This window comes from Phocoena phocoena, chromosome 2 (assembly GCF_963924675.1).
Source record: "Phocoena phocoena chromosome 2, mPhoPho1.1, whole genome shotgun sequence".
Taxonomy (NCBI): domain Eukaryota; kingdom Metazoa; phylum Chordata; class Mammalia; order Artiodactyla; family Phocoenidae; genus Phocoena; species Phocoena phocoena.
In genome coordinates this window covers 10,900,876-11,186,940 of record NC_089220.1, presented here as the reverse complement: position 1 = coordinate 11,186,940, position 286,065 = coordinate 10,900,876, and the positions used below count along the sequence as shown (strand labels likewise).

Here is a 286,065-nt window from a genome sequence, read left to right as displayed (position 1 = left end):
AACAACCCCAGTGTCTCGAAATGGAAGCGTAGTTAAAGAACTATGGCATCCCCAGTCATAGAAAAATACTGAAGACATTTAAAAACTGCACAAGAAAAAATGCTTACAGAGAATTTATGAACACGGAGAAAGCAAAGTTATAATTAATGAGAAAAGGGGAATCAAAATGGTATGTACCGGGCTTCCCTGGTGGCGCAGTGGTTGAGAGTCCGCCTGCCGATGCAGGGGATGCTGGTTTGTGCCCCGGTCCGGGAAGATCCCACATGCTGCAGAGCGGCTGGGCCCGTGAGCCATGGCCACTGAGCCTGCACGTCCGGAGCCTGTGCTCCGCAACGGGAGAGGCCACGGCATTGAGAGGCCCGTGTACCGCAAAAAAAAAAAAAAAAAAAAAAATGTATGTACCATGCTACATCAAACCAAAAAAGATCTTCGTGTACACACACACACACACACACACACACACACACACACATACATGAAGGAAATGACAGCAAAGTGCTCACAGCATAATCTTCAGGCATAAGATTACAGGGGATTGTTTTTCTTCCTTTCTTCTTGGTTTCTCTCAGTTTCCAAAAGTTAGCATACAATTTTTTATCATGAAAAACCCCCCACTTGTGGATAAACAAACTATGGTGCCTCCAGACAGTGGAATATTATTCAGCTCTACCCGTTATGCCTTCAAATGACAGGGAGGATTCTGAAAGGTGTATGCTGAGTGAAAGAACCCAGACTGAAAAGGTCACACTTTTTTAGTTGTATGATTCCAACTACAGGACATTCTGGAAAAGGCAAAAAAATGATGGAGACAGTAAAACGATGAGCAGTTGCCAGAGGTTAGGAGGGAAGGGGAGAATGAATAGGTGGGATGTTTAGGGCAGTGAAACTACTCTGTATGACCCTGTGATGGAGGCTACACGTCAATGCGTTTGTCCAAACCCACAGAATGTGCAGCTCCTGTGAGCTCTGTGGGGAGTCGCTGTTTAACGGGTACCGAGTTTCTGTCTGAGACGGCTAGTGGAGATGGTTGCAGAAGAGCGCGAAAGCACTTTATGTCACTGAGCTGTACACTTGAAAATGGTTAGAACGGTAAATTCTGTGTTATGTGTATTTTACTACAACTAAAAAAAAATCGTGAACCCTGTAAACTCTGGACTTTAGGAATAATAATTCACTGATTGTGACAAACGTGCCACACGAATGCAAGGGGTTTGTAGGGGAAACTGAGGGGTGGGGAGGCAGAGGCTCTACGGGAACTCTGCACTTCCTGCTAAATTTTTCTGTAAACTTAAAATTGTTCTAAAAAAAATAAAGTCTATTCATTAAAAAAAAAATCCTCACTTTGCTTTTCATTAAAACCACAGCCTGGATTTTGTCAACAACTATCTTGCAGGCTGTATGTCTTCCCGGTGGATCTGGACGGGCTCTTGTGCCTGGAGAGAAGGGTCAGCTATGAATCACTCCTTGGATTGGAGAGGTGACCAGTCTCAGCCTGGCCTTGAGAGCAGCCATTTGTCATCCTGGTGGGACACTGCTCTCTCCAGGGACGCTCATGGCACGGGGGACACTTGTGAGTGTCGCCTCTCCTGGGGAGGTTAGTTCTCAGGCAGTGTCAGAGCGAGGGAGGGTGAGGGTGAGGGGACGTGCCTGGCCATCAGGTACAGGGGTGGAGGGACAGAGACCATGAAGCCACCCTTCCCCCTGCACTGGGGTTCCAATTCCAGCCTCCAGACCTCAGTCACCTCGTCTGCAAATGGGACAATAACCTTCCTTTGCTCCCCACTCCTGCCAAATCTCCTGGATCTCTGGGGCACCTAGAGGGGTTACAGCCCTGTGCTGGATGCTACATACATCCTTGCCCCAATCCACAGGGGAGAAGGCAGAGCCCATGGAGAGGGCCAGTGACCTGCTGCAGGGCACAGCCTCCATCCGCTTTGGTGGGACTGAGCTTTGGGCATACTGACGTACTCTGACAATTGCCTGGAGTGATTCCTGGGGGCTTAAGGTAACCTTGAACTTTTTTCCAGAAGGATCCTGTACCCAAGGGCCCTGAGGTAAAGGCTGGTCTTTCCCTGCTTTGTATTGATTGTTTTTAAATAATTTACCATTGTTTTTAAGTAATTGCATTTGTTGTAAATAATTTACCAGATAAACGAATCAATGTTCTGTGTGGAACATTTAGACCATACAGATAGAAAGAAGAAAATTAAGATTACCTCTAGTCACACCACCCAGAAATACGGCTCTGGACATCATGAAGGACACCCTTTTGGTCCCTTTTCCTAGGGCTCTTTACTCATTCATTATACAAACTCTTATTACCACTTCCTGGTTGTCAGGCACTGTCCTAGGCCCTGGGAACACAGTATGGCAAATAAGATTTGGTCTCTGACCTCAAGGAGATTTAAATGGAGACACACACACGCACACGCCCACTCTCTCTCTCTCTCTCTCTCTCTCTCTCTCTCTCTCTCTCGCTCTCTCGCTCTCTCGCTCTCTCAGTGGGTTTGGCTTCGGTACTCAGAATAATGATCACCAGGAAGAGGACGTCTTGGGACCATTTTCCCCACTTAATGTATTAGGAACACTCTCCCAAGGGATTAAATATGGCTTCACAGAATCACCTAAATGGCTACATAGTGTTCCATTCTGTGGACGTGCCATCCTTTATTTAACCAGTCTATTGTTGAACATTTAATGCTTCAGTGAAAAGCTTTTATAGCTGCATCTTTGTGCACAGCAATGGTTCTTTCTTTAGGCTAACTACCTAGAAGAGGAATTGCTGGGTCAAGTCATGTTGCTATTTATTGCCTACCTCTCCTCCAGAACACGGAACTGGCTTTCTCTCCCTTTGGCAGGACAAGAGTTCTCATGTCCTCCTGCCAGCACTGAGCATTGTCAAGCGTTCTAAGCTTTTGTTTTTCACTTTTTGATATAATTTCAGATTTTCAGACAGATTGTAAGAATAGTGCAAAGAACTTCCTCCTGACCAAGATTTACCAAGTGCTAACATTTCCCCCATTTGCTCGTCTTCTCCCTTTTTTCTGAACAATTTGAGACTACGTTGCAGGTATCATGACTCTTTACCCCAAGTATTTCACTGTGTTTCCTAACAACCTCTTATGTAACCACTGGACAATGATAAAAATAATCAGTAATTTAGCCTTGATACAATACTACTATTTTCTAATCCATAGTCCATATTCAAAATTTACCAATTATTCTAATAATGTCCCTCCTGTCCAGGATCCAAATGCAGGATTGATTATACACTGGGTTTAGCTGTCACTTCTCTACGGTCACCTATAACCTGGAGCATTATACATTTTTAATACCTTGGCCAACATGACAGGTCCAAAGAGTATCCTGTTGTAATGTTCATGTCCTTGATTTCTGGTGAATTGTTCATTTGTCTATCTCCTTTTAGGCACTGCCTACTGGTGTCTCTGTGTACCCCCGGAGAGGGAGATGTCCTCTTTCTCTCATGTATTTATACCAGTACGTTAGGAATCAGACGTGGTTCCTGGAAAAAGGGCTGACCAGTCATCGCCCCCCCGCCCCGCCCCGGATCCTCCCGGTGTCCTGTCTCCAGATCGGCCTTTGGCCAGGGTTTTGAAAGAGCGCAGTTGTCTGATCGGAGCAGGGACACCCCATCCTTCCTTCTAAACTCTGGGGAGGATGAATGTGATTCCTGTTGGGTTTGACATTTCCTGTGGGATCTGACCCTCTGCCAAGCTGGGCTCTGTTTCCGAGAGGCCACCTGCTGAGTGTCAGCGGCCCCCAAGGTTGCTACTGATCAATGGTTCCTGGCAACCAAGGCCGGTCTGTGTCCTGGGAGGAGGGACTGTGCGCAATGGAAAGCCCCCCAGGGTGCACCACAGGACTGCACCTGGGCCAGCACGGGCCTGCACCTGCCTAAGATGGACAAACGCTTAACCCATCTGAGCCCTTTCATCTTCCAGGAAGACGGAAAATGCCAAGGTTCACAGACTCTGAGACACCAGCCAGGATACAACTGTCAATGCCGGCACCACTCCAAATTATCTTATCACTTAAGTGTTATTTTGTATATAGATTTTATTAAATCAGTTGTCACTCTTTTTGTGCAGTCATAAAAAGCAAGCTATAAAAAAAAGCAACGTCAGTAGTCACAATCTGACTGTCCTGAATCACATATTTTTCCTTCTCTCATGTCTTAATTTTTTTCTAATAAGGGAAAATTTAAATACACAAAAGTTAGTAGAAATAGGGTAATGAATTCCCAGGTAATTGTCATCATCATCTCTGGTCTCATCCACACACCCCCTCCTGGATCAGTATACAGTAGACTTCAAGACATCATATAATTTCCCCTGTGAACAGTTCAGGTTTTGTTTGCAAAATATAAGGTCCTTTTGTTTTCAACATCATCCTAATATCACATCACACCTAAAAAATAACATGGGCTTCCCTGGTGGCGCAGTGGTTAAGAATCCGCCTGCCAATGCAGGGAACATGGGTTCGAGCCCTGATCTGGGAAGATCCCACATGCTGTGGAGCAACTAAGCCCGTGTGCCACAACTACTGAGCCCATGTGCCACAACTACTGAGCCTGTGCTCTACAGCCCGTGCTCCGTAACAAGAGAAGCCACCACAATGAGACGGCCGCACACTACAACCAAGAGTTGCCCCTGCTGGCCACAACTAGAGAAAGCCCGCGTGCGGCAACGAAGCCCCAACGCAGAAAGAGAGAGAGAAAGGGAGAAAAAAAGAAAGAAAGGAAGAAAGAGAGAAAAAGGTAGATGTTTAAAAAAAGAAATCACGTTATTATTATTTTTTTATTTATGTTATTTATTTATTCTTGGCTGTGTTGGGTCTCTGTTGCTGTGCGTGGGCTTTTTCTCTAGTTGCGGCGAGCAGGGGCTACTCCTCGTTACGGTGCGCGGCCTTCTCTTTGCTGTGGCTTCTCTTGTTGCAGAGCATGGGATCTAGGCACACAGGCTTCAGTAGCTGTAGCATACGGGCTCAGTAGTTGTGGCTCACGGGCTCTAAAGCACAGACTCAGTAATTGTGGCGCACAGGCTTAGTTGCTCCGTGGCTTGTGGGATCTTCCCGGACCAGGGCTCGAACCTATGTTCCCTGCATTGGAAGGCAGATTCTTAACCACTGCGCCACCAGGGAAGTCCCTATAATGTAATTTCTTAATACCATGAAAATATCAAGTCCATGTTAAATGTTCTTATTTTTCTATAGTTGGTTTGTAATGGCCTTCGTGTCTCTATTTTGTTGATACAACTCTTAAGTCTCTCTGTTATCCCTCCCTCATTTTTCTCCCCTTACAATCTGTGGAAGAAACCGGGTCATTTGTTCTGCAGAGGTTTTCCATTTTGGCTTTTTCTGATTGCATTTTACAGCGTCATTTAGCATTCCTCTGTCCCCTGTATTTCCTGCTAACTGGCAGTTAGAGGGTTTTTTAGACAACCAAGAGGAGAAAGTATCCCAGGTGCCTCTCTTGGTCAATGTGAATTTCCCTTAAAAGGGGTTTGGAAAAGCGTTAGAAATGACTGAAGATATTGGGACGGTGGGATTGGGACCCGCTGGGTAAGCAGTTTGGGGTGGGACACGTCCCCCTCTGTGTCTCATCTCAGCCGAAGAGCTGAGCGTTGCCTCACTGCACCTCCCTGGTGCTGAATTTCTGGAATCATTTGGGTAAGAAGGCCTCCGGGGTGCATCACTGATTGGCAATAATGAACTTGGCCCCGGCTTCTCCAGCCTGAGAACTGAAGGCAGCTGATTCACCTGGTACCAGGCGACCTCAGCTTCCTGTGCAGACACCGTCAGACCCTTGAACGTGGTGCCCAGGAGTGGGGGCTGGGAAGCCGGCCTGTTTGCAGACGTCCCAGTGGTGTCTTGAGACACGTTCCTCCTGGTCACATTTACTGGAACATTTATTTCCAAGGACCCCTGAGTGCTGCGCCTTCCTTAAATAACCCGGAGAGGGCACCAGTGGGTCTCCTCGCGCACAAGTCACAGTTCCTAGAAACAGTTCCAAAGGTTTCTTCCCTTCCGTTTTCTTTTCTTTTTTTTTTTCCTTTTCTTCCTTCCTTCTCTCCCCCTACCTCCTTCCTACTCTCTCTTGTTTTTTCCCTCCTCTTTTTTTTTTTAAATGAATTGTTATTGGACTATAGTTGATTTACAATGTGTTAGTTTCTGCTGTACAGCAAAGTGAATCAGTTATACACGTATACACATTCTTTTTTAGATTCTATTCCCATATAAGCCATTACAGAGTATTGAGTAGAGTTCCCTGTGCTATACAGTAGGTTCTTATTAGTTATCTATTTTATATAGAGCAGTGTGTACATGTCAATCCCAACCTCCCCGCCTTTCCCCCTCTTTAATGACCAACTCAGTCATTTTTCAGTGCACTAAGGGGAGCTGCTATTCAACAAAACCTGCAGCAGGTGGGGGATTGCGTGAAGCTGCGTTGCATGAAGCAGGGCCAGCCCCGTGGAATTGGCCTTAGTACCCACACAACACAGATGAGGGGTCGGGAGGTCCGGGTTCAAGTCCTGCTTCTGCCGTCAGCTGTGGAAGACCTCCCTTCCCTCCTCCTCCAGTGGTCCTACATCCTGACCCTGCCACTTAGCCGCTGTGTGAACTTGGGCAAGTTGCCTGACCTCTCTGAGCTTTCCTCACAAGTAATATAAGGCAGGTAGTGGACCCCTACATCACGGGATTAAATAAGGTGACGGTCTGAACACAGAGCCTGGTGCACAGTCAGCGCTCCATAGCATTATTACTTAGAAAGACAAGGTTGGGCTCAGGAACTGCTTTCCCTCTCGGGTCTGAGAAATGCTAGTCTATTAATGATTACAACCTGTGAGCCTACATGGTGGGGGGATGTCTTTTCATTGTGGGTTGAAGCTTTACTTTCCCCCATAAAGTGGCCTCCTCCCCCCCAGGTGATGCAGACCCAACTGGCCCCTGCGAGGTGGCTCTGATCTTCTGCTGGGGCGGGATTATCCCCTCCGTGGGCCACACTGGGTCCCTGGCTGGTCCTTTCAGCAGTGGAGGGAGGCAGTGAGCAGACTAAGTGATGGTCTCTAAGTCGAGGCCCGACCCCGAGTGTCTGATGGAAAGAGGGTCTGGTTTCCAGGCAGGCTCGGAGCGCCTAGATGTAGGGGTCCCTGTGGGCTCCCGTGGGTGAGGCCCTAGGCCACGAGTTTGGGGGAACAGCAGTGACAGCAAACAGGCCTGAGTGCCCAGCCCTAACTTGAGTAAACTAAGAGGAACCGGTCTGTGTGGCAGGGCCTGTGCTTCCCTCGGCATCACGCCAGTGGGTTCTGATGTTTCCATCAGTGTAGGAAGAATGGGGCTCAGGTGGCCTTTGCCACACCTCCAGAGGAACATTTTGCCTCAGTCTCCCTTGAGGCTGGGACCTTCTGAGTCCACCCCATAGGCCAGGTTTGAGGCAGCTTGGAAGAAAAGTTCTCATCTCCTGCTTCTGGAGTCTTCCCTTGAACCCAGAGCAGGATCCGGGCTTCTCAGGAGCTGCTGGCGTATCAGGGCTGGGCTTGGAGACCTCACCCTGCCTGAGGGGAGTGACTGGGGAAGGCAGTTGGTGGGCAGGGAGGTTGCTCATCTTCATACAATGAGAATATCTTCTCCATCAGGAAAAGACGATGATGGGGGAGAGGTAATAGTGGAAGAAATAACAGGCTGAGAATTTTCCATCATAGATGAAAGCTATAAATCCTTAAGTTGAAGAAGCACAAGGAGTCTTGAGCAGGGTTAAGATAAATGACTCCACAAATGGACACACTGCAGATAAACTTCAGGACCCTAAAGTAGAAGAAAAGATCTTGGAAGCTCAGCAAGAAAAGACAAACTGCTTACAAAGGAACAACAGACTGTTAACCACAGCAATGGAATCTAGAAGATAACGACGCGCTTTTTAAATTTTTTTTGGTATGCGGGCCTCTCACTGTTGTGGCCCCTCCCGTTGCGGAGCACAGGCTCTGGACGTGCAGGCTCAGCGGCCATGGCTCACGGGCCAGCCGCTCCGCGGCATGTGGGATCTTCCCGGACCGGGGAACGAACCCGTGTCCCCTGCATCGGCAGGCGGACTCTCAACCACTGCGCCACCAGGGAAGCCCCTTGACGTGCTATTTTAATAATAGTTTGAAGTGCTGGGGGAAATATAAGCATCAATTTAAGAATGAGGGAGATACAGAGACTGAGAGAGTTATCACTACCATGAGTTGAAGGCTCCTAAAGAAAGAATAAAACCCAGTCCCAGAGGAAGAATGCATTATAAGAAGGAAACTTGATCAAATCAGTTCGGAAACACGGGTACATTTAAACAAATATTCACTGTAGGAAACAACAATCATAAAAATGACTAATTTGAGGAAGCTAAAAATAGAAACACTGATCAATAAAGACATGCAAGACAACATGTAGGGCAGAATTGGAGAAAAATACTTGAAGTTTTTTTATTATTTGGGATAAAAGAGAGGTCCTGGCAAACCTTAGACTTTATTATATCAAGTGGGTTAAAAATTTAAGAGTAACCTCTAAAGGAAGGAAAATAGAATGTATGACTTCATACCAGTAGAAGAGCAAAGGGACTAAAGAAAATTTCAACAATCCAATGAAAGACAACAAAGAAGGAAAAAAGATGAAATAGACAGGTAAATAGAAAACTGGAAATAAAGGGTTATATATAAGTCTAAACCCATCACTATTTGCAATAAATGTAAATGAACTAAATTGCCATTTAAAAGGTAAGGATTTTCAGACTGTGTTTCAGAAAAATCCACTGCCTGCTGGTAATAAGAACTCAGACTCTTCTTAATTTCACAGACTCAGACCCCAACTCCAAGATATTTGTCATTTGTTATGAGCACTTCTTTCTTTTCCAACATTTAAAATGCTTTTGTCATCTTCCAACAATCAGATATGATTATACCATTTATACAGATGAGGAAATCAAGGTTGTGATAAATTTCATAACATCCCTGTTTCCTCAGCTAGTATGTTGTAGGATTTCAACCCAGGTCAAGAGGACTCCAAGTTTAATGCCCTTTAAAGCCCTAAATCTGCACTTCCTTATTCTTCACCTGTTCAAGTGTCTCCCTTGGCTCCCTTATAGCTACAGATCATCCATTACAGTCACTTGATCTGTTTGATTGATCTGTTTACTCCCATGCACTGGTACAACATTGTCTTAATTCTTGTCTTTTTATATTTTCATACTAGGTAAGGTTCATTTCTCTTTCAACTTTTTTAAAATGTGTTTTTACATTCATTTTCCTATGTTAACTTTAAAATAATTATGCCAAAATTTAAAGACACAGAACTTTACTGGTATTTCATTCAATTTGTTCAATATTCACATTTTCTTATATTTCCCTCATTCATCAATCTTAAATGACACTTACTCTCCAGAGGTTCTGTAATAATTTTCTAAGGAGGTCCTACCCTCACAGATATTCACAGAACTTGGGTTTTCTAAGTAATTAAATTATACCTTCTTCAGATAATGTTACTGTGTTTATTCCTTTCTGGGAGTTATAACTCTTATTCCTGTTTTCTGTCTTTTTGCATTGGTAGAACCTCCAAAGCACTATCAAATAATAATGGTGACTGTGGCAGACCTTGTGAATTGTCTACCCCAACCTCCATTCTCTCTTTCCTATTTAATTACAGAATCCTGATTTTTAGCTGGGTACATTGCTACTCAGCATTCTTTGCAGCTACATGGGGCTACGTGTCTAAATTCTGATCAATGAGATGTAAGTGTTAGTGTTATGTGGGACTTCTTCAAAGTCCCTGTCCCCTGCTCCCTTCTACCTCCTACTGGCTGGAAAAGTTGATATGATGGCTGGGACTTTAGCTGCCATCTTGGATCACTTGTTAGACAGAATATAGACCCTCAAAGATGTCCACGTCCTAATCCTTAGGACTTGTGAATTTGTTAGTTACTTGGCAAAAAGAACTTTTGCTTGTGTGATTAATTTAAAGATCTTGAAATGGGACGATTATCCTGGTTTAACAAGATGGACTCAATCGTAATCACCAGGGTGCTTATAAAGAAAAGAGGAAGGGTACTTCCCTGGCGGTCCAGTGGTTAAGACTCCACACTTCCACTGCAGGGGGCTCCAGTTCGATCACCGGTCAGGGAACTAAGATCCCACATGCTGCGTGGCGTGGCCAAAAAATTAAAAAAAGAAAAAGAAAAGAGGAAGGCAGGAGAGTCAGATGAGAGAAAGCAATGTGAAAAAGGCAAGTTGGAATGAAGCAGCCACAGTCCAAATGCCTCTAGAAGCTGGAAAAGGCAAGGAAATGGATTCTCCCCTAAAGCCTCCAGAGGGAACACAGCTCTGCCGACACATCGATTTGTGCCCAGTGAGACTCTTTAGGACTTCTGACCTCCAGAACCACAAGATCATAAATTTGTGTTGATTTAAGCCTCTGAGTTTGTGGCAATTTGTTAAAGCAGCACTAAGAGACTCATACAGACCTAAGGGTGGAAGGCAAGCACTAGGATGGTGGGAAAATATAGCAGAAATTTTGTTCCACAATGACAAGGGAGTTGCCCTGGATTTCCTACCTCCAGATTTCTTTTGCCTGACAGAAATTTTTTTCTTGTATAAGGCAATATTTTTTCAGGTCTTAATTCATAAGATTAATATTTGATACAGGGATAGAGGCCACCTCATTTTAATCTTGATTTTAATGAGAATTAGTCTAGTCTTCCATCATAACATGTGATACAAATACATAAGTTGAGATACTTATTCTTTATTGTGTTGGCAATCTCCTTATACTTTTAATTTTTAGTTTCTAAAATAAAGATGAATTTTTACTGAATGCTTTTGGAGAACCTACTGAGATAATTGTATGTTTTTTCTTGTACGAATTTAATACTTATACACTTTATTTGTAGCTTTCCGTTCTTGAAATAAATCCTACTTGGTTATGTCATAGTATTCTTTTAATATATAATTGAATCCAAACTATTGAGAAATGTAAACATTTATTCCAGACATCAATGTGATCAACTAGAAATCTGTTATTAAGAGGGGAGGAAAGGGGCTCCCCTGGTGGCGCAGTGGTTGAGAGTCCGCCTGCCCATGCAGGGGACAGGGGTTCGTGCCCCGGTCTGGGAGGATCCCATGTGCCGCGGAGCGGCTGGGCCGGTGGGCCATGGCCTCTGAGCCTGCACGTCCAGAGCCTGTGCTCCGCAACGGGAGAGGCCACAAACGGGAGAGGCCACAAACGGGAGAGGCCACAAACGGGAGAGGCCACAGCAGTGAGAGGCCCGCATACCACACAAAAAAAAAAGAGGGGAGGAAAACTGAATATAGTTTTCTCTGTATTCATGACCAGTCTATAGGGTTTGCTCTGTCTACTTCAGATATCATCTAGGGTTATGTTAGCTTTGTAAAATAAATTGGGTAGCTCTCTCTATTTTTCTATGTCTCCAACAAGTGTAAATATTCCTTGGGATTATTTGTTCCTTGAAAGTTTGAAAGAATTCATCCATAAAAACATCTGAGTTGAAAGCATTTTTTAAAAATAATAACTTGGCCAGTTTCTTTCCTGGCCATTACTCCACTCAAATTTTCTATTTCTTGAGTGAAAAGTGTTGGGCTTGGAGTCCTGAATTTGGGTACGGGCTTTCCCACTTACTGGCTGTCTCTGTTCATTCATTCATTCCATTACTGCCTTTTAACACTAATGCCAAGAGCTGTGCTGAGCACTGGAGATAACAGTGGTAGACAAAATAGTTGAGTCTCTGCCCTCAAGGCCCTCAAGGTCTTCAGGGGGAGACAGACCACAAATAGGCAAAGAAAAAAGAAAAGAAAATGCAAGTGCTTATAAGAAAGAAAGAAGAAAGAAAGAAAGGAAGAAAGAAAGAAAGAAAAAAGAAAGAAAGAAAGAAAGAAGAAAGAAAGGAAGAAAAGGAAGGAAGGAAGGAAGGAAGAAAAAGAAAGAAAGAAAGAAAGAAGGAGAGAGAGAGGGAGGGAGGGAGGGAGGGAGGGAGGAAGGTAGGAAAAAAAGGGGCTGAGACTATGAATAAGGGGAAAGCCTCTGAGTGGATGGGTGGTTGAAGATGACCTCTTGGGCAGACACTGTGCCCAGATGCCCTCAGATCCTATCAGCTTGTTCTGTGGCCCATCCCCCTGCATCAGCTCTGCTTCTCAGGGCTCACACCTGCTTCCTTTAGGGAACTGCTCTTGGGTTATTGGAGTGGGAAGTGCCTGAGGTTTAGGTTCCTCCCCCCAGGGACCAGTAGCCACAACTGACCGATACAGGAGTACAAAGCCCAGGCAGTCCCCTTGTCTGGAGTCAAGGAAAACTCCAAGCAGTAATTTACTCTCCAGGGCTCCCCGTGGGGTCAGGCCTGAGATCACACACTTGCTCAGTGTCTCCCCTTTGCCTGTCCTGCATCCCAGCTCCCTTCAGTCTCCCTTCCCCACTCCAGCATTGCTTAATTAATCACTCACTCACGCCTCCCCATCTCAGGGTTTGCTTTATGTGAACCTGACCTATGACAGCCTCTGTGAGGAGATGATCCTAAAGTTGAGACGTGAAGTGTGAGAAGTAGCCAGTTAGGGGAAGAGCCAGCGAGGGTCAGGGCGAGAGAGGCTGGATTTGCTGGAAAAGAGAATAACGTGCAAAGGCCCTGAGGTAGGAAGAGGCTTGCTGAATTTGAGGCTTGAAAGTGAGCGTTTTGTTCGGGAAATGGTGAGTAGGTGGGAGGGAAGACAGGGCAGCATCCCGCACCAACATCCTTAGATTTTATCCTGTAGATAGTGGGCCAAGGAAAAATTCTGAGCCAGGGAGAGGCAGGATGAGGGCTATGTGCTACGCTGTGAACCTGGGAGCTGAGTAACGCCGCAGAAACGTAGAGGACATCAAGACTGGGGACAGAGAGATCGTAGGGGCGGGTGGGGGGTGGCAGTGATTTTGGCACAAAGTTATGTGGGCCTGAACTTGGTGGCTGGGGGCGGGGGGAGGGGAGCAAACTGTGGAGAGAGATTAGGAGATAAAATGAAGAAACTCAGTAGGCTGGGTAGCATAATGGAAAAAATTTCAATTACAAAAGTAATACATGAAGATATAGTTATTAAGAAATGATTTCCATAAATAGGAAGCAAAGGCTTGGGAATAAAGCGTTCCTGGATTTGAACTCAAGTGAGGAAGTTCACCTCTCTGGGAGGCAGTTTCAGCATCTGGGAGATGAAGGTGTGCCTAGGCCCCAAGGATTGTTGGGAGGAATAGATGAGAAACATAGAATTCATCACATTCCCCCTCTCTCATCCCTTCAAAACAAAAGGGCTGAACCAGAAAGACATTCCCAGAGCTGCCTTTCAGCTCTGACATTCTGTAGTTTTTAACATCCTACAAACCAGGAGCTGAGAGCACAAAAGCCCTGTGTTTGAAGAAGTGTGCTTTCCAAGTAAGCAGAGCACGGCTGCAGTCAAAGGCGGTTTCTGAACGGCTTCAGTGTGATTAAATTCACCACTTAACCAAATTGCTTTCTATTGCCTTGCTGGATGCAGTTGCAAGGAGGTGAAGGGGCTTAATGTGCAAAGCTCGGCTTGCCTGCCTAATTAATGAATTAACTGTTCCCTCCGCCTGCAGCCTCCTGCCTGCTGGCACCCAGCTTGCTCGCCTACCCCTAGCCGTTCCCCTGGGCAGAGGTCTCTGGTGTCACAGATCACCACGAGGATGGCCAGCATGGTGTCCTCATTGCGTGAAGTCCTGGCCCTGGCACTCCTCCCCCATTAGCATTTTCTCCCCAGAGCTGACAATGTTCACAGTAGTCTTTCAGAAAAGAGACAGCATGGTAGGGTAAGAAGACTACTTACTCAAAGTTAGGCTCTGGGACCAGCTCCCCCACTTACTAGTGTGGGACCTCCGGCAAGTTACCTAATCGTAGAGAAAGCTCCAGGTCCTAAGCACTTACATGCAACAAGAGCCTTGCTGGGTGCTTTCCCACACTATCCCTTTACACTTCCCCTTCCTCAAGGCTATCAGCAGCTCCAAGGGTGGATGTTCTGTTGATCTCTGCATCCCCAGCTCCAAGTCCAGGGTCTGGTGTACAGAAGAGTCTCAGGAAATGATCTGTGTAAAGTGATGAATATAAGAAAGAATGAATAATTGGGGAAATGATTGGATGAATGAAGGGATGGAGGATAAATGAGTGGAAAGATGGATGGATTGACAGATGGAAAGAAGAAAGGATAAATGGATAGAGAATGAAAAGATACATGGATAACGGATAGAAGGATGAATGATGGTTGGTTGGAAGGATAGATGGATGGAAGGAAGAATAAAAGAATGGTTGCATGGATGGTTGGATGGGTGGATGAAAGGATGGATGGGTGGATGGATAGAAGGATGCATGATGGTTGGTTGGAAGGATGGATGGATGGAAGGAAGAATGAAAGGACGGATGAATGGATGGAAGAATTAAAGGGTGGGTGGAAGGATGACAGGATTGAAAGATGGACGGGTGCCTGCAGACTGTTCCTCAGAGGGAGGTACCAATCTGAGAGGTCAGCCTCCAATTTTTTTGTCCAAAGCCATTCAACATGTGCCTAGAAGTGACCAGGAGTCTTGAACTTAAGTATCTCTCATCCCCACCTATAAAATAATGGGTTAGACTAGATGATCTCTAAGGTCTTCATTTTAGTTCCTGCCCTTGGGAACTTAATTCTTAAGAGAAGAGGGAAAATGATAATATTCAACATTGACAGTTTGAAAGAACATTCACTCACAAACGTCATTTCGTGATAATGCCTCAAACAACCTGTGAGAACAGCAGGGCGGCTATATTATGAGATTATCTTCCCCATTTGACAGACGGAGACACTGAGGTTCAGAATAGTAGCACCTGGTATTTAGAACACATGCTCTGGAGGCAGACAGCCTAGATTCAAATCTAGGACCAGAGTGACCAGGGATGACTTAATTAACCTCTCTGTGCTTCTGCTTCCTCATCCAAAACATAATGGGGAGGGCATGGCAAGGATTAACAAAATCATTCATTCATTTATACACACTTATAAGGACACACGTGCTGTGTCCTGTTCTAGGCGCTGAAGACGCAGCAGGGAACAAAAGTTCCCAACCTCTACGCTTATGGAGCTAATATGCTAACGGAGGGAGAAAACAACAAATAAACGTGAGTAAGTTATAAAGTGAGGCAGCTGTAGTAGGTGATGTGGAGAACAGTGGCACAGGGAAGGGGGAGCGAGTGTTGTCAGTGGGGCCGGGGCTGCAGTTTCAAATTGGGTGACCAGGGAAGGCCTCACTAAGAAGGTGACATTTGGGTGCAGACATAAGGAGGTGAAGGAATGAGCCAGGTGGTACCTGGGAGCCCTGCATTCCAGGCAGAAGGAGCCATACACGCAAATCCTGTGATAGGAGCGGACCTGGCATGTTTGAGGAGTAGCATGGAGGAAACAAGAGAGGACTAGTTGGGATGAGGTCAGAGAAGTCAGCGGGGAAGGTGCACAGATCCCACAGGGCCTTGAGGCCATTGTGGAGACCTCAACCCTCAGAAGCCCCTGGGATTTTCTGCACAGAGAATTGACATGATCTGAATTAAGTTTTCAACGGGTCGCTCTGGCTGCTGGGTCAAGAGTAGACAGAAGGGGATTAAGGGCGATGGTGGGAGGAATTGTTAGAGGGCAAGGGCTGGGAGGGGGGACTTGAGTCAGAGGGGAAGCTGTGGAGGAGGTGAGAAGTGGCTGGATGCTGAACACGTGTTGAAGGCAGAGCCAGTAGGGTACTGACAAGCTGGGTGTGGGTGAAAAAGGAGGCACGGGGATGGACCTAGAGAAGATTCTGCTTAGTGAAATAAGTCAGAGAGACAAATGCTGTATGACATCACATATGTGGAATCTAAAAAATAATACAAATGAGTGTATATGCAAAACAGAAACAGACTCACAGATACTGTGGTTACCAAAGGGGAGGGGGACAAATTAGGGGTATGGGATTAAGAGATACAAACTACTATGTATAAAATAGATAAGCAACAAGGAAATACATATAGCGGAGAGAATTATGGCCATTATCTTGTAATAACGCATAATGGAGTATAATCTGCAAAAACACTGAAACGTTGCTGTTTCAGCGTTATAACTGTACAGCTGAAATTAACACAATATTGAAAATCAGCTGTACTTCAAGTAAAAAAAAAGATCTTTGGCCTGAGCACCTGGAAGGAGGTCATTGCCGTTTCTTCAGATGGGGAGGTTGCAAAAGGATCGCATGTGGTCAGGGAATTTGCCACGAAAATAATGAGATCATCAAGGGAGTTATACTAGATGGAGGGAGTCCAAGGCCTAAGGCTGGGGGGATAGAGGAGCCAGCAGTGGAGACTGGGAAGGAGAAATCAGTGGAGTAAGAGGAAAACCAGGAGAGTAAGGTCCCTGGAAGCCAAGAGAAGCACGTGTTTAAAAGAAAGAAGGGGTGTCGAACGTTGTGAAAGGTGAATAGCTGATGACTGAGAACCGACCGCTAGAGTTAGCAACGTGGAGGTCATCGGCAACTGTGTCCAACAATAGAGCAGTGAAAGCCTGCTTGAGTCGGTGCATGAGAGCATGAGAGGTGAAGAAACGGAGGATGGTGTGGTGGACAAGTCTAAAGGAACTTTGATGTAAAAGGAAGGAGGGGTGTGGGATTGAGGGAGCTTTTTGTTCTGTTCTTAAGAGGGAGAAATTACATGTTCATATATTGAAAGGAACAATCCTTCATCCATCATCCACCCCCCCATACATCCATCCACCCACTCATCCATCCATCCATCCATCCATCCAGCTTCCACCCACCCATCCATCCCACCAGCACTTCCTGAGTGCCTCCATGTGCTGGCCCTGAGCTGGGAGCTGAGATACATAAGCCATCTGCCCTTAAGAGCTCACAAGCTGAGAACTGGGGACACAGTCAAAATTGGTAACTGTGGAGTGCAACAAATGCTGTGATCGGGAATACAAAAAAGATTATGGGAGCAAAAAATTATGGAATGCCTGGAGTATTTAGAAGGCTTCACAGTGGAGATTGATCTTTGGGCTGGATCTTAAAGGAAACATAGGAGTTTGTCATGTAGACAAAGGAAGGGTAGCTTTGTAGACACACACAGAGAGAGGAACCCCGTGCAAAGAAGTGGGGAGGGCTTGGGTTGGAGCCAGGATTGAAGGGCTTTGCATGTTCTTTGCAGACACAAGGGAGGCTATGAAAAATCTCGGGCGAGGGACTGACATGTTGAAGCATAGCTTTTAGAAAGCGGGGGCAGCCTGGAGGGTGGGCTTGGGTGTGGAGAGGACGGCAAGGTCCGTGTCCAGGAGGGGGTCGAAGGCACGGGTGTGAATGAGACCACCAAGAAGGGCGTAGAGTGCACAGCTAGGAGGGCCCCGAGGCGATGCCAACCTGGAGAGAGGATGAGGGAGAGGAGTGGTTAAAGGAGGCTGGACCCTCTCCTGCCCTCGACCCTGGTCCAGCTGGGCTCAGTTTGATGTCCACACCCTGCCTGTCCCTCCCTCTCAGTGAATTGCTTCTATCTCCCCACTTCCTGGAACCCAGGAAGTATCTGGCTTACCCTCCATCACTGCAGGGACACCCCTGCCCCCAGCATCCAGCTTCAGCCTGGACCATCTCCCCCCACCCCCAAACCCCACCGGGAGACCAGAAAGGGGCCTGCGAAGGTCTCACTGCCCTGCGGGGAGTGTCGGTCTCCTTTCCCCTCCTGCTTTCCTGCTCCTCCCCAGCCTCACCCTTGCTGACCAAAGACTCTCTACCCCCTTGGGCCTTCGAGGGCCCCTGGGCCCCAGAGTCGGAATTCTCCATTTGCAAAAAGAAATGACATTCATCATTTTTGTTTTTCAGATTAAAAAAGGAACAAATGCTTGTTTTATTTTTTAAATCAGATAATCCAGAAAGATAGAAAGGAAATTTAAATTATTTACAATCCTATTTCCCAGAGAAAATCACTGTTACCATTTTGCTGTGTATCCTACCAGAATGTTTTCTTTGCTAGGCCCAAGTGGGCGTCCACACACACCTCTTTGTGAAACAATAACAGCTGAGAACTGTACACTGTTCTATGACCTGCTTGTTATTTTTCACTTACATGGTGAGACCAGTCGGCACACCTACATCTCCAACATTGTTTTTTCTTAGCTGAAGAATATTCTGTGGTGAGAAAGGGCCTTGATTGAATCCCATCCCTCTGCATTTAGAGTCACCTCCTCCAAAACACGTTTCCGGTATAAACAGTCCGCTGTGTACATCTTTGTCCGTAAAGCTTTGAGCAAGAAAACAGGGCTGTTCAAACTTGGGGGTTAATATGGCCCCTCCTACTCACATCATGGAGGAAATTGATTTTTATTTTCAAAGTCTGTGGCGATTAAATGAACAATGGTTGCCAGGCAACCCGTGAGTGGGGCCTCAGAGTGGAGGCCAGAGCAAACAGCAGCCTCCACCCGCCCTGGGACTCAGAGCATCTCAGGCTCGCTTCTAGGTAATAAGCCCCCTCCCACCCTGTCCGGAGCCCCCAGCCCCAGCCATGGTCCCCATCCCATCCTCTCCCCTCCCAAACCGACTGCAGTGGGTCACCAAACGTTTGCTGAAAACAACCCACGTGCGGTGCGGTGTTGGGTGAGGCTGCTGGGATGCACGTAATACCCCATGTCCTGGTCAGAGGTAAACCTCACGCACTCTTGAGAGGCTTAGGAATTTCGGGGTGTCATCCTACAGAGCCTACAGTGTACACCAGCCATTTTCAAGGTATTTCTTTTTTCTCGTTCTGCCTCGGGTTACCCGGTGGGTAGGACCCACTCCCATCAGTAATGAGGTATCCAAAGGGCAGGGGTGGGGTGGGAATATCCGTCTCTCAGGAACCAAGTGGAGTCTGAAAAAGGCCCCTCCGCCACGCCCACAGCTGGGGGATCTGGGGTAGCTTCTCAGGGCAGGGGGCACGCCTTTGACCAGGAGGAGCCATTGAAGGATTCTGCGCCGGGTGGCGGGGGGGAATCAGAAAAAAATCAATAATGCTGTACTTCTCCCTCCATGAAGCAGGATTGTTGGTGGGTCTGGAGGCCCAGCCTCCATCACGAAGAGGGCCCGCAGGGCCCGCCTGGGCTCTGAGGGTGGCGTGGAAAAGAGCAGAGACAGCCAGGAGGCCACAGGATCGGCACCCAGGGAAGGGGGTGGGGTGCCGAGGGAGGAGGGAAGGACCCCCCCCCCTGCAGCCCCAGGGGACAGTGTGGGAGAGGGAAGGAAGCGAGTCAGCAGAAGCGAGTTCCAGCCCTGTCCCTCTTACTGCATCACTCCCTGCTGTGTAGGAATCCCTGCCCTTCCTCACCCAGACAGAAGCTTAACGCCGTAGGTGCAAGGAAGGCACCTTCAGTGTCAGTGTGTGCTGGGACTTTACCCACGGTTTCTTCTTCAGCACTAGCGTTGGGCACTCTGATTTCCTCCATTTCACAGATGCAGAAATTGAGCATCAGAACATTTGGTCGTCTTGGCCGAGGGAAAAGAGCCAGTATCAGAACCTGTCTGGTCCACAGCTCCCTCCTACACTACTTTCTTTAAATACGCTTTTTTAAAAACAGCTCCTGGGCCTGCACATTTGCTGTTAGAAGTCGCTTTGTGCTAGAAAGAGTAGCTTTGGCCCGTGTCCCATCACAGGTGACTCCAACCCTGCCCCTCTGGTCTAACACCTGTCATGGCTCATGACACCCATGACGGAGAAGAAAACCAAAGAATCCACCCCAGTTATCATCATACCCCCAAGTGGGCCATCACTGTGCCTTCTAAGCTCAAGGGGAAGGGAGGAGCAGATAAGCCCACCACCGTGGTGTTACCTTAGGCCTGAGGCTGTTCTCAGGGTCCTCCTGGCCATGGTTCTGGGGCGGGGGGTGGGGGGAGCCACCTACGGGGGTGAGAGAGATGGTGCTACTTTCCTTCTGGATGTCATTCACTCACACAGGGCTTCTCTCCAGAATGGCAGGGGTGCTTAGGAAGGTGCCCTAGTCGCAGCCACTAGGTGGCGCAGTTCTGCACCCCACCGCAAAGTGGCCCCCAATAATCCCCGCCTGCATGTGCAGACCTCCCTACACTGACTAGGGCTGACCTACGTGAACCACAGGACATTGCAGAAGGGACAGTGAATGGCTTCTGAGGCCAGGTCTTGATGGGAAGCCAGCTGTGTGTCATGAGCACACTCAAGCAGCCCTATGAGAAGCCCACGGAGTGAGGAACTGAGGCCTCCTACCAACAGCCAACACCAATTTTCCATTCGTGTGAAGGAGCCACCTTGGAAGCAGATCCTTCAACTCCCGTTAAGCCTTCAGATAAGACGGCTGCCCTGGTCGCCATCTTGTCTGCGACCTCACGAGACCCTGAGCCAGAACCATTCTGGGATTCCTAACCCTCAGACACTGTGGGACAATAAATGTTTATTGTTGTTTTAAGCCAGCTACATGTTGAGGTAATTAGTTACACAGTAATAGATGACTAACACTAACAGAATACCTTAGGGAAACTGGTGAAGCCTGAGGACTGTGTCTGGGGGATTCTGAAAAAATCTTTATTTATTTATTAAAGATTATTTATTTGTTTTTAATTTTTTGGCCGTGCCAGGCAGAATGTGGGATCCTAGTTCCCTGACCGGGAATCGTACCTGCACCCGTTGCACTGGAAGCGTGGAGTCTCAACCACTGGACCACCAGGGAAGTTCCTGGAAAAATCTTTGAAACAAAGTTTTCACAGCAGGATTCAAGAATGGCACCCAAGAGACATTAGCCATGGTAGATGTATTAGTGAGAATTCTTTCTGTTACAAAAGACAGAAACTTAACTCATGAACTTAAGCAAATAAAAATGTAAGGGAGGACTCATCCTATCATTAGACTGTGTAACTTGGAAGGATGGGGTGGAGTTAGCTGTAGGCATGATGGGATTTGGGTTTACAGAATTCCAGGGTCCCAAAAGTGCAAGGGCCTGAGTTGGGAGTGGACTAAGGAGAGGGCTGAGGGTCAGCAGGATTGGACTCTCCAGCATCCTCTGGGCTCTGAATAGGATGGAACGCTGATGTCAGAGGCTCATCTCCAAGGTCAGGAGAGCAGAGGGTCCCAACATACCTGTGGGCTGTTCCCCACCTGTTCCTTATATCTCAGTGTCCTCAAGCTTCTGCTCTCCACCCTCCCAGGCCTCACTCCACCCCTCCTCCTTCAGCATCAATACCTCCTGGGTCCAGTACCTCTGGACATTGCCACCTGGCCCATGGCCACTGGCCCTTACCCTCGCCACGGCCAACACTGCCCTCAGTTACCCCAGCCTTCTGGATTGCAGGAACAGGCTGCACCATCCACCTGACCACCTGAGTCTGAATCTTCACTTCATCCCCACTCCTCCCTCTCCCCCCATCCCCACCCCCACTGCCCTCTAACAAGCCCCCAGATCCGTCCACAACTGTCTGTCCCACCACCTCCATCCTGCTCCAAGCCATCACCACTTCTCCCCCGGATTACAGTAACCATCTCCCAACTGGTATCCCTGCTGCCTGTCTTACGTCCCTGCCTCTGTCCTCTCCCTGCCACCCGCCACTCTGCCGCCTCTTACTTCTACCTCGGCATGACTTGGCCAAGGCTGTGCACTCCACCTGAAGTTTAATTTCCCACTCTCATCTGCCAACTGAACTCCCCTTTATCCTTTAGATCTCTGCTCTGGTGTCCCCTCCTCCAAGAAGTCCTCCTGGATGCCTCAATGCTCATCATTCCCTCCTCGGTGATGTTGTTGAACCTGCCACACTCTGGTTTGTAGAGTGGTTATAAATATGGTGTCCTGAGTCAGAAATGGGATGTTAGCGTTGCCACTCACCAGCTGTAGGACAGCCTGGGCAGGGACAGCGTGGGACCAGCAGCCAGGGAAAGTTCTGGCAATAGGAAAAAGAAGGCGTTCCCCACTTTAGGCAACAGAGAGGGAGAGAAGTGCAGGCAGGGTGTGGGTGCAGAGTGAGGCTGGCCCGGAGTGGGGGGCTGGGGCAGGGCTCGGGCACTCGTGAGGCACCCTGCCTGTGCCCCCCCGCATCACCTCGCTTCACCTTTGTAACGAGAGGTGAGTATTATCGTGCAGTTTTGCACATTTAGAAAGTGAGACTCGGGGAGCTTGGGACTCGCTCAGTGTCACGTAGCTATGAAGAACAGAGACAGAATCCGAACTCCAGGTCTGTCGGACTCCAAAGCCTTTCAGCTCTGACACAGAGTCTGTGTAGACCCGGTTGGAGAGTCCTGGGCTTCTCAAGAGGGGAGCAAAATGAGAGCTTAGTCAGCCTGGCCCGTGGTGGAATATCCCCTCCATTATGTTGGGTGATAGACTTCTAGTAATACGCTCCAAGGTGGCCCTGGCTTTGAGGTTTCCTCTTCTCATTTGTTGAATCAGTACAACCCTGCTTACCTCTAGGTCAAAACAGGACACCTTCCCTCATCCAGAGCCTACTCTCCATATCATACCTTGAAATCATCTTGTAATTGCAACGTAAGTCCCAGTTTATCCCGCCCGCCCCTCCACTTCTGCTGGTGCAACATGAGGATGGCCATGGCCAACAGCTCACAGCTCCTGGTGTTGGGTGAAGGGTGTGAAAGGGGATGGGGGTACTCTTCCCTTTCTGGGGATAATTTTGTTTCTCTACTCAGCTCATCTCAGCAGCCAGCCACCTTCAGCATCCCCAGCTAATGAATCCTTCACTTTCCATCAGCTCTGATTAGATTTTTCTGAGCCTCCAGTCTGAGCAACAGGAAGTCTAGCTTGGACTCCACCTAGGAGGGGAAGTGGCCGACTCAAGGAGGTGGAGGAGGTGCAGAGCTATTGTCAGTGGGACAGGCAGAGAGAAATCAATGGACTCCCTGGAACTTTCATCCCTTGGAAGACACACAGGACAAGTTTAATCACTCAATAAATATTTAGTGAGCACCTACCGTGTACCACCTCTGTTCTCAACATGGCAGTCAACAAGACAGATGAGGTTCCCACCTGTCCTCATGGAGCTGATGTTCTAGATAAACAAATAGAAAACATTGTTTGCTGTGATAAGTGCAATGATGGAAAATAATGTCTGATCCATCTCTTTGTTAGAGTCTCACGGAGTTTTGAAGCCAGCTCTCATCCCCACTCTGAATTTCTCCTGCAGGCAAAAGCCCCCACCCTTCCCTCTTCCACTCCTCACGTGGCACATTTTTTATTATGGCCTGTCACCTGCTCAGCACAAGGCTGGCCTGGCTCTCAACTGTTTGCTATTATTCTTTTACAGAAAAGGAAGCTGAACCACATAGTGAGAGAGCGATGGAGCTGAGATTAGAGACCATGTTCTTCACCCTGCCTGTGGAGAGGGCATGAAACTGACAGCTAAAGGGGAGGCTCTGTGTTTCACTGACCCATCAGGAGCCACGTGGGGATCTGGTGGCTCACACACCCTGGACACACGGGCCATGTCCACAGAAAGTGTCCTCTTTGTACCGTTCTCACTGGAGATCTGAGGATGGCTGGGAGTCAGGAATGTGGGCCCTGGAATTTTACATTTGGACAGAGTTGGGTGGGGATAGATTAATTAAGGCACCTGCAGGTAAAATGCCCTCATCCTGAAGTCACAGATCACCCAGGCTGCATTTATCAAACTGCTATCAGTGGATCCTCTCTAATGTGAAAACCTCCAAAAGCAAAACAGACACCAGAGGAGCTGTTTTGTTTGAAGCAGGAAGACAGAGCATGGCCAGTGTCCACCAGCCCCAACCCATGACACGTCTGTGCAGCCAGGGCCTCTGCAGAGTACAGTTTCAGAACCACTGAGCTCGTCCAACCTCTTCTTTGGAGAAATGGGTGACCCGAGGCCAGATGGTGGATTAGGGACAGAACCTTTAAGGAGCTCACTTGAGATTGGCCAAGTGGAATGTAATGGAAATGGCCACCGTTTTGGCCACACTGCCCTGCTTTCAAACATAGGGAGGTGAGTAGAGGCCTCTATCAGGGACAAGAGTTACCTGGACTGAGAAGAAATGCCTGGATTCCAGGCTTCCAGCCCAGTTCTGGGCTTGGTTTGTGTATCAGTCAGGATGACTGAAGGTTATGCTGCAGTAACAAGCATCCCCCCAAATCTCTGCTTGAAACAACAAAAGTTTCTCTCTCTCTCTCTCTCTTTCTCTCTCTCTCTCATACACACACACACACACAAGTTCACTGCCAGTCTGGGCACCTCCAGGGTCACCGTCCCCTGTGAGCTGACCCAGCAACCAAGCTAACCAAACCACTTTAACCTTCTGGCACTTACTTCTCAACACTCAGCTTCAGGGTTGGCCAGGGCAGGGAAGGGGACAGGGAGTATCTGGCCCATACTTCTTTCATCCAGAAGTAAAACACATCACTTCTGCTCACATTTCTCTGGCCAAAGAAAGTCACATGGTCACACAATTTAAGAAGGGGGGCTGTGATCATTGGAAGATGACAGTGCATGTCCAGAAATGGTTGGCAAGCCCTAAACCTGCCAACTACTGTTTCCAAATCAGCAAAATAAGCAAAGTAATATCTATCATCATGCCTTCACTTATTCATACATTTACGTATTCAACACACTAATTTTTACTGGGGAAGGAGCTGGCGAAACAGTGATGTAGTGTTGGAACTCGGGTCTCCTGGTCTCTAAGCCAGGGCTTCACCCTCCTCTCCTACTCACGCTCTTTGCCAGCCTGGCTCACATTTTGGTCTTAGATTGGTTTCTCCCTAAGACAGAGCCTGAGACAAGGATTTGGGGGCAGGGAGTTTACTTGGGAGGTGAGCCTGGGAGGCTACAGTGAGGGAGCGAGAAAGAGAGAGACAGGGCAGGAGGGATGCCAACCGCATGTGCATGAATGAGCTGGTCACTGACATGGGCAACCGGGGCTCCATCCCACCAGGGATCCTCTGAGGAACTGTGTAAAACACACCTCAGAACCGTCCTGAGTGAGGGGAGGCTTGGGCTTGGAGACCCACTGACCACCACTGCCCCGCTGACAGAGGGAGGGCTGTTCCTGCGGAAGTGAATCCCCCAGTTCACTGGGGACAGTGCTGCTGTTGAGGTCCAATGGGGGCTCTGGGATGAGGTGCAGGGCACCAATAGCATCCACTATAGATGCTGACGGAAAAGCCATGTCCGTCACGAAGCCATATGGAAACCCAACACAAACAGCCCTGCATTGGCCAAACAATGTGGGCGAGCATGTCTCATGGGCCAGCTGCTGAGATATTTTATTCTAACCTCCTTTCCCAATTTGGAAGGAGGTAACTCCTCCACATGACAACAACGAGGGGAAACAGCAGCACCGTGGTGCCAACTGACTCGGGTGCAGGGACAGGATGGCGGGCAGCCACAGGTGCCCCAGGGAAAGGTTTCATGCTGGGCTGGACACAGCCTGTCCAGAGGTCAGAAAAATGTGAATGGGACACAACAAGGACACACAAACAGGTCTATCAGGGCACCTCCCGCGGTCAGCATGTCCGGGAGTCGGAAGACACCACCCCTGTGTTTGGAGCCTCCAGCCTCTTCGAGAACCTTCCATGGTAAGAGGCAGCACGGTGCAGATGGAAGAGTTCCAGCCTCAGAAGCAGATGCTCTGGGTTCAAGTCTTGACACCGCCACTAACTGCACACCCACCAAGGCTGATAGATCAGAAGATTGTGTGTGAAGCCCACAGTTGAGAGCAAGTGGGAGCGGTCACTGATCCTCACGGCCAGAGCAAGGCTCGGTCCCCACTGTACAGAGGAGGCAACTGAAATCAGAAAGCCTCAGATCTTGTCCTTCAGAGCATCAGAGCAGGGCCCCCCTGAGTCCCTGTGAATCCAAAGCTCCTCCAATCCCACGTTTCTGGAACGAACCCAAAACCAGCTCTCCAGGTGGGGACACCACAGGAAGACCTCTGCACGGGTGATGTGACCCCAGGACGAGGTGAGGCAGGAGGGATGACCACATGACTAGGCCATGTTCCTGGAAAAGTGCAGGAGACTCGTAGGGTCTCAGAAGGAGCCAGGGAGTGATTTGGGGCCACAAAGGGCACGAGGAATCTTGTTCTTGGGCTGGTCTTGATTTTTCCATCAAGGTGGGCTTTAGGGTCCTTTTGGAGTCAATGATCTTATTGTCAACAAGTTCTGACAGGTCAGTGAGGGCGGGAGAGTCAGGGGAGGTTCCAAGGGGAGCTGACCTGTGGGGTTGGACGGATCAGGGGGAGGGAAGGCATCCTTGTCCCCTGGGCTCTCACGAAACTAGAACAAGTGAATAGAGTCCAGGCTTATTTCAGCAGCGAGGACCCACCGGCTCCTTCTCTCACTTCCACCACATCTGGATGAGAAGTAGCGTTTCCTGGCACCCCATCCTGCTCACATCCCGTGACCAACTCAGCATCTACCTTCCATACGATGTGTAGGAGGGAAGGGGTGTGGTGGGTGATGGGACGAGGTTGGAGGGGAAAGGAGTCGCATGTCCACACTGAATGTTTCTCAGAGACCTCCTCCCGTCCTGGGGCTGCTGGGCGGTCCCACAGTCCCATGTACCTCGATCCTGAATGTTTAGTCCAGCTAGGCCTGTGCCTTGGAGCCAACCTGTGAGCCCTGGGACAAGGGGCCCATGCTTGTTCTCATGGAACCTAATATAAAGCACACAAGGATGTGAACGATTGATGCCGGAGCCAGGGACCAGGGAGAGCAAGAGGTGACCTGCCCTGGGGGAGGGTCTTACCTCTCAGATCAGGTCATATTTGGATCACCCAGAGATCCAGTGACGACTGATAGCTGTCCAATACCATCTGTAGTGCACAAAATCCTCATCCTTCCTCTGTCTCCGTTTCCTCATCTTATACAGGGAACAATGACAGTACCTTCCTCACAAGGCTGTTGTGGGGTGAATGAATGAATAATGGGACGTGCTTAGAACAGGGCCTAGCACATAATAAATCCTCAGTGAATGTCAGCCGTGTTTTGGTGGTGGTTGTTATGGTGATGATTATTTATACATTCATTCAAGCCCAGAGCCTTATAAGTAAGGGTTTGTGTTGGATGAATGGTTGAAATAAATGCAAGTGGATAAAATATTGGCAGCAAATGACATCAAAGATTGAAATAGGGCTTCCCTGGTGGCGCAGTGGTTGAGAGTCCGCCTGCCGATGCAGGGGACACGGGTTCGTGCCCGGGTCCGGGAAGATGCCGCGGAGCGGCTGGGCCCGTGAGCCACGGCCGCTGAGCCTGTGCGTCCAGAGCCTGTGCTCCGCAACGGGAGAGGCCACAACAGTGAGAGGCCCGCGTACCGCAAAAAAAAAAAAAAAAAAAATTGAAATAGACACTTGATTTGCACTTGATTTGGTCTGATTAGTTATCATGATCTGGTATCCTGGGAAACTGCTGAATAGGGAGGCTCAGAATAGACAGTTTTCCTCTGTACTGAGTACGCCAAGGTACACATGGGGCTTCTGCACTTTGCAACCCACAAAGTGGGCAGGTTCCCTACCCATTTTGCTCATCTCTCTCCTTACCAGACAGTAAACTCTTCCAAGGCAAGGACCATGACTTACGGGCGCTCCGAAACCAAGTGTCACCATGGCTGCGGGGACAGAGCATGTGCTTACAAATTTGTATTGAATGAATGAATGAATGAATGTTGTCTGATTGACTCAGAAAATGACAGGACTAAACCTTCGATAAAGGACCTCAGAGCCTCAGCCTGTGAGGGACTGGGGAATCAGGGGTTAATTATTACCCCTTGAATTGGATTAGATTAGATGTTCACCATTCACTGAAATCGGATTCGGCTGTGTCCAGTTCCAAAGTGGTGAAGAGGTTGGACTTTGGGGTCCACCAAATCTGGGAGGAAATGTCTCAGGCACGCCCCAGCTTTGTAAACATAGTCAAGTTATTTAATTTCTCTGGGCCTCAGTTTCAGCATCTATAAACTATACTTGATGATATTTGCTTCTCAGGGACGCTGTGCAAACAAAATTGTCCAAGGTGTGTAAAGCCATTTGCCCCCCGGGGAGGGAGCCATATCTTTTTTTTCCCTTTAAAATTGTTTTATTCAATACAAATTATGTCAGTAGTGTAAACTGTTAAAAGAAAGAAGTTTTGAGTGAATGGGCCAATTTGCCAAATTGGTTATTTGGCAAAATGATTCTTAGCAAGTTGATTTTTGGCAAAGTAGACCTAGTGTTCTCTTACCCCCATCACCATCTCTGCCAGGGGTGGAGGCAATGAAACTTCACTATAGATTCTATGAAGTGGGGATGACGGCAGCCCTCTCCTCTCTCAAGGGATTTGGAACCACTTATGGTGGTGTAAGTGATGGAAGAGTTCTTGGTAAACTGTAGAGTGAGGTGTACATGTGAGGATCACGAACACGGCCGGAGTAGCAGAGAGAACTTGAACCTGGAGCCCAGCTGGAGTAAACCTCTCAGCCGGAGGGATAGGACTCAGAAAACACTCAGAAACCCAGTGGCGAGCTTCATCCACAAGGCCCTGGACTCAGGAGTCAGACTGCCTGGGTTCAAGGCCTGCCTCTGCCTCTCTCTACTGTCTGCGACCCTGGGCAGTGACTTAATTTCACAAGGCCTGAATGCCCTTGCTGGTGAGGTAGCGTTACAGTAAGTACTTTGTGGCGCTGGGGGTTGGGACGAGCCTGTGAAGTGCTCAGTCCAGCTCCTGGGACACAGTGCTGCCTGTTCTCCGCAACCTCACTCTCCCACCCACTCTCCAGGGGCAGCAAGACCTCCTGCCTCAGCTGGTCCAGTCTTGGGTTTGCATAGTATGAGGAGAAAATAAACCAGAAGGACAGCAAGGGAAGGGGAAGCAGGGTGACCCATCTTACAGGGGAGGTCATTATCGTAGGAGGCAGGGACCATCGTAACCCCCATTTCACAAGGGGGGTCACTGAGGCGCTGCTGGCACCAGGCTTCACATCCAGGCCTGTTCGTGCTCAAGGCTGGTGCTCATTCAGCTCAGCCAGGATCCCTCTGTGGCGCTGACTCCAGACACCGTGTGGGTGCCCGGGGCTGGAGGAGAACACACGGACAGAAACCAAGTGGGTGCTTGGCCCAGCCCAGCACCCCATCCCCACCCCAACTCCTACTCCTTCCCCATTCCTTCCACCCCCTAACTATGACCTCGTGCCCTGGGGTGCTCTCCTGGGCTGGTGTCCCTGTCAGCCTCTCCAGGATGCTGGGACAGGGACGGGAATCACCAGCTTGGCCTGTGTCCTTCTCTGCCACAGATAACAGGTAATTGCTTTTGTCCCTTATCTCACTCTCACTCTTTATTACTTCCCTGGGGAGATGCTATAACCACGGCCTCCTCCGCAAATTAGGTCAGTCTCCTGGCTGCAAGCAGGAACCGAGGGGCCACTGTCAGGGAGGAGTGAGTTGTGGAGGGGAGATTATATCTTCGGGTGGCAGGGACACACTGTCCCTTGGCTCAGGACATGCCGACAGGCCACGGATGACTCCTGGGGGTATAGCCAGTGCCCTGCCGAAGAAGTGCTGGATCCAGAGGTAGAAGTGTGAATCTTGTCGTGGGCTCTGCCCTAGGTTTGCTGTATGACCTCAGGCCCAGCACTTAACCTCTCTGGGTTCTAGGTTTTTCTTGGGTCAGATGGGGACAGTAACTCTTTCCCCCATGATAATCAAGCCAGCTTGGAACCGGGAGACATCGATTCCATGTATTCTCAGTGTGTTCTAGATTCTTGTGGCAGCTTCTTTCTTTAAAATAGCTTTATTGACATACATTTGCACATATTTTAAATGTACAATTTGGTAAGTTTCGACATATGTGTACCCCTGGGATGCCATCACCACAATCAAGATAGTGAACACGGGGCTTCGCTGGTGGCGCAGTGCTTAAGAATCCGCCTGCCAATGCAGGGGACACGGGTACGAGCCCTGGTCCGGGAAGATCCCACATGCCGCAGAGCAACTGAGCCCGTGAGCCACAACTACTGAGCCTGCGCTCTAGAGCCCGTGCCCTACAACAAGAGAAGCCACTGCAATGAGAAGCCCGTGCACCGCAATGAAGAGTAGCCCCCTCTCTCCACAACTAGAGAAAGCCCGCATGCAGCAACAAAGACCCAATGCAGCCAAAAATAAATAAATAAAATTAATTAATTAAAAAAAAAAAAGATAGTGAACACATCCATTCCCTCCCCACATTTCCTCTTGGCCTTTTGTGATCCCTCCTTCCCCTCCCCACGTCCACACTCCAGGCAACCCACCGGCTCATCTGCCTCCTTTCACTATAGATTCATTTGCACGTCCTAGAATTTTATACAAACGGAATTATACGCTACGTATTTTTTTTTGTCTGGCTTCTATTTTGAGATTCCTCCATATTGTGTGTTGCAACATTTTTATTCATTTATCTGTTGATAGATACCTGAGGTGTTTCCAGTTTGGGGTGATTACAAATAAAGCTGCTATGAATATTCATTTACAAGTATTGAATGCTTTCATTTCTCTTGGGTAAATACCTAGGAGTGGAATGGCTAGTCGTATGGTATAGGTGTTTGTTTAATTTTTCAAGAAAGGAAAAATTGTTTTCCAAAATAGTTGTACCATTTTACGTTCCCACCAACAGTATATGAGTTCAAGTTCCTCCACATCTTCACAAACACTTGACACAATCAGCCTTTTTAATTTTAGATGTTCCAATAGGCGTGTGGTGGCATCTCATTGCAGTGCTTCTTCCAGAGAAGCACGTCGGTGTCCATGCCCCCTGCCCAAGTCCAGGTTGTCTTTCTTAATTAGGAGTTGGGGCAGAGCGTGGGGACCCCTGGAGTTCTCTGTGTGCATCTTTCATTCTTCCCTTCTGCTACTGGAGAGGCCGTTGGGGACACACAGTGACCTCCCAAGTACCTTTCCTGCCTTGGAATTCTGGGACAAACGTACCTGAGACCAAGCTCTCACCTTTGGTAAAAATTCTCTGGCCTCTCAATATCATTGTCCTATGTCCACTTGGGCGTTTAATATTTATTGGCATTCAATGCCTTGGGAATAAGATCTCTCTCCCATGGAGATCCTGGGATCCCAGGATGAGGTGGTGGTGGGGTAGCCTGAACCACCTGGCCTGGAGCTGGGAGCTGAGAGGACTGGGTCTGGGGTGGGACCCATGGCTTCTTCAGAGCACCATCGTCAATGGTATGACAGCAGCTGAAGGGCTCAGAGGCCCTCCACGCTGGGAGGCTCCCTGGTTCTGAGGCCAAGTCAGAGGGCTCTTGCCCCCCAAACTTTCTGTCCAGGCACAGATCTTCTCTGGAAGAGCTGGCACGCACGGAACAAAATTCGTTGTTTACATTTAGGACCAAATGCTTCTCACCATGTGTCTTCCATCAGAGAAAGCTGAGATATGGTTAAAGTCACCTGGAAGTAAGAATGGGTGTTTCAAATGTCTTTCTAAGATGCAGTGGGTATCACAGGCTGAGCCCTCCCATTATTCTTAGCGATCGGAAGCGAGGCCACCCACAAAAAACTGTCTTGCGTTTCATGTGGGAAATGTCCTAGATTTTTTTGTTTATCTTAAAGAGCTTGGGAGGAAGGATTCATGGAGATGTGGGAGACATGGCCAGTGACTCAGGAGGCATGATTTCAGCAAAGAAAGGGACCGCTCAGAAAATCAAGTCCAAAGCCCTCCCTCCATCATTTCAACCATTTCTAAAGGAAAAAATTGAGGTCCAGAAAGGTGAACAGACCTGCCCCATGCCATCCAGTCATTATGAGGTAGAGCTGGGACAATGCCTCTAAAATGAGGCAAGACATGGGGCTGCACTAGTTCCCATGAAGTAAGGAGGGTCCTTAACCACAAAAATAACATCGTGAGGGACTTGATGGAGGAGGCACGCGACTCCCCTACCACCCAACTTCTCAGAGGTGGAAAATGTCTAACGCTTCGGGAATAAGATGCCATGAAATAAAACAACTACATCAACTGAGAAACAAAACCACAATTCTAATTATTCTATAATTATCTAAAAATTTCAAAAGCTTGAACAAGCTTGGGGGGAAAAAAACGATCTTAAAAACTATGGCCCCTGGGACCTGTCAGACAAAAATCATTAACCAGTGTCCTGGGTTCCCTGGAGGGAGGTGATGGTTCAGAAGCATAGACAGCGGCCCACGAAGCCACCCTTAATCTTGTTTCATCTGTGCCTCTAAGAGAGCACTGCCTTCCCCTACAGCCACAGAGTAAATCAGAGAGTTTGTGGAGCATCATTTGAACTCAACTGCCTCTACCTGAAGAGCCAGGGCGAGTATGTTCACAGGGTGAAATGACATCTTTAGGGTTCTGAAAGCACCCAGGTCCCCCAGACGTCTCCCCGACCAGTATCCCACCTTGTGAGAAATTCCACCATCGTTCTTGTATTTGGGTTAAGCTATTTTCATCTCCGTGACAAAACACAGGTCATGTTCCTATGATTGTAGGGTTGAGGATGATTTGAAGCAATGTCCTTCTCCTCCAAAGGCTTGAAATCTAGTTGAGCAGATAGAATATTTACATGAGGTTAATGCCCAGCCTAATACGGTAGCTGATGATGGTCAAATAGTAAGGGCTAAAAGATCTCTGAGGATAGTGAGATCTGAGTGGTTTGGGCTGGTCAGAAACCCTTTCCGGAGTGGAAGGTGTCGAGAGGAGTTGATCTGAGCCTTGAAGTTTGAGGAAAAGAAGCAATAGCAGAAGGCGTTCTTGGCAGGGGAACGCATGAAAAAGGTATGGGGGCAGGAGTGTGTGTGACAGTACGTATGACACGGGGGGGGAGGGGTGAGAACAGTAATTAGTATGGTATGGCTGATGGGGGAGGGGAGTGGAATAATAAGAGAGGAGGCCAAAGAAATATGAGGGGGCCATTCTGAGGGGGCGAAGGAAGGTGAACCTGTGGCACACCCTCACACTCTAGTTCCTCTTGCCCCTGAGTAATACTTCCTCACCTCCCTGTGCTTGGTGCCCCATCACCCCACTTCCGTGGGTCCCCCACACCGCAGAGTAAACGCCTGACAGAGCCGAGACTGTGGCACCTCTGCTTGGGGGTGCAGGTGGGAGAAGAGAGCTTTGACCTCAGCAAAGAAGCACGGAAGCAGAGTCCAGTCTGAGAAGGAAGAGGGGTATCGGGGGCAGGTGGACAAAGCTGAGGACTCCAGGGTGGCACCTGGACTTAGGTCTCGGTAGGAGGGAAGGTCCATGATTAAACCCCACCCAGTCCAGGACTTTCTGCCGGCTCCTGCAGGGCGGGGACACAGGGGGAGAAGGTTAGCCCACATTGCTCGTGGTCTCTGAGCCCGGGGGCTGGGGGAGAAGGGGAGAGAACAGCCTGTTCTTCGGGGAAGAAGGCTGCCCAGCTAACTGGCTCTGAAAGCATTTGGCAGGAGAGAAGATGCTCGAGTGGCCTGCAGGCCCCAGCCGGCTAGGAGCTCCCCGTGCATCCATCCAGGCCGGTGCTCCCCAGCTGGGCTGCCTGCGGAGGGGCAGGGCCTGACACCGGAGAAATTGCTCACCACCTGCCCATCTGTGGAGAGCAGAATCAGCACCACTCGGGGCACCAGCACCCCACCCCTAACACCCCTTTTCCGGGCCCCCACTTTGCAGGGCACTAGATGCAGCTGTGAGGAGCTTGAACATCAGAGATACTCAGTCACCTGAAGGATAACCACATCCTAAAGCTACTACAATGACAGGTGCAGTGACGTGGCACTCACTGTGGGCAGGCCGTGTGTCAAAGCACCCAACTGTACAGCAACTCCTTTCTTTTTAAAATTAATTAATTAATTTTGGGGACTGTGTTGTGTCTTCGTTGCTGTGCGCGGGCTTTCTCTAGTTGTGGCGAGCGGGGACTACTCTTCGTTGCGATGCGCGGGCTTCTCCTTGCGGTGGCTTATCTTGCTGCAGAGTGCGGGCTCTAGGGGCACGGGCTCAGTAGTTGTGGCTCACAGGCTCAGTAGTTGTGGCTCACAGGCTCTAGAGTGCAGGCTCAGTAGCTGTGGCACACGGGCTTAGTTGCTCCACGGCCTGTGGGATCTTCCTGGATCAGGGCTCGAACCCGTGTCCCCTGCATTGGCAGGCAGATTCTTAACCACTGTGCCAACAGGGAAGTAGCCCCAGGAGGTAAGTAGTATCATCAACACCCCCCATTTTACAGATGAGAAAACGGAGGCACTCCCAGACATTGAGCTGCCCAGCCCTGCCGATGCTGAAGAGTGAAGGACGTGGCTCGTTAGTCAGTCCAATACAAAATGGACCACGCGAACCAAGTGCTCCCCCAGGGGACAGAGCCTGAGGGAGAGAGGACAGGGAGAGAGCTACGACAGCCACCTGGGACACCCAGGAACTGTGCTGGAGCTTTCCCTCCTGTTATCAGCTCCCGAGACGCCCCAGACATAGTTGGCACTGACAGATGTTGGTGACTGAATTCTCTCGGTTCAATTCATAGAAATCATGCAAAAAATTATTTTGGCCATTTTGTAGAATAGGAACAGAGGCTCAGGAAGGTTCAGTGACTTTTGCAAGGTGACACAGTAGTACCAGGAAGAGCCAGGATTCAAACCCAGACCAGACTCTAAAGTGCAGCCCTTTTCACCATCCTAAGTGGCTTCCTCCAGCTGGTCAGGGGCTCTAGGGACCAGGATCGCCCTGAAATCACCTGAAGACTCTTCCCTGGGAGGCTCTGGAGGCCAGCCTTTTGGGGGCCTGTAGAACTGAGAGGTTGGGGTCTGGGGTCCCGTCTCCCTCGGAGTCCTGGCCGCGGGGCCCCATCCCAGAAGCCCTCTGCGTTGCTTTGACCCTGTTGGGAGGGCAGGGCTGCCTCCCGCCTCTCTCCCTACCACAGTGCCTCGGCCAAACAGACCAGCTGCTCTCCTCTCCTCTGCCCTGAGCCTGCCTCTCAGCCATCCTCTCTCCCCCAGACTCCTGGTTTCCTGCGTCTGGTCTCCTCGGCGTGACTTTGGGTTTGCACGCCACAAAGCAGTTCTTCCACAGCATTGTCTCTATGGAGCCTCTGCAGATCCACCTCCCAGGTGATCTCCCCCTTGGATCCAGAAGTTTCTGGCCCAGAGGTGTCTCCCTAGAAAAGACATCCCGCTTGGGAGTGAAGTGCCACTGTGGCCCCCTGTGGGAATCTGGGTGCAGGAAGGAGGAGGAGAGGTGGGTTAGGGGAAGACCTCTCGTGTCGCAGTTTGGCCCAGGCCGGGTCCTTCTTTCCAGTCTGCTGTGCCTCGAGCCCCCGTGAGCTCGCCTCTGCGTCCAGGGCTTGGCACCCATGGCAACCTCCCCCTACCTCTCCCACCACCCTCCTGGGCTGGGGCCCACTGAAGCCTGTAAACTGCTTTATTAGATTAAAGCGAACATCTGCGAAAGAAGAAAAGCAAAACCTTAATTGGAGGCCCCTGGGGATGTTTGCAGAGACAGATGGTAGAGGATCTAATGAAATCACCTCATACAACCTCTGTGCAGAACTCGCAGATAAAACACCATTGCCCAGCAACAGAGCTTTGCTACCTGGAGGCCCGATAAGGGGCTTAGAGGAGCTGTGTGTTTGGAAAATGTGATTTTGCAGGCAGGGCCAAGGGTATGTTGACTCTGCCCAATGCCCTGGGCTCCCCCATCACATGAGCAGCTGCCACTTTCTCTGGCGTACAGGCAGAAAGCTGCTCTGAAGGACCCCCCTGGCAGGGACTCCTCACGTGGAGGTGTCCTGAGCCCCACAGCCAGAGGAGCAGCGGTTCACTCCCTGGGATCTGGTGCTCCCCAAAGGGGACATTTCAGGGCACCTGGGGCAGTGGTGGCAACGGCTTCCTCTTCTCTCCCTGACTCCTGGTTCAGAAGCATCTCTGCAGGCCCTCTCGAATGAAGTGGGGTGTCTGGGCTGCTGGGAGCTAGCTAGGCCTGATGGGCACATCTACACAACACCTTGGGGCCTCTGGGTTCCTCCCACCTTCTGCTGTCCGTCTTCTCCCAGTGATTCCTGTTTTCTTCAAAGTAAAAGCCAAAGTCCTCACCAAGGCCCACGAGGCCCTACCTGATCTGGCCCAATATTGTCTTATCCCCGACTGATCTCTGCCTCACTCACTCTCTTCCAGCCACCTTGGCCTTTTTAATCTGCCTCAAATCTGCCAGGTGTAGTCCTGTCCCACGGCCTTTGCACTGACTGTTCATTCTGCCTGGAATGTTCTCCCAGATGTCCACGTGGCTCTCTCCCTTGACCCTTCTCAATGGGGCCCTACCCTGACCACCTGTTTGATGAGGCCACAACTTCCCACCCAGCTATTCTCAGGCCCCTTACTCTGTTCTGCTCCTTCTTTTTTCCCAACATCACCACCTTCTGACCTAATAAAAACCTATTTATTAGGTTTTATTGGGTTTTTAACCATTTTTTAAATTGAAGTATCGTTAGTTTACAGTGTGTTAGTCTCAGGTGTACAGCAAAGTGATTCAGTGATCTATCTACCTATCTATCTATCATCTATTTTTCTTTTCCATTATAGGTTATTACATTATAGGTGTTACATTATAACCATTATAGGTTATAATTTCCATTATAGGTTATTACAAGATATTGAATAGAGCTCCCTGTGCTGTCCAGTAGGGCCTTGTTGTTTATCTATTTTATACATAGTAGTGTGTATAATTTATCTCTCTCCCTGCCCTCACTACCTGCTCTGGTAACCATAAATTTGTTTCCTATGTCTGTGAGTCTATTTCTGTTTTGTAAATAAGTTCATTTGTATCATTTTCTTAGATTCCACATATAAGTGATACCATATAATATTTGTCTTTCTCTGTCTTATGTTTTATTGTTTATTGCCTGTCTCCTCAGCCTCCAAGAAGTTAGGGGTCTTTCTTCTTTTCTTCACCAGCATACTCCAAGCCTTGAGAACAAAGCCTGGAACACAATAGGTGCTCAATAAATGTTTGTTGAATGAAGGTCTCCCCTTCCCTGTCCCCTGACAGCTTTGGTAGAACTGGGGAGAAAGAGGCTGGGTCCAGGGAGGCCAGAGTGCACCTCCCGAGGTAACTGTGCACCCCTGGGGAAGGCCTGGGGCAGCACTCCCTGCATAGCCCCACCACTAGCAACCCTGGGGGGAGGGGAAGGCGATCTTGTCCAGGAAGGAAAACCCAAGGCCCGGCACCAGGAGCACTTGGCTCCCATTACAGCCCTGTGTGACTTGGGACAAGGCACTGCCCATCTCTGAGTCTCAATTTACTGTCAGATCATATTAACATTTACCTTCTTTATCTAAAAGCAGTAAACGTCCACATTCCGGCTTTCCACACGACAGCCTGAGGTCGACTCCTGCCTCTGCCGCTCACCAGGCTGTGTGGTATTAGGCAGGTTTGGGACCCCTCTGAACCTCCACCTCCTGATATTAATGATAGGGTTTCATCACAGGTGTGTGAAGCAGTTACTGTGTGCTAAGGGGTCAGGTGCTGCGGTTCAGATCTCATTTACACTCAGCACAATTGTGTGCCCTGCGTCTTCACAGCTATGTTTCAGGAGGGGACACTGAGGCAGAGAGTAGGAAACGAACCAGGGTCACCTGGAGACTCGCTGGTAGCTCCTGGGTAGGCTCTGCACCTGGCTCCAGGGCTCTCTCCACCCCCTCATCCCAGCGCTGTAGCTTGCCTGATGCAACGTCCGCTCCCCAACCCAGAGGATTCTGGCCTTGGCCCTTCCTCACCGTCGGGACCACACCTTGGTCAGAGGCATGGAAGTGGTCTAGAGCTGACAAGATACTTCCTGGGTAGGACAGGAGTCTAGTGAGCGAGCCTCCAAATTAATGCGAAGAACAATCGAGCTCCAGAGCCAGGGATGGAGGGAAATCTATCAGGGGACAGAAGGGCTGGAGTCTTAGAGGCACTGAGCTCCATGTGGCTCAGGATGGAGGCCCATCAAGAGATCGAGGGATAGACGCTGTCAGACCACCCACACCCCAGACAGACCACGGGGGAGTGGGGGAAGGGGCAGTCAGCATCTTGGCGTGGGTTCTGCAAGTCGAGGGTCAAGGATTCGAGGACTCGTGGTGGAGGGGTGGGAAGGAACCGGGGGTGGAGGGTAGGGGGCGAGGAGAGGAAAGGAAATCAATAAAGAGTGTGCTAGTAATAGTGTGTGCAGGCAAGCCCGACCCCAGGGTGAGGAACCAGCTGAATTCCTCAGGGAGCCGATGAGAAGCTGTACCAAAAACCCCTCCTTGGAATAGCGCCCAGGGGTGAGGAAGGTGGGGTGCTTCTAAATGAACCTCTGACACTTGTCTTCCATTGGCTTCCCCCCAAATATTACCTTCCCATATTTTGACACCCCTGGAAGCCTAAAATCCTTTTCCTTTCTCTAGTCACTTCTCTACAAATTTATTTGTTAAGATGCTATATAAGCCCAAGTTCTAACCATCCCTTTGAGTTACTCATCACCTAGATTTCTCCTGTGTGAGGTGCACCACATGCATTAATAAACTGTTTTTTTGTTGAAAAAATAAATAAATGAACATCTGAGGGCAAGTCCCTGAGCTTTCAGCTTCCGGTGAATGCGAGCAGAGCAGACTTCTGGGTTTCTGTGAAAACCCTTTGGGCACCAAGGGGTAGATCCTGGCAGTGGGTGGTGGCCCAGGGCCCTGAGAGGCCCAAGAGACATGGGCAGGGCTTGGACTGCGTCTGCTAGAGTTAAGCTCACTGGCTTGAGGGGAGCAACTGGGGCTGCAGCCAGCCCCGAGCCTGCCGCTCCCCATGGGCACAGAGAGGCTGCCTCTGGGGTCTCCCTTGGTGGTGTATTCTGGGGGAAAGCACTTCTGTGAGAAGCACCTCCGAAGTCCTGGGAGACCAGCTCTGGTGGGGGCTCTGGTGCCCCTCCCCAGTGGGCGCCCCCAGCAGGACTCCCACTCCCCCAGCTTAAAGCCTGGAGCACTCCCAGGGATGCTAGCTGGGGGGCAGCTTTTGCCCCACAGAGAGACTAGGATGCTGATTCTGTCGCCCTGCTCTCACTCCTCAGACTAGAAGGCAGCCACCTTCATGCAGCCAATATTCAAAGACAGCAGTGGCCATAGAGAGTGCTTTCAAATTTTTTATCGTGGTAAAATACACAGAACATAAAACTTACCATTTTAGCCACTTTTAGGTTTACAGCTCAGTGGCATTAAGTACCTTCACATTGTTGCACAACCATCACCATCTATCCCCCTAATTTTTTATCTTCTCCAACAGAAATGCTGTTCCCATAAGGCAAACCCCCCATCCCCCCATCCCCAGCCCTGCTCCTGGCAACCTCCATTCTATTTTCTGTCTCTGAATTTGACTAAAGAGTGAGTCCTTAAAAAGCATTTCAGTGTCGTTCTCACTGCCCAAATCTGCCTTCTGTTCTCTCGTCCTCCCCACCAACCCCAGGTTGGCCCTTGGACTCTGGAGTTAGGGGGTAGCATTTTGGCTGCCAGTCCCATACCTCTTTCATCCATTTCTTCACTCTTTTCATTCACTGAAGCAATGGAACAATTGAGGGCCAGGAGAACCAGTTCTGGCTCTTACAACTTGCTGTGTGATCTTAGGTAAGTGCCTTTCCATCTCTGAACCTCAGGAATGGGACTAGAATCTTGGCAATACCAGTGTCACTCACTGAGTTTCTTACAGACCTGGAAACTGATCGTTTTAAGGCATTAATTCAGACAACTGCCCATTAACCAGGAGACTTCTATGCCCATGATCAAACCCTGAAGTGTTGACATCCTTTATAAAGCCTGCATGGTTTGAATGAATTTGAATGGTGTTGTCTGTGATACGGAAATAAATAGTGCTTGGCATTGAGTAGTCCTTTTCCTTTGACATAGTGACAAGGGGTCTATAAACACTCCCACCATCAGCACCTATTCACCTGGACACCCTCCACCCCAGTGTTGCTGTTTGTTGTCAGAACTGTTCACTGTCCTTATTGGCTATTTCCTTGTTTCAGTTGGGGTTCAGGTGCAGAAAGCAGGATATTAAACGACTTACAGAATCACTGGGAGGACTGAAGAAGTTGACTATAGTGTGTTTCCAGAAACAGCTCACAAAGCCACACCCCAGAACTGAGCTGCCACGGGAGCTGCCCATGCCAGGATCAGGAAACTTCTTGCCAAGTCAGAACGCTACCACAGCCACTGACTCGAGAGCCACCCACCTCTGCCATGTCCACAGGAGCAACATATTGGCTCTGCACCCTGTCTCTCTCCACACAGTTCCTGAGCAAATACCTCTGATTGGTGGAACCTAAATCACATCCAAGTCTTCAGCTGCAGGGGATTCTGGGAAATGTAGTTTTTAGTTTTCCTACTTCTGCCCACCTGGAGAGGGTTGGAACGGAGGTTGAACAATCTAATCCACAGTGTCCTCCATATACCCAAAAGGTAAAGAACTCCTGACTTTGCTTTGCCCCCTGCCTCCTGCTCTCGGTGAGCTATGCTATAGCTCCCACCACCTACTCAGCTCAATGCTTCATCTAACATACAAAACCAAGGCAGTATATATACTTAGCTATAATCATAACACATTCTGTGCGTGGGTCAAAATTTGGCAGTAGATCTGGGAAACTGTCAGGGGGAGCCAGGAGCAGTGGGTAGACTGAGAAATACTGGTTCCCTAGTACTCTAACATGATCCTAAGATGGGCTGCTAAGCCCACCTTCAGAGTAGACCGTCCTTCTCTCTGATTCCTCTTACTGCATAATTGATGGAGAGTTAACCACATCTTGGCCCTAGGTTTTTGCATTTCAGCAGGAGTGATTCACAGAAAGAACATTTGTCTGGGGTGGGCGGGGGGAACAAACAAACAAACAAAAAAAACAAGGACCTGACCATGGGCACCAGATGAGAGGTATTTGCTTTAAGCAGAAGCGGCTCCAGAATGTCAAGACAAGAGGAGCTCAGGGGCAGCGACCTGATTAGAAATGGGGGCTAGAGAACTTGTTCAAAACTTTATATAAAGCCAGGACATGGTTTTGTATGGAGATTGCCTGTACAGACTTGGAGCAATAAATAGAGTCTTTCACCATGTTTCATCCACCTAAAGCTGGAAAAACATCAATTGTCTTTCTCAGAGATGAGAAACCTTAGAAAGCCTGAAGGCAGTAGTTTTGGATGGGCGTTGATGATGAAGATCAGTTAAACATAAGGCTGGTAGAGGGCATAAGGCATGGGAAATAGAGGGAGGTGACACAGACAGACAACTGGTCCCCACACTCCACCGTTTCCTAGCTGTGTGACCTTGGAAGAGCTCCTCCATCTCTCTGAGCTTTGGCTTCTGCATGTGAGAAACAGAGATGTTGATATCTTAGGCACAGGTTTATTGTAAAGATGAAATAAAATAACATGTATAAAGCCCTGTAGCAGATGTCAGTGTTCCACCTATGTCCCCTTGCACCACCTCAGAGGTTACCTGTAGACAGTTCCCATACATGCCAACAGCTTCCAGTGTTTCTCTGTCTGAGGGTATTCTCTGGCAGTGGGAGTTTGCTTGGCCCTTTCACAGAGCAGATAGGAAGTGCGGGGAAATCAATGTCTTCAGGTGAGACCCTCAATGAGGGAAAGGAGTCGACAGGTAAGTATCCCAGCGTCCTCACCCCAGTGGAAAAATCCCGAGGTGTGTCCTACACAGTTTCTCAGTCAGTCCCAGCTAGACTGAGTCTCCACTGCCCTGAGTGGTAACTTGCTCATCAATACACATTTCACTGGTTCTTTTCCTTGTCTCACTTTCCTACTCCCTTGCTCATGGAATAACTTCCAAATGAAGCACTCCCAAATCCTCGCTTAGGGTCTGCTTTTAGGGAAACCCAATCAAAGACAGGCATCTGGGGCTTCCCTGGTGGTGCAGTGGTTAAGAATCCGCCTGCCAATCCAGGGGACACGGGTTCGAGCCCTGGTCCAGGAAGATCCCACATGCCGCGGAGCAACTAAGCCCGTGCGCCACAACTACTGAGCCTGCGCTCTAGAGCCCGCGAGACACAACTACTGAAGTCCGCGCGCCTAGAACCCATGGTCTACAAGGGAAGCCACCGCAATGAGAAGCCCGTGCACCGCAACAAAGAGTAGCCCCTGCTCGCTGCAACTAGAGAAAGCCTGCGCACAGCAACGAAGACCCAACGCAGCTAAAAATAAATAAATAAATAAAATAAATTTATTAAAAACAAAGACAAGCATCTAACCCAATGCCTGGCTCCTTAAAAGGGACCCATCAACAGCACCATACAGGGTTCCTCATCAAAACCATAACACAGAAATTATTTGAGTGGCTATTTTTTCAGTTCTCCCAAGAATGGTGCATAATTCGTACCATTCTAGATGCATGCAAGAGACACTAATTCATGATGAATGCCTTAGGGTGTTGGGCTTCATTCTCTTGTAAAACTGCATCCGTAAACAAGTATAATAATTGTGTCTACCTCATAGGACTGTATTGTAACTCTTAGAACAGTGCCGGGTTTTTAGCAAGTTTTCCACAAGGGTTAGTTGTTGGCATCACCCCCATGGGTTGTGTGGTACAGAATGTACATCGTCCTCCAGTATCCCGTCTTCCTTTAGTAATCAGAACCTCCCCGTGGCTGCCCAGTCTCCCTTACAACTAGGTGTGTCCAGTGCCTAAGTCCTAGCCAGTGGGCTGGGAGAAGTGTTGCAGGCAAGGTCTGCATCAGAACTTTACAGAGAAGCTGCTTGGTCTCCATCTACCGTTTGCCCCCTTTGAGATGGTTGAGAAATGGTGGCAACCAGAATAGCTGCCTTGATATCAAAGGTGGAAAATGTTTGTTGAGGATGACACAGCCACCCCGTGGATCCAAACTGTTCACTCTGGGACTGTTGTGGAAGAGACAAATAAGACCCCATCTTATTTCACTGTATTTTAGGATCTTTCGTTCCAGTGGCTTATCCTTACCTAACCAATCCAGCCCAAAGCCAAAGATGGGATCGATGGATGTGAGTTTTCTCCTTCTTTCAATTTTCCATTGTGCCGACCACATGCCCAGCACTATGCCAGAAACTGAAGTCGAAAGATGAGCAGGACGCAGACCGAATCCCAAGGAGCTCAAAGTGTAATGAGATAGAAGGATCTAGAGGCAAGAAATGCCGACCACGTGTGATAAACACTCACACAAATGTTGTGGAGGCAGAGAGGAGGGAGCAATTACCTCAGGTCCTCAAAAGGATGGAAGCATTTGCCAGGCTATAGGGGAGGGAGTGGAATGATAATGAGAGGCATTCCAGGGAGTGGTAACAGCATGTGAGAAATCATGAGATGGGGGGAAACGTGGGCACTTGAGCAAAACAAGCTCTAGGTCCAACTTTACCATTCACTGGCCATGTGGCGTCTTGGAAGCTCATGTTAGCATCCTGGGTCTCAGTTTCCAAATCTGCAAAGTAGAATAAAAACAATCCTGCTCTAACTTAGGCTGAGGGTTACCGTAAGGGCTCAGTGACGAAACATTCTGAAGAGCTATACGGCATGGTGTAAGTGCTAGTTACTGGCGTCGTCACTTGTAAAACCTAGTTTGGGAGACTTTTGCCGGTTGGTTATGTGTAGCTTCACCGGGCAAACAGGATCGGGCTTCTGGAGAACTAGTGCTCCTGGGAAGGTGGCAGGCGCTCTGAAACTTCCCAGGAGAAAAATCCACTCAGCTTGGAAAGTGGTTCAACTTTCTCCACGGCAGTTGGGCAATGCACATCAAGTGTCTTAAAATGTCCATTTTCTTCGACTGAGGAGTTCACCTACTGTTATATGAAATGACATGAAAGAATTGCAAATGCTACAGAGGTTTGTGTACAGGGTTGTATGTTGCAAACCTTTGCACCACATTCAGGATGACCCACATCAGAAGGGCACTTATGTTTTCAGTGTTTGACTGAAGTTTTTCACTGGGAACTGTCTTTTACCAAGGGAGTCACCTCCACAAAGACTATAGAACATACACTTTAAAGTGATCAGTACTTCTCTCTGGGTTGTGTGAGTACAAGTGATGTTCTGTATTTCTGTGCATTTCCAAGTTTTTGAGACAGACTCCATGTTAATGTTCAGCTCTATTCTCCAGGCTGTTTTCCCTCTACCTCCTTATTATTCCTTGAACACGCCAGGCACATTCCTCCCTCTGGGTATTTGCACTTGCCGTCCCTCTGCCCGGAGCCCTCTGCCCCTGGACACATGCAACCCCCTCCCCCAGCAACTTCAGGTGACTTGCTAAAATGTCACTTCCTTGGTGAGGCCTCTTTAGATCCACCCTCTTTAAAATATAACCCAACCCCTTCCCCCAGCACACCCATCCCCCTTCCCTGCTTCATTTTTGTCCATAGCACTTGTCCCCACCTGACATACCGTGCATACCTACAGCAGCTAAGAGCTGTCCTAAGCACATAGTAGGTGATTAACAAACAGTGGTTAAATGAATGAACACCTGCATGAACAGGACCTTTTTAGTCTCTTCTGAGCTTCTGCCAGCTTTTCCTTTAGGGGCGGGAAGTGGGAAGTAGCAGCAGATGGGAGGGGACTGTTACAGGAAGAAGGGGGGGCTCTTGGACGATGCCAGCTGATGCCAAACTGTTGCCCAGATACCCGCTTCACTATGACAGTGGGGTCAGGTGGCAAAGGGTGAGAACAGTAATGTGGCCAGAGCATAAGGGCCTCAGGGCAGAGAGAAACAAACGAGGAAACCAGCCTTACACACAAACCATCCAGGTTTTGAGAACACTCAAGAGGATGTGAGAGCTGTTCTCAAACACACAAATGGGTTATCAGCCACAAGAAGGTGATCCTAAGGGGCTGAACGAGGTCTAATGAGTACAAGTTACAAAGACCTCTATTTCGGTTTGATATCAAGAACTGTCCCCTACCCCTCCCTCCCCACCCCCCATGAGCGCTGTCCAACAACGGCCAAGGCCCAGGATTCACTCATCTGTGGGTTGAACTTTCAATCAGTACATTCAACAGTTATCAGTTAAGGGCATTTACTCTGTCAGGTGCCCTGCTCAGGACTATGAAAGCAATGAAGACTAAACGTTATTCAAATAAATAAATGCATATTAGAAATCGTGAAAGCACAAAACTGGGTTGCCAGAGAGAGAGGCCTGATTCAGACAAGGGGTCGGGGACCTCTAGACGGCCTCCTAGATATTTGAGGGAGCCCCGAATGGTGAGCATGCCTCTAGCCAGTGGGATCGAGGAAGCAAGACCCCCTCAGGAGGGGGCCCTCAGGAGCAAGGAGTGGTGCGCTAGAATTGGCAGGACCTCAGCGCACTTCGGCGGCCCACGAGGTCCAGAGACTGGAGGTGACTTGTCCACGGACACACAGCAAGTCGGTGGAGCTGTCGAGGGGTGGACGATCCGCTGAGTCCCCCGTGCCGCCTCCTGGAAGCCAGATATCCTCCTCGCTGCCTCACCCAAGAGCTGTCTGAGGCGGTGGCCATCAGCAACAGCCCGTGAGCCTGGGGGTGTTGCGAACTGCGGCCAGACCCCCGGAGGGTAGGGGCGGGTCCTATGACGTCATTTCCGGGGCCCGGGGTGTATATAAGTGGGGCGCGAGGGTGCCACTGCTGCAGTGCCCGAGCCCAGAGGGGAAAGGCGGTGGGGGGATCGACAGGCGGACGCACACGGAGACCTTGCGACCCCCATCCCCGCGCCTGTGTCGCCGAGGCCGCCCGGAGCGACCAGTCCAGCCACCCCTCGCCCCAGTGCGCGCCGCGCCCGGCCCCAGACCGCCAGCTGCTCGGCGCCCCGGGTTCGCCATGCGCTCCGCAGCGGTCCTAGCGCTTCTACTCTGCGCCGGGCAAGGTGAGCGAGCGCGGGGCCTTTGGGGAGAGGGTCCCGGGCGTCCCTGCCTGCTCTTGCCCTGCCTGCCCTGAGGTCCGGGCACCGCGCAGCGCCGCGCGCTCCTCCATGCCTTCCCTCCGGCGCGGCGAGTTTTCAGCGCCACGGACAGCGCCTCGCCTCCCACCCGACCCCGCAAAGGGGCCCGGGAGCTGATCCCGCAGGCCTGACTCTTTGACTCGGACTCCCGACCCCGCGGGGCAGGGTCCCCTGACGTCCCCACCCCGTGTCTGGGCTGCTTCAGGGCCGGCGCCGGCTCTGCGTCGTGGCCGGCCAAGGTCATCGGGGTAGGTGGGAGGACCGCTGCGGGCTCCCCACTCGCCTGCCTCCCCCTGCATCCTCCCTCTGCCCCCGTCTGTCTACCCTTGACTTCTACCTCTCCCATCCCCCGTCACAGTCCTCCTCTTCCATCTCTTCCGCTCCCCTCACCCTCTTTTCTGTCACCTCTGGGGTCTCTCTGCCTCTCCCTCATCCTCCCCCAGCCCGATCCCACTCAGCCATTGGCCTGTTTGCACAGCTCTTGCTTTCGGCTCACACACCCCGTCCAGAGCACGAGCTTTCCCAAGGGGAAGGGTTAGGGCTCTCAGTGCAGCCTCTGGGAGCCATCTCCGGGGTGGGGGGGTGGGGCAGCAGCTGGGGAAGGGAAATAAAATCAGTTCAGCATCTCATTTGGGTGGAGGTGGTCTTAAGAGGGAGCGCGCCTGATGGAACCAGTCTGGAAGGACCGCGTTCTCCCCTCGGAGCAGAGGAGTGACCCCAGCTCTCTCTTTTTCTTCCTAGTCATTGCCCTCCCTGTGAACAGCCCTATAAATAAAGGGGACACTGAGGTAAGAAGGGGTGCGGGGATGCCCCGGCATGGGGGCCAGGAGCATAAAGCCAAGAGCCAGCACTGCGGCTGCTGAGCCTGGGGACGGCTTCGCCAAAAGAAGACATCAAAGTCTGCTAGATTTCCCTGTTCTCCTCCTGTGGGGCCTTCCCCCGCCTCCTCTGAGTTGGGTGTGCTGCCCGATGGGGCCTGTGTCTTACCTGCGGGGCCCAGGTGCCAGGCCCCCTGTCTTGAACACTCCGAATCTCACAGGCCCACCACGGGCTGGCAGGGGTGACTTCTCTGAGGCTGTGGTTGTCCACCGACCTGCGGGAACAGTCTTCACCTGCCTGGCTCCGGCCTCCCGCTTTGCTCTTCCCCAGAGCCCTGCCAGCAACACACCCGCCCCGTCCCCCAGTCACTAAAGCCCTGGCTGGCTCTCCCAAAGGGCCACAGTGAAAACACTCTTGATCATGGCTCCTGCACCCAGGGTCCCAGCCAGTTGGGGCTGCTGGTGGAGGTCACCCAGGAAAGGGCCTTAGAAGACACTGGTGGGGGCTTCTGTGGCCAGCAAAAGACACTCTGTGTTGGGTGTGTACTCGAAATTCATTCGTGTCTGAGTTGGGGCTGTTTTTCCAGTCTCTGATGTTCACAGATACCTCCACTTGGGAGTCAGAGAAATTTCTACTCCCTGCCTTTTCAGGAGCTGTTTTCTTCTATTCCAGAGAGGCTGTAGTTGAAACCCAAAACATCAAAGAGATTTCAACCTCAGTTTGCTCATTTCCTATTCATTAGTTACAGACAGCCCTAAATTTAAACCTATACCACTCATTGTTAGCTGTGTGATGTTGGGACGATTCCTTAACTTTTCTGAGCTTCCCCTTTTCCTGTCTATAATAATATTTCCTTTGAGGGGAGTTGTAAGGAATTGGAATCATGTGAAGTACCTGGCACATAGTTGGTCCTCGGTAAATAAGCATTTTCATTCCTAGAGCTTCCTTTCATGACCTCCCCATCACTCTTGGGACCCATAACCAATTGCTCTCTCCCAGAATCTGTCCTCATGGACTGGTGGTTACCTGATTTCCCCAGTGCAAGACTTTTGGTTGCAGGGAGATATAGGGTGCAGGCTATAAGCTCCTCCCTGCCAGGTGCCCTTATGGGACACACTTTGTATTCAGCAGCCTGGGGTCAGAGACACCGGAGCAGCTGGTGAAGACCTGCACGTTTTAACCTAGGATGCCATGACTACCGTAGAGCCTGTTTGCCATCCTGGATCTTCGGATGGGCTGCCTTGGCATCCCGTAGACACAGCCTCCCGCCCCCCCCACTCCCCACCAGTGTTGCCTGTTGCGTGTCTGACACCTCCTGCTCCTCTGGCCAACTCTAGGCAGCTGAAGCAGGTTGGGAGTCGTGAATCCCTCCCTGGGTGTGTGTGTCACTTCATGCATTATAGAGTATTTTCCCATCTGTGCCTCATCACCCTGGGAGGGGAGTTGGGAAGGTCTTCTCACTCCCATTTTACAGATGAGGAAATTGAGGCTCAGAGAGGTCAAGTCGCTTGCCCAAGATCACACAGCTAGGATATCACACTACGGTTGGCACCATCTTCAGATATCATTCACTTATTGGCTGCCTGATTATCCATAGCACCTTGCTGGGCACTAGACAAGACTTTCAGAGATATGGCTGCTGTCGGCCTGGGATGGACACCCAGATGTAGCAGATAGATGTGTGCCCACATCCAGCCAGGGGATTCACCTGGTGGGTGACTGTGGAGCCAGACTGTGAGGCTGTCACTCCCTGCATGTGACAACACCATGGATATCTAGAGAGAGTTTTCCAAGTCTTGTTTCCAGACAGGGTAGAGCCAGGAAAGGTCTTTGTTCTCCACTGGGTGGTCCAGAAAGGCCTCCTGGAGATAGCTGACCTTTTGGGCATCTGCAAGACTAAAGTACTTTTGCAAGACACACCCCTAATGCCCAGGAGCAGCTTCCCCATCTTCAGAGAAACCCTTGGGATGAGAGGGTACGGGGTACCCACCCTCACCTTAGAGGGGCTCCTGCCGGCCTGGTGATTGGGGTGCCTGGCACTTGGTAAGCACTGTGTAAGGTTTTTTGGTTTTGTTTTTAATTATTACTATTGCTGTTACTATGTAGCTAAGAAAGCAGAGCTGTGCCCCTGAGCTAGGTGTCCATGGACTCCTAAAGACACAAGAGAATGTCCTTATGTCCTCCGTAGAAATTTACCCTGGAGCTTCAAGGAACTGAGCCCCATGCCCAAACCAGCCCCAACCTGCCCCAATCTCTTCCCAGGTGATGAAGTGCATCGTGGAGGTCATTTCTGACACGCTCTCCAAGCCCAGCCCCATGCCTGTCAGCCAGGAGTGTTTCGAGACACTCCGAGGAGGTATGGGCCAGGCTTGGGGTGAGGGGCTGCTGCCTGCTGGGCTGGGGGGCAAGGACATGGGGTGTGGTTTTGGATGGAATTCAGTGATTTAATTCAGTAGTCACTGACCAAGTGCCTGCCTCAGCCAGGCCTGTGCAGGGTGGTATAGAGAGATGAAGGGCTTACAGCCCCTGTGAGCCCAGAGCTTACAGACTAGCAGAAGGGACAGATATGAACACAATTAACCAGAATCCTGGGCAGAATGAAACCAGGGCTGGAACAGCGAGCCACCAGAACGTGAGGTCCCTGTGGACAAGGCTTTGCGTGCTATATCCCCAGCGCCGAGAACAACCCCTGGCACCCGGTAGATACCCTCTAGATGTACGATGAATAAAAGAACAGTGTGGGTGGGTGGGCATGAGAAGGACAAAGCTTTCCAAGCAGGCAGTCAGTGTTGGATAGATCCAACATTAGCACTGGGGTTGGGCTTTAAGATAAAAGTTGAAAATCAGTAAGTAGAAAAATGAAAAAAGAGCACCCCGGGTGGCGTGGAAAACGGGCAAAGGCGTGGAGATGAAAGAACACGTTGTGCTCAGAGACACCCCTGCATCACCTCAGGGGCTGCCATCTCTTGGCGAAGGTCTGGGTGCAGGGACTGTGGCTGACCTTTCTGATATAATAGCAGATGGAGAGATACCTTGGAAGGGAGGTCATTTCAGAAGTGTTATCTCAAGACCCACTCTTGCTGCTACCACCCAGGTTTTGAGTTTCCAGAAGAAATTCCTTGTGCTCAGCTGAAGATATTGATGGCAATCTCTTTCGGGGCTGTTCTCTGGAAACCACCCGTAACGACTCTTTCTCATTGCAGATGAACGGATCCTCTCAATCCTGCGACATCAGAATTTGCTGAAAGAGCTCCAAGACCTCGCTCTCCAAGGTATTTTCCAACCGCTGCATGCCAATCTGAGTAAATTCCAGTAACTGAGAGTCAGAAAATCATGGTGGCAGGTTGAGCAAGGTCTTGTTTCTGATACCCAGTTATTGCCTTTCAATTATAGGGTGGCAAGGTGGGGTCCTCTGTGCCACCTGGTCCGGTCTATAATTAATGTAATTAAAGAGATCAAGGCCCAGAGAGGTTGAGTGACTGGTCCAAGGTCACATAGTAAGTTAAGGACATCCCAAGACCAGATGCAGCTCTTCTAATACCCCATGGTCTCTGGAGTTCAGCCATTTTAGAGGGGACACTTTCAAGACTAGGTTGCAGAGAGGATCCCTTTTCTCTGTTAACAGAAAAGAAAATTGGTCTCCAGGAGAGAGGAGGGGCCCCTTTGCCCTCGTGAGCTTCTGCTCAAGGGGGAGATGGGAGAAGCAGGGTCTTGCTTGCCCCAAAACACAGACCAGACTTTCAGTGTGCTTTCAGAGCGAGACATGGCTTTCTCCAAGAGGTTAAGAAAATCTACTGATGCTCTTGGGAATGGAGTGATTTTGTGAGGTAGTGAGCGCCTTGTCACTGAGGATGTTCAAGCAGAGCCTGGATAGGATGCTGGGAAGGAGGGTTAGGCTGATGTCATCCCACAGAGTTAGCTGCTCTGCCCAGCCCCAGGCTCCATCTTGGGTTCATGTGAGGTGCAGAGGCCTCCCTGGCAAATTGGAAACAATGGGTTCTGGTCCTGCATCTGCCCCAGGCTGACTCCCTGGGGGAAGTGGCTTTTATTTGGGGCAGGGCCATAGGCACCCTTGTGCTTCTCCCTGAGAATGGCCCTCAAGCATGAATCTTGCGTCTCCCTCTAAAGAAAGTGAGGGCCCATCTTTAAGGCTGGGCTTGTGTCTTGGATGGGGTAGGGTGGAGGGCATGAAGGCTGCTGGGGCTCAGGGAAGGCCCCCACCTTGAGGCTTCTGGGGCAGACTGGGCCATGTGTGAGAATGGAGAGGGATCTGGGGAGGTGGCAAGTGAAAATAACCACAGCAGGAGGGCTCCCTGAGACCCTCCCCAAGTTAGCACGCCATTCTTTCTCTCACTCGCTCGTCCTCCTGGAAGACAACATCCACCGCATATCGTTGCTAGGAGTGCAGTATGATAATTTTTAAATTAAGTATTGAGTGACTGACTTACTGCATTTAAATAATTAAATATAATGTCAATGGAGACTACTATAGGGGATGTGTCCTGAAACATCTGTTTACACACATACACACACAGTGTGTGTGTCTAATATAAACAGTGTCCAATATACAGGTACATTATTATTTTCTATTAAAAGCGTATGGGATAGGGCTTCCCTGGTGGCGCAGTGGTTGAGAGTCCGCCTGCCGATGCAGGGGACACGGGTTCGTGCCCCGGTCCGGGAAGATCCCACATGCCGCGGAGCGGCTGGGCCCGTGAGCCATGGCCGCTGAGCCTGCGCGTCCGGAGCCTGTGCTCCGCAACGGGAGGGGCCACAACAGTGAGAGGCCTGCGTACCGCAAAAAAAAAAAGAGTATGGGATAGATCTATATGTCTCTCTGTCCATCCATCCATCCATCTACCCATACATCCACTCATCCACCCACTCCCTCTTCTGTACTCTCATGTCTTCTGCACACCTCTATCCTAGCATTTACCATGCAGCAACCCTGTTTTATAGATGAGCAACCAGGTCTTGGATCGCCCAAGTCACCCAAGGTCACAGAGCAAGGAATTAACCAAGAAGTGTGGACCCCAGTCGGCCGGGGGCCAGATCTGCACGTACCCCCGGCCCACAGCCCCCATGTCAGCCTGCTCTGGCCACCCCAGAAATTCTCACCATGGGAAAAAATCACCAGCAGCTGCAGAGTTGGCCTGGCCCGGGCCACCATCAAGAACCAGGGATGGGTGGAGACAGAGCAGACAGCATAGCCTGGTGCAGGGGCTGATGCAGGGAGAAGGGTCTCTGGTGCTGACCCTGGGCTTGGATGCAGACAAGAGCTCAGCCTGGGCTTATGGGGTCCAGGGGGAACAGGGGTTGCCCGAATCAAGAGCGCCCATGAGGGGACAAGCAGTCACTATTACCTCTTGCTGCAGGGTCCCCTAGCTACGAGCCAGGTCCTGAGGGCCCTCCACTCTCTACTTCTGCCCCTGGGACCGTCTGCTCCATCTGCGCCTTTGTTGCTCCATGAGCCAGCAGGCAGGGCTTGTTCTTATTTTCTGGGTGAGAAATGGAGTCTGGAGAGGTGATGGGGCCAGGAGGGGGCGGCCAGCCCTTACCAACCCCCACCAGCTCCTACCCCCTCGGTCTCTCACGGGGCAAGCCCAGAACATGATGTGCCCACTTTACAGATGAGGAAACAGAGGCCTTCCCTCTCACAGACAAACATGTGGAGCTCAGACCAAATGGGACCTTTTTCTCCGTTTTTCATACAGGAGCCAAGGAGAGGGCACATCAGCAGAAGAAACACAGCAGTTATGAGGATGAACTCTCAGAGGTTCTTGAGAAGCAGAATGACCAGGCCGAGCTGAAGGGTCAGTGCCGACCAGTCTGGCCAGGGACCAGGGGAGGGAGGATGAAAATAACAGTACATATGATAGATCGAGGGTTCCTGGGAGTCAGAAGCCCCTCCTTTAGGCCCTTGTAAGGTAGCTCATATTTCCTTCTCTTTACAAATGGGGAAACTGAGTCCCAGGGAGGTTGAAGTACCTTCCCAAGGCATAATTGGAGATGTGACTCTGGGTCTGTCTCACTCCAAAGCCCTTGATCGGTCCCATCTGCCCACTTCAGGGACTGACACTCTCGGGCAGGAGGTCTCTGGCCTGGCAGATGGGCAGCTTCGACTCTTCCCAGTGGCCACCGCAACGGGGTCCCCACCCCCAGCGCCTGCCCTCCTGGGAATTAGTGGTGCCTTAGCATAGCCTAGTGGCAGCAGGATCCCAGAGGGGTAGGTTTGAAACCCTAAATGAACCTGGATCATCTTTCTTGAAACCAGAGAGCTTTTAGGGGTCACGGATCATGGCTTAGGTCAAGGGGATGCTCTGCTACTCACCTTTCTGCCTAGAAACAGCCACACAGTGGCCCCTGCAGCCCTGCTCTTTGCATGTGGAAGGTGAGTGAATAGGGCCAGTTCCTAAGAGCGGGGATCTCAGTGGTCTTCTGTCGGGGCTGAGAGGGGAAGCCTGCTGGTGTGGCCGAGGTGCCCTTGCATTGGCCAGGCCTGTCACCCTAGTGGCTGCTGGGGGCACAGCAGGGACTCCCACATTTTGGCTCCATGGAAATGAGTGTCTGGTTGACTCTAGATGTCTGCCATGGGCTGTAGGAGGGGAATAGTGTAGCATTAATGGGGGTGGCAGCCACATGTCAGTGCAAAGAGCACCCAGTACTTGGCATTTGGAAGCTTGGGTTCAAGGCTCAGCACTGCTGACTGCAAGCACAGACCACCTTACCTTTCTGAGAATTGGTTTGAGTTTCTGTCAAATGGGCATGGGAGCTTTTCCACCTGGAGTCCTGGAGTCAAATGATGGAATGTACTTGGTAGTGTCTTGTTCAACAGTGATCATTCTAGCAGTGGGAAGGATTTTTACTAGTTAGAAGGCTGTCTTCAAAGCAGCTACAAGAAAATACCTTTTAATGAAACCTGACAAACATTGAGGAATTGAGCACTTTCACAGGATGCTCAAGACAGAATACCTGCACAGAGGGGAGAATGAAGTTGCAGTAATGGTGCCTCTTACACAGAGAGGTTAAGGAACTTGCCCAAGATCACACAGCAATTCAACTGCTGTCTTAATTTTAAATTCAAGGCTCTATCTTCTGGGGTCATTTTCAAGGTCTTTTTAGAAAAAAGAAAATCACATCTTGCTTCGAGAGGTAGAATTACAGAGAAAGAAACATAATCCAGTTGCCCTCAGGTCAAACCTAGACATGGAGAGGGCAACCCTAATTCTCTCATGGGTGTCTTGGGCTGGGCTTACTGGAAGCCAAGAGATACAGTGGTTAAGATATGAAATTGGTCTCTGGGGAGATCCCACGTGCAGCCTGGTCCTCAGGGCCTGACTTTGCTCTGTTGTTTCTGTAGAGGGGACAGAAGAGGCGTCCTCCAAGGATGCTATGGAAAAAAGAGGAGATTCTAAAGAGGTGGAGAGGAATGGTGAAGATGCGGATGGACCCAGGCCTCAGGCCTCCCCGGAGCTTGGGCAGGGGTCCAAGCCTGAGGAGGACAACCAGGCCCCAGGGGAGGAGGAGGCCTCCTCCAATACCCACCCCCTAGCCAGCCTCTCCAGCCAGAAACAACCAGGCCCACAGGCCGAGGAGGACAGCGAGGGCCCCTCCCAGGGTCCAGTGGGCAGAGAGAAGGGCCTGAGTGCCGAGCAAGGGCAGCAGGCAAAGAGAGAAGAGGAGGCCGAGGCTGGAGAGGAGGCTGTCCCGGAGGAAGAAAGCGCCCCCACCGCAGCATTTAACCCCCACCCGAGCCTCGGCTACAAGGAGATGCAGAGGGGTGAGAGTATGTATGACGTCTGAGACACCAACAAATGTGTTGGGGAGAGGGCGATGGGACGGAGGGGGGGCCTCACCCACAATCTCATTCCACCTTCACGACAACCCTGAAAGGTAGGTATTATCTCCATTTGCCTGATGGGAAACCAAGGCTCAGAGAGGTTAAGTAATTTGCCCATGGTCACACAGCTAATTTGTGTAAAAGCTGAGATTCCAACCCAGGCTCGTCTGACTCCAAAACCCTGCATCTCCCACTGTTCCACATAGCCCCTCCCCAGCACCCCCACCCCACCCCCGGAGGGGAGAGGGACTTTGCAGCGTGGGTAGGTGGGCTTTGGGAACAGAGGGACAGCATGACAGGTGGCAACAGGCTGGTCTGGGGACACTGTTAGCTTCACCCAGGGTTTAGGAAAGCCCCTGGCTCCTCGTGAGGCCCTGGTCAGGGTCTTCCCTCCCTCCCCAGGTGGGTGACCCCCGGGTCAGGGCTTCTGGGGTGAGAGGGCCGAAGGAAGAGGCAGACTCTGGCCAACCCACCCCTCAGAGCTTTAGTGGGTCTTGTAAAGCACGGTGTCAAGATGGCTTTTCCCTCCCGATGGAATCCGTTGTGAGGGGCTGAGCTGGACCCCACCTACGGGTTCTGTGGTCCCAACCGTGGCCACAGAGAGGCCCCGGGGAGTGACAGGGACTGGGGAAAGTGACGGTGCCTCCCTCATTCCCCTGCTCTTGTCCACCGCCTGCTCCAGGTTGGCCCGAGGCTCTGGCTGTGGATGGAGCCGGGAAGACTGGGGCTGAGGAGGCGCCATCCCCCAAGGGGAAGGGGGAGCGGGACCATTGCCTGCAGGAGGAGGCGACGGCAGGGGCCCCGCAAGGCCTCTTCCGGGGCGGGAAGAGCGCGCAGCCTGAGCAGGAGGGGGAGGGGCGGCTCCCCAAGGAGTGGGAGGATGCCAAGCGACGGAGCGCGATGGACCAGCTGGCCAAGGAGCTGACCGCCGAGAGGCGGCCGCAGGGGGAGGCGGCGGAGGAGGACCCGGACCGGGCCATGAAGCTCTCCTTACGGGCCCGGGGCTACGACTTCAGCGGTCCTGGGCTGCAGCTGCCACGAGGCTGGAGGCCATCCTCCCGGGAGGACAGCGTCGAGGCGGGCCTGCCCCTACCGGTGCGTGGCTACCAGGAGGAGAAGAAAGAGGAGGAGGGCAGCGCCAACCGCAGACCAGAGGTTGGTATGGGCGGGGGGAGCCGGCCCTGGGCCAGGCCCCGGGAGCATGGGCCCAGCTGGGGGTCAGCTGCAACCAGGCATGTGGCCCCTGCACCACTGAGGGGACACTGTCCCCCCTGGAGTCTGGGACTGGAGGGGCACTCAGACAGGGGGCTCTCGGGAAGCTGGGAAGGGACAGGGGAAAGGGTGTGTCAGTCAGGGGGGCAAGTGAACCCCAGCTCATGGAGGGGGGCACCCAGGAAAGCTGGCGGACAGGAGACAGAAGCTGGAGAGCTGGTGAGTCAAGCCCGTTCCCAGAGATGCTGGGCGGGGACTTTGTCCTGAAGGCAATAGGGAGCCTCTGCAGGCTTGGGAGCAGGACAAGGGAGTGACTGACTGGTGGAGCTTGGAGCTTTGGATGGAGAGAGCTTGGAAACTAAAAAGACCTGGCAGGGACTGGCCTGGGGAGGGCTACTTGCTGCCTGGGGGATCCAGGCTCAGGGCAGCATTGGCCTTGAGAGCTGGGAGGGCACGGCAGGAGGGGACACTGGAGTCATCCTGGGAAGGCCCTACTGTTGGTCCAGCCATGTCCTCTCCTGTACCCATGCAGCCCAACCACACCCTCCTCCCAGGTTCAGGCCCTGCCTCCCACCCCGATGGCGAAGGCAGCAGGGGCAGGGCCAGCTGGACCTCAGGGCCTGGTGGTGATGGGTGGGGAAGGCACGGACCTGTGCCAGAAGACCTGGGTCCTGCCTCCTAGCTGGGTGACCTTGGGCCAGTCACTCCCCTTCTCTGAGCCTCATCGGTGTCCCCATTTGTGAAAAGGGGGTAAGAAGTCCTTTCTGCTCACCTCATCATCATGATCAGAATGCACGCGAGCTCTGAAAACCTGGCCATGCCCAGGGCTGCTTGGGAAGCTCAGTGGGGTGCAGGGACACGGATGGTCCCATAGGAGGGGATGGGATGGGACTTTGGGGCAGGCTGGCGACACCACCTTGGGGCTGGAGGAGGCCTTGGGGGGGTCTTCAGGTCTCAGTGCCCAGGTGGGAATCGGGGCCTTATGGGGGTGGGACATGTTCAAGGCTCTGGCCCCAGTGCTCTTCTCTGCCCACCCAGAAGAGGATGTGGTCCCTTCCTTGGGTCCCCGAGCCATTCTCTGGGCCTGGGACCAGGGTCCCAGCAGCCTGAGAGGAAGGAGCCTCCTTCTTGGGAGCTGGCGCTAAGAGAGGTCACCTGCCTATGTCTCCAAGGACTGAGGGGACGGGGCTCCAGGAAGCAGCAGCCTGCCCCCCACCCCTCCCCAAGGCTGGGCACCTTTGATCGTTGCCTTCCCCACCCACAGAAGCTGGACAGAGCCAGGTGCCTTGGGGCACCCTCCAGCTTCCCTTCTCCACAGGCAGAGGGAGGCTTGGACTGCAGGGTGGAGAAACGGAGACCCCTGAGTCCTGTGGACAGGACGGAGCAGGGCCCCATCCACTTAGCCCAAAGATCTTAGAAACAGCCCCAGAATTACAGAACTCCTGCCCGGGGGCTACTCCAAGATGGGGGCCTCTGGGGTCCCTGTTTCCATGGCAACCATCATCCATCTATTCTGACTGGGCCCCAGGTGGGTGCCCTCTGCTTGGCATCAGGCAGGGACCCCAGGAAGACCACCCCTCTCAGGTCAAAGCTGGGGCGTGGCCTTCCCTGACCCCTGCTCAGAGTCTGAGGGCATGCTCTGTGGGTGTCAGTCCCAGAGGGTCCCCTGCTGCCCTGGACCACCCTGGCAGCTGGAGCTTGGGCACCCAGTGACTGGGACTGAGGATGCAAGCCCAGCCCTAGGCAGGTCTCACGTCCTGAAACCTGGGCCACAGACTGCTGACCCCTCAGGTAGGAAGGCCCGTGGCAGACAGGAAACCCAGGCACGGCCTCACCCAGGAAGCCATCGTCACAGTCTAGGCCTTGGGGTCGGGGCACTGGAAGGTGCTCTGAAGGGCACCGGAGGCTTCGTTTTCCGTGTGCCTGCCCAGAGCCATTCAGGGGGCGGTGGGCCTGCGTCCACCAGGGCACATTTCTGCGCCCAGTGCCCCTCAGAGCAGCCCCGCAGGGCGGCATCACTGCCCCCATGGAACAGATGAGGCCCTTGAGACCCAGAAAGGCAAAGCCACCTGTCCAAGGCCACACAGCTAACCCGGGCACAACCAGTCTGTCTGCATGCCCCACGCTGCTGGCACAGGCTCCCTGGGCCAGTCCCCGTGGGACTCTTCACATTCTCTCCTAGGACCAGGAGCTGGAGAGCCTGTCGGCCATCGAGGCGGAGCTGGAGAAGGTGGCCCACGAGCTGCAGGGGCTACGGCGGGGCTGAGGCGCCGGCTGGCCCCACCAGCCAGGGCCCCGAGGCACCCTGTGGTCCTGGCTCTGTTGTCCCCTTGGCAGGTCTTGGCCAGATGGCCTGGGCGCTGCTTCCGGTAGGGAGACCGCCCCCAACCTGCCCAAGCCCAAGCCACCCTGTTGCCCCTACGCTCCTTTCCTCCTGTACTTGACCCCTGCCTCAGTGTGGCCCCCGCAGGGCGGACCCCTGACTTTAAACAATTTTCCTCTCTCTGAACACGGGCAGCTTTCTCGAAGCTTCCCTTCCACCATTAGAGCCATTGGGCACAACTGCAATAACTTCTGACTTTTGGGTGAAAGCTGAGAACTCCTGACTCTAACATACACTGTACAAAATTTATCTAAGGATAAATAAATCTGCTCTGGGCTCTTTCCTGTTTCTTTGAACCTTCCCCCGCCTTGACTCCAAGTGGGGTAGGATGGACTGGATTTCAGGCAAAAGGACAAGGGGGAGGTTCACTTCCCCTGGGGTGCCTCTGGGCCACTTTCCAGCCAGGGGATCGTGGGCAAGTGACATTGCTGCTTGAAGTATCAGTTTCCATCTGTAAAATGGTGCCGACACCTGCCCCAAAGCATGTGTGGGATTAAATAACACTCTTCCCCTATCTCCCAGCCACACATGAACTGGGCCATGCAGGGGTGGGGCCAGTTTGGGAAAACAGCCTCTGTTCTCTCTCTGCTGGGTGGAAGCCCTGACAAGCCCCGGTTTAGTGCCTGTCACCAAGGCCACAGGCCCCAGCCAGCTTTGGACTTCCTGACCTGGGCCTCTGAGCTGCAGGCCCCCCTCGGCATAAATCTGTCATCCCCTCTGACCTGATACGTGCACAGGACTCTGGGACGTCTGAAGTTCTTGAACTTAATGGTTCACTATAGCACGGCAGTCTTAGTCGCAGTTTTGAGAACGAGGAAACTGAGGCTCACAGGGTGAGATGACTCATCGAAGTCACAGGCAGGAATGATGCCCAAAACGTTTAACCACGGGGGCTGCAGGATTATGCAACCAGAACAGACAGGCTGGTGTGCTGGACCGGTGTGGACCAGCTGAATATCAGGGCCGATCATTCAGTCATTCAACAAACACCCGTGAGCAGCTGCTATGGGCCCGGCAGGCCTGGGCACACAGGAGTGGCCCGGACAAGCCCTGACTTCAAGAAACACACTGCCCAGAGAATGTGGGCCTGGAATCCCCAGCCTAGCTGTAGAGCTTGGACAAGCATTCCTGGTGCTCTTGGAGCCTCATCTATAAAATGGGGACAATACTTATGACCTCCTCACCAGATCATGGTGAGGATTCGAGGGTCTAGACAGCCTGGACCAGAAAACCACTACAATGGCGATACAAGTCACTTGAGGGTTCTTGGCAAGTCTGGGCCTCTCCTGAGTCCGGCGAGGGGGCTGCTGCTGCCTCTCATCCCCTGAAGCACGGAGGGACACCCTCCAAAGAGCTGGCGCCATGAGGTGTTTATTCACATGTTTCAAAGGGACAGGTTTACGCCCCATCCCCAACAATTACCGAAATAACAAACACAGCACTAACTGTATTTAGTCAACTATCAGGACACCCACCACCAAGACCACTTAGCAGATAAAGAGAACACAGATACCCCATCCCAGAGATGGGCCACCTGTGTTGTCATAAACACACGGGGCAGAAGTGCAACCAAGTCAAAAGAGCCAGAGGTTCTTGGTTTTTACAGAAGCCGTGATTTTACACATAGTACATATAGATTCACATAAACATTATATACACGTATGCACACAAACTCAGTACGAGCCAGCTTGGGGTTCTGGCAAACGTGGCTCGTGAACAGGATTGAAACAAACGTTTGTCACAAAGCACAGGTGTCAGCGCCGAAACTGGAACTGCCAACGTCTTGGTGAAATCACTGTGGGAGAAGCTTTTCGAAAGAGAAAGCAAGCTTCAAAGAGGTGGGGTCCACACCCAGCCCCGGCAGCCGAGGTTGGTCTGGCTGTGGGAAAGAGTCCCTCCAAGTCGCCAGGTCATGGGCAACTCTGGAAGTAGAGGGGAAATGCAACCATTTCTGGAAAAGGCCCCAGGTGGTCTGGGTGGGGCCTGGTGGTCGGAACCAGAAGGAAAAGGGCCCGGGTGCTTCCATGCCAACAGTCGGCTCTCCAGTAAACAGCATGTGGGTGGAGGGCCATTCCAAGATCACACTGGCAAGGCTGTGCAGAGAAGGGGCAGAGGCAGGGCCTTGCGCACGGAGGGCAGGACCGACAGGAGAACCGCCTGTCTGGAGGCCTCGGCCGCAGCATCTCACGCTCAGGCTCTGGCACGGGCAGGGCGGTGTGTGTGGCATCAGGGCGTGGCCAGGCTCACCGAGGAGGCCAGAACCTTCGTCAAGGGTGGATACACTCCTCTACCTCGTGGTAAGCCACGTGCAGGGGCTGTGCTCCTTCAGGACAGCCAGCACGCCGCTCAAGGTCTCTGGAGCTCAGGGGCCCTTGAGCCATAGCCCGGGAAGAGACACGAGCTGTCGGGGATCCCGTTGGGTGAAGGGTCAGTTTCTAGGGGGGGAGAGGGGAGGGCAGATGCAAACCCCAGGGACACCAGTGAAGCCATTCAATGGTTCTGTGTGGCCAGCGGCCTGCGAGTCCCTGAGCTGAGGACCAGTCTTCCAGCAAGGACAGGGCGCCGCAGTGTCCCTCGGTCCTAGAGGGGCCGCAGGGCAGACGACAGCTGCTTCCCAATTGGATTAAAGGACGGCTTCCTGCCAGGGTCCTTCAACCTTCCATACAGCGCACATGGCAGTCCTCTGGGTAAAGAGGAATCCTTTCTGCAGGTTGTTTTCTCCCTCACTGATGGCATTAACTCAGACAATGCCCCATAAAACTCCCCGGGGACTCCAGCTGCGTCCGTCTCCTGCCGGTGATGCTGCAGGATCTCTGGTCCAGCCCGACCCACCCCGCGCTGCAAACCCATGCTGCCAAGGGCAACCCCCCCGCCCCCCACGCTCTCGTGGGGAGGAGACATCCAGCTCCTATACTCGGTTGGGGCTGAGTGCTTGTGGAACCACATCGTGATATAACCTGCAAGCAGAACCCGGCCCGCAGCCTCCGCTCCAGGCTGCCCAGGGCAGAGACCTTGCAAGTGACCCTCGGAACCTACCCAAGGCCTCAGGCAAAATGTGGCCCCGCCACTTGCTCCTGGAGCCCTTCGGCAGCCCCAGCCACTGACCACCACCCAGGTGCCACAGGGCACGGCCCCCAACAGGCCCACCAACTGGCAAAACAGCTTGGGGAGGAGAGTCCCAACTGCTCCCGGGATACCAGCAGGGCCGGCTCCAGGCACCACACGTGTACACCACAGCAGGCCCTCCCCACGGGCCCTCGAAGGTGCTGAGAGTGGCCAGAGGCAGCAGCACCCAGCCCTGGGGAAGAAGAGACCGCGAAGGCTGAGGGCCTTGAGGGGGTCTGTCTTCCCCTGATGCGGAAGCCCCAGGGCCAGGGACACGGAGACCTAAGAGGAGACCGACTCCATGGCCGGTGTCCCGGGACCCGGCCAGCGTGCATCAGGTGACACTGAGGATGGGGGTCGCTTGGTGAGACCTCATTGCTGCTCACAACCCTCTCCCCGTCTACTCTCTCCGACACAGGTCCCTCCACGCCTGCAGAGACGCTGGGCCCGGGGAGAGGCCCACACATGCCCTCGAGAGTGGCCAGTCCCTTCCCCACCACCCACCACGCAGCTCCTGGGCCTTTATGAAGCCTAACCCGGCCCCTCGGTTTCCCCACCCTTTTGGCCACCCGCATGGAGGCTGGTGGAAAGTGCCACGTCACTGCAAAACAGTTACTTGATATCTGGGCCCTGGACGCTAACGTGTGGGACCCGGAGGGGAGGCATCGATTAAACAGGACACGATGTGGCCAGGGGCCCCACCTGGCACCGGGTCACCCTGCACCCCCGACCTGTCCTGGCTCGGTTCAGGACGGGAATTTGACTCAGAAAGGTAAAGCTGTTTTATTAAAAGACTGGAGGAGGGCACAGGAGCTTAGCAACGTTTTGTAAACACGTGTGAAATGCAGTTTGATTTCAGTAGTTTATTTTGGAGACAAAGCAGTGCAAGAGGCCGGCCACGCTTTCCTGCTCCCCCGGCGCTTGGGGTTAGGCTAGGAAAGGCGACGTACAGACATTATAATCAGGGTTCAACACTCAAGTCGTGTAAACACGGTGGTCGGAGGGCCCGTGGTTTCTAGGACAGCTGGGCACTTCTGACGGCAGCCGCCCTCCCCCCAGCCCTTCCTTTCCCAAAGTGGGCGACCGCCACGTCCCTGCTGACCAGGCCTGAAGGTGTCTGAGCGCCCAGCTCAGCGGCCGCTCTCAGTCCATCCTCCCTGGACCACGCAGGACGGCCCAGAGGCCTGTTCCTCTTCCTCAAGAGGGACTGATGAGAGAAGACCCAAGGCTATGCTCAGGGGGTCCTATGCATCCCGCCGGATGGTCACACGGCCCGAGGACTGACAAAGCCCCTCACTGATCCCCTTCTCTGCAAAGGGGGCTGCCGGCCTGCCTGGACCTCGGGATTGGACTGATCAGCTGGTGGTCTGTCTGCTGCCATCAGGGGCTGGGGTGACTCTAATAGGAGAAGCGGGTAATGTGCTTTCTCGCCTCTGGGGCTGCAAGCCCCCTCGCACCTGGCTGGCTTAGTGCTTGGGGCTGGCAGCGAGCATGAAAGGGGTGGATCAGGCTTTCTGGGTAGGTGTGGAGCAACGCGCAGCCTCCTCCTGCCTGGGGGGAGAGCCCCAAATCGCCTCGATGCCAAGGAGACGCTCATCTGGGTTGACGTCACGGAGACACAGGCCGCACTGTAGGGGCCAGGGCGTCAAGCCTGCCCTTGAGTTCCCTGGTCATGACTGCCCGGCGACTCTTGGAATGATTGGCCCAAAGTCACAGCACAAATCCTTGGCACAAGCAGGATCAGCCCAGAGGTTCCCAGCCAGGCAGGCTCCTCCCGGGTCCAGGGAGCAGTGGCGCTTGGTCAGGGAAGGAGGCCCCGTTGCGTGGGACACGTGCTGACGGGCCTAGTGGACTCCAGGGAGCTGCATGTGGAGAAAGGCAGCCGACCCAGGGCTGTGGCCTTCCCAGGGAAGCCTCCTCCTCCTCTGCTTTCGTGAGCGGGCAGCAGGTGGACCACAGCCCAGACTCCCCGCGTGGAATCCGCAAGGAAATGGTATCTGGGGCCTCCTGCTTCCCCTGGCTCCTCCTGCTTTCGGGAGGGGGCAGCTGCACACCGGATGGGGCTTTAAGCCAGCGGTAAGGGAAACGGGGCCAGGCCTGGTGTGGCGGCTTGGAGAGAAGAGAGACGGGCAACCGTTTGCTGGCTCTGCTCAGCCGCCGACAGCCTGACCAGGGATGGCCTGCTCCAGGGTCCCCGAGGCCTGGGCCACAGCAGCCATTGAGAAGAACAGACGTGGACGTGCTCGGGCACTCACACACGCACGGCGACCACGCACACGCACGCACACCCCCACACACGCACGCACGCACACCCCACCTCACATTCAGACCTAGTGTTGAAAACACAAGCGTGTGTAAACTCAGTGGAGAGATCTGCACAGCAGGAATCAGGCGGGATTGTCCCTCTTCCGCGAGGCTGGACCGCTTGGGGTTCTCTTCCGTCCCCACCCCCACCCCTCATGTAGATCATGACATCAGAGAATCAGGTTGACAATTAAAAATAAAAGGAGAAGGAGAATCAGATCCTTGGGAATTCTTAGTAGTAGCGTCACCGTCGGGAGCTGCTCGCCCAGCGTGTGTGTGTTCTGCAGCCCGCGCTGCCCCTCAGGGTCCCGGGCCCCGTGCGTGGCTACTGGGAGGAGGCCTTGGTGGCCAGCGAGGCCACGCAGTGCTGCTGGAAGCTGGGCGACACGGCGGCAGTGCAGCCGAGTCTCTGGTGCGGCAGCTTGGAGGTGCTGCCCGCGCCCACGCCGCCCACGTCGGCCTCGGCCGTCCAGGGCGGCTCCTGGCCCATCATGCTGCTGCAGCAGCCGGGGCTGGCGCTGCACGTCCGCTCGGCCGCCAGGCCGCCCGCCTGCTCCGCCAGGAGCCTGCTGTGCCTCAGCGGGGCCGCGTCCCCCGTGCCGGCCGCGGCCGCGCTCTGGCCCTGCAGCACGGTGGTGATGTGGTTCAGGAGGTCCGTGAAGAACTCGCTCACGCCCTCGTAGCCTGGGGGTGGGAGAGACAGACGGCACGCTGAGCCAGGTGGGGGCGGGGGGCGCGAAGGGGCTCCCGGGCCCACGAGGGCTGGGCGAGTGCACACAGCCTGGACTCCGAGCCCCGTGCGTGCGGCCCCGAGGGGCCCCGGAGGGTGAGAAGCCGCTGAGAAAGCGCCCTGTCCCTGCTGAGCACAGCTTTGGCATCTCATTTAATCACCCCCCTCCCGACGTGGTCTGATGCCATCATGCGGGGGAGGTGGAGCGGCCAGAGGTGGCAGGACAGAAGGCCCGCTCCTCCAGCTCTGAATCAGAAACACCCCTCCTCCTCCACGTGGCCCAGCTCCAGCTTCCCTGTGTGTGAACTGAGGACGGGGGAAGGGGGGCTCCTGTGGGCAGGACTGGGAGGGCTGGAACGTGGGTGAGCCCTGAGTAACGGCAGCTGCTCCTGGAACTGAGTCCATTTCCCTGTCACCCCCGAAGTATCAATACCTGCAAGGAGGCCCGCCATGCTGCGTACTCTGGGCACCCCCAACAAGGCCACCACACTAACACCACTTCCCTAACGAGCGGGCCCAGATCTCCTGAAGAGAAACCGCCGGTACCCACCTGGGGCCTGCGTTTCCCATCACAGATGTAATTGCGAATGTCAGCAAACAGTCCTCAGAGCCACCCATCGAGCAAATTTCGGATCTAGCTCGAGGATTTTGCTGACTTCTGAAAGCTGCTTCGAAAGAAATTTGACACGGGGTGGGTGCCCCCGCCCCCGCCTGCCTGAACCAATTTGCAGCAATGAGAACCGGGCACACAGCTGCAAGAACAACGATCGGGACAGAAAGCAGGTCCCCAAAAAGGGACAGCGTGCCTGCATCGGGAGGGGGCCCAGGTACCACCCCCTGCCCTGGGATGTGACCCCATCGCTGACACCAGGCCTGGTGCTGAGAGGTGCCGACCCCTCGCACGTCCTCTGGGATGGTCTTCACAGCCGTTGGCACGAGCTGCGGGAGAATGAAGGTTTGGACTTGGGCAGGTGCGTTAGCTCGTACAGAAAAGGCTGCCCAGGGGCCAGGCAGATGGGGCTGCCTCACTGCGCACGCTCTTATGTGTCCAGCAAACAGTGCTGTGGTTTTGAGGGAGCCCGAGGCTGAGAGGGGCAAGCAGAGGCGCCCAGGGGAAAAACAAAACTGGGTATACGCTGGCATGCACAGCACTTGCCCTGCTCAACGCTCCCTCACTTGATCATCGCAACCCTCTGTCCCCATTTTCCAGATGAGGAAATGCAGGCACAGAGTTAAGTAACCAGCCCCAAACACCAAAAGAGCCATCAGCAGGTGGACACATGTTCACTGTGACGGTGGGTATGATGACAATGTCCAGGGCTAGCGTTCATCCAGGCTCACCAAGTGCTGGCCCCCGGCTACATGCTTCGCGTTCCTTGCTCGTGGCATCCTTATAGCCCCCGGGGAGCGGGACCTGAGGGTTATCTCCATTTTACAGACAAGGACACGAAGCTCTAAGTAGCAGCACTGGGATCTGAACCAGGCCCTTTGGTGCCACCCGTGCCTTGAATACATGTGGTGCTGGGTGCCCCACTCTAGGACTGGGCGCTTCCTCGGCCCTGGGGCCGGGGGTGAAGGGCAGGGCAGTCACGGCCCATCGGCAGACGTGCTGCTGGGTTTCCAGGGCAGAGATGCGAGTAGGGGAGAAGAGCTGAGATCCGCTGACAGGCCACCAAGGAACATGAGCTGTTCCCTCAGCAACAGCTCTGCCATCCCCAGACGAGGCCCGGCCCACGGCTCCACGCAGCCTGGGGAGGGCGGACTGAGGCGTGAAGGAGCGCTGCGGGGCAGGCACTGGGCACACGCCATCTCCTCCGCTAGGAGGGGAGAAGTGGTCCCGCTGTGCACGAGCCAACGCTGAGGCCGCCCCATCCGGAGGTTCGCCTCAGCAGATGGTGAGCGCAGCCAGGATCTGAACCCACGACTCAAGCTAAGAAGCAGGCAGCCTCAGGGCAGGGGCCCAGGGCCCAGGCCCAGCCCCACTACCGGTAGCCATGTGACCTTGGACGTGTCGCCCAGCCCCCTGGCTCCACGTGCCCGGCAGTACGTGGAGATCCTGATGGTCCCTTGCACGCTGTGTGGTTGTGAGAATGAAATGAAACCCTGGGGGTAAAGGTCCCCAGGCAGGCTGGGCACCACTGGTGGCCACTGCTGTCACCACTGCCCAGAGCCGAGCACGCAGCCTGGGTGGCGGGGCTGCTACCGGACACCCATGGCCCGAGGCACAGGGTGAGGGGGCCCAGGACCAGGAGGACTCCAGAGCCAGGCCCGTGAACCCGGCAGGGAGAGGGCGGGGCCCCAGGCGGCCCGTCTCCTGGACACCGCCTCCTCTGGGCCCCAAGCCCCACACACTCCCGGGGCCTAACTCAGCACCGGGCTCCCTCACAGTCTCCTCAGGGCTCAGCTCCATCACTCAGGCTTGGCCCGCCAGGGGCCTCCTCTTGGCTTCCCCCATCCACGCTGGCTCACAGTGGCCGTCCCTTCTCTGAACACCCAGGACGCCCTCAGAATGTCCGGCCCGAGTTGCACAGGTGCTGACTGGGCAGGTCCAACTCAGGACCCAGCACAAATCCGCAGCTCAGTTGCAGAGTTCCTCCCCGCCCCCCCCATCCTTCTAGAACCGCCACCCCACCAGCCGGGCATTGCCCTGCCCGGTCCCCCCAATCCACTGACTCAGCCACCTTTTCGCTGTCGTTCCCTCCACGTCCTCCCTGATTTAGATCCTGACTTATTATAATTGTTCCCCGGATGCAGCCTCAATTTCCCTGTGCTCTCTCATTCCGTCACCCTCGCTCATCAAAAACCCACCTCTCCGTCCAGGCTGCACCCACGGTGACTACAGAGAAATAGGCCATTGTCCCAAAGGGCCTCAATTTCTATTCACGAACACAGACCTCAGACGGCCGCGCCACCTTGCTCAGAGTGAACGGCCACACGGTGGGCTCCCCTCTGACCTCCCTGCTGCACGAGGCCTCAGGCCACAGGTCCCCCTCCGCAGGCCCTGTCGGCGATCCTTAGGGGTGGCTCCCTCCCTTCTCGCCAGGCCCTGCTCCCACTCCCGCTTCACAGAGGAGCCCGTGGCACCCCCGTCCCCCGAGGGCAGGGCCCCCGCCGCCCCGCACTGTCTGGAGCAGCTGGGGAATGCAGTGGGCCTTCGACAAACTGCATGACAGAGACAGCAGGGGCCTCCCCCGAACCTGGGTTTCCTTGGCTGTGAATCGTGGTGCTGGCCGGGCCTGGCCCACATGCTCTCAGCGCAGGGGACACGCGTCAAGCACCCAGCCCGGTGCTCCCCAAGCACGGGGGCTTCCTGCTCCCTGCAGACGCCCACTGCGCAGTGCCCTCCTGCTAGCAGGGCTCTCACGTGAGATGCTAGCCTCCCCGAGGGTGGGAATCGCTTCCTCTCTTCATATCCACTGAGCAGTGACGATGGCTCTACCTCCAGAGCAGGTGCTTAATAAAGGCAAGAGCCACGGCCTTGAGACAGAGATGCCCACTGAGAGGGTAAGCACCCAGGCTGCTCTGGGCCAGAGGGAGCGAAGCAGCACTGTCCCTGACCTGCCGTGAGATGGGGAGTCGCCTGGCCTCAGCACGTGTCTCTGTGAAGTAGCTCAGCCCAGGGCCACCACCACCATCACTGCTGAAGCTAACGGTCCCCTTGAGGGTTCTCGGGTGATGTCTCCCACTGAGCCCCTCCCTGAGTTGGGATCTGAGGGGTGCAGGGCAGAGCCTGGTGGGGCAGCAGGCCCGGCAGCGCTTCCCGCCTCAGGGCTGCCGCAGACAGCATGGAGCAGACGCCCCAGCCGCGGGGAGCTGGCCGGATCCGAGCGTGTCCCCAGCATGGTGGCTCAGGGTGGGGGGAGGAGCACGGCCTTGCCACTACGCTGCCGTATGACCTGGGACAACTGCTCCCTCCCTCCCTGCGTGTAAACTGGGATTTATATGCCCTCCAGTGTCCTTTCAGCTCTTTAAATCTACAAGGGCCCAAGAGGTCAGCTGAGATTTGGCCCGGAAAGGCCACTGCTGGTGGCACCGGGCCAGGAGAGGCAGGGGAAAGAACACGTGTTTAGCTGCAGGCCCACTACGCGCCCTGTAAACCCACTGGCAGGTGGGGCTGAGGCTGAGCGGGGGCTGCTCCGACCCTGGGCCCCAGACAGTGAGGGATGGAGCTGGTCAGCCTGACTCTCCGGCCCCCACCACCCGCCCAAGGCTGTCAGTCTACAGACCGGTGAAGGCGGTGCCCGGCCCCACCGCTCACCTGGGAAGGCGTTGATGTCGATGACGGCGTGCTGCCCCGTCTGGTTGTTGATGATGATGTCGATCCCAAAGAGCGATACGCCCAGTGCCTGCCGCAGGGCCCGGGACAGCTCCCGGATGACCTCGTCACTCGGTCGCTCGAAGACACCCTCGATCTTGTCCAGCTGCCAACACACACATATACACACACACGAGTCAGGCCCCGGGTGGGGAGGCTCCACGCCTTGCCACACACAGAGACCCCCCCAGGGAGGTGGCACAGGCCGGGCCTTACCCGCAGGCAAGAGACAGGACAGACCCACCAGAGTCAGCACGAGGATGGCCATTTCCAAGTCCTGCCAAGGGCTGGGCAGCTGCTAGGTATACAGCGTATGTGACCTCTAGTCCTCATAAGCAGCAGGGAGGCGAGCACCGTTATCAGCATTTTATACACAGGGGAGCTGAAGCTCAGAGAGGGTCAGGGGCCGGTCCAGGGCCACACAGCTCAGGGCTGGATTTGGACCCAGGCATTTAAGCCTGTAAAACCCAAGCCTCTTAGCAAGGAGGAAGGGGAGGGAGAATCTGTTGTGAACCCAGGAAGACTGTGTGGTTCAGGAAGCCTGTGAGCTGGACCTTGAAGATGGGGAGGATTGAGGGGGGTGGGGGGAAGGGACCCAGATGAGAGCACAGTGGAAGCAAAGGTGCAGAGGTAAGAACCCACAGGAGAGAGCTGGGAGCAGCTGGAACGGTTAGGGCAGAGGCGGGCAGCGGGGGGAGTTTCTGTCAGCATCACCGCACTGGCCCACCACTGCCGGAGCCTCAAGGCTGTGAGGTGATAGGTTCCGTGGACTGGCCTTCATTTACTGGCCGGAAGTAGGCAGGGGCGGGTGGTGGTCACAGGGCTCCTGGGTGGGGCTTACACTTCTCCCCTTCCGGATGAGCCGCTAACTCTGGTGTGGCCACACTAACTCACGCTCAGCGGGCTTTTCCCCAAAGAGTCTACTCTGCTGCTGCCGCCCAACTCCCGGGTCCAAGTTCAGCTTTTAGCGAAGCTTCCACAGGGCTCGTGGGGCCGTCCCTTGGCCTCCCGCTGACACCGCTCGCTTTCTGCTCTAATCACAGCTGGCCTGGGACAGGCACACAAGTCTTCATGGGCTCAAGCGTAGAACACCGCCCTGGGAAGGACTGAAGTCCGGGGGATCCGGACTTGAATCCTGACCGTGGCTTCCTAGCCCTGTGGTCTTAGGGGAAAGTACTTGGCCTCCGTGTGCCTCAGCCGGCTCATCCGCAGAACAGGGCCAGCGAGGCCCCCATCCCAGCCTGCTGGGAGGAATCACAAGGTCATTGATGTGATGGGGACAGCACATGCCCGGCTGGAGGAGCCGCTCCACTTGCATTTCAGGCCACGGATGGCAGCACGTCAGCCGGAATAGGGCTCACATGTGGTGCTCAGGGGATAGCAGAGTCCTATGGACTGTGGGCTCGGGGCCAAAGGGGAAGCCCAGGAGCTCACCCATCAGAACTAAAACAGAAGCTGGGTCAAAAAGCTAAATGGAGAATTACCACGTGACCCAGCAATTCCACCCCAGGTGTGTAACTTGTATGCCACTGTTCATAGCTGCATTATTCACAATAGGCAAAAGGTAGAAACAACCCAAATGTCCATCAACAGATGACTGGATAAACAAAATGGGTTACCCACACAATGGACTATTGCTCTCACAATGCTACCACGTGGATGAACCTTGAAAACATCAGGCTATGTGAAAAAGGCCAGACACAATAGGTCACGTACGGTACGGTTCCACTAACAGGAAAGGCCCAGAATAGGTAAAGCCGTGGAGACGAGAAGGCAGCTCAGTGGTTGCCAGGGGCTGGGGGGAGGGGGAATGAGGGGTGACACTTAACGGGTACAGGACTCTCTTTTGGGTGATGCAAATGCTCTGGAACTAGACAGACGTGGCAGGTGCGTGACGCTGTGAATGTACTTAAGCCACCGAACAGTTCACATTCAAATGACTAACGTTGACACGAAGTGAGGCTGGGTCAGGTGGGCTGGGGACAGAGCCCTGGGTACCCAGGGCACGTGGTGCTTACCCCCAGCTCAGGAGGCCGAATGGCTGATGGGGAACTCCCAGACACGTGCAGGGCAGGGACCCCACAACTGGGCACCGTCGTGCGCTACTGTGAAAGCCACATCCACCGGCTCTGCATAGCAGGCGGCAACCCCCAACAGCGCCCATGACCCCGCTGCCTCGGCGCCTCGTCCAGGGGAGATGCTAAGCGTCTGCGTTAGCTTCTCCGTGACAGGCGCCTGCCTGAGCCCGGGTCAGCAGCCTGGCCACTGGTCCTGCGGCCCGGGTCCCTCACCGAGTCACAGCCCTGGGAGGACGCCTGGCATTGCCCAGTCCCCGCTGCGTGCCCTGAGCCATAACGGGCCCTGCCGCGTCTTGTTTTCTCGCCCCAGGAAACGGGGTAATAAGAACACCCCTGCCGCCACGGGACCGTGGTGAGGATCCACGAAGCTCACCCGTGAGGCCTGTGGCTCAGGCCTGGCAGCAAGGGGACCAATGGCTGCTGCTCTGTTACAAAGCCTCGTGACCCCGCTGCTTATAAAAGCACTTTCTCAGCTCAGCTAAGGAATCTCAGAAGTCCTTCTGGAGCCCTTTGATTGTCTGAAACAGGGAGGCGATGGAGGTGGTAAGAGGTGCTCAGGTGGACCCCCCGGGTCCCCCGTCACCAGTCACAGCTGACACTGACCGAGCACCTACTGCACACACTGCCACGGCGCTTTTCATCTAGGGACGCCCCGAGCACCACCACCCCACAGGCTCAGAGAGGCAATGTGACTTACCCGAGGCCACACAGCTGGAAGGTTGTGGAGCTTCGGTCTGACCCCAGGCAGTCCTGTCAGTGTCACACTCTTAACCAATACCCTGTGTCTGGGGGGGCAGCCAGTTGGGTGTGGGAGCTGCATCCACCCTTGGGAGCATCTGGCCAGGGAGGGAGGAAGGGCTTCAAGGCCAGGGCAGGGCTCCCGGCACCTGCACGAGGCCGAGATGGGGACTGGAGGGACCCCAGCGAGCAGGGCTTGTCTGGACACCCAGGTCTGGGAATGGCCTTGTCTGTGCATGTGGGCCTGACATCCCGAGTGGAAAAGGGACGGCTGCCTGCATTTCCCTCTTCTCTTTTCCACGTTGCCAGCCCTGGGGGAATCCCCACACAGCACTCATGAGCTGAGGGGAAGGGGGAGATGGCAGCAGTGCCTAAAGGTGGAGAAGGCCCCGCAGGGTCTGCAGGCTGACCTTTGCCACGTGGCAGACAGAGACGCAGGCTGAATGGCAGGTGGGTGATTAGCCAGGAAGGTCTTTGCTTCTGGCCCTCACAGTGACCCTCAGGTAACAGCCCAGCGGTGACTAGAGCTGCTCTGTGCCAGGGAAGCGGCAGGGACAGCCTCTCGGCAAGTCCGCGGAATGCCAACCCCCTCCAAGAGTCACAGGCCGAATACGGTCTGAGAGCCTCGCAGGGAAGACGCCCTGCAGACCTGGGCCAGCCTGAAGCTTCTGCAGCTTTTACGAGACCAGAACGCTTTCCTGCACAGAACACCTATTTATGTCTTATAATGTGCATAGCCAGGCGCTGAGGGGTTCTGTTTAAAATCTCGGTTGTTCTCCAAGCATCCTTGACCACAAAACTTGTTCCCGGGAAACGTCTATTAACATCTTGAGGGACGCTGGTGTCCCTTCCAGGTCCCTTCCACGCCTGTGCTCTGTCGAACCCTCAGCACACAGCTGGCTCCTCAAAGGAACCAGAAACAGACAAGAAAAGCACAGGTGGCCTCGGGTGGGGGACAGGAGGCCCTAACCTGGAACGAAGGGGAGTGAGGCCTAGAGGTGGGGGTCTGCTGTGGATGGGACACTGGCAAACCCTCCGAGCATGGCCAGGAGGGGAGCGGAGAGCTGGCAGAGGGCTCATTTCAGCGGCAGTGGGGGCAGAGACCCCTGGCTCTCAGGACACACGGAGGAACGGCAGAGGGTGGCCCAGCGCTGACTTCTAACTGCTCAGCAATTGCCAGGGGGATAAGAAATCCTAAATTCCCGGAACACCCAGCTTTGGCATCAGACTAATCTGAGGTCAAATCGCGTCTCTGTCCCCGAGTGGGGAGCCCTGTGAATCTGGCTGAGCACGGCCCTCCCGCCTCAGGAAAGTGGGGATGTCTGTCCACCCCTGCAAGGCTGTTTTGGGCCGCAGGGCATCGAGGATGGAGCCTGACACGCAGCGACGTTCGCTGAACAGCAACCCCGAGCCCATTGCCCACCGCGAACTACCCCAGCAGCCCCAGACGTACACGGCAGGCTCTTAACAAACGCTCCCTGGACTCACGTGGGCAAGGAAAGAAAAAGGAAAATTGAGGTGGTGCTGCTCCCTTTTCTTAAATCAGGCAAAAGGCAGATTAGAAAGCAGGACTTCAAATTCCTCACGGTTGGGGGGATTTCCTCATGGAGGAGGAGAGTTAGAAAATCATCCACTTGGAGTGGCCCAGCGACGAGTGGGTGTGGCTGTGATGACCACTGGCATGAAGGCCCGAAGCAAGTGAGGAAGAGGGGTCTCTGGAACCGCCCTGGGTCCCTGGGCTGGGGGGAAGGTCCTGCCACCCTGCCCCGCTGGACAGCCAAAAGCACCCCACACCCAGGGCTCGGCGGGAGGGACATACCGCGGTCAGCACCGATGACGATTCTGGCTTGGACACGTTGTGGCTGTTGAAGAAGATGGACTCACGGTCTGAAAAAGCAAAGACAGGAAGAAGCCAGAGTTAGAAGCTCAAGGCAGGGACGGTGATTCCAGCACCCGACACCAGGGGACAGCACCACTCCAGCCATAGGCCACAGTGGCCTTCAGGCTCAGCGTCCAGCGGCAGCCACCTGGGCCTCCCTACCCACCCCAGGAAGACATGACGCCATGGAGACCCGCACGCCCAGGCAGGGCTCCTGTTTCCATTTTCCTTCCCGTATAAAAATGAACGGCTTGATGATTGCCCCTCTGCCTCTGCTCTCGTCTTACACAACCATACCTGGTCTTCCCCAATACCCGAGGCCCCCCGCTCCCCAAAGCGTGTCTAGAGTGTCTTACGGACACGGCACCAGAAAGGGGGCTAAGTGAGTGGGAAATGCTGCAATGTGCATATCAAAGGCCCAGAGTCAAGAGGTCAACTGATGTCATTTAATCCAGCTTTCCCCTCCAGGTTCTGCCCACGGAATGCCTTTTCAGGGTAGCAGCTGAGAAACGGCTAGGCTGCCACTTGGCACGTGAGTGTTTAAAATACAAAGGGTTTTGCTGTTTCCCCACTAAAGAAAAAATCGGAAATCAGAGCATGGGCTTCTGCAGGACCCATCCAAGAAAGCATACAGTTTGGCTTTGGAAGTTAGCACAGCCCCATGAAATACCCTCCACATCTCCCACCCCCTCCCTCTCTGCTCCCACTGCCCCCTGGGCCCCCTCGGTCCCATGGGGGCACCCGAGAGGCAGATCAATCCCAAGATCATTGGGAGCGATGAGCAGCTGGTCTGCTCATTCACCCCCTGGAGAGTAAAGGCAGGTCAGTTGGTCAGAAACACGTTCTCCAGCAGCTGGAAGTGTGGTACACAAATGCACGAAGCACGAAACCACGAGCCTCGGGGTTGGGATCTGGTAAAGGCCGTCATCACACTGTGATCCCCCCACCCCAAGAATGGCACGGGCCACAAGCCCCAACGTGGCCCCAGCAGCCTCTGCTTTAGTCCCTCCTGGCAGGGCATTACGGCTCCCGTCCCCCAGGACACACTGCTCATCCCTGGGACCCAGGCCTCTAAGCGCAGGCCGGGAAGGGCCCTGGCTGGGCACCGCTGTGTGCCAGGGGCCAGACTGAGGAGGCACCTGCTCTGGCTGCCAACGCCCGCCCCCCACCACCTCCAGGATTACAGCGCCGCAACAATCATGCATGAGGAAGTGATTCGGGCGGAGGCTGAGCAGGTAGGCGCTGAGATGTACCTGGCATCTTTCCCGCTAGCGGGGCATGCAGGCCCCTTGCCGCCCTGGTGTGCCCGAAAGTCCTCCTACCGCTCCGACCAGAGCCAGTCCAGACAGGGGGCACGAGAGACGGTCCTGGGGAGGAGCCTGGGGAAAATAAACACCCTGCAGGACTGGTGCCAAGCAGCCCCACCGACCTCGACTCCTGGGCGCCGACAGCCAAGAAGAGTGAGCCTTCGGAGGGTGGCAAGCTCCACGGGCCAGAGCCCGGAGCAGCTGGGATGGGCGTTCCGGCCTTCTGTAGGCACTGCCCACCTTCTCAGCCTGTAGCCCAGCCTGGCCCAGTCCTACTGAGTTCAGGGCGCCTCCCACCCACCCTGGGGGACCCAAGGGCAATCGCCAGGATGGCAGAGCAGGCCTGGGGAGAGAAAGGCCACCCGGAGCAGGTGGACACAGCCAAGCTGTCACCCAACAGCTTCTTGTGGCAAGATCGAAAGTGTGGACCATTTCAAAGGAGACTCGTTTCTCCTCCTGGCTAACGCTGACCTGGGAGCCCCGGCCAGAGGACTGTTTAGCAGGGAGGGGAGAGCTGCCCTTTACTCAGATCCTCCCCATGTGCAGCCTGAGTAGGGGCCGGACAGAGTGGGAGCGGATTCCGGCCATTTGATGAACCAGGAGACTGTGGAAGCCGAGACGGGTCAGAAAGGGTCAGAGCATCCCTTGGTGCCAGTTTCCTTGGGTAGCTTCAGGACACCGAGTTCCCTGAAGATAAGCCTGGCTGGGCCCTTGCACCTTGATCACAGGTGCACCCTGGATTGGGGGGGCCCATCCCCTCTCTGTTCCTGGACTAGTCCCGAGTCACACGGAGCCCCGGGAAGAACCACCAAGAACGCCCACAGGAGAGGGGAGGCGATAAGAGGAATATGGGTATTTTTGTCCCCAATTTACAGACAAGAAAAAGAGGTTCAAAAGAAGCAGAGTAAGTGACAAGTTTAGCACCCAAATATCCCAGAGGGTCTGAGGCGCAGCTGTGAGCTGTGGCCACACCTCCTTCAGCTTCATTTGCTTAATCTTCACATCTCTGGCGGGGGGTGGGGGTAAAGCATGTCATGGCGCTGCAGACGTGGCTCAGGTCTCCTCCCAGATCCCATGCAAGCATCAGCTCCGCAGAGGGGCCGGCCCCGGCTGCCCTGCCCGAGTGGCTCCCCTCACCCAGCGGTGTCCCAGGACCCACTGTTTCCTCTGCGGTCCCTCATCTGTGCTGCCACAATTCGTCCTTTCATTTCTTCTTCCCTGGTGTGTAGTTTCTCCCGCTAGAAGATGAACACACGAGGGCAGGACCCTTGGCTGATTATCTAGTTCCCTGCTGGATCCCAGGGCTGAGCGCCTAGCAGGTGCAAGGAAACAGGGCATTTGTTACACCTGAGGGCCTCTCGATGCAAGATCACCAGATCTGGCCCGCCACCTGTGTTTGTAAATAAAGGTTTACTGGAACGCAGCCACGCCCATTTGCTTACAATGCTGTCTACAGCGGCTCTTAGGCAACAACAGCAGCATTAAATAATTATGACAGAGCTGGAAACACTTACTCTGGACTTTTGCAGAAAAAGCCTGCTGACCCTTGCTCTATGTGGTAAGCGGTGTCGTTCCTTTATATACACACCCCTAAGGAAAAAAAGGCCCACGTGCAGAGTCTAACAAAGGCGTTGTGCCCGCAGAGGAAAAGAAACAGATATAAACCCACTGCACAGAAAGGGGAGCAGAGAAACACACCCACTGTGACTCTGGAACTAGTGGTGAGAGGGGAGCAGTCTCCCCAAGACCGTGGACCAAGGGCAGAGAACATGTGTTCCTGGGGCTGGCACAGGCCAACCTCAACCCTCTCTGTAAAAATGTGTCTTCAGTTCCAGCAGAGGCAACTGCAAGAGGCCTGTGGCCGTAAGACACACCTGACTTCAGAGATGCTAACAGGTGAAAACCAAAAGTACATCTGAGAATCAAAAGAACACAGTAGTTGTGGAGGGAAAGCTGGCGTCCTCATCGCCACTGCAGGTCAAAAGAATCCCACTCAAGGAGCCTCCATCTCCCTGCATGGAGAGGGGAGGCCGGCGAGCCCGCCACGCAGGGCCATGGGAACTGGAAAGCTGGGAGGGGGCTGGAAAGAAGCCAGAGCCCTAAAGCCCCCTGCTCAACTGGTCCAGCTTAAAGAGCCGCTGTCACACTGTGCTTCTCATCCAGAAAGAGAACACACGCGTGAAAAGAACAACGAGCTGGTGTGATGCCCTGAAGACAGTGGACACAGAATCAGTTTTTGGGGATGGAGGGATGGACACAGTGAAAATCACTCAGCTCGCCTGGGCCTAATAAACACTTCTCCGCTAGCTCTGTGTTTCTCCACTGATTTACTCGGCCCCAGACTGCATATTATGGTAAACTGGCAACCTGGAATGGCCATGAGAAGACACAGATGCGGAGCCCCTGTCCTCAGACACGGGACACAGAGCTCACGCCCAGCCACTAGTTGTTCCCAGGTGGAAACTGGCCCAGGCCTTTGCAACCAGGAGAAAAAGGAAAGGAAAAGAGGGACTTTTCATGTGGAAAGGAAGGAAACCACGTGGTATATTTCTTTTAGAGATGGAGTGATTTTTGGTAAAATAAATAAAAAGGCATACCTACTCTTCCCTTAATACATTTTGCGTAGACTTAAAAAACGTATGTTTAAAAATCAGGAAACAATATAAACAGGCTTAAAAGAACATCAGCCTCATCCTGCCCATAATTGGTAAGAATGCCTCTTGCCAGTACACAGTCACGTACAAAAAGACCCGTCCTGACATCGGTCCCCCCCCCAGATCATTCCATCAGCCCAGTGGGTAGAGGGAAGGACGAGCGTGAGCACCGGGATGCCCCAAAAGCCCCGCCAGCACTCAGAAGGGCAGTGGAGGGAGACACACATTTCCAAAGTGTCTGCTCTCTGGGTTGCGTTAATGGGAAGAACGGCTGAGACAGGATGCGAACAGCTGGACTTCAGTCAAGAGGCGTGGCCTGAGGCTTCCCTGGTGGCATAGTGGTTAAGAATCCGCCTGCCAATGCAGGGGACACGGGTTCCAGCCCTGGTCCAGGAAGATCCCACATGCCGCGGAGCAACTAAGCCCGTGAGCCACAACTACTGAGCCTGCGCTCTAGAGCCCATGAGCCACAGCTACTGAGCCCGCGTGACACAGCTACTGAAGCCCGTGCTCTGCTACAAGAGAAGCCCGCGCACTGCAACAAAGAGTAGCCCCTGCTTGCCGCAACTAGAGAAAGCCTGAGCGCAGCAACGAAGACCCAATACAGACATAAATAAATTAATTAATTAAAAAAAAAAACAAAAACAGAGGAGTGGCTTGAAGCCATGAGGAGCGGATGGTGACAGGCAGTCCCACAGAGGGATTTTAGGAAGACACATCTGTTTGCTCAGAGGGAAATAACGCAGCCTGGACATTTCATCTGGTGATGGCGGGTTTCCCGTCCAGAGAGAAACACACAGTGAGTGAGAGCAAAACACACCAGGGCAACCAGACATCCTCTGAGGGGTCCTCTTGGAAAACCGTGCTTATTCCAGAGACACTGCCACTGTTCCAAAGGTTTCTGGAACTTGCCTTAGAGACACCTCCAGAACCACTAGAACAGTCTTTTAAGCGGCCCCAATACCAGCAAATCCTTATCTTAGTGTCAGTTTTTGAAACGGCCAAGGGTCACCTGCAGCTGGTGAGCAGCTGAAGAAAAGCTGAGCGCGTGGAGCCCCTCAGTCTCCCTAGAGGACCCCCTCGGATGCCCCAACGCTGGCAGAACCCTGCAATGCCACCACTGCGTGACATCTGAGGGACACGGAGGACCATTATCCACTGATCCAAAACACGCTCACCGATGCGCTCCTCAGCCCTGTGGGGGACCCGGCAGGCTGACTGTGGCCACCCTTGACCTGCCCGGGGTGCCACAGCCGGGAAGTCCTGCGCCCTGTGTGCTGACTCCGAAGAGAGCATGCGTCCACCTCAGCGGCTGCAGAAGCAGCAGGTAACTCAGTGTTTCCCAGTTGCAAAAAGGAGACGTGATAAAGCAGCCAGCGCTCTGGTCCTCAAAATAGGAGGGGCCCCTCCCTCCCTCCCCCTCCCTGGCTTCGCCTAAGGGACCATCATCCATTCCAGCATGTTCCCTGTGGGCCTCATGACCGCACGGGGCCCCGGGAAGCGGCCTGGGGGCAGAGAGCTTTCAGGTTCTTCCTGCAATTTATGGTAGCTGAGACAGACGGAGCCCCTACAATGACCTGGCGTGCCCCAAGACCTCTTTACCTACTGGACACAGCTCTTCCAACCTTCAGATCACCTCTCCCCGCTCCAGAAACTGGCGGCTGGTGCCGTGCTCCAGCCACGCCCCTAAGCTCAGGGCGTCCAGAGATGGCGCGACGCTCAGTTACCTGATGTGCCCGCGGAGAAGTTCTTCAGCGAGGGCCTCTGGACCACGGTATAGGACTCGCCGACCACGAACACCTTGTATAGGACGGCGTTGTGGTTGATGAAATTCTGGACCACGCAGGGCGGCTGGATGGCGCTCAGGCCCTCCTGGTTGAACACGATGGCCATCTGGGGAGACAGGGGGCCAAGGGTTTGGTCAGAATCCACCACCTCCTCAGCCTCCGGCACGGGGTGTGTCACCTGTCCAGAGCACTGCCACCAAGGCCCACCCCTGGTCCTGTAGCACAAGGGCTCCCCAAGAAGAGTTTCAAGCCAGGGTGAGTGGAGGGGGACTTTAGAAGAACACCTGGGGATCAATCCACGCCTGCTATGAGGGTTTGGAAATCCTGTACCATCAGGCCCGCCATGGAAGGATGAGCTGGCTGTGCACTGCGTAATTCCACTACTCACACTGCACCCAGGGAATGGGACCCCCTGGGTTGTGTACTACTTAACCCTTATGACCTCCTAGAGGTTCCTCCACAAAGTATTTGGTCGGGTGGGGGGTGGTGGTGTGGGGAGGGGGCCAGGTGGCTGGGCCAGGAAGCGGAAGACAATGGATCAGGGTTTGGGAGGCCTTGGGTCCAAGCCTGCATAATGACAAGTGCTGCCTTTTGAGCGCTCATGACACACCCGGCCCTGTTCTAACCACTTTGCATGAACCACCTGGTGTTTCCCTCACGATGTACCCCCGAGGTGGGCACCGACACCACGCCCCTTTTACAGATGAGGACACTGAGGCCCCGAGGCACTTAGTGGCTGCTGGAAAGTGACAGAGCCCAGAATGGGCTGGGGTCCAACAGCCCCCAGCCTTGCCGTCTTACACACTGAGTGAGCCACACGAGCACGTGAGGAACGGGAACGTGCCGCTCCCCGTCCCTGAATCCTCTGGGGACAAAGGCCTCCACCAGGAGGGTCCGGCGGGGGACTGAGGTCGAGATGGGAAGAGGGGCGGCTGGAGAAAGCCTGCCCGCTTTGGCTGAGGCAGGGCCCACTGCAGTCAGCTGCCAGTGCCGGGGCCACGGCTAATGCTTCGTTCAAGTCCACGGGGCCCCAGGAAGGAGCCACCAGAGGCCCAGAGCTGCTGGGAGGGGTAACGGGGCTGGACAGCTGGCCACCACACTGGCTGTTGCCTCTCACAGCAACTGTCACAGAGCACCACCACGATGTGCCTGGTGCTCAGCTGGGTGGGGCAGAAGTAGAGATCCAGGCCACACGGGGAAACAAAAAGTGCGTGTGTGTGTATGCGTACGCGCGTGCGCTTATCTCCTTAGCCCTCTGACGAAAGTAAGAGAGCCATACTCGGGTTCAAGACCCAGCCCTGGCACTCGCTGCGTAAGCCCTGTTTAAGCTCCATTCTCCTCACCTGTGAAAAAGCATCAGTAACCACCATGGTGGGGCTTCCCTGGCGGTCCAGTGGTTAAGACTCCGCACTTCCACTGCAGGGGGCACGGGTTCGATCCCTGGTCAGGGAACTAAGATCCCGCATGTCGCGCAGTGTGGCCAAAAAAATTAAAAATAAATAAATAAATAAAATAACCACCGTGGGGTAGCTTCGGGGTCCTCCGAGCTTTCGGCTCAGTGGGGGGTTTTTTTGTTTTTGTTTTTAAAGGAGGGGATGCGGTATTCCACTGTGGAGCAAACGTGTGTGCTTACACGAGCTTGAAGCCAAGACAAGAGCCCAAACCATCGTGTGAACCTGAGATGAAAACAAACTAGTCCCGATTTCAGTTGAGCGAGGTAGGGCTCGGGCAGACTGGGGTACAGGCGAGGACCCCGGTCAGAAAGCCCCCTTGCCGGTGTAAAGCTCATCACGTGCACAGAGGTGTCCTCCATCCTCGCTGCACTCAGCACCCCCGGGCACCCCTGAGGTGGGTGACGAGCCTCGGCGTCCCACCCACAGGCTCACGCCACGGAGGGCGCCCCACCAGAGGGGGCATCCCTCTGATGCTAACAGCCTCCTAGGAGGCAGACGGCCCGCGGCACACAAGCCCCCCGGGAATCTGCAACACCCCAGATCCCAATCTCAGGGCTCTGTCCCTGACCCCCACCCAGCAGAGGAGCCCCTCCCAGAAACAGCGCATGGCGGGCTGGGGGAGGCCCAGGGGTGGGGCAGTTGGGGGGGACGTGGCACACACCTTGGAGCCAGACTTGGATAACTGGACTGAGGGGTGAAATAGCCTCCCCTGAAGGCGCTTGACCCCATGGAGTCAAGACTCCCCTGGAGGAGGGTGGCCACCTCGATCCGGAACCCCCGCCCCGTCAGCAATGACCCAGTGGGCTCCAGGGCAACTGGTTCCACGACAGCGTATCAAACATTCCCTGGGCCAGGCCCCATGGCAGCACATGCAGCAACTCCCTTATCCTTCACAACAGCCACCATATCCCCAGTTACAAGTGAGGGACGGAAACTCAGAGAGGCTGGGTAATCTGCCCAAAGTCACACAGCCGGTGGTGTTCAGAACCAGACCTGGTCCCAGGCTGGTGTGATTCCAAAGTTCTTACGTCAACAGCAGAAGCGGTTCCCTCCTGGCAGGCTGACCTATTCTGCATTAGGCCGGTCTAATCACACCAATGACTGCAGTCGCCTTTCTGGCCTGAAAACCCCGAGGCACCGACCAACAGAGGAACCGTTTGGTGGTGAAAAGGGCCAGGTGGAAGGTTGGGGAGCTGGTGCTGGTGCCAGCGAGGGGAGTGTGGGCTCCAGGGACACGATTCTGGCTGCTCTGAAGCCTTCCTGCTCCCTCCCGGGGCTCCCTCCTGAGCCCAGGCAGGCCTGGACAGGAAAGGCTCCACGAGGGCTCCTGACCTTAGGAGACAGCTGACCTTTGCTACAGGCCAGGATTTCCTGCCCTCACGTTCCCCCCCACAAGCAAAGGGACTCCTCGGCCTTGCAGCCCCATCACAGCATATACCACACCATAGGGACACATCTGTTTACAGACATTTCCGCCAGGGATAAAGACACTACATACATCTTCTCCAGAGCGCAACGCCGGGGTTGTCCACGTTTAGTCATAGGTCTTGGGGGAGCATTTCTGGGGCTGCCCGCGACAGACTCTCCCACAGGGCCTTCTGGGTGGGTCAAATGTCTACAGCCCAGGGTGTCCTCCCATGCACCTAATGAGGGGGTCCCCAGGCTGGGCTGGGCCCCTGAAGACAATGTCCCAGGCATGGTTCTTAAGGACGGCAACAGGCCCAGCAGAGCCCCTGCCCGGCCATTAGCTCCCAAAAGGCTTCCTCCGCTCAGTCTCCCAACCGCACCCCGCTGGTGCCCTCCGCCTCCGGGACTCTGTGCTCCCCACCAGGGCAGGACTCACATCTTACGCATCCTTCCCGGGGCACCCAAGGCCGGGAAGGACTACTGGGTGAACACAGGAATGAATGAGAGGGTGGGGCAGTCATGTACACGGCAGGTAGGGTGCTCCTTCCTCCTCTCACCCCCTTCCCAAATTCAGCAGGCCTGGCATCCCTGTGGGCAGCGATGGCAACTTTTCAGTGGGGTCCAGGCCAGTGCCTGGCACGGAGCAGGAAGTGACCGACACCGACAGGCCAAAGGACTGGTCAGATGGAGGCCTGGCTCGCACGGGCACAAAGGGGGCAGACACAGCCATCGCGGCCTCGGAGACAAGACAGGCACAGGGTGTGGGTGGAGAGAGCGTACAAAGCCACAGCCTCAGGAGCGGCAGCAGGCTAGGCGGGCTCCCAGAGAGACACCGCGAGCCGAAAGGATCGGGGGCAGGGGGATGGCCGGGGCGGGGAGGCGGGGGGCAGGGCAGTCAAGTCGTCACATCTTCCACTCACCTCGTGAGAGTTGGTGCCATGAGCCACTCTGGTTTTGCAAACTGTGGGTGGGGGAGAGAAAAAGAGGGGTGAGCGAGGTTATTCACCCACAAAGCCCAGCCTTGCAGGTACAGGGAGAAACTCTCAACAACTCCCGCAGCCCCTCAGGGGAGGGGCAGGTGGGAGCTGGAGGGCGGCACGGACTCGACCAGGGCCAGCACCTGCCCGCGGGTGAGCTGGACGGACGCCGCCAGGCCAGGCCCTCACCACCCAGGAACCCAGGGACCCGGGGCCATGCCCTCCCCGGCAGCCGAGGCCTGCCTGCACCCTCGGGAAGTTTAAGACCCACCCGGCCCCCATGTGGCGCGCTCAGGGCGCGATACGCACTGAACGGGAAGGCCAGGCCATTCTCCTCCAGGAGCCGCATGGTGTCGTCTCCGCCCAGGCTCGTGAGCTCCATGAAGGGTGGTGAGCAGATCCTGTCATCTGGGGGTGGAGGAGAAGCCCGAGTCAGCACCGCCCTCTCCCCAGGGCCCCCTCAGAGCCCCTGCCCACCCCATCTGATGGCCCATACACCGCCGCAGTCACCCACATGCCCCGGGAATGAGAGCGTAGACTTTCATTACATTTTCGAATAGCGTTTCTGTAATGACGGAACCAACACATGATAACGGCAAAGGCTGAAGATCAACTAAAAGTGAAAACCAGACACAGTCACAGATACGACTGCGATTACCTCCTAGCCGACACTTGGGCACGTGACACACACACAGCTCCACAACGAGGTACTGTTTTGTAACTCAAATTTTCACTCAATCAACTATGAACACTGTTCTGGGGCGATAAAGACTTCACCCTCCAAAGGGTAAGCTGGGATGAAGTGAGAGAGTGGCATGGACTTCTATACACTACCAAATGTAAAATAGATGGCTAGTGGGAAGCAGCCGCATAGCACAGGGAGATCAGCTCGGTGCTTTGTGACCCCCTGGAGGGGTGGGATAGGGAGGGTGGGAGGGAGGGAGATGCAAGAGGGAAGAGATATGGGGACATATGTATAACTGATTCACTTTGTTATACAGCAGAAACTAACACACCATTGTAAAGCAATTATACTCCAATAAAGATGTTAAAAAAAAAAGAAAGACTTCCCCCTTCATAGGCAGTATCAGCTCAATGATAATCACGGGAACGACACCAGCCCTGCAGCTCTTATCCCAGGTCTAGCACCGCCAAGGGCTTTACGTACATCGCCTCAGAAGTCTGCAAATAATCCCGTGGGGAGGACGCTGAGGGGGGTGGGGGGATTAAAGAGCGGCTCGCGGTCACACGGGGACCCCTGGCATGCAGCCTCTTGCCACCTAACAGAGGCGGCTCCCGACCCCTCTGTCACCCTGACGGGCCACACTCGAGCACAGGCATCGCCCTCCTCCTGCCACCACACTCCAGCCCCGGCCCCACCCCCATGCCGCTGCTTTCCTGAGTCCCCGCTCTTGGAGGGGCGCTCGCTCACCCTGTGGGTTCCAGGCATATTTGGTTTTCTGAGAAGCTCTGGGAGCTGGGTGTGCTCTGTTCGTCAGGACGCTCCTGGTGCCAGACACCGAGTGAGGGCAAAGCAGATTATTCGTGGGAAAACGAAATGTCTTCTGAATCTCTCTACTGATTGTTAAATTGCATGACTGGTCTGTTATTACTACTCAGTCTACCTCTCAGGGCACCAGCTCCCAGGAGGTAAGACCACCCTGTATTTCTGAGCACAGGAGCTGGGAAAGGCTGAGCATTAGTGGGATGGGGGTGACACCCCCATCCCCGCTACAAACTTGGAAACCAAACCGAAAGCAAACAGTAAAGCAGCTTGTCTCCAACAGCTTCTAGCTACTTGGCTGGCTAGGAGGTCAGTACATTAAAACACTGAAACCAAGGTAAGATCCAGCTTCACATATCTCATAAAAGCCAGTGCCAAGAATTACACAGGGAACATTAAGTGTTTTAATCTCCCTCCCCGCCCCCCGCCAGCCAAGTCCAAACTCCATACAGGCGCACAGTGATGGCAGGTTCTCGGGGACCCAGGGAGGGTGGAGCCCTGGCAGACGGCGAGGCAGGCCCTCTGCACGGGGCACTCGTATTCCTCAGGGACAGATGCTGAAACAGAGGCCCAAAGAGGCAGTCTTTGCCCAAGGTCATGACAGCCACATACAGGGCCAGGACAAGGAGCCAGGCTCACATGGCAGGCCAGGGGAAGAGAAGCCAGGGACATCAGAGCAGGGAGGTGGGGCTGGCGGGGGCGGGGTGGGGGGGTGTCCTGGCTCTCAGCTGCAAGCCATTATCTAAACAGGCCCTATTTCTGCACACCCTGCCCAGAGTCAGAGCCGGGTGGAAACACTGGTGAGGGGCTGGCAGGCTGTGGAAGGAGGAAGCGCTCTGTGCAAAGGCTCCTTGCTGCAGCCCCTCCAGCCCAGCCCTAACAAGGCGTGACACTCCAGGCCAAACAAACTGGAGCGTGTGGCAGCAGGCCGGTCTGTGTCAGTTGCCTACCTGGCCTGGCAGGGGGTCCACCCTGGACCCAGCCCTCCCATGGGAAGACTCGGAGATCCCTGGAGTCAAACAGACCACCTCCGGTCAGAGCTTCCGGAGTTTTCGCAGCAGGTGAATCTGCCTGGCTTTTAGATCCGCCTTCAAGGCCCTTCCCACCCCAGCCCAAAGCTTTCAAGTAATGTCACGGCTAACGGCCAACAGTCAATAAACCCCACTTGTTATGTGCCAGACACTACTCCACATAGTCTGCAAAGCCATCATCTACCCTCACAAGAACCCCACAAAGAGGTGCTGTCACCCCCATTTTACAGATAAAGAAAATGGGGCACAGAGAGGTGAAGCTCCCTGTCCAGAGTCACACAGTGAGTAAGGGGTGCAGCTGGGGGCTCATCCCCAGGCAGCTGATTCCCAAGTCCATGCTACTGACCACGGCCTCCCTAGTAGAAAAAGTGCCCACTCCATATCGACAGGATAAAGGATGAAACCCACACGATCCTATCAATAGGTGCAGAAAGGGCTTCCCTGGTGGCGCAGTGGTTGGGAATCCGCCTGCCAATGCAGGGGACACGGGTTCGAACCCTGGTCTGGGAAGATCCCACATGCCGCGGAGCAACTAGGCCCGTGAGCCACAACTACCGAGCCTGTGCGTCTGGAGCCTGTGCTCCACAACAAGAGAGGCCGCGATAGTGAGAGGCCTGCGCACCGCGATGAAGAGTGGCCCCCGCTTGCCACAACTAGAGAAAGCCCTCACACAGAAACGAAGACCCAACACAGCGATGAATATTAAAAAACAAAAACAAAACAAAAAACAGTTATTCCTTTAAAAAAATAGCTGCAGAAAAAGCATTTGAGCTAAAACTATAAAACGCTTAGAAGAACACACAGGTATAAATCTTTATGACCTTGGATTAGACATGGTTTCTTAGACACCAAAAGCACAAGCAACCAAAGTAAAAATAGACACATTTGATGTCATCAAAATGTAAAACTTGTGTGCTTCAAAGTACACTATCAAGAAAGTGAAAAGACAACCCACAGAATGGGGGGAAATATTTGCAAATCATGTATCTGATAAGGGTCTAGTATCCAAAATATATGAAGAACTATTAACAAACAAACAATTAAAAGACCGATAACCCAATTTAAAAAAATGGGCTGGGCTTCCCTGGTGGCGCAGTGCTTGAGAGTCTGCCTGCCGACGCAGGGGACACGGGTTCGTGCCCCGGTCCGGGAAGATCCCACATGCCGCGGAGCGGCTGGGCCCGTAAGCCATGGCCGCTGAGCCTGTGCGTCCGGAGCCTGTGCTCCGCAACGGGAGAGGCCACAACAGTGAGAGGCCCGCATACCACAAAAAAAAAAAAAAAAAAGGGCAAAGGATCTGAAATGGGCAGTTCTCAAAATAGGACATATGAATAGCCAATAAGCGTGGGAAAGGATGCTCAACATCATTAGCCATCAGAGGAATGAAGATCAAAACCACACCTATTAGGTTGGCTACAACCAAAAAGACAGACAATAACAAGTGTCCTGACATTGCTGGTGAGAATGTAAAATGGTCCAGCTGCTTTGAGAAACAGTGTGGCAGTTCTTCAAACAGTTAAACACCGTTCCAGTGCGACCCAGCAGTCCACTCCCAGCTATACAACCAAGAGGACAGAAACATGTGTCCACAAAAAACCTGTCCAGGAATGTTCATAACAGCGTTATTCATCACAGCCAAAGAGTGGCAACAACCCAAATGTCAATCAACTGATGAGTGGGTAAACAAAATGTGATATAACCATGCAATGGAATATATCCAGCCATAAAAAGCACTGATTCATGCTAAGCGAAGAAAACATTCTGCTAAGTGAAGGAAGCCAGTTAGAAAGGCCACAAAATATATGACTTCATTTATCCCAAGTGTCCAGAATAGGCCAATCCAGAGACAGGAAGGAGACTGGTGGTTGCCAGGGCCTGGGGGGCAGGTGGAATGGGGAGTGACTGCAAATGGGAACATTCCTTTTTGCGGTGATGAAAATGTTCTGGGATTAGATAATTGTGATGGCTGTACAACTCTGTGAATATATTCAAACCTACTGAACTGTATCTACACTTTAAAAAGGTGGATTTTATGGTACGTGGCTTATACCAATGGAATAAGGAAAAAACCCCAGCGGTAGCAGCTGCCATCCAGAGAGCACTCGCTCCCTGCGGGAAACTGGGCTAAATAAATGCTTCCGGGTACAGTGTCTCCTTCGATCCTCCAGAAAACCTGCAGAGACCCGTCCCCCAGCCCCGCCCCTGCCAAGGCCAGGGTGAATCAGAGAAGCATGAGGAGAGCGCTCTCCCGGAGAGATCTGGGGTCGAGATGAAATGCAGAGACGAGACACTTCCGATGAACAGGCTGCATCCGGCATTAGGCCAGACACCCACACCTTTCTGAAATCTCAGGCTCTGGGGTCTGAGGTGGTAGCCGGGGTGATGGCAGGACCCAGCAGAGGAGGCCAAGGACCGAGTGTGACAAGAAAGAGGGGCCCACGCACAGCGTCGTGCTCTTCCTCCTTTATCCTAACTTGGAGCTTGTTGACCACACCCTGAGCAACAGGCACGACCAGCTGCAAACCCCATGCCCTCTCCAGGGTGGGCCCGGGACCAAGACCTCCCTGCTCATGCATCCTGAAATGCCCACAGACCAAGCTCGGTCTGTGGGGGTCAGCCTTGGGGGAAGGCAGTCCTGTGCCCGCAGGGCAGAGGCTGGAAAGGAACCTGTGTCCCTCACTGGGCTGCAGGCTGCCACACGCCTGGGGCCTGTCCCAACGCTGGACTCGGGTACAGCAGACCATGATGACTCTACTGCTTGACCCAATTTCTGGCTGCTTGTAGCCAAAATCACCCTGCCACGCCTGTGAAATCACAGTGAATTAGAAACTACTACTGTTTCTATTTTGGTTTCAACAACCGGTCACCAACAAAAAAATGTGTTGTATCCCTGGAGCTAGAGACCCAGCAATGAAGGAACACAAGCAACGCTGCCTCGTGGAGCTGACATTCCAGGTGCACGGACCGGACAATAAGCCCGATGGATGAGTAAAATGGACAGCTAGATGGTGCTGGCAGGTGACACGGGGAGCGCGAGGGGGCTGCCAGTGGAGGTGGAGGTGTGATCGGGATGTACCTCATTGAGCAAAGACACAGGAAGGCGAGCGGTCAGCCTGGGCATCTGGGGGAAACAAAACGCGCTCCTGGCAGACGGAACGGCCAGTGCAAAGGCCCTGCTTGAGGACACGCTGCCGTCTGGTCATACAAATGGACCCAGCCTTTGAGATGAAGACGGTGACATCAGTCTAGCTTGTGGACACAGAGGTCTCCTGAGTGGGAGTGTCGAGGAAGCAGCTGGGCCCTACAGCGGTGGAGCCGGCGCCTTGGTGGCAGCAGACACGCCGGCCCCGCCCCATGTGAGGGACAGCGACAGCAGAGTTCCCTCCAGCTCCGCCCTGGGAAAATCACAACAGTGCCAACAGCTCTTCTCCCCCAAATAGAATAAGACTCTTTCTATCAGTCAGCACTGGGCGCTATTTCTGGTTCCCCGAAAAAGGCTACTGCCGCTTATTTATTTGTCGTCTTTATTTCTGGATGGGAGTTGGAAAGAGGCTTTTTTATAGTCAGATGGTGGGTTGTGTTCTGTTAAGAGCTGAAATATTAGCCCCTGGGAACCTGAAACACCCGCTCTTCCCTCTCTGCTACCCTCATCAGAGAAAGTGAAGCCAGAGGTTCTCGGAGATGGCAAGTCCTATCATGTCCAGAGAGGGGAAGAGAATAGTTCAAGACCGTACACAAGTCATAGGCAGGCCCAGGGTGAGAATCCAGGTGTCCGAGTCACATCACTGCCCTGTCCTCTCTGGCAGGTGGCCACGCTCCCATGCAACTGGTGGCAGGTGATACAGAGCTAGCAAGAGGACAAAAGACAATGACAAACAGGTGCTACAAGAGGACAACTAGGGGTAGGGGAGAGGGGGAGACAGCACTTTGAAGGCGCAGCTCTGAAGCCTGACTGAACCTGGGGTAAACTAGCTGTAACCTTTGGCAAATGACTGAACAATGTTGGGCCTTGCTCTTTTCATCTGTAAAATGGGAGCGATGCCTCCCTAGAGGGCTGTTGGGAGGCCTTGGCACCTAGTAGGTATATAGCAGTGGCTGCTATTTCTATTACTACACTGGGCAAGGCCATCTGGAGAGTGGGTAGGTTCTGAATCGTGGCCACCGGTCCATGTCCAGCTACCGGGGATGTTGGGCCCCGGGCCTCACCCTCCTTGGCTCCCTGGCTGTGCCCAGCATGGTGCCAGCAGAACGGGCCCTCTGCACACAGATGTGAAGGAAGCCTTGGTGGGGCCCCGGCGATGCAGGGCCTGGGGACAGCTGTGACAAGACTCTGCTTCAGTTCTTTTCTCCCAGGCAGGTATAACTTCTTCACCCAGATGATACCCAGTGGAAACAAAACCTGGGGCAGGGACAGTCCCCAAGGACATGCAGAGTGGGAATCCTTTGCAGGGTGGGGCCCCAGAGAATGATACCCACGAGTGAGGGCTGTGCTGAGGCGAGAGGAGCTGCAGACAGGCCAGAGAAGCAGCTCCGAGGGTCTGGAGCCAGCGGAGAGGACTCACCTGGGACGTGCCAGGGGGAGGAGCTACTACATTCGAGGGCTCTGTCTCCCTCTCTAGAACATTGGCTCCATGAGGGCAGGGGCTGGTGGGTTTATTCACTGCTGTGGGCCCAGTGTCTAGAACACTGAGGTACACAGTAGGTGCTCAACAAGTGCTTGTTGAGTGAAGGGACTGATCTTTGACAGCGCCCTATGCACAAGGCCGGCTCCTCGGGCATCTAGGCCACATCTGGACAGACGCAGAGCCTATGGTCCGTGTGCCTGGGCGCCAATGTCCCACATTCCAGGCCGCCTGCCTGCTACCTGGGCCCTCGGGCCACCGTTGCGTCCTCACACTCCGCTCCCTCGAGGCCTGCCCACCCAGGTTTGTTCCATCTGAAAAGACGACAGCAGCTGTCACAGCTGTCCCCTCTCAGCCTGGCCACTGGCTTCTCTGGAGGACTTTCCCCCGCAGAAGCATCTTGTTTATCTACTTTGCTATGACTGTGACTGGACTTTCCTTTTAAATTGTTTTTACTGAATGCTGTTGCCACCAGTATTTTCCCGTGGTTTTGCATTTCCTGGTCACCTGACTGGCGACACTTGCCCTCGGGTCAGACATTCATGTTTGTGCCAATCTTCCTCCGTCATGGACTGAACACCTCTCATGCATGATAAGCCTCTGCGCCTGTGATGAGTCATTTCCACAGGCCGCGTTCCCAGGAGGGGGTCCGCGCTCCACCGGCATCGACGTCTCTATGTTTCTTGCCACGGGGTCATGCTGCTTCCCAAAGGGACAGCGGCAGTTTCCTGGGGCACCAGCAATGCTGGGTCTTGACCATGCCTTCCCAGCCCCAGGCAGTCCCTTTTTCAGAAATCTGGGCCGTACTTTCGTGAGGGAGGATGACGGGTGACATAGTGAATGGTCCCACCCCCGCACACACGGTCACTCAGGGTCGAGCAGGCCCCGCGGCAGAGGGGGCGAGGCCCGGAGACACCGGCTGGCGTGGGGGGCTGGGGGCGAGGCCCGTGCATGACCCAGAGAGCGAAAGCTCTGGACGGGGGCCCGGAGACGTGCATGCAAGTTCCGGCAGCTCCCCTGGGCCCAGGCGAGCCACGTGGCCTTTCAGGTCTTGGGCTCCTACCAGTAGACCGGGGGTCATAATGAATCACTCCCGTCTACTTGCTGGAGTTGAAAGGATGAGGAAAAAGTGCTGCGAAATGCCAGCTAAAGAAGCCAGCTCCCCCTTGGCGGGGATGGGGGTGCAGGGAGTGTGGTGGGCAAGGGCCTGGAGTTGCCATCTGTTCACACCCCCACCCCCAAACGACACAACAGGGGAGCCTCTGAGCTCACAGGTGCCTCCGGGAGCCGGGTGGTGGCGAAGGGCCCCTCACCCGGCTCCCAACAGGTGCACCCCAAGCCCTGCGTGCTGAAGGCAGCGCCGAGGGAGCGTGTGACTCAGGTATGAGCCAGCAGACCGACCCCCGGGAGAGCGGGGTTGCGCTAGGGATCGCGTGCAGACTTCTAACTGCATCCTGGAGAGACCAGGGAGGGCTCCTCGGGGGAAGGCGACATCCCGGTGGGCCTCGGTGAAGGCCGGAAATTTCAGTCCATGCAAACCCTCCCTCCTCAGTCAGAGAGCTGCTGCCTCGACTTGGGGCTCCACCTTTCAGGCAGGGGCCTTGTCTACCGCGTTCATGGCTGCATCCCCAACGAACAAGTGTACAAGTGAATAAACGAAGCGCTGGCCTGGGCTCCCGCCTCTCCTGGCCGGAGGGAGGTGGCCCTTATCAAAAGGCAGGTTCGGGCTTCCCTGGTGGCGCAGTGGTTGAGAGCCCGCCTGCCGATGCAGGGGACATGGGTTCGTGCCCCGGTCCGGGAAGATCCCACATGCCGTGGAGCGGCTGGGCCCATGAGCCATGCCCGCTGAGCCTGCGCGTCCGGAGCCTGTGCTCCGCAACGGGAGAGGCCACAGCAGTGAGAGGCTCGCGTACCGCAAAAAAAAAAAAGTCAGGTTCCCTCACATCTCGGCCCAGGACCCCCCAGCTCGGGGCACCAAATGCTGCCTCTCAGAGCTGGGCTCGGCCCTGCCTCCCTGGGCCACTCCCCATTCCCCGGGGCCTGTGCTGTATGGCAGGAAAGAGCCTTATCAGGAGGGGACAGTGAGGAGATCCACCATGTCACTGAGAGCAGGCACGGGAGCGGGGAGGCGTGGGCAGGGTCCGGGCTCTCACTCAATCTTCTGAGAGTTGAGGAAACTAACCCCCTGATTTCACAGGCCCTGGAGCCTCTACACATGCTGGTCCCTCGGCCCTGCAAGCCCCTTCTTCCAGCTCCTTCCTGGCCTGGGAAGCTCCTGCTCGTGCCCCAAGCCCTGGGTCAGGCCACCTCCCTCCACTGAGCACCCTCTTCTCCCACACCTCGGAGGAGGCCTCTGCTGTGGGCTCACCAGGGCCTGGCGTGCCTGGGTTTGAATCCCGGCTCCAGCTCATATCAGCTGTGCCACGCTGGCCAAGTAACTTTATTTCAGCCTCAGCTTCCTCGCGGGAAAGAGGACAACAAAAATAGCACCGACTTCACAGGGTTGTCTCCCACTGCCCCACGTTTACAAAATATATTTTAAAATTATGAAACAGTTCCCTCCAGGAAGGGCGGCTGCACCCCAGCATCTGGGTAGCTGCAGTGGCCCCAGCCTGCCCAGCACGACCCATCCCAGGTTCAACCCTTGGATGATCTGATGGGACAGACAGAACAAGTGCGGTGGCCCAGGGCTGGGGCTTCCTCCCAGCTGCTGGCGTTTGTTAACCAAGGAACCCCCTTCTTGATACCCTCACCCCAGAACCATCTTCTCCCCACTGTGGCTGCAATACCCTCAAACCACTGGATTCCTGGCATCCTGCCCACCTCACCTACCATCCAGCCCAAACTACACACAGCGGCTGGATCCTGGATCATCTTCCTAAAACTCCGACCTATATATTGAAGCAGCTCTCAGCTCAATAACTGCCCAAGGCTGACGTGAGTGAAGAGCCTTTCCAGGCTCCTGCGACATGATTCTGTTTGCCTTCCCATTACGGGCTGCACTGTGTCCCCCCAAATTCGTATGCTGAAGGCCCAACCCTCAGGACCTCAGAATGTAGCTATTATTTGGAGATAGGGCCTTTAAAGAGGGGATTAAGTTAAAACGAGGTCACATGGGGGCCCTAATCCAACTGATTCATGTCCTAAAGAAGAGGAGACAGAGGGAAGACCATGACAAGACACGGGGAGAAGACAGCCCCCTACAAGCCAAGGAGAGAAGCCTCAGAGGAAACCAGCCCTGCCAGCACCTGGACCTTGGACTTCCAGTCTCCAGAAATGTGAGAAAATTAACTTCTGTGATTTAAGCCACCCAGTCTGTGGCGCTTTGCTGTAGCAGCCCTGGAAACCTAACTCACTTCCCAGCTCCTCCCAGATGCAGAGCCAAGATCATTCCCAGCCACCGCCTGGCTCCATGCACAGTGGTCTCCTCATCACCCCCGACACACGCCTCTGGGACGCCCCTCCTCCCACCAGTCGGCAACAACCCGCTCAGCCGGTGTCACTCAGTTTCCCCTAAGCCCCTGGGAACAAGCTGTCTCATAACAATGACACCTCCCCAGCACCTCCTACTGGCAGTCTCACCTGTTCCACTACCATCTCTCTCCTGCATCGCTACCTTGTTTGCTTGCTCGTCTCTGGTCCCCTAGTAAATTTCCACACATTTGGGTTCTGACTGTGCAACCGGGCAGTACGTTCCTTGGGGTCAGGACCTGGCCTGACCCCTAGCTCAGTGCTGCTCAGAGACGGCAGCCGTCAGTGGAAACTCTCTGACAAGTGCACGTGTGTGAGATGAACTGAGTAAGTGTGAGCTGTGAGCCCGGAAACAAAAGGAGAAAGGGGGGCATGGAGGAACACAACTGACCAGCACAGGGAAAGAAAGGAGGTGGCCTGCAACTCCTCGACTGGCCACCACGCGGCGCTGTTTGTCTGGCACAGCCCTAGTGACTGTGGCCATGGGGCTTGAGTGCTGGCCTGGCCCGCCAACCCACAGACTCCAGTGTTCATGCCTCGTCTGGTGCCTGATTGTCCAAAGTCACCTGCCCCCTGCCGTCATCCTGTTAGGGGCAGGAGCCACGTGTTCTTGAATCCTAGACGGGGAAAGATGTCTGTGCATCCTGGGCGAGCCAAGTCTTAGCCTGACAGCCCCTCTGAAAACAACCGAGTGGCTTTTTGGCTCGTGGTAATGGTAGCCACCCAGTAATGCAGAACAGACAAGTCGGGGAGGGAAAGCAGCCGCAGGCCCGGATCAGGAGGCGGCAGCCAGGGAAGGCCCGGATGGCCGGCCCACGGACGAGAAGAGATGGAAGTGGTCTCTGAAGTGGAGCCGGGCCTGGGCGTGAGGAGGGCACTTCGTGTCCTTACCTTGACTCTCCTGCCCCCCTCCCCGGTCCACAGTATAATGTCCCGTCCACCAGCCTGGCCACGGAAGGGCTCCCCAAGGCAGTGCTCTACCCTCGCCTCCCCTCTCTCCTCAGGAGGCATCTTACTGGGATGCCCCCAAGCCGCCCCGCCCCACCTCGATAAGTCAGAACCTCTGCTGATTCCCCCCAGCGACACTCAGGAACTGTCCCCTGCTCTGACCCCGCGCATCCCCCCGCACCTACTTCCAGTTCATTCTGCATTCCCTTTATTAAAGGTGACTCATCTCTCCCTATAGCCTGAGGCCCCCTTGAGGCACAGGGGCTGGATTCGTGGGGGGATTTGTGTCGGGCTTCAAAAGGGTGGAAACGATTGGACAACGGTGACATCATCCTGTCTCTTCAGACCCATTCACAGCCCCAGATGACATGAAGTTGAAATAACATGTTTTGTTTTGTTTAAGTCATTCAAGTTCCAGCCCCTGAAGCCGCATGCCCTGGAGATGTGGGGACTGGGGAGCCTGACTCATGGGAACCACCTGGAAATCTGCCACGGCTTTGGGCTGATCCTGGGAGAGGCAGATCCTCATCCGCGTAGCCCCTCGTAGGCCACGGGTGTATGCAGTGGTGGGCTGGGTGCCTGGGTTCCGATCCCAGGTCCACTGTTGCCCCCTGGGCTGGCCGCCCCTCTGTGCCTCTGTTTCCACATCTGCAAGATGCGGGTAACACCGGCTCCTACACCCTAGGCTCCTTGTGAGCATGTGAGGACTAGATGAGTCCCCGTGAGGGGCCGTGCAGGGGGAAGCACCACGTACGGCTTGGCTGCCTTCAGTTGGCATTGGGTCTGCTCCTCCTTGCGCGCTGAGGCCCAGTCAACAACCTGGGCATCCACTCTGAACCCACGATGGGGTGGAGGGCTCCCCAGGAGCTAGGACTCTCTCATGAGTATCAGGCTTAGGACACAGGTGGCCCTTGAGGTACCCGCTCCGGAAAAAGGGAGGAGAGAAGGCCCTGCCCGCTGCTCAGGCACCAAGGGCTCAGACGGAGTCGGAGGTTAAGCGAGGCAGAAAGTGAAGGGTGTACGGGAGCTGGGTGCTGAGGCAACCCGGGGCGAGCCTTCCCCAGGCACGACTGGGCACTCACTACTCACCGTCCAGTTCACCCACGGCGTCTGAGGGGAAGAAGGGCCTGTCATCTCAGAAGGTCACATGAGGACAGTGGATGTGAGGAGAGGCCAGGGTTCCATCCACCCAGGCCCATGGCCACACAGACCAGGCGGCGAACCTGGAGGCCTCAGGGCCCAGGAGCCAGCCTGGATGGTGCTCGTCCCCAGGACCCCCTGAGGGGAGGCAGAGAGAAGTGGCACTTCCTGAGTGCCGACAGGCTCATGCTGTGTCCCTGCCGCTCACGTGGTGAGGGAGGGCTCGGCAGGTGGGCCGTGCAGAGGCCCAGCCTGGTGCTGCCTGAGGCACAGGGAGGGCCGGACAGCCTTTGCTGGCTTGAAGATGGAGGGGCCCATGAGAAGGAATATGGGGGCTATAAGAGCAGAGGGTGGCCCCTTGCTGACAGCCAGCAGGGAAACTGGGACCTCAGTCCTACAGCCACAAGGAAGTGATTCCTGCCAACAAGCATGAGCCTGGGAGCGGGTTCTTCCTTGAGGCCTTTGGATGAGAACGCAGCCCAGCTGACACCTTGATTCCCATCTGAGACACCCTGAGACCAGAAACCAGCCACGCCAGGTAGACTTCTGACCTACTGAACTGTGAGATAACGAAGGGGGGATGTTGAAAGCCACTCAGTTTGTAGTTACCTGTTATGCAGCAGGTAACTAATAGGCTTGGTTATTATGAGTTTTCAAAGGGGGACCTTGACTATGTTATTTGGAGACACTGGGTAGGGGGATGGGTGCATTTCAGCAGTGGCTGCAGCCCGTACCCTGCTCCCTGGAGGCTTCTGAGGGGCCCCGCTAAGGCCCTGCTGCAGCTGCTACCTCCCTGCTACCAGCCTGATCCTCAGCTCCCCAGCTACAGGCGTGCTGTTGCGGAAAATACTGGAAGGTGGGGAACCAGCCTGAAATTGGGGGAGGGGGTGGCTTCTGGGCAGGGACAGAGGGGAACACAGGCCACAGGTCTGACAGTCCCCAGTCTGACATGGCCCTGGTCAGCTGGACCAGTTTCCATCCCGTCTGACTCAGCTAAGGACCTGTTTCTTCTCGAGGGGACAGAGTGCTATCTGCACCCAGTGTGCTCAAGGCCAGGAGTGTGGAAGTTAGACACTGGCCCCGGTGGAGACAGGGACATTCCTGAGTCCCATTCCAGCTGTGGAAACGGTTGCTGGAAACACGGATTAACTCTGTGGCAGCTGTTTGCACAGATTTATGGCCCCTTCTGGACCCAAAGGCTCACTGCCCCACTCGGCTCCAACTCCCAAAATGCAGCAGCCTTTGCTGTTTTCAAGACGTTTAAAAAATAATACTTGAAGTGCTCTCTCTGGCCATACATATTCTAAAAGCAGAATAGAAAATGTTAGCTTGGTCCAGTGCAAAGACGAAGCTTCCAGCAACATAACAATCCATATAGTTAAACAATAAGACAATCTCCTTAACCCCCAAAGGGGCTCTAACCAATCAATAAGAAAAAGACCAACAACCCAAGAGAAAAATGGCAACTAATATGAAAAAATTCATACACAGAAGAAATGCAAAGGGGCAACAGACACAAGAAGAAATGCGTAATCTCGTCAATCATGGAAGAAATGCAAATGAAGGTTATACAGTTATCATTTCTCCAGCAGCCACACACTATAAGGAGTAAAATTTGTTCAAACCTTCTTTTTTTGTGTGTGTGCGGTACGTGGGCCTCTCACTGTTGTGGCCTCTCCCATTGCGGAGCACAGGCCCCAGACGCGCAGGCTCAGCGGCCATGGCGCACGGGCCCAGCCGCTCCGCGGCATGTGGGATCTTCCCGGACCGGGGCACGAACCCGTGTCCCCTGCATCGGCAGGCGGACTCTCAACCACTGCGCCACCAGGGAAGCCCTGTTCACACCTTTTGAAGAACAATCCAGCAATATCTGCAAAGTGAGAAACATTTATAACATCTTCGGGAAATTCCACTTCTAGGGATTAATTTCACAGACCTATGCAAAGATCTGTGTTTACTGCAGCTCAGTTAAAAGAAAAAATCCAAATCAAACTGGAATGACTTTATGAGCCCAGTATAACTGAGTAAATTATGGGTTTTTTCATTTACATGCTGAAATCTTATGCTCTCATCAAAAAGGGCAGATCAGACCTAGTCGTCCTCATCCTGGAAAGAAGCCAAGACATATGTTCAGTGGAGAAAAAGCAAGTTATAGGAGAACACAAGTAGTAGGACACTGTTTCTTTTCTTTCTTTCTTTTTTTAAGCACACATGTATTTGTACATGTATGAGAAGAGCCTGGAAGGACGGATTCCATACTTAAGAGCGGCTGCCTCTGGAAAGAGAGGTGCGGGCCAAACAGATTTGAGCCACTGGCAATCAGGGCCCTGCCTGCTGACAGAGGGACTTCAGGACCACGTCTGAGCAGGGCTGGGGGTGAGTGGCCCTCAGGAGGCATCCAGTCCAGCAATTCCTGAGGTGTGCTGGGTGGACCAGGCCTCTTACCATAAGCGCAACAAAAACGAGAGGGGGGCCCATAACTGATTAAGTGGAAAAGGCTAAATATTGCTGTATTTCATCGATTCTAGGGCGTGGGTTTGATTTTCTTTTGTTTTCTTCATTTTCCATCTCTGAAGTTGAGATGTGACTCATCATTTATGGTGTGTCAGAATTTAATTAGCATTTTTTTCTCTATTTGTAAATATAAGCTATCAGCGCAACTTCCACCGGTGGTAAAATTCAGTTTGCCTGCCTCTGAGAGACTGAAGATTCATATTAGCACATAAAGGCTCTGAAAAGTCCTGCAGCAAAGAAACGTGTCTACTTCCGATTTCTCCACCATATCTGACACAACCCCCAACTTTTCCTTTTCCTTCTTAATTCTTATCTTTGCCTTTCCCTTTGTTTACAAATGAGATCATGCTGGGGCTCCATGGATGCCCTTCCCCACCATGGATGTCTGAGAAGGCAGAGAAGTCCCTGTCACTTTCCAGTGCAACTGGGGCGAAGGGAGGCACACTCACTCTTTAAAACTCTGTATAGGGACTTCCCTGGTGGCGCAGTGGTTAAGAATCCGTCTGCCAATGCAGGGGACACGGGTTCAAGCCCTGGTCTGGGAAGATCCCACATGCCGCAGAGCAACTAAGCCCGTGCGCCACAACTACTGAGCCTGAGCTCTAGAGCCTGCGAGCCACAACTACTGAAGCCTGCGCGCCTAGAGCCCGTGCTCCACAACAAGAGAAGCCACTGCATTGAGAAGCCCGCGCACTGCAACGAAGAGTAGCCCCTGCTCGCCGCAACTAGAGAAAGCCCGCGTGCAGCAACAAAGACCCAATACAGCCAAAAATAAATAAATTTATTAAAAAAAAACAAAAAAACTCTATACAAAAACCATTTGGCAAAAACCGCGATAGCAACAACTGTCATCAAGAACCATCAATGGATGCTTTAAAAAAAAAAAAAGTGGGTAAAAGTCTGACAAGAAACAGGATGACTGCAAAATGTCTCCTTATGAGATAACTGCCAACACAAAGAGAAAAACAGAAATTTGCAGAGGAGAACCATGGCAGACACAACTCTGACCAAATAGTCTATTAGCCAGAGGGAAGACACATCGATGTCATGTCCTCCTGATCGAAGGGGGGAACAGTATTGCTGGTGTGGCGCTCCTGCCCCAAATGCAGACTCCCCACCTACTCAGGGGAAAACATCAGATACCCCCAAATTGAGGGACACGCAGCAAAATAAACAGTCAAGGCTCCTCCAAAGTGTCAAGGTCATGAAAGACAAACAACCTGTGGCCCCGATCCAGGTGGACGGAGTCCACAGATGGACAACCAGACTGGATCCTGAGCCACGAACAGGGTAGCAGTGGGACAGCTGTGAAATTGTTTAATAACCGTATTGCTATTGATGTGAATTTCCTGGCTTAGAGAACTATAAACTGTCACACAAGATGTTGACACTGGACGCAGCTGTGCAAAGTTATACAGACGGGCACTTTGTGTAGCATTTTTTGCACCTTTTTTGGGTAAGTTTAAAATTACAACAATTATACTAAAAAAATTGTATACAGTCAGCCCTCCGTATCCACAGACTTCAACCAACCACGAATAGAAAATATTCAGGAAAAAAAATTCCATTAAGTTCCAAAAAGCAAAACTTGAATTTGTCATGTGCCAGCAAATATTCACACAGCACTTTATTGTATTTACATCTATTTACATATAATTTGCATTGCATTGGGTATTAGAAGTAATCTAGAGATGATTTAAAGTATATAGGATGGGACTTCCCTGGTGGCACAGTGGTTAAGAATCCACCTGCCAATGCAGGGGACACGGGTTCTAGCCCTGGTCTGGGAAGATCCCACATGCCGTGGAGCAACTAAGCCCGTGTGCCACAACTACTGAGCCTGCGCTCTAGAGCGCCCATGCCAAACTACTGAAACCCGCGCGCCTAGAGCCCGTGCTCCACAACAAGAGAAGCCACCGCAATGAGAAGCCCGCACACGGCAACAGAGAGTAGCCCCCGCTCGCTGCAACTAGAGAAAGCCCATGTGCAGCGACAAAGACCCAACGCAGCCAAAAATACATACATACACACATACATAAATTTATAAAATGCTATAAAAAAATAAAGTATACAGGAGGCTGTGCGTGGATTCTGCGCAAACACTGCGCCGTCTTACGTAAGGGACTCCATCCTGAGTCTGGTATCCGTGGGGGTCCTGGAGCCAATCCATCACAGATACGAGGAATGCCATGTGAACTTCACAATACATCCATAAAACTGATATAATTAAAAATAAACACAAACATGGGTGTGGGTGCTCAGGAAGGATGGATGGAGAGGGGAGTGCTGTCCAAGGGGCCTGGTCACAGGGTCACAGAGGTCACGATCAAGGATGCCAGCATGGATTTGGTGCTAAAAAGAATCTCAGGAACCCAGGACTCATAGGGTCACAACACACCGCGTGTGGTCTGAAACACCACAACCCAGTGTCACCCAGGAGAATTACCATCTATTGAGTATTTATGCCTTAAATGCATAACCACGTTTAATCCTTACAACAACCCTGTGAGGAAGGGGCTGCTATCATTATTCCCATTATACAGATAGGAAAGCTGAGGCTCCGTGGTGCAATTAAATAACTGGCCTAAGTGCACACAGCCAGGCCATCTGAGTCCAGATTCACTACAGCACTGCTTCTGTAGAAAAGACTACTGCAGAGGCGTGTGGCCCCTGGACTGAGCTGGAGGCACAGAGTGGCCAATGGTCAGTCCTCCCACCTCTCTGGGCCTCTCTCCTCATCTTTAAGATACGGAGAACAGTTTGGGGGCATCAAGAGCTCAAGATCTCTTTCGGGAGCTTCCCTGGTGGTGCAACGGTTGAGAGTCCGCCTGCCGATGCAGGGGACGTGGGTTCGTGCCCCGGTCCGGGAAGATCCCACATGCCGTGGAGCGGCTGGGCCCGTGAGCCATAGCCGCTGAGCCTGCGCATCCAGAGCCTGTGCTCTGCAACGGGAGAGGCCACTACAGTGAGAGGCCTGCGTACCACAAAAAAAAAAAAAGAAAAAAAAAAATCTTTCGGCTGGAAAGACACTAGGTGGGTCTTACATTCACACTGAAGTATAAATGACTGGTGTCTAGTACTTTCTGATCAACCTTGACCAACAGGTGTGTTTGAGCATCCGTCTGCCCTACCATGTCCCAGGGAAGAGATGTTGAGATTTCTCACCTGGGCACTGGGAGACTGCGTGTGAAGGGGGAAGAAGGCTCTGGGGATCTCGAGTCTGCAGGGGTCAGTCAACTCAACAAGGGGAAAGGGAGCCAGAGGTCACAAAGACAGCGTCTGGCTCACCTACTGGCCCAGGTCAGCCTTGCACAGGCAGGGGCTTCAGGGACAGGCCTGGAGGAGCCATCAGGGCCTGGGTTGGTGCGGGGGGTCACTCGGGAGTGCCTCCTGAGAGGGCGGGTCTGTGGGTCAGGAGGAAACATGGTTCCCAGCAGGGTCTGTGTGAGGCGCCGGACAGGCCCGAGCATCTCCGTGTGCCAGCAGATGAGCAGTAAGCCTGGCATCTCATCCAGAGCCTCTCTTTTCTCAACTGAAAAAGGGGATCATTACAGCCCCCTCGGGAGGGTTAGCAACAAGGGGAGGAGAAGCCGCCCACCAAGGGCCAGACCGGCCCTACGTGCTCTCCTCACGACACCCTGGGCGAGGGCGTTTACCTCCTCCGTGCAGGTGACAGATGGGAGACTCGCCAGGGCTCAGGAGTGACTCGGGCCCCGGGGCAGGGCCAGGTTCAGGACCAGCTGCCTCCTAACGTTGACACGGGGCCCACCTCGGCCTGGTCGACAGGCGGTGCTCCACTACCACCCTGCTCTGCAGACCCCGCACCTCCATCCGGACGCGGGGTCTCTGCCTGCATGGCTGGAAGTGACTGACGTGGGAACGAGGACAATGTTTCTCCCAAATGCCCCAAAGTCCTGGAGTGCAATCAGGCACCGAGTACCCATGCAAAGGCCCCGCCTCCCTGTCAGCCCACGGGGCCCGAGCCTCTTCCGTGGCCACCCGCTCTGGCAGTGTGTCCAGGCCTGGCCTGGCGCCGGTCCTCCCTCACACCAGACCCCTCGGCCCCGTGACGTGGGCAGGCTGACACCCGGGGAGCCCCAGGGCAGGTGGGTGCCACAGGGGCCAACTCCTCACAGGCCACCCGACAGGTGTGCGAAGCATCATCCTGGTGGGTTAATCCAAAACTCCAGCCTCCTGCACAAAATCGGAGCTGGAAGCTAATCCTGACTCGGGAGTAACAGTGCTCGGGGGGCTACACTCCTCTCCTCCTTGTCCTCCAAGACTCCAGGCCCTGCTACTACCAGCTTCTGCCATGTGCCTCCCACCCAAACCCCGGGCAGCCTGTGGGACCAAGGGGAGGAGCTGAGAGCACCGGGAGCCCAACTCTGGGCCACACCCGCTGCAGTGGACAGCGCCAGACCTTCCCCACACCTCCCCCGAGGGGATGATAACCACGCATCACAGATGAGCAAACGACTCTGAGAGGGCCAGCGACTGCCCAGGCCGCACCAGTGGGGCTGAGATTTCAGCCCAGGCTTGTCAGGGCCGAAGCCTGCTCTCTTCCGTTACAATGTATCGCTGTTCTCAAAAGGGACAGGACTTTTGTTTCCTCAATAACCACACGGGGCAGAGACTCCACGACTGAAGCAGGGATCTTGTCTGGACAATGCCATCGCCTGGACACCAGAGGGCACCCGGGGGCAGTGCCAGCTGGCGGAGCGAGAGCAGCAGGGCCGGAGCCCACACTGCATCCATCGTGGCCTCGACCCCTCCTCGGCAGGCCGGGAGCAGGATTCGGGAACCACTGGCTAAGAACCCACCCAGATGGCGTGGGTTCAAACCCCAGCTCTGCCCCTAGTAGCTCTGCGGCCTTAGCCAACTAGATTCAATGGATACGGCATCCTCACCGCTACGGGGTGGTGACAGTACTGCCCGTCTCACAGGGTCATCGTGAGGATGAGACCAGCTAATGCAGTGCTTGGCGTGCAGTCGGGGTGCCCCCTGAGCGCCGACAAAGCGGCCCTAGAGGAACGGTGACCTGCAGGCACCACAACACTGGGGATACAGGCGGGCCTGGGGCCCAGGCCTTGACTCCAAGGCCCCTCCCACCCACGGCCCTCCGCAGCTCACCAAGGGCGGACAGCCGGCCTCCACCTCTGAGTGAGACCCCCCAACTCGACCACACACGCCCACCCCGCGGTGGCTGCTCTGTGGGGATCGGGTCTCCCAGGCTCTACGGAATGCCATTTTCTCTTTGCTTGGTGTCTAGATTACTCCATTTCAATCCAGCCTCTAAACGGCCTGCAAGATGAGCCCTGATTAAATTCCCATAAAACCACAGGCAGAGACGCTCGATCTGCGGTGTGCACCCCCCGTCCCCAGGGAGGCCCGGCGTCCGGACGGCCATCTGTCACCCCCAGAGCGCATGTGTGGGAGCTGCCGGGGCAGCCACACCTCATCGGCAGCCGTCTTGGAAGGGCCTCTGAGCCCTTTGCCCTGTGGCCTGAGACCCCCCACCACCTGCTGCCCCCAGGGCCAAGGACACAAACCCACAATCTCCAGTCACAGCCCAGCTTTCTCGCCCATCGCTCCGGCCAGTTCAGGAGTCGGCTAGAGCCTTGCCCAGGATCACTTGTCCTAGGGCGGCAGAGCCAGGCCTTGGTCTCGGGGCTTCCACCTCAGAACCCCGGCCCCATGCGGAAAGCAGGTGCACACGAGAGAAGAGGCCTGCAGGTGCGTGTCCAGCAATCTTGGCTGGTGGTGCCGCCTCCCGCTCCCCGCAAGCCGGCGGCAGGCAGCGTTCAGCTTCTGGGAGGCTCCTGTACTTGGTTTGAACTGGATCCAGGTCTAGTGCCATCTCTGCCTCTGGCTAAAGGGTGTGGGTGCAGCCCCGCCCAGAAGCAATCACCTGTTAGGGAAACCTGGGGCCCAGGCACTCGGTCAGCTGCTGACCTCATGTCGTGTGAGCTGTTATGTGGAAGGAACGTGCTGCTGAGGCCGCCCACCCTGGCCAGCTGGAAGGGGAAAGGTCATTCCAAGAGCCATTCACCCATGGATGCCGCAGGCAGGAACCCACTCCCCGGAGGGGAAGGCGGACAGCTAGCTGTGCCCCAAACTCATCCTCCCCGTTCTGCCATGGTGACGGGGCTCCCAAATGTTAGCTGGCCACATGGTTGCCCAGAATAAAGACCACTTTCCCCGATTCCCTTGCAGCTCAGTTTGTAACTCGGTTCTGACCACTGAGGTATGAAAGAACATCACTGTAGCTTCCAGAATTCTTCCTTAGAAGATACCCAGGGCTGTTTCCCTTTGCTCCCTTTTTCTTAGTCCCCTCTCCATCCTAAGGTCTAGACTGCAGATGTGGTGGTGAGAGTTTCAGCACCACCTTGGACCAGGAGGGCCACGCCAGAAGAACAACGAGCTGGGGGAAGCCTAGGTCCCCGCCGTCACTCGCCAGCACCGGCCAGCCTTCCTCTGGGCTTTTACGCGAGAGAGAAACGAAGTCCATCTCATTTAATCCACCGTCCAGGTCTCTGCTATGGTAGCAACTTTGTCAGGGTGTTTCAGACTGACACATCTGCAGCGGGAAAGACCCTGCCTCCCCTCCAGGCTCTGAATTAGGAAAAGATAAGCTCTGGGAGTGTGGAACTGAGATGGCACCAACCACACAGAGCCGCCCAGGTCCTCAGACAGGTGAGGCTGGAAGCTCCGGGCAGCAGGCCTCACCTGTCCCCCACAGCTGATGCTCTGTGCAGCGATGGATGGCCCGAGCGTGGACCCTCGGTCCAAGGGCTCTGCCTGTTAGCCCCGGGAGACCCTCCCCATGCGTCAGAGCCCACCAGCCCACCCCCAGTGCAGAGCAGGGAGCCCTGTCACCTCCCTGCAGCAGCCTCACCCACTGCCCTGTCTTCTGTGCAGCCACCAAGGCTCTCTGAGGACAGGGAGAGCCACGCTGGCACAGGGGTGGCGACAGCTCCAGGAGTTTCTGCCAAGCCCCTTCTCCCAACACAAAAGCGGTGTCATCTGGACTGCTGTACCTGAGGAGCTAAAAGGGTCATTACGGCCCTTTACAGCAGGACTAACAGGGCTGCGAGCCTCCAGTAATCGCAGGAGTGCGGCAGGGGAGCGCCAGGGATGCGCTTCCCAGAGCAGGTTCTCTGTATCTGCGCCAGGAGCAGCCTGGCCTCTGGGAGGATGGGAGGTGGGAGCCAGCAGTGCTTCCGCATGTACTGCCCCGGGTGGGCAGGAAAAGGCTCCAGGAAGTCCCAGCCTCTGCCTGCGCTCCTGGAAGAATACCAGCCCGGCTCGGCGTGCACGATAAGGAAAGCCCAGGGTGCAGCGGTCACGGCCCACCCACACAATTCCTGCTGGCCCAGGACCAAGCCGGTCTTGAGAGTTTGGTCAACAAGTTCTCACTGGGCCCCCTAGCAGGCAGCCCCTGAGCTGACCTCAGCTGGGCTGGAGCTGAGTGGGGTCTGTCTGTGTCCCCGCTGGGGGCCAGTCACCAGCCCCTCACACCTGTGGCTGGGTGGGAGGTCACCCTCACAACAGTAACGACCATCAAAATCTACCTCTAGGCCGCGTCTGCACTGCCTGTCTGAAATGTACTCTCATCTCCTCACTCACCAGCTCCCATACCTTCAAAGGCTGCTCTCGAATGGAGTTCCCAACTGCCCAAGGTGTTCGAAGTCCCCCCTCTGACCGATGGTCTGCAAGTCCACACAAGCACCCCACTTCAGCTCCCTCCCTGCTTCATTCACACCCCCGCCCTGCCTGGGAGGCTTTCGCCCCCTCAGTACTCACCCCCCAGCGACAACCCTGCTGCCTGTGCACCCTGCAGTCCAGCCCGCTGAACACACATGCTCACACTCTAGGCCTGAGCTCACCCTTGATCCCAGCCCTGATTCTCTACCCATGAAAATGGAGACAGAGTCCAAGATCCAATCCAGATGCCTCAGCGCGTTCCAGTGTAAAGCGCTGAGCAGGAACAGTGGCTCCCATTCCTGGGTGACCCCATACTGTCATCTCCTGTCCCTTCGCAGACAGTTGGCATCTAACACACACACTTCCTGGGAAAAGGTGGATTTCCTTTCCAGAACCAATGTTCAGCCAAAACATCACTATAGATCTTCCTTCTCATCTGGGGGTTCTGGTTCAACCCAGGGAAGGAATGCAAAGGGAACGGAAGTTGACACGGTCACTGACCACTCCAGACCCAAGGATGGGAGGATGCTGGCATGATGAAAAACGCTGCCTGCTTTGGGGCCCCCCAAGAATGTCATGTCCATGTCGTCTCCTGGTGACGGCCAGGCGCCCAGGGCAAAATGCCTCAAGACCTCTTCCAGGACAGCCAGGTCCACCAGCCAGCTCTTGCACAGGGCAGGTTCCTTAGAGAACCAAGCACTCACCAATTCTCCTGACCAGGGTCCATGACTGCATCCATGCCAGGTGCTTGCTAGATCCAGGGCCCTCTGACTATGGACATGAAAGTCAAGCTTAGGGGTTAGGAGCTGGGGAGCCTGAGTCAGAGAGACGTGGCTAGATTCTAGCTCTGCAGCTTACAGGCTTGGGTGATGCTGGCACACCTGTTAACCTCTCAGAGCCTCCTGTGCAAAACAGGGAGGATGGATGATCTGGCCCACCTTTATAAATAAGCACCAGAAGAGAGACTGTAAGAAGAAGGCTTAGCCCAGTGCTGGGCACACGGCACGTACCCAATAAATCCTGCGCTTATTATCCCCATGCTGGTCCTGTGAGCCAAAGCACCCACTGGTCCAACCATCACGTGAACAACACCTGGGGCCAAGTCACCATCCAGGTCAGGGTTCAAGGCAGCCCCTTTAGGTCACACACATGCGGCCTGGATGGCAGGATGCCTCTCCTGCCTGTAGGAGGATTCTCACGCAGCCCCAAGGCCCAGGCAGAGCACTTTCTCTTAAAGTGAAAGAAGAACTCTCAGCAGGAACGCCTGGACCAGGGGGCAGAGCTAGGAGGTGACTGTGGACGTGAACCTTTCCAAAAAGCCCTTCTCACATAAACAAACACCTTGGAAAGGCAGCCTGACTTCTCTGGAGCTGCCCTGCCCTTGGGACGTGGGGAGGATGAGTCCTCAGGGGCAGGGGCCCGCAGCTGGCAGGAGACGCTCCCGCAGCTGAGAGGGGGGCTCCCGCCTGCGAGAACAGAGCGTACCCTGCAAGGTCCAGCCGCCACATTACATATCTCCATGTGTTTGATCAAAGGCCCTTCAATTTCTCTGTTTGTCTCTTTCGCCCGGTTACATAACTCCACTCGCCTGCCTGCCGCTGAGCTATTCTACACGCACTTCTGCTCCCTAACCACTGTCTTATCTGGATACTTCATCACCACTCGTGGGTTTAAGACAACAAAACTTGAAGTGGTTGGAGCCAGTCTCCCAAAGAGAGCACCCTAGGACTTTTACTTCCTAACTCTGCTGGCCACAGAGGGAGAAGGAAAGGCCCTCCCCAGAACGTACAGCTGCTTCCTGTGTCAAAGTGCTTAAAAAGACCGGACCCCCGTCCCTCCTCCCACCCCACGCAATGACCACCTTGTGTCCACGAGCTGGGCCGACTGCCACGGATGCTGAGCCACTCACGTCCATACCTTTCATGTAGGCCTCGATCTTCCGGATGAGCTCATAGGACTTGGACCGGTCAAGCAGGGTTCTGATGGCGGGAAGGGGGTCCAGGACAATGGTCTCAGGGTGGGCATCAATGTATTCCTGAGAGGAAAGAACACTCCTTCCGGTTAGAGAGGGAAGACTGATGCTGAAACGAGGGTGACAAGAAGGTTTCGTCCCACGTGCCATCCCCACATCCATCTCTCTGTTCTCCATCCCCCCACCAGCCCTGACCTCTGGTTGAGGCAACACCTGGTCTCAGGAAACTGCCTCTACCCACTCAGCCCCACTGGGGCCACGTGACTTTGGTCAGGCCAATCAGCATGTTCCACCTCCTGGGGCTGCCGGCTCAGGAGAGGACATGTGACCCGAGTCCACCCAATCAGAGGCAGGCTCAGCGCCGTTGTTGGAAATGCTGGGACAGGAGCACTGTCCCTCCCTGAGGACAAGAGGAAGCTGGGAGACCGGGCAGCTGGGAGCAGTCATCCTGGGATCTGAAGGAGAGAGAGCTGATGGAGCCCAAAGTGAGAAAACAGAGCCGGGAAAAGGAGAACAAGTCAGTTCTGGTCAGCTTGCGCAACTCCTGGATAAAGCCTCACCTGAAACCCGATCTGCTCCATGGGTGGATTATGCTCAATGAGCGGCCAGCACCCTGAGCTGATAAGGGTTCTGAGGCAGGGCTGGGGAGAGTGGGATGCCAGGGTTCAGTAGGTCTGTGGGAAGGTGATGAGACACTCGCCATGGGGCAGCCACCCGGCCCGCAGGTGCTCACTCCAGTAAGTGCTTATTAATACCCATTAGCTTCATGGTAGACCATGGAAATGCAAGCAGAACTATGATAAGGTTAGTCTTTAAGGAAGTTACAATCTTCTTGGGGAAATAACGTTAAGGCACATGAGGAACAAGAAACCATTATTTGCAATGTAATTCAACAGAAGACAGAGCAAGATGTGTCCAGGAAAAGAACTCAGGGATCTTGGGCCGCCATGAGACACCGCTGTGACTCCAAGAGCTCCAAGTCACAACAGGGGGCTAGAGCAGTTTGTCAGGAAGACAAAGTAAATGAGACCATCCCTCTGGCTCTAAGACTCCACGATTCTATGGACACAAATGCGGGATGCTGGAGTAACGGGAGAGGGGCTCAGAGACAAGGCTGGGTGTAAGGAAGGCCATTCACTAGCTGTTGTTGTTACTGTGGGTTGAATTGTGCACACCCACCCCCGGATCTGTTCAAGTTCTAACCCCCGGTCCCTGTGAACATGACCTTATTTGGAAATGCCTTTACCGATGGAATCGAGTTAACATGCGGTTATACAGGATTAGGATGGACCCTCATCCACTGACTGGTATCTTCAAGGCGAGGAAAATCCGGACACAGAGACACACAGGGAGAAGGCTGTGTGAAGATGAAGGCAGTGACCGAGCTCAGCTACAAGGCAAGGATGGCCAAGGACCACCGGCCACCAGCAGATTCCCCCTCAGTCTCCAGAAGGGAACCAATCCTGCAGACACCTTGATTTTAGACTTCCAGCCCCCTTAACCGTGAGAGAATGAATGTCTGTTGTTTTAGGCCACTTAGTTTGTGGTACTTTGTTACGGGAGCCCCAGGGAATAAATACACCAATTCACCCCTCCCCGCCCATTCCACAAGATCTGTCAGCAAGGTCAGCAGAGGCCAGGAGCAAAAGCCATAATGCTTCTCTTCTAGTAAACCTTATCGGAAAAAAGAACGCTCCATTTGGGATTTTTTTCCCCCTGGTGAACCTATTTTGGTTCCTAGCAATCATTTTTAAGAGCTCTCAACACAAAAGCCAGAGATCCATATCTACCTCTCTGAAATCTGTTCCCGCCTTATGTTTCATACCAAAGTAGCTGGTTATGAGCTTATTGGTGTCTTTTTCTCTGGATGTTTAAAAGAAGTCTCCGTCCCTGAGGGGTGGCCAGTGCACGCATCTGGGGAGGCCTTCGTCCCGTCCTCACACCTGTAAACGCCACAGGGCCTACACGCTCTCGCCGCAGAAGGTCCTCTCCCGGCACGTGCGCCTGCAGACCCAAATGCAGAACAGAAGCTGCCTTCGCGACTTCCTCCTCCTCCTGAGAGCCTGGCCCGCTGCCCTGCTCTACAGAACAAGCAGGCAGCTGATGCAGGAGGGCCCACGTCTGGCACCCCCAGGGGACGTGGGAACGAGGTGAGAGATGTCTGTAAGGAAGGTCTATCCAAGGATATAACTTGGATAGGTTCTCTCTCCTACAGCCTCACTTCAGGGTACCGAACCTCTCTGCTGTGGGCTCCCCAGAGGCAACTCTCCCCATCGGCACTGTTCCTTTACCGGAGCTTGTTCCTTTGAACCAGATCTACGCTGCCACAAGAGCATGTCGTTCGTGAGACACCAAGATCGACATATACGACCGAAATCATGTTAATGTCCTCACGTTAAAAGGTCATCCACTCAACAAACTTCACAGCATCCACAGCGCTCAGGGCATCGTGCAGGGTGCAAACAACACTGGACGAATGACAGCCTTCTAGGTTTTCTCCTACCAGATCTGGCCAATGAATTCACGTTCTGGGCTATGAACTGAAAACACTGCAATGCCCTCACCACCCACTGCCAGGAAGCAGTGCAGTACAGAGGGAAGAACAAGGCACTGAGAGTCAAGAAACCCAGTCTCAGGGCTTCCCTGGTGGCGCAGTGGTTGAGAGTCCGCCTGCCGATGCAGGGGACATGGTTCGTGCCCCGGTCCGGGAAGATCCCACATGCTGCGGAGCGGCTGGGCCCGTGAGCCACGGCCGCTGAGTCTGTGTGTCGGGAGCCTGTGCTCCACAACGGGAGAGGCCACAACAATGAGAGGCCCGCGTACCGGAAAAAGAAAAAGAAACCCAGTCTCCCGCTGTGATCACCTTCCGCTGTCACCTTGGGCGAGCCATTTGGTTTCTCTCGTCTCGGTTTCCTTGTCTGTGAGTCGCGAGTATAAGTTGGAGAAACCTAGGAGTAGTGTTTAGGAGGTACACTTCAAGGCCACACACATGGGGCTGTTCTAGAACAGGACGGGCAGCCACTGGTAGAGGCTTTACAGGTAATGGCAGGGACACACACAAGCTCACTGCTTTCCTTCAAAAGGAAGGCGACATCAGAGACGTTGCTTCGATGGGCTGGCCCAATTCTCTCCCAGCCACCGAGGTCCAGTAAACCAGGATCCGCCCTCAGATGTCCCCACCGCAGGACCGAGAAGAATGTCCACATGGTTGGCAGACAACACAAAGCTGGTTCTGGTTCCACTTTTGTGCATTAGGGCAGCGGCCTTTACTGAGAGAACTCAGACTCATGAAGACGTGAACTGAAGCCAAAGAAGCTAGAAGAAACCAAAGGAGGGAAGATGTGACCAGCAGGCACCGACAAGCTTTTGACCCGGGCTGAAAGCGTCAGAATTAACAGAGGGATTACTCCTAAACATGATCTCTTCGGGGACAAGGACGGAGAGGGCAAAGAAAGAGTTTTTCCAATCACCCCATTATCCACAAGCAAATTTTCCTCCGAGCCTTTCAGTTTATCTATGGTATCGCAGGCTTCATGTATTTTTCACAGGTCTCTTAGAATTACCAAACAAATTGCTGGAAGGGTGAGCGCCCTGTTACCATTTTTATCACCACTCGAGGAAGAAAGGCCCAAACCGTCTCCATGGCAAATGGTAAACACATGTTCTGTTAGACAGCCTGCCTCGAAACACCTAGAAAGGGATCCTGGAAGTTAACAAGGAAGAGTCTGGCTTTAAGCAGCTAAAGCAAGGGAAACGCAGAGATATATAGCTCGGGGTCAGCAGGGCCAGGAAGAAGTCTAGAGAATACTGACAAAGGAGCACAGATGGGCCAGATGCCCCCGCCCCCCCGAGGCCCATGGGGTGATGACGCCAAGAGGGGCACCGGGCCCTCTGCTGGGCTGGGGAGGAGTGGGCAGGGGTCAAGTTTTCCCCACTGAGAATCTGAGCCGAATGAGAGATGAACCCAGATGAACATGAGAGATACCATTTCCTCTGCAGTTCCATGTTTGGCCAGGAAAGGAGAAGGAGTGGGACACAAGGATTTGCTCTCAGCTAATAGAAAATGCAGATGGGAGTCCCAAGTTCAAATCCTGCCTCTGCCACCTTATATCTGTGAAGAAGAAACTGGAATTAATCTCTGACATTTCATTTCCTGTGTGTAAACGTACACTGTGAATAAAACCTATCTCAGGGAGCTGCCATGGACAACGAGATGACAGTGACAGATATGAAAAGAGTTGGTAGTGGGGGTTCCCTGGTGGTCTAATGGTCAGGACTCAGCTCTTTTTTTTTGTTAAGGTGTTGGGGGTAGGAGTTTATTAATTAATTAATTTTATTTTTTTGCTGTGTTGGGTCTTCGTTTCTGTGCGAGGGCTTTCTCTAGGTGTGGCAAGCGGAGGCCACTCTTCATCGCAGTGCGCGGGCCTCTCACCATCGTGGCCTCTCTCGTTGCAGAGCACAGGCTCCAGACGCGCAGGCTCAGCAGCTGTGGCTCACGGGCGTAGTTGCTCCGCAGCATGTGGGATCCTCCCAGACCAGGGCTCGAACCCGTGTCCCCTGCATTAGCAGGCAGACTCTCAACCACCGCGCCACCAGGGAAGCCCCAGGACTCAGCGCTTTCTCTGCCGTGGCCCCGGTTCCATCCCTGGTTGGGGAACTGAGATCCTGAAAGCTGCACGGAGCAGCCAAAATAAATTTTTAAAAAAGAAAGAAAGAAAGAAAAAAAAAAAGAAAAGAGTTGGTAGATACAAAACCAAAAAGGATTCTCATGGTTCTACAGCACACAGACCCTTAGGGCCCAACCCGACCTAAGATCTCTGAGCCCGTTGCCTGGCAGACAGGGGGTCGGGCCACCTCTGCACTTGCGGTGAGCAACCAGAGCATGACACGATCCCCGGCCCAGGGTAGCCGAGGCTGCAGCGAGCAACCCTCTGCAGACAGCTCAGGTCCTGACAGAGCCCAGCTGCAGTTGGCCAGCCCTCTCCTCACAGGGAAGCAGGAAAGGCACCCAGTATCCACCCCCCGGATCCTCAGGAGGTAACAGGGCTCTGGTCCACTCCCCCAAAACACCGCAGGTCTCTTTCTAGGAAGTGGTAGCACAGGGAACTATATTCAATATCCTGTGATAGACCATAATGGAAAAGAATACTAAAGGATGTATATATACGTGCAACTGAATCGCTTTGCTGTACAGCAGAGATCAACAAATTGTAAATCAACTTACACTTCAATTAAAAAAGAAAAGTGATGACTCATTTTTCAGAGATGTGTACTAAAACAATTTACAGGTTAAACATGATGTCTAGCATCTGCTTCACAATAACCGGGCACAGGGAAAGAAGTAGGTGAGGGGGCTTCCCTGGTGGCGCAGTGGTTGAGAGTCCGCCTGCCGATGCAGGGGACACAGGTTCGTGCCCCGGTCCGGGAAGATCCCACGTGCTGCGGAGCGGCTGGGCCCGTGAGCCATGGCCGCTGAGCCTGCGCATCCGGAGCCTGTGCTCCGCAACGGGAGAGGCCACGACAGTGAGAGGCCCGCGTACCGCAAAAAAAAAAAAAAAAAAGAAGTAGGTAAGGCACAGGTGAAGCACAGCGGCCACGAGCTGCTGACTCGTGAAGCTGGGTGACGTACGGGGAGCGCATTGCAGCATCCTCTCAAGCATTTTTAAATTTCCCAAAACAAAAAGTTTGGGGGGAAATAGAGGGAGTGGGGAAAGTAATGAGGTCCTCCCTTTCTTCAACTCCCTGCACCCACAACTGTGCCAGAAATGAGTCCGAACAGCAACACTATCTTTCAGGAAGGAGCAGGAGGCCGCCACCCAGATGGGAAACACAATGAGAGTTACTCATGGTAAAGATGATAATAAATAATCATAATTGATAATGATTTAGAATAGCAGCAGCTACCATTTACCCAGGACTGGCTACATGCACGCCACCGGGTAAAGCGGTCGGCAAGTACTATTTCTTTTAACATAAAAATCCTATGAGGTAAGAGCTAAAACTATAAATCTCTTAGAAGAACACACTGGTGTAAATCTTTGTGACCTTGGATTAGACAATGGTTTCTTAGGCATGATACCAAAAGTACAAGCAAGAAAAAATAGGTAAACCAGCCAGCATTAACAGCAGGACCTTATGTGGGTCCAGGATGCCACCTGCCTTGGACCTGGTGCTCTGGAGTGAGGGAGTGCCCGGGCACGGCCTCACCTCATCACGCTCGGGACCCAGCAGCTGGAAGGCTGCCTGCTGGGCCGTGTGCCCCTGAGAGCCCAGCCGGGCACAGCCTAGCCTCTAACCCCGACGGCAGGACTGGGAATTCAGGTTTGGTGGACGGTTCTGGAAATCTACGCCTCTGGAGGAAGGCGAGCTAGGATGGAGGAAGGGCCACCACAGAGTGCTGGGAGCCCCGTCTCCTCTCTGGGTCTCAGCTTCCTCTTCTGCCAAGTGAAGGCCATTGCTGGGAAGAGGTCTCACACGTAGGAAGGAGCTGGAGGCCGCCAGACCCGCGTAAATTCCTGCTTTCCCCACTTGCTATGTGGGGCCTCTGTAAGCTTCAGTCCTCATCTGTCCACAACTCAGTAGGGCAGGTCTAGAATAGGAAACAGAGGACCGAAGCCTGGGGCCAGCGGTGGGAGGAGGATGGAGAGGCTGGGAGCTGCCTGGACCTCCCACGAACGAGCAGAGTCTCCTACTGGGTCTCTCGGTGGCCGGTTGTTCGAAAGATGGCTTCGTGGGTTCACAACCAGCAGGCGCTTATGCAAGCCCCAGAGCGGGAGCGAGCCTGATGCCCTGTTCTTGGGGTGCTGTCAATCTCCGGCAGAGGCAGGGCAGGGAACAAACAGCACGGCGAATGCTAACAAGGGGCACGTGCAGGGCTGGGTGAGCTCAGCACCGGCTCCCTGCCAAGCATTCTGCGCGTTAACCTGCAGCCTGGAGGGAGAATTTCACCAAAATCCTGCTGGCCAGGACCAGTGGCGGGGGGTGGGGACCAGGTTGGAAGCCATTCATGGAATAGGGAATTGACGGTGCCCAGTTTGTTGGAGAAAGTCCATCTCTTGGTTTGGTAACTGGCTTCCTTCCCTCCAGTGGCCCTGTTCCCCACCCCGGGAAGAGAATGTCACGGGGCAGGACAGGAGCTCTGCACTGGGAGCAGGAAGGGAGCCCACTGCCCAAGGATGAGGAAGGACAGGAAAAGGGCAGGGCAGAGCCAGGCAGGGCTGGGCTGGGCCGGGCTCAGGGGAGCGGCACTGCTCTAGTGCTTCATCGGGTGCTCGGTACACGGTGTATCTGTGTGTAGCAAAACTTCAGCAAGCTATTCACAACATGCACACTTTTCTCTGTGTATATCACGCTTCAATTAAAAAAAAAAAAAAAAAAGGGCTTCCCTGGTGGCGCAGTGGTTGAGAGTCCGCCTGCCGATGCAGGGGACACGGGTTCGTGCCCCGGTCTGGGAGGATCCCACGTGCCGCGGAGCGGCTGGGCCCGTGAGCCATGGCCGCTGAGCCTGCGCGTCCGGAGCCTGTCCTCCGCGGCGGGAGAGGCCACAACAGTGAGAGGCCCGCGTAACGCATAAAAAAAAAAAAAAAAAAAAGGTGGGCACGGAGAGAAAGCGAGCACTGGACTAAACAGCAAGGCCCTGGGTCGCAGTCCCTGCTCTGCGGTGTGGCCTGCCTTGTGCTTACCCGGTCCGGGACTCCAGCCTCCCATGTGGAGTGCATCAAAAGTGGAAAACGGGGCCTTTCCCTGGTGGCGCAGTGGTTGAGAGTCCGCCTGCCGATGCAGGGGACGCGGGTTCGTGCCCTGGTCCGGGAAGATCCCACATGCCGTGGAGCGGCTGGGCCCGTGAGCCATGGCCGCTGGGCCTGCGCGTCCGGAGCCTGTGCTTCGCAACGGGAGAGGCCACAGCAGTGAGAGGCCCACGTACAGCAAAAGAAATAATAATAAGTGGAAAACGGGGCCCAGTTCCACCACGACCACCTCCACGGCCCTGGGAGCCACCACGACCGATCACGGCGGCGATCACTTGGGAATTACAACCACCTTTTGTGCTAAATACCCCAATGGGACTTCAGAATCCTGATTATCACTTGGTTCTAGAAGTAGAGAAGCAGCGGCACTCAAGATGAACCCCACACGCCACGCACAGAACTCTCCAAGAAGATTCCCGGAAGCCCACGAATCAGGGTGTTTCCGTTAACACTCAGCCACCAAGCGCGTGCTGAGGAAGAACTCAAATGACTTCCTTGTAGCTGTTAAAAATTACTCGTGGGGGCTTTTACAGGAAAGGGGGTGACCTTGGGCTTACTCGGCATAATCTCACTCCTTCTGGCTCTTCCTGAGAGCATGACCGGCACCCAGAGCGTTCAGCTGATGGCACAAAGGCTGGCCTTTTAACGAGCTCCTTCCACACCAAGTGGGAGGTGAAAGCCAGGAAGCTTCTAGTTCCTCAAGTCTTGACACCATGATGGAGGCCCTGGCAAGATGCTAGGATGTGTTACTATTATCGATCATTACAACAGTAATAATGATAGCAGCTAACTTTTCCTAAACGCTCACCAAGTGCAGGACAATGTCCTACACCTTGCAGCAACTGACACTATATTCGTCATAACAACCCTACATAGGAAGTCCTAGTAGCAGCCCCATTTGATAGACAGAGAAACTCAGGCTCAGAGAAGCTCAGTACCTTGCCCAGGCTCCCCCAGCTAGGAGGTAGCCAGGATGGGACCTGAACCCACACCATCTGGCTCCAGAGCCCTCTAGTTTCTAGTCAGTGAAACAGGCATAGCAAACCTGGGTAAAAAAAAAAAGCATCTCAATTCTAGCTCTGGCCAGGATCACTCAGGTTCATTCTTTTAAAAAAAAAATTTTTTTTTTAAATTTTCCATTAGCTATTTATTTACATAAAACAAAAAAGACTGGATACTTTTACATGGGCACACGGTTACCACGTGGTGATGCTGAACCCTTCCTTAAGCACCAAGTCATGGAGGTTTAGTGGAATGAAAACTATACTGGGAATCAGAAGCCTTAGAATCTTAGAATCTTGGTGTCACTAAATAATTTTGTGACGTGAAAAAAATTTACATTTTCTCAGATCTAAAAACCTTCTTTTAAAACTTATGTTAAAAGGGAAAAAAAGTAAGCCTTTCTCACGTTCTGCCAGGCCAAGTCTTTAGCCTAGAGGCCTTAGGCCTGGTGGTTCAGCCCGTGAGGCCAGGCACACTGCGTCTGGTGGCAGCACAAGGAAAAACAAAAAAAAGGAAAGGCTGCAGGCCCATCTGCTTCTCCCATCACCCCAGGGTCTGCATCCCGCTTCACTCTTCACTCAAAGGCCCCCCCAGGGACCACCACACTGGGCCAGTCTGCATCTGTTCCCAACCTGGGATCAAGACAAACTAACACAATTGAAGACAGACACTTCTTAGGAGAGCAAACAAATGGCATGGCCGGACGCCGGAGTCCACAGCGGCCTCTGGGAGGAGGATCCGCATGGCACCAAGGGAAGGACGCGTGCCCGACGCACAGAAGGGCCGCTGTGGACACTGCTGGGTGAAGGAATGGGCCCCGTGGAGGGAGGATTAACACTGCAGCAGTGTCGCCAGCGATCCCACCTTCAGAGGCACAGTATATGCTTCTGCCGAGAGCGAGACCAGTCGCTGGGAGGGCAGCCGCAGGTGAGGATGAGGTCATGAGCCGGGCTGAGCAGAGTTTTCCGGGTGGACAACTAACAAATCCTCTGGCCAGACCACCGAAGCCTGTAATCAACTGAGGCCAGGACCCAGTGTCTCTGAGTCAAAGCCTTCCTGGCACCACTCAGAATACCTGCCTGTTCATTAGAGCTCACAGAAAACCACACACCATGGACAGTCCTGAGGAATCCACACTAGGCCCCAGAGCCTTGATGTCACAGTGCGCCAGGCAGCCACAGCCCTAGCTAAACCCTGCCACCCGTGGCTGTTCAAGAATCATAGGCTGAGGGTCTAAAGAGGCAGCCGGATCTGGCGTAGGGCTGCGCCTGGAGATTCCTGCGGCTAAACCTTGAGAGTAGGCTCCCAGGAGCCAAGAGAAGGTTGTGGCACCATCCAGTACATACTAGGGGCAGGAGCGCTGAGTCCAGCCACACAGGGAGCCATCTGCAGCCTACTGAGCTGTTCAGTGTGCAACCTGTGTAACTGTCCCTGACAGCCGGCCAGCCAAGGCTTCTGCCTTCCAATCACTGGCAGACCACCCCTTTCAGGCCAGCTGCAGCACCAGGGCAGTCCGGACCCCAGCACCAGGACCCTGAGGCACTGTGAAAGTTAAGGCAAAGGCAGAGTCTAGAAATCTGGGTTCAAGTCCTGGAATCACCATTAACTTTATGTGTGCTTCTGGAGGTCACAAGTTATCTGTATCTCAGATTTCTCGTCTATAAACAAGAGAGTCAGAATAATGTATTTTTACCATCCTTTCTGACTTTTAAGTTCTAGGATTCTTTGATTCTGTGACATGATAAACAAAGAAAGCAAGCTCTTTGGGCCTGATGGAGCCAGACTGCAACATGGGAGCCCAGGGCCTGCTGCCCTCAAGCAGGTGTACAGCACTGTGACTGCACAGGACAACTTTGGCAGCGTGGTAGGACACAGCAGAGGGAAGAAGGCCAGCAGGACGGGCGCACGAGTGACAGATAATGGCTCCATGTCGGGGACAGACACCCACTCACTAGCTCAACCAAGCCCATACACACCCTGAGACTGTCCTTTGCAGTCACCAGATGACTCTCCAGCCCTCACAGACTCAGCCTGGCATGTTAGACGGCTTGTCCTCACCTACTACCACTTCTCTAACTCTCCTCAAATGGCTCCCAGCAAGAGCTGGGCTTCCCCACCCAGCAGATGCCTTGGTCTTAATCAACCCTCGTTTGTATTCCAGAGAGATCTCAGGTGTCTGTGCGCCCAGCCTGAGGCCTCCCAGACAGCATGAGACCAGGGAGGGTGAGAGCCCGTGATGGGTGTGTATGTGTGTTTGGGAGGGAGGGGGTCACCTCTTCAGCCTCAGAGCGGCCACATCCCACCCACCCTCACTGGGGGCTCGTAAGTGGACAGAGATGCGGGGGTGACTGGTGATAACAGAGTAGGACAGGGTTGCCACATGGGGGAGCGGGTGGGAGAGCGGGGAAGAGGAGGGGAGAGAGGGTTTCTGGAAGCCAATGACGTTGAGCCACGAAGGGTCACAGGCATGGGACGCGTGAAAAGACATTCCAAAAGCAGAGGCATGGGGTGAGGGGCCCGCGTGGCTAGGTGGACGTAGGTGAAGACAGGCGGGAGAGGCAGCTGGAGACAGACCAGCCAAGGGGCTTGGACTTGATCCTAAAGCAACAGGGTCCCGAGGCGGGGAGTGACGAGCCAGCTCTGAGCTTGGCGGTGACCTGTCTAGAGGTGTGCAAGGCTAAGGGGCCAAGCTTGGAAGGGACGAGGCCTGGGCAGCGTGTCAGGCGCAGTGCCGGCCTTGGGGGCACGTGCGCCGGGCTTCGCAGTTCAGGAAGGACAGAGATGCTGCCTGACCTTTGGCACGATACTGTCTCTGATCTGGCAGAGCTGCTGAAAGGAAAATGACGATGCAATTTGCCCCTCAGCCTATTTTGCTCTTCAGACCCGTTATTTAAACCCACGAGCTCAGGCCCGGGTCGTCAGGCCCTTGCGGCACAGGCAGTACAGAGGAGAAAGGTAGGGTGTGCACGAGCACCAGACAGGAGCAAGGCGGCCCAGACACTGCCCCTCCCAGGGCCCTGAGTGCCCCACGGAAAAAAAACAACAGGATGAGGACGCGATTGCTAGGGTCCCGGCACTCTCCGATTCTCTGCAACTTGGCCAAATTCAACCGATTAGAAACACCTCCCGAAGTGGTGGGACATGGGCCAGCACTTGCTTGGAGGGAGTGTTATTGGCCCAACTTCTGTGGAGAGAAATTGGGCAACAGCCAAAATTAAGACTACATAAATTCAGCGTTTCTATTTCTAGCTATTTATCCCACATAATTCCATACACGTGCACACAAAGATATAGGTACAAAGATAATCGCTGCAGCATGTTTCCGAAACATGATCAGAAATGTCCTAAGTGTCTATCAGTAGAGAAATGGTTAAGAAAAGGATTTAAGGCCATTTAACGGAATACTATGCAGCCATTAAAAATAATAAGGCAGCCTGAAGGAAGGACTGATATGAAATCATTTCCAAGAAAGATCACACAGAATAATGGCTTTGTGTGAGGACGGGAAGACCGTCTTCGCTCATGTACATGGAACTCCCCTAAAAAGGCTCTAGGCTGCTGCAGCCATGGCTGCCCCCAAGACGGGGATGCGCTGGATGGGCAGCAGGGGTGGGAAAAGGCTCCTTTAATTTGCTGCATGTGCACGGGTTACCTACGTCAGACGGCAGAGAGCCAGACGGAGGGGACATGCGCAAGGCCATGCCTACGGAATCCACCAGAACCACAGTGCATGAATAGGCTGGTTAAACTCCCTGTCCCGGGGGCAGAAGGTGGGAGAAACACTGGAGCGTTTGGGGAGCTTCTTGGGAGCAGAACGCCAGCAATAACGCCCCCACTGTCCCTGCGGGTGAACAAAAGTCACAGAACCAGGGGTTCAGAAGAGACAAGAATAGGTTGGAGCAGCCAGGCGCCAGGCTCTAGAATGAACTGAATGCGACCTGTGCCACTGACGGAGCAGGGCGAAACCCCTTCCAGATGGGGGGTGGGGGGAGGGAAGCAGGGCACCTGTGGAGGCGGGGCTGGGCCCCAGCATCTTGGGTGTGTGACTTGCACACCCGCCCCAGTGTGCCCGGGTCACAGACACCCCCATCCCGTCTCCAGGCCGGATGCCACCCACGACTGTCCATCCGCATGAGTCATCTTCCCAGACGGTCTGCGGTGACACGCGCCTCGCTCAGCCATCTAGGAGAGAAAACCGGGGTCCCCGTGGGGACGACACACTGTGGTTGACAGAGACACAATAAGTCCATGAAGAAAAGCAATCCCATCAAAGTGTAACCCTGAACGCTGAGGAAGAGGGGGCGGGGAGGAAACGGAACACTTTACCATCTGAGACAACAAACACCTTCTCCCCCGCTTCCAGGCCCCCGACTAGAACAATACCTCCCTTTCTGTCCCCAGACCTCAGCACCAAACTTATGTGTTCTCCACCTCCCGTCAGCGGGAGGCTGGCAAGGTGCCCGGTCAGGCTGAGCACCTGACAAATGTCACATGCCCTGTCACAGTGCCACGGCGCTACTCAGGTCCTCAGGCAGACAGAGACCTCGGCCACACACCACCTCCGGGACTGGGGAGGGATCTGCAGGGCTGGGTGCCAGCCAGGAGAAGGCATCTCCTCACCGGCTGACACTAAACCAGGACAGGCTGGCCTTTCCACTCAGGGGTCACTGTCGGGACCAGAGGGGGTCCCAGTTATGTGACCAGGTGTCACAGCCAACAGCTGAGCAAAGTGAGAAGTGGACAGGGGCTGCCTGGTCCCAGCAGCTCGGTTCCGCCCCGGCTCAGCAGCAGCCCCTCACTTCTTAAGCACCCGTCTTAACCATGCGCGCCTTCTCCACACACCTGTCCAGGTGAGCCTGGGGAGCGGCCCCTGCCTTCAGGCTGCTTCCCAGGACCCCGGCCACAGGCCGGCTCTGCCCGCCCAGCCGGGGCCACAGCCCTCCAGCCAGAGTCAGACTCCCTGTTCCCAAGGCAAGCGCAGGCGCCCGCTCCTGCCCTGCTGGGTGAGCAAGGCTACAGCCAGGACTTGGGGCACCCCAGCGCTGCTGGCGGGGAGAGAGGAGTCGTCTGGAGCCACAGCAGAGTTCGCAGTGTGACGCTGAACTCTGGGACGCGGGGCCACTTGGGCCGGGGGAGGCCTGGGCGCCTCACCCCTGCACGAGGCCACCCCGCCTTCCCAGCCTCCGGCCGCAGAATAGAGAGCAGAGACAGCTACTGCTGCCGGCCGTGACCCTGGCAATGACCCCTAGCGCTGCGACAACGGCCTCACTTCCTGCTGCACACCCTCAGCCCTCTTCGAAGCGGCAGCCAGCGCGCCCTCGGGCCGCGCATTCTCCCGCCACCGCGCGCTCAGCAGCGCCAGCCCATTCCAGGTCCGCAGGCCTCTGCGCCCGTCTTGCCACGGGGCCTGGCAGACGCAGCCCCCTCGCCTGCTTCACTCCCTCCCCCTGCTCACTAGGCCTTTTAGGCCTGGCTCAAGTGTCACCTCCTCAGAGAGGTGATAACACCCTCCCTGTTATCACAGGTCTTGATTTTTCTTCTTCCTAGAACTTACCATAAATGGAGACTATGGTGCTTTTCCTCCATTTACTTGTGTTTCCTTAGCATCAACCCTGCCTCCCCTATAGCAACACACACACACACCCACACACTCACACACACCCTCACTCTCACACACTCACACACACACCCTCACTCACACTCACACCCTCACTCACACCCACCACCCACACACTCACACACACACACTCCGTGGGGAAAGGGGCTGCATCCACCTGACCTGTCTTATTTTTTGTATCTGCGATGTCTTTTAGGATTCCTGGCACACAGCAAGTGCTCACTTAAGACTTGTAGAATGGGGCTTCCCTGGTGGCGCAGTGGTTGAGAGTCCGCCTGCCGATGCAGGGGACACGGGTTCGTGCCCCGGTCCGGGAAGATCCCACGTGCCGCGGAGCGGCTGGGCCCGTGAGCCGTGGCCGCTGAGCCTGCGCTTCCGGAGCCTGTGCTCCGCAACGGGAGAGGCCACAACAGTGAGAGGCCCACGTACCGCAAAAAAAAAAAAAAAAAAAAAAAAAAAAAGACTTGTGGAATGAATGACACAGTGGTTATTTGACGAATGATCTCATGGATCAATGGAGAGACTGCGAGATACTGGCCAGGTCAGGGGCTAGAAGCCAGGGAGTGTGTGAGGCCTGAGGCAGGGGGCATGGACCCCAGCCAGCGTGGGAGGGGCTCACAGAAGGTCCTTGTGGCTCACTCTGTCCGTCTCCAGAGGACGGAGGTCAGCGGAGGCCCAGCCCGTGGCCCACCAGAGCAGCTTTACTCTTGGCTGGTGAGAGACTTTGTGATTTATTACACAAAGTCAAAAGAAACCACATGGGCCTTTATCGTGGGCACACAGACCACATGGGTGGCACAGAAGCAAGTCAGGAAGTCATGGCCCCAATGAAGCCAGGAGGAGAGTGGAAGACACCTTCCTGCCGTAGATGTTCCTGAAATAAAGAACCCACGGGACTACAGACCTCTTGGTGGGAGTTCCCAATCTCCAAAACCCAGATACTGGTACTCGAGGAGCCCAACACGTCCACAGGGCCGAACTAAGGAACCCTGAAATGTGTATACACAAGTTTTCCCTATGACTTTGGGAAAATGTATTAGTAGCAAACATTAGTATTTCTAAAACCCAGAAGACCTCCAACCCTGAGCTGTGAAATGGTGACTGTCCACGCACACACAGAGGGACCACGGCCAGCGCGCCGGGTGAGCTCAGGCTTCCGCGTGGCCGTCCCTCCCACCGCCCCACCCAGTGCTGTACAAAGTCCATCTCTGCTCTGGGCAGGTAACAGGCAGGGTCATAAAGCTGTGCGTCTTCCTGGGGGGCTGGCCTCCCCCACCACAGGGAAAGGCCCTGCAGACACTCAATGGCCCTAAATGGCCCCAAGCTCCCTGGGGCAGAATGAGAGATTCACAGCCACTGCCCTCTGGCCTGGCCTGGACGCACAATGGGTGGATTGTGTGGCCACTTCCGCCATGGGAGGAGGGGCCTCGTGACCCAGGGCAGCAGTCATGGGGAGGCTGACCTCACAGCCTCCCCAGGACAGGATCTGTCCTCGGGCCAGGGCCACCAGATCTGCCCAGCTCTGCCTCCCCTGGCCTCTGCCGGCCAACATTTTATCACCGTGTGGCAGCAACGATGTCAGAGCAATGCTAGACAGTGACCGGGAACCACTGGCTCTCAACCCTCCAGGACTCCATCCGCTGCCTGCCAAAGCCCCTCCGAAGCATATCTGAAGAGAGCACAAGCCGCCTTCTTACTGATTGGCTGTAGGCAAGTGATTTAACTTCCTTGGGCCTCAGTTTTGTCACCTAAAAAAATGGGGAAGTAATTCCATCTTTCCCATGGATTGACATATAAGTATCAAATGAGACAGATACAAGATGTGGAGTGCCCAAGACAGAGAGGGCCACTTGGGATGTGCTCGGGAAACGGTGGCCTCTCCCGTAGCTCCATGGTGACGACCTGAAACATTCCCTGCTGCTCAGGGCTCTGACCCCCGCCCAGAAGGCCCACATGCCACCAGGCACTGCCCCCAAGACAGACAGAAACTCACTTAACTTTCGATAGGTTTAGATGTCATCTTCTTAATCAGATTAGAAAGCCTCCAACAACAAAAACTGTTGTTTCTTCTACTTGCCCTCTGCGCCTACAGCACACAGTACAGAGCCCCGTGCTGGCAGCTGCTCATAAACATCTGAGGTCGACAGGGTTTGAGTCAACACAGCTGTGAAATCATTTCGGAGCCAGAGGGGTCTCGGAGTAAAACGGAGCTGTGGTCTTGGAGGTGATCGCCGCTGTTCACGGCAATGGACTTTTGGATTGGGTACCACTGCTCTCAATGCCACCGTCTTCTGCTGGCATCCTGGCGTGTTCCTGGCGTGGCGGGCGGAGAAACCGAGGCCCAGGTGGGTGAGCTGGTGAGCGGTGGAGCCAGGCACAGTATCCAAAGTCCCCCTGAAGGCCACCCGGCCCTGCCTCTAAGGACAGTCCATATTTCCACCCCCCTGTCACAGAGCACAACTCTCACTTGGGGACACTTTCATAATCACTGTCTCACTGACTTCTCTAAGCACTCTCAGGTTGGCTGCAACCGACAGTCACAGATAAGGCTGCTGGACTATCGTCATGGTATGATAACAAGCCAACACAACTGAGTGGTCACTAAGTGCTCCAGCTGGGCAGAGTGTCTCACACGTGTTCTCACACGCCAGGCGCTAACAGTAAGAGTGGTGAACGCTTGCACGCACTTGGGGCCGAGGGCATCATGCATGTTAACGTGTTGAAGCGTCTTTTTTATTTTTTAGAAGAAAAGGGCCCGGTGTACTGTTTGTTCACCATGTTCGGCTCCCCGGCCTGCAGGCGGCTCCTACTTCCCTGATCCCTGCCTGGAGGAGCCGTGTGGCCACTGAAATGTTAGGAGTCCCCAGCTTGTGTCACTTTGGGGCAGAAGCTAAGAGCCAGGACGAGCTTCACTGAGGTCTCTTCCCTCGGCCACCAGGACCCGTCAGCAGCTGCCCGTCATCCGGGTCCCAGACATGCAGCAGAGCTCAGCCAGCCCTCGGAGGGTGTGCGGTACAGGGCAGAAGGAGGCCTGTGCTGGGGCCCGGGAGCTGCTCGTTACTGCGGCGCGGCCGAGCCAATCCCCACAGAATGGAGAGGGAGGGGTCTTGCGAGTCACCCCCTCCGATGTCCTCCAGCATCTCAGGAGGACACTGGAGCCTGCAGCTACACCGCCAGGGAGCGGCGGGCCACACGCGGGCCCGCTTCCTGCCCCGGGGCCGGGCCCCAGCAGATTCTCAACTCACGCCTTGAGGATCACCAGTGCTCTGAGGGCTGGACACGTGTTAACGTACTCAGTCCCTCCACAGTCCTGGGAGGTGTGGATGACAGCTGTCCACTTTTTATAGATGAGGGAACTGAGCACATGCCAAAGGCCAGCCAGCAAGCAGTGGGGAGGCCAGCTCTGAGGCCAGGCAAGGGCTCCAGTTATCAGCGCCCAACAGTCTGGAGGAGGAAAAAGGCAAATCTGAGGGCTCTAGACATTTGCACACAGAGTATAAGGAGGGCTCCAAGGAAGACATACAAGTGTTTGACAGACATGCAGAAAGATGCTTGACATTATTAGCTGCCAGGGAATTTTTAAACCAATTCAAAACTACAAGATACCATTGCACGCCCACTAGGATGGCTAAAATCAAAGTCAGATAAGCGTCGGCAAGGATGTAGAGAGACTGGAAGCTTTATATGCGGTGGGGATCTAAAATGGTACAGCCACCAGGGAAAATAGTCTGGCGGTTCCTCAACCGACCAGCTGCCCCAGCAATTCCACTCCTGGGTGTATACCCCAGAGAAATGAAAACACACGTACGCGTAAAAACATGCGCATGAATGTTTCCGACAGTGTTCTTCATGACAGGCAAAAGATGGAAACCACCGAATGTCCACCAGCTGATGACTGGACAGACACGATGCGGTCTAGCCATACACTGGAATATTATTCAGCCGTGAAGAGGAAAGAAGCACAGATTCACGGTACAACATGGATGAACCTTAAAAACATTATGCTGTGGGAAAGAAACCAGTCACAAAAGATGGTATTGTCTTTTCTTTTTTTTTTTGGCCTCTACACGTGGCCTGTGAGATCTTAGTTCCCCAACCAAGGATTGAACGCGTGCCCTCGGCAGTGAAAGCGTGGAGTCCTAACCACTAGACCACCAGGGAATTCCGAAAGATGATGTATTATATGATTCCATGCATATTAAAGTCCAGAACAGGGAAATCTATAGAGATAGAAAGTGGTGGTTGTCTATGGCTGGGGTGGGCGGGGGGTGACAGTTAAAGGGTACAGCGTTTCTTTTTGAGGTGATGCAAATGTTCTAAAACTGACTGTAGTGATGGTTGTACACATCTGTGGATACATTAAAAACCACTGGATGGTACACTTTGAAAGAGTGAATTTATGGTATGTGCATCTCAATAAACTTGTTTTTTAAAAGGATAAGGGGTAGGGGGTAGGGAGCTGGGCTACTGAAATGCTACTTCCTTTCAGGTAATGAGGACGAAGAACCAATGTGCAAAGTGTGCGTTCTCTGCCGACATCCCCGCGGCGAGGGAAGAGCACCCTCCCAGATCCACTTCATACAACCAAACAGCTGACGGGACCCGAGAGGTGAGGGGGGCGGGGCATCGTCCTGCACGGGCCCAGGAGGGCCGGGCCGGACCGCTCAGAGGCTGGCCTGTCACGGCTGAGCAAGAACGCTCAGGGCCACAGGGGCCCTGGAGTGAGGAGGGGGCACTGCTGAGCCTCCAATGGCATGAGTCCCTCTCCATCTCAGAAAACTGCCAGGTTCCTATGACCACAGTGTCCCCACTGCTTGGAGTTCATCCTGCACTGGTAATTCCCCCTCCTAAGCAGGGCCTCTCGTTCCAGTTAAATCTGATCTTATCGCTCCCACCCTGAGCCTTCAGGATAAAGTCCAAGCCCCACAGCCTGGTGTGAAAAGCACTCTCTCCAGCCTTATGGTCCTGCAGGTCCCCACATCCGAAGGGAGGTCCACAGGCACCCAAAAGGCGGCGCTGTCTGCCTCGTGAGCCCTCCCCGCCCCCGCCCAGCTACCCACTGGAGCCACTTTCTCCCTCCCCTGACCCGCATGGGCGCCCTGCACCAGCCCCGCACCCACGACGCTCTTCCACCTCACAGACACGTAGACGTGTCTCCTACGTACCAGGCACTGTGTGCGGCAAAGGGGACACCCGGGGAGCTTGAAGCAGACGTGATCCCTGCTCCTGCTGAGCTATAACCTCCAAATGGCGAGACTGGCAGAAGCAACCAGTAGAGAATGACAAACTTCCAAACGGAGGGAAGGAAAGGTGCAAAGTTTTAAGGGCCTGGGACAGACAATGTGTCCTAAGTCAGGTAATCAGAGAGACATCCCTGAGGAAGGGACACCTGAGCTGAGAGCTGGGGGTGGGGACGGATTCCAATTAAGGGAATGTCCTGTGCAAAGGCACTGAGGTGGAAAAGAGCTCAGAGCTTGAGCATCTGCTGCAGGAGGGCCAGCAAGGCAAGGAAGGGGCGGGTGGGACAAGATGAGGCTGGGGAGGGGGGGAGGGAGGCCGCGGCCAGACTGCAGGCCTCACGGGCCACTTCAGAGGCTACCGTCTTCACTATCATTGCGATGAAAAGGTGAGAAAGTTTTTAGTCAGGATGAGCGGGGATCAGGTCTGCGCGTCTGCTAGTGCATCACCCTGGGGTCTGCGAGTGCAGTTCCTGGTTTCCCGAGGCCTCCCCTCCGGGCTGGGGGCTCCTGTGGACGGTGGTCAGCAAGCAGTGTGCCACTTCAGAGGAAGCTGTCCCTGTGGTCACACAGGGGGTCCAGGGGCCATCTGGGGGACACTTAACATCCTTCCAGCTAATGAAGATGGGGAGAAGAGGTGACAGTTTAGACTCGAACCTCCTCCTTCCGAGTTCATTCAGGGAAACCCCAGGAAGATCCACCTAGACGGCACCACCCGACTCATGGAATACAGTCACCATAACACTTCGAACAATTCTGGGGCAGCAGCAGAAGGGCCACCCCCCTCAGCCCCCGGGCCACACCTGACAGCTGGCCCTGGATGCCACAGTGAGGAGGTTCTGGTCGCTCCCCTGAAGAAGCAGCTCTAGAGGCCACGAAACCCTCTCACCACCCCAGGGGACCTCTGTCCAGGTCTGTTCCCTGATAACTGAATCTCAGGCAGAGCCTCGGCGGCACCAGGCTGTCGGCTCCACGAGAACCTTGGCGCAGAAAAACAACTGAATCATCCTGATTATTCTCCACGCCAAGCCCTCTCGAGGCCAATATTCCTTTTGGTGGGGGGGTGGGGGGAGGTGGCAGCTTGGGGGTTGATTTCTATGGCAACCAGCTTTAGTGATCTGCATAAGCTCCAGACACACAACCCCCAACCTGTCCACAAGGGCAGCCAGAAAAAAAGCATAACCTCTCAGCTCTGAGAATTCCTGTCCATCCCTGGGTCCTGAAGGTTTAATGGAAGCATCCCATGGGCAGAATGCTCTAGGGCTGTCAGAAACATCTCAGAAGCTCATCTATCTTGACCCACACAGCCCCAAGCCACTTCCCCAGGGACCCGAGTATCGCCTTTGGTGAAGGCCCTTCGAGCTGAGCCCCTTCTGGGGCAAACCACCTTTCTCTGTTTTCTTACAACAAAATGCAGAAAGGCCAGCTTTGCAAACCCAAGCCCGGGGACCTGCTTCCCAGTCTCTGAAATCTGAACGTCCTTCTGCCTCTCCTGACCCTGGGCCCCTCCCCGCACCTAAGCCCGCGCCTCCCTGTTCATGTCCCGAGAATAAATATTAAAACAGGAATCTGAAAACAACGGCACGGTCAAGGTCAAGTGTCAGTCTACGGCCTGGCTCTGAACTTGAATCTCGTATCTCGCGCAGGGTGGGAAGACCAGGTCAGCGCCGACAGCCCGGGGCCCCGTGGCGGGAGGATGGCCTGCGCACTGCTGAGCAGGCCTCGCTTGGCACCTCTCGGTCCCTCTCTCCACTGGCCCCTGCCCCTCTCCTCTCTTCTCAGGGCCTGTGCAAAGTGCAGCCTGTCACCCTTGTCCCCAAAGGATCGTGGTCTTCTCAAAAGAGGAAACATCCCGGCCTTAGCCGATATCCGCTTCATGCTCAAGCACAGACGGCAGTGAAAATTTATCCCGGAGATACTGAGGCTGGAAGGTTATCCTGAGGTCACCTCAGGCATCTGAGGGCCGGCTGCTGTGTGTGCCCTGGGTGGGACAGACTCCTGGGACCCAGCCGACACCTCCCTGGGAAACGCAGCCGGTGGCTGAAACCCTTGAAGCTGCACGTCCCCACGTGCCGCCCGACATGCTCTCCAACCTTCTCTGCACAAGAATAGGAACACAGGGGACCAAGTTCCCCTTTAGTGCTCAGCCACCACCTGCCCTGCGCCGTGGGCTGTGGGTGTGCTTGCGGGGAGCAGGCGATGGGAGGCCCCCCAGGGGTGGTTGCTCCTCCCTAACTCCCAATCCTTTATCTAAGAAAGTAATGACACAGGCAGTAGTGGTGGGAGCAGCTGTAAGAACTCAGCAAACATTAGACACTGCTACATACTCAAAGACATTTACTTCTCACAGCCACCTGCCCACCTTAAGAAGTAGGACCTAGCAGCAACCCCATTTTACAGAAGAGGAAACTGAGGCTCGAGGGGGTCATGTGATCACACTGGTATCGACCACCAACTAAGCACTGGCTGGGGCCTGAGCACCGGGTGAAGCATTTCATACGCATCGTGTTGTTTACTCTTCCCAACACGGTATGAGGTTTTCCTGGTACTAACACCATTTTACAAATAAGAAAACTGAGGCTTGGCGAGCTCACAGAGGAGCCCAAACACGCCTTTCCCCACGGCCCCCCAGCCCCATGGAAGCGGAAGAGACTTCAGGTTGCTGGCCAGGCAAAGGCCCTGCAGGGCACCACGTGTGGACAGCGCACCTCCCCACTTGTGTGGGGGAGTGGGACAGGACACCAGCAGGGCCACAAACGGGCCACCAGGGCTCATGGGAAGCGGGAATCTGCGAGAGTTGGTCAAGAAGGGGGCGAGAGCCACAGGGAAGTGAGGGAGGCTGAGGCCACCGACCCTGGACACATGGGGGAAGAAAATGCTGTCAGCAGGAGGGCTGCTATGTGGTGATGAGAGTCCCCTTTGTCCTGATAAAGAAAGACAGGACGTCAACCCTCCGGTTATCACACACTGCAAAGCGCTGGCTCGAGCATCCCTCCCACAGGGAGGCCCTCTCTCTCGGCTGCATTTTCACTGATAACGTGACCTTGTTTTTCATGACCCCTGAGCCGCTTTCCTGAGGAATGAATCATGCTCTTGTCCACAACACAGAAAACACAGGGCAAGTCAGCGGCGGCAATGGCAGCACCTCCCAAGGTGGCAGGCGGGTTACCGTGGGGTCAGGACCCAGGCTACTGGGGAAATGGGGAAGGGAGAAGGGAAAAGCCAAGAAGACTTGGTCCCAGCTCAGAGATGGGCACTCAGGGTCAAAGCCGTGAACTCGGAGAGGGGTTCTCCACCAAGGCAGGACTCAGGGGCCAAGGGCAGCCGCTCCAGTTCAAAGGCCCTTGGGGGTCCCTTTCTTCAGGGGTGGCAAGAGGGTTCCGCCCCTGTGCCAACTCAACGCCTGTGGCTGCGGCTGTGTGTCACTGAGGACGTAAAGGCACGTGCGGACTCTGCAGTGCTCAGATCGGTAAATCAGGTCTCTTAAGCGTAGAGGGCGGAGCGGGTTCCAAATATGCCCTGGTTCAATCCCGTCTCGCCTCCGACGAGACAGAGGCCCCGGCAGGGAAGTGCCCGACCACAAGCCCATGTCTTCTTGGCAGTGGCAGAGCCGTGTGTACAAGCCGTGTGTACACAGTACACGGCAAGGCAGCTCCACGGCTTTAGAAATGCACAGAACCACTCCCGGCCTTCCGCCTCACCCCTCCACGCACCTGGAACCTGTGCACCAGCTCCAGGGACTGGCTGTCGTTCTGGTCGGCTTCGAGGATGACATCGGTCAGTTTGTGGATGATGACGTCCAGGGGGCCCTGCTCCTCGATTGGCCGGCTAAGGTTCAGCTACAAGCGGGAGACACAGAGAAAAAGAACAACTTCAGCTCCTGAGCCCGCTGCCCCGTCTATGCCGTCTCCTCTGCATGTCCCCGTGGCACGGACAGGGGGCAGGAGGAGGGCTGGCACTCGTGGGACAGGACGGGACGAATGGGATGAACTCGCTGAGGACCTGGAGCCCTTCCGGGGCAAGCCCTGTGTTTACACTTCTGTCCCCGAGCCCCAAGCGGCCCGGGACACAGAAAATACACACGTGGAATCAGGGTGACGAAGTTTCTGTGGATCAAGGGAGAGTCACCGTGAAAGCATTTACTGGCCACACTGCAGCTGCCCTACCACCCAGGTTTTTCAGGTGGGGACACCAGGGTTCAGGGAGGTCAAGTCCAATGACTGAAGTCACACGGCCAGACCTGAACTGAGATGCAAGCGGACACTCTCTCCACAAAACTACACACAGTCTCGGCAAAGCTGTGATCTGCGCGAATCTAAGAGCTGCTGCTTTGAGAGACCAGAAGCTGGCACTTCATACTGAGATCAGGGCCTATGATGACAAAGTGAGGGGGCACCGGGCTGCCTGGGGTCCCTGAGGCACGGCTCCACTGGGGGGGCGTGTTTATTTTTTCAAGAGCGTGGGGTTAGGAAGATCAGGCCCCGGGGGTAGCCAGAGCTGCTGGCTGACAGACAGTCGACATCACCTGACCCCCAAGACAGGAGCACCTGCCAACAGCCGGGGCCGCCTGACACCGAGCTTCCTGACTGGCCAGATGTCTGCCGCCCGGCACGCGGCCGCCACCAGCTGCGTGGCCCGCTCCCTTGGAGGGGACGGCGCCAGCCCGGCACCTGGCTGACCCCCTGGGTGGCCTCAGCAGAGGCCGGAGACGGCCACCAGCCCCATCCCTGCCCTCAGCCCCACCCCCAGGGGGGCCTCCCTCTGGGATTCCCAGCTGTTTGTTTCAAAGTCGTTCATAAAGAAATCATGGTGACAGCTCTAGGCAGACACTGTGCTAAAAACGTATGTCCGTTCATTTCTTTTCATTTTCAAACCACACAGTGAGAAGGAATCCCACAGACACAGACTTCTGAGACCTGCCTGGGACCTCACGGTGAGAGGGCAGAGGCAGAGCTGAAGCCGGGCCTGTCCCACGCCCCATGCCTGCCCTGTGCCACGGGACGCTGTCCTCTACAGCCACGACCACCCAGCTGCCTTGTCTTCTGGCTGCTGGCCGAGTCCGGCCATTTGGAGGCACCAGCAGAAGATGGGAGAGGGGCCTGGGTGTTTGCTCCCACCGTCCCCACTGCGCAGGGCAGCCCCTCTCCCAAGACCACCACTGTCCCTAAGCTCTTCCTTCCCCTAGTCCCCTGAGGCCTGGGGTGGTGACAGCCCGCCATTCTCGGGGTGCCTCACCACCTCCCCGCTGGCTCCTTTGACCCTGCCCACACCTTGCCATCCTCCCTCATTTAAACTCTTTTTCCGTTAAGGCTTCGGAATGTGCCAGCTCTTTTCTGCTGATATCCTTAACTCCTCTTTTTTACTGTCTGCCAGGAAAGATGTTAAGGGATTTTACCTATTTGAAAAAAAAGAAAAAAAAAATCCCATGGACTTCACCAAAAGAAAATACTGAAGGACACCGATCCTTCTCCGCGGTGACTAGCCTGTGTACAAAACAGCAAAAATGAGACCAGCTGAGAAGGCTGCCCATCTTCTGGGACTCCTGGACGGGGAAGGGAAACGGCATTTGTCCTCACAGCACAGCCAGGAGCTGGGGGTGATGGTCCCCCTTCACAGACCAGGACACCTAGAGCCCAGGAGGAAAAATGACCGGGCAAGGTCTCGCGGGTGGGAGGTGGCCCGGCTGGGGCCTGGACACACAGTGACACCAATGGGCTCGGCCCGCAGCCAAGCTGCTAGGTGTCCTGGGGCCTGTGCAAAAGCCTAGCGGCATCCCTGGGCCTCAGTTTCCCCTAGGATAAAAAACAGGAAACTCCGAGGACCTTTCCGGTTCTGTCCGCGGATTCATTATTACATTCCCATCCAACTCCACTTCCCAGAATAAAACAGAATTGGAAGGAAGGCAGAGCAGCCGGTGGGAAGTGGGAACACGGGCAAAGGACAGCTCATTCTCAGAGGTGCCACAGACACAAGCCCATTTGTGTTGTAACTGCGGCTCCACTGTGACAGGCACCAAAACAAGAAGCCAATATTTTCAGACCAAGACAGCCACGGATAGAAGAGAACTGGGTCACATGGTGATGCTGGGCAGGGCGCCCCGGGCCTCAGAAAACCCATCCCAGAGAGAACATTTCCCATGCAGCAAGAGGGGACAGAGTCAGCACCTGAGAGGAACCCAGGGCCCCAGTGCGTTTGGGGAAGGAGGTGGGCAGGAAATGCCCTCAGCTCACGCTCGCCTGGCATCACCCAAGGCCTGTAGACCTGACAACCGTGGGCTGTTTGGAAAATAAGCTCCCCACGTTCCCGGCCGCCCCACTGAAGGTAAACAGTTGAGTTTTGGAAGCCGGCCACCTTCCTTTGTGTATTTTCCAAGCATTTTCGTGCCAGTGAAACCCTTTCACGAGAACAGCAATCAGGACACACGTCAGGCCTGGATGGTCTCTGCTCAGCATCGCGGCAGCGTCCTTGCTGGGGCACAAGCAGTGCTGTCAGTGGCTCTAAAAGGCCCTCTAGGGCTTCCCTGGTGGCGCAGTGATTGAGAGTCCGCCTGCCGATGCAGGAGACACGGGTTCGTGCCCCGGTCCGGGAAGATCCCACATGCCGTGGAGCAGCTGGGCCCGTGAGCCATGGCCGCTGGGCCTGCGCGTCCGGAGCCTGTGCTCTGCAACGGGAGAGGCCACAGCAGTGAGAGGCCCACGTACCGCAAAATAAATGAATGAATGAATGAATGGCTCTCCAGCACCACCTCTCCTCGAGGGACCAGACAAGCCTTGGTCATCCTGAGGGGTTCTACCCCAAGGAGCCAGTGGTCTCTCCCCACTGGCTGGGAAGCGGGAGAAGGCCCTCTGGGGCTGCATCCTCAGGAGCAGTACTCAGCAGGCTGTGGGCGCACGTGGGAGAGAACCCAGGACCCTGCCGACGAGGGCACCCTCAGAGGGGGGATGACACAGGAGGGACCCTCAGGAGGGAGATACCGCAGGAGAGGGGACCCTCAGAGGGGGGATGACACAGGAGGGACCCTCAGGAGGGAGATACCGCAGGAGAGGGGACCCTCAGAGAGGGGATGACACAGGAGGGACCCTCAGGAGGGAGATACCTCAGGAGAGGGGACCCTCAGAGAGGGGACGACACAGGAGGGACCCTCAGGAGAGAGATACCGCAGGAGAGGGGACCCTCAGAGAGGGGATGACACAGGAGGGACCCTCAGGAGGGAGAGACCGCAGGAGAGGGGACCCTCAGGAGGGAGATACCGCAGGAGAGGGGACCCTCAGAGAGGGGATGACACAGGAGGGACCCTCAGGAGGGAGATACCGCAGGAGAGGGGACCCTCAGGAGGGAGATACCGCAGGAGAGGGGACCCTCAGGAGGGGGGACAACACAGGAGGGACCCTCAGGAGGGAGATACCGCAGGAGAGGGGACCCTCAGGAGGGAGATACCGCAGGAGAGGGGACCCTCAGAGAGGGGATGACACAGGAGGGACCCTCAGGAGGGAGATACCGCAGGAGAGGGGACCCTCAGGAGGGAGATACCGCAGGAGAGGGGACCCTCAGGAGGGGGGACAACACAGGAGGGACCCTCAGGAGGGAGATACCGCAGGAGAGGGGACCCTCAGGAGGGAGATACCGCAGGAGAGGGGACCCTCAGGAGGGAGGGTGTCAGAGACGAGGGACCCTCAGCTGGAGCATGCTGCACAGAAGAGAACCCTGGGACCAGGGGAGGCACCTCAGAGGCTTCGCTTCCCAGATGCAGTGGGGATGGGGCCTCGGGTGGAAGTGAACTCACTTCAGTTGTGCCATTTTGTTTTTCTGACCACACTCTGTTCGCAGAAAAGGGAACTTTCCCAGGGACCTGTTCTCTTCCTCAGAAAGGGTCCCTCTCAGCCAGTCACAAAGTGTCCCGATGAAAGGGCCGCCTGCCGTGGCCAGAGGAGGTCTGCAGGCGCCACGTTTCCAATTCACGCCATCCTGTGAGGCCAACGCTGGATGCTGTTCTGTGAGCACTCAGAACTCGGAGGGAACAAGGGCCCCCTGTTTCCTCAGCGAAGAAGGCAGTGAGGCGGACTAGGGTCGGGGGAGGGCTGGGAGGAGATGGGACAAAGGCCCGCGGACCCCGGTGGCCTAACAGTCACCTCTGACCTCCGAAACAAGCAACCCCATCATGCCCAGGCCCGGACCCAAGGTGAGCTGGGCTCCGCCTACCCCCGCCTTCCCCACCACCTGGTCGAGGAAGACAGGATGGGATAATGGGCACAGCAGACGCCTGGAAACCCCTCCCGGCTCAGAGGCTTCTGGGCTGGAGCAGGTCACTTAACTGCTCTGTGCCTCGGTTTCCCTATTCATAAAATGAGGATGTCGTAACTACACCTCCCAGGGCTGGATGAGAACTTTCCGTTTAGAGATGTGGCACGTGAGCCCTCCAGACAAGTTCCTGCTCCTGCTTGGTCACTTGTTAATCGACAAGTATTTTCTGGACCCCACCTGTGCACCGGGCACAGACGACGACCCCTGCCCCCTCAACTCAGGGCCTCAGGTGGCCGTAGGAGCATCTCTGTTCACTTTGGATGCAGCCCCAGCTGCCCCAGACCTTGCACGGGGCGGTGCTCTGCTCCTCTGCCAGAGCGAGCCCTCCGCCTGGGATGTCCCCCACCACGCATCCCCCTGTCCACACGTGCACTCTTACTCATCGTCCAAGTCCCAGCTCAGAAGTTCAATCCTTTTCCAGACTTCTGAACTCACCCCTCCCCAAACAGGAAGAATTAATGGCTCCCTCGTCTCACCCGTGTCCCCAGGACCCTCTTGTACATCCCTCCAGGATTGCACTGTGACTTCCAAGTATAAAGTCATTTCTTTAACCCTCTGTCTCCTCCACAAGACCGTGAGATCCCCAAAGACCAGGGCTGGGGCTTGGCATCCCCAGGACCTAGAACCGGGGCTCCAGGCAAGAGCTCGGTAAACGTTTGCTAAATGCGCTGGCAGCTTTAAAGAACAGAGTGAACAACGCAGACCAAGGAGGAGGGACCTTCCGTAGAGCAGGGTGACTCTTTTCTGCTAAGAGGGTTGAAATAGCCTCCCAGAGGAGGAGGTGTCCAGATCAAGCCATGAAGGGGAGAAGGAAGAATGGGACCTCCAGGGATGGGCAGCGGAAGGGAGGTGTAATCCAGGTAGAGGGGGCAGCTGCAAAGATGCAGGACTCACCTACATTAAATCCTCTCCTGTATCTATCAATTCCAAATGCCTCAGGTGCCCTAAGCTACCACCTCAGCCGAAAGAGCTTTTCCTACAGCACTGGCCCCTGAATGGCACCTTGGGCAAGGGGCGAGTAGGGTGAGGGGTGGCCCATAACCGCCCCTCTCTCATGCCTGATCTGCAGGCTGGAAGCCGAGGACCCAGCGGAAGACTCCAACGCCTAGGGGACCCAAATTCGGCTGTGGTATGAACAAGTAATAAATCTTCAGTGCATTAAGCCACTAAGAATTTGGGGTTGCCGGCTTTGGCAGTTAGTCTACCCTAATACAGTCCCCAGAGGGGAGAGTGTGGATGGGGGAAGGGCGGGGGGTGCTGAGATGAGATCAAAGGCAGAGGGCTTCAGCTCTCTGGAGGGTTCTCTGGGCTGTACTTCCAGCTCTCCCTTCGCTCCCAAACTCCCGCACGTGCTTCCCTGACATGATCAATAACCAGCTAGATACAAAAGAAGCAGGTTCATCGGAGAGGCTAGGGACTCAGGAAAACTGGCTCCCACACCTGCTCCCGCTGGGGGCCATTCATCCTCTCTAGATGCAACAGGCAAGGTGTTCTACCCAGAGGCCTGGGCTGCTAAAAAAAAAGTCTACACTTCTCCGAACACCCAGACAGGCTGCAACTGACCTCTCAACTGCAAAGGCCGCAAGTGAAGCCAGTGAGGACATCAGGCAGGTGTGGTTACCATTTCACAACCATGCTCGGCAGCCGGGTCTCGTTAGGAGTGGCTATGAAGCTATGAGGCCTGGCACATTATTTAAGCTCTGTGTCCCTCTCACGGGTCCCCACTCAGGCTGTTGTGAGGATTGAACGAGTTAATGTGTGTAAATTACTTAGGACGGAGCCCAACACAGAGCAAGTGTGCAAGAGCTGTGTACCGGTGCCAGGACAACGAGGCTTCTGGCCTGAAAACTCAGGTTCCGAGGGGGGTGACCACACAGGCCTGTCTTCAAATGGGGTTTTCCTGGATGACAGGAGTGTCTTTTATTCTGATGGGACTTGGTGGGCTGGATAGGGGCGGGTCACCAGAAAGATCAAGGCATGATGAGATCAAGCCATGACTGCAACTTTCAGCCCCACTCCCTATCCTTTGGCGGGGGTGGCTGGAAAATGAAATCGTGACAAATCATGCCTTTGTGATGAAGCTTTCATAGAAAATTCCACAGGTACAGGGTTCAGGGAGCGTCCTGGCTGGTGAGTTCGTGGAGGCGCTGGAAGACTGGGTCGCTCAGAGGGCACGGAAGCCTCTTCCCACGCACCTTGCCTGACGCACCTCTTCCACCTGGATGTTCAACTGCATCCTTTCCCAGAACCCTCTATAATAATCTGGTAAATAGTAAGTCCACTGTTTTCCTGAATTCCGGAAGCCACTCCAGCAAATTAATCAAACTAGAGGAGGGGGTCATGGGAACCTGTGAGGGCTCAGGAGCACAGGTAACAACCTAAACTTGCAATCAGCATCTGATAAGTCTGCAAGGATTCATCTAGTGGGACTGAGTCCTTACCCCGTGGCATCTGACACTCATCTCCAGGTGGTCAGGGTCGAAACTGAGTTAAACCGTGGGACACCCAGCTGGTGTCGCAGGATCGCGTGGTGTGGGAAAAGCCCCCCGACACCTGCTATCAGACGTGGTGAGTGTGTAAAATTGTGACAGTAAAGGAGAATTGCAGGAGGTATGCTTTTCCTATTCAGCTGTGCACTCCAAAAGATCAGCTATTCCATTTCCCTATTCTTGGTCTTCACATTACTAATGACCAGTGGAAATTTCCCCCATGTACGGTTAACAAGAGCTCAGGTGCAGACGAGAATTTGGATTCTGCAAAGCTAGGTCACTTGTCCTAGCTCATATCAGACTCCTCAACGTGTTCACGCTGCCCCATTAAAATGGACCGTCATTGTTAATGACGATAAGTAACCCAGAGTCCTGACTTTGGGCCGCAGACTAGCTAATAAGCGCTGACCGCAGGAGGCGCAGGTGAGGACACTGGGTCACAGGTTAAGTAGCCTGCCCAAGGTCATCCCATTACAGCTGCATGGGAACCTGGTCTCTCTCCTGCCAGAGCCAGACAATTAGCCACTAAGCCAAAGGGTGCCCCGGGCACCTGGGGCTTTCCTTCCACCCCTTTTCTGCCCCTCAATTCACCCCCTGCGGATGACGTGTTTTCAGCTGTGACTTCCAATGCAAGTCACTAGATGAAAAGTTTTTGACTCAGCCAAGGTCCAGACTCAATGGCCCTGATGAACGGCAAGTGGGCAGGAGTCTCATTTATTCCTCTGGACTCTCCACAGGTCTGAGGAGCGGGGACAGAAGTGCCACATGCAACATGGAAAGGCCTCGCCGGGCAGAAGCAGGGCTCTCCTGAGAGAAAAGTCAGGTCTGGTGCCTCAGGGACAGACTGCAAAAGGGTGCCTGGCCTCGGAGGATGCAGCCCCAGTCCCGTGTTGCTTGGCGGGGTTGGTTCCAGAAGATGACAGGGGAGAGCAGCCCGAAGGCCCTTCCCAGCAAGAGCGACTCTCCCTCCCAAAGGAGCTCAAAGTGGCCCTCAGAGACCTCAGGAGCTGGGGGTCACGTGGGACTGGCCACCAAGACCCGCAGGCTGGACCAAGCACAGACGCTGGTCACCCCGGCAGCCTCTGCCCCAACACCCCCTGACCCAATGCCCCAATCTCTCAGCAACTGGTCTCCAATTACTAGCATAACAAACAACAATCTGGTTAAGGCAGACGCGTGGATAACCCTTCTCCCCCGGAAGAGGAAGGGCCAACTCCTTCAACGGCCTAATGATGAAGGTCCCTTGCATGCAGCTCCAAAGTTCTGGGAATCTGCATGCCAACTTTATCTCAAACAGCTGGGGAAGTCATTGCCTCTAGCATTTAAGACAGTGTTGGCAAAGCCTTAGTACCGGGCTGAGCCCTCAGCAGGCCCTCCGGCAGGCACGGTGCCAAGGAGCAGTGTCAGCTCTCCCTTCCTGGAGACTTCTCTGCTCTCAGGCCCTCCAAACCCTCATCAGTCACAGTGCTTGCTGGATCCGCTTCCTCCGAGACCAACCAGTAACTGCCCTTGGGGTTCAGATCGGACTTTTCTGGGCCCCAGGCATGAAGCTTACACCACGGTGAGTTTCAGAAAAAGAGCTCTCCTTGGCCTGTGTGCCCTCGCTGAGGTCCAGGACTGTGTCCTCTTCCTTCCTGTGACCCCTGCATAGCCTGGCACAGCGCCCGGCTGTGCCAGAGACCAGCTAACATGTGCTGCAATGCTTCCCTGAGGCTAGAGACTCAGACCATCCACCCATCAACCTACCCATCCATTCACACAATGTTTATTGAGCACGTATACAGCCACCCCTCCAAGTAAATGTTATCCCCCTTGTGCACTGAGAAAATGAAGACAGAAGGACAAGGTAACTTGCCCAAGGGCACTGCCAGTGGCGGGCAGGCCCAAGGGATTTCTGACCCCAGTCTCTTACCTGCTCCTTTCCCCACAGCCATCGCCCTCATTCTGTTTTCAGCACGCTGTCCCGGCTCCCAGGGGCCAGGACCCCCAAGGTCCCCTAGCTTAGTATGCCTACACGGTGCTCAGGGAAGGGGGTTCCACAGGGCCCACTGGAACCCCAGTCGAAGTCTTCTGCAGAAGTCCAAGTGGCCCCAGGAACAGGCTGCAGACACCCCGAGCCTGGCAGGGTGAGAAAGTCGAGGGTGCCTTGGGGCCACAGAGCACACAAGGATACATGCCCAGGGGACAAGCAGGGTGATGTGGACGCCCCAGTTCCAGCAGTAGGTCGTGCACCCCGCAGAGACGAGGCCCGGCCTCCACAGGGAGCTCAAGAGGCCCAAGGCCCTACAGTAGCTGCGTTCTCAGCCAAGCTAGCAGGCCACGAACTTCTGGGGGCTAGAAAGGCCGGGCTCCAACCACAGCACAAAAGAGCAAAGGAGGAGCCACCCCTCGGTCACCCGCATGGCTTCCTGGGCTTGAGTCTTGCCCTCCCAAGCAGACCATGAGCGTCTTGAGGGCCCCTGCCTCTGTGTGCCTGTCTACAACCAAGTATAACGCAGGATCGGAGAGTCACCAGACACTGACCCTCAAGGACCCAAGAGGGTAGATGAGGAAAAGAGGCAAAGGGACAACAGTCCCCACAGAGAGGCTTCCGTTCACCTCATGTGACCATCCCAAAGCTAAAGCCTGGGCTGAGACGGGGTGAGGCTCTCCATCTGAGCTCTCAGCCAGCTCAGTTCAAATGCCACCACCCCTCTTCCAGAGCCCCCCCGACCCCAGCCCTGCACTGGCTCTCACCTTTCTCCCTGCACTTCCTACTGAGGATTTCAGATCAAGCACTGACTGACCTGGACGCCAACTTCCCTCCCAGGTGGTAGACTTGAAGTTGGTACCCAACGCATGCTGCATCCTCCACCCGAACGACACGCGCAGCCAACGAGGTGATGGAGGTGTGAGAGAACGGCACTCCGCGGGCCGTGGGGGTGAGCGTCTGCAGGGAGCAGAACGTGACAGCAGGATGTGCAAAAGCACATGGGGTGAGACATGTCTCATTTGACAAACTCTCAAAACATCAAGAACACAATCACAGCAATCCTTGCTTCTGCTCTTTAAGATTTAAATAAAAGAGAAACCGCTACTGCTTCACGAATCAGACACAGAAGACTGTTCTTCAACCTGGCCTTGTTTTCTCGGAATCTCAGCGTGTGGGGATGATGAGAGTACCTGCTTCGCAGGGCCGCTCTTTCAGCCGTTCGCTCATCCTTTCACCCACCCGTGCATCCAGCCATGCACTCGCTCACTCACTCAGCAGGTCCTGTGAGTGAACAGTCTGTGCCTGGCTTTGCTTGAGTGCTGACGATACAACAGTGGACAGGACGGCCAAGGTCCCTGTCTCAGGACCTCATGCTCTAGTGGAGGAAGATGGACAATAAACAAATAAAATAATTTCAGGTGGCCATCAAGCGTCACACCATGAATAAAACCAGTGTAGAGAGCATACTGGGGTGGGGGGGGGGGGGTGGGACGGACTCATCAGAGAAGGCCTGTTAGGAGTTGAGTTCTGTCCGCCCCCGCAAAAAGGTTAGATCGAAGTCCTAACCATCAGTACCGTAGAAGGTGACCTTATTTAGGAACTGGCGCGTTGCAGATGTAATTCGTTAAGCTGAGGTCATACTGGAGTAGGGTGGGCCCCTAACTCCATATTACTTGTGTCCTTATAAAAAGGAGAAATGCGGGTGCTGACACACATCAGGGAGAATGTCACGTGAAGATGAAGGTGCAGATCAGGGTGATGCATCTACAAGCCAAGGACACCAAAGATCACCAGTAACACCAGAAGTTAGGAGAGAAGCCTGGCACAGGTCCTCCCTCACAGCCTCAGAAGGAACCCACCCCACTGACACCCTGATCTCGACTTCCAGCCTCCGGAGCTGTGAGACGATACATTTGTAGTTTAAGCCGTACAATCCTGAATTCGTTACAGGGCAGCCCAGGGAAATAACGCGAGGCCTCCCCAGGGACCCACCATCTGAGCTGAGACCTGAACAAGGAGAAGGACCCAGGAATGATGGAGGAGGAACGGGGAAAGCCGGGTGGGGCCCCGAGCACAGGCTGCATTGCGGCGGGGGGTGGGGGGCTGTCTCAGGGGGAGGGAAACAAGGACATGGGGCAGGTTGTGTAGAGCTGCCAAGGACAGGACTGGGAGTTGGGAAGGTGTCCCCAGTGGGAGGGGAAGCCCCCGGAGGGCGCTGGGCAGGGAGTTACCTCTCTGTTCTCTCTGAAGACACCACTCTGGAAGTTAACACCTGTGAGGTGTCAGCAACCGGCCTCGAACACACTGGAAACACTTAACATGCACAGTTGTCGATTTTATGGCCTCACAGAACAGAGGGCTTAAGAAAGAACTTCAAGAACCAGGATACTCTGAAGAGGGCAGGTCAGGAGCCTGCACTGACCGGCCGAGTAACGGGGGGCCATCACTTTCCTTGTCTGTAATATGAGGGCCCCGGGGCTGGTACCCACAGCTGGTGGGATGAGAATAGCTGACCACCCCCAGCTGGGATTCCCAAACCATGCCCCCTTGCTCCCTGCCCAGCCCTGGCTCCCAGCCCAGGGTGTTTTTTTTTTCCTGCTGACAACGGAAAACACATCTCAATGTTGCCTTTATCTCCACGATCTTTGCAGAACGGCAACTGGCAGCTCGCGTCACAAGCGGCTAAGAATTCTCCAGGCCAAAAATACACACTCTTTGTGCCTCCTCTTTAACAATAAGAAAGGAAAACTTTGAGTCAAACTTCTACAAAGCCTGCAAAGATTATTTTTCAAGCCCCAAAGCAGTATCCTTTCTATAATCATTTATTTCCAGTCCAAAGAGAGCATCCCTTGAGGCAGTGTCCAAACTGGTATTTGATATAATGTTAATGAAAGCATTTTTAAAAAATTAAACCCATCCCATGGAAAAGAGAAGTTCAGTGCTCTCCAAATCGCTTGAAAAGGCGCTGGGTAGTATCAAGCCAAACTGGCATCTTCAGTGCCGGGCTCAAGTATTTTAAAACGCTCGTGTGCACTGGCCACTGACACAGGGAGAAAGTTGGCGCTAGGACCCTTCCCGAAGTCACTTGGGAGAATTCTAGAGAATGCCGGGTCACAGGAACGTAGAAACTTGACCAAACCACCACGGAAAATCCTAGGCAATGTATCTGCCCACCCCTGCCCTGCAATGGGAGAAAGTCCCCAAGGATCGATCACCACACACCACACGGGAGGGGGCAGCCTGACGCACTTCTGATCAGCAACTTCCCGGAGTGGCACGTGGTGACCCTGACAGGTTGCTGAGACTCGTGACGGGGAGACTGCAATGCACTCGACGGCTCTGGGCAGCTGTCTTTAAGCTCAGCTTTTAAGCTCAGGTCAACGGGTCGACAGTGGTGACAGGACAGCTCACGCACCCTGCGAGGCCAGCCCTTCTGGCCGGGGGTGGGCCTGCGTCCGGGCCTTCCGCAAAGGGCCTGGCAGTTCCGTCTCACTGCGGCAACAGCTGCTCAGAGGCGCTTAGGAGGCCTGGACAAGGAGACGCCCGGAAGAGACTCGGAGTGAAAGCAGAGAGCTGAAAAAGCCCGCGAGCACGGCAAAGGCTCCACTTCCTAAAGGAGGGCGGAGGAATGAAATCTGTCGCAGGTTTTTCCCAGGGTCTACAAATTAAATCAGCAAGTCCATTCTCCAGTCTGCATCTTTATTCCTGTCCTGCCCCTAGCTTCTTCAGAACCATTTTTTTCTTTTTTAGATTCCATATGTATGTGTTAGCCTACAGTATTTGTTTTTCTCTTTCCGACTTACTTCACTCTGTATGACAGACTCTAGGTCCATCCACCTCACTGCAAATAACTCAATTTCGTTTCTCTTTATGGCTGAGTAATATTCCATTGTATACATCTGCCACCTCTTCTTTACCCATTCATCTGTCGATGGACACTTAGGTTGCTTCCGTGTCCTGGCTACTGTAAATCGAGCTGCAATGAACACTGTGGTACATGACTTTTTGAATTATGGTTTTCTCAGGGTATATGCCCAGTAGTGCGATTGCTGGGTCGTATGGTAGTTCTATTTTTAGTTTTGTAAGGAACCTCCATACTGTTCTCCATAGCGGCTGTATCAATTTACACTACCACCAACAGTGCAAGAAGGTTCCCTTTTCTCTACACCCTCTCCAGCATTTATTGTTTGTAGATTTTTTGATGATGGCCATTCTGACTGGTGTGAGGTGATACCTCACTGTAGTTTTGAGGACACGGGGAGGGGGAAGGGGAAGCTGGGATGAAGTGAGACAGTGGCATGGACTTATATACACTACCAAATGTAAAACAGACAGCTAGTGGGAAGCAGCCGCATAGCACAGGGAGATCAGCTCAGCACTTTGTGACCACGTAGAGGGGTGGGAATAGGGAGGGTGGGAGGGAGATGCAAGAGGGAGGAGATATGGGGATGTATATATATGCATAGCTGATTCACTTTGTTATAAAGCAGAAACTAACACACCATTGTAAGGCAATTATACTCCAATAAAGATGTTAAAAAAAATTTACATCAGCAAATGCAAAAGTGTTGTCATAGATTCTGCTCAGAGGCCTGGGACTAAGTGGAATTTGGTATTAACTGCAGTCCTACAGGTGAGAGGAAGACCCGAGGGTCACCCAAACTAAGCCTGGGGGCGGGGGGACCAGGTTCAGGAAGGTCCTGGAGGGGGTAACGCCGAGTTTAAACTTACTGCACTAGCACAGCTGCACCTCAGAGGAACTCGAAGAAACAGCCACTGTATCAACGCACAGAGTTGCCAAGCCTAGCGCGCAGTTACTTTTTCTCATCTTAGCAGGAGCCTTTATCAATGTTGCACATAGGGGACACTCTTCCCATCAAACATCCCCCAGCACCTCCTCTGGGCCTGGCCCCTTGCTAGGCACAGGCATAAGGACCAGGGCCGAAGGCAGAGAGAAAACCAACCAGGAATCAGTACACAGTGACCACAGGGGTGGCCCGGGCAGGAGTGGAGGACCATGCAAGGGGTGAGGACAGCCAGGGTCGGGGGTGAGGGGTGTAACCGAAAGAGAGCGAGCTTCGTCAGGGAAGAGGCCACACTGGAACTGATCCTGAGCAGCAGGCGATGGGGCCAGCGTGTGTGAAGGGGCTCAGGTCAGAGAAGAGGTGGGAGTCTGGGGACACAGGAGAAGCCAGAAAGAGGGTCACACAGATCCCTCGGGGTCTCAGGAGCCAGGGAGGGTTTGTAATGGGAGAGAAAGGCCATGTATGCGTGTGTAGCAGGATAAGACCAGGGCGCAGGAGGGCTCCTGGGCAGCACGGGGGCAAAGAGAAAGGTGTAGAACCAGGGCAGTAATGGGGGTAGGGAGGGAAGAAGCAGGAATATACAGGGACCGAGTGGCTGGGGACCGAGGATGGGGTGGGGTGTGCACATAGGACAGATGCCTGTCAAGCAGTAGAGGTACGGAGTGCTGGCCACAGCCTTTCTCCAAAGCCAGGGGTGGAAGAAAAGAGTGGGCTCTCACAGCTACTGAAGCCCACGCACCTAGAGCCCGTGCTCCGCAACACGAGAAACCACCGCAATGAGAAGCCCACGCACCGCAACAAAGAGTAGCCCCCACTCGCCGCAACTAGAGAAAGCCCGCGCACAGCAACGAAGACCCAACATAAAAAAAAAAAACCCAGCAGCCAAAAAAAAAAGAGTGGGCTCTGACACTGGGGTCCCAGACCCCCAAAGTGTGAGCCCCCAAAAGCGATCTAATATTTTCCCCATAGGTCCCTCCTAACCTCTGATCCAACACCCTGGTTGCGGTGCCCTCCCTCAGCATCCTGCCCCAGCCAGTCAGTCAGAGGCTGGCTGATTGAGGAGGGAGATCCCGCAGCATCCAGCAGTTCCTATGGCAACCACCCCTTCCTGTCTCTGCAGGAGGGGGAGACACTGGAAAACCCAAAGGTAAAGCAGCGGGATTTGTTGGAAGGCAAGGAGACCCTTGAGTTCCTTGATCCTGACCCAGAAAACTCTCCTTCTCTCTGGGGAGCCTACAAGCGTCCTCAGAAGGTGACTCCGGTCCCTCTGCCCGGTTATGCCTATACTCATTTATTTGTCTGCATTTCCAGAACCTTCTGCCAGGAACGGACATGGGAGGTGGGCTCTGCCATAGCACTGACCGTCCTGGGTTGAGATGATCTGTCTGCTCTGCTTCCCCTCCTCAGAGGGCGGGGCGTGTCCTAGTCACCCGTGTGAGGTGGGGACTCGGCAAATGTCCCTGCTGGCTGAATGGATGCGTGCTGCCCCGCCCAGCAAGATCAAGTCAGAAACTGAGATGAGAGCCGTGGCAGTGAACTCACCGGGGGGAGAGGACAAGTCACAGCTGCAGCACATGGGGCAGCGGGCCCTTACCGCTGGGCCCAGGCTTCGGTGGGCCCCTCCGCCTGGACGTCCCCACCCTCCTGCAAACCCCTCACCTCGCAGGCCTGGTGGCTCCTCGCAGGCCTCTCCCTCCCCGCCCCACCGCAGGCAGCACTGAGGGGCTGGTTCTCTGGGCACCCATGGCCTACATGCCGGCCTGCTGCTGAGCACACGCCTCTCTCCCCTGGAATCTCCCAGGACAATGCCTTGCTCACCCCTGCGCACTGTTCCTCGTCTCATCCCCTCGCTGATGCCGGGGACCTGGCCAGGCTACTTCACAGTCATTCATTCAACACACAAGAACCAAGCCGTCACTGTGTATGCACCTGACCCCAGGCCAGGGTGGCAGGGAAGGCTCTCGGGGGCAGACGCGGGCACCACGGGGCAGTGAGGCATAAGAGAACAGCAGCTCTTCCAGAATGACCAAGAGTGCGGCAGGGGCGCAAATGAAGGTAGTTATTCAAGCAGGCGGTCAGGAAGTCCACTCAGAGGAGGTGGCCGGTGGGCTGAGCCGTGAAGGTATGTCTGGGGGCGCACATCTGCACCCCTTTACCAGGGAGTCCCAAATCAGCAGTGCAGACCAAAGCGCCAGGGAAATCCTGCATCTGGAATCCAGGGAGAATGGGAGGTCAGCAGATGGCCAAAGAGACAGCGTTGCCTTGGACACAGGGCTTGGAGAGCAGGGCTGCTGGAAGGGGCAGCAGAAACCGGCATGGCTGAACCTGACACCAGGAATGGGAAGGAGTGGTCCACCAGGCACCACCGAGGCCGTCCAGGACAGCAATAACCATAGGCTGAGCGGTGACTAGTGCCCTGCAGCGCCGCGCCCGTCTAACCCTCCTTGGTACTAGAAGACAGCAAAGCCAGGGTTCAACCAAACCTGAGTCAGCCCGGGACCTGAAGGCCGGGACCCTGAGCGTGGCCCAGCCAGGGGTCCATAACGTTCTGGGGCCCACGGCATTGAACCGTGGGCATGGATGTCCCAGACAAAACTTGGTGGGAAGAAGTGTGTGGTGCCCGGTGGTTACCCGCTTCCCAGCCTTGGCCTGAGCACTTTTGATAACTAGTTCATGGTTCTCTAATTCCCAAAGAGCATCCTAAGAGAGGATGGAAACAGGTAGGAGGGCGTGTTCACCAAGGCCACCCCTTCCCCAAGCCTCAATTACGAAATCAGTGAAATCTGCCCTCGTCCCAAGGAGCTCAGATCGGCAGCCTGGAGGGCCACAGGGGACAAATGAGGACACGAGACAGACACTGTCCCCTCCTGCTGGCAGCCCTGCCCCAGGATGCCTGCAGGGTGCGGAGGACTGCAATGTCCAAAGGGCATATGGTCAAGGTCACAATGAGAAAAACTGCAAACGTCTCCTGGAGGTTTAAGATAAACTCAAAGACAGGGAGAGGACACACAGAAATGGGACTTAGGCTCCTCTTATAAGCAGCTGATTACACATTCTTCTGACGTCACCAACGGTTAATAAACACGGCTTTCTCGAAGACGCTGCCAGGGGCACACAGCCCATCTGACCCTCCAGACTCCTTCCGTTGGCTGGTGGCCCCTCCCCACTGCTCCCCCCACAGGTCCCAGATCAGCAGTGCAGGTCCCTGGGGCAGAGGGCTCCCCTGTCCGGCTCCATATTTTCTCCCCCCTGCCCCCATCCCCCAAGCTCGGACCCATCGCCTGGGAACACTGACCCTATTCTCTCTGCTCTGGGATCATGACCCAGAACACGAGCTGCCTTCTCTCCCACTCATCTCAGTACCAGGGGGCAGGGAGAGGATGGCTCTCAGAGCTGGGAAATGCTAAGAAAAATCTCCCGGGAGCAGAGCCAGGAGGGGCTGGAAGAGATGGACAGCTACCAAAGCAAGGCTACCTCGAAGGCAGAAAAAGGCTGTACCTGCCAGGGATGCAGCCCAGACCACAGGGGGACCGCGGGGGAGTTGGGAAAACCCCAGAGCAGAGCCTCCGGCTAGTGAAAACCCCGATATTCTCCCCGCCCTCACCCACTCAACAATGCTCCTTTTTTCTTGGGCAGTGACCCCACATGTCAGGGCTGTTCTTGCACAAGGCTGGCCCTGAGGGCTGTCCCCTGCTCCCTGGGTGGCTCCCTGCTCTGGGGCAGAGCCTGGCTGAGTCAGTCCCAATCCCTGGGGGCCGCAAAGCAACCCCCCAACCAGAGCACATCTCCCCGCCAAGCCCCTGGCCCCAGGACAAAGCCACCTCCATGTCCCTCGCATGGCCAGCAGGGCAAGAATGACAGGAAAAGAGATGGAGAGCACTTCTTCACCCAGGAGGTCAGACCCCACCTGCCTGCAAGGGCGGGGAGGGGGCATCTGCCTTTATTTCAGACAGGCCCGGGGGTCAAACTCACACTGACTCTTAACAAAAATTCAAAACTTAGCAAGGATTCTTTAAGGTATTTCAAGCAGCATGAAGGTTGGGTCTCACTGCTGGAATGAAATGGCAACCACAGATGAAGGCCCAGCTCAGGCTTCGATCTAACTCCAGGATGGAGCAGCCTGACCTTCGCAGCCACCTGCGGGCTCGGTCCCTTCACACAGGGGAGCCGGGCCCAGGACTCAAGGACAGCAGCTAGAAGTGGCGGGGCGGGAACACAAACACAGCTTCCAGAAGGGTGCGGTCTGAAAGCCCAAGACAGTAATGCCACTTGGCGCCCCACGATGCCCAAATGCGACTCGGGCTCCTCTGCTTGCCAGGAGCTCAGGTTCTAGAGTGTTCCACAGCGGAAGACGAAGAAAATCAGGCTGACTGGAAAGATATCAGGTGTGGCTATGAAGTAATGCGACTTCCTGATCAAATTAATAGTTGTTCCTTGTAAGAGATGTTTAAATTCCAAGTTACTTATTCACACCAGATAATTCTTCCTTGATTTCAGAGGTAGCCAATACTACCTTGGTATACATCCCTCCAATTTTCAGATAAATCTCCCCAAATTGGAGTCACACTACATAAACAGATTTGGATCCTACTTTTAAAGTAAGTGCTATAATGGACATTTTCCTATGGCATTACACGTTCTTCTAAATCACTGCCATTTAAAGGCCAATAAAGCATCATTTATTTCACCAACTCCCTACCATTTAACATTTGGTTGTTTCTAATTGTACAATAACGTAAGAAAAAGGATTAAATTGTATCCCATATACTCTTTTTTTAAAAGGGAAAGAGGAGTGGGATATATATGGTTAAACCTGTAAAACCACTTTTCAGAAGACAAAGACGTAAGCTCCAAGCAACTACCTAAAACAATGCATTTAGTGGGAAACCTCAGCTCTGGATCCTGCCAGAAAATAAGATGTTCGACAACTACTCCTGCTACCTGTGCCCTGTTTCTTGCTCAATTCTTCTCTGAACTGAGCCCCAAAAGATGTTTCCCAAGTTCTGCAGTAAGTTCCCTGTGCTACTGCCACTGACCGCCCCCCTCGGCTGCTAGGGCATCCTCCTGCACCCAGTTCCCGAGGGGGGCCAGCCACGACAAAAGCCCACCCATGGCTCCCCTTACGCTACCAAAGGAAGCCCAAGCCCAGAGTTCCTGAGTGCCTGCCTCCAGCTGGGGTCCGGCCCCAATCTGCCCTCCCCAGGCTCCTGTCGGCCAAGCAAGACTCCTTCCTGCTCACTGCTTCCCAGGAACACCCTGCATCCCCACCTCCTTGTTTGGAATAGGATTTCCTCAATTAATCGGCCCGTGAACTTCTGTAAGGATCCTCCTTCGCTCTGGGTCTACTTCTTTATAAACCTAAGACCCACAGACGCTGCCTGGGCGGCCACTCAACGCCCCTGTGCTTCCGCTACCACTGAAGGGGGGAAAGGAGGCACCAGCCCCGGAAAGGGTCACTTGAAGTGGCTCCTGACACCTGGTGGCCTCTCGGGATCAACACGCCCTGCCCACTCGGCACCTCCAGCAGGCCGGTAGTGCCCGGGCCGGTGTGTGGCCTCAATACCACTGGATGGGCTGACCCCAGCCCCTGGCTGGCACCGTTGCCGTCCACAAAGCCGAGGTGGGAGGGAAAGGGGCGTTTTCACTTCTCCTCCAGGACCTTCTCTGCCCTCAGCAACTCCTCCAGAGGGGGCCCTGCTCTGCAGACCCACTGCCTCTGCATCCAGCTCCCCGGACCCCCAAATGACCATTCTCTTCTGGATGGGGTGAGAGCACACACTGGGGTCCCCCCACCTCCAACACAGGCTACCCAAGGAACGCCCAGCGCATCTCCCATGGTTTCAGGAAACGTTTTGTTCCTTTTGGGTAAAACTGCCTTAATTTTAAAACCTACCTATTCAGACATCTGGCAGGCTCTTCATCCTTACCATTCCCCTGGGAGGAGAGAACAGTCAGGTGATTCCACACCCATTTTACAGACCAGAGAACTGAGCACTCTGAAGGTCTGCGTGAGGGCAGATGTTAAGCCTGGGGCCCATCCCTGGGGCTTCACGAACCAAGGTTTGCTTCCTGCTACGAACAGGGCGTGGGCCCAGGGTCCCGGGTGTGGCCCTAAGGTACAAGGACAGAGCAGGGGGAGGGGAAGAGGCAGGTCTCTGCCCACCATGCCACCTCCACCTGCACCAGCTCCCACCAAAGACAGAGTGAGGTCCAAGCCCCCGGCCACAGCACAAGGGTCCCCTGTCACACTGCCCGTGCCCGCTCCCCGCTCCCCGCCACCGACCATGAACGCAGTACATGTCAAAGGCCAGCGCTGGGTCAGGTCTCGGCGGCCCGTTCCTCCGCCTCCTCTAGCTGGTGAGCTCCCAGCCTTCCCCAGAGGGGATGTTCACACACTCCCTCCTCGGGGGGCCCGGGCAGGCCGTGGCTCTGTGGCCACTCTGGCATGCTGCCCTTGTCCCCCGCCAAGCCTGCCTCCCCCCACCCCCGGCGCGGGGGGCACATGGGGTTGTGGAAACAGCCAAGCTTGCGAGGCAGAGGGAGCCGGTGCCAGGTCCTGGCCCACCTGCTGGATGGCCCTGAGGCGGAGCGAGGCACTTAACCTCACCTCCTAGAAAGGAAGGAGGGTACCTGCTTCACAAGGTGTCGAGTGGCTGGAAGGAGAAAGGACGCGAGCCGCACAGAGCGCAGGGCAGACGCTCCGCGTGTACTTCTCCTCCCCGTCAACACACAGTCGGGGCAGCAGGCGTCGGCTGATCCTGCACAGCTGCCATGGACTAACCCTGGGCAGGAGTCTGAGGGGCACAGTGTTCTGTGCCTGCCCTGGCCTTTCTTACCACTGCCGATGGCAGGCCTGAGGTCAGGGTTATCTGCTTACCAACGGTCCTGGCTTCCAGCACGACTCACTCACTCACGAGGCACTGTCCTCGACTCTTTACTCCTCAAAGACCCCAGCAGGAGAACACTACTGTCACTTACATCTCGTTGATGAGGAAAGCGATTCTAAGAGGCTATGAGGCCAGGGCCAGGCTGTACTGGCAAGTGGCAGAGCTGGGCTTTGAATGAGGCAGGCTGACCAGAAGGAAGGGAGGAAGGGGAAGGGGAGCAGGAGGGAGGGAGGAAGGAAGGAAAGAGGAGGGAGGGAGGGAGGGAGGAAGGAACCCCCCTGCATAACTGAATTCTATGTTCTCTCCTCACAGTCACACTTGTCCAAACCTTGCCCACAACCTCCTCCCGGCAGGCCTTTTATCCCACAAAGTTCCCTCTGAATGCCCCCTCCTCCAAGAAGTCTTCCTTGACCCTTCCCCGCAGGTAGGCATGGCAATCCTTCTCCCCCTCCCTGTTCTCAGCATGTGCTACTCCGAGTCCCAGGGACCAGTGGGTTCTGGGGTGTGAGCGCAGAAGTGCCCCAGGGCTGCCGTGAACAGGGCCCCACTAAAAAGGCCAGCATGCAGTCCAGAGTCGGCAGGAAACCAGGAGAGCCACGCCCGGAAACCGGACCCCGGCAAGGGAGGCTGCACCCTGAAGCACAAGCAAAGCGGGCCCTGCAGCAGTCAGAAGAGGACGCACTGCGCGGCCCACACCCAGGCACGTGCCCTCCCCATCCGGCTGGCACCTGCCTCCACGGCCATGAATGCTCCCTGTCCCTGCTTCCCGGACAGCAGGGCCAGGAGGTGGTCTGGCATGTGCCCACACCCAGCACGTGTCCACGTCCAAGTGCAGGATGGCCTGGCCTCCGTGATCCACGGGAAGACATGTAAATTGAGAAGTTCAGATGCTGGAAACCCCCAAAATACAGCAAAGCTCTACTGTGGCCAACCCTCTCTGACCATGAGCTCCGGTAGCAAGGGCCCCATCTCACCGGGCCTGTGCCCCCCGCGGTGTCTAATACTGCACACCATCTACAAAATGACAACAGCGGTGGTGGCCTACCACGCACCTGCCACGTGCGGGTACCTTCAGGCCCATCTCAACCCTCAGGACGCCCCCCGCAGTGGGGGCAGCTCAAGTCACTTAAGTTAAGGACATTAACCTTCTAGAGTACAAATACCATAAATGTCCCAGGTCTCAGAGGAACAGAGCCAGGACTGAAACACAGATCTAACACATGTGAAACATGTTTTTCCTACTGCTGCCCTGATATTCTAATAAGCGTCCACTGAATGAATGACAGCCATAAATGAACAGAAAGTATAGCTAAGAACGAAGACAGTCCCTCTCTCCTCAGCCAGGTACCTTCAATGCCAGTCCCTGGGTGGGCCTGGATGCTGGAGGTTTTAGAAAACGCCTGTTACTTTTCCAGGTCACCACCCCCCTGCAACGTGTAAAAGGATTTGTTTGAGGCTGCGATCTCACTGTTTTGAGGTTGTTGATCATACACCCTTTCCACGGACGTGGCTGGAACTGGGCCAGGTAGAGCTGGGCCCTAACAGGGCTTTGCAGAAAAGTCCCTTTTCTGTCTGCCTTGTCTTCATTTCAGGGGGAACTGGGGCTGGTGGGGTGACCCAGGTCCTGGCTTCAGGACGTTGTGGGGCTCAGGAACACGGGGAGATGCTAGTGGGCAGAGAAAGGGAAAGGAGCCTCAGACAAGGAGAAGAAAATTAAAGTTTCAGCCCTATCCCTAAAACCTTTCTCACGCAGCTACTCCCAGGATAAGAAAGCCAGGCTGCCCATCGAGGCCCACACTTTGAGTAAAGTCTTAAAAACAGCTTGGTATTGGCACAAAATACTGACCCAGGTCAGCCACCTGGGCCACGGGTGGCTTCAGGGCACACACAGCTGTAAAGCTGGGGCTCAGAGAGGTAAAATGACTTGCCCAAGATCACACAGCTAAGAGAGGCCAGGATTCAAATCCACCCCAGTGTGTGCAGAGAGGCGAGAGGAAAGGCGAGAGGTAAGGAAGGGTTCCCTGGGGGAGGCAGGTAAAAGACAGGCCAGGTGGGCTTCTGAAGGCAGGAATACCAGCGGGAAAGCACAAGTGGGGACGGAGGTGACAAAAGCCCACATGCTCTCTTGGGTCACTGCAGGAAACATTTAACACACGTGTGGGTCAACCCACTGACCATTCTTCCCTTTGGGGCTGTTACCAACAGGAAACCTGCGACCCTGTCAAGCAGGGGCAATGCCATCTTGAGGCCACACCAACAGGCAGCTCCACCTGCCCAGCCCTACGCGCCTGGAAGAGCAAAGTACAAAATACGCCCGGTGGGGACTGTGCACCCCGGCCTGGGCCGGCCCCAGCGGGCTGGGAGGGGGCTAGTTCTTATCTGTAGCCTGATTAAAGCCAGACTGGATTTCCAAGGTCTTTAAGCCCTAAGGCCAGGAGCGCTATAATCAGGTGCCGCTTCCTGGAGTGTATCAGGGTTCTGGGGGCCACGCTCAAACCACAATCTCTCCATGACCTGTCAGGGGCAGGCCTGGCACCTGCCCAGCATCCTGCAGGGAGTTGCCCACGGCCATTCCCACACCACACCCCCGACCCCTGACGGCCCACCCACACCTTCCTGCAGCTCTGGTCTCAACCCTGTCCCTGACACCGCTGCTGCCTGAGAGACCAGTATGCAGACCCCATTCCCACCCTGAGTTCTGAGCCCACGGGGAACCTTCTCCCCTCCCCCAGAGCTCTCTGCTCCCATCATTCTGGAATCTGGCTTGCAAAGGACCAGCCTCTCGCCGCTCTCCCCTCTGGCCGCATCACCCAGGAAGGCCAGAGCCACCAGCCGCAGGGGAATTCCATGGGGACAAGCCTATGAGCAAATGGAGGAGCACAAGAAACGAAAACAACGAGGCGGCCGGGTGCAGGGTAACAGGGAGCAGCGGGGACTGCGGGCAAGTGGCGACGAATTCAAAGAGTAAAACGTAAATGTCCTGTGGGGGCCAAGTGTGTCACTTGCAGGCCAGGTACTGTCCAAGTCCCCAGGCCCACCCCCTCTACACTGCTGGGGAGGCTGAGGCCCAGCCGCAAGGAAGGGTGGGGAACGGAACAAAGGTCAGGCAGTAATTACTGAGAGTCCAGGATAACACTGAGCTCGAAGCCTAGGCCGGTGCTAATTAACCACCTTCCCCCACCTGCTGAGCTACAGCCCTGGCGAGTGATGCTGCACGAGGCCGGCAGCAGGTGGAAACTGGGACGTGGATAACCCACAGGGCCTCCAGATAAAGGACTGAAAGCTGCCCACACAGGGCCTGGGCTTCATTATATGCGGTAACAGATCGATGCTGACCATCCCCCAACTCCATGGGGATCTCAGATTCTGGAGGAGGAAAAGTGGGGGTGTGGGGTCGGTGCGGGGGGGTGAGGGGGGGACGAGGGGCGTTGTCTCACACCAGCGGGAAGGGCCGCCTCAGGTACCCAGGCTGGTTAGGAAGGAAGGAGGAGGAAAATCCACACTGTGCCAACTGGGTCCAGCCCCAGGGACCCCAGCCAGGGGCAGGCTCTGGGGCTCCAGGGCCAGAACCAGTCCAGCTATGGAGCCAGAGAGGTGGGGGGAAGGCACATTGAAGGGCCCCATCCCTGTAAGTTGTCCCCTAAAGAGCCCTGCCTTCACAGCCCAGGCCACATGGCCTTTCAGCCTGAGATGAAAGTCTGCGTGTGAAGTTCCAGGTCTGATGACGATGATTCACCAGGCACCGTGTCCTCACCACTGCACGCAGAGCATTTCAAGATCAGATCAAATCTTCAAGCCTCACCTCTCAGAAATAGGCAGATGGGCCAGGTATGTCTCCGGGCAAACCCTCAGGTTCCTCTGGCAGCCTCTGAATTCAACTCCTCTAACGTGTGTGTGCATGTGCTGGGGGGCGGATTTCAGTGCAGCCTTCCGGTACGAGGGCCTCTCACTGTCGTGGCCCCTCCCGTTGCGGAGCACAGGCTCCGGACGCGCCGGCCCAGCGGCCACGGCTCACGGGCCCAGCCGCTCCGCGGTATGTGGGATCTTCCCAGACCGGGGCACGAACCCGGGTCACCTGCATCGGCAGGCGGACTCTCAACCACTGCGCCACCAGGGAAGCCCTCAGTGCAGCCTTTGAATTCAACTCATCTAATGACCCCAGAGAGCCCTGCTGCAGAGCACAAGGCCTGAAGTATGCTGTGCCCCCTCATAACAAAGGCTCTTCAACAAATCACCAGGATGGAGGCAAAGGACAGAGGAAGGGAGACGCTGTGTCTTCTTGGAAGGTATTACAGCACTCAAGAGCCAATTAGAGGCCCTGGTTACAGGCAAATCAGGGAACTGATTAACAAGAACCAGTAATTAAAATTAAGTTATGTTTTCACTACATTTCACTGAACTCTCTAATTCAGACTTTTCACTGTTTCGGAACTAATTTCTGAGTCCAGTCTCTAGCCTGGGAGAAACCCAGTCCGCCCTGGGCCAGAACTGCCAGAGCATCCTTCCTGAACTGCTCTCCTCACCCACTCAAAAACCCTCCATGGCTCCCCAGTGCCCCTACACAAACCCACACTGCCCCCGCCTTCCTTCCCCACTCCCAGCTCACTGCCTCCCAAAGCGCCTCCCTGTTCTGGCCCCTCCCGGTCCTTGAACCTGGCCCCGTGCCCTGTGGCCTGCACATCCCCAGCTTCCCTGCCACCCCCTCCCTGACCAGGCTCTTTTCTGCCTGTGTGTGGTCTGAACACAACTCAAATCTTAACTCTCAGGCCATCTTGATCTCGCCTCCCAGGGCGACCATAAACTCAACTTAAGACCGTTTTGTGGGCTGTGCTCAGGGTCCCAGACACGCACAAACTTGCTTACAGGAAGTCGCTTACAGTCACGACCATTGAGCAAGCCTCGGGCTAGTTCCTTTCTTATTTTGTCTAGGAGGAATTGTGCTAACCCAGGGCCCCAGGGCAGGGGCACCAGGATCTGTGCTGCCTCCCACCGCCTGGCTCCCTGGCTCGAATTTCCTCCCCAGCGTGTCCCCGTGTCCCCCACCGGGTGCTCTTGATAAAAGGAAACCATGAACCATGTCCCTGTCATAAAAGAGATAAGACCTGCCTACAGGAAGTGGTGAAACGGCTGGACGCGATTTAGTGCCCAGAGGCTCCCGGGTGCTCTGCAGCTTCGAGACCCACGGGGAAGGGCCAGGTAGGGAGGGACAGCCCAAAAGACTAGGGGAAAAGAGCACAAAACAAAATACCTCCAAGTGAGTGGTCACCAGGAAAGCCAGGGGCAGAATCAGGGAATCAGTACTTTTCCATTTCTCCGTGGACGGAACACTCCAAGCACCTTCTCCTGCGCCATGACACTGCCTCTCACGGCAGCTGAGAAACTCTCGAGCAAACAAAAACGGCAAACGGATCGGTCGTTATCGTCAAAGCTCGGCTGCTGCGGAACCTACGCAGATGGGTCCCCACATCAGTAGCAGTCAACGGAACCACCCAAAGGGTGGACGGGCAAGCAGTGTACACGACCTGGCGTCCAGCCATCTGCCGCCATCGGATGCCCCCCATAAGCCTTTGTCCAGGGTGAACAGCGAGTAGGGAAATCACTACGGCCTCTGCCTTCTCTCTCCATCCTCCTCCCAACTCAACTAACCAAAGTCAGAAAATGGAAGGGCAGGGGCGGGTACTGAAGTGGGCGAGAAGACACAAACGAAAAAGCCTGGGTCCTCGAGCGAGGCAGGCTGCTGGTGAACCCCCGACTGTTTTTGCCAGCCTTGCATCCACGGCCCACCCTCCATATAGTCCCAGGGGAGAACCTTTCTCGCCTACTTTTAATTCCCAGGGGTTTACCCCTTCCTCACTGTCAGAATGGGCATGGGACTCAGGCCTGGCCAATTAGAACATCGCATCAGCCAGACCTGTGTCGGATTCAAGAACAGGTGTTACAGATTGAACTGTGTCCCTCAACAAAATAGGTTAACTTCTAACTCCCACAGCTGTGAATGTGGCCTTATTTGGAAACAGGGTCTTTGTAGAGGTAATCAAGTTGGAATGAGACCATTAGGGTGGGCCCCGATCCAATACAATGGTATTCTGATAAGAAGAGGAAAAGTGCCATGCGAAGACACAGGCACACAGGGAGAGGAAGGCCAGGTGGAGACGGAGGCAGAGGTTGGAATGGTGCAGCCGTAGGTCAGGGGCCTCCAGAATCTGTAAGAGGCAAGGAGGAGCCAGAGGGAGTGTGGCCCTACCAACGCCTTGATTTCCAACTCCTTGCCTCCAGAACTGAGAATAAATTTCTGCTGTTTGATTTTGTTATGGTAGCCCCGGGTAACTAATATAATAGGTATGCAACCCAAGTCGGACCAATCAGAACCAGCAAGCGTCAGCCAGCCAAGGGACTTTTGCTGGAACTCAGGGCAAAAGGAAAGTCATACTTGCTTCCTATGAAGTTGTTAAACTTATGGGATGGAGTTGCTGGCAACCTTTTTCACACGACCTGGCAAAGCCTGCCCCAACGGAACCCACACAAGGAGCCTGAAAACTGAAGAATTGCTTCCGATGACATAAATTCGAGTCCTTGATGGCCTAAAACCTAGACTTTTTCAGACATATGTGCTAATAAATTCTATTTATTCACATTTCCTTAAGTCTCCTTTCAAGTTGAAAATCTGTCACTTAACTACCTAAAGAGCTTTTAAGTTTTATCATACACGAAGTACAATTTGTTTTTTTTTAACATAACGTACGTCCAAATAAACATGAGCCCCGACAGTCAACCCCTTGGGCATCTAAACTTTCAACACTAACAGCACTGGTGTCCTTCTCCTTGGTACATGCCTTCCACCTTCAAAGTTTTGTTTCCATGATGGCCAGGACTCATCCCAAAGGTACACTTGATCTTTGTTAACAAAAACCAGCTCAGCCAAGTTCAGAATAAACAGTGAAGATGTGTTTGATTTTAAGAAATGTTGACTGAAAATGGCTTGAACCTGAGGACAGAAAGTTTAGAGGGAGGTGGGTCTCTAGAGGGTTTCAACAGCTTGAGGTCAGCAAGAGCCCAGGCTCTTTTCAGGTTTTTATTCTGCCATGCTTCCTATGATAGATTTCTGTCCTCATGCCTTTCGCCTCCTGGTCACAAAACAGCTGCCATAGCTCTAGGTACCCTGTCCCCAGAGGGTATCTGGAAGGCAAGAAAAGGGGGGCAAAGGTCAAACTGCTACCTTTATGTAACACAGGAAATATTCTTCCCCCTTACATCTTACTGGTCAGAACAGCAAGACATGGGTGTCTCTAGCAGTAAGGGAGGCTTGAGATGCAAGTCTTGGACAAAGGGAACTATGTTGTCATGACAGGCCTAAGTCAATCACCAATGCCACCTGGGGCAAAAGAGAAATGGTGGAAGATGGAGAGTGAAGATGTGCCAGGAAGGCAACTTCCCAGATGCTAAAGAAAAATGGAGTCCACGTGCCCCTTACAAATCCTAAAAAAACACTTCTGTGGCTTCTACGTGACCTTAGGGTGAAGTCAACAAATAGGAAGAATCAATTATCAAGCCCCCCCACCCCCGCACGTGCCAGGTTCTTTGCTAAGTACTTAGATGAATGCCCTCAAGGACCTCACGGGTAAGGGGGAGTGGGGGGCAGGAGCTGGTCAACCTTAAACGGCAGAGCGTCTGGAGGGAGACCAGGGATCCTGGGCCAGGCCCGCGGCAGCCCCCAGGAGTGAGCCGTCTCCTGGGGGGTGGGGGGCGCATATGGGAAGTCAGGGAAGGCTGCCACTAGGAAGCGACACCTGACCTGCATCTTTAGGATGAAAACGGTGTGCCAAGGTGGGTCACGACAGGCATGTGCAGGCACAGAGATGGGGCAGTTAGGGGTTCGCTGTGTCTGACTTGGGGAGTGGCAGAGCCCAACCTGGGAGGAGCATGGTAAGCGGTTCTCGGGGGCTAGACTTTCACCTGAAGACAAGGAAAGCAGGGGAGTGACTCAGGTAGTCTCGGTGAGAGACGATGCCACAAGGTGGAAGCTGGGCCAAGAGGCAGGGATGCCAGTCAGAGGTGTGGCCGTGCTAGGTAAGGGGTGACGGGGGACCTACGACCGAAGGGCGGAGGTAGGGATTGGCAAGGAAACATCCAAAGGGAGAACCACCAGGGCCCCAAACTGACGAGCTGTGGATGTGGAGGGACAGAGGGACGTGGGCTGGCTGCCTGGGTGGGAGATGGGAGGCACTGCTTCCTTATGACTCAAGAAAACAGGAGAGGGAGCAAGTCTGGAGAGGACGGAGGTGAGTCAAGATACAGAACACGGTGCCTCCAGGCAGAGATGCTTCCCAGACATTCGAGGCCTGACGAGGGTAGGGGCAGACAAGTACAGCTCCACTCAGCTTCACCCGGCTGCAAAAGACCATGTGAGGATCCGACTTCCTGGGGCAAAGCAAAAGCCAGGGGAACGGCAGGCTGCAGGAGAGCTTCTCACTGCCTTAAATAGAAGCAAACTGCTCTGGCTGATCTGCAAGTTGACACAAGGAGGGCTGGGTTGCCCTGGGGGACCCCCACAAAGCACATTTTAAAGAAAGCCCAGTGGTTACGCTACTTCTCTCGTCCGTGTTGTCAGTGTGTAGAATCAGAACTGAATTGCGTTTGTAAAAGGCTTGTCTTCCAAGAGCCTCGAGTGGGCAGGATACAGCCCCTCTTATCTTGTCCGCGTCTGTGCAGTGGAGAGGTAGGTCCTTCCACTCCAGCCCGCCCTGTGATCCACCAGGTCCCTGTCCTGCACACGGAGCCCTGCACTCGTGAGCATCACTTGTTCCAAATGGTTCTCCAAGATTCCCGATTGGCTACTTCTGCCAAGTCCACCGCAAGAGAGAAGGGAGCAAAGGCTGACACCAGGAGTCAGGGGTCTCAAGGGGGCGTCTCTTGCAGCTGGTCTCTGAGAGCATCCCCTCCATCCATGCTGCTTCTTAGCTCCCGCTCCTCTCCTCGCATGACTAACGCTTCCTCCTTTTATTCCCTCACCCACTCAGGTGGCAAATCACAGGCCTGAGAGGTCTGGCAGCGTAATTCTTGAAAGATGGGGTCAGGTGGGGACAGGTTAGATAGACCTCACAGCCGAACCACTGCAGAGCCCGCCATGACCAACAGCGTCCAGTAGGTGGCGCCACCATGGTCTTGGGAGGAAGTGAGTGACGCCAAGGAGTCAGCAGACAGCAGACGTGCACAGTACCTGCGCAGGAGATTAAAATGCTACGCTCTCCAATGATGGTGGCCAGAGGGTACTGAAAGAGATTCAGAGTCTCCCCAAAGCCAGGTTCTGTCTCCCCACCGATGGGAAGCTCCTCGGAGACTGGGGCAGCTCTGCCCTCAACTATATCCCAGTGCTCGGCACAGAGCCCAGCTGGCCCGGCACACAGATGAACGAATGCCTGATGAATGGATCAAGCCAATGATGGCCAGACTCCACTCCCAGGGCTTCACCGCCCTGGCCATCCCGCTCGCCTCACTGCTCAACAGCTCTCTGCACACACAGTACCTTGAATGACTGAGGCCTGGGGGGAGTAGGCTGCCGGGGTCCGGGGCCCTGGCTCTCTTGGACCCCGACCTCCATCTTCCCGACTCTGCTCCCTGTACCACTGATTTTCAAACCTTCTCTGACCTGTGATGTCTTGCTTGAAAGGAAATCCCCCGCAAATCAAACGCAGATAAAAGAGTTGCAGCTACGGTCGGAGGGAGCCTGTTGTATGCGGGGGTCAGCAACGCCACCCTCAGAAAGCGGGTTCTGGAGGGTTCTGCTCAAACTGTGCTAGCCCCTCTTGCCAGCCCTAATCCAATGAGCTTGGGCAACCACCCGTGCCTCGCAATTCCTTAGCGTGGGAAATGGAAAACAGCACATGTAGCAGAAGTCTTTCGATCTGAAAGCTGAGTAACTTGCCCATCCCTGCCACTGTAGCACACACGGGGCGGTGATTTCTATACCTTTTGAGTTGAGGACTGTCAAGGACAACTCTGTCATGAGAAATTCCAGCACATTCCACTCCCGAGGGCACCAGTATCTTCAGTTTACCCTTTTGGTCACCAGAGCTTGCCTGGGAGGAGCCTTAATCTCTGCCTGAGGGTTCACACGGGGGTAGGGGAGAATTGCGAGAACAGAAAGCACCATGGGTTCAAATCCCAGCTCTGCCCATTAGTAGCTCTGTGACCCTAAAATTTACACATCTAAAAGACAGGGTAATCAATCATCTCTACAGCTCACAGGACTATCTTGGGGTTTACACGGGGATTTTTTTCAAGTGCTTTATAAACCACTCCCAAATGTTAGCTATATTTACACTGATTTTATTGCTGGGCTTCTAAAGGCCAAGCAGAACAGACTGGGTTTCTCCTGAAGGTCTTTTATTACAGATGCCAGGCAGATTTACGGCAGCCTGCTTCTCCCACCAGGATCCCACGATCCTGGACTCTGTACAAAGTCTACGTCTTGGTGTCAGACACTGGCTGACACCCCCCACCCAGGGAGGCTTAGTCTGGGCTGTCCTTATCCTGGGGGTCCCATCTGTCCCGGTGGGAGTACAAAAGGAAACGCCCAGAGCCTGCCTGAGAGTGATCCAGGGGCCTGGAGGTCACCAGCCTCCTGGCTTGTGAGCACCCCATCCCCTGTCCTGGTCCGCTCTGCACTCACGTAATACCTGCCTGCCTCACCACCCTCCTCCCAAACCCAGGATCCCCAGGGGCCGATGACCGGAGTACATGAGCTCAGGCACAGAGGAAAGGTGCTGCATCTCCCCTCCCAGGTTCAGTCCCCCACTGTGACAGCAGGCAGTACAGTCTAGGGAAGGGCCCCTGGGCACAATCCCCTGGATGCCCCCAAAGGACTCAGAAGGAGCTTCCATGGCCCCACCACATTCTTCACCACCACTGCTTAAAACCAGTGGTCCTCAGACGGGGGTCCTCGACCAGCAGCGTCGACACACCCAGAAGCTTATCAGAGGTGCAAATTCTCGGGCCCCTCAGACCTGCTGGTTCAGAGACTCTGGATTGCGGCTGGCCACCCGGTGGAAGACGCTCTCCTGGGGACTCTAGGGACACTCAAGTTTGAGAACCACGGCTTTAATCCACTGAGCCTTACCCTGGCTGCCTATTAGAATCGCCTGGGGAACTTTAACATAAACCAATGCTCAGGACCCAACCCCCGAGATTGTGATTTAATTAATGCTGCCCCCAACAGTACGTGTGCGAATTTTTTTCCTCAAATACTTTAAAAAGAATACAAGGAACACAGAGGGCTCTTAGGGCAGTGAAACGACATGATACTATATGGTGTCTGATACTGTGATACGACACTATAATGGTGGACACGTGTCATTATCCTGCAGACCCCAGTGTGAACTATGGACTTTGGGAAACGATGACACGTCCGTGTAGGTTCATCGGCTGTAACAAATGCAGCACTCTGGCGGGAGATGGTAATGGGGGAGGCTGTGTGTGTGTGGACAGAGAGTACCTGGGAACTCTGTACCCTCACCTTAATTTTGCTGTGAACCTAAAACCACTCTAAATAAAAAAATCTTGGGAATTCCCTGGCAGTCCAGTGGTTAGGACTCCATGTTCTCACTGCTGAGGGTCCAGGTTCAATCCCAGGTTGGGGAACTAAGATCCCACAAGCTGCACGGCAGAAAAAGAAAAAAAAAAAAGTGCCTTCCCTGGTGGCGCAGTGGTTGAGAGTCCGCCTGCCGATGCAGGGGACGCGGGTTCGTGCCCCGGTCCGGGAAGATCCCACGTGCCGCGGAGCGGCTGGGCCCGTGAGCCATGGCCGCTGAGCCTGCGCGTCCGGAGCCTGTGCTCCGCAACGAGAGAGGCCACAGCAGTGAGGTCCGCATACCGAAAAAAAAAAAAAAAGTAGTCCATAAAATAAATACAATACAAAAAAGAAGAAGAAGAAGGTGATTGTGATTCAGGCGGTCTGTGGAGCCAGGGCTGATGCTCGGGAGGAGAGCAGGACAGCCAGGTTTCGGAGTCGGCAGGTCAGACCACACGGCTCTGGCGCTCGGGGAAGACACCGAAAGGAGGGAATTAACAGTCACAACTGACAGAGGGAAAGTTGGGTGGGGACAGGCGGGCTTTCTTGAAGGCACTTTCTTGTAGCCCATCCAATGGCTCATTCATCCAACTGAGCTTTCACCGTCTTCCCTCCCCACATCTGCCTTAACCCCTCCCTCTGGTGTAGTCAGTACATCAAGCGCTGGCCCGAGTCACTCCACTTGGAGTCAACCACAGTCCCCACTTTCTAGGTGGGGAACTGGAGCAAGTCACCACGTGTACCTGCTTTGACCTCCGTTTCCTCATCTGCATATGGAGGGTATTGAGAGGCTGGAGTGGGATACGGCGCAGGGCACAGGGTAAGCACACACCACAGTGAATGCAGGTTGTAATATGCAGCTGCTACAGCCTGGAGCCCACGTCCGAACACCCTTCACTCCATAAATGCTCACTAGTGTCTGCTCCGGGCCAGAGGCTGGGGGTACAGAATTTGCACCCCTTTGACTCCAGGGAGGCTCGAGTCCCTCCATGAAGGGCAAGGAGGACGTCCCTGAGGCTGCTGGCTTCCCACCAGGTGGTCTCTCCTTGGAGCCTGTCACCCGTGGCGAGGGGAGCCTCTTCCCCAGAGGGAGCCTCCGGAGGGTCGCCTGTGTCCTGACAGGCACTGCTGCTTAAGAACCCATGTTCTAGAGAGAGCCCAAGGGTTCGTGTTACAGAAAACAGCACATTTTCTGCTTCCCGTTGCTTTTTGGGTTTTTTTTTGCCTTTTATGTTTTATAAGCCTTTTACTGAAGTGTAACATACGATAACAGAAAAAGCATGTATCCCAAGTGAGCAGTGTGATGGAGATTCACAGAAGGATGCCCAAGATCAAGACTGAGAAGAGAACGTTTGCAGGACCCCAGCAAGCCCCGTCAGGTCCCCCGTGTCCCTGTCCCCAGAGGTAACCACTAGCCTGCCTTCCAGCTCCCCCTACCCCCGCCCCAGAGTAGTTTCACCTGTTCAGGAACTTTACCATCAGTGCTCTTCCAGGTCTGAGCAGCATGTCAACGGGACATCCGTGTTTTGCACGTGGTGGTCTTTGGTTCGCTGTCATCGCTGCATATGTGACTATGACACCCTGATGTACCCACTCTCCAGCAGATGGACATCTGGGCTGTTTCCACGCTGAGGCTATTATGACTACTCCTGCTTTGAACATTCTATGCCTGTCTTTTGGTAGACACAGCACTCCTTTCTCTTGGGTAGATACCTGGGGTGGAACTGTGGGGTCAAAGGGCAGGGATAGCTCAGCTTTCATCAAAGCCATGTTCCAAAACCCCACACCAATCCCCAGTGCTTTACCCTGCTTTATTTCTCTCCCTATCGCTCTGCACCATCTCACTCACTTCAGACGTTTATCTCTTTTTAGTCTTTTGCCCTTCTAGATGTCAACGCTCCATGAGGGCAGGGATTTTTGTTCACTGCTAAGTCCCCAGAGCCTCTGGGGACACTGCCTGGCCCAGAGAAGATACTCAACAAACACCTGTAGGCCAGCCTCTGAGCTTTTCTGCATTCTCACCTGCACACAAGAGTCGGGACACCTCTCAGCTGTCCCTCTGTCCTTCCTCCCGCAGCTGCCTTTCTTTCTAGTCATCCAGTCCCCAGTCCCAGATGCCGATCAGGACTCGACTGAAGGCCGAGAGCTCCCGGCAATCCATGCCATGCTGTATCCCTTCCCCAGGACGGAGCATCCAGCCTCCTGGGAAAAGCCCAGCCTCAAGTCTCGGTCCTGCGAAGGCCGGCTGACTGCACTGCATTCCTGAGTGCCGGCTGCAAGCCAAGCCCGCAGGAGTCAGGAGGGGCAGCCAGAGCACCCAGTAGTGAGGGGAGAGAGCCGGGAAAGTGGGTCAAGCAGCCCCACGGGGCTGAGGCAGGTGAGGCCTTTGGATCATAGGAGCGCTCCGGAGAAGCTGGACCTGACCCAGTCCAGGGAAAGCAGAGAGGGCTTCAAGGAGGAGGTTTCTCAGGAGCTGCCTGTTCCGAGATGCCTATAATTCCCCAGAGAGAGAAGCCTGGGGCAGCCACGGCAAGTGGAGATGGGCATGTGCAGAGCTGGAGGGGTGGAGGGATAGATGCAGCAGGGCCGAGGGGGATGGGGGAGATGGAGTTGGAAAGATCTCAGGGTAAGATGGTGGTGGGTGGAGACAAAGGACTGCCAGGCCAAGTCCCTGGGCTCTGTCCTAAGGACCAGGAGCCCCGGGGGTGTCCTGAAGAGGTCACCCGATGGCAGTGTGTCGGGCACAGGCAAGAGAGCACCTGCCATCTTGCTGAACCGCAAGATGTGAGCCGGCAAGTCTGGGGAGTGTATGCCTTTCCCCCAGGTGCCCCGCGGTACAGGCGCTGCCCGTCCCCAGACCCACTCGGAGCAGCAAGGGCTTGGAGGAGCAGAGATAGGAGGCTGGAGCAGTGCACCTCCCATGGGAAGGCGGGAGCCAGAAGGAAGGAGGTAAAGTTGGCACGGAATCCACAGTCTTGAACACCTTGCCTGACCCAAGGCTGGCCCTCCGTGCAACAGCCGTGGCTCTCTCTACCTCACACTGCCAGCCCTTCCAGAACCTTCCACGCCACCTTGGGGCAGGGCCTCCCCTCCGGAGTCTCAGACCCTGGCGTCACCAGGGCAACAGCCCACAAACACGGGAGCCCAGGCCTCAGCGCCATAAACAACCCTGACAGATTCAATAAATAGAGATGTACTACAGCAATTTGTGGGGAATTTATAAGAAATTAAAAATCCAGTGCGGACAATAAACAACCCATTGCAGAATCTGCCCCCGCTTAAAGCTGAGTAAACCACGTGCAAGCATTTTTCGAGCGTGACATTGCGAGGCTGAAAACCGGGCTTGGCCAGGAATGCTTCCTGAGCCTCTGAAGCTGGATGCTGCTGGGGAGAGGGCATCCGCACGTCTGCTCGCCTCACAGGGCGCTTTACAGTTTATACAGGGCCTGCGGTCGCCCATCTGCTCCTCCCAAAGGGGTGAGTTTGATTAACACCATTACGATGATGAACCTGAAGCACAGGGACTTGCCCAAGGTCACACAGCTGGTCAAAGTCAGAGAGGATGCAAACCCCGGTCAGCTGACTCCAAACCACTGTGCACACAGAGGCAGCCACATGTGCATGTGCCACACCCACAGCAAGTGCACCCGGGTGGGGTCTGATGTGGGGAGCCGGCTGAATTCTCTAGGAATTTGCCCTATTTAAAGAGCATCAAAGGGGCCCGTTTCAAACGGATCAACGCATTCTCACTCACACTCCTGCACCACCCAGGAGGGCTCAGATCTCCAACTCTGCAGTGCAAGCGTGGCAACCTCACCAGGCTGTCTTCAAGATGAAAGGCTAAGAAATAAGGAGGCACAGATGGAGAGAATGACTGGGAGGTTTTCTACCCCGCTTTCTGAAGAGTCAGAGATTCACAGGAGGGGAGGGTGAGATGGAACCCCAGAGATCGCATCATTGCCAGCAGCCTGTTCCACAGAGAAGGAACCGAAGCCGGCCCGGCTGCACGAGGGCAATGAGCCCGGGGAACACAACTTGGGAACACCCGCGGGTGCCGCCTGGTCAGACTCTCCAGGTCACCCAACATTACAGGATTAGAACAACGGGAACAAACTTGGGTGGGAGAGATGAGTGCAGAACCGCCAAGCAGGGCGGGCAGGTGCGGGCCTTCTCCCAACAAGGGGTCACAGGCTAGAACAGGCGAGCATCGGTGGGGGTGGGGAGGGAGGGGACAGTGGACAGAGCTCAGGAATGGGGGTGACTCTGCTCCGCAGCAAAGGCCCATGCAAGACAACAGGGCTGGGTGTGTGGCATCCTCGGAAAAGTCTCGAAGGGCACAATAGGTTTTTATGGGAAACCAGGGAGGTCCAGTTAGCACTGGGGCAGGCGGGGAGAATGGTAAGAGTAGCAAAAGCCCAGGCCTATGGGAGTCAGGTCTCTCTGGTTCAAAGACCCCAGTGGTTGGTACTTGCTAGCTCTGTGGCCTTAGAGATGTCCTTAAGCAAGTGACATATCTGAGCCTCAGATTCCTCATCTGCACTATAGGGAGAATGATAAATAGATCCCCACCTCCCAGAGCTACCAAGATAAAAGTCTAAATGTCCAAGAAAGATGGGGACCCAGGCTCAGCAATGACAAGGAACTGGTTCGAAGTCATGTGGTCAGGATTCTGTAGGATAGTGACCCATAACCACACGGGAAATTCTCCTCCAAAGTCTGGGCTGGACCCTTTCCACCACAGAAGCACTGCAGGGTTTGACTCCGGGCTGTACCCAACTCTCCCACCCTGAAGGGAACCTGACATGCAAGCTGATGTTTGACACTCTTTTTCAAAAACTAACTTTCCAGTCCTCAGTTCCCCGAAAACTAACTGGCAGCCGAAGGACAGGGGTGAATCCTGACACACCAGCACCAGCCACAGATTTCTGAACGCGGTTTTCGTGCCAGGCCTTGTAGTCGATGTCCTGACTCTATCTCAGTGAATCTTCTCAACCTCAGAGGGAGGTGCCATGAAAATCCCCTTCCACATGAGGAGGCTGGGACCAGAAGGCAAATGACTCACCCACCAGCACTTGTGAGGATAAGGCTGGTCCCTTGACGGAGATGCTCGCCACCTCTGCCGGTGGGGGCGGGGGGGGGGGGGCGCGCGGGTTGGTGTTAGGGAGACGGGAGCGCTCCACTCTCAGAAGTGGTCTGAACTTCAGCTTGGCTAGCAAACCGCGGGTATGTGCAAAGAAGAGCAAAGCACCTGGAAGCAGGAGGGGTCGCAGAGAGGGCGGGGAGGCCACGGTGCAGATGGTGGATGGCCCAGGGAAGCAGCCTGTAGCCCGGCGGTGCTGGAGACCACCCACCCAGGGGCCAACACCTCAGCATGTGTCCACACTCTCCGTCCCTTTCCCAAGGTCGGGAACACACACGGGCAACAGCCTCCAGCCGTGAAGGACAGAGAGGGGGGCTCCGGGGCGTGGGTGAGAACTGAAGGAGGGGAGAGAGGACGCCTGAGAGAGAAACAGAACCTGGGTGCATTCGAAAGTCCAGCAGGACAAACTCCAAAACCAATGTCCCTTTCTACAATTCCCTATAATGTTTGGCTTTTTTTTTCCCCCCAAGGAGTACATACTACTTTTCATAAACTGTGAAAACAACAAATATGATTTATTATTCATATAGCCCACAGAAATAATCACCAACTTGCCCCAACAATATCAGAACCAGATGTTCATCACAGCACTATTTACAAGTGACAAACCAGAACCACAGCCAACATCCACCAAGAGAATTCAGTAACTTTGCCGACAGAGAGAACATTATGCAGCCATTAAGAAAACAAGTCTGTGGGACTTCCCCGGCGGTCCAGAGGCTAAGACTCCGCGCTCCCAGTGCAGGGGGGCCCGGCTTCGATCCCTGCTCAGGGATCCCGCATGCACGCCGCAACCAAGAGCCTGCATGCTGCAGTGAAGATCCCGTGTGCCGCAACTAAGACCCGGTGCAGCCAAATAAATAAATAAAATATATAAAAAAAAAAGAAGAAAGAAAGAAAAAGAAAACAAGCCTGAGTGGAGCCTTTAACAAAAGGGGAAACTTGATCAACAATATGTCAAGTGTGTTTGAGGGGAGCAGGTACAAACAGAAAACAATTTTGTTTAAAATATATAAACTGGGCTTCCCTGGTGGCACAGTGGTTGACAGTCCGCCTGCTGATGTGGGGAACACGGGTTCATGCCCCGGTCCGGGAAGATCCCACATGCCGTGGAGCGGCTGGGCCCATGAGCCATGGCCGCTGAGCCTGCGCGTCTGGAGCCTGTGCTCTGCAACGGAGAGGCCACAGCAGTGAGAGGCCCGCGTACCGCAAAAAAAAAAAAAAAAAAAAAAAAATATATATATATATATATATATATATATATATATATAAACATGTTCTATTTCTACAGAGAGAGAAAAAACTCAAAGGACGTTCGTGACAGGTGGCTGCTGGTTATCTCTGGGCCACAGGTAAAGACGTTTTGCTCTTACCAGCCACAAAGGAGGCTCTCCTGGACCACTTTGAAAGACATTTTCAAACTGCTTCTGGAGGGTCAGAGGATCAAGCGGGACGGAGGTGCCACCTTGGCAGGTGGCCCGGGTCCCACGGCAGCACCACACCATTTGAGGCAGCAAACGGGTCCAGAACGACCCGGCTAGAGAGCCCCTGGGTTCTGTGGACAGACGGGCCTGGCCTCAACACACCTCGGGGTGTTCCATCTTCTCCCCATCAGGCAAATGATGGCACTGAGGCCTCAGACAGCAAAGTGAGAAGGCTGAGGCCCAAAGCTGGCTTGGGGACACCCTTGTCCTTATTGAAGTGGGAGCCAGGAATGGTCAGCATGGGATATTCAGTCGGTACATACTCTTATTAAGCACTGAGCTCAGGGGAGGGCTGGGCCTCACATTTATCAAGTTCAATAAATGGGTACCCCCAGCCCCCCACTGTGTATCTCCCCCTCCTCTTGTGCCAGGCTCCCTTCCCCTCAGGCCACACTCCTAGGCCATCAGCTCAGTCCCAAAGGCATCCTTTCTCCTCCAGGCTTTTGATGCTCCTGTCAAAACACTGTAAATAACGTATTTCCACTTGGCAGGGCCTGCAGCAAAAATATTGCCCAGGCAGGGAGAAGGGAGTGAGGCAAGGGCTGCTTCCACGCCAGGAGACCCACACCCTGCCTGCCCAGGGATCCAGGGGCCCCACCTACCAGGGATGGGAGAGACTCCAAGTCGAGGCCAAATTTCTGCCCCATCAGACAAAGGGATGGGCTTCAGAAGACCCTTCAAGTGATCTCAGGAGCAAGAAAACCAGTGAGCTGCTGGAAGATCCTTACCAGCCCCCAACCCGACCTCAGGCTACTCACGGCTCTCCTTTAGGAAGGCCTTCCCACCTGCCCTGGTCTCATCACATTCATCAGTCTTGTCACTTGTCTGGTAGATGAGCCTCAGAGAGGTTTTGCCACTTGCCTAGGGTTGCACAGCGACGAAGGGGAGAAGCTGGACCAGGGGCCAGTCACTGAATTCTCGGTCCAGGGGAAGGTGGGAAGGAGCAGAGCAAGCACTGGCTTTGCCACTGCACAGCCTGGAACCCAATCCCAGCTCTGCCGTTCACCTTCTGGGCAGCACAGGGCAAAGCCACTCCACCCGCCTGAACCTCAGTGCTCTCGCCTGGAAAGCCAGAATGTGGGCAAGGCCCAGACTATCACTGCTGCCACCTGGGCTGGTTCACAGAAGCGCAGCCCAAAGACATCACAGCACTGTGGAATCGTTACGTGGGCATTTCAGAGCTCTGAAGCGATATCACTAGGCGATCGTTGCCCAGGTGCCCAGGCTGGTCACTTTCTTTTGAGAACCGGGGAGCCCTAAATGTTCCCCCAGGACACCTGATGAAAGCCCCCCCCATTCCCATCGGACCTCTGAGCGCCTCCCAAGTGGCTTCTGTGGAAGTGATGAGTGAGCCCCGCTCCACGCCAAGTTCTTGGGACACAGCGTGAGCCGGGATCTCCTTATAGGGTATGCTCTGAGGGCACTGCAGGATGTTCAAAAAGAGAAAGACTCAGACTGCTGGTCCGTCTGGAAAACCGGCCTGCGGGGAAGGGGGAGAAGGCAGCCAGGCCGACTGGGTCCCTGAAAGGTCTGCCCCTGCCTGTCACTCATATAGGACATCAGAGAACCTGGGAGAAAGGCGGGGCGGGGGGGGGGGGAGACTACAGGGTTCCCGGGGGGTTCTCAAGGTAGGGATGGCTGAAGGGGAGCCAAGCTGCAGCTCTGGGTTCACAAACTTTTGGAAAAGCCATGAAATCGCAGCTGTGCACATGCCTCCTGGGGCTTCCCCCAGCCAAGGGGAAGCTAGGATGCCGGGTTGGGGAGGAGGGCTTATGTGGCCAGGGTCAGGGGTCAGCACCCCTCAGAGGTGATGCCTTGGCTGGGCGCAGGGAGATCTCGAAACAGGAGGTAAATCAGCCTGCCCCCAGCCAGGGCAAACTCGGCTCCAATCCCAGAGGGCACCACAAACCAGGCTGCCCACGTCCCAGTCTAGGAGAGGCCTCGGGCTGCCACGTCCAGGAGGGCACCCCCGAGTGGGGACCCCATGGGACCACAGCAGGAACATCATCCCTGTCAGCCCTGCTCTTAGCAAACCAGACAGGTGTAACTGACACTGTAGACATTTCTGGCTTCTTTTCTTTTTCTTTACTTGTGATAATAAATGAAACAAGAGAGATCCTTTCACTTTGGCTCAGCTACCAACCCAATCGTTCACCTACACAACACTTTAGATTCACATGAATTTCCACGCGCCGCAAGGACGACGAGGGTAATGGCTCCAGTAAATAATAACAGCTGCTTCTGAGGACGGCTATGTACCAGGCTCCGCGCTGTTCCTTCCCTGCACTGGCTCAGTCTCATGACAACTCTGCAAGGCCGGTTCCAGTATTATTGCCTTGTTGTCAACGGCTCTTTGGGGGTAACTTGTCCAGTTCTAAGTCCAGAGCCCGAGTGTGCTGGCAGAGTTAGCTGCAGCCCAACACCCATGCCCACTCTCTTCTCCAAGTTCATGTGAGGTGACAGCATGCCCAGCAGAAAGACCGCACTTCTAGCCTGCTGGCTGCCAGGATCGAGTACCTATTAGAACACTCGTGACCAAGGCAAGATAGGCAGCAGTGTAACGTGGGACTTCTGGGGAGGCCACCTAGGGAGAACAGACTCAGGTGCGAGGCAGGGTGCCCTACTCCCTGACCACTTTCCTACGGCCTGGAATGTCAACACGATGGCTGAAGCCCCAGCAGCCGTCTTCGGCAAGGAGGTGATCTGGAGCCTAGAAGCCAGAGCGGAGGGTGGCGTGGCATAGAGAGAAAAGGGTTCTGTGCAACTTTACGGAGCACACACACCAGCTCTAAGTTCCTGAGTCCAGCTTCTTTCACACGGAGAGAAATAAACATGGCATTTCTTTTAAGCCACCGTTATTTCCAATCCCGATGGCTCCAGAGTGAGGCTGCAGGCGGACGAGAGCTGGCCAGGCAGAGGGGCTGGGGGTGGGGGTGGTCCAGGAGAGCTCCCCCTCCCCCCGCCAGAAGGACAATGCCCCTGCACCACAGACTCATGGAGGATGTACTCAGGCCACCATACTTCTGCTTCTCTTGGAATTCTCCCTTTTTGTCCAGGTCAAGAGAATAATTTCCTATTTGTGACACTGACGAGGTTCTTCAACATTTGAGGAAGGAAGGTTCAATCTTCTCCATGGTTTTTACTCCCCCTCCTGGGAACTTAGACTTCTTCTCCTCCATGGCAGCTAATCTCATTTCCCTGCACGCTTTGGCTACCAAGAAGCTCAGAACTACCCTGCTGTATACCCTCACAGCAGCGGGCCTGACAGGTAATATTAATCCTCCTCTGTTCCTCAGCCTCGACTTAATCCTATCTTACTAACCTTGCCTTCAGGGAAAGAGATGAGTGTAAACAGTAGAGTTTAGAGCAGAACACTAAAAGGCAGGAATATCCCCAGACTATGAGAGTAACACAGTTTTCTCTTTCTGGAAATAGCTAAAATGACAAACTAACAAGTTAGCACTTCCTAAGTACAAGGGAAATTCTCCGGTTTACGTATACTTTCTGACCTTTCAAAGTGGTGCTACGTGACGTATCACCCTAGTGCTGGGGAAAAAAAAAAAAAGAAATTCCAAGACCCCTCACCCGGCCTCAGCCTTCACACACCATCAAGCACAGGTTAAGAACCCTCCACAATATACAAATATGTTATTCCTCTACTTCCTCCACTCAAAGGCTCATTAGATCTTCACATACCAGTTTTGAAAGTATTAAAAGATTTTTAAATAGGTGCTAGAAAACCAAAAGAGATGGGCTTCCCTGGTGGCGCAGTGGTTGAGAGTCCGCCTGCCGATGCAGGGGACGTGGGTTCGTGCCCCGGTCTGGGAAGATCCCACAGGCCGCGAAGCGGCTGGGCCCGTGAGCCATGGCCGCTGAGCCTGCGCGACCGGAGCCTGTGCTCTGCAGCGGGAGAGACCACAGCAGTGAGAGGCCTGCGAACCGCAAAAAAAAAAAAAAAAAAAGGAAAACTTAGCAGTGGTTATTTCTGGAGAATAAAATGATAGGGAACTTTTCTAATGCATATATTTCTACAATATTTAATTACTTTCCACTGATTTCCAAAGATTCAGCGGTAAGATGCGCCTATAGGCCAGAAGGCACGCCCAGCTGGCACAGCCCCCAGAAGAAGACATGGTCCACAGCCTTAAGGAGCTTCCAGAGAAGAGGAGAAGCTGCCAGAATATGTGATTATGCCATGGAATGGGAGCTTCTGTGCCTAGGAGGTTGGGGGCACAGGGGGGAGGGGCCCAGATGAGGGAGAGGCTCTCTGGGCCTGGGGGACCCAGGAAGGCTTTGAGGAGCTAGTGGCAGTGAGCTTGGCCACACAGATGAATGAGTGTCCACCAGATGGAACGGGAGGAAGGCCGCGGCGGGCTGCCGGGACAGGATACACGGAGGAGCAGGCTGAGGCTCTGCAGAGGGTGCTCTGGGGTGCATGTGAGGGCGTGGCCCGGGCTGGGCTCCCCAGAGTGAGAAACAACAGCTAAAGGCTTTGTGGATCCCTCCAAGGAAGGCTCTTCACCCTGTAGGCTGGGCCCTGCAGCCACACTGTGACAAGATGGAGCTTGTCTGGGAAAGAGCACTTGGGCAGCAGATGGGCCAGTCCAGGAGAGAGGTCAAGACACCCGGGCAAAGGAACTGCAAGGAAGCTCTGGTTTCAGAGATGATGCACAAGCAGTGGTGGGGTGCAGAGGTTATGAGATGGACCAGAGCCTGCACGCTGGGCTCGGCTCTGCCTCACGCCAGCTCAGAGGCCGGGGCAAGCTCTCTCTGACTCAGTTTCCTCATCCGTAAAGCAGGGATAATAAAAGTTTATCCACTGGGACCTCCCTGGCGGTCCAGTGGTTAGGACTCAGCGCTCTCACTGCCGAGGGCCCAGGTTCAACCCCCGGTCAGGGAACTAAGATCCCGCAAGCCACGCGGCACAGCCAAAAACAAAAACCAAACAAACAAAAAGTTTATCCATCAAATAGAGCTAATAATTGCACTAAATAAGAGTCCTTCTCTGGATTGTTGCGGGGATTAAATTAGTTAATGTACATAAGCGCTTAGAGAAGATCCCAGAACACAGTAAGTCTGTGTCCACATTGCTTTGATCATCTCCCCAACACCGTTATAACGACCACTCCTAGGGGGGCACCGACATGAACCCAAGCAATTCACGCACATCCCGGGTTTCTAACAGCCACCGGCGTCCCTGACGTCAGCAGGAAGACAGCAGGGCCCCAAGGACCTGCCCCAGCGCCGCCTCTCATTCGCCTCCCAGGGGCCGGGAACTGCTACAGCACAGGGGCCAGACCCAGAAGCTGGGCCCATCACCCGGCAGCGCCCCAACCCACCTCTGAATGGCCCACTGAGAGGTTATGAACAAGGGCTAGTCCTTACCTTACAGAGACATGTAGTGACACATTCATGGATGAACTGACAGAATGGTGAGACTGGCCTCAAACTGTCCAGTGGGGAACGAGGTCTCCAGGAAGTGATACTGGCCAGGTGGTCACGGACAGCAAGCTGAGCGATGGGCACACAGGGTGCCCTACACCGCCCTCCCTAATCTGCTATGTCATGTGAGTCCTCCATAATAGAAAGCTCTCGGCTCAGTCCGTCATTCACTCACCCAGCAAACACAGAGCACACACAGGGCCAGGTGCTGCCCTCCTCAGAGACAGGAGGGTTCACCGCAGCATTATTTTCAATAGCCAGGACATGACAGCAACCTAAATGTCCATCGGCAGATGAATGGATAAAGAAGATGTGGCACATATATACAACGGAATATTACTCAGCCGTAAAAAGAAACGGAACTGAGTTATTTGTAGTGAGGTGGATGGACCTAGAGTCTGTCATATAGAGTGAAGTAAGTCAGAAAAAGAAAAACAAATAACATATATTAATGCATATATGTGGAATCTAGAAAAATGGTACAGATGTACCTATTTGTAGGGCAGGAATAGAGACACAGACATAGAGAACGGACGTGTGGACACGGTGGGGGGAAGGGGGATGGGATGAATTGGGAGATTGGGATTGACGTATATATACTACCATGTGTGAAATAGGTAGCTAGTGGGAACCTGCTATATAGCACAGGGAGCTCAGCTCGGTGCTCTGTGATGACCTAGATGAGTGGGATGGGCTGGAGGCGGGGCTAGGTTCAAGAGGGAGGGGATATATACATACATACAGCCGATTCACTTCGTTGTACAGCAGAAACTAACACAACATTGTAAAGAAACTATACCCAAATAAATACAACGAGATATACCATGAAAAAAAAAAGACAGAAGAGGGTTCTGGCCCAGGAGCACGAATCCACAGGCAGCTCCAGTTTGGGGGGAGGGGGTCTGCTGGGGGAGCAGGGAAGCTGTCACTGGCAAGGTGACGTCTGAACAGGTCTAACAGCACAAATAGAAACATGAGAGTGGGGAGGGGGCTGGAGAGGGAGATGCCAGCTTCTTAGCCACCGAAAGATTTAAGGACGTTTCGTGATCCGCGAAACAGCAGATGGCAACGCCCGTCTCCACTCCTGCTTTCCCAGTGCCAGCTGTGCACCCGGGGTCCTCAAGTCAATTCACCATTTCACACAGAGTCTCAGCCCCAGGAGGTGCACCCTCCCCAACTCAAATGGGCACCAACTATTTGCAATGGAGCTTCTGCAGCTGGAAACGTGCTGCCGGCTCACCTGGGGACGTGGATTCGGCAGCTCTGGGCTGGCCCTCTAACCCGCTCCCAGGCAATGGCTGGCGCACCACACTTTGAGTTAACACTCTAGACAACTTCACCCCACAACGACCTCAAAACAGGTGACGACTTTCAAAGCAGAACCTCTGCTGCTGGCTCTTCCTGTCCCTTTTAAGCCCTTCTTATTTCGCCACGCTCCTTCTTCCTTTTGCTTTGACGTGCTTACTTGTTGTGTCCCCCGAGGTGGCCGGTGAAATCGGAAGGCCCACCAACGGCAGAGGGACAAGGAGATGGAACCCTGACTCGGTGTGGACCAGTGTTGCAGCTGGGGTGGGGGTGGGCTGGGAGTGGGTGCCTGGCTCCCGCAGAGCCCACCCAGGCACCCGGATTCCAGCTTCCCTGGCCGGAGTGCTTTCTGTTTAAGGACTTACTCAAGTTGACTCAGCGAGTCAAAGGCCAGGAAGGAACACCTCAGAACTGGTTCTGTGAACCAGAACTGAGGTTCACAGCCCTCTGAAGCCACGCAGGACTGCACTGACGCCGGAGATGGTTGCTATTTGTAACAGCAAGTCTAAAAAGCTCCAGAATAAAAATAAAACTGGCAGAACTGAAACCATTCAGTCGACGTCGACAGCACTTACATCGTCATTTTCCCACGCTGCCCTCCAAAACATGATCCCTTATGAACAGCTACTATGAACAGCTGGCACGCTCCCCAACCTATAACACTTCCCCGGCCCCATGTATCATTATTATAAAAATCCTTTGATGATCATGCTTACAGATAAATGTGACTAACTCCATTAAATATACGTTAAGTAAATCAGAATAAAAACAACTTTCAAAGTTTTGAAAATGATACAAATATCTGTGTTTCAATTTTTAAAAAACGAAATCTATCTTTTAAAAAGGAATGAAGTTAAAATCCACAACAGTTAGAAACCGAAAAGTGTCACTTGGGCAGGGGGGACAGAAAGATCACATTCTTCGCGCAACAGATTTTTCTAAGCAGCACAGTTTCACCTGCAGCTGTATCCCCCGCCCTACACACATACAAACCACACCGCTCATAACCAAGGATCAGGGAAAATAAGCCCACAATCCCTGCGCTTCTATTAGGCGTCTTAGGTCCTGCGTGCTAAAGTGTCATCCCAATTTAATGATGAGGAAAGTGAGATCACACAAAGACAGAAAACAGACTAACGGAAACTCAAACCCAGACCTCTGGAATCCACGTGGAGGCTGAACTCAGCCAAGAACAATCGATATCCCAATTATGGTTCCAAACGGCCACATGGAAACATTCTGTGCGGAGCCAACTTCCCAGTCCCATGGCCACCCTCCCTGGAGGTGCTGGGGTCTGCTGCCAGAGGTCAGCATCAGGGTCATACTCAGGTGGCCTTCAGAAAGCCCCTGCCCATAAGGAAGTGGCGGCTGTCCTGGGCTGTTCCAGCTGCAAGGATGTCAGGGGCCCAAGAAACACCAAGGCAACCGATATCCCCCAAGCCCCTTACACTGGGCTCCAGAGCACCCAGCAGAGGGAGCAGATGGAAGGAAGAATGTTCAGAGGTGTCCAGCCCTACCTGGGCCCCAACTATCTGGAAATAAAATCCAGGGGGCACCAAGGTCAGCCAGCTGGGCCACCCTGGAGACAGACTGGGTGGCAGAGGGAACCCAGCTGGGGATTAATCATTTGACACCTTGAACAACGTACTTATTAAAACAATTTTGAATCGGGAAAATATTAACTAAATAACATACATTTTTTAAAGGTGAATGGAGAATCCAGCACCTATAATCCTTGGAGGAAGGCGTACCACTCACTCAGCCATGTGACTCTCCTTCCGGCTCTCAGTGAGGAAGCCGCTACTGAACTCGGCTGCCCGCCTTCAGCACACCTGTCTGACCCAGCGTTCGCCCCCCGCTGCTGCTCCTAAGCCCCCCAGTCTGAGGACTGACTCCGCACTCTCTGTCGCCACCCCCAACCCAGGCACCACACCCCGCCCTCTGTGTCCCCTGCCATCCACTACTGCGTCCATTCCAGCCAGACCCAGGGTCCCCGCTAGGCTCCAGCCCCAGCCTCCAACCAGAAGACCCAGCTCTTCACCCTCCAGTCGGGCTTGTCTAATCCCCCGCCGTGTGCCCTCCCCGTGGGACCCTCCCCCATCACCTCTAACTGGCGCGCACACCTCTCCCACCGAGAAGCCCTTTGATGACCCCAGCATCCCACGGTCAGCTCACCCGGCCCTCCTGTGGGCTGGCCCCACCTCCCTCCTGACCTGGCTGCTTCCCGACTCCCTCACGGCCGAGGCCTCGGCACTTCCAAACCATTCCACTGGCAGTCAAAAGACCCCCTTTCCCAGCCCCTGGGTCCTCGTACAGGCTGTGCTCCCTGCCCAAAATGACATTCAAATACCTCACCTCCCCACCCACACGTACGCCCCGTTTATCCCATATCAAGAGGCATCAACGTCCCCGTAAGGCCTTCCCCTCCGCCTGCCCACTCCCCACTTTCATGCCTGCTGCCCCTGTGTCCTCGCAGGGCCCACAAAGGCACAGACAAGCCCCCCCACCCTCCAGGCTTGCCCGCGTGCTCGGGGCCCCTGTCACTGCACCCCTCCAACTCCAGATGCCCAGCACCCAGTCCTCTATCAGCCCTGGGCATGTGGCCTGCTCTCGGCGTCTTTCTGTCTGTCTCTCTTTCTTAGTCTTTCCTCTTCTGCTTTATCCTCTGCCACCCAACCTCCTGCCCTGAATGCTTTGTGCAGAAAGGGGGAGACAACACACAAGGAACTCCAACGTCTCAAGCAGGCGACAGCTCTGCAGTAACCCCCAGGAAAAGCCTGCGGCCCACCCTTCACTCTTTTGCAAACTGGGGAAATGTATTTACTTCCTCACCGGCTTGAGAAACAGTGGCTACTCCAGAGACTGGGGTTTCGTAATGTCTGAATTCTCAAGGAATTTGTAAGGAGGACAATGAATCTCGAACCAGCAGCTGTACTTCTTACACTTACAGCTTGCTTATTTGCATTTTAAACTAAGACTCCAACCCCTCTTGGGCTAACAGTCATCTCCCTCTCCCCTGGCGCTTTGAGGAGAACTGGTGAAAGACAGCCCTGGGAACCTGGCGGGCAGGGGGTGGGATGCGATGTACGCGTTCCTGAGGGTGCCAAGGCTGGAGGTGGGCAGGGCAGCAGGCACGCTGTTCTCTCCGGATCTTCTTCCACTGAATTCAGCGTTGTCCTAGAAAGGGGCGATGGGGTCCAGGGATGGAGAACCCACAGGCTTCCGTCCCAAGCCTTCCCCACAGATCAGTCAGAGTGGAAAATGCTCCCAGGGGAAGGCGCCCTGCAAGGCTGATGCAAGCCTCCTGCCCAGCCCTCAGCAGAGCCCCAGGCCACAGATGACCCAAGTGGCCAAGGAATGTTTTCTCCCAACAAAGGTTCACTGGGTGGAAGGGCCGTGATGGCTGCGCCGCTCTCAACACTTGGTCACTTTAGCGCCTAGTTGTTTCGGGAGCAGCAGGGCCTCGGGGGCAGGTCCAGCCCTGACCGGGGCTGTGGGCTTGAACCTACCTCTCAGACGGGCTCTGTCAGGTGGCCAAGGCTCATCGCCACTAGCCAGGCTCACCCTTCCCTCCTCCAGGAAGGAAGCCTTCCTGACTTACCAGGCGGGGTAAGGACCCTCCTCCGTGCCTGTGCCCATGATCCCCACCACTTTGGCCCCTGGCTGCCAACTGCAGACTTCAGAGAGCTGCAGGGATGTGGCCTGGGCCCATGTGAGTCCCCAGCACCTGCAGCCTGGTACACAGCAGGCACCCAGTAAAGGTTTGCTGAATCCTGCTGCAAGGGCGGGGGGGGGGGGGCCAGTCTTCCCAATCGGTACCTGCCAGTGATGAGGGGCCCTCACCTCACTGGCTCAGCAAGGCCAATTGTTAATGCCTGAAATGGAGGAGTCAAGGGGCCCTGTGCGTCCAGCACCCTCATCACAACAGTACAGAAGAGACAACTGAGGCAAACAGGTTCCTGCGACCGTCACTGTCATGACAGGTAGCCCCTGAGGACACAGGGGTGGAGGGCATCTTGTCCCACTCTCCCCCTGTGCTCTAGTTGAGTCCCAACGCTGATCACAGAGCAGGACTTCCATTCCTCCCAGCCCTGCTGGACTCGGGCTTACCTGGAGCTTCTCATGCTACCTGAGCAGGTAACGGCAGGTGTTTATTATTATCAAGCATCACTTGGCCCAACAGACCCAGGTTAGGAGAGGTCAGCTGGCCCGCAGACGAGCCCACCGCCAAAGCCTTTCTGAGTCTCAGACACACAGGCCCCAGAGGCCAAGTGGCCCAGTCTCAGCGGGGCCTCTGATGGCCTGAGAGCCGGCCTGCTGTCCCCCGCTCCAAGGCGGTGTCTGCCTCAGAGCCTGGTTCTGGGAAGCAAACGGGGTAACGCTCTAAAGCAGTGGCCTTCAAACCAAACCTCCCAAAACAAATGTTTAAACCTATATATCAATTTGCACGTTTTCAAGCTGACATCTAAAATTTCTCATCGTAAGTTTAAATACTTGTAGAGGATGTAATTTCCAACATAGTGTAAATATTAACATTTCAGAATAAAACTGTTACTGTTTCTCTTTTAAATGGATATAGTGGAATCTAAATACCATAGCGATTTGAGATCCACCATCATCCATCTTAAAATTACAGAATCGGGCGCTTCTTAAACACGTGGAAAGATAGCAAGGCTCCTTCTGCCTCCTCAAACTCCAATTTCCAATCCACACCCCTCAGAGATGTTTCCACTATCAGTGTATTTCATGTTTGAAGGCCTTTCATTGATTAGTCTATCATAGTATGAGGCCAAAAAAAAAAAAGAGTATAAATGTCTTAATTTTTTAATTTCATGTGACCATAAAGCTCTGAGTGTCAAAAGTTTTCTTCTGGATTGAATTATTATTACTATTAGTACATAACTGATCAATATAACAGAAATATATTATAAATTTGTATAAGTAATAATCATAAAAATTAAACCTTATTAGAAATACATCTCAGAAGAGATGAATGGTAATTTTTAAAAAAGTATTTCACATATCCAGAGATGACTATTACCGATTGCTAGAATAAAGCAGTGTTTATTATCAATTCTATCTCCATTTTTCAACTTTTATAGTGCTGAAACCACCTATTCAAATAAAATTTTAAAATGGAAAGGAAAGAGATTTACCATAGCAAATTCTCTGAATTCCTTTAGAATTATATGGCAAGAATTACAGTAATTTATTATCAAAACTCATTTTTAATGTTCTATCATCAGACAACTCAATCAGACCCTCTTTCAATTCTGTTGCAAGCAAAGAACTGGAACTACCTCACCTGCCCAGGATCCTAACAACCAGTCACATGGTGCCCAAGAAGGATGTATGCCCCGGGGTCACACATCACGTTCAGATCTGCCTGTGGGTAATGAGAGTGTGTGCTTCTCCCGTAGACAACCAGCTTCCAGTATGCCAGGCACGGTGCCAACTGCTTTACCCAAATTAATGCAATTTGTCCTCACAACAATCCCAGGGGACAGGCACCACTATTATCCCCATTTTACAGACAGGGAGCCTGAGGCACCTGGGGGTTAGAAAACTGGCCCGAGGTCAGACGGTCAGAAACATGAACCCAGGCCATCTGGCTCCCACCCCCACTACGTGCACTGCCTCTGTAGAGATGGATGGAGGGCCGATGGGAGAGTTTACAAGCTCCTTCCCAAGCAGATCAGCTGTGGGAACTAACACATGAGGAGGCTGAAGATCTGCAAGAGTTACTTTCTTAAATGTGCTCCCACCCCCTCCTTGGAGAGGTTACACACAAATGCTTCCTTCCATTAAATGGCATCATTGCCTGGTATACAGTAGTGCCCAATAGATGTTAGCACCCATAGTGTCACTACTGCCATTCAATAGCTGGAAGAACAGCTCTCGTGACCAAGACAAACACTGCAGGTCTTACCATCATTTTACAGTCTTGGTTCCTGACCCTAGGTCCCAGCATGCTTTTTTTAAATAGCAGCCAAAGGCCAGGTAATAACAGGTATGGAAGCATGTAGTAAACCGAGCCATCTATTAACATGCAGGGGAGACCCAGTTATCAGAAAAACCATGGGCTTTACAGACAAACCAACTGAACTTAAATCCAACTCGACCGCTTACCAGCTGAGTTCCCTGAGGGAAATCACAACATTCTGAACCTGTTTCCTAATCTCTAAAATGGACGTGAAACACCACTCACATTACCAGGTGGCTGCACAAAATGGGACAATGGCCTTCAGAGCACCTGACACAGGAAATGCTGGGTGGAGGCTGGTGGTATGCTTACTCTCACCCTCTTCAGTCACTGCCACCCAGTGACTGGCAAACGCCCATCTCCAGCAGCCAGTGGCCCACCAGCCTGGGGTCTGGTGCACAGAGGCTCGGCTGATATTGAAAAAAAAAAAAAGCCAAGTGGCTTGGTTTCCAATTTTTGCAAAGAGCCTTTTCTCTACGTCTTGAAATTTCAAGTTCTCCAAACACTCGGGGATGCTAGGAGGAGGTGAAGAGAGAGGTGTCGTGGTGGGTTTTATTTTTAGATGTCGGCATGGAAAGCTTCCAGCCTGCCTTCACGCTGGTCCCCAGCTACCACTTCCTCCCTCCCTCAAGGCATCACCAAAATGAACAGTAGATGCATCAAAAAAGATTTCATAACTCTTCTTCTGCCTGGTACATTCTAAAACAATGGCTTCGGTTTCTCATTCCACCCACAAAGTGGATTAAAGGTTTTCATCTTCCCAGGAAGCCATGTAAAGAGAACACACTGACCCCTCGGTTGTTCCTCACATCCTGAAGCTCCAAGGCACCCTCCCCCATCCCCCCTCCTCTCCCCTCCCATGGGAGGGGTGGCATCCCACTGTGCTATAGTCCGGGATCTGGTGTGAACAGCAATCAGATATTGGGGGTAGAGGATATCTCTTCACCTTTTAAGCAGTGGTTGTTCGTAAGCACGCGAATTCATTTCCTCTAAAAACAGCTCCCAACAGAAATTTCCTCATGGACCCTGATGGGAGGCTGTAGCTAACCTCAGGGAAGCCCTTGGCCCTTCACACAGTAACCTCCAACGACCACTCCAACTATGGGTCTAGGCCTTGGTGGTGGGTATAGGAGCATCTACAAAGGATCTGGGGGCTTCCAAGGTAACCGTCAAAAAGGACTGAGAGACAAAACTAAGCCAAAGCATCCTGGAGCAGGAAACACCTAAGCTCCAGAATGACACAAATACAACTGCACCTCCTCGGCCCACTGTTGGACCCCTAGCAGGCGTTACCAATCGATCCCTGTCCTCAGCCATTCACAGATTTTAGAATCCTCCAGGCACCCACTCCTAATCAATCAGAAATGACGCTGAAAGCATACTTTTTAGTAGGCTTCAGACCTCCCCCTTTTGATGGATGGAGAAACTGAGGTCCACAGAAAAGCTCAGTGCAGATCATGAAACTGCAGAGCCAAGATGAGGCAGGATGAAAACTACACAGCTGCTCAGAGGCTTCTAGAAACTACCTCCTCTCCCAAAACAAACCTCAGCCTTGGGGTGACAAGTTCGACCCACAAGCTATGAAGAGCGAGGCCAGGAGGAAGAGCTCAGCAACCTACCGCAGATACTGTATCAGAGGGCCAGGCTCCCCATCGGCACTGAGGTAGCCCCGCCCTGGGTTACCCTTCCTGCAGCTACAGCTGGAAGACGCGCTGCCAGCCATGCTGCACAGACAGGCAGACTCACCCTGGACAGGGACAGAGAGGGCGACAGCAAGCACAACCAGGCCACCCTCGGGTCTCACCAAGACCCACTGCTACCTGCTGGGGAGCAGGCAAAACCTCTGGGGCAAATGTCACAGCCTGCCCCTGACCAAGAGCTGAGGGAATCGTCATGTCGACACAGAGAGCAGTGGCCCCCTTCCCATCCCCCGTGAGTTGTCATTGCCAGGACAAATGCAGCTGGCCAGAGGGATCCCCTGGCGTGACACACCCAACCCCACCCCCCCCACCCCCCGCCTCCCCACTCTCAGGCAGATCCAACCTCCAATGCAGTCCGAGCTTGTCATCTATTTTGGGCCCACAGGGCAAGCCCCACCGTGCCCCACCGTGCCCCACCCCCCCAGGAGAGTCTCTCCAACCATCCTCCCTTCCCCAGTGAGCTCCTGACCCAAGTCCAACCCAGGGTGAGGCAACACAGGGGTCAGGAGCCCCCACTGACTCAGTCCACACTCCAGGGGCCAGGGGTACATCGGGAGGATCAGATATGGGCACTGAGAGCAGAAAAGGGGTGACAAGGGGGAGGGGGACGAACCCTGGGCAGGGGGAGGAGCATCGGTGGAGAAGACGATACCACCGTCAGCCATAATACAAGAATGGTCCAGGGTAGGAGAAGTCCTGTCCCCAGAGCTCTAACAGCCGAAGCAGAGCCCCTGGGGGCTGGAGCTCCCGCAGCGGAGCCTGAGGACAGGCGATGGCTGGGTGGCTACGCCCCTCACCCGGCCCATCCCCGCCCCCACCAAGGGCGCCACAACTCCCGCACCAGCAAAGCAGAGCAGTTCCTCAACCCCGACACACCGCCAGCTCCAGCTCGGTCCCGCCGGGGCGGCAATCACATCCATTGCACGGGGAGAGAAGTTAAAAACGAGAGCACGTAAGGAGAGGCCAAGCGCCCAGACTCTGCAGGGAGGGGGGAACACTGAGCGCTGAAGGCCCCCCCAGCTGAACAACGGCGAGGGTGTGGTCTGTACTCACCTGCACGACTTCTATCCCTCGCTTCCTGTGGAGAAAAACAAAGAAAACACAGGTTACTCCAGCAGGCAGGAAGCATCCTTCCAGAAACTTCACTAGGGCCAGCTGGAGGCAGAGCAGCGACGAGACTGAAGCTGCACCTCTCAGGCCATGGTCCCCAGAATGGCCTTGTTTTCAAGGGGGAGGTTTATGAACTCCTAGCCAGCCCTCAAAGCCACCTTGCGGCTGAAAGAGAGGGCTGGGTGCCCAGAGAAAGCTGGCTGGAGGCCACTCACGGCCAGCCGTTCCGCACACCAATCCCGGGGCCAAGGCTTCGGGGGCACAGCTCCAGCCTGGACCACCCCAAGACCCTCCCACCACCGATGGCCTTAACCCAACCCCCCAACCCCACTCCCTCCCGGGTCAGGTTGGACACCTTGGCCCAGTCCCTCAGGCCGGTCTCAGCCCATCCCACCGCAGCCCATCCACATTCCCACGTGCAAGAGGCCCCAGGCCCTTCAGTCCTGCCCGGCTGCTTGTCCACTGCTGGCCATCTCTGCCCCACTGACATCCTGCCCGCCCTCTGAGCCTGGTTCAACCACCACGCTCCTCGCCAATATCCTTCCAGGCCTGGACTTCGCCTTCCCCGTGTCTCCCCACACAATCCCAGGGCCGCCGTGCTCCCACACACGTGCCCTCACTCACCCAACCCCGTGGAGCCTGGGTTGGGGTCCGTGTCTCCAGAGGAGCACACAAAGGCTCCCTGCCAACTCCCCCACCCACAGCCCTTACTGCAAGCGGTTCAGGACACACAGGGCTGCGTGGCATCTCCAAGCCTCGGTCTCCACCCTCCATCCCAGCCTTCAGGATTCGGCTCCGACAGACGCCCTCCCAGGAAGCCTTCCCAGACTCACGGTGTCCTCTCCCGGCCCGCACACGCCGGGTCAACTTGGGGCACCGCTTCCCAGCCCATGGTTCCGGAGCACCGACCGGCTGTCCCCTGGGGGCAGAGCGCGTGTGGACCGCAGACAGCACGCCAACAGCCCGGGCCGTGTGCGCTTTCCTGAGAACAGAGGCTGAGCCCCCACAGACACTCAGAGGAGGCTGTGATCAGGCGAGGTCAAGGCCTGGGGCTCTCTCCCCCTCACTCCCTCCTTGGAGCAGGGTCTGAGGCAAGTTCGCTGTGCGCCCGCCTGGCATCCAGACGCCCCTGAACATAGATACAGGAGCCGCAGCTCGGTTCCTGTGCCTGGCTTGGCCCTTGGGGGACAATACAGATGAAACAGCCATGGTTCGGGCCCCCGAGAGCCTCACGGCCTAAGGGAGGAGGCGACACAAAGCCCCAGGGGAACCTCCAGGCCACACAGCACAGCGGGGGCGACACCCGCCAACCCTCACGTCTGTCACTGAGCTCCTCCAACAAGCATTTCCCAGCACCTTCCGAGCACCGGGGCACAGAGTGGAAACTCACAAGGAGGCCACCACGTAAGACAGCAAGACACAGCAGGAGGTGACCAGGTCACACTGCAGGACGTGCCCGGCTGCCTGCACCTCCACACGCAACACCTCCCAGGACCCCGGGCCCCGAGGAACCCCATCTGAAAACCACAGTAGTTGATGCTTCCAGGGTCCTCGCCGTCACCCAGCTTTCTCTGCAGTTCTGGAAGGAATGGCAGCCGATATGCATCTGCTTCCACGATTTCATGAGGGGACGGGCTGGACACGACAGCACCGCCCTGGGCCACCAGAGCCCACGGCAGGGGGACAGACGGCGTCACTTAAAACCCATGTCACATCCAGGCGTCAGCTCACAACCCACACCATTCATTTCTGAGCCCTGTGGACACCCCAGAGCCCCTGCCTCATCCCCAGACCGTCCTGGCCCCAAGGGAGCATCAGTGACGGTAACCCGCCATGGTCACGTGGCCTGTGACTGCGACGGGCTAGGCTAGGCTCAGCGTGCCTCCTCACCCTGCCCGCCCCCATCCGCAGCCCTGGATGGGGATCTTCAACAGCTGAGGGGGGAGCCTCAGGGGACGAGTCTCGGGGACAGACAGACGGCCTGCAGGAGGCAGGCCCGTGTGTAGGTGACCCACACCAGGTGGAGAGGGCTTCTGCCAGGCCCCGGGCCCGGCCTGGCTTCTCCCTCCAAGTTAATTCTCTCGGCATCCAGGTTATCCCGGCGTGTGGCTCTCGTGTCCTTAGGAAGGCGGCTGCGGTCACTTCCGATCCATCCACATCAGACATCAGCCCAGACAGTTCCCACCCTCCTTACCCCTGTCCTACGAAACAAACAGGACTCTAACTTTGAAAACAGATGGAACATGTAAAATAAAAGAAACAAAAAAAGTGGTCTCGAGGACAGACTGACAACCTCAAGTGGGGCTGAGCTCCCAGGAGCCAGTGCAGTTTCTCTGCAGCTCAGAGCACCAAGAACAGGATAAACCGCATCTCTGGCAGAAAAGACGGGGCTCGGGTCCCCTTTCCACACACATCTGGCCACACGTACACCAGACGCCCTCGTGGTGAGAGGAGCTAAGGCCCACTGAGCGCTCGCAGCACCTTCCGCGGTGATCGCCCATTACTCTGACCGGCAAGCTGAGGCCCGGCTGCCTCAGGAGAGCGGGTGCTGGCTCTGCAGCTGGGCTCCCCACACCACGCAGTCACGGCGCAGCTGGCTCAGGAGGTGCCAAGAGGGCAAGCCTGGTCTCCATGCCCCAGGGCCTCGGTGTAATGGGGAGCCTAGGGACACAAGCGGAAAACCACGTTCCCTAGGGTGGTGGGATGCCACGCACCCCATCACGTCGCAGTCACAGGCCACGTGACCAGGCCTGAAACCTCTGCAGAACAAAGGTACCGAGAATGTTCATTTCCCGAGCAGCGGGCTCCTGAAACCCGGGCCTAACCATAAAGTTCAGAAATTGAATCATGACACCAAAGGAGAAGCGAGAGGAGGGGGCGAAGGAGGGAGGGAGACGGGAGGGGGAGAAGGGAAGAGAAACCAAACCTGTCGTCAACTGAGTAAACTGCTCCTCCTGAAAACCCCAGCTCCCTGACCTCACCCCACAGACACACGTGAACGGGCAAAGCGTTTCAGGCTGCGGACGTTAACTGCCCCACTGCCCGAGACAGCAAAGGCCTGGCAGCGCCTAAACCCCCCAAGAGGGGCCACTAACAAACTACATGCTGTCAAAGGAATACTATGAAGCAGTTAAAAGAACAAGGAAGTGCTCCAGGCCCCACAATGCATTCGTCATCTCCAAGACACTGCTGCGGGAAAGCAACATGCAAACCCTGTGGGCCGTAGACAGTTATTTGAGTTAAGCATAACACCCAGGACAAAAAAGGCATGCTTGCATATATGCAGAACGAACAAAAAAGGCATGCTTGCATATATGCAGAACGAACAAAAAAGGCATGCTTGCATATATGCAGAACGAACAAAAAAGGCGTGCTTGCATATATGCAGAACGAACAAAAAAGGCATGCTTGCATATATGCAGAACGAACAAAAAAGGCATGCTTGCATATATGCAGAACGAACAAAAAAGGCATGCTTGCATATATGCAGAACGAACAAAAAAGGCGTGCTTGCATATATGCAGAACGAACAAAAAAGGCGTGCTTGCATATATGCAGAACGAACAAAAAAGGCGTGCTTGCATATATGCAGAACGAACAAAAAAGGCGTGCTTGCATATATGCAGAACGAACAAAAAAGGCGTGCTTGCATATATGCAGAACGAACAAAAAAGGCGTGCTTGCATATATGCAGAACGAACAAAAAAGGCGTGCTTGCATATATGCAGAACGAACAAAAAAGGCGTGCTTGCATATATGCAGAACGAACAAAAAAGGCGTGCTTGCATATATGCAGAACGAACAAAAAAGGCGTGCTTGCATATATGCAGAACGAACAAAAAAGGCGTGCTTGCATATATGCAGAACGAACAAAAAAGGCGTGCTTGCATATATGCAGAACGAACAAAAAAGGCGTGCTTGCATATATGCAGAACGAACAAAAAAGGCGTGCTTGCATATATGCAGAACGAACAAAAAAGGCGTGCTTGCATATATGCAGAACGAACAAAAAAGGCGTGCTTGCATATATGCAGAACGAACAAAAAAGGCGTGCTTGCATATATGCAGAACGAACAAAAAAGGCGTGCTTGCATATATGCAGAACGAACAAAAAAGGCGTGCTTGCATATATGCAGAACGAACAAAAAAGGCGTGCTTGCATATATGCAGAACGAACAAAAAAGGCGTGCTTGCATATATGCAGAACGAACAAAAAAGGCGTGCTTGCATATATGCAGAACGAACAAAAAAGGCGTGCTTGCATATATGCAGAACGAACAAAAAAGGCATGCTTGCATATATGCAGAACGAACAAAAAAGGCATGCTTGCATATATGCAGAACGAACAAAAAAGGCATGCTTGCATATATGCAGAACGAACAAAAAAGGCATGCTTGCATATATGCAGAACGAACAAAAAAGGCATGCTTGCATATATGCAGAACGAACAAAAAAGGCATGCTTGCATATATGCAGAACGAACAAAAAAGGCATGCTTGCATATATGCAGAACGAACAAAAAAGGCATGCTTGCATATATGCAGAACGAATCCGAAAGTACTACCAGAAAATAGTTGTGGCCTGGCCTCTAGTCAAGGGCAAGGGCAAAGGTGGCTGGGAGGTGATGTGAGGACACTTCGTTTTCACTGTGCACCCTCATGCACTTCCTGAACTTTGCGCCAGGTGCCTCTAACGCATGCCCCCAAACTAGGGAAGTTTGTATTTTTTCATTTTTTACAAAATGACAGTTGTCGGCATTCCCAGGGTCTGGCATAAAGTAGATGCCTGGTGAAGGCATGGGTCAATCGACCAGTCGATGGAGTGAAGAAGAGGAGCTCAGGGTTTATCTAGAAAAGCTCCCCTGTGCTGCTCAAAGAGGAGCCGCCATGACACCCCTTCCGGGGCCACTGGACTGTCACACATCAGAGCACCCAGTTTGGATGCTAAGCCCATTAAATACTTGGGCACCGGGGAAACAGATCGGGAGGGAACACACTGCAGTGTTAACTGTGGCTGCAGCAGTGAAGTGACGTGTGGTTCTTTTCATTTTCTGGTAGTTTCTAAGTTTTCGACAATGAGCATAGATACTACCTCTAAAATCATAGAAAAAGTAACAATAAAAGTTAAATAATTAAAGAATTTTACTTAAAACCTGCATCTCAAGAAAATGCAGGCTCTAAATTGTCATTTCCTTGATAAATATTGGATTAATAAGTTTTGGACAGAGGTGTACCTCACAACTCATAATATAAACCTGCTTTTCCAAAAGCTGGATATCCCATAAGGGAGGATCCATTTTGCAAAAGGGACCTCCCTCTCCAGACGACCAAGGAGAGCATACCCTTGGGGAATTTAAAATACTTACAAAACGGAGTATCTCTTCAGGGGAGAAGACAGAGCAATCAGAGAAGGCTTCAAGGAGGAGGCGGCATTTGCCATTCGAACAAAAACTGAAGGGCAACTACAGACAGACACTGGGGAGAAGAAGTTAAAGAGGAATAACACGGGGAGTGTTCCCCCTTCCCAAAAGTCATCTGGGAGTGTGGAAGCATAAGCCCCACTGAGAGGGCAGGCGGGGGCGATGAGAAGTGGATACAAGATGCAGGCTGGGCACAGCCCAGGGGCCCAGAATGTCACCCCACAGGCCAGTGGGTTCCAAATGCCAGGAGAGATGACTAAGAATCACCCCTGGAACTTGTCAAAAATACTAAATTCAAGGTCCGGTCCCAAAGGCTCTGATTCAGGAGGCGAAGGGCAGGGTCTGAGAGGAACTCGGGGCTCGTCCAGCTCCCAGGTGTCCTCTGGAGCGGCCAGGTGTGGAACAGCTGCTCGTCCCCAAGGAGCAACTCCTGCCGCTTGAGGAGCAGTAGGACCAGATATGCCCGGGAAGGGGCGGGGGCCTGTTCGTTCAGGGGCAGCCCCTCCAGGTCTTGGGGACAGGAGTAGAGGTCACGAAAGAACCAGAGCTAGCTGTGATGCTCACAGTCTGGGTGCAGCAGGCTGAGAACACACGCCAGCACCAGGGACGGAGCGTAGCAGGAAGACGGTAACTTCTCCATTTTTTGACCGCAGTGGTGCCAGGAGGTGGTCAGAAGCCCCCACTGAGCTGAGCAAACAGTTCAGGCCTGTCTGGGAGGCAGGCAGACGTGGAAGAGGTGGGGGGCATCCCCACGAGGAGAACGCGGAACCAGACCCAACTGTACCTCGTGCCTCACTTTCCTCACCTGTCAAGCGAGGAGAATACTGGACCCCACCGCATAGGACTGCTGGGCCCACGCTGGGGCTGGGGGCCTGTTACTTCTTTTCTGCCCTGCCTTCCTGCCCTTTCAGAACTGCCCCTCCTCTATCCATGTGATTCTGATGGGCAAACAGAAAACCGAGGCACTGCAGCCCCTCCAGGGGTGGGCACGTGGCCTGGCACTTCACTTAGCTGCAGGATGAGTGCGGGACCCAAGCCAGACCAGCCCGGGGCCTTTCCAGGACGGCTCCTGGGGCAGTGTCAGCAGCACGAAGGGCACGTCCCGGAAACGTCAGGGGACACCATGGGCAGACTCTCAAGAAGGAGGCTACACCAGGAAAAAAGGCCAGCTCTCCCTTGCCAGAGGCCAAGGCCCCAATCCAGCCGGCCCAGAGCCTGCCCTCTCCAGACTTTCAGTTGTGGATTTTGAGTTTCTGTCACTGGCCACTGTCTTGCTCAATACAGCAGAGCTTAGTAAGTAAGAGCAGCACCCACTTCCTGAAGACAAAAATCACCCCAAATGACATGGTGTAGAGAGAGGGGGGACAATACAGGACAGGAGTCCAGCGAAGAGGACCAAAAGCAAGAGGACTAGAAAAGAGCAAGGTCCCAGAAGCCAGGGAGGCACGATCACCCAGAGGCACCAGCCCAAACCACTCAGAGGCCACCATAAGGCCTGAGACTCAGCTGCCGGGTGTCGCACCAGGAAGGGTAACCAGGTACACATTGGGACACCAGCAGGCCTGCCTCACAGCAGAGAGGGGCCCGCGAAAACCAGCAGCAAGAACAGGACGTGTTGCTGAGCAGTCCCGGGTCTCAGCTTTCACATCTGTTAAATGGGTCTGACCCTTCCAGACCTTCCAGGGCAAGTATGAGAACCGAGGGCTGCGGGCAAGTGAAGCACATGCAATGGTGAGTCAGCAGGGTAGAGAGGATTAGGCCGAGACAGCGGTACCCTCTGACCAACACGGAGAGAAAAGTCCCGTGACAGCTGGGAGAATTCCAGGTGCTCTGAGAAAGCAGAGCAGCGACCAAAGAGTGAAGTCTGCCAAAAAGGGGGCCCTTGGGTTCATCAAGAATCGCTTTCTTGGGACTTCCCTAGCAGTCCAGTGGTTAAGAGTTCGCCTTCCAATGCAGGGGGTAGGGGTTCGATCCCTGGTCCGGGAAGATCCCATATGCCACGGAGCAACTAAGCCCGTGCATCACAACTACTGAGCCTGCGCTCTAGAGCCCGCGAGCCACAGCTACTGAGCCCGCATGCCACAACTACTAAAACCCGCGCGCCTAGAGCCCGTGCTCAGCAACAAGAGAAGCCACCGCAATGAGAAGCCCACGCACTGCAATGAGGAGTAGCCTCCGCTCTCCGCAACTAGGGAAAGCCCCCACGCAGCGACGAAGACGAAATGCAGCCAAAAATAAATTAATTACTTAAATAAATTTAAAAAAAGAATTGCTTTCTCACGATATGCAAAGCCACAGCCACCTGCCTCCCACCCAGGCACAGCAGAGGGCTGGCCACAGTGCACAGCAGAGGAAGGATAATCCCGCTGGGGAGGGAGGCTGGCCAGGCTGCCTCAGAGCAATTTCACAGCAGAGGGGATCAACCCGGAAACACAGGTTTCCCCCACGCCAACAGGCAGGGAGAAAGAAGCTGCAGCTGCACCAGAGCTAAAAACCACTTAGAGATGGGAAGTGTGTAATTATATAAGTGGAAACCCAGGCACATTCACATCCCAGCCATTTGTAGCACAGCTTGGTAATCACCAGATTTCAGGAGCCCCGAATAACAGGCCCTTTAGCACCACAAGGCCTGCAGGCAAAGCCCCTGCCCCCGCCTCTCCCCAGCCTGCAGAAGGCAGGGCCTCGAAATGTCTCCCGAGGACTCAGGGTTCCCCGAATAGGCGGCTGGGCCTTCTCTTTCACCCGAGTGCGCAGAGGGACACGCTGTCCCCACCACCCCAAATGCCACACCGGCATCACCACCTAACCCACGCTCGAGGGCAGCTCCTTAGGAGCCCTCCTTGGCTCCGTCCTCCTCAGGGACCCCACACCCCAGCACAGAGCATGGATGTGAAGGACACCTGGCTCCGTGCCGCTGACCCCTGCTAGGCTAAGAGCTAGTAAAGTGGACATTAATGGTGACCACCAATATGACAGTTCTCCTCCTCCTGGGCACTCCCCTGGACAGACACACACACACACACACACACAGGCTCACTCACTCAGCAGGCTAGGCATAGCCATGTGGCTTGCTTTGGCCAAGGAAATGTGCACAGAAGTGCCCCATGTCACTCCTGAGGAGAAGCAGTCGATGGCCAGTGGTCGGCTCTCCAGCCAGTCCTCCTGGTCGTCAGCAGCTGTGGGGGCACGGGGGGCACAGACGGCCCCCAAAGCCATCCCACACCCACTCCTGGAAAGAAACCTGGCTGGGTGGCTATGAAGCCAGGCTGGGAACCAGAAAAAACTCTATTAAGAGGACCTTCAGCTTAGCAGTGGTTCTCAACCAGGGCAATTTTGCCCCAAGGGGACATTTAGCAACATCCGAAGACATTTTTGATGGTCACACCTCGGGGAAGTGCTCCTGACATCCAGAGGGTGGAGGCCCTACAATGCACAGAACAGCCCTTAAACAGAGAATGGTCTGCAACACAGTGCCGAGAATGAGAAGAGCCGAGATGCAGAGGACCAGCCCTGGAGAGTAACGCAGGCCCAGAGGGGACCCTGAATGAGCCATAAAAAAACCTCTTGTGGCAAACCTCTCAGGGATGTCTGTTATTGTAGCCTAACCGGGCCTAACCTGACTGATACACGCTCCTTGAGGAATCGGGGCTTGTGCCCGCTGTCTACACCCCGAATTCCTAGCACAATACCCAGCACAAGGCATTTGGAGGTGCAGTACACAAGGCATCGGGGGTGGGGGGAGTAGCACAAGTCCCTCCCTTCATCGAACTCCCTCAAGAGAGACCCTATGCTACAAAGACACTCAGGCCTGACCTAAGTCTGTGCCTTTGCGCAAGCTGTTCCCTCTGCTGCAACGCCCCTCCTCCTCTGGCAAAGTCCTGCTCATCCATCAGGGGAAGCTCAGACATCATACTTGCCGAGAGGCTGTTCCCAGCCCCTTCCCTGGGCAGAAATAATGGCTCTTTAGCCACACAGCCATGGACACTTAAAAGACTGCTCTGTGCTCAGTTTTGGGCCGTGAGCCCCCGAGGTCTGAGAGTTTGTTCTTTATTCCAGTGCCCCGTGCCCACCACCGACACCCCCCACCTGGCAGGTACTCTGCAAGCACTTCCTGAATGAAAGAGGCTGACAGCCTCCAGTCCATCCCTGAGTGCCCCTGCCTGTCTGCGTCCTCGGCAGCCTGGTTCACTTGTCGATGGTTTCATAATTTGGATTTGTCTTCTCTCGGCAGTGCCAGAAATCGAAATGGCCCAATACAAAGGCAACATACAAAGAGAATTGTAAAGCCAGTGCAAACATTTGAATTGTTTGGACAGCTCCAAGAAAGAACCAGATAAACTGGAAGCTAGCATATGTCTTTTTTTCTTTGGGGGGGGGGCACGGGTGGGAGGTCAGGGGGAATGTAAAACCCTTCCCCTGACTGCACAGTCACCACCTCCGGTAACTGAAGACCTTCCCCCATACTAGGTGCCCCACCTGCAGGAGGTGGGCCAGAGGGTCCCGGCAGTGGCATGATCATGTCAGCGTGTCCCTTCCGACCTAGAACGAGCCCAGGGGATGCCTGGAAGTGGCTTTTCCTCATGAACCCAGGATGTGGGCAAGAGGCAGAGCTAGTGACTCACCTTCCCGGCATCTCCAGGAAGAAAACAGAACCACCAGGGCCAAAAGGCCTTTGCTATGGAGGCACAGGGGCCGAGGCACTTTAAAACCCCACCCCCTCAACTTTCAGGGTGGGGAAACTGAGGCATGGGTGGAGATTACCCAAGAATGTGTTCTGCTGCGTCCAAAGTGTCACGTTTCAGATTAGAAATCGCCCTGACTTTTCATCTGAAAATAAATGTTGAAATTCCCCTAACGCCGCCACTTTTCAGTATAAAAATTCTCTACTTGAAATTCTTTTGAGGTCTTTCACTACCCTCTTGCAGGTGCTAAAATTTTTCCTTCTCATTATTAAGGATGGGCCCTAGGAGCGGGAGACCCACAGGGGCATCAGGAGGGGTTGGTTCCAGCGCTTTCCCCCACCCCCAGCCCCAGCAGTCAGTCGACCTGCCTCAGGGCTAATGACTCAGTCGGTTCTCTTCAGAGCAGTTTCCTATTCCCAGGAATGCGAAGTCTTTTTAACATCAGCCCAGTGAACAAGGTAAGCTCCGGCAGAAAGGGAGACAGGAACCCCTGTGCTGATATTTCTGCCCTTTGGACCCACTGGGGGAGGGAGAAGCCTGCCCAAGAAGTTCTGAATTGTTTTTAGCACCTATCCTCAAGGTGCCACACGCTCTCAAAATAACTGCACAAGCGTGTGTCCCAGGACTGCTTCTGGGACGCTGACACTCTTTCACAGGCTGCATTCCAGAGCAGATTAAATATCTCCATCCACCCAGATCCTGCTGCTAGCACTCCCTTACAATTGAAAGCTCCCTCCAGCCCGAGGGCTGGAATCCAAGACCAAGAGAAGGGTTCTTTGAGCCACCATGGTTGGGGCGGGGGTGGGAATCTCTGCCCTGCGCTGTGCTGGAACTCCAAACACAGGAGCACAGAGATCCCCGTCTGACTCTCTTCAGACATTTGCTGGCCACGGGGCCCTTGAACACAGCAAGCCCCTGGGCGATGGCGGTGAGCACGGGAAGGTTTCTGAAGACTGCTGCTTGAGCTGAGCCCCAGGAGTGGCCAGGAGGGGGGCTGCCAAGGCGTACCAGGAGAAGGCTGCCGCTACAGCTGGGGCAATGCCAGGGCCTCTGGGCACTGGGGTTCCCTGGGCCCCTCTGCCACGAGCACCAAGGCTGCTGTCACATCAAAGCAAAGGTGAGGTTAGCCCCATCCCCAATCTCTGAAAACTTAAACCACAAGCACCTTATTCAAATACTTCCCCAACCCCCAACTACTTTCAGGATAGGGGGTTGGGAAGACAGGCCCAGGGAGTCAAGGAACAACCTTACCCATTGGTCTGTGACTAAGAGCAGGGAGTCAGGGCCTGGCTCTGACCTTGACCTAGTCCCTCCTGACAGGTTCTGAAAAAGGCGGTGCATCAGAACAGTATATTCATTTCCTATTGCTGTTTTAACAAATTACTACAAAGTAGGGCTGAAAATAACACAAATGTATTCTCTTGCAGCTCTGGAAATCAGGAGTCTAAAATGCGTCAGCAGGGCCATGCTCCTTCTGGAGGCTCTGGGGAGAAATCATGCCTTTGCCGTTTCCAGTTCTAGAAGCTGCCTGCATTCCTTGGCTTGTGGCCACATCATTCTGACCTCTGCTTCTACTGTCACATCTCCCTCCAACCTTCCTCTTATAAGGACCCCTGTGATGACACTGGGCCCTCCCAGATAATCCAGGATAGTCTCCCATCTCAAGATCCTTGACCTTAATCACATCTGCAAAGTCCCTTTGCTACATAAGGGACCATATTCACAGGTTCTGAGGACAACTGGGCGGAGGGGGACATTATTCTGTCTATCCCAACAACAAGGCTCTCGCAGCTCTGCCACTCCGGAATCTCAGACACTCTCTCAAAGTGCCCACGTGTGGGCTGGTGGCAGATTAAGACTTGTCCAGAGGTTCGCTGGGGGTCTCGACAGTCACCAAGGAGGAGGCTGGGGCTCAGCCCACGCAGTGCCCGCAGGACTCCAAAGGGGCAATGGATATAACCAAACACTGACATGGGTCCCTGATGGGAAGAGGCACCCAGGGCCTGGGTGGCGAAGACCTAAGGCCCCAGGCCTGGAAGGCTTGGTTGTAAATTGGGGGAAGGGGTGATATTCCTGACCCTTGAGTCCACCTCAAGGTCTATGAGAAATGCCCAGACCACCTAGGCCTCCCCACCCTCCGCTCCAAGGCCACCTGGCTCCAGCGAAGGCCACAGCTCCAAGCTGCCAAGTGGACGCAAGAGACACTCTCCAAACTGAGGCGTTTGGAGCCTGAGCCCAGCACCTAGGCACACCGGGGCCAGAGAGGGCCTGCAGAGCCCCCTTTCACAGGCCCGGGGTATCAGGCCCTGCCCCCTGCCCACTTCAGATGCACTGAGCAGCAAACTCTAGAAACAGGCAGTGGCTTCATCTGGTGCCTCTGAGACCCTCAAATTTCAGGGAAGGTTCCAAAGGCCTGGATACAACCCAAACAAATGATTGGCAACACCTGTAATTCCTGAGCCCCTCATGCCCCACTCAAGGAAAAAGGGGATCGACGAAGAGGCAGGGGTAGGAGGCAGGGCCCAGGAGGGGCTATGAGATGGGCAACAATGGCCACTTAGCATTCATTTCAAAGGCTGCATTAGGGGGTGTGACTGTCCTGTTTCTTCAAGTGAGGACGTTTAGAGAGGTTAAGAAACTCACCCAAACATTATGCTAAGTGAAAAAAGCCAGAGAGAGAAGGACAAATACTACATGGTATCACTCCTAAGTAGCATCTTAAAAAAAAAAAAAAATCAAACTCAAAGAAACAGAGAACAGAATGGTGGTTTCCAGGGGCTGGGGGTGGGGGTGGGGTCAGGAGGAAATGGGGAGAGCTTGGTAAACAGACAAACTTTCAGTTATCAGAAGAATATGGTCTGAGGATCTAATGAATAATACAGCGGCTATAGTTGACAATACTGCATTATATAATGGAAAGGTGCTGAGAGTAGAACTTCACTGTTTTCACCAAGAAAAGGAAGGGGAGTAAATGTGTGAGGGGATAGATGTGTTAATTAACTCAATTAATCCTTCCACAGTGTGGAATATCGAATCATCACACTGTATACTCTAAATATATTACAATTTTGTCAACTATACCTCAATAAAGATGGAAAAAATACATATGTATTGCAAAAAGAAAAAGAAAGAAAGAAAAGAAAAGGAACTCACCCAAAGACTCACAGCAAACAAGCCACAGCAGAACCACAGTCTAAGGTCTGGTCTGTCAGCAAAGACCATCCTTGCCCAGTGATCTATGAGGGTGCGGGTCCAGCCAGGTCTGCTAGGGGTGAAGCTTCTGGGAGTTCCGGAGGAGGAACTGTTCTGGACAGACCTGCCTCTGCTTCCCCACCCAGCCCAGCCACCGCCCCAAGTCTGGGCTGAAATCCTTCCTCAGACCCCTGACCCCCAGGAGCCTGGAGGAGGGGTGTTGTGGCCCCTGGGAGGCCTGAGGAGCTGTGACTGGCCACAGGCGTCCTGAGACCACTGTGCAGTGGGGACAGGACACGCCTGGGTCATCCAAGGCCCAGAAGCAAGGGGAGCCAGCATGCCTGTCTTCCCCCTCCAAGGGGCTGACAGCTCCTTCTGGCCACCGTGTCACCTGAAATCCTCACCTTCCAAGCAGGAGGAACCCCTCCTACAAAGCAGAGGGACAAGGAGGCAGATTTTGGCTCAACTGTAGGAGAGGCTGCCGGCTCCCCAAGGAAGGCTGTCCAGGCAGGTGGCGACTGCCCCGTGGTGGGATGGACTCAAGCCAAGGCTGGCTGCCCGTGTCACAGAGGGGAGACAGGTACATGGGGAAGGGGATGGGGCTAACGTCTTAGGAGGCCTTCCCCATCTCTAAACGTTTCTGGCCCCCAAGGAGAAGGAGCAATTGTCCCCCGAGGAGGACAGAATGAGTCCGAGGCCTCAGAGGGCCCCACCACCAAAAGCTGAAGCCCAGAGCCTCCTCCCTGCAGGCAGGCACATGCCCCACCTCTTCCTGCCTGGCCTCCCACCCTGCCAGGCTCTGCAGCTGGGAGCCATGGCAACAGGCCCCAAACAGCCCAAGAAATCCCTCCGAGAGCCCCACGCAGGGTGTCACAGCAGCCGCCAACCCGAAGCCAAGAGCCGGGGCCCTGGGCAGAAGTGAGAAACACCAAAAAGAGGAAGCCCCGAGTCCAGCCAGAGGAGAAGACCGCTTCAGTGCCAGCAAAGGACAGCCTCCCTGCCCCAAGAGACACAGGCCTCCGTCCCAAGGGCCACCAGGACCATAGGCCACCATCCTGCCGACCCCGCCCACCCCCCAGGGGTCCAGCCTGTGACCCTCTACATCTAAGACGTGACTCATCACCCCCCTGCCCCCCACTCCTTCAGCTGCCCTCGCCACACCCCCAGCATTCAAGACCTCTGCAGCAGGTGCCCACCTCCTCATGCACCCCGTCTGCTCCCAGCACACCTGACTCCGTGTCCTCTCCCACCTGCCCACGCTGGAACATCCCCACCCCTGCCCACCATCCACAGCACTGGAAGCCTCTTCCTCACACAGAGGGCAGCCCAAGAAGAAGGTGGCTGAGGAGCCCAAGGAGATAAACCCCAGCTGGAAGGGCCAGTAAAGAGTGCCTTCTCCTGACCTGGGTGTCCCCTTACGTGAGGACAATGCACTCAGCCCACTCTGTTCTAGTCCTTGTTGGGGAGTGGGGGGCCCGCTTCCCCGAGTCAGGACGTTAACCTGCTGGACAATTCTCCAGGAATGACCTTAACTGCCAGGATAAGAACTCAAGATACAGAAGAATGGGTCCAATTTGCAGGAGGTGGGGAGAGGAGGCTGTCAATTTTTTCTTTTTTTTTTTTTTTTTTAGGCCAAGGTTTTCTTAAACCAGATTCTTCCTGATGGCTTGCTTTCCATCCAAGGCATTCTTTTACTCATTCATTTATTTCATGCCTATTTCTTGAGCACCTACCACATGCCCAGCATGGTGGACACACACAGTCCTCAAGGAGCTTACAGCATAGAGGGGAGGGTGAACAAGCAAACAACTGAAAGTACAACAAGCTGTGACGTGTTCTGAAAGGAACACTCGAGGGACTGACAGAGAAGAGGGGACTGTGCTGAGATCAAAAGGCTGAGGAGCAGCCAGATGTGTGGTGGGGGGAAGAGCCTGCAAAGCAGCAGGAACAGCATGTGCAAACGTCCTGAGGTAGAAGGAGTTTACAGCAGCTGAAGAACTCAGAAAAGATCATGGAGGCTGAACCATGGTGAGGATCGAGAGGGGCAGGAGGTGTGTCTGGGGCCCTGAGGGGCTGTTTTTGTACCATTTGCTTCCCTGAGCCAAAAAATTTTCTTTCTGCTTAAGCTCATCTGAATTGGGTTTTCTGTCACTTGCATCCACAGAATCTTGCAACATCCAAACCAACACATCATATTCTATCACCTTCTCCACCAGCCTGGGCCTCAATCTTGAAAGCAAACACTCCCACCCATCCAGTCGCCCAAGCCAGAGCCTGCACCACCCTCCACTTCTCTCCCGCTGCCCCATCAGTCACCAAAGAAAGGTTTCATTTGGGCCTCTAGACAGCCAAGGGCTGGTGGTCCCTCTCCCAGGGAGGTGGCCTACTGCATGCTGGGAGGAGGGACAGGAAGAGAAAAGCAGATGGTCTCTTGGCTGAGGGAAAAAGAGAACCCCCAATAACACTGGCCAGCTGATTGCATATAATTATGAAAGAAAAACGTTATTTAAAATTAGCTTCCCAAATGCGAATATAATTTCAAGCATCCCTTGCAGTGGGGATACAATGTCAGCCCAAGGAATGTTTTACCACCAGCACAGATCGTTCAGGCCCCTGAAGGCAAAAAATAACGAAGCCAACAGGGGCACCAGCGCTCCCCGAGAAGCACTCCCAGCTGCCCAGGGGAAGCACCAGCCCAGGAAACCCAGCCCAGAACCAGCCCGGCTCCCCTCCACATCTGGCTCAGGGCCCTCCCCAAGAAGGCAAGAGGCATGTCTTTCTTCTTTTTTTCTCTATCTTTAGGGTCTTTGATGTTCAGGCTCAAATCCCAAGAGCAGCCAGTTAATAATAACAAGGACAGCTTCAGTCTCTGTATACCTCCTACACCCAGGTGCTCTACTCTGTGCCTCAGTCTTCCCATCTGTAAACTGGGCATGACAATGGAGTGTAATTCACAGCGTGCTGAGGACTGAATGACGCCCGGGCAGCCAGTCAACAAGCCTCCCTCTCCCACTGAAGCCTCAGAACAGCACTGCCGGCTCTACAGACGTGGAACCTGACCCTCAGAAAGGCTACACGAGCTCTTCGGCTAGTGGCTGAGGAGCAGGGATGCAAACCCAGTTCGGCCTGAGTCCAAACTCCTCAGTGTGCCCCTCCTGGCAGAGCTGCCAGGCCAGCGTGCACTCTGACCTCAGCCCGCAGCCCGGTTCTCCCCAACCTTGGCACACTACCCTCTTCGGGACTCTGGGTTTTAAAACGCCACGGGCTCTGGCTGGGCGGCTGACTTCCACTATTCCGCTCTCTCCCCAGGGGATGCCTTTTAGCTCTGGGCCCTCTGCCTCCTAAGGTCCCCCCATTTAATACACAAGAACCAAGGCTCAGAACTGAGAGGGACTTGAGGTCACAGGGAGGTCACACCCAGGATAAGCCTGGAACTCAGGAGGTGGGGGGCACCACACTGGCATCCCCAGTCCGCACCAGCACCCAAGGAAGGGAAAGGCTATAAGAGCCCCATTTCAAAGATGAGAAAATCGAGGTTTGGAGAAGTATAAAGGGATAGGTTCAGGGTCTCCAACAAGGGCACAGGAGAGCCATGACCCCCAGGTCAGAGAACCAGCCACAGGGAGTGCCCACAAGCACACTGCCATGCGGGCCTCGACGGATGTGTGAGGGCAGTGCGCCACCAGAGCGGCCACCAGAGCAGGCCAGACCCACACCTGGTGGCTGGGTGGCAACAAAGCCAGCATAGCAGTGGTTCTCACTGGAAGCAATTTTGTCTCAGGGGACATATGGCAATGCCTGGAGACATTTTTGGTTGTCACAATGGGGCGAAGGGGTGGCACCCAGTGGCTGGAGGCCAGGGATGCTGCTACAGCCCACAATCCACAGGACAGACCCTAACAAGCAGAAGGATCCAGCCTGAAACGCCAATCGTACGAAGGCTGAGGAACCCTGAGCTACAGAAATCTGTGAACAAGGATTTGGACCTTCCTGGACATGGGGTTGGTTCAAAACAACAAGACTTTCAAATAAATAAATATGCATATGTGTGTGTGTATTTATGTAAATATGGATATAGGTATGCACACGTGTTTTGCTTGCATTTGCTAGAATATCCTGGAAGCATAAAAAACTAGGAACAATTCCAAGGGGGAAGCTAGCGGTGAAGGGGCACAGCTAGGACGAGACCCTTTGCACTCTAAGTCCTTTCTTGCCTTTTGATTTGAATCGTGTGACTATACTGTCTATTTCAATACATTTATATCCTCTGAAAATAAAAAAAATAACACTTCCCTGCATGTAGAGTCTCTTTCAACTATCCAGCCTCTGGTTTGAAAGCCTCTGGAGCAAGATGACCTGAGGTCAGCCTTCCCAAATGTCTTCCTGACAACGCCGTGACTAGATTCTGGATTCAGATGCCCACAGAGGCACAAGGACAAACCCCAGAGAGTTCCACACACCCCCTGACCTGCCCCTCCGAGCCTGTCCCCACAGGGCAGGGCTCCCCACCCCCAGCTCTCTCCTCTTCACGCTTGCCACCACCTGTTGCCCCCAAAATGACGCTCATAAAAGCAGGACTCTCTTTACTTCTTTTTTTAAAAATTCATTCATTCATTTATTTATTTATTTATGGCTGCATTGAGTCTTCGTTGCTGTGCGCGGGCTTTCTCTAGTTGCGGTGAGCGGGGGCTACTCTGCGTTGCGGTGCGCAGGCTTCTCACTGCGGTGGCTTCTCTTGTTGCGGAGCATGGGCTCTAGGTGCGCGGGCTTCAGTAGTTGTGGCGCACGGGCTTAGTTGCTCCGTGGCATGTGGGATCTTCCCAGACCGGGGCTCGAACCCATGTCCCCTGAACTGGCAGGTGGATTCTTAACCACTGCGCCACCAGGGAAGTCCCAGGACTCTCTTTACTTTCACGACCCACAGCCGTGCATCTATGGACTCAATGCCCACTTCCTGACCCGGTAGGCAGATGAACAAGCACCCAAGTCTGGGGGGCAGGCCCGACCTCATTCACAGAGGACAGGCCCCCCGGTTCTGGAGCCCCAAGAGCAGAGCTGCCCACTGCTCTCAGTCCTTCGCAGGAAGTCCTCTAGACCTTCAACCACCCCAGTGAGGAACCTGAGTGCAATGAACACCCCAAATCCTACACAACTTCCTCCCCCTGCTGCCCCTACATTGTCGGGCCTTGGCCTAACTCTCCCTCCCCTCCCCCAGCCCCACAGCCAGGGGTCAGCAGGTTTCTACACAGTGCTTCTCAGACGTGAGTGTGTAACGTGCACAGGCACCTCCCGAGGACCCCGCCACAAAGCAGATTCTGCTCAGCGGGCCTGGGGCAAGTGGGCTCCTGCCACACCCTGAGCATGAGGTCCTCACGCGTCCCCAGCCACCAGCCCAGTTCACTGCCATCTGCCACCGCACCCTCTGGACCCCCGTCACCTCTCGCCTGGACAACCATGGGTGCCTCCCCCTCCCCACACCCAGAGCCCACCTCTGATCTGTCCTCCATGGGAGCTGGCCAGTGGCCCACCTCACATGCCTGCTGGGGCTCCCACAGCCTTCGGGACAGGCCCAGACTCCTGCAGGGATGGCTCACGGGGTCCTGTGCCACCTGACCTTGACTCAAGCCTGCCCCAAATGCCAAGGTCCAGATGGACTGGATGGCACTGGGCTCCTGGGACGCTCCCTCCAGCGTCCATGGCCTCGCTCCACCCCTCCCAGCAGGGAGGCTCTGGGGGTCACCCAGCTCTAACCCTGAGGGGTCCAGTAGAGGTCACTTAGCCTCAGCAAGAGCCTCCAGCCTCTGTTTCCTCCCTGGTTCAGGCCTGAGGGCCTGTGGGGTCTCCTCCTCCCCCCTTCCCGGAGGCTGGGGGAGGGGGAGAGGGAGAGGGGGGCAGGGGGCGGGGTTGCCAGGCAGGGGACAGAGGCAGACAGAGGAAGGTAGCTGCTCCGCGCTGCTTCCCAATGAGAAAGAAAGGAAACAAGCAGCAGGGCTGTATCTGTCGGTCTGCTCTGGAAACTCATCTGTGCCCACAGCTCAGAGGAGGCTAAGAGGGACGTCCCCCCACCCCTGCACACCACCCCTCGCCTAAATCAACAAGAGGCTGTCAGACGGGCTCGCCCTCCAGGACCCTGTTTAAAAGCCACCATTTCATCATCAAGTGCTTGCCATGTGCTAAGTGCCATCCGTGGACCTCTTGTCCACCCACTGGCCCTGCAAGTGGGGGGACTGTCACCATCCCCAAGAGAAGCTTAGGGACTTGCACGGACCCTCCCAGCAGGGCAGCCAGAATCTGCGCCGGGGGCAGGGGCGGCGGGGAACCTCCAGGCTCCAGGCTCCTCACCACACCTGTTCACCTGCACAGCCATACCTGCCGCTCACAGAGTGGGGATGCGCATCAGAGGTGCTCCTTCCCCTGTACCCCACCTCACTGCTCTCTAGATGCTCATCAGCCCAGGCTTCCAGTGGCTCTCTGCAGCCCCCATCTGCCCCTGACCCGACATGTCCAGAGTCCCTGTCTGAGGACCCCTGACCTCACAGATCACACCTTCCCACGTGCCGGCTCGCTAAGTGGACTTCCTTAAATCCACACTCCTCTGTCCAGTGAGCTCCTCCAGACCCTCGAAGACCCAGCGGAAGCCTTCCTGGCTCCTCCTAGACGGAGAAAACTGCCCCCGCCCCCCACCACTACCGCTGTTCCACACATGAGCACAACTAGGGTAACCCTTCAAGGCTTCTATCTCCCGCAGCCAGCTGAGCCCCCGGGTGCTCCCAGCTTAGTACCGGCTCTAACCCAGACGCACAGCACCACCGATAACACCACCTCCACAACTTTAATACCATCCGCCTCCCGTTTACCAAGGAACCTGGGATGGGGTACTTCCAACATTTATAAATAAATAAACGCGGCAGGCGGTGAACGACAGGGCTTTACATTCGTTATTTCAACTGACACATCAACCGTGAATGTTAAAAAGTGCTCTGCTTATCCTACAGATGTAGGAACTGAGGCTCAAGAGAAGTTCAACAACAGAGCTAGAAAGTGGCAGAAGCAAGGTTGAAACCCAGGTCCCTCCTTCCAAAGCCGGCTCTGGGCACTTTGTTATTCAGGTGGAGGGAGGGGAGCCCAGGCTGCCCCAAGCATACAGAAGAAGTGTCCCTGTGACCGCCCAGCCAGGAGGACGGCCTGCTCCAGGACACAGTCACACACACACAGGTCCTCGCTCACCTGAAGGCTGAGCACGGCCCCAGGGGCGCAAGGAGCCAATGCTTTTCAGCTGACATTTAACATTCTCAAGAATAATTCGCACAGACAGCCTCAACACCTTGCCCTGGAGCTCTGAACACCGCCCAAAGCTTTCAAAGCGTCATCCATGTTCAAGGGCCATCTTGTGGGGTGATTTGATGGGAGTCTTTGCCGTCCCCTCTCACATAAATAGAACTCAAGCTGCACGCCACGGCGTGGGCAGCCCTGAAGAATCTGGCTCCGCCTCCCTCTCTACTGCTCCCTCCCTCACACCTCACAAGCCTGGCTCCAGCCAAGCCCTCCTCCCTGCTGCTCCACAAACACACCAAGCTCCTTGGCCCTAAGGCACCCCAGGGCCTTTGCACTTACTCCTTCCCCTGCCTGAGATGCTCCAGACTCTCCACAGCTTGCTTCTTTCTGACCAGTCAGGTCACAGAAAGGGTCTCTCCTTTAGAAAGGCCTTCGCTCACCACTCTGGGGACAGTCCCCAGATGGCTTCACATCACTGCTATCACTTCATTTCCTGTTCCCGCCTGAAATCACCGCTTTACCTCACTGGTTGACATGTCTGTTACCCACACGCACCTCCCCCCATGGACCAGAGCTCCAAAGGACGAGGCCTTTTCCATCCTGGCCATCCGCACCCTTTGCAATGACTTTGCCGCTGCGACCAAGCCGACAGAGTGGCATTAGTATCACTGCCCCAATTTCACAGACGAGAAAACCGAGGTTCACACAGGTAAGCTCTTTGCCGAAGGCCACAAAGCTAATAAGTCACGGAGTGGATATTGGACCGAGCTGTGTCTCCCAAAATGTCTTCTCTAAGATGTTAACATGTCAAACGCAAAACGCTAAGTCAAAGACAATAAGGTTTCTTTCTGGCAAGATGTCTTAGGATTTCTAATATGCTATTGTGTGTTTTAAATCTCCAGGTATGCACGGCTCCCCAAACTTATGTGGCCATGGAATTGCTCGTTGGTGGATTATCTTGTAGAAATCTTACAAGATAATTGTTCTAAAGAATACTTACACGTCATCCTTCCTGAAAATCTAGGCCAACTGTGTCAAACAAGCAGCTTTCACCTGGGATCCATAGAACCTTTGCTTCAGAGAGCCTGTGGCATTCTCTGTGTTTTGGTATATGTGTATCATTACATGTCATTTCTTCAGAATAGGATCTATAGCTTTCATCAGAATCTCAAAGATCTCCACAACCTCTAAGAAAGGTTAAGAAGCAACTGTTCTACAGAAACAGGTGATTTATGTGACAGCCTCAATATTTCCCTGAGTAAATTCCATTTTTGTACTAAAAAAAAAGAAAAGAAAAGAAAGAGGTGAAGTTCATTTTTCTCACCCCCTGAATCCGGGTGGGCCTTGAACCTTGTTTGGCCAACAGACTGTGGTGGAGAGACCAGGCCTCCAGAGGCCTTGGAAACGCCCATTGTCTTGGACCCCTGCCCCCTGGATAAGAGCACACACCCAGGCAGCCTGCTGGGCGATGAGACACCCATGGCCGGGTCACCCCCATCACCCTGGCTGAGCAGAGGTCAAGCCGCAGAAGCAGAGATCCTGACTGACCAGCCGCTGACCGCAGATACACAAGGGAGCCCAGCCCGAACCGCGGCGCCGAAGAGCAGTGAGCTCACAAGTGGTTACTGTTTAAAGGCGCTATGCTGGTGATGGTCTGTTATTCAACAATAACTGATAAAACTCTTACTTACACGTAATGGAATCAGAAAGGGAAGCAAGGCAATTATATTCACAATGATATCCAATGCAGCATTAGCCACACCAGCAAGAAAACTGGAAATAATCTAACTATTCAATCATAAGATTATAGCTCAATATATCACAGCATAGACACCCAACAGAGCTATCGCATAGCAATGGAAAAGGACCATCGTCTATTGTACTTTATTTTCAGGTGGGGTAACATCATTGGGATTATGTTTTAAGTCCTTACTTAGCATTTTTGCCAGCAGGCGGGGGACAGGGTAGGGAATGATGACACTTTTATTATCTTTTAAGATATTTGGTTTATGAAAAGGAAAATTAAACTATAAATACATGATCATTATTGATTATGTAAGTCCTTAGCTTTTAAGGATCATACTAAATTACATATGAACTATGGCTGAGATTTTCTTCAAAATAATACGAGGGAAATAAATAAAACAAGATGAGCCATAAGTTAATAATGGTTAATACTTGGTACGGGGGGAGGGAGTTCATTTTATTATTCTTTCTTTTATACATGTTGGAAATGTTCATAATAAAATTTCATAAAAATTTTTAAAAGATCACTCTAAAGACTGTAGTGGGACTTCCCTGGTGGCGCAGTGGTTAAGAATCCACCTGCCAATGCAGGGGACATGGGTTTGAGCCCTGGTCTGGGGAAGATCCCACATGCCGCAGAGCAACTAAGCCCGTGCGCCATAACTACTGAGCCTGCGCTCTAGAGCCCACGAGCCACAACTACTGAGCCTGCGCTCTAGAGTCAGCAGACCACAACTACTGAGCCTGTGTGCCACAACTACTGAAGCCCACGCGCCTAGAGCCCGTGCTCCACAACAAGAGAAGCCACTGGAATGAGAAGCCCACGCACCGCAACGAAGAGTAGCCCCCACTCGCTGCAACTAGAGAAAGCCCGTGAGCAGCAGTGGAGAGCCAACGCAGCCAAAAATAAATAAATAAATAAATGAGTTTATTTCTTTATTTTTTTAAAAAGACTGTAGCAACATGGAATTAGTTTACACTACAAGGCTGTGTGCAGAAAGCAAAAATCAAAAAGCTACCCATACAATGTTTTCAACTCTGCAACTTTAGATACAAAAAAGGAACTAGACGTGATGGGGTGAGGAGTAGAGGAATGATTTGTCTCTTCAAATTTTGCTTTCATGGTGTTACACTGTCTTTACAGAGGACCAAAAATGCCAAGAGAAAAGATGACGTTCTTTCATTTCCTTCAGCTGGGACTCAGCATGAGTGAGGGGCTGGCTGGTGGGGGACCCTACCCAGAAGCACGTGGGGCTGGGAAGGAGGAAGACTCTGATGGAAGCAGCTGAGGAAATCCAGACTTGGCGGAGCTAGAGAGGACCCTCTCCCCCCACCAACCAGCCCCAGCAAGAGTGCTGGGTTAGGAGGTTATCAACCAAGATTGGTCCTTCCCAATTTAAGGGGCCACACCAGCTACCCCTTCCTTTGACCAGTTTTGAGATCACAGATGATATTCAGCTCTCTAAATATTCATCTCTAGGCAGAAAAAAAATTATTTGGGGAAGAGCATAAATTATAATCAGATCCCCCATCATGTGTCAGAGACCACCTCCACCAATTCAGCCATCACCTCCTCTGATCCCCCGACCTTCCCAACTGGGTGCTAATGTGCCCATTTTACAGACGAGGAAAAGGAGGCCCATCACCTGCCCCAGGTCAGTCATGCCCTGGGCGCTGCGGCTGGGTTCAGGAGCCAGCGGCAGGCCTGGACCGGCACACCTGTTGGCTTCCTTCCAGGCAGCACCTCCACTAAGGGCCACATGTATGTGGGGCAGGAGGTAGAGACCCACACACACTGAGGACCCCCAGCCTTAGATGGATGGCAACCCCTGTACAACCTCTGTCAGGTGAGATGCTACTGACTGTGTTACCCCAAAATTCACGTTAAAGCCCTAACCCCCAATGTGATGGTATTGGGATGGGGGGGGCTTTGGGGAGGTACTTAATGTTAGATGACATCATGAAGGCAGAGACCCCACAATGGGATTACTGCCCTTACAAGATGAAAAGGCCAGAGCTCTCTCCCCGCCACGTGTGGACACAGAGAGAAGGTGGCCATCTATGAACCAGGAAGTGGACCCTCATTGGGAACCAAACTGGCAGGTACCTTGATCTCAGACTTCCCAGCCTCCAAAACTGTGACAAATAAACGCCTATTGTTTACGGTGCCCAGCCTATGACATTTGTTACGGCCGCCCAGGCAGACTAAGGGAGAAGGTAAACCGTGAGCCCCGGGGCAAGCCTAGAACCCCCAAGAGAAACTGACAAGGGGTCTTTTTCAAGCCTGAGGTTGTACTAAAACAGAAGAGTAAAGCTATGTTCATATATTATTTCCTAGGCAATGACAGTTCAACATCTGTACAAGTATAGAATCACCCATAAGCTGTATGAAACGAAAAAAAAAAGGTAATTGTATGAGAGCACGGATAATGGCCATCACTGTTTCAGAAACAAAAAAGGAGGCTGTGCCTGTGTGTGTGTGTGCGCGTACACAAGTGTCAGAGAGGACAGGCGAGAACGTGGTAACACGGCGGCCTCCAGGGCCTGGGGTGAAGTGTAAGGGAGACCGAGTTTTCACTGCATGCTCTTAGGTGTGGTCTAAATTTTGATCACGTACATTATTCTTTTTTAACAAAAGCTTTTTAGTGCTATTCACAAGTCAGATGTAAACCTGCCCACAAGAAACTATGGAATTTTCGTGCAGACAAGTCACTGACCTGCTCCAACTTGGTTTCTGTTTTCAAGTGCTGTTTTTAATCAGCTGATAAACTGAAATGACCCCTCCCCGCAACCTCACATAACAGACCTGATGAGCTGACAACTCGGGCCCAAACGGCAGTCCGACCAGCTAGACTAGAAGTATTCGCTCCCCAGGACCTCCGAGTTGGGGGCCCTCAAGTAGGGACTCTGATTAAGGCCATACAGCTCGACAGTGAGAATGAATGAGACAGACGTGAGCTTCCTGACCCGGCTGCTTCATCATACAGCCCCAGGACGCTACCGGGGGGCTGACAGATGTCAGGCCAGGCCTGCAGTCCACGGCGGCCACAGCAAAGGGGAGGGCCCGGGACAGCCTTCCCTTCCACTGTTTTCCCACCACCACTACCTCTATCTACCTGCCACCAAAGGCCACGCCACTAACAAGAACCGCTGGCCTACGAGAATTGGGGAACACCCAAGTAGAGGCAGCCGGCAGGCAGGGCAAGGGCACTGAGCAGGGCAGCCACCGGCTTCTCAAGGGGTCCTTGCTCCCCCACTGGTTCCAGAAAGGAACCATCAGGGACCAAAACCCCTCACCAGGCCCTACCACCCTGAGCCTTCTCCCGGCCTCCAGCCCTGCCCCTTCGCCAGGGGCCCCCAGGACCGGGGTCCTGAGGTGTGCAGGGCCTGGGTGTGTGGCCACCAGTCACTTCCTCCCCTTCCAGGAGGAACCACTCCCGGCAGGCCTGCTCGGGTGCGGGACAGCAGGCAGGAGAGCCCGCGTCCCGCGCTAATGCTCCCCTCTGCGGGAGGACTGAGCCCCCAAGCCAAAGTTCACAGCTGCGAAATCCCGCAGGCTCCCGGGGAAAAGGCACCTAAACATTCCCCGGCGTGCATGGGGCAGGGCCAGACAGCAACAGGGCGACGGCGTGTTTACGTAACGCAAGACTGTTTCACCCCAAACACTCGGTGTCAAAACAGCCTCTGCCCAAGGCCCCAGATCCCATCCCTCAAGGCAGGGTTACATAAGCCCTTCCTCCAGGATGCCCCTGTGTGATCACTGGGCTCAGGGCCCTCAGAATCTGCCTGCGTCCGACTGGCCGTGGGAATGAACCAGCTCGGGTTTGTTTGAGGAGAAAGAGGAAGCTAGGGGCCCAGCTTCAGGCTCTCACTCGTGGAGGTGGCCGTCACTCCCCCGCTGGGAACAGCGCCCCGGCCCCGAAGCCCAGAACCAGGGAGTATCCCCACCTCCCCTGGCTGCCCAGTGGCCAATCCCACTGTCTTCAGGGAAGTCCCCAGCTTCCCGCGTGGGGTCCACCCGGCCCACACGCAGATCACGTGGTAGGGAACGGGGCACTTCCCCGGCCCCAGCACCTGGCTGAGGGACAGCTACGTGTGGCCCAGGCTGACCTACGTCCCAGGTGGAGGTAGGCGCCGAAGCCACCAGCCCGGGTCTGTATCTCAGTCCTGCCACCAACCAGCTGTGACCCTGGGCTAGTTATTTAACCTCTCTGTGCCTTCACTCCTTCTGTTAGGAAACAGGGGTACTGAAAGCCCACACCCTCATGGGGTGTAACGCAGATCAAAGGAGATAACACACAAGGAACTCGGCACTCAGAATAAAGGTCAGTTGTGAGGACTCACCTTGTATCACATGGGCCTGAGAATGGAGCCACACGAGGAAGGCCAGGGATCCAGAGACTGGGTCCCGAGGACACCATGAGAGCCCCTGAATCCACCTATACCTGAAGCCAGACCTCTGCATGGAGTTACCACTTACAGGAGCCCCTTTATTACTGAACCCAGTTGGCACTGAGGCTTCTACCAAAACCGAGACACTGCTGCCACTTGCAGAAATCAGTCAGACAATCGCTCTTCTGCTCAGACCATTAACTTCAGCCCAGCAACTCTCCACGTTGGTTGATTGAGAGAGAGAAGCCTGGAGGACACGGCTGCCCCGGCTGCCCCACTGTGTCCTCCGGCAGCGAAGACAGATTTGCAGGCACCTAGCCAGTCCTCAGGTCTCACCCCCAGGGGAGTCCCCATTCCCCCCACCCCAGAACTGTCCATGTCCCATATGGCTACCCGCCCACTCCCCCGCCCTTCCCAGGGGAGCAACCCAAATCCCAAAGAGCTTACCCTTTCAGCATTCCTGGCAAGGTTGGAGGAAGGACAGGAAAGACCACCAGGCTGGGGGTCCTACCCCCAACTGCCTGGGCCCACGAACCAAAAGAACTCATCCTGGACGAGGCGGGGTCTGCCAACAATGGCTCAGAACGGAACAGAAAAGAATAGACCCTGGCCTCACATCCTACCTGCGGTTCCCCAGAAGCCAGAGGAGAAGCACCTGTGGGCTCCAGGGCTCAGAACCAGCACATCGGGCCGATCCCCTGTGTGCACGAACCATCAAGGCTGGACGCTCTGAGCTGCAAATCCTCACCTGCAAGGACCCCTTCTGGCTCCGAGGTTTTGGGAAATTCCTCCTCTCAGATGGCGGACCTCCGCATCTCACCAGCAGGGGAAGTTTACTCTCCATCACCCATGGACACAGAGGGCGTGACTACAGGTTGGGGGAGTGAAGGGCAGCCCTCCCCTGCTTCTGTCAGAGATGGCCTCTGGCCTGAACAAGAAAGGAGCAAGTTTGTGTGCTGAGCCCCTCCTGTGTGCACGCACGAGGCTGACTCTTATCAAGGAGGAAATTAAGGCCCAGAGAGGGGCCAAAACACACCCCGGTCACCCATCCAGTAAGAGGCTGGGTCAGCCTTCACATCCCACCACTGACCAAGATACACACTGTCCCTGGGACAACACAAGGAATCCAGCACAGCCCTACCTAAGCGGCTTCCGAAACTCAGCTTGCCCATCTTCTTCCCAGATGTGAAGGCTGCTCAGACATAAGGTCCTGGTCAACAGCTCCATCACCCTTTAATGGCTGACTCTGAATAACAGAGTTACCAGTTGCCCACCAAGAGCCAGGCTCTGCGCTACAAAAGACTCAAGCTGCCTCAGCTCCCCCAATCTGCAGAGCTATTCTGCTGCAGGTTGGCAGAAAACTCCCATTTCAGGTATAGAAACGAAAGCCTCAGAGAGGTTAGGTGGCTTGGCCCAAAGTCACACAGCCAGAACCCAGCACCCCAGCCTGCAAGTTCCTGCTCCGGATCTCGAAGCTCTTTCACAAGCATCCCCCCACTTCTGAAGCCGAGGAATGGCTCCAACGAGAATGTTCCCAAGAGCCTTCCAGGCTTTTGGGGTCTTTCCAAGGTGCTTCCAAAACCCTCTACCTTCAGTAGAAAAAGCACCAAGGTTCCCCAAGGTGACCCCAAAAAGGGACATGCATGGCAATTTAAACAGAAGAGTAGGCCATGGGGCCTCATCCACATAGGCTCAGAGGATTTCAAGGGAGGCGCGTGTGAGGCGGGAATGGCAGGCTCCTGGGAATCTGAATGACGCTGTCTGGACAGAGCACGTCGCAAACTGGGCGGCCCAAACTCGGCATCCACAGGACGGACGGCAACGCTGCTGAAAGGTGACTCAGCTGGTACCCAGCCTGAGCGGACGCCAACGGAGCCAGCACCTAAATTCCCTGACTCCAGGCAAGCCAGGCATCCAATTGAAATTGAAAACGAAAAGGAGAAAAGTTAAAAACTAAAGGGCACCGAGGACGGGTCATTAGAAAAGAGCTCAGACAAAAGGAAAGCCATCCTCTCATCCTCTGCCTTCGTTTACAAAGAAAGAAACTCTTAATGGTCAAGGGTTGGAGCTTTAGATTCACAGAAAGTGCTGTTCAAATCGCACCCCCAGGAGTGACCAGCTATGAAACCGGGGGAAGGTCCCTGACCCTGTCTGAGCCTGTTTCCGCGTGTGCACTGGGAGCCTTAAAGCACAGGGTCAGGCCCGTGGCTGGAGCTCCAGAATCGGGAGCTACTGTTATTCCCAGGGCTCAGCTGTTCTCGTAACCCTGGAAATGATGCCACGACATCCACGGCCTCAAGCCACGGACCCCACTGCCCCCCCCATGCCAGGGCAGCCACAGCAGCTCCCCCAAGGGAGTAAGCACATCCCTCACCAGCAGGGACACTGAGGCCCAGAGGCTCAGGCAGCGAGGCTCCGAGCAACCCAACCTCCTTCGGCACAGGCCACGCCTTGCTGCGCCCGGTTCAAAGTGCAGGCGGGGGGCTTGGGGGCTGATTGCGCAAGAAGCCGAACTCCTTCCCCACAGGACCCTGGAGCCCCTGCCCAGACCTGCCCACAGGGAGGCGGGAACAGACCTCTGACAGAATGGCCTGAATTCCTTTGCTTTTCAAGGATCCCACAGTGAATGTTAGGACGTTTAGAATAAAATCTTGAAGAATATAAGCTTTAGCGTCAGCAAGGCCAGGTTCAAATCCAAGCTGCCCCACCTACTAGCTCTGCATCTTCCTTCTGGGCCTCTGTAACACGGGCTGGGGAACAAAGAGGAAACCCTATCCAGAGAGAAACCAGGAGACATTCCTCAGAAAGATGCCCAGGATCCCGGGAGGATGGGAAACAGCACAACAGCCCCTGGGGACTCACACATACCCCACCCCCACACACGCCCCCTTCTCTCCTCTCCAAGGCCCCCCCATCCCCCCTAGAGAACAGAAAGAGAGCCACACACAACCTGCAGTGCCCTGCTACCACCCTCCCCTCCATGGGACCCAGCCCAATGCACTGCGAGGAAGAGCCTTCCGTGGCCCCAGGCCACCCCCGGGGTGCTCACTGCTGCACGGGTCCACAGCACCCAAACTCATCCACCGGGAAGGGGGGTGCCTAGCAACCTGCACTGGGACGAGGGCCCCAGGGAGGGCTCCAGAGGTTTCCACACCCCAGCCCTCAACTGTTGGATAGATAAAGGGTGTGAGGCAGAAATGAAAGCAAAACTGCCACAGGGGCCTCCACTCTGCAGCCACCTACCACCCACAGCCCCTCCCAGGAAGCAGTGAGCTGAGAGGCTGGGGGCATGTCCTGGGCACAGGCGCTGGAGGTCCCCCACACCAGAAAAGGATAGGGGAGCCGGGCAGGGAGGCTCTCTGCCTGCCCTGGGCTGGGGGCTCCACCAGAGATGTGTCAAAGGCCCCAGACCCTGGCCTGGCCGGGTAGGAGGGCATGGGAGGTGGCCCACGGGGAGGGGGAGTCCTGTCACATCCGAAGCACCTGCCATGCTCAGCAGCCCTAGAGGTGGGTGTACTATGCCCGCTTTACAGACGGAGGAGGAGAGGCCTGGGAGGAGAATGGCTTGTCAGTCATCTACAGTCAATCAGGCAAGTCTCGTGCTCCGAGTTTACAGACATCTCACCACCCACCATCCCTCTGGGCCCCATAACTGCACACAGAGGATGCTCAGAAAAGAATGCCTTGATTTTCTTCTGAAACTGGGTATCAGTCCAATGGTACCCAGATGTCACGTTCAAGACGGAGATAAAAGCCACCTGGCAGGGTAGAAGCAGCAGGGTTCCAAGAGTCAGTGAGCCCCGAGGGTGAATCCAAGCTCTGCCACTCACAGCTGAGTGAGTAGGCAAGTCATCACACCTCTCCCCAAGCCTCGGTGTTCTCATCTAGCAAATGGAGATATGCCATCTTGGAGAGTAGATTCCCGACCTACAATAGTGCCCGGCCCGTGGTAAGTTCTCCCTGTGCTCTGAAATCTGGTATGAGCCACTGATCCAGGAGGGAACAGGAGGGAACTTCAACACAGCCCTTCGGAAGCACGGAAGGCCTCCTGGACAAGCCCCCGGTTCCGGTTTCATGGCTCAGAGGCTCTAAGACCCGAGCAGGCCGGAGCCCGATGAGGAGCCCATGGGTTTGCAGACTAAGCTTCAGAATAAGGCACCGCAGGCTGTGTGCTCCAGCCTCTGCCGCGGGCCCCGGCCCAGATGCTCAGCGTGCACCTGGCTGAGCCGGTCTCCCGTGCAAAAACTAGCTCCTCCCCAGCCTCGGGATCCATCTCTAAGGAACTTCAGTGCAAACCAGCAGCCAGAGGCGAGACATCTTTAAAAGGGGAAACAGGACTGCCCGAAAGGTAGCAACCAGCAGGCAGGGAAGCTGGGTGGGCAGCCTGGTGCCCCTGCCTTGCCCCCCTCCCGTGTGATGAGGCTCAAACGAGGCAGCAGAAGGCGAGTGCCTCACCAGAGTTTCTCGGGGTGGGCTCCGGGGAACACGAGTCCCGCACAGGGACTCCGGGAACAGACCAGCCTGGGAACCTTTACATCCCAGATGCCCTCCTAGAAAGCCCCTGTCCCAGAGAAGCCCCACAGTAAGGAAGTTGCTTTCGCCTGTTTAACTCGGCGTCAAACGTGCCTGATGGTTCGGGGGTGAGGCCTAGTAACACTGTTTGGGAAATGACAGTGTCCATTTCCCAGAAGAATCAGCAGGGCACTTGTTAAGAGGAGGCTCCCAGACCCTTTCCCTGGAGAATTTTAAGGGGGAGTGGGTGGACTCAAGGATACGTTTTTCCCTGGTGCCCTCAGTGCTTCTTTTGTTGGGCGAGTTCAGCAAACACTGGCCTGGAGGAAGGTAAATGAGTGTAAAAGAGAGCAAGCATCCTTCCCCCAACTCCCTGGGCACCTGAGGCCTAACCTGAGCTTTAGGAAAGGTCAGCTGGCCTAGGGCCTACCAGGGCCATAGGGTTCCCCACCCATCCTCGCCCCAGCCCCCCAAAGCCCAGAACTGCTCATTCCTGAACATAAAGTCTGGACTGAACAAGGCCAGAGGGGAGCATCTGTCCTCCTGTCTGGCTCCCAGAGCACAGCTGCAGCCTCAGGTGGAGGAAGGTTCCAGGGCCACCCCCCTGGTCCCCTGTCACACTGTCAGGGAACCATGCTACTGCAGGACACCCTGCTGCCTCCTTTGACCACTGCCTGTCTAATGTGGAAACTGGCCTGCTCTTCCCTAGACGGCTGCCCTCGGTCCTCAGGGAACCCAGGGCCATGGCAGAGGCAGGCCAGGGCGTGTGAGCTCCGGGCAGCAGACCCCACCCGCCCTGTAGCTCTTTAGCTCCTAGAGGAACAGGCACTCGGCCCTCATTAAATGTCACCTCCTCAGAGAGGCCTTCTCTGACCACATAGTGCTGAAGTGGCTGCAGCCGCTCCTGTCATGGCTTTCCCCTCTGCAGGCTTCCCGGCTCTAGTTCTACCTTGCAGCGTTTTAAATGTATCTGTGGGCTGGTTTCCCTTCATCTCCTTACCAGGCGCAGGGGGGCAGGGACCGGCACCAGCACCAGGCAAGCCAGGGTGGATGCTCGGGCCTTGCTGAGTGAATGAAGGAATGAAGGAATGAAGCCAACGGTCTCCTCCCTGACCTGGGACCTACCACCTCCACCCTGGGTCTTCCTTCCTGGCCCAGAGCACTCCAGGGTCACAAGGAGCTTTGGCTGAGCCACAGGGACACAGAAAAGGCTTCCAAAACCCGCCAGTCAGTTCCTTCATCCACTAACAGATGCTCTCTTGAGCCCCTACTGTGTGCCCTGGTACAAGCACTGGGGCTTCAGCAGGGAACACAACTGTCAAAGTCTCGACCTTTATGGAACCAACCTTCCAAAGGAGAGACAGACAATGGGCAGAGGGAAAGAACACGGGCAGCCAGGGGGCACTAAGGGTTTAGGATCCTGAGCAAAAGGAAAGAAAAACCGGCATCTCCCAGAAGCTATCTTTGGGAGGGACTTTGGCCTGTGTGTCCTGCTTCTCCCTCCGGGGCAGCTGGCGGCTTAGCAGAGTCTACCCAGCGGGCTCTGACGGCAGGGCTGCTGGGAACACCGAGGGCAGTTAACAGGGTGGGCACCCCGCACCCACGGGCCTGGGAGGGAAGGGGACAAGAGTCCGGGGATCCTTCACGGAATGATTCTCAAATCGGCACAGCCAGTGACAGATCCACCCCCCTGAGCCCTAAAAATGGGGCACCCCCAGGAGCTGTCAGCCCGTCAGGCCGACGCAATCCTGCCCATGAGGCCCAGCTGGGGAGGCACAGGCCACAAGGGCAGCTGCTTTCTGAGGGCAGCTGGGAGCAGGCAAGACAAAGCAGCAGGCGGAATTCAAACAGCCCAATGGGAACGGCCTCATTCACGGCTCCAGAGGAAGCGCTGTTTGAAAAGAGGCTTCAGCAGGCAGCCGGGAGGGCGCGCTGGTCTTGGAGTGGGGCGAGGGCCCCCTCCCCTGACCCCTACCACATCCCGCTGTGTCGCCTTGGACAAGCTACCGCACCCTGCCTGGGCTTCCCTGGAGAGCATGGCACTCTCCCCTAAGCAGGCCACACACCCAGGCTGGGTCCCTGAGGGCCAGCGGAGGGGGAAAGGTCGGGATGGGCCCCATTCATGCACCAAGAGGGAAGGGGTTTAAGACCTCGGCTTTGCCAGGGAGGGAGTAGGTGCTCAGTTCCTGAATGATGATTTGCTTTCTAAATGAATCTTACTTTCTATAAAGGAGGTACCAGAACATTCTCTCAAAAAGCTAGCTTACCAGCTGAATTCAAAATACAAGTAGGAACAGAAACCCCATTTACATCCAACTGTTCAGGAACTGCACTTATACGGCACTTCACTAAGCATTTACTGAATGCCCCAAACCTGCGAAATCACGAGGGGCAAATAACCCATGGAGGCAGCAGGGCCCAGGGGTTAGGATGGGAGGCCCCAGCCTGATGCACAAGTGGGCCCAGCTCACGTGTGCCCCACGCCTGCCCAAGCACAGCCAGAGCCGCCTACACGAACTCAATCTCACCGTCATAAGAGAAATGCAAACCAAAAGTGCCATTTCTCACCCGTGTGTGTGGCCAAGATCAGAAATATCTGTCCACGAGCTGTGCTGGGGAGGGTGTGCGTGACAGGCCCTCCCATGCGTTGTCATCTGTGAGCAGTGCCCTGTCCTGGTGAGCGGTTTCAGAACTGCCACGAAAAAGTAAAATGCCTCTGCCCTTTGACCCAGGGCTCACTCATCTAGCAATGAGCACTCAGGCGATGGGGCAGAGCACTCCCTGCCCCACTGTCCGCACCGGCAGAAGCCAACCACAGGGCAAGAAATACGGTCCACTGTTCTAAGATCTGGACCCCAGAGCCGTTAAAGAAACGAGGCAAGTGATACAGAACTGTCTCCAAAGAGGCAGTGATGTTCAATTTCTCTAAGACACGGTGTTCCGTGAAAGGAGCCGAGGGCAGAACGATATGGGCAGAAGAGACCCCCACACACACGCTCCCTGTGTTTTGCACAAAACACCCCGAGAGAGGGGGCAGGGGCAATATAGGAGTAGGGGATTTTTTTTAATAAAGGTTATTATGGGATTATATCAAATCATATGTGTGAAACTTGTGAAAGTTGTAAAGCGCTACAGAATTTCAAGAATCTTTCATTCAATTAAAAAAAAAAAAAAAGTTAAAAAGGAAAAAAAAAAACACCTCCAGAGAAAGAGACTGCCAAGAACACATGTCCCTGAGTGACCGGAACTCAAGAACAAGAAGGAAACGGACTGACTTTTCATTGTGTATTTTGAGTCCTTTTCATTGTGTATTTTGACTCCTCTGGGTTTTATTTTAACATATGCATGTATTTAATATTCAAAAAGATAAAACAATAAATGTTAATGAATAACAGCACCATGATTGCTCATGGAGACTCGGCATTTTCAGGAAACCCAGCACAACCTCCTCTTGAATCTCAGAACTTAAAAAAAAGGGAAGTATCATCTGGCATTAATGTAATTTTCTCAGGCTCCCCATCCATAAAATAGGTGAGGACAGCAGCCCCGCCCCCCAAGGGGCTGTAAGAGTCCCACAGGCCGGGTGTGAAGGGAGATGCTGGGAGGCACCAGGCAGGGTAGCCCCTCCTTAGCCGTGCCCGCCGGACCCACACACACCTCACACCCAGGCAGGATGAGCAGTTAGCATCCCTCCCGGACTTCAGGGTCACTCAAAAACTGCCCAGGCCGGGGACACTCGACCTGCAAATGCCAAAGATCTGGGAACAAAAAGGCATTCGTGGGCGGAAGCCCACTCCCCCCTCACCAAGGACGGCAACCACCGTTCACAGAGCTCCAGGCACGGTATGCACCTGCGTACGGACATTTTTAAGGCTCATAACCCTGAGCTAACACTGCCATTATCCTCGCTTTAAAGATGAGGGCACTGAGGCACATGCCCAGGGTCACATGGGTGGCCTGTTGTAGACCCAGGCCTGGGACCCAGGCAGGCTCATCCACAGACAGCAGCGCCCAGATGGCCGTCTTCTCCCGTGGGAAGCCCAGTTTGCTCCCTCGGAAGCTGTTGGAAGGTGTTTACTTGCAAGGCTGGGTATGGACAGTCCCGATGCACAGCTGCAAAGAAAACCTAAGTCAGCACCTCTCCCCACCCCCACGCCCCCAAAACGGTGCCAGATCCAGACATGAAGACAAACAGAAAAATACCCACTCACAGACCAGCAGCACTTAACCTAGGAAAAGGTTCTCCTTCCTCCCCACTATGAATCTCCCAAAAGAATCCCGGCACAGAATAATGCTAAACCATCCCAGCAAAAACGAACCTTCTGGATTCCTTCATTTAAAGAAAGGAATGGGGACTTCCCTGGCAGTCCAATGGTTAAGACTCCGCACTTCCACTGCAGGGGGTGCAGGTTCGATCCCTGGTCGGGGAACTAAGATCCCACGTGTCGCACAGCAAAAAATAAAAGAAAATAAAAATAAAGACAGGAATATAGGCCCTGAGGGGCCCTGAGGGGAAGGGACGGCCTGGGGGTACCCTGGAGGCCAGGGTACTGTTAACACCAAACTCCCAGCTCCCTCCTTCTGGAGCCTCCAAGAGCCCAGGCCTAAGCTGGGCAAAGAACTTCTTAATAAACAAGGCAGCCACATCCCCAGGTGTAGAGACCTGGGGTCTGGGCTCAGGGAAGCCCTCCACTCTGAATGCAATTCCCTCATATGCCCCAGGTCTCAGTTTCCCCATTCTGCCACCCTGAGCTACAGGGAGGATGACGTGAGATGAGGTTCCAGGAAGGATGATGTGAGATGAGGTTCCAGCATTAAAGTCAGGTAGGGCTTCCCTGGTGGCGCAGTGGTTGAGAGTCCTCCTGCCGATGCAGGGGACATGGGTTCGTGCCCCAGTCCAGGAAGATCCCACATGCCGCGGAGCGGCTGGGCCCGTGAGCCACGGCCGCTGAGCCTGTGTGTCCGGAGCCTGTGCTCCACAACGGGAGAGGCCACAACAGTGAGAGGCCCGCGTACCACAAAAAAAAAAAAAAAAAAGTCAGGTAACACGACAGTAAAGACAGAGGTTCACCCACGTTCTACACCAAAATGCTTTGTGATGTCCTGTGCCTTTCTACCACCTCCTGCAACACAAGTTCAGCCGCAGGAAAGAGGAGTGGGGGTGTGAGGCGTTGGAGGGCTGACACAGAAAACGCGGACAAAGGGAACCAGGTCAGCCAGCCTTTCCACACGGGGCACTGTGGAGAACTAAGAAAACTAAAAATTAAAAAATCACCCAACATGCACTTCCCTGGTGGCACAGTGGTTAAGAATCTGCCTGCCAGTGCAGGGGACACGGGTTCGAGCCCTGGTCCGGGAAGATCCCATATGCCGCGGAGCAACTAAGCCTGTGCGCCACAACTGCTGAGCCCGCGGGCCTAGAGCCCGTGCTCCACAACAAGAGAAGCCACTGCAATGAGAAGCCCACGCACCGCAACTAGAGAAAGCCCGCGCACAGCAATGAAGACCCAACGCAGCAAAAAAAAAAAAAAAATTACCAGACATTTCCAACTAACAGCTTTACTTCTCTGCTCCCCGCCTGAAGTTCCTTCTGGACTTCTCAAAAAGGCACAAAGGGAGATGTGAGGGAGCTGCAAGCGTGCTCCAGTGTGAGGGGAAGGGGAAGGGAGGTAGGAGGGTAAGAGAACACCAGAGCCGTCCCCGTGGAGAGGGAAGACACGCAGAAGAGGGGCGGGAACAAACAGTGCCACGAAAAACAAGCTGAGTCAAGGCCCATCTGTCGAGCAGCCAGAAAGCCCATCCCATCGAGGTGCACCAGGGTCCAAAGGGTTGGCCCTCACGCCTGCTAAGGTGTCCCAGCGGGACCTGCTCCAACGGCCCACGGATGCCTGCAGCGGGTGATGACCCTCAGAGAGCAGACATTACACCTGCTGAGGTCACATCTCAGCCTTGCAAGGAAGTGTCTCCAAGACAAAACGGCAGCAGCTGGACCCCGTGAAGATAATGAGGGGGTCCGCCCAACTGTCGGAGATGCCCAAGGAGAAAGGACTTGCTTTCCGTGTGGGTCTCAAGGTGCCCAGGTTGGATCCATTCTAGAAATTGAACAAAAGGAACAAAAGTATGGAGGCTGCTCCGTCTCATGCCATATCCCCGTCTGTAAAACAAAGGGGCTGGGGGGACTTCCCTGGCGGTCCAGTGGTTAAGACTCGGCGCTTCCATTGCAGGGGGCACAGGTTTGATCCCTGATTGGGGAACTAAGATCCCGCAAGCCAGGCGGTGTGGCCAAAAAAAACAGGGGCATGGGAGCGGTGGGGGTCAGGGTCGGGGGGCTGGTGAGATGATCTCCCACACCCCTTCCTGCTCTAAGATTTTTACAAGGCCTGACTGACATTCGACTAAACAAACAACTCATCCCGATCCACTCAGGTCATCCTGTCTGCCACTGCCACTGCCCCAAACATTCGGAGCAGAGCCTCAAGCCATTTTCAAACATCTCTGGACTTCTTAACTATGGAACTCACAGACAATTCATCACCCATCCAAATGGGAGCGCTGCACCCCCGGATTGTGAAAGTCAAACACATGACAATGTCCATCTACACCCCCTTCTCGGCCACTGAAACTGCACCAGCATTCACATCAAACACGAGAGCAGCAAAAGACTCCGGCCACTCTCTCGAGGGTGGGAGTGTTTTGCACCCAGTACAAAAACGCGGCCACCAGGGGGCGCTGCCCTGAAAGTAATAAAGGAGAGAAGAAACAGAAAAATTCTTTTTGGTGTTTTCTTTTCCTTCCCAAGCTTAAGTGACAAAATATCTAAAGCACCCCTGATGAAAACACAAAGTGGGTTTCCTGAGGTTCTAGAATGACCCAGATGTTTCCCTTCCTCTCTTTGAAGCCCATTTGGCCAGAAGAACGCAACTAGACTTTGAACACAATAACCCCTTCAGAGAAATCAACACTCCGTTCTGGATTTCCCCCAGAACGGTTGACATCACGGCTTGCCCTGAAGCCCCCTCTTTAAAGACAGGAGGGTCCACGGGGAGGGAAAGCCAATCCGCAAGTCCAGCCTGAGGACCCAGCCACAAGTCTCGGCTGGAACTGTTTTGCGAGAGCCTCCTAATTACCAAGCAAAACATACCAACCAGATGACAAGCCTCATGCTTTAAGCTGCAGACACAGGATGACACAAATACAGAGAGACCTCAGGAAAAAGGGTGCAAGGTATCAGTGGGGATTTCCCAAGTCTTAGATGACTGCAGGGGGAGCTCGGGCACCTAACACCAGCACCAGACTTCGAGAACACGTCAAAGGGGCTTCTCCACATTTCTTCAGTGTCTAGGGCACATTTTCCACAAGTGTGCGTATCTGCGGTGCAATGTTCAAGTGCCCCTTTTTGACGCTGCAAAAGTCTTCAGACCCACTTTCAAAGCTCTGGCTGCAAGTTCCTCCCGGTTTCCTTGTGAATTCCCTGGCCACTCGGCATGCCCTACTGACCATGAAAAGCTTACTTTCTCCTGGGGAAGCCAGCATGAGAGAAGGCAGCCAACTCCATCCCCAGACCAAGGGATGCAGAGCCAGGAGCTGTTTTATACAAGGTGCGCCCCTCTGGCGGTGGGGAGAAGAGCTCCTGGGCGGCTGGAACAAGGCAAAGAAGCAACAGGCCCGGGGGACAGGCATGAGGGGCACAGAGGTACTGCCAGGCCAGCCTGCGCGGGCCAGCTCAGACTGGCCACTTGCTCCGCACACCAGGAGATAAGGAAACCCAATTGTTCAATTCATCATTATGTTTGGTGACCCAACAGGGACAAAAATGCAAGTGGGACCCATTTTCGAGAATCAAACCTACCAAGTGGAGACACTGCATAACAAAAGGGTTTTCCCCCTAGAGTTTGCAAAAGGCTTGAGGAGCTTGATTCTCTCAGGCTTTCACTGAGAGCAGGATTTAACTAACAGCTTCTCAGAGGCAAAGCCACCGTGGTGGAACAAGGTGAGGCATACCTGACCCAAGACTGGATGCATCTGTAATGGACTAAGAATGCAATCTTATTAAAACACCAGGAGTCTCCCGCACTGAGGACCAGCATGGGGAGGTGGGGCGGGGGGGTGGAGCCCAGAGGGAGAAAAGCCATTCTACACCGCAAGCATCTACCCAGCACCTCCTCTGCACCAGCCACTCCCTAGCTGTGGGACCCGGGGCCAGGTACCCCATCTCTCTGCAGATGGATTCCCCTTCTTAGACACGTGGCCCTGAATCACCAACCCAGCCAATTCCCAAGGCTGGTGCGAGGCTCTAATGAGACAGCAAATCACATACATGCCAAGTATTGCTAGTCGCTTCAAAGAGGCTTAATCCAGTGACATGCAATGACAGCTTCTTGCAAAGAGAGCTGCACCGGCGGGGCACATAGTAGGTGGTCCGCAAACATACAAACACTGGTGCCCTTCTCCATGAAGGGAAGCGGACGAAGGAAAAAAAACACTCCAGTCCAAAAGTAACCTCCAGCCACAGGCAGACAGCGTGGACCCCCCGATTTCCCAGGTCCCTCTGCCACCTTTAGCAGCGCTCCCACCGTGCCCTGGGGAGCCAGGGGTCTCCCCACCCGGGGTCCCAGTGCACCTGAGAGCCCTGGTCCGTGCCACACCGCCCATACTGGCCACTGCTTCTCTCGAACACAGCCGGCGGCCACCACCGCCACCTGGCTACTCGGACTCAGTGTCCCCGCGAACCGCTCCTTTCCGTTTCGCTCTAACCTCCCAAAACAGCCGCCGAGGCTGAACTGGGCTCAGGCCGGGGGTCCCCGGACGCCGGAGCCCCGTCTCTCCATACCTGCACAGCTCGGCGAAGGCCTGGAAATTCAGCTTCTTGATTTTCTTCTCGCTCAGCCAGTAGCCAACTCTCTTCCCTTTCAGAAAGGTCTGCATCTTCCTTTTCGGGCGGGGAGCTGGGGTCCGGAGGAAATCGCCCACAGGCCGAGTCTGGCGGCCCCGCGCGCGCCGCGAGCTTGCGGGCACCTCCTCCCGGCGGCGGGGACGCGGAACGGGGCTACGGGCGCGCAGTCCTGCCGGGAGGGGCGGGCCGGGGCGGGGCGGGCGCCCAGGCGGAGGGAGCGGCGCTCAGCGCGGCATTCCACTGGCTGCAGCCGCGTCGGGGCCGCCCGCGCCGCCGCCGCCCACGCCCCCGCCGCCAGCCGGGCTCCCGGCGCGCAAGTTCGCGAGCGCCAGGCCGGGCCGGGGAGGAGAGGAGGGAGGCCCTCCCTCGCCGGCGCCGCCCAGCCCACCGCCCTCCCGGCGCTCGGGACCGAGAAACACGCCCTCCAGCGGCGGCCACGGCGGATCGCCCCCGCGCTCTGGCTGCGCGCCGCCTCCGAGTTCCTCCTCCTCTCCCTCCCTCTCGCTCTCGCCCGCGGTCCCCACTCCGAGTCCCCGGCGGCGCGTTCGGCCGATCCGACCCGGGCGCGTGCCCTTCCCGGCGCGCTCGGACCCCGGCGTGGCGCACGCGGCCGCCCGCTCCCCCCGCCCAGTCGTCCTCACCCACCGCTGCCGCCACTTCCTCCTCGTCCCCGTCCTCGGCCTAGCCCGCAGCCCGCCGGCGCCGCCGTGCTGACCCGGCCGGGCGGCCCGCAGGACCCCGCCGGGGCGGAGGAAGCGCGGCCGCGCCGGCCGCTAGGGGGCAGCACCGCCCGCCGCCTCTTAAAGGCGCCGCGCCTTCCCCCCCTAGTCCTTTGGTGCGTGTTTGTGTCGAGGCTCTGGCTGTTGAACTTGGGGACTGAGGGCGCGGGACTGAATTTAGGGCAGCCCTTCCCAAGTGCTTTTACTTTTTAAAGAAGCGAGAGGAGTCGTGGTGTGGGCATTTTCTGCTTGTCCTTTGGGAGTGATCGAGCCACTGAGTTTCATTCATCAAAAGCATCTCTGTACCCCCAGCACTATTCAGTCCCAACTGCTGCAGAGGGCGCGGGAGGATGGGGGCGCGGGGGGGGCGCGGCGGATGCAGGCAATAAATGAGATCATCTGTCTTCCCCGGAGGAGACAGACCCAGGCCCAGGATGGGGGCCCCTAGGGTGGGGACATGAACACCCAGGGGCCTTCTCAGGCTTAGGAAGTTAACCACCAATCACACTCTGGGCCCCCTCCAACGGAGGGGGTGAGGGGAGAGACTAGAAGTATCAGGGATCAGGGTGGGACACTCCCAGAAGACACTTTCCTTTCAGGGTGCAGGGCGGCCGCAGCCTCAGCGCTCTTGATTCATTAACCCCACCCTGCCTGCCCAAGCCCTGTGAGGCGGTAGGGAAGCATCCTGCCTTCAAAGAGCCTGAGAGAAATGGGCATCTCTCCCCAGGCCCCGGCAGAAAAAATGAATGGGGGGTGGGAGGGGTCTCAGATTTTCAGGGAAGACATTTAAGCTGACCTTGAAAAATAAGGAGGATGTTGACGGGCCTGAGAAGGGGGAATAGCTTGAATAGAGGCAGGGAGAAATGGAAAACAAAGTTGTTAGGGGTGACAGACTCTCCTTGACCAAACTGGAGCTCATTCTTTAAGGCCCAGCCCTAGGCTCCTGCCTTCTTCCCCTAATTACAGCTTCCCCCATCCTTCTTCCTGCAGGGCTTCCCAGTTGCAACCAGGTGAAGCTTGTCCACACCTGACTCGGAGTGAGCACACAGGTCCTCTGTGTCCACCTCTCAGCTAGCTCCACCCTTCCCCCATCTCCCCTCCCCTTGCACCCCTGCTGGGTGACCTTGCAGTCCACTCACCCTCTCTGGGCCTCAGGTCCTCCCTCTTACCTTAGGAGGTAAGCCCTGCCTCATGAGAGCACTTCAGGCTGCAAAAGACCAGTGGCTATGAGGTCTAAAATGTATGGTGTTATGAGGGGGTGTGGTGCAGAGTGGGGACAGAAGGAGAGGAGAGATGTCTCTCGTTGAAATGGGAAGAACAGTCTTTGGCTTTAGAAAGACCTGGCTTGAGGTGGTGGCGGGGGTGGGGTGGGGGGGTCCTAGTTCAGTTCCTCCCAGCTTGGACAAGTCACTTAAGTCCTGCCTCTGAGCTCTGGGTGGAGAAAGTAATGCTTGCCTTAAAGAATTGTGGTGAACCTGAGAAATATTTGGGGAGGATTAAGACAGGGTATTCGACTGGTCCTCAGCAGGTCATCAGACATGGGGCTTGTTACTGTCTCACCCAAGGACTCTTCTTTTTAAACTGAAGTATAATTGACTTGCAATATTATATTAGTTTCAGGTGTACAACATAATGATTCAGTAAATTCCGAATTGATCACCATGATAAGTCTAGTTACCATCTGGCACCGTACAAAGTGATTACAATATGATGGACTATATTATTGACTACATTCCCTGTGCTGTTATTTATTTTAGAGCTGGAAGTTTGTCCCTCTTAATCTCCGTCACCTATTTTGCCCATTCCCCGCCCCCTCCCTGCAACCACAACTTTGTTCTCTGCATCTATTAGTCTGTTTCCGTCTTATTACGTTTGTTCATTTGTTTTGTTCTCTTAGATTCACCATATAAATAAAATCATATGGTGTTTGCCTTTCTCTGTCTGATTTATTTCACTTACATGATAACCTCTAGGTTCATCCATGTTGTCACAAACAGTAAGATTCTTCCTTATGGCTGAGTAATATTCGTGTGTGTGTGTGTGTGTGTGTGTGTGTGTGTGTGTGTACCACGTCTTTATCCATTCATCTATGAATGGACACTTAAGTTGCTTCTATACAAGGATTATTTTTTTAATTTTTATTTTATATTAGAGTATAATCGATTTATAATATTGTGTTAGTTTCAGGGGTACAGCAAAGTGATTCAGTTATACTATATGTATATCCATTCTTTTTCAGATTCTTTTCCCATATAGGTTATTATAGAATATTGAGTAGACTTCCCTGTGTTATACAGTAGGTCCTTGCTGATTATCTATTTTTATATATAGTAGTGTGTATACGTAAGGATTCTTAACTTGAGGCTCAATTAAGTCCCCTCCTTACCCCACCCCAGGACTCCAGAACCCCTGCAGCTGCCAGAAATTATATGTATAATGACCGTAGCTTTCAACAAACTCTCAGAGTCTGAGTCACTATTTACTCCAACTTCCTGTCTTAGCAATGAAGCAATGGACCCAGAGAGGGAAAAGGATTTGCCCAATATCACAGAGCAGATAAGAGGGAAAGCTAGAACCAGCATCCCAAGGTCAAGAGGCCCCTCACCCCCATGGCTCACCATCATTCTGGAGATGGGAGGGATGTGAGAGGAGAGGGACAGGTTGTGAGGGTCAGGACCCCTGCCCAGGGTAAATAAGGATCCTCCCATGCATTGGTAAGACGAGGGACCTACCCACACTTCTCTGGAACCCTGGGCAGTTCATGGCCTCAAACCTCCTCTCCACTAAGCATGGGAAACTATACATTTTTACTTCTGTTTTAATTTGTTGGTCATCCCTCAGGGAGCTCCAGGGCTAGAACCACCCTTCAGAGCTGTCCCACCTTAACCGAGGGAGTGGGCCTTTCTGCCTGCCCCATCCCTGCTCAATCAACCAGACTTTGAATATGGGCTGACCTAAGGAAGGGGCACAATCTCGGGCCAAATATTCCTCAGATTCACCACTTTCTCCTTTCTTTCAGTGCCACAGAGCCCATCAACCCTTCCCCAAAACCCTTGCCCACTTCTCTGTGCCCACTAGTTCAGTTAGTCTGTTCTCCACCCTTCAGCCAGAGCAGTCTTCAGAATGTAAGTCAGATTTGATCAGTCCAATCAGACTGCACCATTGCCCTCCCCGCACCCCACGCTGCTGAAGTGGCTTTCTACTGTACTTGGGGTAAAACCAAAACTCCCTGATAAGGCCAAGGCCTCCCACCCTCATCTCCCACCACCTTCCTCTCACCCTGCTGCCTCCTCTTGTGGTCCTTGCTGTCCCCAGAGCCTTTAGCTATGCAGCCCTTTTTTTTCTGGAATGTTCTTCCCTCTCTTTGCTTATTAACTCATCCACCAGCTCTGAGCCCAGGTGTCCCTTCCTGGCATCTCAACCATCTAGCTCTCTGCACCTCCAATGAGGATCGTCATCCCACTTGCCCCTTTGAGTGGTATACTTGACTAATGTTTATCTCACCACTAGACTGTAAGCCCCTTGAGGGCAGGGACTGTGCTTTTCTCTGCTCACCATTGTTCCCATAACGCAACAGTAGATAATATTTGGGACTTCCCTGGTGGCGCAGTGGTTAAGAATCCACCTGCCAATGCAGGGGACGTGGGTTCAATCCTTGCTCCAGGAAGATCCCACAGGCTGCGGAGCAACAAAGCCCGTGGGCCCCAACTACTGAGCCCACGTGCCACAACTACTGAAGCCCATGAGCCTAGAGCCCGTGCTCTGCAACAAGAGAAGCCACCACAGTGAGAAGCCCGCACACCACAACGAAGAGTAGCCCCCGCTCACCGCAACTAGAGAAAGCCCGCGCCCAGCAAGGAAGACCCAACGCAGCCAAAAATTTTTAATTAATAATTTTTAAAACACAGTAGATAATACTGGCTGAGCGCTATCTGGATTCTAGAGGAAGCCAAACTGCCTCTAACAGTTCCCTACCTACAGAAGTGCTCATTAAAGTGACTGATTAAATGAACCTCAGGTAAGTCCCTCCAGGTGGTCCCTGACCTCTCTGAAGTGGGAAACTCCAGAAGGGAAGTCTGGAGACATCTACATTCCCTTTGGGAGGCAGATGAACCATTAAGGGATTAAATGGGGTAGTGTGTGTCCATGGCTTAGGGCCATCTGGGAGAGGATTCTGGAGCAGGGAGAGGAACAGTAGAGAGAGGGCCTTGGGGAGGAAGGGCATCTCCTACTTGGGAAGTAGGGAAGGCCTCCTAACCCCAATCCTTCCTCTGGGGGAGGAGGCTTTGGGAGGTGAGACAATGTAGTGATGGAGAATTTAGACGTAGGGTTCAGCCAATAGACCAGAATTATAGCTGTGTGACCTTGTGTAAGCTTCTTAACCTCTCTGAGCCTTGCTTGCCTCACCTGAGAACCATAAGATGGTGTCCATTTGTAGGAGACTGGTTAAGTAAACCCATTCTTCAACAGTCTGACACAAAGTTAAATGTGCTAGCTCAAGATAGCTAAAGTGGGGCTTCCCTGGTGGCGCAGTGGTTGAGAGTCCACCTGCCGATGCTAAGGGGACGTGGGTTCGTGCCCCAGTCTAGGAGGATCCTACATGCCGTGGAGCAGCTGGGCCCGTGAGCCATGGCCGCTGAGCCTGCGCTCCGCAACGAGAGAGGCCACAACAGTGAGAGGCATGAGTATTTATTATCTGTGTGACTGGGAGCAAGTTAATACATCTGTCTAAACCTCAGTTTGATCTTCTTTTTTTTTTTTTTTTTTTTTTTTTTGCGGTACGCGGGCCTCTCGCTGTTGTGGCCTCTCCCGTTGCAGAGCACAGGTTCCGGTCGCACAGGCTCAGCGGCCATGGCTCACGGGCCCAGCCGCTCCGCGGCATGTGGGATCTTCCCGGACCGGGGCACGAACCCGCGTCCCCTGCATCGGCAAGCGGACTCTCAACCGCTGTGCCACCAGGGAAGCCCTGATCATCTATTATGTGGGAGTGATTATCAAATGTAGCTCACAAGGTTAGCGAGAAGTTTGAATGAGTCTAAATTCATAAAGGACTGTATCAGACACGTCTTATTGAGTGTTAGCCACCATCATCCATAAGTGGACCCCTATGGCCATTTAAATAATCAAATAGGATAATATCTGTTCATTCACTCAATCAGTAAATATTTATTAAGTATCTGCTATGTGCCAGGAACTATTCTAGGCACTAGGGCTACTGCAGTGATGAAAACACTGCAAAAATAGGAGGCAGATGGATCCCCCCCCAACCCCCTGTCCTTGTGGAGCTTATATTCTCATAAATGACCTAGTACATTAGTAAGTGATACATGTTACAAAAAAATAATAAAGTGTACAAGGAAGATGGGAAATGGCGGATCGCCATCTTAATCCAGTAGTCAGGGTAAATCCCACTGGAAGGTGACATCTAGCCAAACTGTGACAAAGGTGAGCAAGCAAGTCATGCGGATACCTGGGGTTAGAGCTCTCAGGCAGAGGAAGAGCGACTGCTCTCAGATAGCCTTGGTGTTGACAAGGGACAGTCAGGAGGCTAGATGGGCTGCAACAGAATGAGCAACGGAGGAGGAACAGGAAGTGAGTCCACAAAGAGACCACACACGGCTCCTGGGCCACTGCAAGGATGCTGCCTTTCAGTCGGAGCAAGATGGGATTCCTTGGAGGAATACAGGACCAGGATCACTCTGCTACTGTGTGGAGGAGAGACTGGGTGGGGGGGCAAGGATGGAGGAGAGAGGGACCAGTTAGGGTTCTCTTGCAATAATCTAGATAATGAATGATGGTGGCGCAGACCCAGGCAGCAGCAAAGATGGTGAGAATTGGTCAGATATTGACTCAATGGGATTTGTTGGTGGGTGGGATATAGGGTTTGAGAGCAGGGGAAAACTCACAGATGTCTGAGGTTTAGAGTCTGAGCAATTGGAAAAATGGAGGTGAAATGGGGAAGATGGCAGGAGGTGAAGCGTTAGGGGCTTAAGTCAGGAGTTGTTTTAGACAGTTTCGGTTTGAGACATCGGTCAAACATCTGATGGAGATGGCAAGCAAGCAATTTGATAAGAAATCTGGAGTTCAAGGCATGACTCAGGCTAGAGACATAAAATCAGGCGTTGTCAGTATAGGGGTGGTATAAAGCCTGGATGAGATCACCGAGGGTGTAAGTGTAGACAGAGAAAAGTTCGAGGACAAGGCCAGGGACATGACAATATTCAGAGGTCAGGGAGGAGAGGAGGAGACAGCAAAAGAGCTGAAGAGATAGGAGGAAAAACCCAGGAGAGTACTAGCCCCGGAAGCCTCGTGCAGGATGCCTGCCTGGGGGACAGAGCCATCGGCTGGTGGCGTAAGGGGACTACTGACAGGTGGCCTTGGATCTGAACACAGGGAGATCATCGGTGGCCTTCATAAGAGCAAGTATGGAAGACTGTCTCGTATACGTTAAATCAAAACACCCAGGTGTAATACAGTGTGGATGGTAGGCTGCCACTGAGTAAAAGACGTAGGGGACCACATATCCATGTATATATTTGCGTGGACAGAGAATGTCTGTTTTCTGAAAAGATACACAAAAAACAGTGGCTGCTTTTAGGAAGAGGAACTGGGAAAAGGAGGTTCCTACAGAGAGGAATCATATTTCATCGCATATTCGTTAAGTGATTAAAATATTTTTCATCAAATTTATATTGCTTTTTCAACTAAACATAGTCATAAAAAGGAAAAACACATGGATATTATGAAATGAGAAATATATATAAGGTGCTGACCTATAACAGAAGTCCAGTAAATGTCCATTTCCTGTTGAAAGGTTTGTTTACCGAAAGGGAAACTGCCAAGGCACTCCTGTGGGTCGGCTTGTCTTCACCAAGATGATAATGAATCCGGATTTTTTGCCAGTATGCATCTTTTGAAAATAACATTTTCCAATAATTAGTGTTATCATACTTTAAAACATGAAGAACAAAGAAATAAAACTAAACAAAAACAGGAAAAACAATTTCTTAATGACATCTAAAACTTGATCCATATTTAAATATCCCTATTTGCCTCTATGAGTTTTCTTTATGACTGGTTTATCCAAACCAGGGTCCAGACCAAGGCCTTGCGTTGCCTTTGGTTGTGATGTCTCTTGAGCTCTTCTGACCTCAACCAACTCCCCTCGTGAAAGACACTGCGTTGATTGTCCTACAGAAGGACCAACTTTCTGGGATTGTTCAGCGTCTTCCTCGTGGTACCATTTAGCTTGTCCGTCTATCTCTCCATTTCTTGGAAACTAGAAGTTAGATCTAAAATCTTGATTAGATTCAAGTTAAAAGCTTTGGGCTGAAATGCATTATAGATGGTGTTATGTTTACCAGAAAATGCATAAGGTCCTCTTGTGCTGAGATGCTTACATATGTTTCCACCCACATAACCACAGCCCAAATCAAGACTGAGAACATTCCTAGCTCCCCAACGGGCTCCCTCGCATGCCCCCTCCCAGATAACAGCCCACACACAAAGGAAACCTCTATTCTGACTTTCTTCATGCAGATGAGTTGGGCCTGCTTCAGTACTCCATATAAGCAGCGTCTTATAATATGAACTCTTTCACTCAACATTATCTGTGATATGCACACATATTTTTGTGGGTATCAAGGTTTTTCCCCCGTTATTGTCTTATTTCATTAGATGAATATGCCACAATTTTGTTGTCCATGCCCTTGCTGATAGACTTCCTAATGGTTTTAACACCAATAGATAATTTTGCCAGAATTGTTGATTTCCTTGAAGACTGCAGAACTGATCAGACTCTAAATCAGCTCTCATTGCCAGAAAAAAGCGGCATAGGAGAGATTTAAACTGACATGCAGGTCTAGTGGGAGAGAGATGATTCAATTCAAGAGATGTTCCTTTAGAGTATACACAGCTACTGAGACCATGAAACTGGTTCTCAAAGAACTCCCCAGTGCATTGCTTTACGGACTTCTACAGCCACCTGCAAAGAAGGGTGTGTCCTCCCCGTCTTGATACTGAATGAGGACCCTGATGGGCAAAGTGCCCAGCTGCAGGCCACACAGCGATGGCAGAGTGGGGCCTGCTGCCTCCTGCTGGGCTCTCCCCACCATTCCCTGTTGCTGTGGGAAGAAGCAGAGAGGTCTAGGACAGGAACCCTCTTCTCAAGACCTCCGGTGGAAAGAAGGAAGGAAACACTCAGAGAAACGAGGCAGTGCAATCGAGTTTTGCAATGCGGGTGGCTGCAGCAACATGCCCTTTGTACAGGCCAATAAACCGAGGCAGAGGGAGAAAGCCAGCAGCATCCAGCTCTGCCTGTGACCTGAGCAAAGCCAAGTTCCAAGGATTGCGAGGCCAAAGTCTCCTTGGGCGATGCCAGCTCTCTGCTCACACCATTATATTCATGCCCAAAGCCCAAGTGGTGAAAAAGCAGGGACCAGGCCTGTGCATGGGGATTTGTCTCCGTGATGCCCCCCTTCTATGACATCTGTTCTCCTTCCAAGGCCTGGGAAACGTCCCTCTCAAAGCCATCAGTAACCTCCATGCCAAACATTAGCGACATTCCTTTAGTCCTCTGTGGCACTTAGAAAACACAGCTATTGACTAACCATATTAAGCAATGCCACCCACAGCCCACCCCTGGCAGCCCCAGGAGCCCCAGTGACATCCACCCTCTGGGGTCATGGGGAAAGAGGCCCCTGGTGGCCTCTCGGGTCCTAAATTGCTTTTCCTGGCACAGTCCTGCCCTCTGCGCTCTGTCAGAGGCCTGCAAAGGGACCTCACTTTACAAGAACCCAAGATTTAAAAGGAAAAGTATAAACAAGCTCACAACCCACGTGTCTCAGCAGTTGACGCTTTCCCAGGCCAACCTTGGGTCTAGAACATGAGTCCATCTACAGCAGCGAGTCTCAAACACCGCTTCCAAGCACACGTCAGTTGCAGAAAGGGAAGCATACACACGACCCAAGAGCTGTGTGCTTCTTCAACTCCAACGAGCACACGATCACCTGGATCTTGTTCAAGTGCATGTTCCGATTCACTGGGCCTGGGGCAGGGCCTGAGACCCTGCATTTCCAGCCAGCGATGCTGTTGCTGCTGGTCAGCATGCCACTCTGACAAGACACTAGAAACTGTAATGAAACACAGACGGCTGTACTTAGAATCGCTGAAGAGATTTTAACAATAAATACCTCTGTCTGCGCCCTACCCCAGACCAAGGGATCAGAATTCTTGATGAGGGGAAGGGAACATGGAGAGAGAGTGAGACTCAAAAATAAATGAGTGGCACCTAGCATAGACCATGATGACAATGTACAGTGAAACGAAGAGTATAATTTTAAAACCCTGTTCCTCTAAGACCAACATAAAGAAATCCAAGAAATTAGAGTCTGAGAGAGAGAGAGAGAGAGAGAGAGAGAGAGAGAGAGAGGAGAGAGAGAGAGGAGTCTTCCCCAAGATATTTGGATGCACGCGGGGATTGAACACTATACCAAGATACAGAAAGAAATGAATCACAAAATTATCATCATCATTTATAATCAGGTACCCAATATTCTTTACAGTTTAAAAGAATAATAGCTACTATGCACGCATTTTATAAGTCTCCTTATATATGTATAGACGCAGTACACGTGCAGGATCACTGTCAGTCCTCGTAAGAGCCCTACGCTGGGTTCACACTTATTTCCTCCCATTTTACACCCGAGGAAGCTGAGGGGCAGGGAGATTAAGGAATTGCCCCAAGGTCGGTGTGACTGGTGAGGCTGGAGCTGAACTTGGCCTCATGCTGTAAACCCACCACTGGTTTTTGTACAGCCCATGAGCTGGGAATGGTTCTTCCATTTTTAAATGGTTGGGGAAAAAAGTCCAAAGAAGAAGAATTCATGTCATGCGAAAATTACACGAAATTCAGATTTCAGTGTGTACAAATCAAGGTTTATTGGCACGCAGCCACACCCATTCTTTTCTGTCTTGTCCATGGCTGCTTTCCTGTAGCAACAGAGTTGAATGATTGTGACAGGGACCGTATGGCCAGCAAAGCTGAAAACGTTTACATCTGGCCTTTTCCAGAAAAGCTTTGCTGACCTCTGCTCTGAATGGTTACCCCGTTTATAAATTCTCTGCTTTTCTTTTTTTATACTTAAATGAGCGCTGTTTTTATCCTAAAACTACTAAATTCGAGCATGTATAAAGTAGCTTTTATAGGGTCATATTAACAATAAACTAATTGTCTGAGATTTCTGGAGGATGAATTCAAGCCCATGAATACAAACGTATTCAGTGTTCAGATGTGTGAGGCCATAAAAACATTTACAACAAAAGGAAATCTTAACCTTTCTCATATATGGGTATGTAGCAACTGGAGGCTAGACCAGGCCTGGAAGAGGCTAGACCAGGCCTGGAAGAGGCTAGACCAGGCCTGGAAGAGGTAAGCAGCTGACTAAGAAAATCAAAATGACAAACTAAAGAGGGTGAAGTACCCACCAAGTTATTTCCATGTGTTTGTAGGATATATGAAACATTCATTTAGCAAATATCTCTTGAGGCCAATTACATACTCTGGGGAGTCAGAAGAAAGAAACACAGAATCTGGCTTCAAGAAGCTCATGATCTAGTAGGAAAATCAGGCGAGTATGTACAGAGCTATATGAGACTATGAGAAGTGGATATCCTGGCAGGCATCCTGGAGGAGGTGAGTCTAGAGTGGTGAATTAGCAGGTACTACATAGAAGTGTGGCTGTAAGACTCTCAAGGGCAGGCTTTGTGTGTTTCTCAGCTCCGTATTCCAACTGCTCTGTTGCAGGGCTGTGCCTGGCACCTGAGAGGCATTTCTTAAATATTTTTAATTCATCAGAAGGTAGGGAAGGAAGATGAGAGAATCACAGTGTAGGCCTCTGGGAGATAACCTTGGGTAGATTCTGGATTCTGCCTGGCTACCTGGGAAGATAGGGAGGATCGTGGAAGACTTTTCAGCTTTGTTTTAATGATAAAATGAATATACATTTATTAAAGGACATTTGGAAAAAGGAAACTATGGAAGAAAAAATTACCTAACAATCAGGATTAGCATTTATTTCCTTCCAGTGTCTTTTCTCTCAACAGGTAACAAGTTTTTATTTTAATTTCGTGTCCTGCTTTTGCCTCTCTCATCGTCAGACTTTAAGCATCCTCTATGTTGTAACAGCCTTAAGAATCATTGGTTTTAACGACTGCCTAGTTGTCTGGTGACGAGACCATCAACTCACGTAACTAATCCCCTGATATTGGACCTGAGCTATTCTCTGGTTTTCAATCTTATTGTGAGGATTCAGCAATTCTCTTACGTACAGCACTGCCATGAACGTGTTAGCAATTATTATAGATAGTTCTGGATGAATGTCTTTATCCCTAAAGCTTACTTATGATTTTGTCCTTGGAAATGAGGGGAATAATGGGTTCAAACTCCTTCAGTATCAAAAAGTCAAAAGTATTTCCCAAAGGCTGCAACTGACTTCAAACTTCCTGGGCAGCTTTTAAAATGGTAATACCTACTCAGAAGCAACCTTCTCAGTTTTTCAGCTGTTTTTTAGTGCAAAGGGGCTGAGTTTTCATATGTAAATGACATCAGGTGCTAAGTCTCTGAGTTACCTGCACGAAGTCCTTCTTTGACAGGTGCTGACTCCCTTTTAAGACACCAGTCAGACCCCAGTTGTTTACCGTATTTACGTGCAGCCCCCAAACGTTGCCGGATCAAGCAAATAAAAATATTGTAGGTCAGTTACACTGGAATCTCGGATAAACAATGAATAATTTTTTGGTATAAGTATGTCCCAAATGGGCTGTGAGGTACACTTATACTTTAAAAAAGGATTTGTTGTTGAGATTCAAATGTAACTAGGCCTCCTGTATTTTACCGAGGTGTATCTAACCCTACCCATGAAGAGCCCATCCAACATTTGAAGCCCTCTCATTGTGAATGTGACCTTCATCTGCCCCCTGGGGTTAGTTCCTTCTGTTCTCCTGGGAGTGGGACTATCCATGTTGATTGGATGCCAAGGATCCTCTCCCGGATGCCGGATTAAGAAAGCTGGGCATGGCCTAGAGGAGCTGGCTTTGTTTGTTTTGTTGGGTAAAGATTTTGCCTGCTTATATTAGTGGGTAAATGTTTGTTTTCTTTTGGGAGAGCCAGAAATATCCAGGCAGGCCTGGCCCCAGAAGGCTTGATGGAATAGGTCAGAGCAGCTTCTTCCTTGGTGTCCTTGAGGAAAGTCCCTTATGGATTTTCAAGGCCAGTGGAAAGAGAAAAGGCATCTTAGCCTTAAGAAGCAGACAGTTGGGGGCTGAGGGGTGGGGGGTGTTCAAGCTTAAAGAGACATCAGGGACCATCTCCCCAGTGTTTTGGTGTGAAAGGACTCTAAAAGCCTGCTGGAAGCTGAGGTCACCCTGAGCAGTCCTTCTCTTCCAACTTCTGCAGTGTGAGCACTGACCTCCCTCCTGGACTCTGACCCCTGGTCAGGAGTACCAGGCTTCGTTGGGACACCCAACAAGACTCTCTGTCCTCTGATTGCCCTTCAGGGAGGAGCAGATAGTCATCCCACCCTTACCCACTGGCTGGTCTTCTATCTCCAGGCCAGAATGGCCCCATTTCCTCCAGCTGGCTGTTCTCTTCTGAGCCTGCTCCAGGCTCACCTGAGCCCACCTAGGTCTGCCTGGCTGCCTTAAGGCAGAGTCAAAATCTCTTCCCTTGAGATAGATATGTCTGTTTACGTGGCCTCGTATCAAATTAGCTTTTTGGACTGGTTCTACCACACTGCCCTTCATAGATAAGGAGGCTGAGGCCAAGTACCCAGCCCAAAGTCACACAGCAAACTGGTGGCGGAACAACACCTTGAACCCGGGTCTCTGGCTCCTAAGCTGGACTTCTTTCTGCTGTCACACACAGTCCTGCCCAGAGTCTATCAGGAGGGGTATATAGCCTGGAGGCTCTACGTGTGGCTGGTGAGTGCCTGGTATTCAAAACCCAGGCCTTACGCCTGGTGGCTGCATGACATTGAGAACCTTTCCCAGCCTCTCTACTGAGGTGATTCTGCACACACTTTAATGTTGAGTTCTAGGGATGGAAATTAGGGTGATCTTGGACACCACTCATGTATCCACTCCCTCACTGAGCGCCCTCCATGTGCCAGGTGCTGTTCTGGGCACTGGAGATGTGGCATCGAAAGAAACAAAGCCCTGCCCTCCTGCAGCTCACATTCTGGTCTCAGACACAAGCAACACAAACAAAAAATGTAGACCACTGTACAAGGTCAAGGAGTGGTGTGTGCGGAGAGGAAAAATCAAAACGGGGGCCCACCTCTGGTTCTCACCCTGGACTCTCGTGCCAACTAGCGGACATTTTGACAATTTCCAGGGCTTTTTCTGCTTGTCACAATAAGGGCGGGCAGGTGCATACCAGGTGTTTAGCTGGCTGGTGCAGGCACACCAGACATCCTGCAATGTACAAGACACATGAAGCAATGAGGGGCTGAAAACTGACCTCCTCCGTGAAACTCTGGAATATCCCAGCAGACATCTATGTAGGTGAAAAATCTGCTTATAATTATATGAACCTAGAACCTAACTTGGTTTTATAAATAAGCAGCAAGTATTTTATACACAGACTTATCACTCATTGTATCTTCAGGAATTCAAGAACTATGTATACAGAAGGAAGGTTACACTATGTTTTGTTTGGGATTCCACAAAGAGTTGTTCACTGTTTTAAGAAATCACATCTCTGTGGAATCTGAGTCAACACGTTGTATCTTTGTGGCTGTCACATTTATAAGAACTCTAGGTATAAGTGCAGAGAGCTGCCAGAACATCTATTTGTTAAAATACATATTAAATATTCATTTCCTTTTATTTTTCCCTTAAATTATTGTACATTCTATTGATTTTTTTTTTAAAGTATGTGCTTAGGACTTCCCTGGTGGCGCAGTGGTTGAGAGTCCGCCTGCCAATGCAGGGGACACGGGTTCGTGCCCCGGTCTGGGAAGATCCCACATGCCGCGGAGCGGCTGGGCCCGTGAGCCATGGCCACTGAGCCTGCGCGTCCAGAGCCTGTGCTCCGGAACAGGAGAGGCCACAACAGTGAGAAGCCCGCATACCACAAAAAAAAAAAAAAAAAAAAAAGTATGTGCTTAGGTAGGTTTTATTTTATGCTTATGTGAATTTCTTTTATGCTTATAAAATGTGATAAAAGGGGGCAAATGTGCTAATGAGCAGGGGCCCTACAGGGGGAAGGAAGGAACCATGAGCATATCTGGGGAAGAGTGTTCCAGGCAGAAGCAACAGGGTCTGTGAATGGGGGCAGGGGGTTGGTGGAGAGAAGACCCATGGAAGGGAGCCTTGTCAGCCTTGGCAAAGACCATGGACTCTGTCCCTGGCCCTAGGTCAGCGCTGAGGATTCAGGGTTGAGCTGGCAGGACAAACATGTCCCAGGGGCCAGGACCAAGCAGGAAAGGGACATAATTTAACTCCTTCTTTTTTTTTTAAAGCTCACTGTGGTTGAGTGATGGACAGTGGCTAGGAGGCTACTGCAGGGGTCCAGCCTTGACGGTGGCTTGGATTAGGGGAGGAGGCCAGGGTGGTCAGATTTGTGATGTATTTTGAAGGTAAAACCCACAGAATTTGTTGATGGAAATGTGATTGAAAAAGCACACACACACAGTAGTCAAGGACTCACTCCTCAGAGAAAGGGTGACAAAAGGAGGGAGCTGGCTAATCTATAGGGGATATTCAGCTTTCCAGTTAGGAGATGAATTTGAGAGAAGTTTTGCACTTTGAAAATACAAAGGATCTCTAAAAATGTAAAAAATTAAGCCTAATTAAAAAGCACTTGTTAGCATATGTTTAAGCTGGGCGGTAGGTCTGCGGGCTGGGGATTATTTTATTACTATGTCTTATCACTTACATGTGTATGTTACATATTTTTGGGGGGGGCACCTGTTAAATATCACACAGTGGTACTTTTTTTTTTTTTTTTTTTTTTTTTTTTTTACAGTGGTACTATTTAAAAAGCTTGGCACTGACATCTGTTGTGCGCCCAGGACTCTATTTCCCGGACAAAGACAGAACTAGCCAGAGCATGGGTAGCGTCAGACCAACAGGTGGAGGTCAAGAGAACACTGAAGTGAGAGGTCAAGGGCTCAGAGCAGGATAATGGAGCCGGTGGAGCTGGACTTCAAGGGCTCAAGCTCTGGCCTTGATGTTTGTCACGTGACCTTGGGCAGGTTCACTCACTTCTCTAAGATTATATGGGTTTTTTGTTTATTTATTTATTTATTTTTGGCTGTGTTGGGTCTTCGTTGCTGTGCGCGGGCTTTCTCTAGTTGCAGCGAGCAGGGGCTACTCTTCGTTGCAGTGTGTGGGCTTCTCATTGCAGTGGCTTCTCTTGTCGAGGAGCACGGGCTCTAGGCACGCGGGCTTCAGTAGCTGCGGCACACGGGCTCAGCAGTTGTGGTTCACAGGCGTAGCTGCTCTGCGGCACGTGTGATCTTCCCAGACCAGGGCTCGAACCCATGTCCCCTGCATTGGCAGGTGGATTATTAACCACTGTGCCACCAGGGAAGTCCTCACTCACGTCTCCAAAACTCAGTATCCTCATCTGTAAAATAAGGACCATCACAGCGCCTCCCCCTAATATTACCGTGAGGACCAAAAAGAGATAATACATGCAAAGCCACCAGCACAATGCCTGGCAGGGATGCCGCTTTTGTGGTTGCTGCTGTACTTGAGGATGGAATCAGAAGACGAGAAGGGTGTTAGCTGGATGCTCTTGAAGAACAGCTACCTGGGCGCCGGGCTCCCCAGTAAGTATAGGAGTCCCCACCCAGGGCTCTTGCTGGAGAAGCATCCAGTTTTCATGCTTCCAGCATCCTCCTTCAAAGGTGTCCTGCAGTCCAGGCCCTTTGACTAGCACCTTCTTTCTTCAAGCAGAAGGCAAATCCAATCTCAGCTTCCCTGTGGCCCAGAGTTAAGGGGGAAATGTTTTCTCCAGAAGGTCACTTCGTTCTGTACCTATAAGCAAGCTCAACGGGAGGCCAAATTATAATGAGGAGGCTATTTGATGAGCAGGGGGAAGTAAAGGGATTGATAATATCTTAAGATGTGCATCTGGTCTCTTCCCCCTCCCCTTGGTCAGGCTGGGGCCATGGTAGGGCCAGGCTCGAGGAGGGACCTGAGTGGTCGAGGGATTGGTACATACAGGCGGACCAAGCAAACATGGAAATAGTGTGGAGACAATGGGATCCAGTTTCTCACCATCAGAGAAGAGAGTAATGTCTGATGGAAAAGAGGGAGTGCCCGCTCGGGCAGCACATACACTAAAATTGGAACAATACAGAGATTAGCGTGGCCTCTGCGCAAGTATGGCATGCAAGTTCGTGAAGTGGTCCATAGTAAAAAAAAAAAAAAAAAGGCTGGGGGGACTCCCCTGACAGTCCAGTGGTTAAAACTCCACGCTTCCAATGCTGGAGGTAGGGGTTCAATCCCTGGTCGGGGAACTAAGATTCCATAAGCTGCATGGCAAAATAATTGAAGTATACAAAATGTAACATTTAACTCTGCAATACAATTATAAAAAAAAAAAGAAAGAAAAAGAAAAGAAAAGAGGAGAAGACTAGAGTAAACCCTGAGTGTTGAATTGGAATTAGAAATGTTGGTGTAAACTCATGGTTTTTAAATGGATGTATAGGTGCAGGAGTTTGTATTAGATGCATGTATTAACCGAAACACACCCACATACGTATATACACATGTATTTCCTACTCCTATCTGCCGGAAAGCCTGGAAGCAGTGTCAGCTCTGTATCAATAAGCATGCATAGCACACAGGTCATGGTGTTTTTCTTTTTGTTTTTTTTTGGCCTCACCACATGGTATGCAGGGTCTTAGTTCCCTGACCAGGGATCGAACCCTCACCCCCTGCATTGGAAGCACGGAGTCTTAACCACTGGACAGCCAGGGAAGTCCCCAGGTCACTGTTTCTAATCACCATTCTCCACCAAAACCACTAAAACTCATTATTCAAATGATTGAGTCCAAGGCTGAGGCATGGAAATTACAAGATGAGCCTGGAACATCTTGTGCCAAATGTAAGGAAATATTCAAAAAAGCAAAATGATGTGTGTATATCAAAATAACACAAGAGTCAACCAAATAGTCAAATAGATAATTGTCAAACTGACAATAGTCAAAGTCAAAACAATGTAAGCATTTGTCTGGCTCTTTTTTGGATACCATGAGCACCTTAATAGTTTATTAAGTATCTTAGTCTATTTGGCTGCTATAACAAAAATACCATAAACTGGGTGTCCTATAAACAACAGAAATTTCTCTCTCACAGTTTTGGAGGTCAGGAAGTCCAAGATCAAGATACTGGCAGATTCTGTTTCTGGCAAGAGCCTGCTTGCCGTCTTCTCCCTCTGTTCTCACGTGACGGAAGGGACAAGGGAGCTCTCTGGGGTCTGTTTTATAAGGGCACTAATCCCATTCGTGAAAGCTCTGTCCTCTTGACCTCCCAGAGCCCCCACCTCCAAATGCCATCATATGGAAGATAGGATTTAATATACAAATTTTAGCGGTATACGGTCTATAGCATGGAGTACTTGATAGAGTATAGGTTTGGCTGCTATAATAAAACCCTAAGATTGACGATGGCTGAACAAATAGAAGTTTAATTCTTTTGCCCTTAAAAGTCTGAGCTGGGGGCTTCCCTGGTGGCGCAGTGATTGAGGGTCCGCCTGCCAATGCAGGGGACACGGGTTCGTGCCCCGGTCCGGGAAGATCCCACATGCTGAGGAGCGGCTAGGCCCGTGAGCCGTGGCCGCTGGGCCTGCGCGTCCGGAGCCTGCGCTCTGCAACGGGAGAGGCCACAACAGTGAGAGGCCCGCGTACCACAAAAAAAAAAAAAAAAAAAAGTCTGAGCTGGTATGGTGCCTCTCCTCCACTAAGTCATTAGGAACCTAGGTTCCTTCTGTCTTCTTTCTCCGCATCCTCAACACTCAGCTTCTACCTCATGGGTCAAAGTGGCTGCTCCATCTCCTACCAGCACATCCCTGTTCCAGCCAGAAGGGCAGAAGAAAAGAGAGAAGAGGTGAGTGTGTGCCCTCTCTCTTTTTTTTTTTTTTTTGGAAGAAACGTAACGGGACCTGTCGCCTTTTGCCCTCTTTACGGACATGACCTAGAAGTTGTACATATCACTTCTGGTTACATCACACTCTCCAGAACATTGTTACCAGGTTGTGCCAATCTGCAAGGGAAGCTTGTAGTAGTTAGCTAAGCAACTATGTACCTAGCTAAAAATTACTTTACCATGTTAGAAAGGGATAACAGGAACTGGGAGACAGTTAGCAGTCTCTGCCACTCTTACAAATAAATTCTTTGTTTTGCTTTAGTTAAACAGAGTTGATTTCTGTTGCATGTGACCAACATGAGACGAGTACAGGACAAGGGGACACTAACTTTTATTGACCAACTCCTGTGTCCCAGGCACATCACACAGATCATCTCTTTGAATCTTAGCAGTGACTCAATAAAGTAGGGTTTGACAGGTGAGGAAACTGAGGCTCAGAGAGACAAAGTAATGTGCTCGCAGTCACAAGCCATGAGTGACAGAGTTAGAATCGGAACCTAGATCTCTGAGACCCAGAGTTCTGGCTTTTCCCATGGTACCACACTTGGGGTGCTCTTCCTTTGCCCAAGACACCCCCCAGGCCCCTAACCACGCCTCGCCCCACTGGTGCTGGGAATACACCAGCCATAGCAGTGCCTGCTTCTCACTTTCCACGTGTGTCTCAATCTATCTATGGTTGGCATCTTCTCCCTTTAGCAATGTTGACGCCAGCCTCAATGACGCACATCTGTGCTTAGACAGTAGGCTGTGTCTGTAGCTACACCCTGATCTCATGATTAGAACTTGGGTGTTAGGACACACCTCAGCCATCCCTCGGTCACTCATGTACTCTAAATAAGGCAATGATAGATGCTTCCCCAAGGAGCAGCCAGTGTGGCAAAAGACTCAAAAATAAACATAAGTTTAAGAGCACTGAAGGTGCTAAGAGAGAGGTATGTTTGGGGTAAAGCAGGGCACACAGGATGTAGGAGTCAGGAAGGACTTCAGAGAAAAGAAGTTATTTGGTCCACGAATCCCCTGAAACTATATGCAAATCTTTGTGTGTCTGTATGTGTGTTTCCTCCAGGGTGAAGGTCCATGACCTTTATCATATTCTCCGAATGACTGACAACTCATGGGGTAGAGACTCTGGGCTAGAGATCGAGAAGGCTGAGGAGGTCAGGGTGTGGCGATGGGGTGGGGATGGTGTGGGCAGGAACGAGATGCGAGGAGGGCACGGGCCCCTGCTCAGAGGAACAGCCTCTGCCGTGATAAGGAGCCTGGACTTCACTCCAAGGCCAATAGGCAATTACTGCCTAGGAGGGTTGTCTGTCTTACGCCTGGCCTATGTCATGTAGCCCTCAGAATTCTGCATTGTCTAATGGTGTCTCCTAGGTTATGTGAGTACACAGAGAATCAGCTTCCCGCAAACACCAGATGAGGCTTCTCACGGGAGATGCACTGGGTCACGAAGCATGAGTAGGAGTTTGCCCCGATGATATAGTCAGAAAAACTATTTGGGCTGTATGTTACAGAAACCCCCTGGAATTGTCTTAAAACCATCGATGTGCTTGTTAATGTTTAATAACCAGTTTTTAGTGGGGGACACTGATTTGTAGCATTTGCCAATTTCTGTGGTGTAAATACTGCAGCTGTGGCCTATGTCAAGCTCCCAACGTGACGTCATGGAGAAAGATGTACGATTAGCTTTCAGGAGCTAGTGTGAACCAGCTCCAGGACACCATTGCTTAAACCCATTTATTATAAGAATGTAAGTGAGGGGAAGGGGCAGTATAGGGGTGGGGAATTGGGAGGTACGAACTATTGGGTGTAAGACAGGCTCAAGGATATATTTACAACACGGGGACTAGAGCCAATATTTTGTAATAACTGTAAATGGAAAGTAACCTTTAAAAATTGTATAAAAATTTAAAAATACGTATACATATATGTGTATCTCATGGGGACCAAGCTGGAGCTGCAGCCAGGTTTCCGATAGGACTGGAAGCAGGAACTGAGAGCTTCTGCAACCTCAGCTACCCTTCCCCTCTCTCCTTCTCACTCTTCTATTTGCACTCTTGTCTCCTGTTGAGGCAGATTGGCTTTCTCTGCTCCCCAGTCCATGGATCAAAGAACTGCTACTGCCAACAGTTTCCAGATTTTCCCTCTTGACAAGAAACCAGCCAGACTGAAGCTTGGCCTCTCTTAGTCCAATTTCAAATTCCTTGGAGTCCATTGGCCCAGCTTGGGTCAGGTGCTCGGCCCTGGTCCAATCAGCTGTGATGAGAGGGCAGGCCATCATTATACCAAGATGGCGAGCAAGCCCTCTGATGCTGCAAGTCTGGGGTGTTGGGGAAGGAGAAGTAACCAGAGGAAAAGGAAGCGAGCTCTGAGCCACCAACTCCTTAGGTATCTTGAGGCAGGAAACAGGGGAAATTAATCATATAATAGTTCATGCTGTCTCCTCTAGTCTTGAACTATCCACCTACAGAATCACTAATTCATTCGTTTATTTACTCATTTATTCATGCATTCAGCATTAATTTGAGGTTTATTGAATATATACTCTATATTAGAGGATATGTGGGGCTAAAAAGGAAGGGGAAGTTGAATAAGGTTTAGTAACCATCCTCCAGGAGTTTGCCATCTGGGAGAGAGACAAAACATCCATGACACAGGCTTCACAAAAGTACATTTGAACTGCCGATCCCCTGAGGACCGCACGGGGGAGTGGTGGCCGGCAGCCTCTGAGACAGCCCCAGTGAGCCCTGCCTCCTGGGATTCACATCCCTGTGTAGTTCCCTTCCACACTGCACTAGGGTTGGTCTGTGTGGCCAATAGAATAAAGTTGAAGTCATGATAGGAAACTTCTGAGCACAGGTTATGAAAGACTGTGGCTTCCGTGTTGGGTCCCCTCTGTCTTGCTCTCTTGGATCACTCACTCTGGAGGAAGCCAGCTGCCAGGTCATGAGCAGCCCTATGGTAAAAGCTCAGGGGGCCAGGAACTGAAGCCTTCTGCCAACAGCCAGGCGAGTGAGGTGGGTAGTCAAGCCTTCAGAGGAGACCGCAGCCCTGTTAAGAGCTTGACTACAGTCTCATAAGACACCCTGAGTGAGAACCACTCAGCTAAGCCACTCTCAGATCCTTGACCCTCACAAATGATGGGAGATAATAAATATTTGTTGATTTAAGCTGCAAAGTTTTGGGGTGATTTGTTACACAGCGATAGATGACTAACGCAGGAGGCGAAATTTGAAGTGGATCTTAAAGGATGAACTCACCAAGCAGAAACAAAGAAAGGCAAACAAAGAAAGTCATTCTAGCAATGCCATGTGCAAATCTGTAGACAAGAAAGTGCAGGACATGAATGGGGAGGAACCTCCAGGCTGAGGTCCCCAGCTATGTCTGAACCCAGTGCTTGGTAGTGGGGTTTCTGGGCCCCTGGGAAGGCTCTGGTCTGAGAGCTCTAGGGTAGACAGGACCTGATGGTGCCGTGGAGTAGAGACGGCCAGTGCCACCTTGGGCATCAGGGTTGGAGGGGCCTGAGCTTTGCTCCTGGGCCTTGACTGCAGAGCCTGTTCTGGGGACAGCCCGCTGTGGAAGTGAGCCTGGCCAGCCCCAGCTCTGGCCTCCCCAGCTGACTGCTTGGAGAGCTGGCCGCCCAGATCTCTCCTCCTCCTGTCTGTACTGGACGGGGGGAGAGGGTTCATAGATTCCCTGCCATCTGCATCTGTGTTGCTCCCCTACCCAACACCAAACCCAATTTGGCATTTCCTGGGCCTCGTCTTGCCTCTTTGCCCACATCATCACTGCTCCTGAAATCTGAAAGACGAGAATACCTGGAGATGAAGCTTGGACCTCACCCGCCCCCAGAGACTGGGTCAGAGGAAGACGTGTGACCCTACCTGGGCCGGTCAGAGACCATGAGGGTCAGCTTCCGGACTCAAGGTGAAGCCAGGAGGTAAGAAGCATTCTTTTCATGAGAGCAAGCTGGAGTTGGGGGTAGCAACCTTGCCTGCATTCAGAGAAAGCTTGAATAAGAAGAAAACTGAGGAGTTCCCTGGCAATCCAGTGGTTAGGACACTGAGCTTCCACTGCAGGAGGCACGGGTTGGATCCCTGGTTGGGGAACTAAGATCCCACAAGCAGCGCAGCATGGCAAAAAAAAAAAAAAAGACGACTAAAGTGGAGAAAAACAGAGCCTAGCAAGAGTGGGATTTCTGGTCCATTGTTTCAGCGCTGTGCTAAGGAGAAGCCAATACACTCAATTTTTCATGTGTGCCAGCTAGAGTTAGCGACTTGGCCTGGTTCCCCAGAAAGCAGAGCCTGAGGCAAAGGCTTTTGCTACTCGTTTATAAGGGAGTGCAATTCCAGAGAGCAGAAATCCTTGTCCCTCGACAAGACAGGTGGGCGAGAAGGGGGCACTGGCAATATCAGGGTGCTTCGTCTTCCAGGACTGTCCTCTCAAAAGCTCATAAACTTCATCTCAGAACAGTCCACTGAGGGAAAAAGGTAAGAATTTATCCCCTTCTCCCACCTCCCATTGGTCAAAGGTTTGCCTAGCAGGGCATTAACGCCCCTGCTGCCCCACATCCAAGTTGTAGGGCTGCCCTTTGGGCCGGGAGCTACTGGGGCCCCTGGGAACACTGGAACTTAGAGTCTTTGTGGGGAGAGAGGCGGGGAGGCAGGAATTAAACAAGTAACTGCAAGGTGACGAGTGTTCTGAAGAAAGAGAGCAGGATATTCTGGGAGGGGTCAGGAAAGGCCGTCTGATGAAGAGGTGGTGAATCCAAATGTAGATCCAGAGGAGGAGCTGCAGTTAGCCAGGCCACGGGGATGATGGCGAGGAAGAGCCATCCTGAAGCCTGAAGTCCAGAAAGAGCTCGGTGGGTTTGGGGAACTAAAAGAAGGCCAGTATTCTGCAGCACGTAGAGCCAGGCAGGTCGGTAAGCATTTACAGAGCACTAAGTATATACGAAGACGAGGCCCCCTATAGTTTGAGCTGCCCCGCCCCTTCACACTGTTTTCAGAGAACTGTGCTTTGTTCCTTCCTGCCCCACCGGATGCCCTACCTTAGGAACAACCTGGGTCCCAGATTGAACCACACCCCTCTGCTCGCAGTTGATTGGGCTAGAGGTGAACACCTCACCGAGGCTGGACCAATCAGGGTCTTGACTCCTGGAGACTGGCGAGGTTGGGACAGAGAGAGTGATAAGGCTCTTTCTTGGCTCAGGGCTGGACAAGTTACATCTCCACTCAGGAGATGCTGGCAGCCAAGTTCTCAGCCGAGGCAACCAGAAAGGAGTGAAAGATACTTCTGCAGAGAGGAGGTGTTAATGAGGCAGATGCAAGAGATGAGGAATCGTCAGAGAGCCTGGTTCCTGTTCTGCCGAGCAGTGGCTGCACCCCTACCCTGGGGATCCTTGAAACAAAGCCCCTTTTTTGCTTAAATTGCATCCAGTGGGTTTCTATCTTTTGCAACGAAACAAACCCTAACTTTAGTGCTCGAGCTTTATAGATGCATAAATCCGGCAGGATTTCTGCCCTGTGAAGAAGGTCATAAACCAGCGGGAGAGATGGACATATACACTGAACAGTAACTACAGGGCGATAAGTGCTATAATAAAAGTTTGTTCAAGGCAGGGAGGCTGTGCAGAGATAAAGTAAGATAACGGACGTAAAAGCATTTCGAAAAGAAAAACGTGTTAGGTATGTCCCCTATCATCATACTTAAGCAATTCAATTGCATTTCTGCTTCGATTTAATCAGGAACACAGCCACCCGACTTCCAGAATAATGCTGATCTTATAAGGCAGATGCTGTCATCTGGCAAATAAGAGTAAATTATCCAGGGTCTCATGCTTTCTTCTTCCTCATCGGCGTTTGGTGAGTGGATGGAAAAAATAACATTACGATTTCCCAAAGAATTGGGAAGCACTTGCCGTTTCTGCCTTGCTGCTATGTCACAATTTTCTACCCTTTCTGCCCCGCCTACATCAACCTCTCCTCGACTCCAGGAAACTAAAAGGCTGCTGACTCAACTAAAATAAAATCTCGCAAGTGAATCACTGATCGAGAGGTTTGCTGATAGACATGCCATTGCTATGTGAACTACAGATAGCGGCATTATGTCTGGAGAAAAGGAATGACTGCTTCCATCTAAACAATCTTCAAAATCATCCTGTGCAAGAACGCTTTGAACATTGAAATATGTTACGAAAGAGCAATTATATCGTATTGAGAAATACCTTCCCTCCGCCTCCATCAAAGACAGACACCTGTTTATTCCTGCTGAATTTTTTTTTTTTTTTTTTTTTTTTTTGCGGTACGCGGGCCTCTCACTGTTGTGGCCCCTCCCGCTGCGGAGCACAGGCTCCAGACGCGCAGGCCCAGCGGCCATGGCTCACGGGCCCAGCCGCTCCGCGGCATGTGGGATCCTCCCGGACCGGGGCACGAACACGTGTCCCCTGCATCGGTAGGCGGGCTCTCAACCACTGCGCCACCAGGGAAGCCCCCCTGCTGAATTTTTTAAAAATATTTATTTATTTGGTTGCACCGGGTCTTCGTTGCGGCACGCGGGATCTAGAGCGAACCCAGGTCCCTGCACTGGGAGCGTGGAGTCTTAGCCACTGGGCCGCCAGGGAAGTCCGCTCCTGCCGAATTTTTGATGGTGCAGCACAAGCATAGCTTAGAGTCACCCTGTTGCACAGGGACAAAGCAGGCTTTGGTATCACCTGACCTAGGTTCAAATTCCAGCTCCACTGATTGTCAGCTGTGGGGTCTTGGGCAAATTCCTTAACCTCCCTGAGCCTAGGTTTCCTCATTATTGAAGGAAGGAAAAGACACTGACAGAAGATCAGCCATCGGGGTGGTTGGGTGGGCACTAGAACCAGGTAGAGTTATAAGGATTAAATAAGAGAAGGAGAACAAGCACAACCTAACATGAAATGGAGCAAAAAGTGTTTGTTTCTTCACTTGTGTCCTGGAGGCAACTGGGTTTTCTGGGCCAGGTTGGGAGAGCAGAACTTCCTTTCTAGCTGAGCTGATCTACTCCTGGAGATCAGAATCTGATCAATCATATTTCATGACAATGATGGGCTTCTAGAGACTTGCATTATTTAAAACTCAGGAGTCTAAGAATAATTTTCCCACACGAATAATTCTAAAGTTGGGGGCACAATCCTCAGAGCACAGATTTTACAACCATTGTAGTCTCGTGCTTTCATTGGACCTTTGCTCTCTGCACCATCTCTAATATTTTGCAGAACTCTCACACATAAATTAATAGCAAGAGCTATCACAGTGACTGGCCTTCTTGACAGCACTTTATCTCAGCTAACCTTTCTGCAAAAGTGATCACAACGTTAATGCACTGTTCAGCCTCAGCCTTTCCAAGACCGCTTGAACTCAAAGTCCCAATACACCTTCACACCACTGTGGTTCCCACACTGTTGACGCAGCCTATGGATTTGTTTACCTGTTGCAGTGGCGCCACCCTGTGGCAATGTCATGAACGGTGTACAATACCCAGTCTCACCACTTTTGAAATGAAGGGATTCTTGACTAATATTTTAATTGGGTGGGGTTCTGTATTTCAATTATGAGGCATAGTATCAGGCTTTCTTCATATTCTTCCATTATTTCGGATTTCCACAATTCAAATGAGCATCACGTGGAACTACACTATAATCGATTTACTTAAATCTTTTAACTCCAGATTCAGAAGTTTCTATTAAAGTTTTCCCGTCCAGAACATTTTTAGGAGGGCTACTAAATTGGGGATTAAAATAACAGTGTGTGTGTGTGTGTGTGTGTGTGTGTGTGATACACTTGTCTTTCTGTGGGCATTGTGTCTATCTTACAGCAGCTCTAGGAGGAGGGCGCTGCGGGGGTCACTCCTATTTTATGATCAGGACCCTGAAGCCAATAGAGAAGTAAAAGATTTCCCCAACATCTTACTGGAACAACGCCTGGATCTCCTGGATACTAATCCTCAGACACTGTTTAAGCTTTCGATGTTTCAGCTGTGCCTTTAAAAACTTTTTGTCTCCCGATGCTCCTTCCACCCCTCAGAATAAGTGAGAAATATGCAGGCTTCAAATCAGACAGACCTAGGTTTACATGCCAGCTTCAGCAGCAGTGCAGCTCGGGCAGAGGCTAAAGCAATCTGAGCCTTAGGTTTCTCTACCTTTACAAATAAAATTGAGGTTAAAAGCATGCGCACACGGACTTCCCTGGTGGTGCAGTGGATAAGAATCCGCCTGCCAATGCAGGGGACACAGGTTCGAGCCCTGGTCCAGGAAGATCCCACCTGCCGCGGAGCAGCTAAGCCCGCGTGCCACAACTACTGAGCCTGTGCTGTAGAGCCCGCGAGACACAACTACTGAAGCCCGAGTGCCACAACTAACTACTGAAGCCCGCGCGCCTAGAGCCCGTGCTCTGCAACAAGAGAAGCCACCACAATGAGAAGCCCGCGCAACGCAACAAAGAGTAGCCCCCGCTCACCACAGCTAGAGAAAGCCCGCGCACAGCAACAAAGACCCAACACAGCCAAAAAAATTAAAATTAAATCTTTACAAAATAAAGAAAATAAAAACATGCGCACACACACAAGCGTGTGAAAAGGCTGGTGAAATCTGAATAAGTTCTGTACATTGTACCAATGTCAATTTCCTGGTTTTGGTATTGTACTGTAGTGTAAGATGTCACCATTAGGGGAAGCTAGCTAAGAGTACATGGAACTCCCTGTACTATTTTTTCAACTTCCTGTGAGACTATGATTATCTTTCAATGCAAATGTTTTTTTTTAATTTAGGCAATGAATTGATAAAGACAGAATCTGCAGAATATATTTTCAAATGTTAGTGATCTCCTGGTCTTTACTGAACCATGGGAGAAATGCTTATGTCATAATATTGCTTGGGGGAAAAAAGTCTACTGAGTTGCCCTCACGGCAAGTCGTGATTACAACTGTATTCAAGGAAAGGACATTTTTACCACAAAGAAGTGGAGGAAAATACTTTGAAAAGTTAGTGGTATCCACACACCTATGGTCAATTAATCTTTGACAAAGGAGGCAAGAATATACAATGGAGAAAAGACAGTCTCTTCAGCAAGTGGCACTGGGAAAGCTGGATAGCTACATGTAAATCAATGAAGTTAGAACACTCCCTCACATCATACACAAAAATAAACTCAAAATGGCTTAAAGACTTAAACATGACACCATAAAACCCCTAGAAGAGAACATAGGCAAAACGTTCTCTGACATAAACCATAGTAGTGTTTTCTTAGGTCAGTCTCCCGAGGCAATAGAAATAAAAGCAAAAATAAACAAATGGGAGCTAATCAAACGTATAAACTTCTGCAGAGCAAAGGAAACCGTAAACAAAATGAAAAGACGACCTACAGACTGGGAGAGGATATTCGCAAATGATGTGACTGACAAGAGCTTAATTACCAAAATATACAAACAGCTCATAGAACTCAATAACAAAAAAACAAACAACCCAGTCGAAAAATGGGCAGAAGACCTAAGTAGCAATTTCTCTGAAGAAAACATACAGATGGCCAACAGGCACATGAAAACATGCTCAACATCACTAATTATTAGAGAAATGCCAATTAAAACTACAATGAGGTATCACATCAGAATGGTCATCATCAAAAAGTCTACAAATAATAAATGCTGAAGAGGATGAGGAGAAAAGGGAACCCTCCTACACTGTTGGTGGGAATGTAAATTGGTGCAGCCAATATGGAAAACAGTCTGGAGGTTCCTTAAAAAAACAAAAAATAGAGCTACCATATGACCCAGCTATCCCACTCCTGGGCATATATCCGGTGAAAACTCTAACTTGAAAAGATACATATGCCTCAATGTTCATTGGAGCACTATTTACAATAGCCAAGACATGGAAGCAACCTAAATGTCCATCAACAGAGGAATGGATAAAGATGTGGTACATATATACAATGGAATATTACTCAGCCGTAAAAAGAGAATGAAATAATGCCATTTGCAGCAACACAGATGGACCTAGAGATGATCATACTAAGTGAAGTAAGTCAGACAGAGAAAGACAAATATATGATATCACATATGTGGAATCTAAAAAATGATACAAATGAACTTATTTAAAAAACAGAAACAGACTCAGATTTCAAAAACAAACTTATGGTTACCAAATGGGAAAGAGGGACAGAGAGGGATAAATTTGGAGTTTGGGATTAGCAGATACAAACTATTATATACAAAATAGATAAACAACAAGGGTCCTACTGTATAACATAGGGAACTATATTAAATATCTTATAATAACCTGTAATGGAAAAGAATCTGAAAAAGAATATATATATATATATATATATATATATATATATATATATATATATATACACACACACACACACACACACATACATACATCTATCTGGAGACGTATGTATGTATGTATGTATAACTGAATCACTTGACTTGCACCAGAAACTAACACAACATTGTAAAACAACTGTATTTCAATTAACAAAAAAATTTTTTAAGTTAGTAATGATTATCTCTGACTAGTAGGAATTTGTTTGGTTCTTACCCACTTTACTGTATTTTCCCAATTTTCTACTATGAATCTAACTTGTATAATCAAGGAAAGTTACTTCATCGAAAGAAGAACAGACTGGAGCTGAGTCAGAAAATCCAAGATATGTGGTTGCCTGTTACTCTGGACAGTATTGGTCTTGGAGAGTTGAGGCACTCTTTATTATTTAATAAAATGAATTATAAAATAAATTATACATGCTTATGTGAAAAATGCATATAGTAGGGTGGAAAGGAAGTTCCTTAACTACTTCCTTCCTACTTTCCAGAGGTAAGCATTGTTAACTGTTTATTTTCCTTTTTTTTTTTTTCAGACCATACTCATGTCAGACTTCTTGGGGAAATTTGCAGCTCAAGTTACAAAGAAGCACAGAGGAAAGGCAATCATATCTTCTGTTGTTTACTTCCAGAAGGAACCTCACTCTGACCAGGACTGCATCAAGCCTCCTCCTTGAATGTATACGAGCTGTCTGCATTTGTCGTTGGAAACTCACCCCCAGGCCCTTCCATCTATTGAAGGCTTCCCAAGCTGTTTCTGCAGGTCAGCAGAGGACGTCTCCAGGGCCCATGCATGTGGCCACTGAGAAATCTCTCTTTTCTTCTCCCCATGAAACCCTGGGTGGTGCTTTTCTTTTCTTTTTTCCAGCTCCATCTTATATTCTTATTTGTGAGATTTTGCAGAGTGAATGAACGCCAGAAATATGTAAGGAAGTTTTGTTACTGTTTGACGGTTTTTTACAAGATGGCAAAATTTTCATTTTTATGAAAGTATTTCTAATTTGCTCCCTCAAGCAAAGTTTGTTTTGTTTTGTTTTACTGTACTTTTTTTTTTAAACATCTTTATTGGAGTATAATTGCTTTACAATGGTGTGTTAGTTTCTGCTTTATAACAAAGTGAATCAGCTATACATATACATGTATCCTCATATCTCCTCCCTCTTGCGTCTCCCTCCCATGCTCCCTATCCCACCCCTCTAGGTGGTCACAAAGCACCGAGCTGATCTCCCTGTGCTATGTGGCAGCTTCCCACTAACTATCTATTTTCAGGTGGTGCTTTTCATCTTGGGGTCTGTAGGCATATTACTGGGGGTCTATGGGTTCTACCAAAAGTTTTGAAAGTTGTGGTTTCATTTTTGGATCATCTAGATGACCACCCCAGAACCAAGCACCACTTCACCATTTTAAACTTGCTTTTCCATTTGGATTAAGGTCACGTTCATGGCAGATGAATCAGTGTGCTGTATCACTGAAGGCAAATATTTCATTAGAGTTCAAAGAGAGAAAGATGGCAAGAGAACTGGGTGGTCCTGCGAGATGATGGATTTTGCAGCTCTCATCTCCTTTCCATCCAACTAGTGACGATACGCATTAGCAGTTAAGTGTGGTAGAAATAAACAATAAAAGAATTTCACTAAATGCTTTCAAAACATTTCCTGTATTATGTTTGGCAGGGTGCACAATTAAACTGATTGGCTCATTAAAATAATGGATAGGCGGTTAAAAAGGAGTTTATTATTCAACCCCCCCCAAAATCAACATTGATACTGTAACTCAAATAATAGTCCGTTACCTGCCCCCCCCAAAAAAAAAGTCAAGTTGAAAATACATCTTTCTCCCATTAAACCGCACACCAGTGATTCACAGTGACCCAATGTCGGTAAAGCATCATCCATCACGCTGATTTAATGTTAATTTGAAGTTCATGAGTTTTTGTTTGTATTTTTTAAAATTTATTTTATTTTATTTATTTTATCTTTGGCTGCGTTGGGTCTCTGTTGCTATGCACCGGCCTTCTCTAGTTGTGGCGAGCGGGGGCTACTCTTCGTTGCGGTGCATGGGCTTCTCACTGCGGTGGCTTCTCTTGTTGCGGAGCACGGGCTCTAGGCACGCAGGCTTCAGTAGTTGTGGCATGCAGGCTCAGTAGCTGTGGCTCACGGGCTCTAGAGCGCAGGCTCAGTAGTTGTGGCACAGGGGCTTAGTTGCTCTGCAGCATGTGGGATCTTCCCGGACCAGGGCTTGAACCTGTGTTCCCTGCATTGGCAGGCGGATTCTTAACCACTGTGCCACGAGGGAAGCCCTGTTTGTATTGTTAAGTTTACTTTCATTTAAAAGCTGGGGAAGCACGTGAACTTTCTAAATATGAAAAATTAACAGTTTTGTTTTTCTTCCCTGCCTTGGAAGGATTCAACACAGTCTAGGAAGGGAGTCTCTCCCCACCCCCAGCCTCAAGCACATGCCCCGGGGGGCAAATACTTCTGAACATTTCCCTTCCCTTTCCCAGTAGTAGATGAAAAAATGAGTCCTTCCAGCCCTCGGGGCAAGGGTAACCAGTTTTTCAATGGGTAATGATTTATTGTCCAGTTTTTTTGGCCCATCAGGCTCTACCAGGAAAGAGAGAGAGAGACTAGGGCTTTTGTGTGAAGGGATTAAGCGGGAAGGGCTGAGTGTGAGGCGCTGTTGAGTCCCGCCCGGGGCCTTGCTGGAACCTCACCAGCTTCTCCCGGGAGGCTCTGGATACAGACGCCTCTGTCGTCTGCACGCAGAATGGATCAGCTTCTGGCAGGGACAACACCCAGTGATGCCACAAGACTGTGTTCTGTCCCCAAGTGACTATGCACTGAGGATGCCTCCTTGAAATGCTCCAGGACCCCAGGGGCCCCAAGGGCACGCCTGGCCACCCAGAGACAGGGATGGGAGGAGGCCCCATGGCTGTACTTAGTTGGGGAATGACAAACTCGAGCTAAAGGCCCCCAACCTGGGACAGTGATTGGAGACAATCCAGGCACCAATCAACCGTGTCAAAAGACATCCACGAGGAGGGGGCACTGCCCCACTGCTGCTGGTACATGGGAGAGGGCACAAGGAAGCGGACTTGGAGGTGCTGAAGGAATCTGGAGGCTGGGACCAACCGCAGTTCCAAGATGACGCAGACAAGAGCTTCAAGCAGCAGGAAAGATGTCCCTTCTCCATTCCTCCCTCCCAGCCTTTCTCTAGATGGGCTGGACCCATCAGAAAGCCATCTGGCAAGGTCTGGAATGTGGTTTTCAGAGTCCCATCCCCAGAGCGGGCAGATGGGTGGGCTTGGGACAGAGAGACACTAGGCCAGTGACCACCAAACCACATTTAAGTCCAGGGAGGAGTTAATGTCCTGTCTTTCATTCAGGACCCTGAGCTACAAGCCCCAGAAGCCACTCCGGCTGATTGAAGCTGAAAAGGAACTGACCAAAGATTAGAAATTGGGCCAGAAACACCGGCAGGATCACAGCCCAGAACCAGATCAGAAAGGACACTGCTGCCATCTAGCATCTGACGATGCTGCCCTGGTGTGATAGATTCTGCTATTTTCCAGGTCGGAGTCCTTCTCCTCTCTTCCGCCCCATGCCTCCCTGCCCTGCTGACTCTGGGCTTGTCTGTGTGACCTGCACTGATCCATGGAATGTGGGCAACTTGACTGTGTGCCCTTTCTGAGCAGCGTTTCTGCCCTGCTCTTGACTACTCCAGGGACCTGCTGTTTCTCCAGCACGAGCTCGGGAAAGATGTGAAGCACTTCTGACCCCAGCTGACAGCCTGGAGCCCAGCCCATAGGCGCCGAGGAGAAACCAGCCAAGATGCAGTACACCAACAACCCATCCACAGAACCGTGAATGACAAACACACATTTGCTGTTGGAAGCCACTGAGATTTTGGGGGTATTTGTTAACACAGTAGAAGCTGACAAATACACATGACCAGCTGGCAGAATCTCTCCTCCCCTGCTTCTTTACAAAAGAGCTCCAGCTCCAGATACAAAATCCTCTGTGGAGGTGTCCATCGGCAAAGTCCAGGTCACACACCTGTGTGCACCTCACAGGAAGACTGGGAAAGTGCATATCAGGTGTTGCCTTTTTCTATAGAAGTAGGTGGGCTCCATATCTTTTGTATTCCAATCAGACCCAGTGTGGGGCCTCTGGGTTGAATAGTGTCCTCCAAGAATTCACGTCCACCTGGAACCTCAGAATGTGATCTTATTTGAAATTGGGATTTTGCAGATATAAGTGGTTAGGATAAGGTCATACTGGGTTAGGGTGGGCCCTAATCCAATGACTGGTATCTTTATAAGAAGAGAAAACTGACACAGAGAGACACAGGGAGAAGGCCGTGTGATGAGAGAGGCAGAGATTTGGTGATGTGTCTACAAGCAAGGAACACGGAGGATCGCTGGCCACCACCAGAAGCAAAAAGAGAGCACGGAACTGATCCTTCCCTAAGGCCTTCAGAGAGAGCAGAGCACTGCTGACACCTTGCTCTCCACTTTTAGCCTCCAGGATTGCGAGAGAATACATTTCTGTTGTTTTAAGCCACCTAGTTTGTGGTCCATTGTGACAGCAGCTCCAGGAAATCAATGCAGTGGGCAAATCCCCACGTATAAGAAGGAGGTATAAAGGCTCCCCGCCCTCCCGCAACAAATTCCCTTTCCTCATACTTATTTCAGTGATATTCTGAAACAAGAATTCAAGTGGAGGATTCTTCAATGTTCTCTCTTTCATTCTTTGGCTGCACCAGGTCTTAGTTGTGGCAGGCAGAATCTAGTTCCCTGACCAGGGATCGAACCCGGGCCCCCTGCATTGGGAGCACTGAGTCTTAACTGCTGGACCACCAGGGAAGTCCCTGTTTTTTCTTTAAAAGCAGTTTGCACATCAGCTCAAGGGAGTGTTGCAAGGGCGTCCCCTGGGCACCATGGCCCCTGAAGAAGGAATTTGGTGCTTTGGGTTCCTTCCTTCTCCCGGATCCCATTTGATCCAAAGATAACTTTGTCTGGATAGGGTTACTCCAGACCCTTGGAGGAAAACAGATGCCTCTTCAAAACGTCTGTATTTCAGGGTACAGGGGCTGCTGTGGGGACAAAATGTGTAGGGCTGGAGTCTGATATGAGGACGACCTCAGCTGATTCTGCTAGACTCCAAGTCACATCCACAGCCTTTCTAGCAAAGACTAGTGCCACCTGTTAGACTCTCTCCAAGCCACTTTGAAATAGTGTGGGGCGTATAAAGGTGTTTCTTATGTGTCTTTTTAACATTGGAGATTCAACAAGGCCATGGCATGGAGAAAGGGAGAGGGGCCGCTTTAATTAACAGAATTCAGAGGCATAACAATCAAGGGTCATGTGTGGTCTTGTTTGGGTTCTGATTCCCATAAATCAACTGTAAGAAGATCTTTCTTGAGCTAATCAGGGAAATTTGAATATGAACTGGGTATTAGAGGATATCAGGTCATTAGGGACACTTTTGTCAGATGTGATATTGGCATGATAAGAAAAGCTCTATTTTTTCAGAGGTACATATTGAAGTATGTAGGGACCAAATGCCATCATGTTTGAGATATGCTTTGAAAACATTAAAATGGCGGACTCAAATTTTGACCATTGATTTTAGGTAAGAGATGTGATTTCTAGCAGTCTATCTACTTGCCCTTAATATGAGACCATTTTGAAAACAAACATATCATATTGTAACAAATGGAAGAAGCAATAAAGCTATTTGTAAAAATATTTAAAATCATCAGAGAAAGGGAACCCTCCTACACTGTTGGTGGGAATGTAAATTGGTACAACCAATATGGAGAACAGTATGGAGTTTCCTTAAAAAACTAAAAATGGAACTACCATATGATTCAACAATCCCACTCCTAGACATATATCTGGAGAAAACCATGATTCCAAAAGATACATGCATCCCAATGTTCACTGCAGCACTATTTACAATAGCCAAGACATGAAGCAACCTAAATGTCCATCAACAGAGGAATGGATAAAGAAGATGTGGTACATATATATAATGGAATATTACTCAGCCATAAAAAGGAATGAAACTGGGTCATTCGCAGAGACGTGGATGAACGTAGACAGTGTCATGCAGAGTGAAGCAAGTCAGAAAGAGAAAAGCAAATATCGTATAATAACACATATATGTGGAATCTAGGAAAATGGTATAGATGATCTTATTTGCAAAGCAGAAATAGAGACACAGACGTCGAGAACAAATGTATGGATACCAAGGGGGGAAGGGGTGGGGTGAGAGGACTTGGGAGACTGGAATTGACATATACACATTATTGATGCTATGTATAAAATAGACAACTTATGGGAACATACTGTATAGCACAGGGAACTCTACCTAATGCACTGTGGTAACTTAAATGGGAGGGAAGTCCAAAAGGGAGGGGATGTCTGTATGTATATGGCTGATTCATTTTGCTGTGCAGTAGGGGCTAACACAACATCGTAAAGCAATCATACTCCAATAAAAATTAATTAAAAAAAGAAGATGTGGGGCTTCCCTGGTGGCGCAGTGGTTGAGAGTCCGCCTGCCGATGCAGGGGACATGGGTTCGTGCCCTGTTCCGGGAGGATCCCACATGCCGCGGAGCGGCTGGGACCGTGAGCCATGGCCGCTGGGTCTGCGCGTCCAGAGCCTGTGCTCCGCAACGGGAGAGGCCACAACAGTGAGAGGCCCGCATACTGTAAAAAAAAAAAAAAAGATGTGGTATATATATACACTGGAATATTACTCAGCCATTAAAAAAGAATGAAATAATGCCATTTGCAGCAACATGGATGGACCTAGAGATTATGATACTAAGCGAAGTAAGTTAGACGGAGAAAGGCAAATATCATATGACTATCACTCATATGTGAAATCTAATTTTAAAAAATGGTATAAGTGAACTTATTTACAAAACAGAAACAGACACACAGATTTTGAAAACAAACTTCTGGTTACCAAACTTCTGGGCAGGGGAGGGATAAATTAGGAGCTTGGGATTAACATACACACACTACTATATAAAAAATAGGTAATCAACAAGGACCTACTGTATAGCACAGGGAACTCTACTCAATATTCTGTGATAACCTATATGGGAAAAGAATCTGAAAAGGAATAAATATATGTATAACTGATTCACTATGTTGTACACCTGAAACTAACACAACATTGTGAATCAACTATACTCCAGTGAAACTTAAAAATAAATAAATAATTAATTAATTAAAAAAAAAACATTGGAGGGATATTAGGTTAAACCCTGTATATTAAACACACGTGTTTATTTACACCTGAAACTCATCCAAGGACTAAAACAAAGATGGACCTAGAGAACAAGGAGAAGGGGGTGTGTCTGCTGCAGGGGAGAGCTGTGTCTCAGTCCACTGGGGCAGGATAACAAAATAGCACAGACTGGGTGGCTTATAAACAGCAGACATTTACTTCTCAGAGTATGGAGGCTGGAAGTCAGCAGTCAGGGGGCCAGCATGGTCAAGTGTGGGTCTTCTTCTGCGTTGAAGACTTCTCATTGTATCCTCACATGGTGAAGGGACGAGGGAGCTCTCTGGAGCCTCTTTTTACAAAGGGCATTAATCCCACTCATGAGGGCTCCACCTGCACTACCTAATCATATCCCAATGTCCTATCTCCTAATGATATCACCTTTGGGGGTTAGGATATCAACAAATACATTTTGGAGGGACACAAACATTCAGACCACAGCAAGACATCAACACATTTTTTGGAATAAGGATAAATATTGAAGGAATGGTACTGACCTACAAGAGCAGAGGAAGGTACAGAGGAAGAGGAAGTCCCTGCAGTGGTGGTGGGGGCAATGCAAAGCAAATCTTCACCCTTTCCAGAAATTCCAAAGACATTAAAGGCACCAGGGACAGAAGCAGGCACTGTAAGGACATGGGACTGAAGACAGGGTGCAACAGGTTGAATAATGGCCCCCAAAGATATCAGGTCCTAATCGCTGGAACCTGTGAATGTTGCCTTACTTGGAAAAAAGGGTCTTTGCAGATGTGACTAAATTAAGGATCTTGAGATGGAGAGATTATCCTGGATTATCCAGGTGGCCTTAAAGGTAATCACAGATGTAATTATAAGAGGAAGCAGAGAGGGATTTGACGCAGACACAGAGGAGAAGGCCATATGAAGACGGAGAGGTTTAAAGATGGTGTCCTTAAAGATTGGAATGATGTGACCACAAGCCAACGAACGCCAGCAACCAGCACACCTCAGGAGGCAAGGAATGGAATCTATCCTAGAGCCTCTGGAGGGAGGGTAGCCTGCTGACCCTTTGATTTTAGACCAGTGAAACCGATTTTGTACTTCTGGCCTCTAGGCTTTTAAGAGAATAAATTTCTGTTGTTTTAAGCCACCAAGTTGGGGGTAATTTGCTAGAGCAGCCACAGGAAACATTCAGACAATTTGGCTGAAAGTCAGATAAAAGAACAGTAGGACACCCAGAGCCCGACCCTAACCTGTGCTGCCCCACCTTGGCAGGAGATGGAGGTTTATTCTCTGGACAAGTTGAACTTGAACCAGAGATGCTCCTGACTCAGGGGTGCCAGACACAAGGTAGGGTGAAGTGAGGCTCTTGATGGAAAACCTGGAGAGTAATGAGGGTCTGCATTCCCAGCAGGAGATGCAGGGCCTCCGTGTCCCATCTGACTCCTGCAATGTAACTAGACAGGCTCATCCCCCTTGGGCAGGAAATTTAAGGATCATTCCCTGGAGAAACTGAACAGAGAGAAAAGACCTTTAGCTACTGACGTTTGGGGGTTCCCCCAACCAAGAAGCTTCACCCTGTGGTGAAGCCTCAAGTTCCACCCATGAAGATAGAGCTTAAAATCAGGTTTTCAGTGCCCCACTTTGAGATGAGACTTGACAGCTAAGGAGCATCACACAATTGAGAACCCACCACACATTTTCTCAGACTCATCTGAGAAAAGCTTCCAACACAAAAGAGAATAAAACAAACAGAGGAAAGAGACTAGGATGCAGGGCTGCCCATAAACCTCATAAGATGCAGCCCCTGGTGGCTTCCACCCACGTGAGGGGCTCAGGACAGCATTTCCCAGGTCCTTACACAAGGATGGATCTGACTGGGGGAAACAGGAATAAGGTAGGGAACAGTAGAAAACTAAAAATATAAACTCAAACTCAAACAAACCAAAAAAACTGGAATAAAAATCCTGAATGATAATGAAGGATAATGAGCCATTGAGACAGACTGCACTTCCCAATTATATATTTATCCCATTCCACATGCTTTCACAATGGGAATGGAGTGGGATCTATGCCTTTTCCTTAAATCCTTAAATCTGGGTGGTGGAGGGGTCTTGACTGCCCAGCCAGTAACCGGTGAGTCCAGTAGAAGGGATGCTGTTGGACCTCTGGGGCTGGGTCGTAAAAAGGATACAGCCTCTGCCTGACAGCTGGGGATATTTCCCCTGGGAACCCAACCACTATGTTGGGAGGAAGCCCAGGCCACATGGAAAGGCCTGGCAGACAACACCCACCCCTCCCCAGCTGGCCCTGAGCTGGCCCCAGCATCAATGGGCAGACAAGGGAGTGATAAGACTTCAGATGATTCTAGGTCCCCTGCCTCAGAGTCTTCTAGCTGAGGCCGCAGACATCATGTAACAGAGACAAGCCATCCCTGCTCAGCCCTGTCTGAATTCCTGACCCAAGAAAACTGTGAGAGATAATAAGTGATTTTTGTTGTCTAAGTTTTGAGGTAATTAGTTAGGCAGTAATAGATCATTGGTAGTAAAAGTAATACAGCCATGAAATTAGGACAGAAAGTCAATAAAAATGGAATAATCACACAATATGGATGAGTGAGAAGTAACGCTGTATCTGAATTTAAAATTCAACAGACACCACATTGTAAACCAACTATAGGTCAATTTAAAAAATTAATTTTTAAAAGAAAAGAAAAGAAAAAAATTTCAACAGAAAGGCTGGCAGACGGCGCTGAGGAGATGGAGTTCATCTTTCTGCGGCTTCGCTCGGGGTCCCGTGCTCACCTTGCACGAATGTGATTCGCTGATTAGTTCAGGTCTGGGTCACGTATCCACCCCTAAACTATGGCTAAGCTACGGCGGAGAAAATCCCCAAACAAAACCGGGGCTACTGCTGGAAAAAGAGAGAGCAAACTCGGAATCGAGCACAGAGGTCCTGGGGGACCTGCACATTTCTTCAGTCGCTCTGCTCTCAACTAAACCCAAACCCAAGTCACTGAGAGAAAAAGCCTATCTTTTGAGCAGCCCTTGCTTGGCCAGTCTCCCAACACTAGAGGAATCCCCTGCAGCTGGCTGGGACTCGTACACCTGCTCGCTGCGGAGAAGTTGCTTAGCCTCTGCTTGGCTTAACGTTTTATCAGTTACTATGAAAAATGAGAGAATAGGGTTGGCCTTTTGGAGTTTATCTCTTACGCTTTTTTGGGTTTTCCTTTACTTATTTAAGAGTGTGTAAACATTACACCAATAGGAAGTATTCATTGGAAAAAAGCAGAAACTTCATTTTTTAAGAAAAGGATAAAACTGCACATAATTCTGCCACCCAAAGATAACTACTGTTAACATTCTGATGTATGCTTGGCCAGATTTTTTCTTTACAAATATATTTATCTGTTTGTCAACACAGAAACAGATTGTTCCATAAATACTGTTGTACTCGAATTTTTCACTCAATAGTAGGTTGTAAATCTATTTGTATACCAAACAATATCCTTTGATTAGGCTGAACCATATGAAATTACCAAAATTCAGTTTTGAACTACAGAAACAGTGATTGCATATGGTTTCACCCAGCATAATTCTGTTTTAACCACTGCAGATTTTATAGCCGTTTGGGCATGGCATAATTTATTCAGCCTGTCACTTATTATTGGGCACTATCCAATTTTTTTTCACAATGATTAAAAAATATTGCAAAGGAAAACTCTTTTAGCCCATTCTTCGTGGCCTTATTTTTTTCTTTTGGCTGCGTCGGGTCTTAGTTGCGACACGCGGGATCTTCGTTGCAGCACGTGGGCTTCTCTCTAGTTGTGGCGCAACGGCTTCAGAGTGTGTGGGCTCAGTAGCTGCAGCTCCCAGGCTTAGTTGCCTGCGGCATGTGGGATCTTAGTTCCCCGACCAGGGATTGAACCCCCGTCCCCTGCATTGGAAGTTGAATTCTTTACCACTGGGCCACCAGGGAAGTCCCTTTGTGGCCATTCTTACTTAGTATCTTGGGATACATTTCTATAAATGGAATACATTAGATTAAAGGAATGTACATTTTATTTATTATTTTTAAATTAACTTTTATTGGAATATAATTAATTTACAATGTGTTAGTTTCAGGTGTACAGCAAAGCGAATCAGTTATACATATATATGTATCCATTCTTTTTTAGATTATTTTTCCATATGGGTCATTACAGAGTACTGAGTAGAGTTCCCTGTGCTATACAGCAGGTTTTTATTAGTTATCTATTTTATATATAGTAGTGTGTATATGTCAATCCCAATCTCCCAATTTATCCCCCCGCCCCACAAAGGAATGCACAGTTTAAAAGCTTTTGTTGCATACTGAAGGAATAGTTTCTGAGAAGCCAGAGCTTGTTGGGACAAGGTAAGTCTTCTCCCCACTCCCCGGAGGATGGGAGTGTCAGGGGCCCTGGGGGTTATTGCTTCTCCCTAAAGGGCAGTCAAAGGGAAGGAGTTGAAATCAGAAGGGAATCAGAAACTAGGAAGCAGCTGGACATTTACTCCTTGGAGTAGAGAGAGACTGAGGAGGTAATTATGCCTGTAACTCTAAAAAGCTGAACATATGCTGGTTGTAAAGCCCGAGAGGGCCCATGGCAGCCTTTAGAAGGAACAAAGGGCAAATCTGTGTTTCTTACTCTGATCCATGAAAGAGTTAAATTAGAGAAAAGGAATGTAATGGAGGATTATTTTTCTTTTAACCTGGATCTAATAGAGGAATTTAATCATTTAAAGGGTAAATACAAAGTAGAAGTAACAAAAATATAGACTTTGTAAAACAGACAAACAAACAACCAGTAGCTGCCATAGCCTCTGCAATGGCCCCCAGTATTCTCACCTCCTGGAATTCACACTTTTGTGCAATCTCCTCTCCTTGAGAACGGGCTAGATTTATCGCCTGGCTGCTAGTGAGTAGAATACGGCAGAAGTCATGGGATGCCACTTTGGATAAGATTATAAAAAGACTGTGGCTTCCATCTGGGGTGTTCTCTCAATCTCTCTTGGATTGCTTGCTTCTGGTGGAAATGGTGGAAGTCAGCTGCCGTGTCACAATGCAGCCATGTGGCGAGGCCTCCGTGGGTGAGCTTGGAAGATTTCCTAAGTGACGGCCACAGCCCTGGCTGAGACCTCTGTCAGAGAGCCAGAACCTCCCAGTTAAGTCGCTCCCAGATTTTTGATCCAGGGATCAACTGTTGGTTTTCAGCCTCTAAATTTGGGGGCAATTAGTCGTGCAGGAACAGAGAACAAATACAATAGCTGTTTGTTGAGAACTTACTGTGCAGCAGGTACAGTTCCCTGCACTTTACATTATGAATTCATTTGGTCTTCACAATGACCCTGTAAGTGCTGTTACTACTCCCATTTTCAGTTGAAGAAACTGAAGTCCAGAAAAGGTTAATAAACTTTCCCAAAGCCATAGAGTTAGAAAATGGCGAAGCTGGAATCTTATTTGAGGTATTCCGGCACCAGAGTCATGCTCACGTAAATAAAGATGAAAAGAGAGCTGCTCATCTTTCACCGGATAGAATTGAATTCTTTGCCCACGCCTCAAACAAGCAGTTTGGCAAAGGGTACTGAATCATCTTAAACTGATCAAGATTTACCACCCCTACTCCCTGCAGGGGCCAGGGAAAGGCTAGGTTCCACCTGAAATTCACAGTTCTGTGAAGTGGGTGAACAAATCTGGCTTCGGATACAAAGGAGGAAGGGTATGGTAGGAAGTGTAGCAATGAAGACCCTACGCGGGCAAAAATAAGTAATTTTTTTTTTTTAAAAAAAAGCAGGTCTGAAAAAGAAGCAAATAGTACTTAAAAAAAATGAGTACTGTCGATCTAAATGTCATTCTCTTTAATTTTTTAAAAATAACTTTATTTATTTATTTTTGGCTGCATTGGATCTTTTGCTGTGCGCGGGCTTTCTCTAGTTGCAGTGAGCAGGGGGCTACTCTGCAGCCGGGGGCGGATTCTTAACCGCTGCGCCACCAGTGAAGTCCTCTCAAGCCTTTATGTGGAAAAATATTTAAATACCCAATATGAAACAGTGACTTCCTCTCTAGGTCCATGACACTTCTAGAATCTTTTATTTTTAAATTGAAGTATAGTTGATTTACAATGTTGTGTTAATTTCTGCTGTACAGCAAAGTGATTCAGTTATATATACATATATATATACATATATGTATATATACACACACACACATTCTTTTCTAATATTCTGTTCCATATGGTTCACCACAGGACTTTTTTTTTTTTTTTTGGCTATGCCGTGCGGCTTGCAGGATCTTAGTTCCCTGACCAGGGATTGAACCTGGGCCACCACAGTGAAATTGCCAAGTCTAACCACTGGACTGCCAGGGAATCCCCTATCACAGAATATTGAATATAGTTCCCTGTGCTATACAGTAAGACCTTATTGTTTATAGAATCTTCTAACTACCTTGGCAGAGAGGCCTGGCCATGACAAATGGACTGATCCATCTGTACAAATGAAGAACATCCTTAGCGGTTCCACCGCACTCCCAGTGCATTTCACAAAATTGGAAACTAGATGGTTTTAGAGATGAGCTTCTGGAAGTCTCTTATTTTATTTTATTTAAAAAAATATTTATTTATTTATTTGGTTGTGCCGGGTCTCAGTTGTGGCAGGTGGGATCCTTAGTTGTGGCAGGTGGGCTCTTAGTTGCGGCATGCATGTGGGATCTAGTTCCTTGAGCAGGGATCAAACCCAGTCCCCCTGCATTGGGAGCGTGGAGTGTTACCCACTGGACCACCAGAGAAGTCACTGGAAGTCTCTTATTTGAAAGACAATGACATTTAGGGACTTCTCTGGTGGTGCAGTGGTCAAGAATCCGCCTGCCAGTGCAGGAGACATGGTGTTCGAGCCCTGGTCTGGGAAGATCCCACACGCCATGGAGCAACTAAGCCCGTGCGCCACAACTACTGAGCCTGTGCTCTAGAGCCCGCGAGCCACAACTACTGAAGCTCATGCGCCTAGAGCCCATGTTCCACAACAAGAGAAGCCACCGCTTGCCGTGACTAGAGAAAGCCCGCGCACAGCAATGAAGACCCAATGCAGCCAAAAATAAATAATAAACTTTTATAAATAAATAAATAAATTTTAAAAAAGACGAGAAATTTTCCAGTCCTTGAGAGGGGCAGGTATGACGACACTTACATAAGAAATAATCCCTTTCCCTGCTTTGTTCTGGCTAAGGCCTAACCTGAGTGCTTACCGCCACCTGGTGGTGTTTAGATGAATAACCATTTTGGGGAAGGGCCGGCCCTCCAGTTACTCACTCCCTAGTGACTTAATTCCCAGGCCATTTGTTATCTGCTTGCGTACGTATGTATGTTTAAGTATCTATGTATATACTTCAACGAACATCTTATTTTAGAATAGTTTTATATTTACAGAAAAGTTACAAAGATAGTGCAGAGAGTTTTTGTTTGTTCGTTTTTAGAATTTTATCATTTTTATTTGCATTTCTTTGATTACTAGAGCAGCCAAATAGCTGTTGATGTCTTTTGGCTATTGGTATTTTTTTCCTTGTACTGTACAGTAGGTCCTTGTTGGTTATCCATTTTACATACAGCGGTGTGTACATATCAATCCCAAACTCCCTAACTATCCTTCCCCGCCACCCTTTCCCTCTGGTAACCATAAATTCATTCTCTAAGTCTGTGAGTCTGTTTCAGTTTTGTAAATAAGTTCATTTGTCTTTTTTTTTTTTTTAGATTCCACGTATAAGCAATATCATATGGTATTTGTCTTTCTCAGTACAGAGTTTGCGTATACTCACGTCGTTTCCCCATTAACATCTTTAAAGATACTTTTTAAAGTTTATTTATTTATTTTTGGCTGTGTTGGGTCTTCGTTGCTGCATTCAGGCTTTCTCTAGTTGTGGCGAGCGGAGGCTACTCTTTGTTGCGGTGCACAGGCTTCTCATTGCAGTGGCTTGTCTTGTTGCAGAGCATGGGCTCTAGGCGCGTGGGCTTCAGTAGTTGTGGCACACGGGTTCAGTAGTTGTGGCTTGTGGGCTCTAGAGTGCAGGCTCAGTAGTTGTGGCGCACGGACTTAGTTGCTCCGCGGCATGTGGGATCTTCCCGGGTCAGGGCTCGAACCCGTCTCCCGCATTGACAGGCGGATTCTTAACAACTACGCCACCAGCGAAGCCCCTAAACATCTTTCATTACCTTAGTAATTTGTCATCTCCAATAAACTAACATTGATATGTCACTATTAACTAAACTCTAGACCATATTCAGATTTCATTTCTCTATTAAGGTCTTTTGTTCCAAAATCCCTGCCAGAATACCACATTACATTTACTTACCAGGTCTCCTTACTCTCCTCTGGTCTGTGACAGTTTCTCAGTCTTGTTTTTCATGATCTTGACAGTTTTAAGGAGTGTTGGTTAGGTATTTTGTAGAATGTCCCTCAATGTGGGTTTGTCTGGTGTTTTTCTCATAACTAGACTGGGTTATGGGTTCTGAGGAAATAAAGTGCCCTTGTCATTGCATTGTTATCATGAATACGTGCCATCAACGTGACTGATCACTGATATTAACCTTATCCTAGTAAGGTAGTCCTTGCCACGCTTGTTCACTGAAAAGTTACTATTTTTCCTTTCCATATTCTATGTCTGAATTCAGCCCACACTTAAAGGGGGACAGGAATAAACTCCAACTCCTAAAAGGGGAAATAGCCACACTAATGATTAGAAATTCTTCTGTAAGGAAAACTGGACTCTTCTCCCACATTTACTTATATCATAATGAACTCATGGATATTTATTTTATACTTTGGGTTATAATCCAATACTACGCTATCCACTTTGTTCCTCAAATTGTAGCTTTCGCCAGTGGGAGCTCTTTCAGGCTTGCTCCTGTGTTCCTTTGATGTGTCAACTGATTTTTGCTTTATGAGCACTTCCTTTGCATATTTATTTTTAATATAAAAAAACAACACTTTTAGGAAACAAAAGAAAGCTAAATTACTCTTATAGTCCCATCATCCCAACACAACTGGTGTTTTAGTGATGTTTGTCATTTACATTTTTGAGACATAGCTTATAAAGAACATGTTCTATTACTTCACCTGATTTCATAAACATAACTGCCATTTTTTACAATTATGTTGTGTTTACCAGATGCATATGCCAGGACACCTTAAGAAAAGCTCTCTGGAGTCAGACTATGTGCCCCCCGTGCCCCCGCACCACTGAATCTTTGCTCCTCAATCCTCTCGTTCAGAAAAGGGAGGAAACAATGGTATGTTTTTCACAGATTTTAACACAGCAGCATAGAGTAGATTAACAGCAAGGACTCTGGAAATAGATGGCCTGAGTATAAATCCTGACCCTGGAAGGATTTAGTTAGGAAACCCTGGGCAAGTTACTTAACATCTCTGTGCCACAGTTTCATCTGTAAAATGGGAAAACAAAAGGCCTTGCTTCTCACTATTGTTGGAGGACCAAATGCATTCCGTGGTGCTCAGCGCTTATTCCATAGCAAATGCTCAGTGTCACCTATTATTGTTGACTCTGGGTAGACCTCCATGACAGGGCTTACAACCTAAATTTAATTATACAATCTACTCCCCCGCCACCCCCCCCATCTCAGTGCCTCACATACAGGAGAGGTGCAACATTTTTTTTCTAATTAATTAATTATTTTTTTTGGCTGTGTTGGGTTTTCGTTGCTATGCGCAGGTTTTCTCTAGTTGCAGCGAGCGGGGGCTACTCTTGGCTGTGGTGCGCGGGCTTCTCATTGCAGTGGCTTCTCTTGTTGTGGAGCACAGGCTCTAGGCGTGTGGGTTTCAGTAGTTGTGGCTCCTGGGCTCTAGAGCGCAGGCTCAGTAGTTGTGGTGCAGGGGCTTAGTTGCTCCGAGGCATGTGGGATCTTCCCAGACCAGGGCTCAAACCCGTGTCCCCTGCATTAGCAGGCGGATTCTTAACCACTGTGCCACCAGGGAAGCCTCGAGGTGCAACATTTATTAACACCCATGTGTGCACACATTCACAATGTCTGTTTATCAGCAAAATGCAGCTAATAACACTTCTTACTACTAAGGTGGCAAATAAATGACTATACGCATATAAACAAGATCGGAATTACATCTTTGAATTTATCCATATATCATCTAGTATTTAGTTTCTCTTTCCTCACCTTTATCGAAGTGTAACTGACAAGTTAAAATTATATACATTTAAGGGGTACAACATGATGGTTTGATGTGTATTTAACCTTCCATAGTGTGAGAACTTACGGGAACTTATAAAGAATGAAACCATGACATTTAGTCATAACAGAAACATTATACTATATGCCTTCGAATCTAAACCAAAAACGTATATCCCAGAATTGGTTCTTTGGGGGTATTTTTTATTAAAGATAAAGACTTTCAGTCTGATCTTTCAGCAATTTTCATTTTTTCTTCATGCTTTCATTCTTTTTTTTTTTAGAGACCAAATCACTAACCCATGTCCACCCTCCCTGCTGCCTGTGGGTCTTACAGGTTCTCATACTCCCCACTTCTTAGTGTCCAGTTTGCAGTAGTGATTAAGATGTAGTCCACACTAACGCATACTAATAGTTCATTTATTAAATGTTGTTAACAATCTGACCTGCTTCCCTTGTGAGGCTGGGTCCAGACACCTTAGGATTGCTTCTCTTTCTTAGCAATGGAAAGAACATTGGCCTTGCAGTAAGGCAGATGACAGAATTCTGAAACTAGCTGTTTTCTTAGATTGCAGGATTTTTAAGAGGATTAAGTGAGGAAGTACATGGAACATTTAGTCCAGTCTGCCGTGCAGAGGTATGCAATGTTCCTGTCTTTCTTTTCACCCTCCAGATTCAACGCCCCAATGCCTTTGAACCTGCTACTTGCACTAATTTACAGTCTCATTTCATTCTACTGTACTTCAGGAAAAGGTCCTGCCAGCACTCTCACTTAGAAAACTACTCCCTACCCACCTGGGCACCAGGAGGAACGTGTCCAAGGGACTAAGGCCGTGCAATTCAGTGGTTTTCAGATTCATGCTTTTGGAACCCTTTGTTCAAGTGAAATCTCCCTTGGAAACTTGATACAAACAAACTGGGTAAAAAGGTCATTTTATTCACACTTATTTATTTTATAAGTTCACATCTATAATTTTGTAACCTATTAAAAATGATATTCAGAACTAGATGCTTTGAGACACACATCAGAAATCTGGGGTTAGAGGTAGCAGCTGCAAACTGACCAACTGCAGCATTTAATTCTGCCTCTTGTTTTGATGGCATAGAAGCAATAAAATTCCGATTCACACAGAAAATAACCTCTTAACCCCTGCTCACGATCTTCATGATTAATGTAGGGCCGTACACAGCCCAAAACTATCTATGACACATTATCACATCTGACAGCTACACTTGCACCTATTATCATACAAGCTGACATCTGAACGAGATCGGATCAGCATATGCACCTGAGCCTTGGCTGTCCTCTCAGAGTATCACATGTGTGTAGTGATGAGACTTTTTGTACAACTGTGTGTGATAAAAAAAAATTCACAGGGTGAATTTAAATATATAAATACCAGTGCAGAACTACATCCTTCTAGTCAATGACACATTTAGGAGACATTAAATGGGCACAGAAATGACAAAGGATTATACTGAGAACTGCATAAAAATGAGTTACTTGGCAACACAAGATAGGGATTGGTTAATGTCTGTCACTGAGCATACAGACTGTTCTACCTTATGCTCTGCTCACTGCCAGAGAGCCCTTCCTGATTTCCCAAGATTTAGGTGAAATGCCCCTCTAATCCTGCCTGGAGGAGGGCCGCCTCCTCCTCAGCTGCCTCCTCATCCTTTATTAGTGTCAATAACTGCAATAAGCCAGGGGCTGAGCCATCCTCTGACAGAGCAAACTTCCTGCGCGGTGTGCTGTGGACTGCTCCAGCAATGGCTTGCTCCAGGTGGGCCTGATTCACAACTTCTTGCTCAACTGCTCCTCTCTCTACCAGTTTCTGTAGTGAAGGCTCCAGCCTTAGTACATACGCAGACAATTTTTTTTCATCCTTCTGGTAAGTGGTCAGATATTTGACCTGCAACACCCTAGGATTATCGGTAACCCCAAATACCTGCTCCAGAGCATGCAGGCATTCAGGGACTGTAATTAAAGGACTGTTTACCTTGAGGACGCGAATGTTATCAGATGCCGGGCCTCTAAGGCTCTCTAGCAATCGCCTTCTTTTTTCGGCATCTGACACCTGCCATGTCTTCATCATTTGAGTGGCATGAAACAGCCAGGATTCAAACTCTTCTTCTTCTGGCTCTGGAGGATCACTGCCTGAGAATACTCTCAGCTTTTTGTATTCCAGGTGTTGCAGAGCAGGCTGAAGAGCCTCATCTAATGCCTGTGCCAACATAGGGGCCCGCACTTCTGGGATCATGTCCTGGTCTAGGTCAAAAAGGTCGTTTCCATACCCAAGAACTCTGGTAAACTCACCCAATGTCACGCCCTCTCCCTCTAGGAATTCATGTAACCTGCTTAAAAATTCATTGTCTGGGTCAGAGGTCTTAAAGATCACTCTCCAGGCACCCCCGCTTCCGGGTATCTCTTTAGGGACCAGAGCATGACTCGTCTCCTCAGTTAAGTCCTATTAAGGTTGCATTCCTGTTCTCTTCCCTCCGGAACATCCTCCGAGCAGTCGGTACTCGCTCAAGGGAGCAAAACCAGATCGCAGAGCCTCCTCAATTTCTGCCCTTTACAGGTCTGGGGGATGTCGGCAATCAACAGCGTTTTCCGCGGGTTTACATCCATCCCCCTACACCAGTCTTCTAAGAGGCTTAGCGTCATGATGCCCAAAATAACACATTTGAAGTCCAATTTGTCCCGGCCACTGATGCTACTGCAATTCACAGTATTCCTCCACGGTAACCGAGTTAAGTCTCGTCAGCGTCTGCAGTTCCGACGGGCAGTGAAGATGAAGTAGTCACGTTAGTTCAAGTTGTAAATGAATAACCCGAGCCCGGAGAAGCCCCGCGCACCCGCGCCGGCGGCCGGCCGCACTGCGGCAAGCAGCCACCTTACCCTCTCCCGGCCTAGGGCGCCCCGCAGCAGACAGCGGGGTCCCAATTCACCTCGCAGTTATCTAGTAGTCATGTCTGGGTCCGTCGCCGGTGGCCGAGGTACCAGGGGCTGCTTCCGACGCTTCCCGGGCGGCCAGGTCCGAGGAGCGGGAGAGCGGCTTCTCCTGCACTCGGATGGACACTCGAGAGGGATATCCAAACTACGCAGAGGCGCGCCGGGGAATGGCTGACCGCCAGTTGCTGCGGTGCTCTCCGCGGCGAGGAACGACGGTGGCGATCAGAGCCGCGAGCGAAGCACCAGGGAGAGGCTTTGAGGAGCGCTGAAGCGGCCAGGCCCAGACTGCCGCCCACCTGAAGGGTAGAGCTACAACTGGCGCCTCCGTAGCCTCCCTGGAGTTCCAGCAGAGCTGCTCCGGGAGCGCTCGGGGAGGCGGTGCCACGGCGGAGGCTCCCTAACGTCACGAGGGGGCGGGCCTTTCGGGGGGCGGGGCAAAGCGCTTCCTGCCCGAGCCGGAAGCCCCTACTGTAGCAGCATCCGGGACGGCGGGCGGGCGGGCCAACCGGGACAGGAGGTGAGATCCGGGACCTGCCCAGCTCTGCAGGCTCGGCCTGTGGCCGCTGCCGGGCACCGGGCTCCCGGCGCTGCAAGGCGGAGAGGCCCGGGTCTGGCGCCGCCCGCGCAGCCCTGTCGCGGCAGCGGGCGCTGCAGCACGACAGGGGGCGGGGCCGGTTGCAGGGGAGGCCAGGGTGGCTGGGGAGTCTCCCGGCTGGGCCGAGTGACACAGGCTGGGGCTCCGGCAGCGGCGACAGGGGCCGGGCCGCCGCGTGACCGGCTGCAGTCACGCTGTGCTTAATCACAATTAGCTTTTGCTCCAGGCTAGCCGTGCGCACCATTCTCCCAGCCGGTGACCCCGGGGATTTCTTTTATGGTGGTTTTCTCTGAAATGCCAAAGCCACCCGATTATTCAGAGCTGAGTGACTCTTTAACGCTTGCCGTGGGAACAGGAAGATTTTCGGGACCACTGTAAGTGTTTAAGAGTTGCTGTCTTAACGTGGGGGCTCCGATATTGGTTTGACTTGTAGAACCAAGTTTTCATGTCTGAAGCAATACTGTTAATTCAGAAAGTATTTGAAGTATAGAAGTGAAATGTTCCCTAGGGAACTAGTTTAATTACAATTTAAGGGAACGTGTGCTGGACCTATTTAAGCCAGATTTAATGATTTATTTATCTGTGGGATTCAGTAAAAAGCACACTTTATATATACTGAAACTTTACTTCCGCATAACTATTACATAAAACAACCTGTAAGATGTTTATACTTCTTAATAGATGTAAATTTAATTTAGTTATTTTAAACCTCAAATGTGTTAGGGAGTATTTTAGAGCTCATTGGACGAAAAGTAAGTACATTTGGAACAGCTGACATGACAGCATTACTAGACCCTCACTGTGTTGTTATTGTTTTAACTCAAAGGCACAGAGCATGGAGAATGATGAACTTCCGTCAGCGTATGGGATGGATTGGAGTGGGATTGTATCTGTTAGCAAGTGCAGCAGCATTTTACTATGTTTTTGAAATCAACGAGACTTACAATAGGCTGGCCTTGGAACACATTCAGCAGCACCCAGAGGAGCCCCTTGAAGGAACTACATGGACACACTCCTTGAAAGCTCGGTTACTCTCCCTGCCTTTCTGGTTTTGGACAGTTATTTTTCTGATACCTTACTTGCAGATGTTTTTGTTCCTTTATTCTTGTACAAGAGCTGACCCCAAAACGATGGGCTACTGTATTATTCCCATATGCTTGGCAGTTATATGCAATCGCCACCAGGCATTTGTCAAGGCTTCTAATCAGATCAGCAGACTACAACTGATTGACACATAAAATCGGTCACTATTTTTTCCTTACAAGTACAAAACTGCCAGTACTGTATGAAGCCTGATCACAAGACTGCAGTTTCTTCACAGATCTCAGGAAGCTGTGGTGGGGCAGAGGCTTTTTAAAGAATGTGACTAGGGGACTATCTTTATCTGAATATTGAATTTTTAGGTAAAGCCTGTGATACAGTACTACAAAATCATGTTGATGACTTCAGATTTTGGAAGTAAAATTTTATGTTATTTGAATTCTTTAGAAACTTGAATAAGTACCTGGATTCATATTTTTATTCTACTGTGCAACATAGTGATGATTCAGAAATTTTTCCTTTGGGGAAAAAATGAACATTTCCATTGTGTTTAATGTAAAAAGGTCCAAACATGGTCATAAAATTTAAATTTTATACAATTACTTGGCTTGTTTTAAAATTCTTCAGACTAAAACACCAATTCATCCTGTTGTAGCTAAGCCAGCTATTTATACTTGCTTGCTACCAGCTTGTGTGAAATTGGTATAAAATTATTGAGGTGATGGCTGTCTTGAGAAGCAAAATGTGTTCTTCGTTTTGGTAATGCTACTGGCATTATTAATTAGCTAGAATTATTCATGCAACTTTTTTTTTTTTAAACTACTTGGGAAGAGACTAAGTGTTTGAAAGTTGAGAAATCTAACACATAGAAGATAAAAACAAGGTGTTCAGTGAAAATACTTAAGGCAGTCCCTGTCAGATGTGTGACATCTAAAAGATGCTCTCAAGTCATCGTCCTGATTTTCTTTTCTGCCTAGGGTCCAGTCTTCTGACGTTAGGTTAATTGCATGAAGATGTGATCCCTGTACTGCGTCCTTTGCATCTGTACTTACTACCTCATGTCTGGTAACAATACAAGTAACTAAAACATGGAAAATTAGAAATTAGGATTATTTTTCTTCTTTTCTGGGTGAGATCAAGATATATTTTTATACAGTTAATGTCATCAATACCAGGGAAATGTTTACACTGACCGATCTGAATAAGAATCATAATATTTTTTGGTGCTTACTCCGTTGGGCCCCGTCCTAAGAGCTTTACATGAATTAACTCATTTAGTCCTCCCAACAATCCTATGAGATAACAGCTATTATTATCCAGATTTTACAGATAAGGACCCTGAGGTGGAGAAGTTAAGTAACTTGCCAAAGGTTACACAGCCAAGAAGCAGAGGCAGAGTTCTAACCTGGCATCTGATGCCTTTATTCCTAATCACTGAACTGTAGTGCTTCTCACAAATGACAAATGTTTCAGCACTGGGTACTGTCTGCCTAACCATGCTAAAGATTGGAAAAGAACTGAGAAAGGTTTTTCTCAATTTGTGTGAGCTACTGAAAATCTAAAAGTTTTCAAGCAAGCTCAACCTTTACCTTGTATCAGGTTTGACCAGAATGGAAGGCTGAGCATTCCACAGCAAGCTTTTACTTGAAAGATAAAGCAGGTACTCTTGTAACTCAAAAGCAGTGCGATCAGATTCTTCTGTTCTTCTCCAATTAATCTCATTTCTCTCCTTTACTACTTCCAAAGGTCTAGTTACTGAAAGGATATATTTTTTGCTACAATACATTGAATCTTCAAATTAAGCAGCAGTTTGAAATATATGTTTCTGCAAGCGTCAGATAACCAAATCACTTGGATCTTTTGAATACTTACTAAAAATATGCATGCTGCAGGCAGTTTCCTGAATGATACACATTCATGCTGCACAAGAGTCCTATGAGGCAGGTGTGTACTGGTACTAGTACCATTTTACAGAAGAGGAAAATGAGGAAACCTGAAGCACATACCAATTAATAACTTGCTCATGGTCACACAGCAAGTGGAAGAGCTAGGATTTGAACCCAGGATATCTGGTTTCAGATCTCCAGCTCTATCATTCCACTATACTGCTTATCAAAGAAAAGATTAAGGAAAGTCATTGAGCAGTTTCTTGTTTTGTCTTGAGGCAGTGATAGTTTGGAAATGATTTAAGGAAATTATTTCCATTATTTTTTGTTTTATAAATGCTTGATGTAATGCAGGGTTTGTGAGTTTGCTATTTGTCTTGTAAGGTAGTAATTCCTTTTTATGGAAGTAGACTTTCTTACACTTAAGATTCTAGTTATTTGGGATTTGGTGAGCAAATGCTCAGTCCATCTCTTTCTTTCAAGATATTGTCTTGATAGTAGAAATATTAAAATAATTAGAGTAGGAGTAATGTATTTCCAAATGCAATCACAAAGGTTTAGACTGCAGGGTTAATCTGTTTTTTGATTATTTAGGAATTAATTATCCAAGTTTTAGATTAGTCCTATTTTCTCAATGGCTATTTAATAGTTCAAAGCACTCTTTTGGTAAAGAGAGAAAGGGGAAATTAGTCCTTAGCCCTATTAGATTGAGGTGGAGGTTGAAACCAATGGATAGGAGACCTGTGTATTGTAACAGATCACTTATTTCATAGTCACATCACAATACAAAAAGCTGTGAATACAGGATTAGATAACGAGATAAATGGCAAATGTAGAAAGTGCTTCAGGGATTTTAGGGAAGGGACATATCCTAGTATCTATAGCTACTCAGTGATATTTGCTTCCAGATTGAGAAAAACAGTTACAGCTCCTAGTGGGTTTTTTTTTTTTTTTAATATTTATTTTTTTTATTTGGCTGCGTCGGGTCTTAGTTGCGGCATGCGGGCTCTTTGTTGTGGCACTGGGCTTCTAATTGTGGTACATGGGCTCTAGAGCGAGCGGGCTTAGTTGCCCTGCAGCATATGGGATCTTAGTTCCCCAACCAGGGATCGAACATGTGCCCCCTGCAGTGGCGGGGCGCGGAGTCCTAACCACTGGACCGCCAGGGAATTGCCACATTTTCTGGTTTTAAAGAGGTTACCAGTTTCAAAGTAAAAAATGTGATTCCCCAAGTTTAGAATTTGATTCTACTTCAAACAAAGCTTTTATAATTAACAAGCTTTTCTTTGCAGAAGTGGAATCATCAGAGAAGTGCTACGAGAGTAACAGCACCCATAAAATAATCAAACCTGTATGTTTGTTCACCATGGGTAGTGTTAAAGTCTGTGTTAAGATTATCTGGTATTGATTTCCTTCTTTTTTTTTTTTTGATTTCCTTCTTGATGGATTTAATGTTCTCAATCTCCAAATCACTGGCAGAAAAGCTTACTGCAATACTACATGACTCATTTTTGCATCAAGTATGTGCCATCACTATAAATTCTCCAGTATATTGATAAAGTTCCATATAACTCTGGACCATGGTTGGGAATCATTATGCATTGGTATTTTTGTTTTGGTCTAAGGCAGTGAGTGCGTCTTGAACTGTGGCTGAATGTTAGAATCACTCAAGGAAATAAAAAACAAGGCAAAACTCCTCATAAACAATGCCAGGGTCCCTCCCAACTATCAATCCCTGGGGGGAGGGGCCAAGGCAATCCTGTTTTAGGAGGTCTTCAAGGAAGTCTATTAGGGTTGAGAGTTACTGCGCCAGGGGTTTTCACGCAACATAAAGCTTCAACTGTTACTCGTGAGAACTGTGTTTGTCTGTGGAACAGTGTCAACAATTATTTCATGGTAGGCTTACCCCAGCTGTCTGAATTGTGCAAATCTTTAAAAAGGTGTCTATATATTCTTTCTTTTCTTTTTTTCCAAGGTTTAAATAGACTTCAGCGTTAAGCAGACTTATAAACTAATGTATGTGGTCCCAGGATGTCAAGCATGGACAAAGAGGGGTCATGAAGATCAGCTGCAGGAGGTCACTAACTGAAGGCCATGATCTAGGGGAGGCCAGCCAGGAATGCAGTAGACATGATCAGGACAGGCTAGGGGTGGTCATGTCACAGAGAAGGGAAAGGACAGCCCTCTTTACTCCTGCTTCTTGTAGCTCTCCAGGTATGACAAGACCCTGCCCCAGGCAGGAGGAAACAGGAAGCAGGAGGTAAGCCCAATGGCAACATCCATGGTCCTGAGCTGCTCCCATGGTGGCTTGGAATGCATCTGGGCATGCAGCACCGGGAGCTGCAGGCTGGCCTGTCAGGCCCCTCAGCAGCAGTGGCGGCAGAGTAGACATGACCATACCAGGTAGACTGCAAACAGCTGCCAGCCAGAGCCCAAGGTCGGGAATGAGATGTCTGTATTTTGTGATTCTGATTCCTATCGTCCAATTTATCCTGAATACAATTCTGTCAGGCTTTTGCCTCCCACTCTACCAAAGCTGCTCTCTTGTCAAGAGGTTGCCAGTCATTTACATGTAACAACCCAATGGTCAAGTCTCAGTCCTCAAATTACTTTTTTTTTTTTTTTTTTGGCTGGGTCGTGCCTTGTGGGATCTTGGTTCCCTGACCAGGGATTGAACCTGGGCTCTTGGCAGTGAAAGCATGGAGTCCTAACTACTGGACTGCCAGGGAATTCCCCCTCATTATTATTTTTTTTAATGGATTTTAAAAAAACACTATTTATTTATTTTGGTTGCGTCGGGTCTTAGTTGTGGCAGGCAGACTCTTAGTTGCAGCATGCATGTGGGATCTAGTTCCCTCACCAGGGATCGAACCCGGGCCCCCTTCATTGGGAGCACAGAGTCTTACCACTGGACCACCAGAGAAGTCCCTCAAATTACTTTTTGACACACTCCCTTGTCCTTGAGCTATTTTCTTCAGCTGACTTCTGGATCAGTACTGCCCAATAGAATTTTAGTGATGTTGGAAATGTTCTGTATCTGTGCTGTCCCTATGAATAGCCAGGAGCCACATGAAATGAGCCCTTGAGATGTGGCCAGTGCGGCTGAGGAACTGAATTTTAAATTTTAATGAAACAGTCACATGTGGCTAGTAGCTACCATGTATTAGTCCAATTCTAGATACTTTTCTGATTTGCTTCCTTCCTCACCAGCTTCTCCTATCCCCTTTCCTGTTTCCTCTTTGAGGATCTGCCCAATTTCCAAGTGTTGGCATGCCCCAGTTCTCTTTTCTACACTTAATCCCTTGTCATCTGCATCCAGGCTCATGGCTTTAAAACGCAAATTTCTGTCACTTCCTTGATCTCTCTCCTGAGCTCCAGACTTGAATATCTAACTGCCTACTTGATATTTACTAAGATATCTTACCAGGCACCTGAAACTTAACCTGTCTATAAAGATAAGCTGCTGATCTCTCCACCCACCAAAATCTGCTCAAGTCTCCTAAAAGTCTACTATCAAACAAGAGGCAAGGGATCATTTTTAAAAGTTATTCCTCTCAAAAATCCTTCTATAGCTCCCCTTCTCAGAATAAAAGCCAAAGTCCTTAACATGGCACACAAAGTTCTAAGTAAGTGGCCCTCGACTTTGACTTCATTTTCTACAACCCCCTCCACCCCTTGCTCCACTCCAGCCTCACTGGTCTTGCTGATTCTAGAACATGCCAGAAAAACATGTTTCAGGGCTTCTGGGCTCAGTGTACCTTCTGCCTGGATGCTCAGCCCTGACCAGCTCCATCACCTTCTTCAGACCTTTGCTCAACTGTCAGCTTAGTGAGGCTGCCTCTGACCACCCTATTGAAAATTAAGCATCTGCCTCCCCTGTTTTTCTCCAGAGCACTTACTGTCATATGACATGTTATACATTTTGTCAGAATCTAAACTTCATGAGGGCAGGGATTTTTTGTCTGTTTATGCCATGTGCCCCATGCCCAGAACAGTGCCTGCCACATAGTAGGTGCTCAGTAATTATTTACTGCATGAGTGATTTTTATTGCCACTCAACAGCCCTCTCACGAGGCTCCAAAACAATCTAGAGAGAATAAAGTTACTAAGTGCATAGCATAATTTGTCATGTGTTCTAGGTATGTTTGGTTACTTAGCTCTTTCCAGTTTCAGCATGTAGGGATATATTCTTTTCAAGGTCAAGATTTAAAATGAGTCTCTCAATTTATTTTTTCTAACAGTTCTTGTGATGTTGGCTGTCTTGGGATTTTCCTTATTCATGCGAGAAAAACATAGACCACAGTCACAAACAAGGTTTTAAGTGGTGGTTAGTCTTGAGAAATTCTTAAGTTACAATCATGAAAACAATGGTTTCCTAAACCACCAAACATACGCAGCAAATATCATGAGGACATCTTAAAGCTACAGCACACACTTTCAGTACTCTGGTATCAAGGGGCAATACCTTGGCCCTATAAAGCACTCATTTAAACTAGTAATGTGCTTCCAGAAGTTACTTCTATACCCAGCAGAATTTCTGGCATAAGAGTAAATTTCTATTTAAAACTGTACCCCAATTGCCTTGTTGCTGCCCCAACGTGAACTGCTATTTTTTAAAAGATTTAAATAGAGGCTTACTGTCTAGCATTCACTGTTTCCTAGACCATGTCTTTATTTTATTTTATTTTTTTAATTATTTTTTTGGCTGCGTTTTGGTCTTCGCTGCTGCGTGCGGGCTTTCTCTAGTTGTGGTGAGCAGGGGCCACTCTTCGCTGCGGTGCGCGGGCTTCTCATTGCAGTGGCTTCTACTGTTGCAGGCAAGGGCTCTAGGCGGGTGGGCTTCAGTAGTTGTGGCTCGCAGTCTCTAGAGCGCAGGCTCAGCAGCTGTGGCGCATGGGCTTAGTTGCTCCGCGACATGTGGGATCTTCCTGGACCAGGGCTCAAACACCCGTCCCCTGCATTGGCAGGTGGGTTCTTAACTACTACGCCACCTGGGAAGTCTGGGCCATGTCTTTAAATAGAGCAACTCTGATCCCAAAGGTCACCTGAGAACTGGAATAGTTACAGTAACATTGGCTAGAGGGTTAAGGCTGGGCCCATCAGTTTTAGAAATACCTCCTCCCTATCATTAATGGTACCCTATTCTCATATTTAGCCCAGCTCTCGTAAACCTCTTTAGAAGTTGCATACTCCCTTTTCTGACAAAGTAGTAGTCAGAGGGGAAATGTGGACACTTTGTTTTGTTTAAGTCTGGATTCGTTAATTTTTGCCCTGAATTACGTACATGACAGTGTTTTAAACTACTGAGCCTGTGTTTCTGGAGCCTGTGCTCCGCAGCAGGAGAGGCCGTGATACTGAGAGGCCCTCGCGCCACGATGAAGAGTGGCCCCCACTTGCAACAACTAGAGAAAGCCCTCGCACAGAAACGAAGACCCAACACAGCCAAAAATTAATTAACTAATTTTTAAAAAGTAACTGTTTAAAAAATAAATAAAATAAAATAAACTGTTAATATGGCTGATCTGCCCTTATTAAAAAAGCATGACTTTTTTGTTTTTCTGTTTGTGTAGAAAAATATGTAACATATGCTTTTTTAAAAAAGCAAAGAGAGGGCTTCCCTGGTGGCGCAGTGGTTGAGAGTCTGCCTGCCAATGCAGGGGACACAGGTTCGAGCCCTGGTCCGGGAAGATCCCACATGCCGCCGAGCAACTAAGCCCGTGCACCACAACTACTGAGCCTGTGCTCCAGAGCCCGTGAGCCACAACTACTGAGCCTGCGCTCCAGAGCCCGTGAGCCACAACTACTGAGCCTGTGCTCCAGAGCCCGTGCACCACAACTACCGAGCCTGCGCTCCAGAGCCCGTGAGCCACAACTACTGAGCCCACGTGCCTAGAGCCCGTGCTCTACAACAAGAGGAGCCACCACAGTGAGAACCCGACGGACCGCAACCAAGAGTAGTTGCTCACAGCAACTAGAGAAAGCCCATGCAAAGCAATGAAGACCCAATGCAGCCAAAAATAAAATAAATTAGAAAAAAAAAAGCAAAGAGAACAAGAACATACAATGAAAAGTCTCACTCTCACTCTCAACCCCAACTCCTTCTTCCAGGTGCAGTTTGACTGTCCTTTCAGAGATACTATATGCATATCTAGCCAATATTCTCCACTAGAAGCATTCTGCACTCTGTTCTACATCTTGCTAGTTTTCATTTAACATCATATACTGCATATTGATCTTAATAACACATAGAGCTATACCTTTGTCTTTTTTTAATGGCTGCACAGAATTATTGTACTAATGTGCTTCTTTTTTAATTTAATTAACTAGGGTCTTCTGCTGATGAACATTTAGGTTGTTTACGATCATTTGTTACCAAGAATAATGCTACAATGAATAGTTTTATATATTTATCTGTGCATATGTGTGCTATTAACCATAGGATAAATTTCTATTAGTGAAACTGCTGAGTCAAAGAGCACGCACATTTAACTTTTTTTTTTTTTTTTTTTTTTTGCGGCACGCGGGCCTCTCACCACTGTGGCCTCTCCTGTTGTGGAGCACAGGCTCCAGACGCGCAGGCTCAGCGGCCATGGCTCACGGGCCCAGCCGCTCTGCGGCATGTGGGATCTTCCCGGACCGGGGCACGAACCCATGTCCCCTGCGTCGGCAGGCGGACTCTCACCCACTGCGCCACCAGGGAAGCCCCTCACATTTAACCTTTTGACAGAATCGTCAACTTGACTTTTCAAGAGCTTATACCAATTTACACTCTCACCACCAATATATTATGGACTTCACACCCTTTCCAGCTCAATATTGCATCAAAACTTTTGCCCTTTCAGTGTGAGAAGAAAACAGTACTGCATTGTGGTTTTACTTTTCTTTGAAGTGAAATTTTCTATTGTCTTTCTGACTGGTACATGTGAGAGCTATAAAAGGAATTTTAGTTCTTGGTCATTTCTGTTGAAAATACTAAATACTTTTTCCCGCTTTGTCTTTTAACCTCATTTACAGAATATTCAGAAATTTTCATTATTATGTAATTGCATTTACTAATCTTTTCTATCACGGTGTCTGGATTTCTAAAAATCTTCCTTAGGTAACCTTCCTCACTCTGAGACTATAAAAACTCTTAGTCCATTTTCTTTTAGTACTTTTACAGGTTTTTTTTTTTTTAATACTAAACATCTTGAATCTACCTGAAATTTATTATGCC

The 286,065-nt window shown here is 52.5% G+C and overlaps 3 protein-coding genes and 1 non-coding gene across 7 annotated transcripts; 3 read left to right on the top strand and 1 right to left on the bottom strand.

Annotated features, from left to right (window-relative positions):
• Positions 1-45,561: 45,561 nt before the first annotated feature.
• CHGA (chromogranin A) lies at positions 45,562-58,415 on the top strand. 3 transcript variants are annotated; one of them, XM_065871286.1, is made up of 8 exons: positions 45,562-45,809; positions 46,626-46,672; positions 48,966-49,059; positions 49,907-49,975; positions 52,418-52,516; positions 54,064-54,483; positions 55,226-55,698; positions 57,938-58,415. In XM_065871286.1, exons 1-8 carry the CDS (start codon positions 45,764-45,766, stop codon positions 58,019-58,021), a joined length of 1,332 nt encoding a protein of 443 aa, XP_065727358.1. In that variant the 5' UTR covers positions 45,562-45,763; the 3' UTR covers positions 58,022-58,415. The 3 variants fall into 3 exon arrangements, with proteins under 3 accessions (XP_065727358.1, XP_065727357.1, XP_065727359.1); XM_065871285.1 differs by having other exon boundaries at positions 45,764-45,809; positions 54,064-54,489; positions 57,938-58,021; XM_065871287.1 differs by lacking the exon at positions 54,064-54,483 and having other exon boundaries at positions 45,764-45,809; positions 57,938-58,021.
• A 3,676-nt stretch (positions 58,416-62,091) lies between these two features.
• ITPK1 (inositol-tetrakisphosphate 1-kinase) lies at positions 62,092-225,838 on the bottom strand. Its single transcript, XM_065871440.1, has 10 exons — positions 225,616-225,838; positions 185,511-185,535; positions 131,097-131,222; positions 107,725-107,842; positions 83,183-83,281; positions 82,817-82,857; positions 78,976-79,141; positions 73,228-73,295; positions 68,536-68,698; positions 62,092-64,231 (listed from the first exon to the last, which is right to left on the bottom strand). The coding sequence occupies exons 1-10, from the start codon at positions 225,708-225,710 to the stop codon at positions 63,873-63,875; spliced, it is 1,260 nt and encodes a 419-aa protein (XP_065727512.1). The 5' UTR covers positions 225,711-225,838; the 3' UTR covers positions 62,092-63,872.
• Positions 225,839-242,719: 16,881 nt separating this feature from the next.
• LOC136119513 (U6 spliceosomal RNA) lies at positions 242,720-242,823 on the top strand. The gene has a single exon (XR_010655505.1). It is a non-coding gene; the product is annotated as a U6 spliceosomal RNA (small nuclear RNA).
• A 32,988-nt stretch (positions 242,824-275,811) lies between these two features.
• On the top strand, positions 275,812-278,484 carry LYSET (lysosomal enzyme trafficking factor). 2 transcript variants are annotated; one of them, XM_065872321.1, is made up of 3 exons: positions 275,833-275,844; positions 276,149-276,296; positions 276,749-278,484. In XM_065872321.1, the coding sequence occupies exons 2-3, from the start codon at positions 276,199-276,201 to the stop codon at positions 277,158-277,160; spliced, it is 510 nt and encodes a 169-aa protein (XP_065728393.1). In that variant the 5' UTR covers positions 275,833-275,844; positions 276,149-276,198; the 3' UTR covers positions 277,161-278,484. The 2 variants fall into 2 exon arrangements, with proteins under 2 accessions (XP_065728394.1, XP_065728393.1); XM_065872322.1 differs by lacking the exon at positions 276,149-276,296 and having other exon boundaries at positions 275,812-275,837; positions 276,740-277,160.
• Positions 278,485-286,065: the final 7,581 nt, after the last annotated feature.

Coding starts and splice junctions, on each gene's coding strand:
- CHGA (XM_065871285.1), top strand. CDS start 45,764: ATGCGCTCCGCAGCGGTCCTAGCGCTTCTACTCTGCGCCGGGCAAG. Junction 45,810..46,625: donor TCTACTCTGCGCCGGGCAAG/GTGAGCGAGCGC, acceptor TTTTCTTCCTAG/TCATTGCCCTCCCTGTGAAC. Junction 49,976..52,417: donor CCAAGACCTCGCTCTCCAAG/GTATTTTCCAAC, acceptor TTTTTCATACAG/GAGCCAAGGAGAGGGCACAT.
- ITPK1 (XM_065871440.1), bottom strand. CDS start 225,710: ATGCAGACCTTTCTGAAAGGGAAGAGAGTTGGCTACTGGCTGAGCGAG. Junction 82,858..83,182: donor TGGCCTGGCCTTCCCGTTCA/GTGCGTATCGCG, acceptor CCCCACCCACAG/TTTGCAAAACCAGAGTGGCT. Junction 79,142..82,816: donor ATGGCACCAACTCTCACGAG/GTGAGTGGAAGA, acceptor CTGTCTCCCCAG/ATGGCCATCGTGTTCAACCA.
- LYSET (XM_065872321.1), top strand. CDS start 276,199: ATGGTGGTTTTCTCTGAAATGCCAAAGCCACCCGATTATTCAGAGCTG. Junction 276,297..276,748: donor GGAAGATTTTCGGGACCACT/GTAAGTGTTTAA, acceptor TTTAACTCAAAG/GCACAGAGCATGGAGAATGA.